We start from the raw sequence: 288358 nt of genomic DNA, 5'->3' as shown, positions 1-288358 counted from the left end.
TATTAATATAATTGTTGAAGGTCTGTGATTAAAAATTTTCTTACATAAGATACATAAAAAATATTTGGCAAAACATTTTTAACTATTCAAAAGTTTGTACTATATAGCTAATAGCTATATTATGTTAAATTAAATGATAGAAAAATATTTATATTTTATTTAACCTCATTGATTGTTGAAAAAACCTTAGCCCATGTAAAAAAAATATTTGCCCCACTCTGCCCTTCTTGGAAAAAAATTCTAGTGCCGCGCTTGACATTGACTAGACTCAAACTACGTGATTTCATATATGATATATTCAATAATAATTTACCATTATCTAGTTTATATTATATCGATTGTAAAAACTAAAATGTCAACAACACAATCGCCTATTCACCGCAGCCATTCCGTTTCAAAACCCACAGACCTGTATACTATTATATTGTACTAACTACTAGTGTAATACTATAATAGTTGTACATACATAGAGATAAAGTGTTTGTGCACCACTCCGATGATCGTCATCGCGACGGGCATCGAACATTCGCGAACTTTGACCCTGTTTCTCTTACCACCCTCATCGAGCGTCATGAGCCGCGATCGGCGTGCCGGAAACGTTACGTCGACCAGTTTTCTCCGTAGTCTTTGTAGTTCGCGTATGCACCTCGGTGCTTCGTCCGCCTAAAAGCATCGCGTCCGCGCCACCAACCTAGTGCCTACGTTGTCCGGACCCGTTATCCGACGACATTTTTTCTGTACGCCGTTTGTCGTTTTGTTGTGTCTCTTGCCATCGCCGTTCGAGCGTGTCGTCACCCCCCCCCCCCCGGGTACTTTACAGCCTTCTGCTTGTTATTATGTCAAGTGCTTCTTCATTTGACCGCCAACCCGCCGAAATCCATGATCGTGCGTTTTTTTGTGCTCATTTGGTCCTAAAAAAATAAATAAATAATTAAATAAATTATTTTGTCATAGTTCTACCCGTGACCCGTCATCCACCGGTGCTCTGAGTGTGCAACGTGTTGACTCAGCGATTGCAAGGAGTGCCCATGGAAGCTGGGTCTTGTGAGCCGTTGTGGTTTCAGTCTGGTTGGAAGTAGTGACAAGGCGTCATCGTCAGCGGTTGTCGTATCACCACCGAGGACTCAGATAAGATTATTAATTATTAATTATTATATAAGATTTGTTCGGTGGAGTACGATTGCGCGCGTTTTACCTTTTTAGGTATATGATTGCGCGCAGTGCCAGAATAACAAAGAACATGATTTTAACTATTAATGGCGTACGATTGCGCGTGAAATTATCTTCATAGTTCATTTTACTTTAATATATCATATATTATAATTTATAATACATATATTTTTGTATATCATTAATTATTCCGTGTGTATTACCAAAAAAAAAAAATCGACAATCCGATAAGAAATAAACGAAATAATTAGTAGGTACTTCGGTTAATGTCGGTATTTCAGCGTATTTCCAATGACGTCAGAGAGGCACCGTTTAACGTCGCCTCTGAATTTGTACTTGTGTACAAAAATTTTAAATTACACACAACGCGTATGTACTTGATCTTTTAATAATAAATAAAAAGTATAATGATATAAATATAAAAAAAAATACCTTTAGAAAAAAAACTTGCCTAAAAAGCTAACAATATTAATAATATTATACATTTCGATAAGAAAATAACAATGTAAATGATTGAAACAAAAAATTATGTTCAGAAAAAACTTGCTTTTTTGAGCAAATTTTGAGGTGTAAATGAAAAAAAAATTGTTCAGAAAAAATGATCGTTTTATGCACTAAAAAAAAAAAACAGTGATAAAAATGGGGAAAAAAGTACATTGGCAGTAGTATAATAAATTTTGATAAATGAAATAGTGAAAAATTAAAGGCCAGTACTGGTTTGTGCAAAAATATCAAAAAGACAACTTGTTTGGGCACAAAACTGCCACTCATTTGGGAACAGTTGAGCCGTACCCATACACACTATCATTACATGGTTTTTTACGGTTTACCGGTTTTCGTCCATCGTTTAGTGCTTTCTTATTTGGGACGGAGTATACACATACTACGTTCTACGCACCTAAACTAACCTTGCGTATTAAAAATTATAGGATTCCCGTACCTGATATACGTCCACATATATTTGGTTAGGTATGTTTGCATACATAAAATATTTTATTGTTTTTTTTATATTAACACCTTTTTAATAAATTGTATTTACACAGCAGCATATAGATTTTTCGTTCTATGTGGCTAACAAAAAATTCGTTGAACACTTACATCCCATCGCCTGAACATTGGGCATCTTAATTCCTCCATATTTCTAATACACTGTCTGCATAAAAATGCGTGCCTGCACGGTGAAACTATAAATAGTTCATCATATAAAAGAGTGTATACGTCTTCTAAACACATCATGCATTTTATTGTACCTTATTCTGTTCTCCCACCGGTGGCGGCGGCTACTAGATAATATAGTTTAAAATTTAAACCATATACCTATATTTAGTAGGTAAGAGTGTACAGTCGTTACCAGCTGATAAATAGAGACAAAGAAAAACCAGGGGTTTTCCATACTTGAATATTATTACCAAAAATATATCAACAATAGTCGTAAGACATTTTAAAACTGATTTAACTTAATTAATTTAAAATCAAATATTCTGATAATATTCTTTTATTTTTGCGTTTTAACAATAATTAACATTGTAAATATTATTTTATTAATAATTATAAAATAAAAATACTATCTTTAAGTAAGGGAAAAAAATGTTATTTTTTTACCATTGACTTCGGTTCGAGCTCAGTTTCTACACGATCTTTAAACTGTGTAAAATCGCATACACAATCTTTAAACTGTGTAAAATCGCATACACAATCTTTAAACTGTGTAAAATCGCATACACAATCTTTAAACTGTGTAAAATCGCATACACAATCTTTAAACTGTGTAAAATCGCATACACGATCTTTAAACTGTGTAAAATCGCATACACGATCTTTAAACTGTGTAAAATCTCATACACGATCTTATGAGGCAGGATAACAGCTTTTCGACCAGCCATATTTATTTAATAATCAATAAATATAAATTCTACTAAAACATAGTAAAAACTAAATAACCAAAATCACAATGAAGAATTGGAATAATAAATAAAATTAAAACGTATATATGAGCGAAGACATTTCGAGCCTACAGAATCGGCGACGACCGGATGACCGCGACCGGGATGGTTGGCCGTTGGCTGCGGTTCGCCTCGCGACAAAAAAGAGAGTCGAACAAAATATGTTATTAATAAATCTATTTAAAGATATGCTATAATATAACGGCATCACGCATGAGAATTGGGTGCTTGTTTAACTATATGTTATATATGCAACATCTCTTGATAAAGATTTTTTTATAAAATGAGCAGTTAAAAATCGAAGAATAAATAATTAAAATTATCTAATAATATTTCAATTGATTTTTCTTAGTAAACTTTCTGCTCATATTTTGTATGATCATGATTGTATTACATATGATTATATTGACGGGAAATTGAAGTTTGGATCCTAATTTGAATTTTAATATATGTATCTTATATTTAATAATAATGATACAAATCAACGATCTAACCTCTTGCAATACGCAATCGTAAATATTTTAATGATTTTATAAGCCGTTAATTTGTAACAATTGATTAATATATTCGAAAATACGAAAAAACAATAATTTTTTTATGTTTAAACGATTTTCAATTTATTGATCTTTTAATTATATTAGAGATATATAAATACATGAATAAAAAAAAAAATTCCTAAAGGCTAACAATGTAATAGATTTTGATAAGAAAAAACGGTGTAAATGATTGAAGCAACAAATTATGTTCAGAAAAAAACTTGCCGTAAGAGCTAACAACATGGTAAATGTTGAGGTGTAAATGAATAAAAAAAAATGTTGTTCAGAAAAAATACTTGCCTTATGGGTAAATACCATTGTACAATTTTACTAAAAAAAAGTGTATATGATTGAAAAATAAATATTATTTTAAAAATAAAGTACTCGCTTTATGGGCTAATAAGAGTAAATGTATGAATAAAAAAATTAGGAAAGTATAATTTGAACAATAAATATGAAGAATGAAAACAAAATAAAACAATGATCAAAGGGAAAAAAAAAGTACTACGTATCACTACATTTTCGTTCACCTGCAATTTCAATATTGTGCTGTTAGTTTCATTAATATTAGAGTGAATCCACATAATATAAAACTTTTAGAGTAGAGCATAGATAATATTCTTACTTGAAAGTTTAATAATAGGACAATTCACTCTAATACAAGAACTATCAGCGCACTATTAAAATCGGTGGAAGAATAATATTGCCTATGGCATACGTGCGCAAGACGGAGACAACACACATGGTCACAACGTTGTACTATTATTATTATTATTATTGCATATTATGTGATTTGAGCATTATTATATTATTATTAGCTGTCGCGTGTTATATACAATATATTATAATACTGATTACCCGCTAGGTGTGGCATCTTCTCAACACCTCAGGCGTACAACAGCGACAAAACAGATTAGACTACGCGCAGCAGTACAGCATGCGCTTCATAATTTTTTTGTTCTTATTGTACCACGACGATTTTTGTTTACCGTTTACGACGAGTATTCGTTGCAGGTATCGGTGCGCGTGTTTGCTCCGGCGGACCAGCAAAATCGCCACGCGCTCCTCCGTCATGGATTTCCGGCTGTTCCGACTCCGTTGATGGTAGAACAATAATATAATTGGGATGTCCAAGGGTTCTGCTCATGGATTCTGTTTCCACGAACGAAATGTTCGGCATTGGGACGGTTAATCTGTGCTGGCATAGTGGCATTTCGTTATGTCCAAATCCGAGAGCAGGTCAGGTGTTGTTGAAATGTTGGGCATAGTCTAATATTTTATTAGCTTCGTGGTTTTGATGCGTTGTTGTAATATCAAACACGATTAATAACAATAGACTATATAACGACGCAAAAATAGACGCTATAAGCCTATAACCGTAAGTGTATTGCTCAGTACAGTTCTGAATTGCTAATGAAATTAAAATGAATTAATCTTTATATTATATAATATACATGCAATAAATACTATAGCTAATCATTTCCTTGACGATAGCAATTTTATTATTTAATCAATTATATTTAATTATTGTAATTCATAGACCATAGTACAATTAACAAATAATTAAAATTAAATTATCAAAATAAACAGCAATTTCTTTATTATTATTATGTTTTTTGATATTATATTTATAATTGTATTAATTAAATAATTAAAACGCAATGTTTTTTATAGACAATAGATTTAGAGCGTACGCACGATACAGAAGAAGTATTAGAAGCCACTACTGCTGCGTGCTCGCAGCATAATATTATTCCCGAAAATAAAATACAACAGAGATTCGAGAAATTAATAAAGAACACGCAAACATTTTTGGATATTGAAAGTGACACCGATAAAGCAAGTCTATGCATAAAATGTAATTTAAATTATTGACTATCATATATTTTTTATTATTTGTATTATAATTTATATATAGGTATATTAAAGTTTTGAATCTACCAATACTGAACTCGAACATCCTACTCTTAAACGACGCAACATTGCAGCTCAAAATAAAATGTTAAGCGGACGACAACCAGAAACAAAGGGATACTCCCTCCTTTAAAAGTTGGCTACAATGTGGTGGTGTCAATCTCGTCGGTGGATCGAGGGCGATGAGATGCAGCCAACCCTCTTGTAGTTATCATAGAAGAAAAAGATGGCAAATTTCGTATCGGGGCTAAAAAAGAGATTTTAAGCACTGGTTGGAGCGGAACAATTTGGCAGCTAAAAAGTACCTACTGTTCTCTGACAACTGCAGTTCAACAAAATGAATATTCTTTATGGGAATTTGTTATATTGGGGTCAGACGGATCAGTTGGGACCGGACAAGGCTATCGACGTAATACTTGTCGTATACGAATTGCATATCTAGAAAGTGCAATGTAAAAAAAATTATATGATGTGTAAATTCAGAATGCCACCCAAGCCATATTTGTTAAAATATTTAAATATAATACAATTTTTTTTTTTTTTTACTTTACACATTAAAATATATTTATATTATTTTATTATATTTCCGGTGTTTAACACATTTATTTAAATTAAATTATGTTTATAATTTTTTTAAGAAGAGTCTTGCCTTTTTGTTATTATTTTCTATACATATAATATTTATTACTAGCTGATCCGGCAAACGTTGTTGTACCATATAAATTATTTCTAGGGAATTTATAGTGTAGAAAAAAATAAGTAACTTATTGTGTGTAAGAATGTGGTAAATGAGTGAAAGAGGCTCTTGTATTTCACATGCTTCTGGATCTACTTGTATACGGCTCAAATTAGCCCCTTTGCGTTTTGTTGATATTAAAATATGTGCAAAACACACATAAAGAGGACTTATTGAATTACTATAGTGATAATGTATTTAATCTTTGATTGTATTCACATACATATATATATATACATTTAAATATTAGACTGTTTTACGAGAGCAAAAAATTTTATTTTTATAAATATATTGTTAGAGATGTGAAAAAAAAATCTGTGGAAAATAGATCTCTTATAAGTGAAAACAAAAAAAACATTTGTCGTAAAACGTAACATTTAATGCCATAGACGCGCGTCTATTTCAACGTGGAGACTTGAACACAAACAATAACGAATAGTCGACTGAAGTTAAATAAAGGAAAAAACTAAAAAAACTCGTAAATGTAAAAATAAACGGGAAAAACTACTCGGTGGCGGCACTTCGTCATCACTCGTCACCGATCGTTTGCACCACGTCAAATACGACTGTAGATGGAATTATTGTCGTGCATGCATACACGATAACAGATCTGACAATAATAACAATATTATTTAATTTTAATGAAAGTCGATAATTCTAACAAAAATAAATAAATATCATGAACCCGTACCGCGCTTATTGAGTATACCACTGCCGCGTACCTCAACTGATAACACTTAAGAGGCCATAACTCCGGAACCACTTATCGCACAGCATATAAACTTAAATAGTAGCCAATTCTCAGACCTACTGACTATGCATATAAAATTTTATACAAATCGGTCAAACCGTTTCGGAGGAGTATGGTAACTAACATTGTGACACTAGAATTTTATATATAACATTACAATTTGATTTTATTATATTTCCAGCGTTTTATACATTTATTTAAACTAAATTATGTTTTATAATTTTTTAAGTAGAGTCATGCCGATTTCACGCAATCGGCAGTATTATGCACTTTGAGTTGCCGATTACGTGAATCCAACGTTACTGATTTCATAAATTCGGCGTAACAAATACATATAATATAATAGTAAATATAGGTAACAATAACAACCAACAAAATATAGTTAAACTATATAATATATACACAATGGAACATTTTAAATGCCAAAATCATGATAATAATAATATTATTAGGCAGGTGTACCTACTAAAAGTTTATTGCTTAACTGTATTATATCATGGTCATTATAATGCATGAAAATATGGAATATATAGTTTATTTTGTCATGCTCATATACCTACCTAATACATATATACGATATTACGGTACCATAACACGTGTGATTTATTATTATTTGTTTTGTATTAATACGTCATATCTACGTTATTCAACTTGCCATTTTATTTGTTAAATTTGATGAAGTCCGTAACTGTTGAGTATTGTTTGCAAGACCTTCTTGGTTGTAATTATTTAATGGTGTATTATTATTATTATTGTTTCGCTGCATCATAATTAATATTGTTGAAAACAGAAAATTGAGAAGATGATGATTTCAATTTCAACTGTAGTTGTACAACTCTTGTCCAAGAAACCAAGACACAATTTATTCCAATCATATAATATTTTAAAATTCACATAGTAGTTAATTTTTAACTACTCAAGGTAGTTAATAGTTATTACTATAATTCCAGAACTATATATGTATATTAATGTATATTATTTAAGATAATATATTTTATATATTATTTTACGTACCTCAATTTCTTTGATTTTTATCAAAGAAACCTATGCTATGTGCTTTAGAAACGTTAATAATACGACTAAAATAAAACTTCGCAGAGAAGTATTATTTTAAAGTTTCATAGAAATCTTATGGCAACTTCTCTCATTGAGAAATGCTGTGATATTATATTAAAATTATTATTGTATTTCTCATAATAGACGACCATGCCATGATTGACACGACTACGGCGGTAAGTACTCGGTGAGTCCGTGGTGAGCCGGTCAGGATAAAAGAACTACACAAATTTCACTATTTGTATGCGATATATTTTTATTGATGATAAACAACGGTGCACATTAGCTAGTTGTCAAATGTCACTATGTCAGGTGTTCACGACATAAAATAGAATACACAATTATGCTTTAGTTTTCTACGGGGTCTTACGATTAGGAGACGTTGTCGCCGTTATCGGTAAGACGGTTCACGTGAGAGAGCGAGACGACCGGCAGCCGGTACTCGTTTGGGCTGACTTGTCTTCCCGTCCCACCATGTGCCTTTGCGGCGTAGGGAGAGAGTCGACGATGTCGTGTCGTCGTTGCCCGTGGTAGCGGTTGGTAAGGCACAACGGTACTTTGTACCGGCGACCGTTGCGTACCGTATCACTATTTTATACCATTGATTTTAGAATATATTCTAAATTATACTGAGAAATTGATAATGTAACCAAAATGAAACTTTGTAGAGAAAAGCTTGCTGTGATTCTTTTTGCACAGTGGAGGATTTGTGACAAGGTAGTATACTAATATGTACTGAAAACAAAATAATTGGAAAATACGATTGACTAAATGAGTACTAGGCGTTACTACCTAGTAATAATATTATACAAGAACATAAGGTACTTCATACCTTCATTTACTAAAAAACTACTTTTCTACTTTTTGAAATTGAACTCTTAACTCCTTCAAAATTAAATTTTTAATGTTAACAATTTTAAGATTTTAATAATGCATTCAAGTCGTTTTCAAGTAAATTTCATTACTAATTCAAATAAGTTTTCACAAAGCATACATAAGTTAGTTAATATGCAATTTTCGATTTATCAATAATGATACTTTCAACTAAAAATTAAAATAATTAATATTGGCGTAGTGCGAATTGACATTTTCGAGCACTTGCGAGTGCATTCCACTATTTTCTTTTTATACATGTCTAATAATCACTTATTAGTTATATTTTTATAAAGCACATATTTACACAACCCACACGAACGTTCATAAATAATTTTCTATATTGAACTCCTTTTATTGATCACCGTTGAATATCCATAATAGTTTTCTATCTACAAAAGTAATAAAGATACATAATGCTAAAGCGCTAGAAGTTTCATATATGCCATCAATATTTGAATAAAATATATCTCACATATGTCAATTGTATGAGTGTAGAATCCTAGTCATCGGATAAAACCTTTGATAACTTAAAAGTATATTATTTGAATTCTTCACAAACTTATCAAGTTTATTTGTATTTTTAATTGAATATTACAAGATTAGATTTTAGAATCTAGAATTTTAAGAATTCTAAAATATTATCAATATTGAAGTGAAAAAATCCGTTACCATTTAAAATTTGTGAAAAATTCAAATATATTTTTAAAAATTGTACTGGATAATTAGGTTAGTTCATACAATTGGCACTAGAGTTATACTTCAACAAAAAAATTAAAAATTAAAAAATATTTAAATAATGTGCTATAGACATTTTGTACGATAACCTACAATAGTTCTTTCACAATCATATTAATTATATAGTTATTAGGCATATATATATACGACCCGCACACACGCATAAGAAATTACTTATACTTATTTTCTTATCGATTTTATATGCAAATGAAAGATAACATATAACTAATATAATATATAACTATGAATAAAATAAAATAGGAAAATTAATTTAAATATTGAGAACATTTTTTTATAAAATGTCAAAAAAAAAATTGAAGAAAAGTCATGACATATAGATTAGTATTTTATATTATTATAATTTTAACTGCCTAGAAAATAAATTAATATAAGAAAATTAAGTAAGAATTAGCAAAACTAGATACTTTAATATTAGTTGAATATACTAAAGGTATAATAATTAAAATAAATAATGAATATTACAAAATTAAATATTACATTTTAAAACTAAAAATGAAATTTTAATCAAAACATTCAAATGTTATAATTTTAAACTTATAATTATACATGTTTCGATTATTCTAAAATCCATTTACGTGTACTATGAATTTTAAGTTATAACTATGAGTATGATTTAAGTTTTTGCTACAATTATTTTAATTATTTAAGTTGTTTAAATGTTATATATTTAAAAAATACTTTTGTGAGTAAATTAATGTATTCTTCTGATCTTAGTTGTATTCAGACATTATTTCTGCAATAAAAAACATAATATTTAATTAATCATACAGTTATTAGTGTTTGAATTGGCAGTACGATAATAATCATTTTTTCATTTTGTAATGTTAATTTTTTTGGCCGTAGTTTATACATAGACTTTTAGAAAAAGTGTAATTTTGGTCGCAGTTAACCACCATCTCCCATTGCGTGTACGTGCCGTAGCGACTTTTGTCCCATGGGCCCAAGTCCGCCATCGACGACAATACCTGTCGGTGCGACCGATGATGCACGCATCGCCCTTTCTGTCATCGCTATAGTATATACGGCCATACCTACTCATCCTGTTCATAGAATACCGTCCGATTAATTGCGATACCACCGATACCTACCTTTTTTCAATCGCTTTTCTCCTAATCTACCCCCCGTACAACAGCATGGAGGACTAGACTGAATTTGTCGTTATGTCGGCGAGCGACATTAGGGAGACGCTCTATGTTTTGGTAACGTACTTTAATCATATACATATTATGTTATTCAATCATCGTGGCCGGTATTCTTTTATGTTTTTTATTTTCATATTATGAATATTATCATTATTGTCGTTATTTTTATGACGATGCTGACTAGTGACTATCAAGAAAAATTATAAAATATAAATGTTTATAGTATATGTTTAGGAATAAGACGCCAACGCGCGATGTGGTAAAAATAATATTTTATCTAAAAAGACCATGTATAACCTATGATGGTTAGAATGTTATATTACGGGTTATGCGTAGCACAACAATAACTAAAGATACTTAGATATATGTAAGTATACCTCACTTACACAACACAATATCCGTGCCTAGAAATCTGCCGTTTTCGTCACCGTCGTAAATTTCATCGTCGTCACTTGGAAAGTAGATAAGTTGTTCCTCTGCTGCTTCTTCCCTACATATGCCTGGACCTCTTCAATCTCGTATACCTCGTATAGGGTAAAGATATCGACTATATTGTCCAAGATCATCGAATGAAACGGTATCATTTTGCATTTGCACTTTTGTCTGCTGAGTACTTGAAAACTTGAATGGCGCGTTGTGTGCCAGTTTGACTGACATGCGGCATTCGCCGGTGCCCGAGGATTCCAATTGTACATATTGTAGGTATTCAAACTGTGCGTCCCCGCTCCCAGGGGCGTCGCGGGATTTGTCAAAGGGAGCCATAGCCATATCAACCGATAGTGGTGGCTGTTGTGTTGACAATTTTTGTCGCATCCGTTTTTGCCGCTCTGAGAATGTGAACAACCAGTGACGGTTTTCAAAACTTAGGTTCCTATTTACGTAAAATATTTTTAAAAATAATACCTATAAAAATTAGATGTTTAGACATTTTAATGAAAAATAGATGAAATTTACTATAGAGATTTTATAAATATTTATATTTCCATAAATTATTCGTAAACACAAATAATATGCAGAGAAAATAAATGGGTCAATTCTAAAAAAATAATCTCTTTAATTACTTAATAGTAGTTATAAAGTATCAAGATAAAATATTATCGAAACTATATCAAAATGCGGAGAAGGATTAAATAAATAATATCTTAACCTTAACCTAACCAAATTACCATATAAAGTAGTAAATGTGTTTTAGCCGTATACCACTTGATAATAACTTGTTTATTTTTATTATTCAAAAATTATTAATATAAATTTATATCAATGACATGATATGTTTATTTTATTATTTATAATTCAATAGAAAAAATCATTAATAAATTGTAAATATATTTTTCACAGTTTCTATAAGAAAATCGTAATAGATCTACTATACTGCTTCAAATGAGGAAATCAAATTATTGATAATGGGAAAATATATGATAGGTGCTAAAGACAAAATAGAATAACAAGCTGGAAAAACTATTAATTCTTAAATATCTACTAGGTTTTTTTTAAATATATATTCCTAATGATAAGAAAATTAATACTATATACCTATATGATATATGAAGTAGTTTTTATATGTTATATATTGTATTTATCTATTATATATTGATGTAGAAGATAAGTTATTTTATATGTATGATATGCTAATCCAAAAGCAAGTTTGATTTGCATTTTTTAATTTTTATTTTTTAGATCATATTTTATATACAATGCAGTTTAAAACTATAGATTTAGACTACTGAAATAGATATTAGAAAATTAATTCTAATGTACCTAGTTTTTATACATATTATATGATATGTTTATTTTTTAAATGTGTACTAAGTTATTTTATATACATATGTATTATGTATGCTTATCCATAAACAAATTTGAATTGTATTTGTATTTGATTTTTTTTTTATGAATTTATTAAAATTAAATTGATTATGAAGTTAGTGTATTATATTTTATACTTAGAATATACATATTTTAAAATTAGTTTTGGTATAAAATTTTAAATTAATAATGTAATATATATATATATATATATATATATATATACATTATCATAGTTTAGGATGAACTTCTTGTCTAATTAGTAAAAAGTATATTATACGTATAATATCATAAATGATTCCATACAAGTTAAAATACTAAAAAAGCATTGATTAATTCCTTTAGTAATACATAAAATGAATTTATGAATCTGTGAAAGATTATTAAATTAGAAATTAACTTAATGGAAACAGATATTTATAATATATCTGGTTGATATACGAGTGTATATATTATATATATTATATAATTACATATTAAATGTTTCAGTAAAAAAGTAAAAAATATATTTTTTTATTTAATTATTTTCAAATAAAATTGAAGATATCCATATTGATAATATAATTTCAACACACCTTCAAACATGTCATAAGGGTTATATGAAACACTTGAATAACTCCGACTCAAAAGCGTTGTCAGTGACGACAGATGGCTAGGTGGTTGTGAATACTGAATGGCCAATAAAATAGTAAAATGAATAGCTATAGTATATAACTGTATATTATAAGAATAATGTATAGATATAATAACTTAAGCTATAAATACAAACAATCACCGCAGCGTCGTCGTCGCTAACGTTTATTTCCTGGGAAAAATAACTATAACTTTGCTAAAAATAAACGAAAATTAAATCTGAATGTTTAAAAGAAGACATTTCACTGAATAACCACGTATAAAAATAGAAGAATTGCGCTGATAACCGAGTAAATTATAAGACCATAAAGATACCTATAAAAATTGTCGACTACCCGTCGGCCATGGAACTCAACTTGTTTTGAACATGTAGCTCACGAACTCGAGCTCGTATTATAATTCAAAAATATTGTCTTATCAAACAATATATAAATCGCATAATCTATTATTCTGATGTCTGATGATTAATCTTACCTGTGCAGTGCCATATCGGGCCGCGTAAGGTTTATGAATTTGTACAATGCAACTAAACAAATAAAATCATTGATGATTGACAATATACTAAATAATATTAAATTCTATTTTTAACATAACTGAATTCTAAATGTATATAATTTTATTTTTGACCTATACCTTTATACCTTTTGTGTATATACATATTACTTCGTAAATTTGCAAAATAAATTATAAAATATAAAACATTAGAATTTAGTGTATATATTATTGAATAAGAAATTGTTACATTAAGAAGGTATGAAGTGTTAAATATTCAGCTATTGTAGATATTTGGATTTTTATTAATGGTAAAAAAATTCAGATACCTTTAATTATTGGTAAATATAATATTTGAAAATTGTATTATTTTTATTTAGTGTATGTACATAAAAGAAACACAAGCATTATATTCTTAAACTTTTTCATCTGATTATACTTATAATTACAATAACGTTTTCCGCTCAATAGTAAAAATCAATCTAGTCTGATCTATAATCTACCACAATCAAAAAGGTAACCTTTTGGTTTTTTGACCTCAACTAGTATGTCATTTAAATGATGACCGTAACTAGTAAACGCCTTCGTGTTGAACTTGTGAACTTTAAAATGTACCTATATGTAATAACATAGAATCTTGATACCTAACATGATATAAAAGCAAATTTTTAAGATACTATTCCTACATAAGATTTTTTAACTATTTAAATCCAAATAATTTTCAATGGTGTTTAGTAATTTTATAAGATGTATGTGTATGCATTATGCCTACTCGTTAAATCAATTTATTTTACTATACATAAAAGTTGGGCAAAATATTATCAAAATAATTATTCGAATAATTTTAAAATATGATTATTCGAATAAAAATGTACTTAAATAATTTTAAAATATGATTATTCGAATAAAAATGTACTTAAATAATTTTAAAACATAATACTTATATAAAATACAAATATATTGTACGATAATTTATATTTATTTTTATACTATACTATAAGAAGTCATTATTTTATTAGAAACTACTCATTATTTCAAAAAGTATTGATGTTTTTGAAAATATATTTTTACAGGGTTTCTAGTTGTTAACCGTTCCAGGGCCTAAAATTAGGGTATATTGCTACTGCACACCTAATCCCACACACCAAAATATTTTAAAATAATAAACATATAGATCTAGTGCACAATGCACATGCCACATATAACTTCGTTGCATAATTATTTTTTATATTTATTAATAATAAGTTAATAAATACAATCCAAGACAATTTTCTATAAAATCCATTAATGCCTATATGACTAAAAATTTTAAAATTAAAAACAAAATAGCTTGAGTTGATATACTTATTCTAATGTACTAAAAGGTCACTTCCTAATGTTTAATGTTTATCAGTAGGACTGTCAGCCCGACTGTGAATTTAATATACTAATAAAGATAAACCTTAAATAATGCGTTTAAAATGTTAAAAAAATTTAATATAAAATGTACTTAAAATGGTTTTTAATTTTTATATTTATATTGATATTAGTATATTATTAAACGCATAAAAATGTATTTATTTAATAAAATTTGAATAATTTGAATTTTGATTTTGAAATTTATTGATTCTTTAATAATGCTATTTGTCAGAAACATTTTTTTTAATTTTTCAAAAGGTTTTTAAAGATGTTAATTAATAGAATTTAATTAAAAATACCAAAAAATGAATATAAAAAGGAAAATATGACCTAAAAAGACAAAAAAATGGCAATTAAAAACTTAAAAAATGCAAAATAAATGTTTGATAGGTAAATGGATTTGTTGTTACATAATTCAAATTATATACTTACAAAGCTACGTTTTACAATTACAAAAAAAAAACACTCCTACAAATTCACAACCTTATTTATTAGCTTTTCGGTATTGGCAGTCTTAATCATTTTTATATACCTATATCATGAACATTATTCTCTAATGTTCATGACCTATATCTATATCGCAGATTATATTCATATGTCATATTACCTTTAATAATATAGTTAGCATTGTGACTGCGAGTTATACAACAGTTCTGCTAACGTAGATTGGTACCACAACATCCCAACGTCATGCGGTAAAATGTCGTTATCGGCAGACGGTGTTAACGTAGAAGCCAAGTAGAACAAACGCTAAGTAGAAAAAAAATTTGAGTTTCCATTGCGGTGGGGCTGTGTAAATGGACCTATTTTAAATGAATACATGAAATTTAGTAATTTTCAATAATCAATATTGAATATTAATCAAATACAAATTTATAAAAGCCAAAAAACCTACTACACACTTTTAAATTTGCTACTGCACATTCAATATTAGCTACTGCACATAATATGTGCTACTGCAAACAATTTTAAGCCCTGAATCGTTCCAATTACACATATCTAAAGCAGAATTTTATATTATTATTTTTATTATTTTTTTTTTCATTAAATAAGTAAAATCCATAACATCAATGGCCATTGGGCAAACAGTATCCTATTTTTAACTTTGTTACTTTAACATATAACAATATTTAATAATAATCATGCAAATGGTAATTATTTTTAACATCGATTAAAAAAATGCAACTCTAGGCGCGAGACAGTTATGTACAATTGATATGTCAGAGATATCATCTAAACACCAAATCAGAAAACCAAAAATAGTTTTTATCCTTACGCTAAATGTTAGCGTTGTTAGCATTATAGTTAAAGGCAACCAAACTTAACACGGGTTCATTTTGTACGGCCGAAAAACGTTTACGTTTGGGCGAATCGACCCATTTGACCCAAAATATGGTCTGTTTGGGTGAATAAATAAATACCGTTTAGGCGAAGGTTTATTCAACTAAAAATACCGTTTGGGTATATATAATACTTTATAATAATACTTTATTATTCTTATAATATACACTCAACAATTAATTAAACAAAATCATACAAAATATAAATAATAAATAAAAAAAATCCTATTTAAAAAAATATATTGGTATAGATATATTAATAATATTATTACATAGGTAAGTAGATAGTAATCTACAGTCAAAAAGTTAAAAATAAAATTACAAATAATATAATTAGTAAATTTTCAAGTAATCTATTGGCTTTGTACAAAAATGCTCATAATATACATTCAACAATTAATAATTTAAATTTTTGATAATAGTGATTAATAATGATTAGCAATAATGTCATCCGTATCTGTCACCAGGTTTTTACCTCGCACATAGGTAAAAATAATTTCACTCGCCCAAACGGACTATTATTTTGTGTACGGGTGACGAAGTGCACGGACACAGCTAGTATATATAATAAATTGCCGCAGTTTGTATAATGTGTCTTATCGGTTTTGTCGAAAAATGTAGTTTTAATAATGTTAATTTTTTTTGTCACAGTTTACCATCTCCTATGCGTGTACGTACCGTAGCGACTTTTTTCCTGTGGGCCCAAGTCCACCGATTGACGACAATACCTGTCGGTGTGACTGATGATGCACGCATGCCCTCTCTTTTATCTCTGTATATACGGCCATACCTACTTATCCCGTTCATAGAACACCGGCCGATTAATTACGATACCTTTTTTCAATCGCTTTTCTCCTAACCCACTTCCCATACAATAGCATGGAGGACTACACTGAATTTGTCATTATGCCCATGGGATACATAATTCGCCTCACTAAAAACATACAACCAAAACCGCCACTGCGCTTGTGTAGGTCGCACATAAAATGTGTACCTATCAAGCCAGGTAAACGCGTTAGTTTGTACACAAAATGAATATTAATTAATACAGTTAATAACAATGGTTCCTTAAGTAGTATTGCAAAATAAAATTTACGTTTACATTAAATAAGCTACAGTTTAATGCATTTTTCAAATATCACATATTATGTTTTTTTTTTTTTAATACATTTTATATTATCTGTATAGGAACCAAACTACATTACAACAATATAATATCTTTGTGTATTATATGCATTATTATACTGTAGACGTGTAGTTTTCCTGGAATACAAGTACAATAACAAGAAACCTATTTATTATTAGAGTTCTTCAAACTGTCAATCTATATCTGTAATCCGTAACCCCGACACATAGCTGTAGTACGCCTATCCCCCTCACCAACAAAATAATGCATAAAAAAAACTTAGTTTTATGTCACTGCTGGAGACTGACCCTAGGATAAATGATCGTCGCAAATTTGTATACGAACCACATTATCTGCACGCCAGAAAGCAAATGAAAAGGAAATGTTTTTGGTAAGTACCCACGACCTACCACATACAGACATTTTGATTGTGTTTGAGAATAAAACGAAATTACGACACGTATTATATGGGTAAGTATACCCGATTTGACCTTTTTCTATACACAATACACGTACATAGATGATAAAGGATACTGGTCAAAATTAATATAGAAGATTGTACATCTACCCATATTCGTTATTTTCAAAGGTATAAAAACTCTGGCCACCCCCTTGTGTGCGTATATCACAGTAATACATGTACTTGTGTTGATCAGAGCCGCCATAAGCCGTTAAATTCATGGGAAACATTTTCAAAGAAATATATAAGAATAGTCGTCGTAAATGTTTTTGCTTTTCACAGTTACAATGGCATTATATACTACGAAAAACATAATAAATGATGTTCTCGCCGTTTTCGATCATAATACTGACGGTTTGAGTGTATCAGAAAAGCAAACAAATACAAATAAAGAAAAAAGGATAAAACGTATATTTGACCGAGTATAATGCATATTCTATATACATATCATATTATTCATTTAGGGTCTTAATCCGGAAAAAAGCCAGGAGGTGTTGGTTACATTGTAGATTTGTGGACTGTAATATATGGGATATTATTCTTTGTACTAGAATTAAACAAAATATATAAATTGTACACTTCCTACTCCCAAGATTCAAAATAAATTATTAAATAAAATATCCAAAACGACTATAAGATACTCTGTATGGACACAAATTATTATTAAATCCCATCAAAGTAAAACCAAAAAACGACTAATATACAAAATACAACAACAATTACCTATTGCGACAAAAAATTGATTTTTTTTTTTAAATGTTTATTTAATGATTCAAATGAATTAATAAACATATTTAACAAGAACTCAGTACAATAATATGTACATTAATGTTATATTAAAGTTATGGCAATCGTCATACAATATATTATAAACATCATAAGATTTTAACATATTATTTTATTTTTTTTAATTTTCAGTGAAATTATATATAGTTGTTACATTTTTTATAGTTAATACAACGTTAGGTAAACAATATAGCGAAAATCTGAAAATGAAAATGTTAAACATGATATTTAGAATAAAATAATAGTTGAGTGACAATATTATCAAAGAGGTATAGTTTATGATCGGCAATCCTAATATTATTTTATGTACCTTCACAGCATTACCATGTATACGAAAATACAAATACTAAATAGTACATAACAAATTTAAAATATCTAGTAGTTACACAATTACCTAATAATTAATATTATATGCACAATTTATATTAATTTTATTATATTATTAATATATATTCAATTTTTTAATTTGTCTATTTTTAATATTTAATTATATGCGTATTGTATTTTATACCAAGGACGTCTTTTATGAAGAGATGATAACCATATACATATAGGTATTAGGTATAGGACGTATAAGTTATATTACAGAATACTAGTTTTTTAAAATTGTTCTTAATTTATTCTTGAATTCGCATTCATACTACTTGGGGAATGTATCATCATCGTACGTTAAAAATGGACTTGAATGTACTGATGATAATAACGGATTTATGTCAAGTCAGTGTAATGGTAGTTGAATGAAATTGATAGATAATTAAGAGTACTGTAACATTAAATTAGTGTCATGAATCACTGACCATTAGATTTAGAAAATTATACTTATATACCATTATTATATAATGTATGGTTCATTTAACCTCATATTTTAAATACACTGTAATTACATGGTTTTATATGATAATTTTGAGGCGTATTAGAAAATCTTATCTTAACTGCTTACAAAACACTGAATTCTCAAGTTATTCTCCTACCATAATATATATACAACTGACTCCATATTTTTAGATGGCAGTACAAGAGATCACTTTGGGCATGCTGAGTCATGAAGTCGCATTCATACTACTTGGGGAAAGTATCGACATCATACGTTGAAAAGGAACACGAAGATACTGATAATAACATGGGATTTTTACAATGTATGTGTAATGGTTATTAAATGTAATTGATAGTAAATTATATAATGGAAACAATTGAAATTTGTTAAAAATCTAATAAAAAGATTGGTAAACACCTTAAACTTGTAATATTCATTCTTAATACTTGCCTTGGCTATAAAAATAATTTTATTTTTCAATGTTTACATGACAATTTTGACGAAAGTTACAACTTCATATTTTTAACTGCCTAAAAAACACTAAAATCTTGAGTAAGTGTAATGATACCTTGACCATTAGATTATGAAAAAGAATCTGGTTTACATTATTATTATTTATCTTATATTCGAATTAACCAGATACTAGTGAAACTTTATAAACACTACAAACCATGAATTTATTAGATCATTTTGACGAAATCCACAAATTCATATGTTATTCTTATTGAAAATCATCAATTTTTAATTATTGTAAAAGTGCATTCTTTAGTTGCAGTTATTTTACATTCAAATTCAACAAAACATTCTGGTTGTTTTGTACTATCTTTTATGGCTTATCATAATCATTTTTTCTTATCATCTGTTATGTATTATGTTTATATTTCATATCTTTGTGCTATCGTACATTCGAATTTGTATTTAAGTTTCAACTGTAAATTGTTTTGAAATATTTTTTAATAAGAATGAAGTTTGTCTATAAATTTTTGTTTGATAGTTTCCGTTTCTGAATTATTCAGTGTTTTCCATGTATTAGTCGTCATATACTGATTTTCGTTCTCCTTATGATGTGTAGTAGTGACATTTTATCCTCCAACCATTATGCATGTTTAACCGACTATAATTTTTTAAGATGGCACTTTAGCTGATCACTCAACGAATGCTGAGTCATGAATTCTCATTTATACTACATGGGAAAAGTATCAACTTGGTACGTTGAAAATGGACTTGAATGTACTGACGATAATAACGAACTTATGCCAAGTAAGTGAAATGATTATTCAATGATATTGATAGATAATTAAGAGTACTGTAACATTAAGTTAGTGTCATGAATCACTGACCATTAGATTTAGAAAAATATACTAATTTACTGTTGTTATGATTTGTATGTTTCATTTAACCTCATATTTTAAATACACTGTAATTACATGGTCTTATATGATAATTTTGAGGCGTATTAGAAAATCTTATCTTAACTGCTTACAAAACACTGAATTCTCAAGTTATTCTCCAACCATAATCTATATCTAACTGACTTTAATATTTTTAGATGGCAGTACAGGAGATCACTTTGGGCATGCTGAGTCATGAAGTCGCATTCATACTACTTGGGGAAAGTATCGACATCATACGTTGAAAAGGAACACGAAGATACTGATAATAACATTGGATTTTTACAATGTATGTGTAATGGTTATTAAATGTAATTGATAGTAAATTTATAGTAGTGAAACAATTGAAATTTGTTAAAAGTCTGAATAAAAGATTGGTTAACACCTTTAGCTTGTAATTTTCATTTTTTGAATTGTCCATAGGTATAAAAATCTTTTTATCTTTTCCACGTTTATATGATAATTTTCTCGGAATTTACAAATTAATTTTTTTAGATACTTATAAAAACACTTAAATATTAAGTCTATGTCAATAAACCTAGAACACTATGAATTCAATTTACCATTATTTAATATTATATATTTTATTTGACCTGATACTTCATAATCACTACACACTAGGCGTCGTGCAGTTAATAGTTAATTGACCCTAGCCCGCATATTAGACAAAAATATAAGTTTTGAAGAGCTATTACTTGTTGTTTATGCTATTTTTATTACTATTACTTATTATTTGTGTTTGGACGTAATTAACTATCAATTATTGTTAATATAATTAAACAACACAATAACTTTTAATTATGAACAGTGCCATAATAATTTATTCAGGATTTAAAAATATTAATAATGGCGTATTTTCGGAAAACGTCAAATTTAAAGGGAAGGAAATTGTTTGAAAGTAATCAAGTTTTCAATGTTAAAGAAATAGGTTCAGAAAACATTTGTTGAATTAGTTGTAATGTCATAAGACAAACATCTGTTTAACTAGGACCATAACTAATAAAATTAGAAGTAAGTTAACTATTAATACTTGTAAATAGGGCTGAAGACTTGTAGTATACTTAAAAACCTCAAAACACATAATAATTTATTTAAAAAAAAAAACAAAAAATATGCACTTAAAATGTTATGATAAAATATTCTGTACATGTTTTGAACTTATATAATATTATATTTTAAAACCTTATACTTATAATACGTAAATGCTACTAATATATCTAATATATACTAATACTATGCTACGAATTGGCCGATGGCCGTGTCTCTGAATCATGTTCATATTATTATTTACGTGAAACGAAATAAAATAAAATTATGCATTTACGCTACCCGCGACCGACCATGTATTACCCGATTACCATATTAACTTATCAGCTGCAATTGTGAGTAAAAACTTTTTTTTTAGTCTCAAAAACACAGCTGATTGGCTGCTTTTAGAGCAAGAAACCATGTATAAAAGTTAAAGAGGAGTTAAATCTGTTAACGTATAGGACTAGATTTTTGATATTTTAATTTATTATACAAATTATTTCCAAGTGAAAAAAGTGAAGAAAAAAACCCAAAACGATTTTATGGACTTTGAAAATTAAATATCGAAAGTCGAGTGCTGTAAATTATGTATAAAACATCAATAACAACCTCTTCAAGAGCTTTAAATATATTTATCTATATAATATATATTATTTATTGTGCTAAAAATATATAAATTTATAAAAATTAAAACTTATCTCATTAAATAATTAGTGTACAACTATACAAATTAGTAACAAATAAAATTAAATTTATAAAGGTGATTAATTTCAATATAATTATACATTTGATTATTTGAATAATGTTATTATTAATATGTATATGTTATAAAATAAGATATAATTATACAATAATATATAAGTGAAGAAAAATGTAAGCTAAACAAAATAAATACATACTAATTATTGACTTTCGAAAAAATAATATAAATGTTGTGAATGTTATATTTGACAATTATAAAATATATAATATAAAATAATAATACATAATTTAAAAAAATATATAAATACATACTAAGAACCAAAATAACCTTTAGTAAATTTAATTTTTAGAATTTGTAGGATTTTAATTTAAATTAATGTTTTCTGTAGCTTATACATAATCATACGTTTTATTTACAGTAAGTGAATTTAATAACATATCTTTTTGGTCGAATTACCCTAATTATTTATTTATTTTATTGAACGTTACTTTATTAAATTTATATTTTTTATTTCATCGAAGTAAATAGGTTTGGGATAGAGCTGATTTGAAAAGTTGAAAACATTACAGTATGAATCATTCTTAAGAGATGTCTACTGGAACTGAGAAATATGTCTGATTTAATATTTGTTCAGGTTTTAATCTAACTTTCGAGGTGTAAGCAATACACCCAGACCTAAAGTATAACTTTTAATTTTAATTTTTCGCGTGAAAGACTATTTATTACAGTAATTGTAGTGGGTTTTTCACATACAAAAATCGTGGGGTTCGTGTCACAATTATGTATAATTTCATTATACTTCGACTATTGTATCCTGACGCGCGAGGTTTTGTACACGAAGTAAATAAATAGTTGAAACAAATATGGTAAACTACGAATTAGCCGAAAGAAACAATAACTTGTTAGAAGTGGAATTTCTAGAAGGAGACGGTCGATCGGATTGGGGGTTTTATGCATCAGGCGCCAACATACATTAGACACCGTTGGTCCGCCGGATTTATCAAATGGTTTTTACAGATATTTTGACGTACGTATACGACGATCAGCAGTCCCTTTACAATTATTATCACTGTCAATTCAACTACGACCATCACCACCACCATCGTTTCTACTACCACTATTCCTACATCGTCAATCCAACTACAACAAAACCATGATGGATATGTTGCAGACAAAGACATTTAGAACGAAATGAACCACCACAATCTTCACTGCCTGTTCATCACCACCACTTCATTCAAATGAATTCTTTACTAGAGAAAAGTACCGCCACTGATCGCCGTTATCATACCAATAAACTACAGACCGCTCGGAGTTCCACCGGATTATAACCATGCCTTTTGGCTTAGAACTCACCATTCGGCATTATACAATATATTAAGCAGACTAAGCGTCTATTCAAGGCGCAAAAACGGATGCGACTAAAATTATCAAGACAAAAGCTGCCACGATCTGTTTTTTAAATCTTCGTAGCCGAAAGCCGAACCAAAACCCATCGTATTCAAGCAATGACTGTTATAATTATAATATATATAATTATCATACGTACAATTGAAAACGTCGGCCAACGGAAAATTTTAGATGTGACTAAAAATAGCATACGAAGCACCATTTAAGAAAAAGTCCTGATTACAGATGATGAAAAGTGGATGGTAAAACGATGCCGATTCATTTGGAGATTATGGATAATAGCATTGTCCTATACCAGAGGGAAGAGATCCAGACATTTGTAGATATAGGAACTAGTTATATACTTTTCATGCGGTGATGATTATAACGATTAAGATAAACTCTATGTTTTAAAATTAAGACTAAATATTGAAACGAACTATTAATACTTTTAACATTCATTATTAATTACTTGAGGCCTTTAAAATTTATATCTGCTATTTAAAAATGTGAAATAGAAAAAGTTTTGCGATTTGTAAATAATTGACAAGAATACAAAATAAAAATAGTTTAGGCGCATCATAGTATATTTAGTCTTCTTCTGATACATGTTTGATTCTATCAATTGGTAGAGAGCATACCGTTTTGATGTAAATATGCGAATTTCCTCATCGTTCTATTCAAACATTGTATCTGCAAAATAAAACATAATATTAAATTAATCATACAGTTATTACTGTTTGAATTGTCAGTCGAATAACATTCATTTTTTCATTCTATATTTTTGTAAGTTTATAGTATACAAATAAATTATCGAAGATGTATGGAAAATAGGAGTGTGTGGTAAGACAAATAATTGTAGCTTGTGGATGTGTACCAGTCTCGTGCAGGTCCAGAGATTACGTGTGACAATATTTAATCATTAGATAATAACTATTATTTTTACCATATAAAAAAATGTTTATAACTTGAAATTTAATTTCATATTTCTTTTAATACCACAAAACAGAATAAAAAGATTCATAATATGAATTGGTATTTTGCTATAAGTAGAAAAGTTAAAGAGGAAATTTAAATTAGATTTTCATATCATAAATATAATATAGTTTTATAATATATAATATTTAATACATAAATATTTTTTATCGATTTAAATAAAAAAAAAAAATGGGGAGGTGGGTATCGCTCTGCTCTATAGTAGTGATGGAGAGTAGGTCACTGGTCTCTACAATGGATGTGATAAATTTGAATGCAATGACAGGTATCATTGTGTACGAAAAACGATTTTGAACGGAGTTGATTTGTCAGTCAATGATAACTAGTAAGATATATTGTATTATTACCTTTATTTAAATTTTAATACATCATTACTTTACAGGATTTCGAAAAAATTTTCATTTCATACGCTCATAACATTTTTTCTATGTTGACAATGGAATTTTTTTTTTACAGTTACTTGAAGGAAGGAAAACTTATGGATAATGTTGTATTGGGTTTTTTAACCTTAGGTATAAATCACAACAATTTTATGAATTTTCAACTTTAAAATTCCTTGCAAATTTACGCAATTTTGATATATTTCGTAAACATTTGAACACTTTAAATGCCTATAAACAAAAATTGTGACTAACCATTTTTGATTTTTTTTTTTTTTTTTACTGCAATAAGTAAAACTTATAATAAACCTTGTATTACATTTTAAACATTTTTTGGATAGCCAAATTTTTTTTATCGGCATTTCGAGAAAAAAACTTAGAAAAGTAGAAAATTTCAATTGTCTATAAGTAGCTTGAAAAAGGTCAAAATATTTTGAAAATTTAATCGTAAATAGATAACGCTAATATAAATATTTGTTGAAAATTTCAAATGTTTACAATGGTTAGTTTATAAGTTACGGCAAAATCAAAAAATAGATTTTGTCAAAAAGTGGTTAAGTGTAAAAATTCCTGTTTTTCCATTAATTTTTCAGGGTTTTTCCCGACGCTTTTGAAAACTACTGTACATTTTTTACTTTTGACCCCCCAAAGTACCAACAAGATGAATTTTTCTTTTCAAAGAGGGGCTGAAGTCAAAAGTCGAAGCATTATTACTACTCCAAAACGTGATGACAGACACAAAAAAAAAAAACAAACATATTTGTAAAATCAATACATGCATCACTCCGTTAAGAATCTAAAATTAAACCATGTGTATGGAAAATTAAAAATAATAACAAATGGCGAAGAATTCAAGTCTATTGTAGTTTATATTCCAATTCCAATTACAAAAAGTCAACAGATAAATAATTTTCGATTCTTTTGAAAAATAGTTTTATTCAAATTGAATAAATATTATATAATATATAAAATATATTGATGTAGTGTGTATAATGAATATTATCGGTTTTGTCGCAGATTCTATACTGTTAATTATTTTTTTGCCGCAGTTTACCTAAAATTTTATCTAAAAATATCATGTGTAAGTGTAACCTATGTTATATTACAGGTCATGCGTAGCACAACAACAACTAAGGATACTTAGATATATGTAGGAACCTCACTTACACAACACATTTCCGTGGTTGAAAGTTGTCGTTATCTTCATCGTAATTATATTCACCACGTGAAAAGTAGATAACTAGTTCCTATATCTACAAATATCTGGATCTCTCCCACCCGGTTTAGGACAATGGTGTTGTCCATGATCTCCAAATAAATCGGCATCGTTTTGCTATCCCGTTTTCATCGTCTGTATTCAGGAATTGTTCTTAAATGGTGCGTCGTATGCTATTTTTAGTCACATGTAGAATTTTCTGTTGCCGGCGTTTCCAATTGTACGTATGATAATTATATATACTATAATTATAACAGTCATTGCTTGAATACGATGGGTTTTGGCACGGCTTTCGGCTACGAAGATTTAAAAAACAGATCGTGGCAGCTTTTGTCTTGATAATTTTAGTCGCACCCGTTTTTGCGCCTTGATAGACGCTTAGAATGCATGGTATTGGTGACTGTGGTGGTATTAACTGGCTGGTGATGATGATTGTGGTGGTTCATTTCATTCTTAATGACTTTATCAGCGACATAGCCGTCATGGTCTTCGTTGTAGTTGGTAGTAAAATGATGGCAGTGATGATGGTCGTAGTTGGATTGAGAGTGATGATAATCGTAGAGGGACTACCGATCGTCGTATACATACGTCAAAATATCTGCAAAAACCATTGTGGTCGTTCCGTTGGACCAGCGATATCTGTATGTTGGCGCCTGGTGCATAAGACCCCCTGTCCGATCGACCATCTCCTTCTAGAAACTCCACATGTAACAAGTTGTTGTTTCTTGCGGCTAATTCGTTGTTTACCATATTGTTTCAACTATTTATCTACTTTGTGTACCAAACTTCGAGTGTCTGAATACAATCGGAGGAGTCGAGACTGTTGGCAATTCCAATACACTGGACTCGAACGAACCTGAGAATAACACAAACAGGTTAAATCAGCGTTAAAATAATATAAGCTTATAAAAATGTCGTATAAAAAAAAAATGTATTTCAATTGTTAGACATGGGAAGACACTAAAGCTTCAACTAAAAGAAAAGCTGCTGAAATGTCAGTATTTTGGCGTAGGGGAATTGGTGGAGGACCACCCACATCATTTGTTTTTAATGGTGTTGAAGAAAACGCACACAAATTAATTAAGCCCGTTTCACTATCAGGTCATACATTATCAGCTGAATCCATTGCGAAATTTTCAATTGAACCTGGTACATAGTAGTACTCAGCTGCATAACTAGTGGTATTAGATACTTTTAGATAATTTAGAGACTTATGAAAATGTAGATGATTTACTAAATAAAACTCTATAGTCTTAATCTTTTTCCTTTCTGTTTTTACCAACTGAAACTCCCGTATAATCCTACCAATAATAGTAAAATTAAAAATTTACATGATGTATAATACTAATACCTACCAATTTTAAAAATATAATAAAAATCCAATTTTTTCCTTTACAATGTTTCCTAAACCTAATCCAACAATCAATTCCAAAATTTATGGTCAACAATCTTGTAAGTATTATAAACTATATAATTTTTCCTGAAAGTACTTATGTGTTTGTACAATTTTTTTTTTCAATTGTTAAGTATCATTGGTATAATATAATACTAGACAATTTTGTGAAATGTCAGTTAGTTAAGTAATTAGTATATTTAAATTATTTTTAATTCCTTAAGCAATTGTTCGAAAAAAACTTAACTGTAATACCAATAAAAGTACATTATATGCAGCTCGATTGGATGAAGGTAATTTAATTGGTGACAGATTGGCAGACTTGGTATAATGTAAATTGTTGGCAAAACAAAAATATTGGGACCAAAAACTAACTCTTTTAGCTGAACAAAATACTTCTTTGAAATCTTTTAGAGATTGCCCTCTTGCTAACCACAATAATGAAGAGTAATAATAATTTCATATTTATTTATTTCCCATTCATATACCAATACTAATTTTTACTAAATTGAATTATTTAATTACTCTTTTTCTTATACTATAACTTGGTTTAATGTTGTTTTTATACCTACACATTTTTTAAGTTTTATTTTATATCATTCTTATTTTTTATTTTTATTAAATCTTTTTCGTTCCTATTATAAGTATAGACATCAAATTGTTTTTATATTTAAAATTTGATTCTTCCTTTAAAATAATAATTCCTACTTATTCCTTAATATAAATATTTATTGTTTATGACTAACTTATTAATAATATTAAATTATAAATAATAAAATAAATATATATTATTAATTAATAGTTATTTATTATTAACTAACGATTATTTAATTTTAATTAATGTTGAAAATGTTGTACAACACTTGCTCTTACTCTTCTTTTGTTGTTTAAATCGTTATTTACATTGATCACGTTCTTGGGCATTCCATTGCCATTTCCATGTATGCTAAAATCTATTTTAACCCCATAATTATTAATTTCAGGGTCAGGATCATATTCATTATATGTTATGCACATATTATGCAGTACCATACATGCATTTATTATTGCTGTAGCTTTTTCAGGTGCACAATAGAATACTCTATGTTTCAATAAGCTCTTTAAATTAAATTATATATACAGATAAAGTATGATATAATTATATATGCGGGCATATAAAACAAATTATTATTTAAATACCTACATCTCATCTTTAATAATCCATTACAACTCTCTATTAAACTCCTATCCCGCATTTGTTTGGAATTATATAGTTCTTCTTCATTTACCGGATTTTGGAATGGTATTAATAGCCATGTTCTAAGGCCATACCCTGAATCACCTTTATATAATGTTATATACCATCCTTCATTTAAATCCAATACAATTTTCTTTTTTTATGTATATATATTTTTTATAAAGTAATAAAAAATAAATATCTCAAAATGTAAATTATACAATATTAATTATATTTTAAAATTAACTAATATCCAGAAGATAGAAACATTGACTGTATCTGCTTAATTCTTAAGCTATAGGTAGTATATTGCAATTGTTTCAAATGTGACTATCGTGTGTACTGTGTACTACCAGGATACAGTGTATTCACACTTAATATTTCTGGCATCAAAAATCTGTTTTTGATTAGCAATCATATTATAGTTCGATCACAATATTTATCTAAATTTTAAAATACAATATACCCCAGGGAAAGTTTACAGGCCAACGTCATATGGAAGTACAGTAGAAACCCGTTGTTATGACCTTAGATTGCAAGTCCCGGAAAAACTCCTATATTGTATGTACTGATTTGTATCGATTATAATGACGTCTGTATAGTGACTATACGGATGTTATGACGGTTATTTTTGATTTTATCGGAAAAAGGTTTTATCTATAATGACTTTATTAGTTTTATCAAAGGTCTTATAACAACCGATGAAGCTAATTTCATCGGTTTTTTGTAAATTTATCGTCAGTGTTCCGATATTTGTGTACTTGATCGTAATCGTCGTGCAATAAACTGTAAATTGTGTTTGAGTGTTCAATCTTTAAAAAATAAGTAAACAAAAGCCATTAACAATTGAAGAAAAAGCAAATGTAATTTTTTGTTTAAAAAAGGGTGAAAAAAATTTCGACGTAGCTAATGATTTAGGTGTAGGTCACTCAACAATTTCTAACATATGGAAGGCTCGAGACAAAATAGAACAAATGTTTCAAAACAAAAAATTATCAGTTAAAAACTTTGAAATTGTACGCAAATGGATTTAGATACGGTTTTACTACGATGGTTTAAAAATCAAAGAAATTTACGCATTCCAATAGATGGACCAATTCTTTAACAGAAAGCCAATGAATTAGCTGAAGGCCTTGGTAAGCATAATTTTAATTCTTCCACTGGTTAGATTCAAAGATTTAGATCAAAACATAATATTCTGTTTTCTACAATAAGTGAAGAATCCAATTCAGTCAACACTAATATAACACAAAATTGGCTTGAAAAAGTATGGCCAAAAATATGGGAAGGATACACCAATGTTCAAATTTATAATGCAGATGAGACTGGGCTTTTTTCAAAATTCTTCCAAACAGAACATTTAAATTTAAAAGAGAAAGATGTTCAGGTGGTAAAATATCTAAATAACGTCTCACCATCTTAGTTACAGCAAGTATAAGTAGAAAAAATTGAAACTGATTGTAATTGGAAAATCCCGTATTCCACGGTATTTAAAAAATATCAAAAATATTGACTGTCTACCAGCAACATATGAATCAAACTCCAAAGCTTGGATGACTGGAGAATTAAAGTCTAAAATTTAATATAAAACGAGAAATTCTAATTCAATGCATATTGCATAAACAATATCTAAAATAGAACCCAAAAAGTCTTAATCAACATATTATTATTTAAAATTAAAACTTACTGTTCGAACTATTTTCAGTGATCATAACACGTCCCACTTGTTCCAGTGTAGACAAACATTTTGATATGGTGATGATTAGATGTATAATATTGATTTTCACATTTGTTTCTGATTTTTTTGCGATCACAGATTTATACATACGTTTCATGTTTATGAATTAATTGTACACATTCACGATAAATAAATAAATAATTAAATAGACAACAGTACAAAATCAAAAATATTTAGATACCGCGTAATTATTGGCGATTACGTGTTTTGAGCAACGAGGAAACCGTCAACGGACGGCGAGAGTAGTCAGCCTTACCTACAGACGGTTACCTCATTGCTCATAAAGCGAAATCGCCAAAGTTAGGAATAACTTAATAGTTTGTTATGACTTCAACAATGATCGAAAACACGCGTTTACAAGTCCGACACTGACTATGATCATAGAACAAAGATTAAGAAAAATTAAAAACTATGTAAATATGATCATGATGACTTCAGTGATAGCTTCTCTCGTTATAGTGCCATGTCATTCTGAAAATGCCAAGCGTCATCTTGAAAGTGCCATGTCTTCGTGACGTGGAACATTTGTATGGTATCTATCACAAACTAAGATAGTAACCATGGTTAGTGGTAACAATCGAATATCGGTGCAACTGCAATTGTCAGAAAAATGTGAAGACCTTACCGTATGTCAGAAAGTCCATAATAACATCGATAATTACTTGAATAACAATAACAATACAAAATAGCAAGAACTGCTTTTTCACAATAGCTGTTGTGAATAAATGTAAATGTAATAAATGTAAATAAAAACCATTTAATCATGACTAATATCACTAATATTTATGTGGAAAAAATATAATTTTTATATAAGGATTTATTTGTCTGACAGTTGGCAATACCTTCTTGCTTTCGGAGTCTTATCAAGTTTCTCTCTTATCATTTTTCGGATCATTGCCTCCCCCACAAGACAAACAATAAAAGTTAATCATAGTTTTATTGGCCGAACTAGCCCAAGGTCTATAAAGAATCGTTATAGATCTTGGAATTAGCCAGGGTAAAATCAGTTAATAAGGGTAATCTGAGTTTAATAAAAGCATAGACTATATAGTATAGTATAAGGTCTATGAATCGGACACGGAACAACTGGCACCAAGACCACAGAATAACTATTACACGTTCATTGCATAAAACTTGCGATTCTTATTACAAGATACTTGAAAACATTTTACAGTTGAAACTTAAATGCAAATACCAATGTAAAACTGAAAAACATATGAAATATAAATATATAACAGATGATAATAAATAATAATTTGATAAGTGATAAAAGATAATAAATATCTACTAGAATGCTTTGTTGGATTTGATTGTAAAATAAGTGTAAATTAAGAATACACTTGTGCAATAACTTAAAATTGCTGTTTTAATATAGTATACACTAATATAATATACACTAAAACTAGACAATTTAACTACAATACTTTGGGTTATGGTTTAATTAAAACTTAATAATGAAATAAACCTAGTAAAAATAAAAAAACATTTTTATAGCAAAGGCAAAATTAAAGAATGAAAATTACAAGCTAAAAGTGTTTACTAATATTTTATTCAGATTATTAACAAACCTTTTTGTTAAACTACTATTAATTTACTATCAATTACATTCAATAACCATTACGTGTATATTGCATAAAACAATTATTATTATCGGTATCATCTAGTCCATTTTCAATGTAGAACGTTGATACTTTTCCAAATGGTTGAATTGTGAATTAATGTCTCAGCATTCCTCGAGTGATCTGCTGTAGTGCAATCTGAAAAAATTGAGGCAGTTAAATATGTATAATGATTGAAATATAAAATGTCACTACTACACATCATAAGGAGAACGAACTTCTATATATGGCAATTAGTACGTGGACAACACTGAACAATTCAGAAATGGAAATAATTAAACAAAAACTAACATACAAACTTCATTCTTATTACAAACTACTTGAAAACAATTTAAATACAAATAGGTACGAATAAAAAACTGCAAAACGATATAAAATAGATTTTTGTGTAACACAGATGTAAAAAAAAACAGTATTTATACAAATTTTTAAACCTAACACAAAACAGTTTTACCTACATATTAGTCACTAAAAATTATAAAAGTAATAAATACAATTGAAAAAAAAAATAAGAATTTGTGGAACACCACTGATATAAACTATTATGGTTTAGTGTTAAACTGTGTCATTATTAATATTTTAATTATATTTAAATTTAAACTATTTATTGTAAATTTATATTTTTAACATAAAATTCTGTATATTTTACATTGAATATTTAATTTTACTAATCAATAATTTAGTTATTTAATATTTGTTGTATTAAACATAAATCTCATTTAATTATATTTAATACAATTATTAGATAAAAAATAAACTTATTATAACCTTATACAAAGGTACAACTTAACTCAATTTAAATTTATAGTATTTTTATGTACAACAATTTTTTTCCAACAATCTTAAACATATTTAATGTTACATTCCTTGCAATCATAATTAATTTCAAAAATTATCAAATCATTATTCATATTTCATCCATCTGAAACTGGTAATGACGAAATATATGTAAGAACTGTTAACATAATTGAGTAGTTCATATTATACATTGATATCCTAGTTTATCTGGAACTTGGAAACCCTTTTGTGCTGGCTATAAGAAACAAAAAATTACATTTTATTGTTATTTTTGTAAACATATATTTTTTAATGTAACACTGTTTGTCACTATTTCAAATTAAGTGTTATTTATTTATTATGATAACTCCTGGGAGGGTGAACAGTTGTTAACTAATATAGTAGTCAACATATTTGAATAATTATGTTGTGTAATGTATTATGTACCAAGTTGATGTAATTTTTGATCCATAGACATTACTGTCATTTGGATGAAACTTTGAGATATGATTTTAAATAAATGCATGTTATAATAAGCTATTAAATGCTTATTAAAATAAAACGGGTGACAGGTTCAAGATATTAGCCTTAAAATAATAATATCAATTCGAGTTCAGATATATAATTTGGGGGTAATTTGTTAACAAAGATTTTAGCCACAAAAAATTATGTATGATGTACTTAGAGTAACAGTTGATAGTATTGTATTAAATTTACAATAATGTGTTTTTAATTTATTGTGTTTAATTTTTTTGTCATCACAGTTTGGTGCAGTAAACTTGCTTTACAACTTTTCTACTTCGGCATTGTTTCTATTATTAAAGAGAATCTAATTGGTAATTTGGTATGTCAAAATTAAACAATTCCCAGAACTTTTCAAAAGCATCAAGAAAAATAAACCTATTACTTAAAATTGCTGCTTTTCAGTAAAGTATGACAATACTATTGTTCAAATATAATTCTGATTTGAACATTATAATATCAAATTATAATTGAATAAAACTACCATAAAACATCTATTGAAACGAGATGATTTAAAAAACATTTCTTTGGTTTATGGTTACATTGAACACTGATAATGAAATAGACATAGTTAAAATAAAAAAATGTTTATAGCTAAGGCCAATTTTAAGAATGAAAATTACAAGATAAAAGTTTTAACTAATCTTTTATTTAAATTTTTAAGACGAATTTTTGTTTTAATCTGTTTTCCGGGAAAACCGTGAGAGATAGGACGAAAGTCGTAAGACATAAAATTAATCCCTGTACCTAGATACGTTATGTGTTTTCCTTTGATTCTCAAAAAATGATATTTAGGATTTTTAAATCGTCGTTTCTATATTAAGAAAACGTAAAATTTGAAATAACGAGCTTTTGGTGAGATTAAAAACTGATTCTGGTGTAAAATTAATTGTAGAATATTTAATCGATGTGATACATTTTCGTTAGACCAACAGGTGACCTATGAAAACGCGAATGAAAATTGAAAATTTCGAGGTTTTTCAAGCTTTTAGGAAGAAAATTGTGTGATATAAAATTGATTCCCGTAACTAGTTAGGTACATAAATTGTTTGTATTTTATTTTAGGTTATTAGGAATTTTTATATCGTCGTACTTAGGTCAAATGATTTTGAAAACTCAAAATTTGAAATAACGAGTTTTTGGAAAAATGAAAAACTGACTCTGGTGTAGAATTACTTGTAGAACATTTTAACCTGTGATAAATTGGGTGGGACTGAGGGGGGCTTAGTCCCTACATTTTTTAAAGTTTTCCAAGAATTTTAAGGTTATTTATTAGAGAAAATTATAAAATGTAAAACTTAATTCCTAATCTCGATATCCGATATTTATATGAGTTAACTACAATTTTACGCATGTAGTCCAACAGTGGATAAACAACTTTCAAATAAAAACAAACAAACACTTTACAACGACAATCAATACTTTATAAGAACATACAAAAAAAGGCCGACGGTCTGGCCTCAGGACAACATTAACGAGACCACTGTCCATAATCCCACACCATCAGACATCTCCCGGAGGTGGGGATGGCACCGCTATAATAATGTATATATAAAGATAACATAATGATAATACAAAAATATTAATTATGTAAGTATAGGAATATTTTTTTTTAACGTGTGTTATGCTTCATGTATGCATTTTGTGTTGTAAATATTTTGTTATAAAATTAAAATGATTGAGCGATACGTTATAATATTTTATAACGACAAGTTATCTTTCTAGAAGATTGGTCGTTTCACGAGCTTTAATTCCGTACTTCACTTTTATGTGTTTCCATAAACATTCAATGGTCTATGTTAGAGCACCTATACGTGAATCTATAAAGTTTTTACTATGATTAACTGTTTGGTGAAGAAAACCATGAGCTTTGAGAGTACTGTAAGCTCGCCATTCATCTGTATAAATTGTTGTTTCAGGTTCTATTTCTTGGATAATTATAGGAAGCAATGTTTCACGGTCTCTTTTATCAACTACAAAAAAAATGACGCTCTAAAATATTATCTTGACGCAAGCAGCACATACCAAACACCCAAGGTCCTTGAACACGATTTCCGTAGTTTCTATTTTGGTTTTCAATGTTTTGATTTTTATCATTAGAATCGTTTTCAAAGCAAGAACTTGAATCAGGATTTTCATTATCATTAGGTCTATGATCACCAAGCCGTAATCTGCCTCTATTGTACTTCCGTTTTACTTCCAATTTAATATAATTGATGATATTATTACATTAAGAATAATATAAAATTTATATAAGTATAAGATTTTAAAAATAGCCTTTCGAAATTTCACCAACAAAAAAGTAAAAAATGTTAAGTTATTTTGTTTTATTATACTAAGGGCCGGTTGCACAAAACTATATGTTGGTTTAATAAATAGATATTGGTCCAATAAATTGAGTTATTAAATCAATAAAAATTAAAATACATTGCACAAAGCCATAATACATTATTGAATCAATAAGTTGTCGACTGTTAGTCACTATTGATTCATTGATTTATAGGCCCGATTTTGGTCCAATAAGTTTTATCGGATCAATAAAATAAAATTAATGAAAGTTTATCAATCATAATGAGATATTTGTTTTTTATTATTTTTGAATAAAATGTCAATTTGCATATAATTTTATATTATTCACAAATATAAAAATATAATATTTATTCATCGATAAAATATATAAAACTTATGGAGCTAATTAATTGTAATAAATATTAAATACTTGGAATACTTTAGTTAATCATAAATTAATAAATTTTGTGTTTATAATAATCTTATAGTTCTAATTTATTAATTTCTAATTTTTAAAAGAAATTACAGTTCTTCTTCATTTTGAGTCAACTATATTTAATTGTTACAGTTTTTTTATTTTTTTTATAAGCTTACAAAAATGTATGTCATGTGTTATAATCTGGAACTATAGTTGTAATATTGTACTTTTATGATAATCACAGAAATAATTGAATGTTTACATGCGCAGTAGTGCCAAACCTAATTTAAGAGGTGACTACCCACTAGCATTGGTAATTTTTAAGTATAAAAAATTGTAGAATTTTATAATTAAGATAAGAAGGAGCGGTAAACATAATATTAATGTTCATTTTCTACACCCAAAAACAATTAGTTCAGCACCACTGTTTACATGTATGTATTACTGAATTTACTTTTTAATAATGGCGTTTATTTTCTGAAAAATTAGCGTTATTATTTAACTTTTTGGATGTAGATTAATGAAATAGTATTAAGATTAAAAAAATTTTAAGATATTGAAAAACACTGATAAAGTTGTTTCAGTGATTAATAATGAAAAAAATCATCATCATGTTTGACACATAGTGAGAATCAATAAATCAATCATGTAAAAAATAAAATTGAAAATTTATATATTATAAACAAATTTTACATTCAATTTTTTTTTGGTTTTTGTTCAAGCCATGTATTGATTTGTTTTACTCTTGTTGCCCACCAATCACTTTGTTCTTTACATATTTCATTATAATTTTCCACACTAATAAAACAGAAAAAATACATATAGATAATTAAATTAGGATTATAGAAGAAAACAGTAGTTATTAGTTATTAATAATTAAAATTACAACGTTTAGTAGACTGTTGAGAACTAAATACAATTCATACATTAAATACATTCTTATAACAATATCTTCTAATGAGTAAAATAAACATACTTTTTATTACAAAAAAAAAAAAATATTGATGATTAACAATATTTATGCCGTTATGACTTTTAACGTAACAGATTATTTAAATTAAAAATTATCTCAAAATTGAGACTTGTCAAAATTATACATATATTATTCTAATATAAATTTATTGGACATACGTTTCTAAAAATCCATCATTGTCGGTAACAAGTAATTTCCATGTTTTGTTTTCATCCAGTACTGCAACAGAGGTTAAAGCATCTTTAACTTCTTCTGGTGGTGCATTAAACATTTTCCCTATATTTTTACGATTGACAATCTGGTTAGAATCCAATAAGTGAATCTTAAAAAGCAATGAATAAATAAATTAATACAATTTACCAATAATTTATATAAAATATTAATGTATTAAGGGTATTCACGGCAGACCAATAAACCAATAAACAGTTTTGTAGGTAATTGCAGCAAGGATAAATTAATAATTTAAAAAAAATATACTTTAGACTACAGTATTTAGAAAATGTTAACAGGTTTTATTTTTCATATAGCATCATAACTATTATCGCGTGTGATTAGTGAGCAGACTGCACTAATAAAAGAGTCGTAATATAATGATAATCAAATGTGAAATATGATCGATTGAATGATAAGAGTGAATGTCAGTATTCATAACATTATGAAATTAAATTAAAATAAATTGAATAGTATATTATTTGTAACTTATGTAATTAACTATAAGATATCTTACAAATTTATAGTAAAAGTAACTTACTTTTGTTCATAAAATGGCAAAACTGTTTATCTTATCATGTTTTATAAAATTTATGAAAACATAACATTCAATAGAAAATAACTGTTTTTAAAATGAAATTTATTTTTTAATGATTTTTCAATGAATTAAAATAAGTATAATATATAAAAATCATTTGTACATGCATTATGCATGTATAATGCAAATATATACAAATTTAAGTTCTACAGATAGTTGAATTACCACTGCTATTCATTAATTATAATATTTAGTTCAATTTTTGCATATTAAAAATAATACATATGAACCACTAGAAATTAAATATAAACTGATGAATATAATATTAATATAATATCTCACCATATAATCTCTTAAAAGACACATAATTTCATTACTCAAGCCAAAATGAGAAGATATAGTATTATCTGGATATAAGTGTTCACTCTTAATGGTCCAATTACCACGAACTAAAACTGCAAGTTCTTTTAAATGAGTCAAAATTATTGTAACACTTTCATCAGTTGGCATATTGCATTTATGTAGTAGATCCATCAACATTTTTGTAGATATCATTTTTGCTAAAAATATTATAAACTTCAGTTTCAATGATACATATTAGCATATTTTATATTTTATAAGAATCAGTTCTTATTCAAATATATTGAAGTTAAATTTGCTTAATTGTATAGATTATTTTCAAAATTTAAAAAAATCAAAAATAACCTGGACAAAATAAGGTATTTATATTACATTTTTAACAAGAACCAATTATATTTGAATTTAATTTATGAGTTATCACACAGATGTTGCATTATTCTAGATTGTTAATGAATAACTATAATACACTTAGTTTTAATATTATGATTAACCTTATTAAGTTTATAATAAATAAGTAATTAGTTACATTTGATGGATTTTAGAATAAAAAAAATACAAGATGAACCAGATGCTTGCACTTAGGGTTTCCATATTTTGTAATTAATTCATTACTAAGTAAATATTTTTCTACATTACATTTGATTTAACTTTATCAAACACACATTTCTTATTGTAATGATTTTTTTTTTTTTAACGGTGTTAGATTAATTTTGTTGTAAAAATATTTTATATAAAGTTAGTGTTCAGTGCATGAGTTGGATACCATTTTACAGTAAGATAAGTTAAAAAAGAGCATCTGATTAATAATATAATATTATTTTCTCTAAGTCTTTAATAGCTATCACAAAATTAACAAATAATTCATAGAAATATAAGACTGGGACTGTTCCGGTCAGATCAGGGCGTCTGGCAACCCAATACTCTGTCCAGTAAAAAAAATATGCTGATTATGCGCATCTCTATCTCCACGCAACAACCTACTACCAAATCCAGTTATACCAAGTAAATACAATACAATATAAACATGGAATGACAAATAATTATACCATATTTTAAAAATAACAATATTAAAACTTTTAATATAATTGTTAAAAACAGTAAAATTTAAAAAACAAAAAAAATTACCATTTAATAAAAATATTTTTATTTGTTTTTTGAGAGAATATGATTTTATTTCACTGCGAGATAATTGACGTGCTCTAATTGCAGTAATATTTTCATCATTTACTTCTTTAACAATTTTGGTTATTGATATACCTGGATCTTTTTCATCAATTATATTTGAATGTGGCAACAAAAACTTATCTAATTCCCCCTGAAAAAATAACAATAATAAAAATAAGTGAAATTTAGATACACTAGTAATTAAATACTACCAATTATAGACCATTTACACAAATTCTTCAAAAAAATATTACACAGTTTTCGCAACTACTATTTATTGAATCCATAAATTTAAAATACTATAATTTTCTTTTTCTATGCCAAAAGAACTACCAATTCAAATAGATTATTATAATTTTCATAATAGTAAACATTAGCAACTCAACAATAACCATCAATACTACAAACATATTTTACTAATACAGTGAAACTTCTGTTTAACAAAATATTTTCGAGAATCACAATTGAATTAGAACCAAATTTATGCAATTCAATTTAACGCATTTTCCTATAGTAAGAATTTTGTTGTTGTCTATTGAGACTTCTCAACATTCTCAATTAGATAGTTGCAACTACCACTTAAAAAATAATTTTAAAATATTGATAAACCTAATATATATAATTATTAATGGTATCATAATATAAAAAAAGTCAATTCTTTTTGTTATTACCCTGGAGAAGTAATGTCCATTTGGAATAAAGCTTAAATCAATCCAAGGTTCCATTGCTCTTTGTTTGACCATCTCTTGCATTTTTTTCTTTTCACTTTTTTTACCTGGCCTATCTTTAAATTTTGCCATTATCTGTTCACTTTCTTCTTCTTCTTCTTCAGACTCTAAAACAATAATACATTTTAATACAAATGAATAATATTATAGATTAAGATTTATGCTGTTATTTTACCATTTTGGTTTAAGGAAGACTTTTTATTATCATCTTTTAGGTCGATCTTATCAATATGAGACAATTTAGGAAGCATGTTCAATGTTTTCTTCAATGGACATAAATGAATACTCTTACCAGATGTATACATTATCATATCAGTTGTATTTGATGATGTATTGTGGGATTCAAAACTTAAGTGGTCAACCATACCGCTATATTAATAATACACTTACTGTTTTTATTTTGGTTTGAAAATGCTTTTCAGAATAAGAACAGATCAAATGGTGATGGATGAAAACACGTCATGGTTTGCGCATCTATCTTTTCTAAGGCTATTCCCAATACATCAGCCCAACATGTCAATTCTTACTCATCATGACTAGGGCTGGGATTTATACACAATAAAAAAACCAAAAATATGTACATATATATGTAGTCAAAATGGCCAAAATATGTAGTATAAAATAAAAAATATGTAGTAAGAAAAATTTAAAATTATGTTAACATGTAAAATTAAAATGAAATTCAAAATATTTTTTGAATAATACACAATTGTTTTTAATTTCTTATCAATTTAATTTAAAAATATAAAACATAAAGATATTTTCACAACCACGCGAACGCTAGTACTGAAACTGTTGAAAATTTGTGAATATATTTTGTCTAATAATTGTTGAATATAAAGTATAATCTAAGATCATTAATGTATAGTTATTGAACAAAAACAAATAAGATAAACTATAATCAAATTATTAATATTTAACTAATATTTTCATATACTCATTTCCCATATGCATTATACACTTACAAATTTTAAGAGAACTCGGAGTATTAATATTGAAGTATAAATGTATAAAAAGCAGACATTTTACAAAAAATGTTAAAATATGTATTTATGACGTAATATATAAAAACATGTAAAATAAAATATGTTTCATTTTATTGCAAATCACGTGAAATTAATTTATCATGTTTTAGTAAAAATATGTATTTACATACGAATCCCAGCCCTAATCATGACAATCACCTGCCGTAACTGTATATATGACTATACACAGTATCAAAATCGGTGTTGACGCACAATTGAAAACAATCATTACTGAATCAGCTGGCAGAGAATCAGGTGTTCAGTTTCCGATGCGTAAACCAGTCTGTTCTTATTCTGAATAAAATTTAGAATTAAAATAATATATTAGGTGAAAAAAGTACATTGAATGTATAATATGTAAATTATTTACTAATTGTTTTTAATTTAATTTAAAATTTCAAAATAAATCTATATTTGTCTAAATAAACATTTAAGTGTTTTTAACCAGGGGTCTCCAACCCTTTTTACAGGGAGCCAAATCTGAATACACTTTGGCATTGCGAGTTAAATATTTTATAAATTCATTAATAAGAAATTAATAAATTAAAAACATTAAAAACTATTACATTATTTTTAAAACATTAATTAGTTTGTTGGTTTGTAAGCCTTTGTAGGTCACAAGTTGAAGACTCCCTACATTAAACAATTATGTATAAACCTGGGATAGTTGCTTTTATCTTTGGACATTTTATCCATTTCAGCAGCCAACTCTTGCCCATGACCTTTATCATAATTTTTATCAGTGTCAAGTGCATAAGATATCTCTAATTCTTCACATTCAGATTTGTATTTACACTATAAAAAGAAAACACATAAATAAATACAGAACATATTCATAAATATTTTAGTTTTTTAATTCCCTGCCACCATGCTGAATAAAATGTATAACCTCGCTACTTTCATGTCCAAAAAATTTGATTCTTTAAACTTTTTTTAAGAATTATAGATTTCTATTAGATAAAATTATAAAATGTTTACTACTCAATTATTAACAATTTCAGATTTCAAAAGTAGATTAATCATCCTTAGGCTAAGAAGGATTATAAGTGAAATGTCTGGTCACACTAAGAACAAGAAACCTTCTATTAACTTACATAATAAAAAACTCCAAATTTGTTATTAAAATTTCACTATTTATTGGTATCTTACATCTATTTAAGACTAAATACACATTGAATTATGTTTTATCATGATAGTATAATACAATAGTAGAATCTTTTTCACTATCTGCCAATTATTTTTATTGTGTCAATTTTTCCTAGATTTAGTATGTAAGTGATCCTGCCAAGTCTTCGTTTCTAAAGGTGCTGATAAAAAAAATTGGTTTTTACCTTTTTATCTACAAGCTACCCCAGGAGGTTAAGCATAAGAAATTGAAATATATAATTGAATTTAACTGTCCAAGTGACTAGCAATAATAGTGAAATAAAAGTGATTGGAGGCAGATAATGAGATAACATAAAAGATGATCGTTTATGTAGTGTCAAGCACACACATATTTTATAAATGTTATTTTAAAATATTGTTAAAAATTAATTTAAATGAATAATTCACTACAGTTATTTGATACTAGCATTTAATTTGAATAAATCAAATTTGTGAGTGGTTATCAAGAGATCACCATTAAAGAATAATTAGAAAAAGTGTCTTATACTTTTATGATAATTTTTATGAATTATTAACTCTGCTACAATTAATTAGGTATACATAATATATTATTATTATTTACTTTTATTTAAAAGTTTAGTTTTAATATGAAAAAAAACCTGAAGATAGCAAATGGTCAAGTGACGTTAATAAACAAACACTGATATTAATGGACATACCTGAGTAACAGTCGACGACAGTAAATGATCGTTTTTGGACAATCTCGTAGGATAGTGTAACAACAATAATTTCATTGCATCATTGCTCAAAAAGACAGGTATCTGAATACAATTTTGAAATTCTATTAATTATCATACCATATATTTTAGTAATGTTAACTTTGATTACACTTACTTCTTCAACTATTTCATCTTCCTCCATTTCAGTATTCACCGCAATCGAAGAACAAGACTGCACTAAAAGTTGAAAACACAATAAAAATGATAAAATAACTAAATTAAATAAATTAAAAATCGTTAAATACACTCGATAGTCAAATATTAACAGTCGGCAGTCGCTGTTAAATTAAATTCTTAATCACTCTTAAATGAACGAACGGTTTTTATCACGATTTATGATACTATCATAAATCGTGGTTTTTATCAATATACCACGGGAGAGAAATAATATTATCTATGTTCGACTTCAATGAACATTATCACTGGCCGCTAAATTGAATTTATTTTAAATTTGTATATTATTTAATGTAGACATATTAGTTAATAATACCATATTATACTAATACTATAATATGATATTATTAACTAAGATTTACGTTTCAATGTTTCATACATATGTACACGCGTCTAATTAAAGTATACAAAATATATTATTCAAACGAACCAGGTTATTAAATTAATAAATAAGCAACTTTATTTTTTACATTATACTCATGTCCACAAAACCATAGATCAGTAATCTTAACTAATCTATATATGACTTGAAAAATATATACGATTACGTTATTACGGTATTCAAAATATAGTGCTGTTCTGCTATCGTAATATCATGAAATCCAAAATAAATTTCTGTCAAACCTATACATAGTAATATATACTTGCCAATATGTATTACCTATACAATTAGTTTTCGTGTACTTAACCCACGATATAGAGAATCATATCTTCTATACATCGTGACCTAATCTAAGACATATATGTAAATACTAATCCGACTAATGTAACTTAACTAATTTTAAATTTATGAGCTTTAACTATTTACTCGACAGTTCCACAGTACAAACTACGAATATATTTGATTCGTAGTCTTAGTAAAAATATTTATTTACACGACTTAAAAGAATGATTATAAGACTTAATGGTAAAAACTTTATCAATGTTCGTACCTATGTAGGTTTTTACGAAAATTAATTTTTTTTTTATCGAATTTTGCATATATAAAATACTGCAGTTTAAAGATTCTCATATAACTCATCGTCGATTATTAAAATTAGAATCATCGTTAAAAAGTCTATGTATGAACATTGATAAAGTTTTGACCGCTAAGTTTCATAACAGCTAACAAGTCGATTCACTCTAAATTCTTATGTTAAAGATAACAAAACTTATACGCCGAACTGCTGAGCGTAGATTTGCTATGCACTTGTATGATGGAGAGAACAAACCATGTGTAGCGTCCTCTTAACACTAATATGTTATTATTGTATGGAATATATAGTATACACTGTATACGTATATACCATGTAGGTACCTACCTATGTAAAAAAACGCATTACATAGTTTTGTTTAGGTATCAATTCACAATAATTCTATCATAATATGAATATTATTTATATCTGTGATATAGTTGAGCCTTAAGCGTTAGATATTTATTATTTTTGTAATACACACATTTGAACAAATTTTATTTTAATAAATGTGTTGATAAGGACACATACATATTTGTAGGTAGTAAAAAATTAATTTTTATTATACGTTAAAATTAAAATAAGCATGAAGATTGAAGATTAATTTTTGTGAGAGTGGTTCCTATTTAGTTGTAATGTTTTATAATATTAAATAAAATCATTGGTTATACTTTATACCTATTATTTATTTTCATTATTGTAATTTTTACTCACAGACGATATAAAATAATCCTTTATATTTTTATGCAGCGTCTGATTAACCAAAAATAAAAATTAGTATTTTGATTATTATTTATTACACTTATCAAACTCAATGTTTTAATTCAAATTTGATTTCAGTTTTAAGGCAAAGTAATCAGGTGATTGAAGTGGCAAATTTATCGCACTTAAAAATAAAATATATTTATATTATATTAGAGACGGTGGCAAATGTCCTACTTGTAGGCGGCAAATAGCTTAATCCGCCACTAGAGCTCAGGTCTCAAGTGAGATGACCCACTCTATAACCTATCCTTATTAAAAAGAAATTGGTTTTAACTAAATAAAAATAATAGTTAGAAAATGCTTATTTAAAAAAAAAATTATTACACATAGTTTAAATCAGAAATGTAAAAATATAACAAACTATTCAAGAATTTGAATAAAAAAATCAAAAAAAAAATCATAAACTTTACATGTTTTTTTATAAACAATAAAATTGGTACTCAATTGTTTGTTAATGGTCTTATTGGTCTTACAATATAAGTTTTTTATAAGTCCAAATAATTAGTGTTGATCATATCTTTTCGTAATTTACTTAAATCATTTAAGAGTGTTCTTAATTTTAATTCATCTTGATTTTGTTCTTCTAATTGGTTAGTCACTATGTTTTGAATACTAAAAAAACATTAAATAAAAACAAAATAATATATTATTTTTATATTTATATGAAAACTAAAATAAAATATAAATTATAATTTAAAAAATATAGGTTTTTAATTTAGAAAATATCAAAATTTTACTTTCTTTTGAATTTATAAAATATTATAATATAATAATAATAAATAATAATAATATATAATATAATATAATATTATATTATTATAATATTATATTATTATAATATTATATTATTATAATATTATATTATTATAATATTATATTATTATAATTTTTACTTTTGTTTATTGTTAAAAAAATTTCTATTGATTTTAGATTCATGAAATTTGGTGTACAATTCGTTAAGTTTTCTAATAGATACTATCCACCGCTCTTTGAAGAACATACAAGACTTATTGGCTTCTTCAATTTTACACTCTAAATTAGACTAAACAAAGTATTTATTTAATATTTATACTCTTATAACATTTCTAATAAAAATAAAAATTTGAATTACTTACAATTTTTTTCTCTAATTCTTTTACTTGTAAACCACAATTGGTATTGATATCATATTTTAGTACTTCATTCTCTTGTCTTAATAAAATATTAAGTTTTTCTGATCCGTGCAATTGAGTTTCCAATTCAAAAATGTTGTTATTCATTTCTTTAATTGTTTGAGCATTAGAAGACTGCATATTTTGCACTAAATCAATGTATTTATTGTCCATTCTATCTCTTTGACAAGTTAACTATAAGACCTCAATATATTTAATTTCAATAGGGAAACAATTGATAAAAAATACAAAATATATTATCATACTTCAAGTTCTTTGGCTGTAACTATAGCATCTCTTTCTTTTAACATATCAGACATTTTGTCCAAATCTTTGGCTAATTCTTTACATTTAGACATAGTACAGGTTAGTTTTTCTTCAGTGTGTTTTCTATCATCTGACCATTTATCATTTAAATCTTTCAACAATTGTTCTTCTTTCGTTTTCATCTGTATAAGCAAAATTAAATAAATTTTAATATAAATTAATCAACAGTGTCAATGAAATAATAACTTTTTCATTAAATAATATCATTTGTTTGTCTTTCCAATTTTCTAATTCTTCAATTAATTTTTGTTGAACATCAAAAGTGAATACATGTCTAATGCAAAATATAATTGATGTTCAATTAATAATCTTATACGATTTATATAATATTATTCAATTAACATAAAATCTTTATAATTTTAACTCACTGAAGTTTATTATTTTCTGGTAAACATTCTATTTGTCCTAACATATTATTTTTGTCAGATTTTGGTAAAACTATTTCAATATTTTCTTCAATATCTTTATTTTCCTCTACTAAAAATAAAAATACTTTAAGACATGATAATATTTATCATATCAATACTGAATAAAAATCTTTAATAAAATTTTTTTAATTGTAATATTATTCTATGACTATTAAATTACAATAATCCTCGACTAATATGTATATTGTATGAAAATAAATAGATAATTTAATCAATAGTTTACTTTTTTTCAAATCATTCTGATTCTTTGATTTAGAATTTTGAATTTTTTCTGGTGATTTTTTTGTAGCTTTATCATTGAAATCTTCAATTCGCAATGATAAATTAAGTTCATAACTACCAGTTTTTGATCCTATTAGTTTATATGGTTTGATTTCTATCTTAAATTTTGAAATTTGAAATTAAATTTAAAACCACGTGTTGGTGTTTAAAAAATAATAAATTATTAAATAACATACTATGTTTATGTATGAAAATCTTAAATAGGTAAGTATTACTTACACGGTCATTGGATGTTGGATTAATAGTTTGTGCCCCTTTCACTTTTAATAAAAGATAACCAAGCTTTTCATTTGGACTAGTTTTGTTTATTGGAACATGGAAGCACTCAACTCTTATAGATGTATTAGACATTTTTGATCTCAAATAAAATAAAATAATTTACGATATTAACCATTAGTAATATAAAAACAAATAACATTTTTGTTTTTACTTTTTTAGTCTAGCATTATCCATGTACCATATAATGTCTGAGGTAATTTTCAATTCATTTTGGTGTACTGGAATTTTAGGTGTAACAATTTTTTGATTCACAAATTTTGCATGTATTTCAATAGATCCTCTGATCAAACCAAACCCATAAGCTAAAAAGTAAAATTGTATACATATTTTTTGTATAAAATAGTGAATATAGTATAAATAAATATATATATAATATGTATATACATATATATTTTAGTTTATTGACTATACATTTTCAGTATTTATACTAAGTTATTAAAAAACTTTTATTCAAAATTATATAGTATCTATTTTTTTTAGATATTTTTTCCCTAAATGATTAAATTATTATATTAAAATATATTTTTTGACTTAAAAAATTTACTTTTTTAAATTTAAATGTCAATGAATATATAATAATCACAGAGTCCTAATAAATTAAATATTTTTATTTATTATTTATTAATCAACAGTGATATAATAATATATTCTTAGATGAGACAATATATAATTAGTTTTATAGTTATGTCATATTACAATATTATTTTTAAAAATCCTTAGAAAATGTACATTATCATATTTTAGAGTTAGAAGTTTCCATAGCAACAAAATCATAAAAACTTCTTACTTGCAAATTCTTAGCTTTATTTTTTTGATTACTTTTATAAATAATTTGATGAATTTAATGATTTCTCTAATTTTTATATATTTTATTTATAGTAATAATAAATAAACTCAAGAAACAATAATACATGTACAATTAAGTTTGCTATACTTTGCTATATGATTTATAATTTAATGTTTTAACCTGAGAATATTTGTAAAATAATCCTTTTATCCATGCCACTTAATTCTTGAAGTTGATTAGCCATATTAAATTTCTGTTGTTTCAGGATGTTATTGTTAGGTAATTGTTATAAACCTATAGTTATTTAAAATTTATTGTATTATATACTTATTTATAGCATTTTCTGGTAACTAAATATTGTCAATACCACACAGTACAATAAATAAATGATTTTGTGTCACTAAGAAATACTTGTTTATTGTTTATAGTCTATCAAAATATATATATTTGTTTAAAATTGTAAGCATTCAACTTGGAACAAACAATATATCATATTATTATACTAGCCACTAAATTAAATTTTAATCTAATATTATTTGAATTCATAATTTACAAAGGTATCGGTATGGATTAACTTATCTAACTAATTTATTCATTAACCAATAACCCTCTTGTAAAAATACATAAAAATGATTAATGCTTCTTTTTATTTTTCTGTCTATCAGAAGTATTTTATAAGTCATAATCCTTTTCACTTTTTTGTTGCCACTAATAACGTAGATATAGGTAATATACTGAGTAATAGAAATAGTAGTAATAGTAGCCTTACTCGTAAAATTAGAACTAAGGCTGATATGATTCTATGATTAAACATTTGTATATTTTTATTGGACCAAAATATTGTTGGATCAGCTGACAACTACAAACATGAATATCTAAACAAATCCAAATACAACATTTTGCAAAAAATTTTTATTTATTCACATATTTTCTAAATTTTTGTTGTTTAGAGCCAAAAATAACACTATAACTAACAATTGTTAAAATATATTACTAAATTATAAAATTTATTTATAGTTAGGTTTGACTGTGTGGCCTGAAAAATATTGTCCACTGAACTAAATACAGTAAACTAATACTGTATTATTGAATTCAGTGACATTGTCATTTAATAATTTATATTATTTTATAATTTTCTGTTAAAATTTTGTACCTATTAGATATATAATAAAATAATATTTTAATTTATCGGTTAAAGAAATAAAAATAAAAATTATAGTTTTTTTGACATATTATATTATATGAGTTGTATTTATAAAAAAAAAAAAAACAATATAAAGGCATATTTTTGCGCATATATCAGTTATTAAGCGTTAAGACGTAAAGTGGATGTATATTTGGGTATTTATTGGTTTTTACTTTTTAGTGCGTTTACTTACAGACCCCACCAATAGCATACCAAACTTCACATTCAGTAGTAAAAAATAATGTCCCATGTTTTTTACATATTTTAATGTACTTATACTAGTTATACTATTATATAGTAATATCAGTGGCGGATCCAGAGGGGGGCGATTGGGGCGATCGCCCCCCCGTTCTCTCAAAAAAAATAGTCCTTGATTTTAGTTTTTGACGTAATTATACTTCAAGGGTAACAAAATTATAGTGATATATTTATTTATTACTATTATCTACTATAAAAAATATTTTTTTTTGTTCTGTACGAGACTGTGGAAAGTAACATATGTATGTACCTAAATAAATACTTTATCAAAATTAATGTGTGCCCTTTAAAAATCGCCCCCCCCTGTTATCTTGGTCTGAATTCGCCCCTTAGTAGTATGTACAAATTTTTATGGAAATCGTGAACAAGTAACAACTCATGATTCACGATATTATGTGGCGCAATCAAAGAATAGATTAATTTTAAATTTTAATCTATTTTGTGGTTCAATCTTCAATTATCATGAAATAGATTCTTTAATATCATTATGGATGAGTATTGAGTATAAATTTATAATTATCATTTTTCTGCTTCAGGGTCGTTGAATCGCAAAAACGTGTTTGAAATATATTTTTCTTATCAATTATCACTACACACACGCACACACACACACACACACACACACACACACACACACACACACACACACAGACATACACACACACGCCCATACACTTACATACACATGTATGATATCACTTATTTACAATTTACACTACAAAAGTTCTCGCTATATTTTCTTATATTTTTACGCATCTACCTTTAATAATTATTACGTAATACGTATTTACGTAAATGCAAAGGTTTTGTTGACCCGCGACTGTATTGTCGAACAATAGTACCTATCACGCGTTTTCGCATAGATTGTTTGAGTTATTCGTTTCTGTTAATTGTTTGCCATTTAATTTAAATAATTTACGTATCAGCAACACGAAAACATTAATAATTATTTTCGGCGACGCGAATACAACGGATTAATTTCGGTCTCATCACCAGTATCTACCCAAGTACAACCAATCATCCAATTTAAAGTAGCACATTAGTACCTATTACAAAACTATCATGCAAAACGTTATTAATAGTGTGAAGGGCACAGCGTTGGGTTTCGCTGGATTTTTGACTCCAGTTTTAAAGGTATGCATTATTTTTTCGCGTAAGTTGTGACATACTTTAAAAAAAAAAACACTTTTAATCAAACTATATTTTGCCTTCAAACTTCAAATTTTGTGCTCACATTTTTCGTAGTAAATGATTAACTTTATTAGAAACTATATTAAGTATTTATTGATTGCACTCTGGCTGGGTGTTACTGTGAAATTAATAATAGTATCAATATTGATTACGCATTATGCCAATGATTGCAGTTGGATATATTATTTATATTATAAATGGATCTGTGTATTTAATAGGAATCAAAATTTAAAGAAACTGGTGTAGTGACACCAAATGAGTTTGTTATTGCTGGTGATCACTTGGTTCATACATGTCCAACATGGGAATGGGCTTGTGGTGATGAGTGCAAGACTAAATCCTATTTACCAAAAAATAAACAATACTTAATTACAAGAAATGTTCCATGTCTACGCCGATGTAAACAAGTAAATAATTAAATTCTATATAAATGAAACATATGATAATATATTATTTACATTTAGCATTTTATTATTATATTGTTATTTTTTTTTTGTATTAGACAGAGAACTGTGAAGTTCAAGAGAATATTGTGGAATCCGAAGAAGGAAATGAAGGATGGGTTGAGACACATCATTTTGATCCTGCACTCTCACCTTTGAGTGAAAAAGTATCTGAGATATCATTAGAAGTATGTAAGACTAATTCTTTATTAAAATTAGATGGTCACTTAGAAATAATTTTAAAAACACATAATTGTGATGAATGTTTTTACTTGTAACTACCAACAATAGCAATGTTGGTCACAAGGACTGTTATATTAGTAAAATTCTTTTTCTTAAATTATTTTCATATTATAACTGAGTCTTTGTAATAATTTGTGAATATTTACAACACAAATATATGTTATATTGTAGACAATTTACTGTGAGGATTTTAGATGACTCAATAAGTTCTATAGATCAGTGAGTCTGTCACTAGTGTAAATTTTAATGTATATATATACAAATGTATATTCAGTACTATCTCGACTACCCAAATATTTCCAAGACTACCCCATATAGAAATCTATTTATAAATGTATATTTCCGCGTTGTAATCTGTATCACCGTAATGTACAATTTAATTTTGTTTTCGATATAAAATTTACTATATTCATACATAATTGAATTAGTTTGGTGACAAAACCTTGTAAATGATTCACCATTTAATCGAATTTTAATGGATCTTAAGACCTGCTTTCCTCCTCAAAAAAATTATTAACTAAATATTTTATACTATTATAAATTGTATATTTTATTAACTTTGTTAAGTTGAGTTGAATAAAAAAATACGTTTTTTCTATACAAAATTTTAGATGATATAGAAATGTTTATTTGATTACATTTTATCGTGTTTTAGAATAGATTTAATTTTGGAATTATTACTGTCATTAACTAAATTTTAATTAAACGTCAATAATATAATACGAATATATACTTTTTTATTATTACATAGTTGTGCACCCAATGTAGTCGAGATAACGCTGAAGTAGGATTATATTCTTTTTCAACTTTTTCATTTACAAACAATATAAACTTATCTTTATTTTCAGACATTTTTAAAGCCTTATAAAAACTTCAAAAATATAGTAATATTAGTAGAACAAATTATATTTAACCAGTGCATCATTTATTACATAAATAACTGTTATCAGTTGAGATTTAGTTTCAGATTAACTAAAATATAATTTTTTAGTTATTTTTAACTTAATTTTTCTTTTTTTACAAAAAATATAATTTTATTAGCAATTTAAATTCAATTTTTTTGTTTTGTAATTACTATACTTACAAAATTCAAAATATTTTATTTATTATAAATGATTAAAAACAAATATTTTTAGATGTAAATTTCCAAGTATTGTAAACCATTATTTATTATTATTTTGATACTATACAACATCAACTTGTTCTTAAAATATTTGTGATAATTTCTAAAGTATGCCACTCATATTGTTTTAAGAAAATGATTTTTAAAAGTATTTTGTGTAAGTCTAAAAGAATTTATTATTAAATTTTAAAGGTAATTTTGTGAAATTAAAAATATCAATAATACAAATTTTAAAAGATAAGATGAAGTATTTCTATCCTGGTATTAAGAAATCATGTCAACTTTTAATATTATAATACATAATTATAAAACATTATAATCATTCAAATTAGTGAATATATTATTTTAACAAAATATAAAAGTAATACTAAAATTATAAAATAATTATCACAGAAATGTCTATTTGGTAAAAATATTGTGCTTTTAAAACAGAAATAATATAAAATAAACAATTCAACATTAAATCTTGTTATCACAAAATTAATTTGTCTTGAGTTATATTTTAAATAAAATCTAAAATTTTGTTTTATTATCTATTATTAATTTATTAACCAATTTAAGATAACAATAACAATTAATAATATGTTTAGTTAAAAGAACAAGAAAATTAAGTTTTAAAATTATATATTTTGTTTTAATGATATATTTTTAGAAAATCTTCACAAAATATTTTATTGGTATACAAAAAAACTGAAATACATTCAAATTGATTTTTAGACTAATTAAGCTATACCTAGTTTTAAGTAAAATACTTATAATTATAACAAAATTGATATAAGATTAATGCCAACAGACATGTACATTTTAATAAACATAGAATTTAAGTCACTATCTAACTTTTTAGCAATACATATAAATATTAAAACAATTTATCGGACTATTCATAAATATTTATTATTTCATATTTATCACAAAAAATTACTTATACTCAGTTTAGCGAGTTCTTTCACTTATTCTGCGCTTCCCTATGCGGTAGCTTGCTATCTAGACTGGTTCTACTATGACAAAGTAATGTAAAGAAGACCCAATTTATATTGGCCTACGTCATGTTCTGTTACTAGCCAAAGTATATCTTCTGTACACTAAGTTTTTGTTAGAAAATTAAAAGTTACAATTTACTTTAATACTAACTGGTAAAAAAGATAATATAAAAAATAAATTTTACATATGCCTTACCTATAATAACAAATAAATAACAGAAAAAACATATGGATATCAAATTATTTTCAATCTGTATTTAGACAAATCTATGTTCACCCTTAAACATGTGTCTCTATAATTTTTTTAATGAGTGATTTTACTCAATGACACTCAAAAACAAAATTAAATAAAATTATTTTGCATTAACGCGTTTTATCATTATTGCAAATATTTTTATAATTAACATCATATACTAAGTTTTTTATTTTAGTTGCAATTGTAATTATATCTATCCAATTATCTGAGTATTTTATATTACCCATAAAATAACAATTTTTTCGAATAATAAGTCCATTAGAAATGTATTAAACAATTAAAATTGTTAACTATTTAATCCTTTGAAAGCAGGTTTCTGTATATATATTCATACTATTTGTCTGTTAATTTATTAATAGTTTTATAACATTAGTAACAAAATGATCCCCTGCTTCAAATTAGTTAACCATATTGAGTTAATATAATTATCATATAATACTAAATATAATGTTCTAATAACTTACATACTTACCACTAGTATAATTTATAAAAATTATAGCTCAAAATATAAAAGCAAAATACAAAACTATTCACTTGCAAATTCTATCTAAAATTCTTGTCTTAAGTTAATTAATGAATACCTGAAATAATAATGACAATAGACATTTTATATCAGTGCATGTGAGTTATTATTATCACAAAAAAGTATTTTCAAAATTATCTTTTATAATTATATAATAGTTCATAGATATGGTTTAATTAAATGTCTACTTAAATATAAGATGTAAACATTTCTATTTTATCAAATAAATGTTCTACATCATAATTTTGATATTTAAATGTTTGTAGAGAAACCTGAACAGTTTAAATGTAACATGTCTTAACAAGGATAATCATGTTTTAAATAATACAATCAATGAGAACCCAATTGTAAGAAATATTAAAGTAGATAATCAAAATTATTGTGCGGTTGATGATGACGATGATGAGGAAGAAGATGATGCTGTTGATATGGATGCATTTGTTGAAAGCGGTTTGCTTGAAGACGATGATTCGGTTAGTTTATTTTATATATAAATGAAAATAATTAATAGTAATTTATAATAATTGAATATAAGTTTTATTGAAATATTTATAAAATAAAACTTATAGCAAATATTTGCAGATTAGAATAAAAATATATACCTACTTAGAATGATAATTGATAATAGATATACCGGTTGGTTCTTTTATCTAAGAACACTAATTATTTTAAAAACTATTTAATGCTTTTAAAAATATATAAGTTTTTCCTAATTATAGATTTTTAGGTTATTATACAACAAGGTTTTTTAAAAAATTTGATATTCTTCCAATTTTTTTATGATAACAACATCCTTATTCCAAAACAGAATATATTTTGTATTGCTTAGATATACAACAATTGAATTTTGACCTGGTATTTTATTAGCTATAAGTATTTTAAGAATAATTTTAAAATGTTCTAAATTTAAATCTAAACTTTGAATACTTTAACTTGAGTTTAACTTATTAACTAGGCTGTTTAAACTTAAATTTTTATGTATCAAAGTACATAAAATAATATTCTGCTTTGAAATAAAGAATTAAAAATATATATCATTATAAAGTGACAACCTAATAGAATAAAAATGATAAAAAATGGTAAAATTTTTACCAAATTAATTTTATAAAAAGTTATTTTTCACAATTTAAAATCTTAAGTTTAAAATATTTACAAAAATGTTAAATCTATACTATTAAATAAAGAGAAGTAGTTTTTTTGACGTTGTGAAGGGTAATTTCTAGATCTACTAGACCGATTTTGAAAATTTTTTTACCAATAGAAAGCCACATTCTTTGTGAGTATCGTGGACATAAATTTAGTCCAATAAAGTTAATTGTTAATTACAAAATTAATTAAAAAAAAAAAAAATATGCAGCTATTGGATAGGGTCGACTGGAATTTTTAAACTAATAAATATTTAATAGTACATTCTAAATAATAATCCTGCTGCTGTCTAACATATTTCACTTCCCTTGCATCTTGCGACTGTTAAACACATATTTATTTAAATACAATTTTAAAACAGTTTGATCGACATGAGCTTCACACATTAATTACGCATCTAATGTACAAGCAAAGCTGTGATGAAACAGCTAGTAATTTATAAAATAATTAGTATGTTCCATCAAATTGTATCAATAAATTATAATTGTATTATTTTTTAAACTATAGATAATAAAATAATTAGGTTAATTGAAATATTTATATTAATTATTATTTGCTAATAAATTTAAATAAATAATTAAAAATATTTCTTGAGTAGAAAATGATTTTTAATATTCTGGGATTTATTTTTTTAATTAAACTAAGAGTTATAATTAAATTAGCAAATTATAGCATGTAGTTATTTCTTTGTTTTTTTTTTATTTTAGTACATACAAAACTATTACACAATTTAAAAATATATATATAAGGTTAAACTTTTTATTGTTTTATTTTTTAAGGTAACTATTTATCCAGAACATACAAAAGAAAAAAAGTTATCTAGCTCTTCTGTTGATGATATATTAAAAACCCGTACATATGACTTACATATTACTTATGACAAATTCTACCAAACACCAAGGCTATGGCTTTATGGTTATAATGAAGTAAGTATTTTAATTGTTATTATATTATTTTTGAAACAAAACGTTGAGCAGTTTTCAACTTTAAATTCTTTTAATTTAGTTCATCAAATATCTGTATCTTTCTGAAATAATTTCTAAAAATAAACTCAACCTAATTATATTTAGCTCATTCACATTTTTGATGACACAGTCATTCTAGTTATTTTTATAAATTTTATATTATAAGGTTCATATTATAATTAAAAAAAATGTCAGTTCCATTACAATTTTATCTTATATATTAGTAATATTGTCTCAATTTTTAGTAATTGGTTAGTACATTGTTGTGATTACACTAACAATTTCTGTGTACATTATTGAACATTTGAACATTCAATATCAAATTATAAAGCTTTTTTATTCTTCTTATGAAATGAAAAAAATTATTATTTATGAATCCTAGAATCAAAAACCATTAAATGTTGAAGAAATGTATGAAGATGTGAGTCAAGATTATGCAAAGAAAACTGTCACTATGGAATCACACCCACATGTTCCAGGTCCTTCTATGGCTTCAATACATCCTTGCAAGTAAGAACATTTTTAATAAAGTCGAGTTTACAGCTACATTATCCAGTGGCACCAAAGTTTTTTAGATATGGTTGAGCAATTTCAAATCTTTGCGGCCTCAATGCCCATTGGCATACAGGGGGAGGAGTATAATATACATTTACTCGTAATAAAATTATGATGTTAATATATTATGGCCTACCGGCTACATTTTTCAAAAAAAGTCGGGCCCGACCTCAACATGGACTTCAGCGCTACTGATGTTTTCTGTTGTAAATTGTATCTTTTATTATATTGTGATTGCCAGTTTTAATCATAATATCATTTATTAACTATGATCAGGGACGGCCTGGGAGATAAATTCAGGCCAGGAAAATTTATTACCCAGGTCACATATCAATGTTTACCTGATAGGCGTTACTTTAGTGGTGGGGGATAGGGGATAGTTAAGCTTATGTTCTACCCTCTCCCCACCAACGTCCAACACTACCCAATTTATTTTATAATTATTTATTTATCTAATTATTATTATATGAAAGAGAATATAAAAAAAAATGGAAATTCAATTAGTATCAATATTCTAGTGAGACTGTTCATCTCAATTCAATTTGGAACCTGAAAGCCTAGTTACATCTATCTCTATGACTATGTATTCTCTTTAAACAATTGAACAAAAAGTTCAATTAGCCACTATATGCTTGAATTTTTTATTATAAATTATATTTTATAAACGCTAATAAACAAACTAAAAAAAATATACATTAAATTAAGCTTTTATAATTAATTTTATATTTTAAATTTAAATAATAAGTTATAACATTTTAAAGACATGTTGAAAGAAGAAAGAAACTACTTTTTTTATGACAATGAATCAATTATTTGATTATTATCAATATTTATCAACATTTATTTTTCAACTAACGTCAACATAAACGCTTCAGCATTTTCATTGCAAAGTTTACTTCTTAACCTTTTTTTGATATATACTTTAATGTAAAAAATGATGGTTTGAAGACAACTTGGGTAACAGGAAGACACAATAAATACTTATAAGCAACTGTTAATACTTGATAAGCGTTACTGTATAAATTGTATTTTATCAATAATTTGTAACAACACAGTGTACAGTTTCTACAACTATTACACATAACTTGACTTATTTTCTCAGTCAACTTCCAAATCATCCTCATCATTATATCAATCTCCCAATTCATTATTTCATACTCATCTGCAAACTACATTTTTAAAAATGCCCAGTTATTTGAAAAACGTATTAATTCTCGGACGACACTACACTATAATAATAATGCTTTTATGCATCCCAAAATACCCATATTAAATGAGCAATTCTAATTATTATCTATTAGTAATAGGTAGCTTAAATCTATCACTAATAACTTATTATATTATAATTTACTTCACGGGCTATGGGTGTTCGAATTGGGATTTTTATACTGTAGTATAGTAGTTTATAAATATTAATAATTTATTTTTTTAATATAAAGAAATTAAAAACTACCTAATTATTCAAAAAAATAATGTGATATAGCCTTCAGGCTAATGATAAATCCCAATAAATTGGTCCATTAGAATCCTCTCGATATCCCGGTGAGCAAGGCCGTCATTGACCATGATTTACCATGTATTAACAGAGTTTGGTTGAGCTAAAATCTTGAACACTACAATGTAGCTATTAAATTAAAATTTATTTATAATCAATAATTATGTATAAATATTTAAATCAATTCTTGAAATGTTTTTTATTATATTAATTAATGTGAAGAATGATTATTAGGTATTGAACAGGACTTTTTATTTCAATGTCTTCTATAAATAACTTTGATGAATATAGTTAATATTATAAACAAAATTAAACTTAAAAACTTCCAATATAAATTATTTAATTTGCAATAATTAAGATATTATTTTGCTTTTATTTATTTGTTTATTAAACAATTTTTTGTAATAATCATTTATGAGCAATAATTATAATTTCACATTTATCAAAAATATTCTTGTTAATGATTATTGAAAATTGGCATTATAAAAATCAGAACATACCAATATTTATAGGAACTTAAATAAAAATCACATATCTCTCTGTTCAGAATTTAAAAATAAATTATCTTATAAACAATTTGTTGGTATTTTCCTTTTTATATAATAATTTTATTGATAATATTTTTATTTAAAAAGACTACCTTGTCCAAAAATTTTCTAATGGAGAATTACATACCACAATCTGGAATAACTTAAAAAATAAATGAAAAATAAATTTAAATGGTCATGTTTATGTTTATACATAAATGTATATTTTAAGTACTAATTTATACATTACCTACCTCTAATATACCAACATTTTATGTATCATAACATAAAATAAATAAAACCTTTATTATATTCTCAAATTTTAAAACAGTTTTATTTTTAATTTTATTTGTTTGTTGTATGATTTAATTCATCTAAATGTATCAATGAAATAAAATTAATGCCAAATTAAAAAAAAATTAAAAATTTTAATCTGTCTATTGACATGGCAGACTTGCAACACCGACTAAGATATATAAACCTATCTATAATATATATAAATATATCTTAGTCCGTGACTTACACACAATATTTATTATACATTTTATTATTATTGTTGATAGTAAAATTATTTGATAAGACTTAATAATAAAAAACCTTTATTTTTGAAGTGAAACTTTTTTACAGAGGATACAAAAAAAAAGACGACGGTTGGGCACCACGGTCAGTCGTCACAGACCACCCCTTTTGCATATAATAAATAAATAAATAAATAAAATATATAATTAAAAAAATTAAAAAGAAATACAGTTCTATTGAAAGTAAAATTGTAAAGTGTGTTTTATTTTATTCCAATACACGCTTTATATCAGTTGCATGACTGAATGAAGTTTCATTTCATCCGTGTGTACTTGTTACACTCATATTTATTATATTCATGTTAGGTATTAATGTTATTATAATATTATATGAATCACTATTAATAATTAGATAAAATATAATGATAGATACCAATAAAAAAAAAAAATAATGTTCATAAAATGATGAAAAAAAGATACTCTTATCTGACATTGACATAATATATTGTTCCACTTCCAATAGTATAGTATAATACAGTGAAACTTATATTTATAGAACCTCTTGTTATTGGGCATTTTTAAATTTCATTGAATAAAATATATATGTAGAATGATACCATTTCTAACTCTTCAAGTAGATACATTTTAATTTTCCTGTGCCTAGGACCTATTAAAATTGGATTTCATGAATAAATAATAATATTAATTAGAAAATTATTATTTTTACTGATATTACTTCTTTAAATTTAGGTAATTGACATACTGTGCTATTGAACCAGAATTCACTAAACACCCACTATTCCCTTTAATCTGTAGACATATCAATGTTTAAAATAACAGTTAATATTATAATAAATATATCATTTAAATATTATTACTATATTTTTAATTAATATAAAGTTGTTTGGTATCTAATTAATTGTTTTAAATATTTACAGGCATGCAGACATTATGAAAAAGTTAATTCAAATGGTGACCGATGGTGGAAAAGACTTAGGAGTACATATGTACTTAATTATATTTTTGAAATTTGTTCAATCAGTTATACCAACTATAGATTATGATTACACTCAAAATATTAATTTATAGTAAGAATTAAGTTGTTCTATGAAATATGAGAGTATAATTTATACTGAATCAAAATTAATTTAAAAAAAATAATTAATTGATAATTGATTCAATTAAAATCTACTGTTTATGTGGTCAACTAATCAATATACTAAATTGTATTAACAATCATTATTTTAGTTACTCTAATGTATGTAAACTACAATTGAAAGTATAAATCAATAATTTTAACAAAAGAACTTATTTTGTTTGTATTGTTTTTATATTCAATGGTTAACATTTTTTACAATTGTACTTATTTTACTTATACCTAAAAGATTAAAATATTATTCGTACATATTTTTTATAATGATTATAAATGGGTTTTATAACTCTATAAAAATGATTTATTGTGACATAATATGTGTTTTCAATTTTTACAGTCTACTAGTAATTAAAAAATACAAATTATTTAGAATATTTCTTTAAGATTCTTGTTGATTTTTTTTTTTGAAAGTTTTCGTTGTTGAAATATATGCCATTTGTTTATAGTTTTATTATTATTCTATTATTGCTTATAAAATATAACAACAAATATTTTATTTATATCAATTTCATCTTCAAGTCAGTGCTAGTCTAACTAAGGATGCTAACAAATAATTGCCATACTGCATAACGCACGGTTGAAGAACTCATGGACTAATCTTTATTAGAGGTCTACAAAAATATTTTAAGCATAGTATGCATTTTTAAATTCTTATCATGAATGCCATTAATTAACAAAATATTATGTCTTATAAATCATTTGTATAATAATATTAGCTATTGTTCTGTTTTTGTATAAAATATCAAATTTTACCCTTTTGTACATTTCAATGTGTATAAGCAAGTATTTTAAAATGGATATTCTTGAGAAAGGGCTAATCAGGGCTTTATTATAATATATTAATTACAAAAATATATTGTAACTCATGATTTATGTTTGATTTAAATATTTAAAACAAAATATCAATGTTTAAATTTATGTTGATTAATGTTTAATTAAAAATAATTAAAAATATTTACTCATACACATTTGATGATTATCTTAATCTTATTATGCTCATGTAGGGTTTATCACTCATTGCTCTTCCACATAGACCTATCTTTAAAGGTAAAATTAAAATTATAAAAAAAAAATACTATCAAGTAACAAGTTCTAGTATATAGCAAGACATACTCGTTTTTTTTAATGGGCAAAGCTTGGTAATATAATTTTTATAAACTAAGGATATTTTTTATTTATTTGATATTTTACTTAAACCTTGAGAACATTTTTGAATAGATATATTTTATAAAAGTCGAGTGTCTATCACTTAAATCTATTTTTTTTAACTAGCATTTAATAGGTATTTAAGGGTTATAACGCTCAAGTATTTTAACAAATATAATGTGTTTCGCTTCTTTCAAATTTTCAATCAACGCATCAATCGTTACATAAATTAAAAATATTCTGAGTGCTGAGATGTTAAATGTTTACACATTGTCTTGCCCAACACTGTCTACAGTCCATAGGTGCAATTTCAATAAAAAAACTGAGGGTGCTTAATCTCTTCATTTTCTGGGCGTTGAATAGTTACTGATTGTAATAGTATAAAAAAATATTTTATGGTACTACTTTTAAAATTGGGAGTAACCCCTAAGCGCCCCCCTATTTGCGCCTATGGACTACACATAAGTTTTTTTAAAGTATTTCTATAATACTCAGATATTGGTTGTTTAATTACTGACTACTGTCAAAGTGCTATTAATTATTGTAGTAATATTATAAATATTATTCGTACATATTTTTTATAATGATTATAAATGGGTTTTATAACTCTATAAAAATGATTTATTGTGACATAATATGTGTTTTCAATTTTTACAGTCTACTAGTAATTAAAAAATACAAATTATTTAGAATATTTCTTTAAGATTCTTGTTGATTTTTTTTTTTGAAAGTTTTCGTTGTTGAAATATATGCCATTTGTTTATAGTTTTATTATTATTTTATTATTGCTTATAAAATATAACAACAAATATTTTATTTATATCAATTTCATCTTCAAGTCAGTGCTAGTCTAACTAAGGATGCTAACAAATAATTGCCATACTGCATAACGCACGGTTGAAGAACTCATGAACTAATCTTTATTAGAGGTCTACAAAAATATTTTAAGCATAGTATGCATTTTTAAATTCTTATCATGAATGCCATTAATTAACAAAATATTATGTCTTATAAATCATTTGTATAATAATATTAGCTATTGTTCTGTTTTTGTATATAGGCGCCCCCCTATTTGCGCCTATGGACTACACATAAGTTTTTTTAAAGTATTTCTATAATACTCAGATATTGGTTGTTTAATTACTGACTACTGTCAAAGTGCTATTAATTATTGTAGTAATATTATAAATATTAGTATATAGTGCATGTAAATACCTATATAGAATTAAGTAATTAATTATAAATGATAATACAAATTAATATTGTACATAGGTAAATATTTGTATCGTATCCTAGTGGATTCTATAAAAAAATAGTCACATAGGCCGCCAGGCCAGTTATTGTAATTTGTAAACGGTGCATGGTGATGTAAAAATATAAATATTATAGTTATTGGGTATGAGTTTATGACATATTTTGTTGGTTAACTATTTGAATTGAACATAATATGGTTCGATTCCCCTTGAGTAACAGGATTGAGTTTAGAGTTTATAAATGGATAAATTCTAATATATCATTAAAAAGGCCTGGATTAAAATTCTCATAATACCATACAATATATTCTAAAAAAAAGTCAAAAATGACATTAAAAATGCCATATAATTTTTTATTTATACGATTTAGTTATTTATAAATAATGTATAATTATTAATTTATTAAAAAAAAAACTGAAATTTAAAAAATTGACTGATGTGATGATATAGTGGTTTTCCATTGATATTAATACATTATGTTTTTCTTTTGAAATATGTAAGTTGCTGAATGGAAATTTTTTTTTAGCAGCGACTAATATTACAAATTTTACTGAGTTAAATGGTCCTATCGGTTGTTTAATGTTTTTTCAGACTTTGTTTACATAGTCACATAAAGTAGATCATTTCATTTTGAGCATTATTTAACACTATTTAAATTAGGAACATACAAAATACGACCGCGATGTAAGATGTAATACGAACTGACTAATTATTTGTTATTTGTCCAAGTACGGATGATGCTCCACAGTCAATAATAAAGATAAAATAAAAATTGAATTGAAACGAATCAAATGATTGACAATGTGTATGGAAAACCCCAATCAACCTATAAAACGAAAACAACTTAAGTATCAATAAAACAGTTTTTGAATAGGCTAAACTTGTATAGTATAAAAATAAAAATAAGCATTAAAAACAACAAAATAACCCAATAATACTAAAAAATGGAAAATAAAAGTTTCAGCATTGGAACTTCCGTTACATGAAACAAATTATACGTAGTATGTACTTGGAAAGCATTGTCTAAGATCAAACAAAGAAAGATGCACTAGATAGCCGCGGAAGTATATTAAATAGTAATACAATTATTGTATATGAGCATCGTACGTGTTGATTATTACCGACGTCGTCGAACGACAGGGGCACAGTGCACTTGACACTTATCTTGTTTACAATTTCACACTCTAATACTCTACGGAGTTTAGGCACAGCACGGCACCACCACTCGAAAGTTGAAAAGTTGAAACCCGAGTGAGATTAGTGAGAGTCACGATAACGAACAACTCACAGATATATTATGTAAATAATATAATAATAATAATAATAATAATATTTATTTATTCGTCTACGGCCACAGACATGTTTTAGATGTCTATGTCTACGGCAAAGGGATTGATAAGAGGAACTTGTGACCAAGGTGCTCGTGGCTTTTAAGCACAGATAATAAAAGATACTATTATCTGTAGACTTACGCAACGTACATAATAATAATAATCTATTCTATGGCACCACCACGTCCGTTGATAACAGCACACGATAAGAAATATCGTGTGAAATAAACACGGCGATTACCGTATTGTCAGCGTCCAGAGTTCGTGCCGTCCGCACCTACATAAAATTGTTGTAATAGAATCGTTAAATACAACCGCAGATCGACGGATTTTTCAACATCGGTGAGTAAATTGTTTAGTATACCGTAAATCGTACGCGATCGATCACTCCGTTCGTGTCTTGCGCTATGTCTGTCACTTCGATACGTACACTAAAATTGTACAATACCGTCGCTCTGCCACATAGTCACCACGCCGATGTGTGACTCGAGACGATCACTACCACACGGTTTTAGATTACACCCGACGTCAAATTTGTGGGCCGAATCGACGAGTATTTGTTTGGCGTACACACAGTCGCGGTTTTGTATGGGCTTGATAATACTTCTATTGTTTCCAGCAAAACCTGTCAGACGGTACCAGTATATGCACCTGGCAGCTGATAATGCTCATTGTTTGTGTATCATTGCTTTTGTACAGACTACTTGCTCATATTTTAAAACGACATTCAATAATAAAATAGCGTATTGGAAAATGTTTAATTCATACATATAATTTATATTTAAGCAAACTATTCGTCAGACGTATTGGCAATCAATTTCTAGATGTATTTTTGCATTACGATTTTATGAATTTCACTACATATTTAATTCAATTACAGGAACTTTATAAAAAGTTGTAATTTAATCAGTGTAAATGCTGTAGTATATGTTTGGTAAACGGAACTTATCAATTAGGTTTAAAATATTATAACTATATCATAGAAATTATCTATTATTTTTTTATCTCACTCAAGGTAAAATTTAATTTCTATATCCAATAAATATTTATTAGAGTATATTATAGCTAAAGACTTCAATTATATAGCTAACCTAAATGTCATGAGTTTGGTTATGTATGATATTGATATTTGACTAGGAAATAATGTATAATAGAAGTTGACCCATTATTTCTAATGGACATGATTTTCAGGCAGTAGTAAATTTGACAAAATGTCCTATATAATGGCTATAAATTCAGTACTAAAATAACATCTATAATCATCAGTTTGTACCTAAAATATTTATACAATAAATTATTATTTTTTAAATTGATATAATAGTTATAGGTAGTAGAGTAAAATTGGTTTTATAGTAAACAATTAGAACATAATTGAAAGTTCCTTAGAAAAATGTCTATACATTAACAATATTGTCTATTTATTTTATTGACTAGGCTTTTAGATTGTTAATGTAAATTAGATCATTTTCAAGAATATATATTTATAAATTTACTTAAAATTATTATGTCTACATAAATCATAAACAGTGGTGTGCTTAGATTTTTTCCACCTATTTAGGCAATTTCCGATTAGCCACATTCCTCCCTTTCCCTATCCTTACCAAAATTATTTATAAAACATATTTGAGTTTTGTTATATAATTTGTTATTTTATCTTTTATTTAAAAAAGATAAATTATTAATGAAACTAATTTGTGTTGTTTTATTATATCCATACTGGTCCGTGTAGCTGTTCTATTTTGAGTGAGTGGATGTGATAATTTAATTTGTAATTCTAAATTGTATATATATTATAATATATAATTTGTATAAAAAAAATTAATCTATTTATAAAATAAGTTAAATTTGATTTAATCAAATGAAAAATACTTTTTGTAATTTTGTAAAAAAAAAATTAAATCATTTGCTATCCCCAAATATTGCTGTTTTAGGCACAGGACTATAGGACCTATGCTCAAGTACATTTCTAATCATAGCGTGGATATCACATTAAAAAAATATTTGTTATTTTGGAAGATCTATCCACTTAAATATTAATAATAAATATTTTACTTTAAAATAAAATATTATAATCTGTACAAATATTTAAAAAAAATTATTATATTATTTAACTTTGTCACTTTAGTAACAGATAAATTATTTTTTTTTCTTATGTGTAATGCATATTGATGAAATAAGTTAAAATACAAATACAATTTAAATTATTTATGATAATAAAAATAATTTATGTTTTTAACTGTTGTTTTATTTAGTCAATCAGATGTTTTAAAATATTTCAAAAATATGACAGAAGATCAATAACATATAGAGTATAGATAACAAATTGTATTTAAATCTTGATAAGTGATGCCATACACTTAAAGTATAACTTGTTTGTTGTTAGTTAAAAAAAAAAGCCTAATTTTATTATAAAAACCAGTATCTATAATTCATAATATTTTTACTGTAAGAGTTTAGTTGATTAATTTGTTGTATGTAAATATTTAACTAGAATTCATTATTAATAAATGTGAAATGTATATCTCATTTTATCTTTATTGATAACAAATAATTATAATTAACATATTACATTCTAGTTTTACATTTTTAATTTTAAGAATTTGATTAAATTAAAAATATGCCCTAAATAACACTTTTTCAGAGTATCATGAGACTATAATATGTAACTTGCATTTCTACAATTCACATAATAATTTGAATTCAAAAACATATACATAGATTCATTAAATTTTACCCTAAAATATTACTTCTTATTGTTTATTTCATGTTTCTAACAATATATTGATAATTCTTTAAATTTTAATTAATCTATTTGTTTAGTTAATTAATAATGTAAATACCTAAGCATATTTATACAGAATATTATATTATATATTATATTTTTTCAATCTATGAAAGTGATATTTTTGTTATCCAGTTTTGTTTTTTATTAGATAAATTATAATTAAAATTTTTTTTTCTTAACTTGTATTCGAAAAAAAATATAATATTTATATCTCCCTCAAATTGTCTACCTATTATTAAACTAATTTGTGTATACAATCTACTATCTGTTAATATGGCTTTACTTAGCACTGTTTATTTTAAAATTTAAAAAAAATTGATTTTTTTTGTTTCAGCAGTCATTTCATAATTGTTAAAAAATGTCGACTAATGATGCAAAAAAGAAGAAGAAGCCAGTTGCCCCCGTCAAAGATAAGAAAGGGCCTGGTAAAAAAGCTATTGCAGCTTTAAAAGAAGTATTGCAACAACAAAAAGAAGAAGAGGAGAAACTTCGCAGGGAAGAAGAAGAAGAAGAAAAGCGTTTAGAAGAACTTGAGAGGCAAAAAGAAGAAAAAATAAAATTAGAACAAGAAAAGAAAGAAAAGAAAAAACAAAAGGAAAAGGAAAAAAAGGAAAGACTAAAAGCCGAAGGGAAATTTTTAACTCCTAAGCAAAAAGCTGATAGAGCTCGTGCACAATTACTTTTAGAAACTTATAAAGCACAAAGAGAAGCATTGCAAACTCAGTCAACTGTAGACAAAGTAGATGAAAATGATGATTCTGACAAATCAGATGATGAAGCTATTCACAATTCTGATGACAATAAAAATGATGAGGCTGTTAAAGTTCAAACTCAAAATGGAGATACGTCAAAGGAAGAAGAAGAATCAGATCTACGAGCTGCTGTTGTATGTGTTTTGGGTCATGTAGATACTGGGAAAACTAAAATATTAGATAAGCTTCGTAGAACTAATGTACAAGATGGTGAAGCTGGAGGTATTACCCAACAAATAGGAGCTACAAATGTTCCACTTCATGCTATAAAAGAACAAACTAAAGTTGTAAATGGTTATGCAACTAAAAAATTCTTAGTTCCGGGACTATTAATTATTGACACACCCGGTCATGAGTCTTTTAGCAATCTCCGTAATAGAGGATCATCATTATGTGATATAGCTATTTTAGTAGTTGACATTATGCATGGTTTAGAACCACAAACTATAGAATCCATAAATATACTGAAAACTAAGAAAACTCCTTTCATTGTCGCTTTAAATAAAATTGATCGATTGTATGATTGGCAAACTAATCCACGTAAAGATGTAAGAGATATTTTGACCTCTCAGCATTCTAATACACAAAATGAATTTAAAACAAGATCCCAAAACGTTATATTACAATTTGCCGAACAAGGTTTAAATGCTGCTTTATTCTATGAAAATCCTGATCCAAAATCATATGTATCTTTGGTACCTACATCAGCTATTACTGGTGAGGGAATGGGAAATTTATTAGATCTTATTGTTGAAAATTGTCAAACACATTTATATAAAAGACTTGTTTTCAATACTGAGCTGCAGGCCACTGTATTGGAAGTGAAAGCTATAACTGGTTTAGGAACTACTATTGATACTATTTTAGTAAATGGTTACCTCAGAGAAGGAGATACAATTGTCGTAGCAGGTACTGATGGGCCTGTTGTCACTCAAATAAGATCACTACTTATGCCTCAACCATTGAAAGAACTTAGAGTGAAAAATGCTTATATTGAGTATAAAGAAATCAAAGCAGCTCAAGGTGTTAAAATTGCTGCTAAAGATTTAGAAAAAGCTATTGCAGGATTAAACATTTATGTAGCTAACAAAGCTGAAGAAATTGAACGACTTAAAGAAGTAGTAGCAAAAGAATTAAAGTCTGCTTTAAGTACTATTAAATTACAAGATAGAGGTGTTTATGTACAAGCTTCAACGTTAGGTTCATTAGAAGCTTTATTGGATTTCTTAAGATCCAGTAAAATACCATATAGCAACATACGAATTGGTCCCGTTGTTAAAAAAGATGTTATGAAAGCATCAATAATGTTGGAACATTCTCCTTTATATGCTACTATATTAGCTTTTGATGTTAAAGTTGAAAGAGATGCACAAGAATTAGCTGATACATTAAATGTTAAAATATTTCAAGCTGATATTATATACCATTTATTTGATAAGTTTACTGCTTATCAAGACGATCTTAAGAGGAAAAACCGAGATCAGTTTAAGTCTATTGCAGTATTTCCTTGTAAACTTAAAGTCCTACCACAGTTTGTGTTTAATTCAAGAGATCCAATTGTTATGGGAGTAATGGTAGAATCTGGAATTGTAAAAGAAGGTACACCTATATGTGTTCCTAGTAAAGAATTTGTAGATTTGGGTATTGTGACCAGCATAGAAAACAACCACAAAGCTGTTGAAACTGCTAGAAAAGGACAAGAAATTTGTATAAAAATTGAGCCAATACCAGGTGATGCACCAAAAATGTTTGGGAGGCATTTTGATGAAAAGGATTTGTTGGTGAGCAAAATATCCAGACAGTCGATTGACGCATGCAAAGATCATTTTAGAGATGATTTATTGAAGACTGACTGGCAATTGATGGTTGAGCTCAAGAAATTATTTGAAATTTTATGATAAAAACTTTTATAGCTAATATACTTTTTTTTTTCTATGAAATAAAACAAATTAATTATTATTCCAAATTGGAAATATTTTTTTAATAATAATTCTATGATTAAATTGATTAAAACCTATTAAAACAAATAATGAATTTTGTATTACAATAGGTATTGAAGTAAAACAATTAGATATGAACAGATAATTAAAAATTCTAAAAGGTTAATAAATACTTTCTTAAAGTAAAAGAAATTATCCATAATGTATAGCAATTAAATCTTCACTAAATTGGTAAAAGCATATTATTTAAACATTTATAGCAAAGATTTACAACTTATAAAAAAAAGAACATAAATATAAAAATATTAGTTGTATTCTACACCAATTGTTGAATAAGCTGTTTGATTGTTACATTTAACAGCCTATATTATTTAAATATTTTTTTACATTATGAAAATGTAATTATTACAGTTCCGTGTCAAATTTTCTACAAAATATTATTTAGGGAATAATACAAAACTTAAAATAATAAAGTTTACCATAATTTATTTATTTAAAAACAAGAATAATAAGTATTTTGAGAATAAAAATGTATTTTTTATTACAATATAACTTAAATGATTTGTCGGCTAGTAAAAATGTATTTACAGAACAAAACAAAATAATATTTTAGGATTATAAATATTTGTTTTAACTGTATTTGGAACTTGGAAGTAAAATAATAGTTTTGGTAAAAAGTAAATTATTTAAAAATATTTAGAAATAGGTAGGTCAGAAGTCAGATACACAAATTACAAGGGCAAAAGAAGTAAGTGTTAGAGATCAAATTACCTATCATAGTATAATAATATATTATGTTCATTGCTCATTTGCTCATAAGTATTTTAAATCTATACATATTTAAAACTGGTAATCTTAAATACATATAAATTCAATACACTATAAGTATAAAGATCTTTATTAAAGAATTCAGCTGAGAATAATAAGATATAAAATAATAGAATATTAAAAACTTAAAGGTATCTAGTAAACAGTTAAATCACTGTCTTTATTTTAAATATAGGACAAAACACATAACACAATCAAGTTTAGAAAGTATGACCTTAAAAAAATGCCTCAGGAATCAGCTCAACTACATAAATCTGCCCTAAATAAAACAACTATCAAATAAATTATTTATCCATCTTATTATTACAAAATTTAATTTCATGATTATTGAACTTAAACTCTAAAAATGTTATTAAACATTTTTACAAATTCTTATTGCAACTTAAAAGCTTTAATACTCTTGTCTTACCTAGACTCATTACTAATAGATAATAACTAAAATGCATTAAAAGAATTAAGTAATTATAAAATAGGTATTCTTTATTATTATTATATACATAATGTATAACATATAAATACTTATATACTAATATTATAAAATTGTAGATTGAAATGTCCAATGTTTGAAACATACTAATCTTAGGAGTCTATTTCAATGAAAGTTTTATCAATAGATTCCTTATTTTCTCAAAACTGAGGGTGTTTAAATTTTATTTCAAGGTTAGCAAAACATAACTCACATGTGAATGAACAAATTTAAAAAATTCAAATTCCTGTGTTTATTCTTTAATTTTTTTTAAAACTAAACAATTTAGAAGGAGATGAAATCTATGCAAATTTCTAGGCCCACCTATATAGTTACCCATTTGGACATGTTTATAATAATAATAACAATAGTATTATAATGAATATATATTAATTTGATTTAAAAATTTTCAAGAAATAAGATATTTACAATCATTTTTTTCCATTTAAAACTAATAAATTGTATTAGTATAATTTATAATTTTAAAAAGTTATCAAAAAATATTAAATATACCAACGAGTTGTTTTAAAAGACAATTGAAAAATTAATATACAGTATAAAAGATAGGGAGGTAGGTAGTTCGTGAAATATATTACCATCAATTATTTAGAATAACAGAATAGGTATAACTGAAACAATAGTGTAAGTAATTGACCTGATCTGAAGCAATACAATTTATTCATAATAAAATAAACTGATAGTTTACAATTTACAGTACCTATTTCTAGCTTTTCTTAGTTTTCTTTAATTCAATTAAGCACTGTAATATATATAAATTAATAAATTATTAAAATTACAATTTTATTCTATAAAACCAAATCAAGTAAAAGAGTAATAATTGTAATTGTAATAGAAAAATTAGATAATGGTCAATATAAAATACAAAATATTAAGTACTTATAACTTTATAAGTAACAAAAATTACGACTTCCGGAATTCCGGATTCAAAATCATTCATCGATATTTAGTATCATCAATTTGTTATCACATGTTAGTATTTGATAATACTATTTTGATAGCAGTTCTGAACTTACCAAACAATTGTTATTATGATTGATATTACTGTCGAGTATAGCAAATACTACCCGGCAACTAGTTACTTTTTTATTTATTCTGGCCAGGTTAGGTCATTCACCAGTTATTCAATATTAATTAATTAATAATTACATAAATAGATATTAAGTTATTAGTTATAGGCAAATAATCAATAATGACTGATCAGTACTTGACAGCACTAATTATTTCTACTATTAAATTGTATAAGCTTCCTAGCTAGTTGTTGTTAGATCCTTGAAAACTATCCAGTTAGAATAATGTGAATTTTTGATCTCAAATCATTTGGAATTCTGTGTAATTAATATATATTTTTACACTTCAATACCTAAGGAAAAGTCATCCCAGAAAGTGCACAATGATAAAATATTTTAGTCTCATTACACTTAAGAAAGTTACACTATATTTATTGTGCATCATTGGTTTAGTATTTTTTTGTGAATATGGCATCTTTTACGTGGTTTTATCACAAGTAAGAATTTAAACTTGTACGATGTACATACATACAATGTATACTTTAAAGTTTTAACCAATACTAATGATAATAGAATTTTTTAAATGATTATTACATGATTTCTAGTGCAATTGGCCTTCTGATAGTAACATGACATCAGAGCAACCTGTTAAAGTAATGTTTTTAGCTGACACTCATTTACTTGGTACGAGGAAAGGACATTGGCTTGATAAGATGATACGGTAAATTAAACAATACATACAAATATTTCTGAAAATTAATAAAATTTGACATCTTTCATTTATTGATTATTAATATTTTAAATAATCAAAGGTTGGGATCATTTTGTTAAAAAAAAAAACTACTTTTAGTTATCTAGTTAATCTTACAACTAACTTAAATTACTTTGCTAAAAATAATTAAGACATTTTATATTCGTTAATCATGTTTTATATATGATTTTAAATAAAAGTTAATAAATATTCCTTGATTTCATAATTTAGTTGACACTAACATGTAATATTGACTTGACTACTGTAGCTAGTGTGTAATAAAAAATAACAAGATACATTTTTCACAATATTATGTAAAAAAAAAAATTATTTAGTTTCTTATAAACTTTTTATTTATACTAAGTTAATATTTTTCTCCATATTATTTTTAATCTTTTAGAATTGAATATAATTTTTAATAATAATTTTCTTTGAACTTATTTTTATCAAAATTAACTTAATTTACACAAATTATTTTTTGTAAAACATTCCACACTTTTTAAAATATGTAATTTAAATTTCATATTAAATAATTACAAAAGTTAATATACAGAGTGTAACAGGACTATTTAACAAATATAGTAAAATTTGTAATGGATGTTTGTCAAATAGTCTTGTTACACCTTATATATAATAAAATAATATTTTAATTAATTATTTCAGGTAATATTTATATTAAATTAATTTGTCTATTAAGTAACATACTTCTTTAGAAGTTTTTTTATAAATAGGCTAGAGGGATTTATATAATAAAAACACAAATTTCTTATAGTTAATATATATGCAATCTTAACATCATCTAAGTAAGAAAATGATGTATTTTTAAAACTATTTTAGAGAATGGGAAATGGGATGTGCTTTTCAAACTGCTATCAAATTACATAAACCAGAACTTATTTTTATTTTAGGTAAATCAATTTGTTGATTAAAATTTTTATTTATTTGTCTTTTTTGTATAGAACCAAAGAATAAATGTATATTTATTTTTGTAGGTGATTTATTTGATGAAGGATTATGGAGTAGTGAAAGAGATTTCAACTCATATGTAGAAACATTTAAATATTTGTTTTCAGTACCATCAGCTATACAATTATATACTATTGTTGGTAATCATGATATTGGTTTCCACTATAGGTATAAATAATCCATATTTTTCTTATTTATACTTTATTAAAATAATTAACTTGATTTTTTTATATAGCATAACACCACATCTTGAAAGAAGGTTTAATAAAGTGTTTAATACTAGTTCAGTAGAATTGATCAGTAGACGTAATGTTCATTTTGTATCAATAAATAGTATGGCTATGGAAATGGATGGATGTTTTTTATGTCATGCTGCTAAATTAAAACTAAATATCATCTCCAGTAAGTTTAAATATATTATTAGATTTTTTCATAACTTATTGACTAAATATGCATAAATTCTGACTATTTTAGAGCGATTGAAATGTAGCCAAAATGAAAATAAATGTTCAAAAACAATGATGCTAGATGGAAATTATAGTAAACCAATACTATTACAAGTAATTTGTACTTAAAATTTTGTAATTTTTTGTTTTTATTTGTGTAAAACAACCAATATTGTATTGGCAGTTGTTTAACGTTTTTAATAAGATTTCATTTATAATTATTTTTTAAGTTATTGCTCTTTAACAATTTATTTTATAGGTATATAATAAATTAATTTTAAAAGTAATTGTCTGCATTTTATCACATTCAGTATAACCAATCTTTAATCATATATCTTATATTATCTTTAGTCAAGTTTAAAATATAGATTATATGTTTACATAATGAATAAAGATTTTTTTTTAATTTGATTGTTTATAAAATATAAATTGTAATGTATTCATGAATGTTTAACGCTATACTAATGGTTGATGTATAGCAACAAAAGAAAAACTATAGTGATACTTTGTATTATATTTTATTAATATGAATTTATATATATATATATTTTGTATATTTTAATTAAATCATATCTTTATGTTTTAAATTTCAGCATTTTCCTCTGTATAGAAAAAATGATATGGCGTGCAATGAACCGGATTCAGCCTCATTAAAAGAAAAAGAAAAACTTTTTCGCGAGGGCTGGGATTGTTTACGCAAAGATGCAACAGAAAAGGTACTGATTAAATCTAACCTAATTTATGATCTAAAGATAAGAAATTAAAATTGTTTTTTCTGTTTCCCATCAATAAATAACATGTTGACAAGAGTATAATTTTAGTTTTTGTATAAGAACTTGATATACATTTTAAAATTTAATAACTAAATAGTTATCAATATTATAGATTTTTTATTTAATTTAAATAACTATATTTGAATGTTATATTTTAAATATTTTAGGAAGAAACATTTAATTTACAATAGCCCCTAAAATGTTATATCAAAATATATTATTATAATAAATATTTTGTAGAATGCAGTGGCACAAATAATTCAAAAAAACCCATGTATTCATCCTATTTTTATTTGTATAAAACAAGTCTTGCTGCGGAGCTAACATTTCTACTCATAAAACAATTATTTAGAAATATATTTTAAATTAAATATTTTAGAATGATTTTTACTGTCTTGTTGCAGATCAGAAAATTACTTAAGTCTACAAAAATGTATTTATTTTAGTTTATGTATAAGCCTCTATTTAACACCAATAAATACACACAACTTCTTAGAGCAGTGATTTTCAACCTTTTTATACTCACGACACATTTCTTATAATCATACATTTTGATGGAACACTAAAGTAATTAAGTACTGGGAAATTTCTATTTTTAACACTTAATATTATTATACATGTGACCACGGTCATGACTCTTGGCACACCACCAACTAGTTCGCACATAAGTGTGCCGCAGAACACCGGTTGAGAAACACTACCTTAGAGAGTAGTCGCAGTTACAGTACTTGGTAATCTACCTAAGATCCACTGGTTGAATAATATTTATGGTTGACTATTTGATTATTTAATTCATCAATTAATATACTAGTTATATTAGGACACTTACAAAAATATTGTGTTAATATCCAAGATCCTACAACACATACTGTGATTTCGGTTTTACAAGAAACTTAAGGCCAATATATAACTATAATAGATTCCATCAAAAGTAATTTTGTTGTGTAATTTGGTATTATTTATAAAAAAATAAAATTGAATTATATTTTATATTAAAATTATTTAATTAGTTATTGAAAGTGGTACAGCCTCGACTAGTTTTTGGCGGACATACTCACCACGGTTGCCATATCCAACATGCAAATGAAGTTCACGAATACAGTATATCTTCATTTAACTGGAGAAATAAATATAATCCTAGTTATATGCTTGTAAGTATAATGAGAGTTATAATAAAATATGTGTAGTGAAATTAACTATATTATCTTTTATTTTATGATACAGTTTACTAATAAATAACATAAGCTATTTTTTTTTCAGGCATTATTCTCTATGAATAATTATTCCATTGAAACATGTCATATGCCTCAAGAACATACAATTGTATTTATTTACTTCACATCAATTATGATTTTTTTATATTTTAAGGTATTAAAATTCAAACAAACTTCTTTAATCAACAATAATCACCATCTATTTCATCGTAAAAAAACAAATGATTAGTATACCATAATTTATTTTTTAAGCTAGACAATGTTTTGTTCATAAAGTGGTTTTTCAGCAATTAACCGGCCAAAACCTAACCTAGAAAGATCTATTGAATTATATCCACTTTCGGTAATCATTTCCATTATAGCTCGGCCAACAGCTGGTGCTTGTTGTATACCTTATATTAATAAATATGAATTAATTAAATTGTATGAACTACATTAAAATGTTTCTTTTACTCACCATGTCCACTAAAACCAGTAGCAAAAAATAAGTTGAAATAGCTTGGATGAGCTCCTATAACACCATTTTGATCGTACCAATTATAATCATAATATCCAGCCCAGCTACTTTTAACCTGTGAAATAATTTAAAATATTAAAAATAAACATAAATTGTAACAGCATATCCAATTTTTAAATTTAAATTCATTCAATGAATTTATTCCATGATAATACAAATTGTACTATTAACATACATACCTAAATAAACTTAGTAAAAGTATATATTGTATTTTATTTAGTATAAAATAATATTGGATATGTATAAATACACTACATTAAAATATAATACTTTATGTTTAATGTTAAATAGTCTTACTTAAATTAGTTTTACATGTTACTGAACAACTAAGAATTAAAAATAATTTATTTTGATTAGTGTAAATTATATATTATTTAATTTAGAAGCCATCCATTTTGGATAAATTAAAAAATTAAACTTAAATTCTTACTTATATTGATGTATTAGATGTGCAATAATCCTGCAACTTAAACTCTAATTTAGTTGGGATTACATCTATTAAATAAATATTTTATTTTATACTTGACCAACTATTTTTTTACAATATTTATACATGATGTTGAAACAATTTTTTTTAAATAATTATATACTAGTATTTAAATAGTATTTATCATTTAATACTCAGTATTAAACTATAATAATTAAGATTACGTTATTGTTATTCATATTGATTATATAATTCATATGTTTTTGTCATTGTTTAAACAATATTTTGGATCATGTGATATTTTAAAGTGCCACTACTATAATCTATTATATATATATATTAATAAAATAATTTATAATAAAAGAAACATATGTAATATACATCATTGATTCTAAAATTGGGAGCTGTGCCCATATAACTGGTAGGCCGTGAAATATATAATATATACCTAACCTATCCTGGTAAGCCATAAAATAATTAATAATTTTGATTAAGGAGGCCTTGACAGTTTCACATTAAATTTAGGGGACCCCGTGACAAAAAAGTTTGAGAAGCACTGATATACATAATAAAAATTATTAGAAGTCGTAAATCTGTTCGATAATTTAACATAATGATGTTGTTTATATATCAACATTAAAATTAAATAAATATGTCATCAAGAAAATGTGTTACTATACTTTACTAAATCTGCACATCCCCATACGACATCCTACCATAGTATCCTACCATTAATAAGGAAATGTATTTAATTGACATCTTTATTATTTTGTATTTATTAAATGAAAAACAACAAAATTTGTTAATTTATTATTTAATAATTGTGTATTGTTATAATAACGTTTTTTTAAATTTCATACATATATTTTGATGATGTGTCCTTAAATTGGTAGTAAATTTAATAACGTTTTAATATTTTGAAAATGCATGAAAATGTTTAATATATACAGCCAAAAAACAAAAATATAAGTTCCTTGTTGTCAAACAAAAACTTATATTGTAAATAAGAAAATGGTGATAAGAGTTTAAGAATTTAAGCCAAGTTCATAACTATACTATCTATTGACTCAATTTTGTGTAATATGCTATTTATTATATTCTTTTTTTAAATTGTATTCATGATTATTAATCTCTAAATATAATATACTGAGAAAATTCCAGGTTTGGGCTAAGCTCAACTTTTGGACATGATATAGCTATAAAATTGACTTTAGGGTAAAAATGTCAATACAATCTTACAATAATGACATATAAAATGTAACTGAACAAATTACGTAATTTATAAATATCTGTTAAATGTTTAGTTGAGTATTTAGTTATTATAGTAATATAGTTGATAATTAAGTATTTCATGAAATATCACCACACTCAATACTATAGGCCTAATATGTATATATTTTAATGTATTATTTTAACAAACATATAATACTAACAAAAACTACCATAAATCAATTTAAAATTTAGATAGAACATCCTTGCCATAATATATATTTTAAGACCATACTACATATATAAAGTTAGCTATACAATTAGTAAGGAATATCAATGTATTAAGCTTTATGCGTCAAAGAAAATATATAGATTTCATATCTGGTTTGAAATTAAAATACATCTTGTTAATACAAAATAGCAGAAAATGTAAATATGTTTGTCTTAATGCAAAAATTATTACAGTGTCTTTTATTTTATTATTTAAAATTATTAACTAATAACTGAATATATTTTAATGATTGTTATCCTTTTAAAAAATTAAGCTTTTTATTTATTTTATAATTAACTAAAACAAAATATTTAAAGTATTACTTTTGCTTCTTCAAATGCAGGTACTCGGTGTGCAAGTGCTTCCCAGATCTGCTTTTCAAAAAAATCATGATCGACATCTAAATTGACGGTTTCAGGTTCTTCGGTATCGCATGGAGATTTACCACATATATAATGGTTGTCAAAGCTGTCAGGCCTACAAATCAAAAGTTTAACAAAATTGCTTTTTATTTTATACATTAAAAACAAATTAATAAACAGACCACACATTAAATTATTTAGTTCATAATTTAACTTATCTTTAATGTAAATACCAAGAAAGGATTTTAAACTTTTTTATTTTAAAGCTTATTATTGTTAATATAAATAAATAAAAACAATTGAGTCTAATATTATAAAATATTAACAAGTTAACTGCCCTTGCATTTTTCAGAATACTTCATTTATTGCAATGTGAGTTAATTTTAATACTCAATTAATTGGGTCAACTACCCTCTAGTTAAAACAATGAGTTTAATCATAAAAACTTTGGGTTTTATCTAAATGAAAATAGATTTTAATGCTTATCATATGATGTTTAAAATATTCTGATTCAATTTAGCTTAAAATAGATAGGATTTTAGGTGAGAGTTAAATTAGATACTCATAGCCAATAAATGCATTTTCACAATATTACCTACCTACATTCACAATACACACAAAATACTCAAATATTCAATTTTTATATTTTTTAGTGATGTGTATAAATAAGGTTAAACACAACTCTCACAAAATAAAATAATAAAAATATGTTAGTCAAATAGAATGCTCATAGCCCATAACAACAACCACAGTGTGTATTTCATTTAACTCTCAAAGCCAATATAGACAGTTTTTAAATGTTTTATAAAATTAAATTGCAAGGAAAGATAAATAGACACTCGAGGCTGTCAACTTGTTAATCTCAAATAGAATATATTTTTTCAATTGATTTGTCTCTTGAAAAATAATATTCTATATTTCTTTCATATCTCCAAATATTTTTCTATAACCGAATAACTTTTGAGTAATGTATTTTATAATAATATAATGTCCTAAGATATCACAAAATATTTAAATATTTTAAATTCGGTACCTAAAATAAACTCCAGATGGATCAATTACCATTGGCGACATTGAAGGACCCTTAGGCGCATGATAATAATACACAAAACGTTTGCTGTAAAATAATTTATAAATAATTTACCATTTTATAATCGATATAAATAATTACTTAATAGTTAATATTTTTATTTAATTACCGAGGTTCAACAGGCAAGGGTGTTGATAAAAATCCTTTTCCATTCCCAACTTTAGCCATTCGAGCAATATTTCCTGATTCAGCACCAGCTGCTACTATACATATACCAAATACTAACTGTTGTGTTTTACCATCTTTTAATTTTACCTAAAAAAGTTCAAAATCATAGCTTAATTTATCTTTTAAATTATATTTAATATACAATATGTGTAAAACATCAATAATTAAATGTAACTAAAAATGTAATATTTTTACATACTTTTACACTATTAATCCCTTCGTATTCCTTATCAGGATCTTCTTCCACCACTATGCTTGTATCTATTTTAAAACCAAAATCTTCTACTTCACCTTCGACATAATATGTTCCTAGTGATTTAGCTTTATTTCTTAATGCATTTAATAAGGACCAAGGATCAAACCTAAACAAAATTTAGTAAAAACAAAAAACTAGCTAATGAGCTCAACGACTTACCATCCTGAGTTTAAAGTTCCAAGACTTCCTAATTCAATATCATCTACATTTAACCATGGAAATTTAGTTTTTAACATATCTTTTGATAAAAGCTCAACATTAGCTTTTAATTCCCTAAAATGTATCATTAAGTAATTAAAAATAACTATTTCTATAAATTGAAAAGATCATACTTTTGTAATTCATGATTTTTTAACATGGTATTCACACCATTTTTTGTAGCCAAAAATAAATAACCAGATGGATTGAAATTTATTTCTGGAGGTTCCTGGTCTGGTATGGTCAAATAATCTTTGATATCTCGAAGAAATTCAGCACTGAATTGGGATAATTCGATGTTTTCTTTAAGTGAAAACTGTTGACGAATCCCTCCACAAGATAGTACTGTAGATGCTTTGGCATACTAGAATATTAAAATAAATATTATTAATTATCTAGGTAATTTAATTAACTCTTAACATTCAAAATATTTAAAAAAACATTCAAATGTATAGTATAAATTTATCTAGAGTTCTTCATTGTTAGTGATAGATCATAATGTTGATGTTATGTTATTATGCTCAAACTATTAGTTTGTTCTATTTTTACAAAACTATATGTAATAAGTGTTTTGTTTAAACCAACATTACTTAATATACATGAATATATGATATGTTGTTTAATATATTAATACTGTAACCAAATACATTATACAATTTTTTAATGATATAAAAAACTAGAATTGCTATTACAGATATGATATATGAAATTAGTGCTCTATCTGTGATGACACTTTGGTCATCTTATTATAAGATTTTATACTTGAATTACATAATTACACATGTATGAAATATTATAAAATAAAATATATAAATCGTATAACCAAAATTCAGGTATCATAACATAAAATATTATCTCAGAATTTAAAATAATTAGCAAAGTAATATAAATTGTGTGGTAAACACTTACACTTCACATTAATATACTTATGTATTTTAGTACTTAGAACTTGCAATAAATTATTTTTAATTCCAAAACTACCAAATTATATGTTATGAGTAATATACTAAATAAAGAAAAAAAATGTTAGGTATACTAAACATTTCTTAATTTTGAATTTGAAAATTTATAAAAATTAATAATATTATTCCATGTATATAACTAATTTAGATATAAAAAAAAAATGAGTGAATGGTAAATTGAAAGATATAAATAACAAAAACATTACTTTATTCAACTGCAATAAATTTAATTATTTTAGCTTTTAATATAACTCATTAATCGATAGAAACTTAATCATCTTAATATCAAAATAATTAATACTGTTACCATGTATGTAAAAAATATTTAATTAGCTATAATACCTCTTGAGTAGATAAAATTGATTTGTTTACCGATAAATCTTTTTCAACAACAGCAATTGTTATTCCATCTCTGCATTTATTTTGGAGCCAATAAGCAATGGATGAACCAATTACGCCTCCACCAACAATTAAAATGTCAACAGTTTTTGGGAATATTTTATTATCTTCATACTGTTGAAATGGGTCATTAGCTTTTTTCCACAATTCATTTATGTCCCTTTTGAAGAACCTCTTACACCTTTCCAATGGATTCTCATTAATAGCATCTGGGTCATAATGATTATCTGGTTGTTTAGTGGGAGAATCATTTTTGTGTCTGACATAAAGGCAAGACTTTAAATTTTTTCGAACAATAAGACTGACATTACGTGTATACATATTTGAAGGTACTGATTAATGCGCAACTAAAATGAGTATAACTGCGTATTCAATTTATGTGGTTCATCGCATTTGCTTATCTACAAAAAAATAAACTAAAACAGTAATACTAATCGCTGTTATTGAAATACTACTAGAAAAATTTAATTAGCACTTTAAATACAAATGTAGTGTAAATTTTATTTTGTTGTTGATAAGATTAATGAAAACGTATTTTATTGGGATGAGTAAAAAACAAATTATACAACGATAATATATTTTGATAATTAATTAGTGTAATTAATATCAACGATAATGTTTAAAAATTAAAACATTTATATTAAATAAACTTAATGTATTAACAGTTAACACTATTAAAATTGCACATCCTCTATTTGCCGGTAAGCTAATCTGTTTAGTTTCACTGTTATCATTTTACGTACTAATGGAAATTAACTATCAAGGACGTCCGTCTATAGGTACATAATGTCCAAACGACTGTCGACCATACACGAAATCCATTACTCAATCACGCACTGAGAACAGTGAGAATGGCAAGATATAAAAAAAAAAAAGCTATATACCTATCAAAAGGTGAAAGGTTGAAAATGTATTAACTATTAAGTATGTATTGTATTATATTATTATAATATACAAAAGAAATTAAACAATCTGCGTATAAATACTTGTTACATATGTTGCATTAAGTTGTAAGGTACAAGTAATAAAGTATTACCTAAATAGAAATAATGTACCTATAAAAGAATTACATGGTACCTAAATTAAAAATTAAAAAAAAATACAATTATACAATATTTATGTATTATAGATCTACATTGATATATTTTTTCTTATATAACACTTTTTGTAACAGAATAAATCCTATTATCTTCAACTTTCATCTTCAACACAAAAGAAATTTCTAATAGAAAATTGGATTTTGGATCTATAGTATTATAGAGTATAGACTAGTACTATATATTTTAGAGGGTCAAAAGTAGAAATTTCTCAATACTTTTTTCAATAATCTAGAAATACAAGTCAGGATCATTTATGCTAAAGCAATCGAATCCTCTCGGTTTTTTGTTGTATCTCAAAAACGAATAACTACATTAAACGTTTACGTAGGTATTACAATTTTCACTAAATATTTGAACTATAGCATTTTTCAGATATGATATAATCTGTTTACATTTTGAAATTATTTTTTTTTTTTATTTGTCCTGCATATTATTAGGATATAATTATCAGTTATTTAAATAAGCTTGAAAACTGAGTATTAGCAGCTGATCGTTTCTGCAGTAGGTACCTACTACCTAGTGCAGTTTTCTCAAAATCGTTTTTCATCGTATAAATATAAAGATTTACCATCGAATTTAAATTTTACACATATATTATTATGAAATTTTAATACTTTTTAATAACTCCTAAATTAATTAATATGTGTTTTTCCGATGGTACTGTAATAGTGGGTTATTTTGTGGCTGAGCAGAAGTAAGCCCCAAACTCTCCACCAAAGTTATATTTGAATCTTTCAATGAAAGGTGTATCAGGTGTTAAGCTTATAAGTGATAAGAATAAATGTTATTTATAAAATTATGAATGGTAACAAATTATGGAAAATAAGCATAAGGAGGGATAATTGTGGACATTTTCTTAAAGAATGATACACATTATACATAATATGGAAAATTCATATTCCATATAAATATGATCACGTATTCACAAAATTATGATGCAAAAACTTTTTAATATTTATATCGTTCAAATAAATAATATTTTGGAAGAATACCTGATTCGATATTAGAGAAATTTTAAAACCGATATAATGGCTTGTCTGAAAGTTTTGTAAAATTTGATGTAACCGAACATTCCATTCATGAAATTACATTATTTTGAATAACAATGAAATTGATAATAATATAATATACTGTAAAAATAATAAATTTTATTTATTATACAGGTAGTTTTAGTTAAAATAATACTGATATTGTTAAAGAATAAATAAATTATTAATATTATGGAAGAAGTTGTAACTTGTAAATAGTGTTAAAACTTTGAAAAAGACCTAAAAATCAGAACCATTAAGTTGTATAAATAGTACCTATACATAGCTATTTAGACATTTGGTATTCTTCATAATACATTTTAGATTTTCAAACATAATTTAGAATACCTTGTAGACAATAGTCTCCATACATATTATATTTTAGTACTATAGTTAAATAAATAAATAATTTTATAATGGTTCTGTTTAAATTAAATTCATAATGACCAACAATAAAAATATGAAAGTATCAACATTTAATATAGATTAATACTAACCCAAGTTAAAAATAAATATCAAAATATAAAGGTTACTAAATTCTTTTTAAATTCTGTATAGAATCATAGTTTGTGTTGTATTAAAATACATTTAGAAAACAAGAATTTAGCACACTCGCAGAGTATAATTTTCAAACTTATTCAATTAAACAACTTTTAATAGTTAAAAAGTAAATTAATTAATATAAATATATTAGGAACATTATTATTAATGAACTCTAGGTAACAAAAATTTTATGGTTATAAGTTATAAGGTTAAGAGTATATGCAGTATATAATATACCTAATTATAATTTATAAGTAATAAGCTTACTTTGGTAAATTATCATCATCATATGGGTTAAATTTTAAAATTGTTTTTTTTAACCAATGTAATGTAGTTGTACGCTTTTATTTTAAGTTATAGAAATGAACTCAAGTAAACAATAATATTAAAAGTACAAAATACATGAGTAGATATATTGCAAATCATAAACATTGATATTTAATAAAGAATACATATATATATATATATTTACGGTGACATAAAAATTAATCCAACATCAATTTTTCAGTAGAGGCGACAGCTTGGTCAATAGGTGTCTGGACAACACTTATGCCCTTTGTAGTTATCAATGGCTTTGATTTCTCATACGGTGGTGCTATCGGCCCTTGTACAGGATTCCTCTGTGTGTACTGCAAGCCATCAATTTCTAAAGGATAGGTCTTGTCAGCGTCAAAGCCGCTTAAACTACCACAGGCCACAAACGGTGTGATGACTGGATGCACGTCCATCTCGTCCCAGGGCCGTGAGTCGTTGGTCATCAGCGGGTTAGCCATGGTGGGCGTGTAGTTGTCGGGCAGCCGGAAGTTTCGGCACACAACAAACGACTCGATGCTAGAATTGCGCGAGCTACACGGCTTGGCGACGACCACGTCGCCAAAGAATATTTCGAGCTGGGCAATGAGCAGCGAAGAGTCCTTGCCGCGGAATATCTTCCCAATGAACGTGCCGCCCGGCTTGAGCAGGTAAGTGGTGATGTTCATGGCGGCCAACAGCAGTTGCGCTTGCACATACTCGTCCAGGTCGTGGAGTCCGGTGACGTCCGGCGCGCCGTCGAAGACGACCAGGTCCACCAGCTGGCCGCCGTCGAACTGGGCAAGTATTTCTTTGGCGGTGCTCTCCTTGGTGATGTCGCCCTTCAACTGCACGACGCCGGGCAGCGGGGCCATCGACTGCAGGTCGACCGCGACGATCTTCACGTCATCGTTACCGCCGCGGCCTGAGTACAACGCTTTGCTCAGCACCTGGCTCCAGCTCCCCGGGGCCGCACACAGATCCACCACTCGGCTGACGCCGTCTAGTACGTTGAACTGCCCATCGATCTGGATCAGCTTGAACGCACTCCGGGCCCGCCAGCCCTGTTCCTTGGCTAGCCGGTAGTATATGTCACGCTTGTCTTTAGACGACTTGCCCATTTCACCTGGGGCTGGTGGGCGACGTATACGTCCAAAATCAAAAGCCCGAGACAGGGTCGACGGGTGGTGCTTATGGCTTAATGTTAAAAATTTTAAATATTTACTTATAAACAGTAAATACAATGATAATAACATGATCCGGTAGCCCAAGCGTGACAATAATAATGATAACATAGATAACGAAATCAAAATCTGTGGGATTTTATCTATCTCGAGATTTCAATGTGTACAATCACAGAACAATTTAGCTCATTGACATAATATAATTTATAACAATGTAATATAAATATATATATTATAATATTATGTCATTGATTTAGCTCCCCACAATCCATGCTTTTTATCGACGAATCCTATAGAAGGGACCCCTGGGAGTATTTTTAGTTCCTAAGAAGGGAGTCGAAAAATCGATACTCTTACCGAGAAATTATTAGTTTATATTTCTTAATCATTTCGAAGTTAGGTTATTAAAAATTATATCTTGGTCATTTTCAGTGATTTGCGATCACGATGTATAGAATATCTGATCTATCATCTCTACACGGCTGTAGATCTATCGAAAGCCGTGTTTCTCTACATCGTGTGTGTGTGTGTGTGTGATGATGCCAGGATAACAATTGATAAGAGGTTTGTTGATAATTAATATTGCGTTGGTGATACGAGTGTTGTGTTTTTCTAATTTTTATGAATTTTTATTGTAATGTTTGCGGTGTAAAATGTAAAAATCTAGGAATATTTATTTGTCATTTCATCATTGGGTAAGTAATCATCATAAACCATTTCCTTTTGTAAATATCACAAAAAATGTCGATGTTCAAGTCTATTAGAGTAATTTGAAGATACTGTACTTACCAATAAATTGTACATGTTTTTTTTTGTTTTTATGTTACGTTTTAGTGCCCATCGCTACCAAATTCCTGATTGTAAACAGCTGCGATTCAGAGTCTACTCTCAGTGATAAATGTTCAAACAAGGGCAACCACTATCAGTGCAATATATGCCAAAAAAAGTTCTCATTCAACTCATATCTGTGAATGGATTCAAAAGGGAACAAGATTTAACTATGTATGTAAATACTTTTTGTTCAAGCATATTTAACTACAGTAAAATTTTTGATCAGCCCACCCATTTCAGCACTTAGACAACTAAAATAAATATTATTCATTTACATATTATTGTTATTAGTATTTTTACTATTATTTATTTTTTTTACACTTACTCATCATTGATCTCATTATTTGTAACTACTAACTAACAGGGATGGTAGTCACTAGTCAGGAGCGTATGTAATCTAATGGTGCATTATACATTTATACAGATTTATTCAATGCTGTTGTGCAAAGTTTTAAGAATTTAAAATTTAAAATTTTTTAAACATTTAATAATTTAACCAGGATACAACATGTTTTATCAAAATCTTACTATTTTCAGAATCATTGAGGCTTATTTCACAATTGGTGGAAGTGGCAGCATAAACTTAGGTAATAATTAGAAATAATCACTATATATATATTTTTTTTTTATCAATGTTCTGGGGCTTTATTAAACAATGTTATATATTTTTTATTCTAGATATGATGAAATGATGATTTGAAATAAAGGATTCCAACTACAATCAGCAAAGACAACATAAATATTATTTATTTACATTTTTATTAATTGTATAAATATTAGGCGTCTTACATATTGTTTTTCTTTAGAAATTAATACTGTTACAATTTTTTCTAAAATAAAAAAATAATTTTACTATTAACATTTTATTGAATAAAACTTAAATTAATTTTTTAATTCATTTATTTTTATTTTCACTAAATACAAGTGCTCCAAAAAATGTTTGGTTGTACTTATTAATTTATTTTTGTATAAAAGGTTAACTCAATGGGCCCACTATCTATCGTCCAGATTTAAATTTTTGAAGTATTCTAAAATTTCTTTGTTTATACTCATGATTATTATTTTGAAATGCACACATATATATAATTACTGTTTATTATATATATCTGTGGTAAAATGTACAATTGGAATATTGAGTTTTCAAGAATCACAATTTTATAAATTATATACGATCGCTTACAATCATAATATTGTGTTTTAATATAACAATATAATATATTACATTTTTCTTATATTGTAATAACAATTATGCCTAGCTGTGTTGTTTGTGGCAGATCCAGAAATGAGAGGAGTAAATCATATGGAATAATATTTCACATGTTCGTGTACTTATTATATAATCATTCTGAATTTCATATTAAAATATAAGAAATGCTACAGTTCTATTAAACTAAAGAATGCTAAAGAATGTGAAATATATGATAGACGACAGTGTATTAAAGTTATTATTGAGTTTAATTGGTTCTAAGCACTTTATGATATATGTTTTCAAAAGTATGTATATTATGACATGCATTTAAGATAAAATTTGCACGTGAGTAATTTAGTAAAGCTTCTGTATTTTGAATTTAAATTTTTATAAATTCAAGTCATTTGAACCATTTATTGTATTATAATATATTTACAGTGTGATCACAATTTAAGGTATCATTAAATATCTTAGCTGGATGACCTTGTATTGAAGTAAATATTTTTGAGGGTCTATCATAATTTATAAAAATTACTCGTAGGAAGTTAAAATTTATAAATATATTATATTATAATGAATTTTACAATGATATTGTATGTAAGTCTGGATGAATATCTTGAATATGTGATAATTTTTGTTGAGTTGACTGCTATAATACGATTACAATTTTAACTATGTTTATAGTGAAATTTTATGTTCCATTCGATTTACTAACGATCAAGATAATTATGAAATTGAATATTGAACCAAGCTATAAATGCCAACTTACGAGTAGAATCTCCTGCACATAAATGTTAAACAAAATCAATTTTATATAGGTTCATTTTGTGTTTAGAAATTTTTAATAATTATCATATAAAACTACAATTACAATATTATTAAATTATTATTTGTAAACAGATAAGGTAAATCAAATATTTATTTGGCACTTATTTTATTATTTCCAGTGTTTAAAAGTGACAATTTTGTTTAACAAGAATTATGCATTAACTCAATTGTTAACTTCTCTAACTTGTTCAGTTTTGTAAATAGAAAAAAAATTTTATACAAAAAAAGTTTAATAAAAAATAACCTATCCGAATATGTAGAAAAAAATAAAGTTTCCTTTAAAAAATGCAAGTTGTATTAGTATTACGCATGCACACATAAAGTGTTAAAAATTTAAAAATCATAATTAAATTGTATTTAAGTACCCCTTAGGCCCTCCAAAATATTCACTTCAATTAAAGGACATCCTGCTGAAATATTTAGTGGTTCCTTAAATCGTGAACACACTGTATAATAAATAGATCCAACAATTATATGCCCAAAAAATCTATAAAATATGTATGCAGTTATGCCATAATAATAAAAATTACTAAAATATGCTCTAAAAAGTGTTAGAAGTTTTTACTTTAGGCATTTTAAAATTATTTAACGATTTAATAATGCACCGACTGACGAGTACAATAGGTACAATAAAATATAATATTACATATTTATGTGATATTGTTATGCAATACTAATTGGACATTTCCAGTTATCGATTAAGATTAGTTATATTTCCTATTTTTATTAATAAGTTCAATTATCCATAATAACTTATGAGTGAAATAAATAATTAGTGATTCTTGATTTGTTGTCTTAAAAATCATAAATATACAAAATAAAATTTTAGATACAGCATTGTTAGGTTATGAAACAAATTTTGGTATAAACTAGCTGTTTTTTTGACCAATCAATAAAAATATACAAATGCATACAAATGGCCTTAATAATAAAATAGTAATATATATTATATTAAATTAATATGGTTTACTGTTTTGCTGCTAGTGCTCTGAAACCTTTATTAATTTAATAAAGACAAATATTGTTTCACATACCAGTGTATCTATTCAGAAAAATTGCAATTTTATGATTAATAAACTAACAAAAGCTTTAGGATAATTAAAAAAATATAAATATAACAGTAACTAAAAGAAAAACTTAGTGTATGATGTTAAAATAATTTATTCATGATTAATTTTATGATTTAATAATTGAAATTTAATGAATTGATATAATTAAAATATTATATATTAAAATCATAATATTAATACATTATAACATATAGTACAATATATTTAGTACTATAATATTGTTTGAATAATATTAATTTATAAGGATAAAAGCCAGTTTCTATGAAATTAATTTGTTCCAAGTAACACATTGTAATTAGTAATAATTATTAACCTATACAGTTAATTCACGTTTAAAAGCGACTGGCGGCCGTCTTCTGTGCATGGGCGTGTCAACAAAAACTAGTCGCCGCCTGGGTCGCTTCTAAACGTGAATTGACTAAAATAAGTTAAAAATAGAGTTACTATAAACTTAATTTGATTTACTTAATCACTGAATCCTCAGATTATTTCTTATTTCAGTTATAAATCACCACTAGATGAATTATATAATAACATTATTACAAGTTAATTTCAATTAATTGTATTGGACTTAATTTGAACATGTTGAACAATTTATAGCATCAGTAATGTAATAACTTTGGTCCAGTTTAAAATCACAATTTATTTGAATTAGTTGTTCAAATGTTTCCAAAATACGTGAGTACTAAAATTTAGTATATTGTACTTGTCAAATCTCTACTCTGCTAATATAATTTTTAATATTTCTAATTTTGTTACTAATATTGCTATCAATTTTAAAACTATTGATACTTTTATCTCTCTCTAAAAAACACAAACAAATAATATTATCGTAGTAATTTTGTGTTAAGTATACATAGACTTCTATAGAAGTAAGTGCAAGTGCATTATAAAATTAATAATTGATTAATATTGATAAGTTATAATGATAAAAGTCAGCTGACCATAGTCTAATAGTAGATATATTTTTGTTTTATTTTTACAGTAGAGTAGAGTCTTAAGTTTATGATACCTTATACAATATTTCTAATTATTAAGTGTAAGAATGTAATTATATGTGTATCTATTAAATGTAGTTTTTATTTAAAAAATAAGCGTTTTAATTTTTAAAATGAATCTAAATATTATCATAATTTATTATTGATATAAAAAATGAATTATACTTAGTAAATTAAATTATGATGAAATAATCAGTTAATTAAAATTGCAGTCTTTCTTACAATTATTATTGAAGTATTACAATTTTAGTAATCTATTAAATATAATAAAGTTTATCATGTTTAATACAATTAACTTAATTGTTAATTATTTTATTGACAGTTCCAACATTCCAGATTGCCAGTAACATACATATTTACCTGCAAATATAATTTTTCAATTTCAAGTAAATTTATTTCTATAGCGTTTTAAAAATTAAAAATAAGAGTTAGAATATAAAATAGTTAAAAAAATATAATTAATTACTTTGTAATTTTAACATATTTTTTTTACCTTACATCTAAATATATATATATTTAACATTATGAAAAGATTTATGAAATCACTAGAAAAATTCTATTGAAAAAATATAAATTTAATTAATTAATATGTATATATATTTATTATCCATGCACAATATGGGTATTATTATTAGTACTGTAAACATATAAAAAGTTGAAAATTATTATTCTTACTGAAATAATTAAAAATTGTTGGATTTTTCAATCCATTGATTTTTGTACCAATTGCCCATTATTAAGTATAACTTTTGACTATTATAGTTGTACAAGATGAATGTTCAAAGCATCATAGGTTTACACTGTGATTAATGCTCTTATCATTCTAAAAGTTATAGTACAAAAAATGTAAATATTGATTAAATTATATATTGTTAAAATAAGTAACTTACCCATATAAATAGTAAAAAAATGAAAACAAATAAAATGTCAATTTTATCCAACCTTCACGTTGATATTTATTTAATTTATCAGCATTCATAATACTCGTCGGATCATAGAGGCCAAAACCAGACATAGCGGGCCTATTTCGATATCTGAAATAATATAATAGAATGTTTATAAATATATAAATACTAAAATGTATGCACTCTTACTTTGAAATATGATAAGCCATTAATGGAACATTTATAGCAATGGATAACCACTGGCCTCCAAACAAAAATAACAAATTGGAGAAGAAATGTAAAATATACTCTGGAATCACTAACTGAAATATAAATAACATCATTTTTATTCATCACTTTTATCATTTTTAATTCATTACATTTATTGATACAATTTTATTAATAATACTATACATAAATAGTTATTATAATAAAGATAGTGTTCTTTATTTGAATTTTTATGACATTTTAATTTTAAGTGTGTTATAAGTACCAATGTAAAATATTAATATTGAACAATTAAAATATTGAAAAATCCAACAATAGAATACAGATAATTTAACCTTTAAATTTGATAATAGGCAAATTCACTAAAATATTTAAACTAAACATACAAAATTGGAACTGCTGGATATAAGTTTTAGTATGTTATGTGATAGTAATACAGATACAACACAAGTGAATACAACATTAACTTATTCAAATATTTTAGTTTTAGAATAGGTTCTAAAATATTTTAATTAACATATTTGGTACAACGTTTATTTGATTGTGCAAACAGTTTAAACACATATAAATTAAAAATTAAAAAACGTATGTATAGGTATCATAGTTGTGGTAAATTTATTTAATTTTCAAGTTATAAATTATAATAGGTACTTAATAGCAGACAATATCAACATAATTCCTATTATAAACTTTTTCATATTTAATATTTATACATACTGGATTTAAGCTGTTACATTGATCAATAGGATTCTTGCTGTCATTTTTCAGTTCATCAAACGCAATAACCTATGGCAAAAAAAAAATTATAAAGTTTTTAGAGAATAACAGCAGCAAAAAAATAAAGTAATAATAATAATAAATCAATTTAAATACCTAGTTGCAATAATTAATTTGATACATACTACATTTGATATAATAATATAAAAAAGTAAGTTACTTAATACAATTTTAAAAATAGATTCACATATGCATCTACGTGTCAATACACCTATTATTAATCTAGTTAGTAAATATATATTATAACACAATCATAAGTTATTAAGATACATTTAGAAAAAATGTAATATTATAAACATGAATTATATTGTAGATATTTAAATTGTTTAATTTTTTTTTTGAGAAATCATCGATTTCATCAATATTAAGATTAAGATAATCACAGTAGTGTATTAAATGGGGTATTTTGAGGGTACGAAACTTTTTTTAAGCCTTATCCTATTAGTTTTTGTCTTAATTGTAGGTATTTCTTACTTATTATATAAGTAATAATAATTATTCATTATTGTATATACTACTAAAAACATAATAACATCTTGAATATTAAATTTTAATTGCATCTTAAATATTAATCAATAATTACCTAGTATTATCTATCTTAAGTAGTTAAGTTATATAGTTTACACAATATTTTAACAAGTATATGTATGTAATTTATAAAAGTTAGATTATTAAACATAATAATTGTATATTTAGATATATAAAAATGCAATAAAATACATTATAAAAATATGTATCTGTATGTGGTGACACCCTTCTCCCTCTTAAAAAAAACTCTGGATGTACCACTGTTCATTAAGATAATTTAAAATCATGTAGTGATCTTCATAATTAAAATACTTAATATAAACATTATGCACTAGTTTTGTATCAATATTTTTTTTTGCCACATAGTTAATCTTATCATAAATATAATATGTGTACTTATGTGTATTTTATTATAATATAATTGTATAGGTACTAGATACTAGCGTATATAAAATTACGAGCAATAAATTAATCATTAAAAATTCAGCTTGAAACAATTGATTTGATAACCACTAAATAAAATAAAAAAATATAAGGATTGATTTGATGCATGGACAAAATAGGCATAATTTAAGGTTTGAACAAGGCATGATAAAAGCTTAACTGAAGTGCTTCACATGCATTAAAAGTATTTTACTATATCATTTAAAATTTTGAGAATTTGATATTTGGTGAAATAATATCATACTCATATTTTATAAAAGGTCGACTAGGTCAGTGTTTTCCAACTTCTTTTACTCGTGGAACCTTTGCAGGAGCTTGAATGTTTTGTGGAGCCCCTATAAAATTTTTGGAGCTTTTCTATGATCAAATCATAATTTAAATTAAAAATATTATTAATTAATATATATTTTCCCAAATTTCTCACTGGACCCTTAGGTTGCACGGAACACTAGTTGTGAAACACTGGACTAGGTCATCTATTCATTTTTTCAGTTTATGTCACACAACTAAGTGCTTAGCTCAGTGTTTTTTAACCTGTAATTGGTGAAACTCCAGGGTTTCATGAAGATCACTTAAGGGTTTATTGCCATATATTTGTGTACACTTCTTTTTTAAAGATAATTTTCATACGGGTTCCACATACAAAAAATATTATTGTTTGGTATTCCGTGATATCAAAAGGTTAAGAAACACTGGTCTATATTATAAGTGTGATCAATTAATACCTACTTGATTAGTCAGATAATACACGTATAATAGTTGTTTTAAAATAAATTAATTTCTGAGCTCCGGAGATTATACGAGTGATTAGAGTAAATACTAACGCTAAATTACAATAAATTAGATAAATATCATAAGAAATGTATAGTATCTTGACCAAAACTATATTGGTACTCAATGTACACCTAGGTAATTTTCAACCAGTGCTTATCTAAAAGCGTTGTTCGTAATGACCAATGTTCAATTAAATAATTATCATCAACCGAATGAGTAGCTGGTGTGACAGTAGTCAAAAGCTTGGTCATAGGTACTCACATGAAACACCGAGAAGAATAACAGAAAAGCGTCAGATATCATGGCCACGATGTAGGTGCACGCTGGGAAGTTAAAAGACATGGTTTCTCGGCAGACGTTCTTCTTGTGCTACGTGTGCGACTCTTGTAAACGTCTGCAAGTTCGTAAAGTAGGCGAGAGCTGGATAGTAGGAACAACTGGATGTCTAGTAATTGAAATACTAGAATAAGCGTGAGGTCGGCTGAAGCAAAGAAATAGATCAACTAAACAAACTACGAGCGTTGAAGGTTTTACAGCTAAACCACCGGTAGAATGATTCGTTAACAATTGAGTCTTTTGATTTATGTATATTATGATTAATAACAACGAGACACACCGTTGGTGAAATCGATTGCATTTGGATATATATAGTGATAAACTGATAACTGATAATGATAATAAGTTATATAATATTATTGTGATATACTGCCGTATTTTGATATTCGTCATTCGGATTTTTCTGTCTAGCATTGGATACTGTCACATCAAATTTTATTATTACCTAATTAATAATTAGTAATAAATAATAATCATATATAGTCACTTCTACGTAGACATCATTGACCTATTTAACTTTTTATAGGTTTATGGTTTCTAAACTACTTATAGAAAGTCCGTAGTCCTAGGATATGGTAAGACGACTTCCTCTGCTAGTCGAGAACCACGATATCACGATATTCCCATAACTAAAACAAGTAAATTTTTAAACCATGCATATTAATATATTATTACTTCTATCTATGAACTTGGTCCGTGGTCAGTTCCACCAATACCTAGAAAATCTGAAAATGGCTCGACGCTCGAGTACTATGATGATATACTATCATGTATTATAAACATAAATATGTATATGGTGTGTAAACACTATTTACTAAATGGATCATCTGCTAAAAATATTTACTGTGGATAAAAATAGATTTTTATTATCCATATATTACATTATGAATAATTAATACCTATATTATTCTTGTTCTAAGGCATCAAAATATAGCATAAAGGTACTTAAGACACTATTTACAAATACATACCTTCTTATTAGACTTGGATCATGTGTAGGTGGTTAAATTAAAGTAATTTTAATAGCTATTAGCTAAACCCCAATTAAGCTTATTAAAAGCAGTTATTTATTAAATTATTATTATCATTATTTATTTTATCAAAGAACCTATACATTTTCTGAAAAAAATTTTTATTTAAATATTTTTTTATTTTATCCAATAGGTAAATATAACACACCAGTATGGTTTACTTGCTACCTAAGCTATATCACTGCAAAGTTAATAATATATATTATGTCATCATGGCTTGTTTTTAATAAAATATTAAAATGTATCTGTTTAGTTATAGTAGTTATACTACTAGTAGTGGTCTACTACTGATAATTAGTTGAATAGGTTTTTAAAAATATGTTTATCTAATTATAAATTATTACTGATATTAGAACTAGAAAAATATTGTTTAAACAATTTCATAATAATATTTTATTATTGACATAAATTTATAATATTATTTAGATAAACTTTAAAAGTGTTGTTATTGGTACTACAGTGATTACCAAATACAACAATGAAACATAGGTACAGGATTGATGATATGATGAAAATTCTGATCCTTATTCTGAATTAAAAAAAAAAAGATGGAACAAAAATGACTTACATACAATATTAAAAAGAAGTACTTATCTCAAATGAGTAATATTCAATATTTTAGTCTAATTATTAATATGTTAATAACTGTATTAGAAATTTAGAAATGGAACATGGCAATTTGTGGTGGCAGGCAACCTATGTTGATTTCCAAAAATCAGAAATCAATATGTAGGTTTGGAGTTGAAGATACATTGGTTTATCTAGTTCCAGAATTATGCATATTGACTGGTATAACGATGTGATGAGGTAGTTTAATTAAAAATGTTTTTAATTATGTGCACTGTGTTAACTATCTTGCTTTTAATGATAGAAACAATTTCACGCTTATGAAAAATATGTCCATACATACTCGTGTGAATCCCAAAGAATGCATGGACAAATTGACAAATTTTGCAAATCATCTTCTTTCTGCACCTGACGTAAATGTTTTTATTTAATTAAAATGCTTGTAAATAATTAAATTATATTATTATTATTTTTTAGTTTGTTAATGAATTAAAAAGATTGAATCTTACATTAAGTAACAAGTTAGTTGAACTTAAGGATATAACGGTGGTATAGAAGCTGATTGGACAAAGCACTTACACTCATTACCTATGTTAATTTCTGCTACTGTAAAACATAGGGTTATTGTAACTCTTAAGGATTATTGTACTGAAGTTTATATTTTTGCTAAAAATCTTGCAAAGGCAGGATAAAGGATGTCATATGTATAACTTAGGCCAGATATGTAAATATTCGTTATACCATATATTTTTTGATAGTTTATTAGTATAAATTTTAAATGTCCTATGGCTGATGGAAAATCAAGTACATTTTTGAGCGAACTAGAAAGAGTAATTAATAAATTGAATCCATCATTGATTTTATTTGTTATTCCATCGGCATATAGATTTTTATAGTATGATTAAACGAAAATTATGATTAGATAGAGCTGGTATAATTCTAATTTATTAATTATTATTAATTTTATTAGATAATTTATTTAAACATTGTATTTCAGTACCCTCACAAGTAGTACTATTGAAAAATGTGCAAAAAAACAATTTGTCAATTTGCACAAAAATTGCCATTCAAATAAATTGTAAGCTTGGAGGTGCTCCTTGGCTAGTTACCATTCCAAAAAAGTAAATGTTTAAATATATTTTGTATACATATTAATTGAATAATTTAACCTACTGTTATGTAGGGTATGATGATTTTTGGTTTTGATGTGTGTCATGACAGTCGACGGAAAAATATATCATTTGGAGCTTTAGTATCTACTATGAATGATTCTCATACAAGTTATTTCAGTTGTATGGAACCTCATGAAAGTGGAGAGGAACTATCTGTTCATTTTGCTACTGGCATAAGTAGTAAGTAATTGTGAATTTTTCAAGTGAAGATTTTTTTAATTTAACTCTTATAATATTCTGGAAAATATCAGCTCAAGTTAATTTATTAACAATGTAAAAAGTAAAAACACTAAATTTTATTTTATTTCTAGTTGATTTTTATTAAATATCTGGTATAATTCTTACTACTACTTCATGTGTGAACTTATTTCTAACCCTGGCAGTATAGGAAGAATCTATCTGCCAATCAACTTCTCATTAAGAGCATAAGATGAGTTATGAATATTTCCGATCAGTCTTCTATTTAAAAATAATTGAAATTAATTTAATAATCAGAAAATTATAATTATTTTGCATCACAATACACATTATTTTAGTTCCCATGTAACATTGTTGCCTTTTTATTATAGTTTTATAAATTTAGAAAAACAATGTAATAATTGTACATATTATATACATTTTTTATTTTATTTTAGAGACATTGTCCAAGTACCGGAATAAAAATTTAGTTGGTAGTAGTTGGATAGCTTTTGGTCCTAGTGGATGTTTCTACAAATAACATAATATTAAATAACTAAAATATTTTAAAAAAGAAAATTTAACTTCTACCAGTAAATCCTATTAAACAACCTTAAAGGAAATAAGATGGCTGACACATTAAACTTAATAATTACTCATTCCTACACTACAAAACTTTAATAATATATAAATATCATCTCTATCATTACTCTTTAAAGTTTGCAAAAGCATTCTGTCTTGTCAAGGATGTTATTAAGAAAAAACTAGTTCTTTGATAACAATTTAATAGACTACATCTTTTCATCAACATTTTGAATTGTTTGAATAATTAGATAAATAATTTTCAACATTTTTTCAAATATTACTTATTATTGTGTGTGTAAAAGATAGGAAACCCTGTTTATTAAAAAACATTTTGTGTTAATTAGCATTTACAAGGAGTTTAATTCATACAACTTATATAAATTCCAAATACACAGATTTCTGGTACCATCATTTTTATACTCCAATAAAAATTATTATACACAGAATTTTGTATCAAGGGCTCTGTAGAATCTATTTAAAAAAAAAAAAATTAATATTTTTTTATACTATTTGGTATTATTTAAACGGTTGAATACGTATTATGATTATTGTCATTGTGTAACAAATCCATCAGTACATAGTCATGATCATGACTAATAATACCTAGACTATCATTTTATATATTAGTAATTTTCAGTCTATACATCTAAATATTTATGTTAATTTAATAATTAATTACATATTTTATAATAGTAAAATCTATTGAAGTTTTCAAGGGGCCTTGGCCCCTAGTGGATATTGGGTGGATGAGTGGGTAGGTATATAGCCTATAGTTATAGGTAGGTACCAAGGTAAAGTATAGGCGTAAAATAAATTAAATACCACCCTTGGCATTTAAATTTAAGAGTTAATATTAATGTTAGGTGGGTAGATTGGTTGGTGTTCTTCTGCATTTGGCCCCTGGTCAAAAAGTAGTTCACTACGTCACTGATCTATTGTATACACTTACCATGCTCTTGATTGGTAAAATCATAGGTATGGTCATGATTTGCAATATCGGTATAAATATAGTTTAGCGCGCATGCAGTTTTCTAATTTTTTTTTTACCTCATTGATGAGGTTTTTTACTCTGAGAACGATGGTAGGTAAAATCAGAATTGAGCGGTTAAATTTAGTTTTTGAGTTATAACACTTATATTGTAAATATGTTAAATAAATCAATAGCCAATAGGGCACTGCTATCAGTACAACAGTACATTATCGTACAATATTGATATTTATTGATTATTCTTTTTTTTTTTTAATTTTAAAATATTATATTCCGTGTATAATAGGTAAATAAAGCGATTTATCTAATAAATAACCCCATAAGAGATTTTGTAAGATTTTCAATGATAATAATTGTATAATATTCAAAACTAAAATGTATATTCAATAAATAAATAAATAAATATTCTAATAAGTGTAATATTTTAATTTTTAAGTGAATTATGAGCATTTTCAAATATTTAGTATTTTTGATACTCACCTAAAAATTAAAATATCGTAAAAAACCAACGAGAAAACACAGATTATGTTCTTACCTAAAAGTTTGATAATAGGTCAATTTACTCTAATATTTTATAAAGCCTGTTAAAAAAGATCAATATTATAATAATATTTACCGTTATTTGTTGGTACATCAATTTTTAATAATAATCCAATGTCAAAAATCTAAATGTCAATGTAATATGCAGAATATATGCAAAGATTCACTCAAAGGATGCTGAGACATGAATTGGCATTCATTTTCTGTTGAAACTACCAACATCATACGTTGAAATGAACTAGAAGTTACTGATAAAGATAATGGTTTTATGCAATGTACGTGTAATGGTTATTGAATGTAATTGATAGTAAACTAATAGTGTTTTAACAAAAGATTTGTTAATCATCTGAATAAAATAATAGCAAACACTTTTAGCTTGTGACATTCATTCTTAAAATCGGCCTTAGCTAAAAAAATCTTTTAATTTTACTACGTCTATTCCATTATTATTGTTCTACGAAACCATAAAGCAATGTAATGTTATTTAAATCATATCGTTTCAATAGATGTTTTATGGTATTTTTATTCAATTGTAATTCGATATTATCATGTTCAAATCAGAATTATATTTAAAGAATAGTAACATCATACTCTACTGAAATGCAGCAATTTCAAGTTTTTGTACAGGTGTACTCCTTAGTAACAATTATTTGATATTTTCAAATTCTACAAAACATTTTGGTAGATATTTATTATCTTTTATGGCTTATCATAGTTATAGTTTCTTATCATCTGTTATATGTTTATATATCATATCTTTTTGCACTAGAACATTCATAATTGTTTTTAAGATTCAACTGTAAACTGCTTTCAAATATTTTGGAATAAGAATGAAGATTGTCTGTTAGTTTTTATTTGGTGTTTCCAATTTGGATTTATTCAGTGTTGTCCACGTATAAGTCGTATTATAAATGTTTTGGTTCTGTTAATGGTGTGTAGTAGTGACATTTTATCATGCAACCATTACACATATTTAACTGACTTATTTTTTTTAGATGGCAGTACAGGAGATAACTCGGATGATTCCGAGACATCAATTGGTATTCATACTACTGTTGAAAGTATCGACCTCGTACTTCGGAAATCAACTTGAAGATACTAAAAATAATAACGGATCGTAAGTGTAATGTGTACAGAATGTAATTGAAAGTAAATTAATAGTAGTGTAACCAAAAGTTAATGCCTAAAACCAAGAACAGTAGATCATGAAAGTGATTCTAATTCTCCATTATTAATTTTCCATATGAATCATTTTAAGTTGATGTATTAAATGCACTATAAAACAAGGTATTATATGAGAAATTTTACTAAAACAACAAATTCGTTTATTTTTCGTACTCAAAAGTAGCAATTTCATTTATTGTACAAATATATTCTTTATTTACATTTATTTTACATTAAAATTTAACAAAACACACTGTTAGATTTGTACTGTCTTTTAATGCTAATCATTATTATTATAATTCTCCAACCATCATACATATTCAATTTAACTGACTGATTTTTTATGGCCGGCAGTAGTCCAGATCACTCAAAGGATGCTGAGACATGAATTGGCATTCATTTTTCTGTTGAAACTACCAACATCATACGTTGAAAATGAACTAGAAGTTACTGATAAAGATAATGGTTTTATGCAATGTACGTGTAATGGTTATTGAATGTAATTGATAGTAAACTAATAGTGTTTTAACAAAAAGATTTGTTAATCATCTGAATAAAATAATAGCAAACACTTTTAGCTTGTGACATTCATTCTTAAAATCGGCCTTAGCTAAAAAAATCTTTTTAATTTTACTACGTCTATTCCATTATTATTGTTCTACGAAACCATAAAGCAATGTAATGTTATTTAAATCATATCGTTTCAATAGATGTTTTATGGTATTTTTATTCAATTGTAATTCGATATTATCATGTTCAAATCAGAATTATATTTAAAGAATAGTAACATCATACTCTACTGAAATGCAGCAATTTCAAGTTTTTGTACAGGTGTACTCCTTAGTAACAATTATTTGATATTTTCAAATTCTACAAAACATTTTGGTAGATATTTATTATCTTTTATGGCTTATCATAGTTATAGTTTCTTATCATCTGTTATATGTTTATATATCATATCTTTTTGCACTAGAACATTCATAATTGTTTTTAAGATTCAACTGTAAACTGCTTTCAAATATTTTGGAATAAGAATGAAGATTGTCTGTTAGTTTTATTTGGTGTTTCCAATTTGGATTTATTCAGTGTTGTCCACGTATAAGTCGTATTATAAATGTTTTGGTTCTGTTAATGGTGTGTAGTAGTGACATTTTATCATGCAACCATTACACATATTTAACTGACTTATTTTTTTTAGATGGCAGTACAGGAGATAACTCGGATGATTCCGAGACATCAATTGGTATTCATACTACTGTTGAAAGTATCGACCTCGTACTTCGGAAATCAACTTGAAGATACTAAAAATAATAACGGATCGTAAGTGTAATGTGTACAGAATGTAATTGAAAGTAAATTAATAGTAGTGTAACCAAAAGTTAATGCCTAAAAACCAAGAACAGTAGATCATGAAAGTGATTCTAATTCTCCATTATTATTTTCCATATGAATCATTTTACTTGATATTTTAAATGCACTATATGCTATATTGAAACAGCAATTTTAAGTTATTGCACAAGTGTTTTCTTTATTTACACTTATTTTACATTCAAATCAAATAAAGCATTCTAGTAGATATTTATTATCTTTTATCACTTATCAAATTATTATTTATTATTATCTGTTATATATTTATATTTCATGTTTTTCAGTTTTACATTGGTATTTGCATTTATGTTTCAACTCTAAAATGTTTTCAAGTATCTTGTAATAAGAATCGCAAGTTTTATGCAATGAACGTGTAATAGTTATTCTGTGGTCTTGGTGCCAGTTGTTCCGTGTCCGATTCATAGACCTTATACTATACTATATAGTCTATGCTTTTATTAAACTCAGATTACCCTTATTAACTGATTTTACCCGGGCTAATTCCAAGATCTATAACGATTCTTTACAGACCTTGTGCTAGGTCGGCCGATTAAACTGTGATTAACTTTTATTGTTTGTCTTGGGGGGGGGGGGCAATGGTCTGAAAAATGATAAGAGAGAGAAACTTGATAAGACTCCGAAAGCAAGAAGGTATTGCCAACTGTCAGACAAATAAATCCTTATATAAAATTATATTTTTTCCACATTAATATTAGTGATATTAGTCATGATTAAATGGTTTTTATTTACATTTATTCACAACAGCTATTGTGAAAAAGCTGTTCTTGCTATTTTGTATTGTTATTTTAATTCGAGTAATTATCGATGTTATTATGGACATTCTGACATACGGTAAAGTCTTCACATTTTTCTGACAATTGCAGTTGTCCCGATATTCGAATGTTACCACTAACCATGGTTATTATCTTAGTTTGTGATAGATACCATTAAAATGTTCCACGTCACGATGATATGGCACTTTCATGATGAGGCTTGGAATTTTAAGGTTGACATGGCACTATAACGAGAGAAGCTATTAAGTTATTCCTAACTATGGCGATTTCGCGTTATGAGCAATGAGGTAACCGTCTGTAGGTAAGGCTGACTACTCTCGCCGTCCGTTGACGGTTTCCTCGTTGCTCAAAACACGAAATCGCCAATAGTTACGCGGTATCTAAATATTTTTGATTTTGTACTGTTGTCTATTTAATTATTTATTTATTTATCGTGAATGTGTACAATTAATTCATAAACATGAAACGTATGTATAAATCTGTGATCGCAAAAAAAACAGAAACAAATGTGAAAATCAATATTATACATCTAATCATCACCATATCAAAATGTTTGTCTACACTGGAACAAGTGGGACGTGTTATGATCACTGAAAATAGTTCGAACAGTAAGTTTCAATTATAAATAATAATATGTTGATTAAGACTTTTTGGGTTCTATTTTAGATATTGTTTATGCAATATGCGTTGAATTAGAATTTCTCGTTTTATATTAAATTTTAGACTATAATTCTCCAGTCATCCAAGCTTTGGAGTTTGATTCATATGTTGCTGGTAGACAGTCGATATTTTTGATATTTTTGAAATACCATGGAATACGGGATTTTCCAATTACAATCAGTTTCATTTTTTTTCTACTTATACTTGCTGTAACTAAGATGGTGAGACGTTATTTAGATATTTTACCACCTGAACATCTTTCTCTTTTAAATTTAAATGTTCTGTTTGGAAGAATTTTGAAAAAAAGCCCAGTCTCAGCTGCATTATAAATTTGAACATTGGTGTATCCTTCCCATACTTTTGGCCATACTTTTTCAAGCCAATTTTGTGTTATATTAGGGTTGACCGAATTGGATTCTTCACTTATTGTAGAAAACAGAATATTATGTTTTGATCTAAATCTTTGAATCTAACCAGTGGAAGAATTAAAATTATGCTTACCAAGGCCTTCAGCTAATTCATTGGCTTTCTGTTAAAGAATTGGTCCATCTATTGGAATGCGTAAATTTCTTTGATTTTTAAACCATCGTAGTAAAACCGTATCTAAATCCATTTGCGTACAATTTCAAAGTTTTTTAACTGATAATTTTTCGTTTTGAAACATTTGTTCTATTTTGTCTCGAGCCTTCCATATGTTAGAAATTGTTGAGTGACCTACACCTAATTCATTAGCTACGTCGAAATTTTTTTCACCCTTTTTTAAACAAAAAATTACATTTGCTTTTTCTTCAATTGTAAATGGCTTTTGTTTACTTATTTTTCAAAGATTGAACACTCAAACACAATTTACAGTTTATTGCACGACGATTACGATCAAGTACACAAATATCGGAACACTGACGATAAATTTACAAAAAACCGATGAAATTAGCTTCATCGGTTGTTATAAGACCTTTGATAAAACTAATAAAGTCATTATAGATAAAACCTTTTTCCGATAAAATCAAAAATAACCGTCATAACATCCGTATAGTCACTATACAGACGTCATTATAATCGATACAAATTAGTACATACAATATAGGAGTTTTTCCGGGACTTGCAATCTAAGGTCATAACAACGGGTTTCTACTGTACTTCCATATGACGTTGGCCAGTAAACTTTCCCTGGGGTATATTGTATTTTAAAATTTAGATAAATATTGTGATCCAACTATAATATGATTGCTAATCAAAAACAGATTTTTGATGCCACAAATATTAAGTGTGAATACACTGTATCCTGGTAGTACACAGTACACACGATAGTCACATTTGAAACAATTGCAATATACTACCTATAGTTTAAGAATTAAGCAGATACAGTCAATGTTTCTATCTTCTGGATATTAGTTAATTTTAAAATATAATTAATATTGTATAATTTACATTTTGAGATATTTATTTTTTATTACTTTATAAAAAATATATATACATAAAAAAAGAAAATTGTATTGGATTTAAATGAAGGATGGTATATAACATTATATAAAGGTGATTCAGGGTATGGCCTTAGAACATGGCTATTAATACCATTCCAAAATCCGGTAAATGAAGAAGAAGAACTATATAATTCCAAACAAATGCGGGATAGGAGTTTAATAGAAAGTTGTAATGGATTATTAAAGATGAGATTTAAGTATGCCCAAGAACGTGATCAATGTAAATATCGATTTAAACAACAGAAGAAGAGTAAGAGCAAGTGTTGTACAACATTTTCAACATTAACTAAAATTAAATAATCGTTAGTTAATAATAAATAACTATTAATTAATAATATATATTTATTTTATTATTTATAATTTAATATTATTAATAAGTTAGTCATAAACAATAAATATTTATATAAAGGAATAAGTAGGAATTATTATTTTAAAGGAAGAATCAAATTTTAAGTATAAAAACAATTTGATGTCTATACTTATAATAGGAACGAAAAAGATTTAATAAAAATAAAAAATAAGAATGATATAAAATAAAAGTTAAAAAATGTGTAGGTATAAAAACAACATTAAACCAAGTTATAGTATAGGAAAAAGAGTAAAGTTTAAAAACAATGATGAATTACAGGAACTTCATTACCATTATGTTAGAAGAAAGAATCAATTAAAAGATTAATTCAATTTAGTAAAAATTAGTATTGGTATATGAATTGGAAATAAATAAATATGAAATTATTATTACTCTTCATTATTGTGGTTAGCAAGAGGGCAATCTGTAAAAGATTTCAAAGAAGTATTTTGTTCAGCTAAAAGAGTTAGTTTTTGGTCCCAATATTTTTGTTTTGCCAACAATTTACATTATACCAAGTCTGCCAATCTGTCACCAATTAAATTACCTTCATCCAATCGAGCTGCATATAATGTACGTTTATTGGTATTACAGTTAAGTTTTTTTCGAACAATTGCTTAAGGAATTAAAAATAATTTAAATATACTAATTACTTAACTAACTGACATTTCACAAAATTGTCTAGTATTATATTATACCAATGATACTTAACAATTGAAAAAAAAATTGTACAAACACATAAGTACTTTCAGGAAAAATTATATAGTTTATAATACTTACAAGATTGTTGACCATAAATTTTGGAATTGATTGTTGGATTAGGTTTAGGAAACATTGTAAAGGAAAAAATTGGATTTTTATTATATTTTTAAAATTGGTAGGTATTAGTATTATACATCATGTAAATTTTTAATTTTACTATTATTGGTAGTATTATACGGGAGTTTCAGTTGGTAAAAACAGGAAGGAAAAAGATTAAGACTCGACAGAGTTTTATTTAGTAAATCATCTACATTTTCATAAGTCTCTAAATTATCTAAAAGTATCTAATACCACTAGTTATGCAGCTGAGTACTACTATGTACCAGGTTCAATTGAAAATTTCGCAATGGATTCAGCTGATAATGTATGACCTGATATTGAAACGGGCTTAATTAATTTGTGTGCGTTTTCTTCAACACCATTAAAAACAAATGATGTGGGTGGTCCTCCACCAATTCCCCTACGCGAAAATACTGACATTTCAGCAGCTTTGCTTTTAGTTGAAGCTTTAGTGTCTTCCCATGTCTAGCAATTGAAATACATTTTTTTTTATACGACATTTTTATAAGCTTATATTATTTTAACGCTGATTTAACCTGTTTGTGTTATTTTCAGGTTCGTTCGAGTCCAGTGTATTGGGATTGCCAACAGTCTCGACTCCTCCGATTGTATCCAGACACTCGAAGTTTGGTACACAAAGTAGATAAATAGTTGAAACAATATGGTAAACAACGAATTAGCCGCAAGAAACAACAACTTGCTACAAGTGGAGTTTCTAGAAGGAGATGGTCGATCGGACAGGGGGTCTTATGCACCAGGCGCCAACGTACAGATATCGCTGGTCCAACGGATCGACCACAATGGTTTTTGCAGATACTTTGACGTACGTATACGACGATCGGTAGTCCCTCTACGATTATCATCACTCTCAATCCAACTACGACCATCATCACTGCCATCATTTTACTATCAACTACAACGAAGGCCATGACGGCTATGTCGCTGATAAAGTCATTAAGAACGAAATGAACCACCACAATCATCATCACCAGCCAGTTAATACCACCACAGTCACCAATACCAAACATTCTGAGCGTCTATCAAGGCGCAAAAACGGGTGCGACTAAAATTATCAAGACAAAAGCTGCCACGATCTGTTTATTAAATCTTCGTAGCCGAGAGTCGTATCGGAACCCATCGTATTCAAGCAATGACTATTATAATTATAAGATATATAATTATCATACGTACAATTGGAAACGCCGGCAACAGAAGATTCTACATGTGACTAAAAATAGCATACGACGCACCATTTAAGAACAATTCCTGAATACAGACGATGAAAACGGGATAGCAAAACGATGCCGATTTATTTGGAGATCATGGACAACACCATTGTCCTAAACCGGGTGGAAGAGATCCAGATATTTGTAGATATAGGAACTAGTTATCTACTTTTCACGTGGTGAATATAATTACGATGAAGATAACGACAACTTTCAACCACGGAAATATGTTGTGTAAGTGAGGTTCCTACATATATCTAAGTATCCTTAGTTGTTGTTGTGCTACGCATGACCTGTAATATAACATAGGTTACACTTACACATGATATTTTTAGATAAAATTTTAGGTAAACTGCGGCAAAAAAATAATTAACAGTATAGAATCTGCGACAAAACCGATAATATTCATTATACACACTACATCAATATATTTTATATATTATATAATATTTATTCAATTTGAATAAAACTATTTTTCAAAAGAATCGAAAATTATTTATCTGTTGACTTTTTGTAATTGGAATTGGAATATAAACTACAATAGACTTGAATTCTTCGCCATTTGTTATTATTTTTAATTTTCCATACACATGGTTTAATTTTAGATTCTGAACGGAGTGATGCATGTATTGATTTTACAAATATGTTTGTTTTTTTTTTTTGTGTCTGTCATCACGTTTTGGAGTAGTAATAATGCTTCGACTTTTGACTTCAGCCCCTCTTTGAAAAGAAAAATTCATCTTGTTGGTACTTTGGGGGGTCAAAAGTAAAAAATGTACAGTAGTTTTCAAAAGCGTCGGGAAAAACCCTGAAAAATTAATGGAAAAACAGGAATTTTTACACTTAACCACTTTTTGACAAAATCTATTTTTTGATTTTGCCGTAACTTATAAACTAACCATTGTAAACATTTGAAATTTTCAACAAATATTTATATTAGCGTTATCTATTTACGATTAAATTTTCAAAATATTTTGACCTTTTTCAAGCTACTTATAGACAATTGAAATTTTCTACTTTTCTAAGTTTTTTTCTCGAAATGCCGATAAAAAAAATTTGGCTATCCAAAAAATGTTTAAAATGTAATTCAAGGTTTATTATAAGTTTTACTTATCGCAGTAAAAAAAAAAAAAAAAATCAAAAATGGTTAGTCACAATTTTTGTTTATAGGCATTTAAAGTGTTCAAATGTTTACGAAATATATCAAAATTGCGTAAATTTGCAAGGAATTTTAAAGTTGAAAATTCATAAAATTGTTGTGATTTATACCTAAGGTTAAAAAACCCAATACAACATTATCCATAAGTTTTCCTTCCTTCAAGTAACTGTAAAAAAAAAAATTCCATTGTCAACATAGAAAAAATGTTATGAGCGTATGAAATGAAAATTTTTTCGAAATCATGTAAAGTAATGATGTATTAAAATTTAAATAAAGGTAATAATACAATATATCTTACTAGTTATCATTGACTGACAAATCAACTCCGTTCAAAATCGTTTTTCGTACACAATGATACCTGTCATTGCATTCAAATTTAACACATCCATTGTAGAGACCAGTGACCTACTCTCCATCACTACTATAGAGCAGAGCGATACCCACTTGCCCATTTTTTTTTTTTTATTTAAAACGATAAAAAATATTTATGTATTAAATATTATAAATTATAAAACTATATTATATTTATGATATGAAAATCTAATTTAAATTTCCTCTTTAACTTTTCTACTTATAGCAAAATACCAATTCATATTATGAATCTTTTTATTCTGTTTTGTGGTATTAAAAGAAATATGAAATTAAATTTCAAGTTATAAACATTTTTTTATATGGTAAAAATAATAGTTATTATCTAATGATTAAATATTGTCACACGTAATCTCTGGACCTGCACGAGACTGGTACACATCCACAAGCTACAATTATTTGTCTTACCACACACTCCTATTTTCCATACATCTTCGATAATTTATTTGTATACTATAAACTTACAAAAATATAGAATGAAAAAATGAATGTTATTCGACTGACAATTCAAACAGTAATAACTGTATGATTAATTTAATATTATGTTTTATTTTGCAGATACAATGTTTGAATAGAACGATGAGGAAATTCGCATATTTACATCAAAACGGTATGCTCTCTACCAATTGATAGAATCAAACATGTATCAGAAGAAGACTAAATATATTATGATGCGCCTAAACTATTTTTATTTTGTATTCTTGTCAATTATTTACAAATCGCAAAACTTTTTCTATTTCACATTTTTAAATAGCAGATATAAATTTTAAAGGCCTCAAGTAATTAATAATGAATGTTAAAAGTATTAATAGTTCGTTTCAATATTTAGTCTTAATTTTAAAACATAGAGTTTATCTTAATCGTTATAATCATCACCGCATGAAAAGTATATAACTAGTTCCTATATCTACAAATGTCTGGATCTCTTCCCTCTGGTATAGGACAATGCTATTATCCATAATCTCCAAATGAATCGGCATCGTTTTACCATCCACTTTTCATCATCTGTAATCAGGACTTTTTCTTAAATGGTGCTTCGTATGCTATTTTTAGTCACATCTAGAATTTTCCGTTGGCCGACGTTTTCAATTGTACGTATGATAATTATATATACTATAATTATAACAGTCATTGCTTGAATACGACGGGTTCCGGTACGGCTCTCGGCTACGAAGATTTAAAAAACAGATCGTGGCAGCTTTTGTCTTGATAATTTTAGTCGCATCCGTTTTTGCGCCTTGAATAGACGCTTAGTCTGCTTAATATATCGTATAATGCCGAATGATGAGTTCTAAGCCAAAAGGTGTGGTTATAATCCGGTGGAACTCCGAGCGGTGTGTAGTTTATTGGTATGATAACGGCGATCAGTGGCGGTACTTTTCTCTAGTAAAGAATTCATTTGGTTGATGTTATAGATTAGGTGGGTGGTAGTGGTATTGGTGTCTGTGGTGGTGATGAATAGGCAGTGAAGATGATTGTGGTGGTTCATTTCGTTCTTAATGTCTTTGTCTGTATCATATCCATCATGGTTTTGTTGTAGTTGGATTGACGATGTAGGAATAGTGGTAGTAGAAACGATGGTGGTGGTGATGGTCGTAGTTGAATTGACAGTGATAATAATTGTAAAGGGACTGCTGATCGTCGTATACGTACGTCAAAATATCTGTAAAAACCATTTGATAAATCCGGCGGACCAACGGTGTCTGATGTATGTTGGCGCCTGATGCATAAAACCCCCAATCCGATCGACCGTCTCCTTCTAGAAATTCCACTTCTAACAAGTTATTGTTTCTTTCGGCTAATTCGTAGTTTACCATATTTGTTTCAACTATTTATTTACTTCGTGTACAAAACCTCGCGCGTCAGGATACAATAGTCGAAGTATAATGAAATTATACATAATTGTGACACGAACCCCACGTTTTTTGTATGTGAAAAACCCACTACAATTACTGTAATAAATAGTCTTTCACGCGAAAAATTAAAAGTTCTGGAAAGTTATACTTTAAGTCTGGGTGTATTGCTTACACCTCGAAAGTTATACTAAAACCTGAACAAATATTAAATCAGACATATTTCTCATTTCCAGTAGACATCTCTTATGAATGATTCATACTGTAATGTTTTCAACTTTTCAAATCAGCTCTATCTCAAACCTATTTACTTCGATGAAATAAAAAATATAAATTTAATAAAGTAACGTTCAATAAAGTAAATAAATAATTAGGGTAATTCGACCAACAAGATATGTTATTAAACTCACTTACTGTAGATAAAACGTATGATTATATATAAGCTACAGAAAACATTAATTTAAATTAAAATCCTACAAATTCTAAAAATTAAATTTACTAAAGGTTCTTTTGGTTCTTAGTATGTATTTATATATTTTTTTAAATTATGTATTATTATTTTATATTATATATTTTATAATTGTCAAATATAACATTCACAACATTTATATTAATTTTTCGAAAGTCAATAATTAGTATGTATTTATTTTGTTTAGCTTACATTTTTCTTCACTTATATATTATTGTATAATTATATCTTATTTTATAACATATACATATTAATAATAACATTATTCAAATAATCGAATGTATAATTATATTGAAATTAATCACCTTTATAAATTTAATTTTATTTGTATAGTTGTACACTAATTATTTAATGAGATAATTGTTAATTTTTATATTTTTAGCACAATAAATAATATATATTATATAGATAAATATGTTTAAAGCTCTTGAAGAGGTTGTTATTGATGTTTTATATATAATTTACAGGACTCGATTTTCGATATTTAATTTTCAAAGTCCATAAAATCAATATTATTTACAAATCAATAATTTGTATAATAAATTAAAATATCAAAAATCTAGTCCTATACGTAAAAAGATTTAACTTCTCTTTAACTATTATACGTGGTTTTATGTTCTAAAACCAGCCAATCAGCTGTGTTACCTAACATGATTCAGAGACACGGCCATCGGCCAATTCGTAGCATAGTATTAGTATATATTAGATATATTAGTAGCATTTACGTATTATAAGTATGAGGTTTTAAAATATAATATTATATAAGTTCAAAACACGAACAGAATATTTTATCATAACATTTTAAGTGCATATTTTTTGTTTTTTTTTTTTAAATAAATTATTATGTGTTTTGAGGTTTTTAAGTATACTACAAGTCTTCAGCCCTATTTACAAGTATTAATAGTTAACTTACTTCTAATTTTATTAGTTATGGTCCTAGTTAAACAGATGTTTGTCTTATGACATTACAACTAATTCAACAAATGTTTTCTGAACCTATTTCTTTAACATTGAAAACTTGATTACTTTCAAACAATTTCCTTCCCTTTAAATTTGACGTTTTCCGAAAATACGCCATTATTAATATTTTTAAATCCTGAATAAATTATTATGGCACTGTTCATATTTAAAAGTTATTGTGTTGTTTAATTATATTAAAAATAATTGATAGTTAATTACGTTCAAACACAAATAATAAGCAATAGCAATAAAAATAGCATAAACAACAAGTAATAGCTCTTCAAAACTTATATTATATTATGCTTACCCTGTAACACATAAATAATACATAATTATATTGTTTAATGATATTACTTTTTGACTTTTGACTTACTAGTTACTATGTGTCTAGGTCAGTGTTGTCCACAAACAAGTTGTCATATGAAGAATTTCGTTATTATTATGATGTGTAGTAGAGTGACATTTTATCATCCAACCTTTACACATATTTAACTGACTTATTTTTTTTAGATGGCAGTACAGGAGATGATTTACATGAAAGTGATTCTAATTCTCCATTATGAGTTTCCATATGAATCATTTAAGTTGATGTATTAAATGCACTATAAAACAAGGTATTATATGAGAAATTTTACTAAAACAACAAATTCGTTTATTTTTCGTACTCAAAAGTAGCAATTTTCATTTATTGTACAAATATATTCTTTATTTACATTTATTTTACATTAAAATTTAACAAAACACACTGTTAGATTTGTACTGTCTTTTAATGCTAATCATTATTATTATAATTTCTCCAACCATCATACATATTCAATTTAACTGACTGATTTTTTATGGCCGGCAGTAGTCCAGATCACTCAAAGGATGCTGAGACATGAATTGGCATTCATTATTCTGTTGAAACTACCAACATCATACGTTGAAAATGAACTAGAAGTTACTGATAAAGATAATGGTTTTATGCAATGTACGTGTAATGGTTATTGAATGTAATTGATAGTAAACTAATAGTGTTTTAACAAAAAGATTTGTTAATCATCTGAATAAAATAATAGCAAACACTTTTAGCTTGTGACATTCATTCTTAAAATCGGCCTTAGCTAAAAAAATCTTTTTAATTTTACTACGTCTATTCCATTATTATTGTTCTACGAAACCATAAAGCAATGTAATGTTATTTAAATCATATCGTTTCAATAGATGTTTTATGGTATTTTTATTCAATTGTAATTCGATATTATCATGTTCAAATCAGAATTATATTTAAAGAATAGTAACATCATACTCTACTGAAATGCAGCAATTTCAAGTTTTTGTACAGGTGTACTCCTTAGTAACAATTATTTGATATTTTCAAATTCTACAAAACATTTTGGTAGATATTTATTATCTTTTATGGCTTATCATAGTTATAGTTTCTTATCATCTGTTATATGTTTATATATCATATCTTTTTGCACTAGAACATTCATAATTGTTTTTAAGATTCAACTGTAAACTGCTTTCAAATATTTTGGAATAAGAATGAAGATTGTCTGTTAGTTTTTATTTGGTGTTTCCAATTTGGATTTATTCAGTGTTGTCCACGTATAAGTCGTATTATAAATGTTTTGGTTCTGTTAATGGTGTGTAGTAGTGACATTTTATCATGCAACCATTACACATATTTAACTGACTTATTTTTTTTAGATGGCAGTACAGGAGATAACTCGGATGATTCCGAGACATCAATTGGTATTCATACTACTGTTGAAAGTATCGACCTCGTACTTCGGAAATCAACTTGAAGATACTAAAAATAATAACGGATCGTAAGTGTAATGTGTACAGAATGTAATTGAAAGTAAATTAATAGTAGTGTAACCAAAAGTTAATGCCTAAAAACCAAGAACAGTAGATCATGAAAGTGATTCTAATTCTCCATTATTAATTTTCATATGAATCATTTAAGTTGATGTATTAAATGCACTATAAAACAAGGTATTATATGAGAAATTTTACTAAAACAACAAATTCGTTTATTTTTCGTACTCAAAAGTAGCAATTTTCATTTATTGTACAAATATATTCTTTATTTACATTTATTTTACATTAAAATTTAACAAAACACACTGTTAGATTTGTACTGTCTTTTAATGCTAATCATTATTATTATAATCTCCAACCATCATACATATTCAATTTAACTGACTGATTTTTTATGGCCGGCAGTAGTCCAGATCACTCAAAGGATGCTGAGACATGAATTGGCATTCATTTTTCTGTTGAAACTACCAACATCATACGTTGAAAATGAACTAGAAGTTACTGATAAAGATAATGGTTTTATGCAATGTACGTGTAATGGTTATTGAATGTAATTGATAGTAAACTAATAGTGTTTTAACAAAAAGATTTGTTAATCATCTGAATAAAATAATAGCAAACACTTTTAGCTTGTGACATTCATTCTTAAAATCGGCCTTAGCTAAAAAAATCTTTTTAATTTTACTACGTCTATTCCATTATTATTGTTCTACGAAACCATAAAGCAATGTAATGTTATTTAAATCATATCGTTTCAATAGATGTTTTATGGTATTTTTATTCAATTGTAATTCGATATTATCATGTTCAAATCAGAATTATATTTAAAGAATAGTAACATCATACTCTACTGAAATGCAGCAATTTCAAGTTTTTGTACAGGTGTACTCCTTAGTAACAATTATTTGATATTTTCAAATTCTACAAAACATTTTGGTAGATATTTATTATCTTTTATGGCTTATCATAGTTATAGTTTCTTATCATCTGTTATATGTTTATATATCATATCTTTTTGCACTAGAACATTCATAATTGTTTTTAAGATTCAACTGTAAACTGCTTTCAAATATTTTGGAATAAGAATGAAGATTGTCTGTTAGTTTTTATTTGGTGTTTCCAATTTGGATTTATTCAGTGTTGTCCACGTATAAGTCGTATTATAAATGTTTTGGTTCTGTTAATGGTGTGTAGTAGTGACATTTTATCATGCAACCATTACACATATTTAACTGACTTATTTTTTTTAGATGGCAGTACAGGAGATAACTCGGATGATTCCGAGACATCAATTGGTATTCATACTACTGTTGAAAGTATCGACCTCGTACTTCGGAAATCAACTTGAAGATACTAAAAATAATAACGGATCGTAAGTGTAATGTGTACAGAATGTAATTGAAAGTAAATTAATAGTAGTGTAACCAAAAGTTAATGCCTAAAAACCAAGAACAGTAGATCATGAAAGTGATTCTAATTCTCCATTATTATTTTCCATATGAATCATTTTACTTGATATTTTAAATGCACTATATGCTATATTGAAACAGCAATTTTAAGTTATTGCACAAGTGTTTTCTTTATTTACACTTATTTTACATTCAAATCAAATAAAGCATTCTAGTAGATATTTATTATCTTTTATCACTTATCAAATTATTATTTATTATTATCTGTTATATATTTATATTTCATGTTTTTCAGTTTTACATTGGTATTTGCATTTATGTTTCAACTCTAAAATGTTTTCAAGTATCTTGTAATAAGAATCGCAAGTTTTATGCAATGAACGTGTAATAGTTATTCTGTGGTCTTGGTGCCAGTTGTTCCGTGTCCGATTCATAGACCTTATACTATACTATATAGTCTATGCTTTTATTAAACTCAGATTACCCTTATTAACTGATTTTACCCGGGCTAATTCCAAGATCTATAACGATTCTTTACAGACCTTGTGCTAGGTCGGCCGATTAAACTGTGATTAACTTTTATTGTTTGTCTTGGGGGGGGGGGGCAATGGTCTGAAAAATGATAAGAGAGAGAAACTTGATAAGACTCCGAAAGCAAGAAGGTATTGCCAACTGTCAGACAAATAAATCCTTATATAAAATTATATTTTTTCCACATTAATATTAGTGATATTAGTCATGATTAAATGGTTTTTATTTACATTTATTCACAACAGCTATTGTGAAAAAGCTGTTCTTGCTATTTTGTATTGTTATTTTAATTCGAGTAATTATCGATGTTATTATGGACATTCTGACATACGGTAAAGTCTTCACATTTTTCTGACAATTGCAGTTGTCCCGATATTCGAATGTTACCACTAACCATGGTTATTATCTTAGTTTGTGATAGATACCATTAAAATGTTCCACGTCACGATGATATGGCACTTTCATGATGAGGCTTGGAATTTTAAGGTTGACATGGCACTATAACGAGAGAAGCTATTAAGTTATTCCTAACTTTGGCGATTTCGCGTTAAGAGCAATGAGGTAACCGTCTGTAGGTAAGGCTGACTACTCTCGCCGTCCGTTGACGGTTTCCTCGTTGCTCAAAACACGAAATCGCCAATAGTTACGCGGTATCTAAATATTTTTGATTTTGTACTGTTGTCTATTTAATTATTTATTTATTTATCGTGAATGTGTACAATTAATTCATAAACATGAAACGTATGTAGAAATCTGTGATCGCAAAAAAAGCAGAAACAAATGTGAAAATCAATATTATACATCTAATCATCACCATATCACAATGTTTGTCTACACTGGAACAAGTGGGACGTGTTATGATCACTGAAAATAGTTCGAACAGTAAGTTTCAATTATAAATAATAATATGTTGATTAAGACTTTTTGGGTTCTATTTTAGATATTGTTTATGCAATATGCGTTGAATTAGAATTTCTCGTTTTATATTAAATTTTAGACTATAATTCTCCAGTCATCCAAGCTTTGGAGTTTGATTCATATGTTGCTGGTAGACAGTCGATATTTTTGATATTTTTGAAATACCATGGAGTACGGGATTTTGCAATTACAATCAGTTTCATTTTTTTTCTACTTATAATTGCTGTAACTAAGACGGTGAGACGTTATTTAGATATTTTACCACCTGAACATCTTTCTCTTTTAAATTTAAATGTTCTGTTTGGAAGAATTTTGAAAAAAAGCCCAGTCTCAGCTGCATTATAAATTTGAACATTGGTGTATCCTTCCCATACTTTTGGCCATACTTTTTCAAGCCAATTTTGTGTTATATTAGGGTTGACCGAATTGGATTCTTCACTTATTGTAGAAAACAGAATATTATGTTTTGATCTAAATCTTTGAATCTAACCAGTGGAAGAATTAAAATTATGCTTACCAAGGCCTTCAGCTAATTCATTGGCTTTCTGTTAAAGAATTGGTCCATCTATTGGAATGCGTAAATTTCTTTGATTTTTAAACCATCGTAGTAAAACCGTATCTAAATCCATTTGCGTACAATTTCAAAGTTTTTTAACTGATAATTTTTCGTTTTGAAACATTTGTTCTATTTTGTCTCGAGCCTTCCATATGTTAGAAATTGTTGAGTGACCTACACCTAATTCATTAGCTACGTCGAAATTTTTTTCACCCTTTTTTAAACAAAAAATTACATTTGCTTTTTCTTCAATTGTAAATGGCTTTTGTTTACTTATTTTTCAAAGATTGAACACTCAAACACAATTTACAGTTTATTGCACGACGATTACGATCAAGTACACAAATATCGGAACACTGACGATAAATTTACAAAAAACCGATGAAATTAGCTTCATCGGTTGTTATAAGACCTTTGATAAAACTAATAAAGTCATTATAGATAAAACCTTTTTCCGATAAAATCAAAAATAACCGTCATAACATCCGTATAGTCACTATACAGACGTCATTATAATCGATACAAATTAGTACATACAATATAGGAGTTTTTCCGGGACTTGCAATCTAAGGTCATAACAACGGGTTTCTACTGTACTTCCATATGACGTTGGCCAGTAAACTTTCCCTGGGGTATATTGTATTTTAAAATTTAGATAAATATTGTGATCCAACTATAATATGATTGCTAATCAAAAACAGATTTTTGATGCCACAAATATTAAGTGTGAATACACTGTATCCTGGTAGTACACAGTACACACGATAGTCACATTTGAAACAATTGCAATATACTACCTATAGTTTAAGAATTAAGCAGATACAGTCAATGTTTCTATCTTCTGGATATTAGTTAATTTTAAAATATAATTAATATTGTATAATTTACATTTTGAGATATTTATTTTTTATTACTTTATAAAAAATATATATACATAAAAAAAGAAAATTGTATTGGATTTAAATGAAGGATGGTATATAACATTATATAAAGGTGATTCAGGGTATGGCCTTAGAACATGGCTATTAATACCATTCCAAAATCCGGTAAATGAAGAAGAAGAACTATATAATTCCAAACAAATGCGGGATAGGAGTTTAATAGAAAGTTGTAATGGATTATTAAAGATGAGATTTAAGTATGCCCAAGAACGTGATCAATGTAAATATCGATTTAAACAACAGAAGAAGAGTAAGAGCAAGTGTTGTACAACATTTTCAACATTAACTAAAATTAAATAATCGTTAGTTAATAATAAATAACTATTAATTAATAATATATATTTATTTTATTATTTATAATTTAATATTATTAATAAGTTAGTCATAAACAATAAATATTTATATAAAGGAATAAGTAGGAATTATTATTTTAAAGGAAGAATCAAATTTTAAGTATAAAAACAATTTGATGTCTATACTTATAATAGGAACGAAAAAGATTTAATAAAAATAAAAAATAAGAATGATATAAAATAAAAGTTAAAAAATGTGTAGGTATAAAAACAACATTAAACCAAGTTATAGTATAGGAAAAAGAGTAAAGTTTAAAAACAATGATGAATTACAGGAACTTCATTACCATTATGTTAGAAGAAAGAATCAATTAAAAGATTAATTCAATTTAGTAAAAATTAGTATTGGTATATGAATTGGAAATAAATAAATATGAAATTATTATTACTCTTCATTATTGTGGTTAGCAAGAGGGCAATCTGTAAAAGATTTCAAAGAAGTATTTTGTTCAGCTAAAAGAGTTAGTTTTTGGTCCCAATATTTTTGTTTTGCCAACAATTTACATTATACCAAGTCTGCCAATCTGTCACCAATTAAATTACCTTCATCCAATCGAGCTGCATATAATGTACGTTTATTGGTATTACAGTTAAGTTTTTTTCGAACAATTGCTTAAGGAATTAAAAATAATTTAAATATACTAATTACTTAACTAACTGACATTTCACAAAATTGTCTAGTATTATATTATACCAATGATACTTAACAATTGAAAAAAAAAATTGTACAAACACATAAGTACTTTCAGGAAAAATTATATAGTTTATAATACTTACAAGATTGTTGACCATAAATTTTGGAATTGATTGTTGGATTAGGTTTAGGAAACATTGTAAAGGAAAAAATTGGATTTTTATTATATTTTTAAAATTGGTAGGTATTAGTATTATACATCATGTAAATTTTTAATTTTACTATTATTGGTAGTATTATACGGGAGTTTCAGTTGGTAAAAACAGGAAGGAAAAAGATTAAGACTCGACAGAGTTTTATTTAGTAAATCATCTACATTTTCATAAGTCTCTAAATTATCTAAAAGTATCTAATACCACTAGTTATGCAGCTGAGTACTACTATGTACCAGGTTCAATTGAAAATTTCGCAATGGATTCAGCTGATAATGTATGACCTGATATTGAAACGGGCTTAATTAATTTGTGTGCGTTTTCTTCAACACCATTAAAAACAAATGATGTGGGTGGTCCTCCACCAATTCCCCTACGCGAAAATACTGACATTTCAGCAGCTTTGCTTTTAGTTGAAGCTTTAGTGTCTTCCCATGTCTAGCAATTGAAATACATTTTTTTTTATACGACATTTTTATAAGCTTATATTATTTTAACGCTGATTTAACCTGTTTGTGTTATTTTCAGGTTCGTTCGAGTCCAGTGTATTGGGATTGCCAACAGTCTCGACTCCTCCGATTGTATCCAGACACTCGAAGTTTGGTACACAAAGTAGATAAATAGTTGAAACAATATGGTAAACAACGAATTAGCCGCAAGAAACAACAACTTGCTACAAGTGGAGTTTCTAGAAGGAGATGGTCGATCGGACAGGGGGTCTTATGCACCAGGCGCCAACGTACAGATATCGCTGGTCCAACGGATCGACCACAATGGTTTTTGCAGATACTTTGACGTACGTATACGACGATCGGTAGTCCCTCTACGATTATCATCACTCTCAATCCAACTACGACCATCATCACTGCCATCATTTTACTATCAACTACAACGAAGGCCATGACGGCTATGTCGCTGATAAAGTCATTAAGAACGAAATGAACCACCACAATCATCATCACCAGCCAGTTAATACCACCACAGTCACCAATACCAAACATTCTGAGCGTCTATCAAGGCGCAAAAACGGGTGCGACTAAAATTATCAAGACAAAAGCTGCCACGATCTGTTTATTAAATCTTCGTAGCCGAGAGTCGTATCGGAACCCATCGTATTCAAGCAATGACTATTATAATTATAAGATATATAATTATCATACGTACAATTGGAAACGCCGGCAACAGAAGATTCTACATGTGACTAAAAATAGCATACGACGCACCATTTAAGAACAATTCCTGAATACAGACGATGAAAACGGGATAGCAAAACGATGCCGATTTATTTGGAGATCATGGACAACACCATTGTCCTAAACCGGGTGGAAGAGATCCAGATATTTGTAGATATAGGAACTAGTTATCTACTTTTCACGTGGTGAATATAATTACGATGAAGATAACGACAACTTTCAACCACGGAAATATGTTGTGTAAGTGAGGTTCCTACATATATCTAAGTATCCTTAGTTGTTGTTGTGCTACGCATGACCTGTAATATAACATAGGTTACACTTACACATGATATTTTTAGATAAAATTTTAGGTAAACTGCGGCAAAAAAATAATTAACAGTATAGAATCTGCGACAAAACCGATAATATTCATTATACACACTACATCAATATATTTTATATATTATATAATATTTATTCAATTTGAATAAAACTATTTTTCAAAAGAATCGAAAATTATTTATCTGTTGACTTTTTGTAATTGGAATTGGAATATAAACTACAATAGACTTGAATTCTTCGCCATTTGTTATTATTTTTAATTTTCCATACACATGGTTTAATTTTAGATTCTGAACGGAGTGATGCATGTATTGATTTTACAAATATGTTTGTTTTTTTTTTTTGTGTCTGTCATCACGTTTTGGAGTAGTAATAATGCTTCGACTTTTGACTTCAGCCCCTCTTTGAAAAGAAAAATTCATCTTGTTGGTACTTTGGGGGGTCAAAAGTAAAAAATGTACAGTAGTTTTCAAAAGCGTCGGGAAAAACCCTGAAAAATTAATGGAAAAACAGGAATTTTTACACTTAACCACTTTTTGACAAAATCTATTTTTTGATTTTGCCGTAACTTATAAACTAACCATTGTAAACATTTGAAATTTTCAACAAATATTTATATTAGCGTTATCTATTTACGATTAAATTTTCAAAATATTTTGACCTTTTTCAAGCTACTTATAGACAATTGAAATTTTCTACTTTTCTAAGTTTTTTTCTCGAAATGCCGATAAAAAAAATTTGGCTATCCAAAAAATGTTTAAAATGTAATTCAAGGTTTATTATAAGTTTTACTTATCGCAGTAAAAAAAAAAAAAAAAAATCAAAAATGGTTAGTCACAATTTTTGTTTATAGGCATTTAAAGTGTTCAAATGTTTACGAAATATATCAAAATTGCGTAAATTTGCAAGGAATTTTAAAGTTGAAAATTCATAAAATTGTTGTGATTTATACCTAAGGTTAAAAAACCCAATACAACATTATCCATAAGTTTTCCTTCCTTCAAGTAACTGTAAAAAAAAAAATTCCATTGTCAACATAGAAAAAATGTTATGAGCGTATGAAATGAAAATTTTTTCGAAATCATGTAAAGTAATGATGTATTAAAATTTAAATAAAGGTAATAATACAATATATCTTACTAGTTATCATTGACTGACAAATCAACTCCGTTCAAAATCGTTTTTCGTACACAATGATACCTGTCATTGCATTCAAATTTAACACATCCATTGTAGAGACCAGTGACCTACTCTCCATCACTACTATAGAGCAGAGCGATACCCACTTGCCCATTTTTTTTTTTTATTTAAAACGATAAAAAATATTTATGTATTAAATATTATAAATTATAAAACTATATTATATTTATGATATGAAAATCTAATTTAAATTTCCTCTTTAACTTTTCTACTTATAGCAAAATACCAATTCATATTATGAATCTTTTTATTCTGTTTTGTGGTATTAAAAGAAATATGAAATTAAATTTCAAGTTATAAACATTTTTTTATATGGTAAAAATAATAGTTATTATCTAATGATTAAATATTGTCACACGTAATCTCTGGACCTGCACGAGACTGGTACACATCCACAAGCTACAATTATTTGTCTTACCACACACTCCTATTTTCCATACATCTTCGATAATTTATTTGTATACTATAAACTTACAAAAATATAGAATGAAAAAATGAATGTTATTCGACTGACAATTCAAACAGTAATAACTGTATGATTAATTTAATATTATGTTTTATTTTGCAGATACAATGTTTGAATAGAACGATGAGGAAATTCGCATATTTACATCAAAACGGTATGCTCTCTACCAATTGATAGAATCAAACATGTATCAGAAGAAGACTAAATATATTATGATGCGCCTAAACTATTTTTATTTTGTATTCTTGTCAATTATTTACAAATCGCAAAACTTTTTCTATTTCACATTTTTAAATAGCAGATATAAATTTTAAAGGCCTCAAGTAATTAATAATGAATGTTAAAAGTATTAATAGTTCGTTTCAATATTTAGTCTTAATTTTAAAACATAGAGTTTATCTTAATCGTTATAATCATCACCGCATGAAAAGTATATAACTAGTTCCTATATCTACAAATGTCTGGATCTCTTCCCTCTGGTATAGGACAATGCTATTATCCATAATCTCCAAATGAATCGGCATCGTTTTACCATCCACTTTTCATCATCTGTAATCAGGACTTTTTCTTAAATGGTGCTTCGTATGCTATTTTTAGTCACATCTAGAATTTTCCGTTGGCCGACGTTTTCAATTGTACGTATGATAATTATATATACTATAATTATAACAGTCATTGCTTGAATACGACGGGTTCCGGTACGGCTCTCGGCTACGAAGATTTAAAAAACAGATCGTGGCAGCTTTTGTCTTGATAATTTTAGTCGCATCCGTTTTTGCGCCTTGAATAGACGCTTAGTCTGCTTAATATATCGTATAATGCCGAATGATGAGTTCTAAGCCAAAAGGTGTGGTTATAATCCGGTGGAACTCCGAGCGGTGTGTAGTTTATTGGTATGATAACGGCGATCAGTGGCGGTACTTTTCTCTAGTAAAGAATTCATTTGGTTGATGTTATAGATTAGGTGGGTGGTAGTGGTATTGGTGTCTGTGGTGGTGATGAATAGGCAGTGAAGATGATTGTGGTGGTTCATTTCGTTCTTAATGTCTTTGTCTGTATCATATCCATCATGGTTTTGTTGTAGTTGGATTGACGATGTAGGAATAGTGGTAGTAGAAACGATGGTGGTGGTGATGGTCGTAGTTGAATTGACAGTGATAATAATTGTAAAGGGACTGCTGATCGTCGTATACGTACGTCAAAATATCTGTAAAAACCATTTGATAAATCCGGCGGACCAACGGTGTCTGATGTATGTTGGCGCCTGATGCATAAAACCCCCAATCCGATCGACCGTCTCCTTCTAGAAATTCCACTTCTAACAAGTTATTGTTTCTTTCGGCTAATTCGTAGTTTACCATATTTGTTTCAACTATTTATTTACTTCGTGTACAAAACCTCGCGCGTCAGGATACAATAGTCGAAGTATAATGAAATTATACATAATTGTGACACGAACCCCACGTTTTTTGTATGTGAAAAACCCACTACAATTACTGTAATAAATAGTCTTTCACGCGAAAAATTAAAAGTTCTGGAAAGTTATACTTTAAGTCTGGGTGTATTGCTTACACCTCGAAAGTTATACTAAAACCTGAACAAATATTAAATCAGACATATTTCTCATTTCCAGTAGACATCTCTTATGAATGATTCATACTGTAATGTTTTCAACTTTTCAAATCAGCTCTATCTCAAACCTATTTACTTCGATGAAATAAAAAATATAAATTTAATAAAGTAACGTTCAATAAAGTAAATAAATAATTAGGGTAATTCGACCAACAAGATATGTTATTAAACTCACTTACTGTAGATAAAACGTATGATTATATATAAGCTACAGAAAACATTAATTTAAATTAAAATCCTACAAATTCTAAAAATTAAATTTACTAAAGGTTCTTTTGGTTCTTAGTATGTATTTATATATTTTTTTAAATTATGTATTATTATTTTATATTATATATTTTATAATTGTCAAATATAACATTCACAACATTTATATTAATTTTTCGAAAGTCAATAATTAGTATGTATTTATTTTGTTTAGCTTACATTTTTCTTCACTTATATATTATTGTATAATTATATCTTATTTTATAACATATACATATTAATAATAACATTATTCAAATAATCGAATGTATAATTATATTGAAATTAATCACCTTTATAAATTTAATTTTATTTGTATAGTTGTACACTAATTATTTAATGAGATAATTGTTAATTTTTATATTTTTAGCACAATAAATAATATATATTATATAGATAAATATGTTTAAAGCTCTTGAAGAGGTTGTTATTGATGTTTTATATATAATTTACAGGACTCGATTTTCGATATTTAATTTTCAAAGTCCATAAAATCAATATTATTTACAAATCAATAATTTGTATAATAAATTAAAATATCAAAAATCTAGTCCTATACGTAAAAAGATTTAACTTCTCTTTAACTATTATACGTGGTTTTATGTTCTAAAACCAGCCAATCAGCTGTGTTACCTAACATGATTCAGAGACACGGCCATCGGCCAATTCGTAGCATAGTATTAGTATATATTAGATATATTAGTAGCATTTACGTATTATAAGTATAAGGTTTTAAAATATAATATTATATAAGTTCAAAACACGAACAGAATATTTTATCATAACATTTTAAGTGCATATTTTTTGTTTTTTTTTTTTAAATAAATTATTATGTGTTTTGAGGTTTTTAAGTATACTACAAGTCTTCAGCCCTATTTACAAGTATTAATAGTTAACTTACTTCTAATTTTATTAGTTATGGTCCTAGTTAAACAGATGTTTGTCTTATGACATTACAACTAATTCAACAAATGTTTTCTGAACCTATTTCTTTAACATTGAAAACTTGATTACTTTCAAACAATTTCCTTCCCTTTAAATTTGACGTTTTCCGAAAATACGCCATTATTAATATTTTTAAATCCTGAATAAATTATTATGGCACTGTTCATATTTAAAAGTTATTGTGTTGTTTAATTATATTAAAAATAATTGATAGTTAATTACGTTCAAACACAAATAATAAGCAATAGCAATAAAAATAGCATAAACAACAAGTAATAGCTCTTCAAAACTTATATTATATTATGCTTACCCTGTAACACATAAATAATACATAATTATATTGTTTAATGATATTACTTTTTGACTTTTGACTTACTAGTTACTATGTGTCTAGGTCAGTGTTGTCCACAAACAAGTTGTCATATGAAGAATTTCGTTATTATTATGATGTGTAGTAGAGTGACATTTTATCATCCAACCTTTACACATATTTAACTGACTTATTTTTTTTAGATGGCAGTACAGGAGATGATTTACATGAAAGTGATTCTAATTCTCCATTATGAGTTTCCATATGAATCATTTAAGTTGATGTATTAAATGCACTATAAAACAAGGTATTATATGAGAAATTTTACTAAAACAACAAATTCGTTTATTTTTCGTACTCAAAAGTAGCAATTTTCATTTATTGTACAAATATATTCTTTATTTACATTTATTTTACATTAAAATTTAACAAAACACACTGTTAGATTTGTACTGTCTTTTAATGCTAATCATTATTATTATAATTTCTCCAACCATCATACATATTCAATTTAACTGACTGATTTTTTATGGCCGGCAGTAGTCCAGATCACTCAAAGGATGCTGAGACATGAATTGGCATTCATTATTCTGTTGAAACTACCAACATCATACGTTGAAAATGAACTAGAAGTTACTGATAAAGATAATGGTTTTATGCAATGTACGTGTAATGGTTATTGAATGTAATTGATAGTAAACTAATAGTGTTTTAACAAAAAGATTTGTTAATCATCTGAATAAAATAATAGCAAACACTTTTAGCTTGTGACATTCATTCTTAAAATCGGCCTTAGCTAAAAAAATCTTTTTAATTTTACTACGTCTATTCCATTATTATTGTTCTACGAAACCATAAAGCAATGTAATGTTATTTAAATCATATCGTTTCAATAGATGTTTTATGGTATTTTTATTCAATTGTAATTCGATATTATCATGTTCAAATCAGAATTATATTTAAAGAATAGTAACATCATACTCTACTGAAATGCAGCAATTTCAAGTTTTTGTACAGGTGTACTCCTTAGTAACAATTATTTGATATTTTCAAATTCTACAAAACATTTTGGTAGATATTTATTATCTTTTATGGCTTATCATAGTTATAGTTTCTTATCATCTGTTATATGTTTATATATCATATCTTTTTGCACTAGAACATTCATAATTGTTTTTAAGATTCAACTGTAAACTGCTTTCAAATATTTTGGAATAAGAATGAAGATTGTCTGTTAGTTTTTATTTGGTGTTTCCAATTTGGATTTATTCAGTGTTGTCCACGTATAAGTCGTATTATAAATGTTTTGGTTCTGTTAATGGTGTGTAGTAGTGACATTTTATCATGCAACCATTACACATATTTAACTGACTTATTTTTTTTAGATGGCAGTACAGGAGATAACTCGGATGATTCCGAGACATCAATTGGTATTCATACTACTGTTGAAAGTATCGACCTCGTACTTCGGAAATCAACTTGAAGATACTAAAAATAATAACGGATCGTAAATGTAATGTGTATAGAATGTAATTGAAAGTAAATTAATAGTAGTATAACAAAAAGTTAATGCCTAAAAACCAAGAACAGTAGATCATGAAAGTGATTCTAATTCTCCATTATTAATTTTCATATGAATCATTTAAGTTGATGTATTAAATGCACTATAAAACAAGGTATTATATGAGAAATTTTACTAAAACAACAAATTCGTTTATTTTTCGTACTCAAAAGTAGCAATTTTCATTTATTGTACAAATATATTCTTTATTTACATTTATTTTACATTAAAATTTAACAAAACACACTGTTAGATTTGTACTGTCTTTTAATGCTAATCATTATTATTATAATTTCTCCAACCATCATACATATTCAATTTAACTGACTGATTTTTTATGGCCGGCAGTAGTCCAGATCACTCAAAGGATGCTGAGACATGAATTGGCATTCATTTTTCTGTTGAAACTACCAACATCATACGTTGAAAATGAACTAGAAGTTACTGATAAAGATAATGGTTTTATGCAATGTACGTGTAATGGTTATTGAATGTAATTGATAGTAAACTAATAGTGTTTTAACAAAAAGATTTGTTAATCATCTGAATAAAATAATAGCAAACACTTTTAGCTTGTGACATTCATTCTTAAAATCGGCCTTAGCTAAAAAAATCTTTTTAATTTTACTACGTCTATTCCATTATTATTGTTCTACGAAACCATAAAGCAATGTAATGTTATTTAAATCATATCGTTTCAATAGATGTTTTATGGTATTTTTATTCAATTGTAATTCGATATTATCATGTTCAAATCAGAATTATATTTAAAGAATAGTAACATCATACTCTACTGAAATGCAGCAATTTCAAGTTTTTGTACAGGTGTACTCCTTAGTAACAATTATTTGATATTTTCAAATTCTACAAAACATTTTGGTAGATATTTATTATCTTTTATGGCTTATCATAGTTATAGTTTCTTATCATCTGTTATATGTTTATATATCATATCTTTTTGCACTAGAACATTCATAATTGTTTTTAAGATTCAACTGTAAACTGCTTTCAAATATTTTGGAATAAGAATGAAGATTGTCTGTTAGTTTTTATTTGGTGTTTCCAATTTGGATTTATTCAGTGTTGTCCACGTATAAGTCGTATTATAAATGTTTTGGTTCTGTTAATGGTGTGTAGTAGTGACATTTTATCATGCAACCATTACACATATTTAACTGACTTATTTTTTTTAGATGGCAGTACAGGAGATAACTCGGATGATTCCGAGACATCAATTGGTATTCATACTACTGTTGAAAGTATCGACCTCGTACTTCGGAAATCAACTTGAAGATACTAAAAATAATAACGGATCGTAAGTGTAATGTGTACAGAATGTAATTGAAAGTAAATTAATAGTAGTGTAACCAAAAGTTAATGCCTAAAAACCAAGAACAGTAGATCATGAAAGTGATTCTAATTCTCCATTATTATTTTCCATATGAATCATTTTACTTGATATTTTAAATGCACTATATGCTATATTGAAACAGCAATTTTAAGTTATTGCACAAGTGTTTTCTTTATTTACACTTATTTTACATTCAAATCAAATAAAGCATTCTAGTAGATATTTATTATCTTTTATCACTTATCAAATTATTATTTATTATTATCTGTTATATATTTATATTTCATGTTTTTCAGTTTTACATTGGTATTTGCATTTATGTTTCAACTCTAAAATGTTTTCAAGTATCTTGTAATAAGAATCGCAAGTTTTATGCAATGAACGTGTAATAGTTATTCTGTGGTCTTGGTGCCAGTTGTTCCGTGTCCGATTCATAGACCTTATACTATACTATATAGTCTATGCTTTTATTAAACTCAGATTACCCTTATTAACTGATTTTACCCGGGCTAATTCCAAGATCTATAACGATTCTTTACAGACCTTGTGCTAGGTCGGCCGATTAAACTGTGATTAACTTTTATTGTTTGTCTTGGGGGGGGGGGCAATGGTCTGAAAAATGATAAGAGAGAGAAACTTGATAAGACTCCGAAAGCAAGAAGGTATTGCCAACTGTCAGACAAATAAATCCTTATATAAAATTATATTTTTTCCACATTAATATTAGTGATATTAGTCATGATTAAATGGTTTTTATTTACATTTATTCACAACAGCTATTGTGAAAAAGCTGTTCTTGCTATTTTGTATTGTTATTTTAATTCGAGTAATTATCGATGTTATTATGGACATTCTGACATACGGTAAAGTCTTCACATTTTTCTGACAATTGCAGTTGTCCCGATATTCGAATGTTACCACTAACCATGGTTATTATCTTAGTTTGTGATAGATACCATTAAAATGTTCCACGTCACGATGATATGGCACTTTCATGATGAGGCTTGGAATTTTAAGGTTGACATGGCACTATAACGAGAGAAGCTATTAAGTTATTCCTAACTTTGGCGATTTCGCGTTAAGAGCAATGAGGTAACCGTCTGTAGGTAAGGCTGACTACTCTCGCCGTCCGTTGACGGTTTCCTCGTTGCTCAAAACACGAAATCGCCAATAGTTACGCGGTATCTAAATATTTTTGATTTTGTACTGTTGTCTATTTAATTATTTATTTATTTATCGTGAATGTGTACAATTAATTCATAAACATGAAACGTATGTAGAAATCTGTGATCGCAAAAAAAGCAGAAACAAATGTGAAAATCAATATTATACATCTAATCATCACCATATCACAATGTTTGTCTACACTGGAACAAGTGGGACGTGTTATGATCACTGAAAATAGTTCGAACAGTAAGTTTCAATTATAAATAATAATATGTTGATTAAGACTTTTTGGGTTCTATTTTAGATATTGTTTATGCAATATGCGTTGAATTAGAATTTCTCGTTTTATATTAAATTTTAGACTATAATTCTCCAGTCATCCAAGCTTTGGAGTTTGATTCATATGTTGCTGGTAGACAGTCGATATTTTTGATATTTTTGAAATACCATGGAGTACGGGATTTTGCAATTACAATCAGTTTCATTTTTTTTCTACTTATAATTGCTGTAACTAAGACGGTGAGACGTTATTTAGATATTTTACCACCTGAACATCTTTCTCTTTTAAATTTAAATGTTCTGTTTGGAAGAATTTTGAAAAAAAGCCCAGTCTCAGCTGCATTATAAATTTGAACATTGGTGTATCCTTCCCATACTTTTGGCCATACTTTTTCAAGCCAATTTTGTGTTATATTAGGGTTGACCGAATTGGATTCTTCACTTATTGTAGAAAACAGAATATTATGTTTTGATCTAAATCTTTGAATCTAACCAGTGGAAGAATTAAAATTATGCTTACCAAGGCCTTCAGCTAATTCATTGGCTTTCTGTTAAAGAATTGGTCCATCTATTGGAATGCGTAAATTTCTTTGATTTTTAAACCATCGTAGTAAAACCGTATCTAAATCCATTTGCGTACAATTTCAAAGTTTTTTAACTGATAATTTTTCGTTTTGAAACATTTGTTCTATTTTGTCTCGAGCCTTCCATATGTTAGAAATTGTTGAGTGACCTACACCTAATTCATTAGCTACGTCGAAATTTTTTTCACCCTTTTTTAAACAAAAAATTACATTTGCTTTTTCTTCAATTGTAAATGGCTTTTGTTTACTTATTTTTCAAAGATTGAACACTCAAACACAATTTACAGTTTATTGCACGACGATTACGATCAAGTACACAAATATCGGAACACTGACGATAAATTTACAAAAAACCGATGAAATTAGCTTCATCGGTTGTTATAAGACCTTTGATAAAACTAATAAAGTCATTATAGATAAAACCTTTTTCCGATAAAATCAAAAATAACCGTCATAACATCCGTATAGTCACTATACAGACGTCATTATAATCGATACAAATTAGTACATACAATATAGGAGTTTTTCCGGGACTTGCAATCTAAGGTCATAACAACGGGTTTCTACTGTACTTCCATATGACGTTGGCCAGTAAACTTTCCCTGGGGTATATTGTATTTTAAAATTTAGATAAATATTGTGATCCAACTATAATATGATTGCTAATCAAAAACAGATTTTTGATGCCACAAATATTAAGTGTGAATACACTGTATCCTGGTAGTACACAGTACACACGATAGTCACATTTGAAACAATTGCAATATACTACCTATAGTTTAAGAATTAAGCAGATACAGTCAATGTTTCTATCTTCTGGATATTAGTTAATTTTAAAATATAATTAATATTGTATAATTTACATTTTGAGATATTTATTTTTTATTACTTTATAAAAAATATATATACATAAAAAAAGAAAATTGTATTGGATTTAAATGAAGGATGGTATATAACATTATATAAAGGTGATTCAGGGTATGGCCTTAGAACATGGCTATTAATACCATTCCAAAATCCGGTAAATGAAGAAGAAGAACTATATAATTCCAAACAAATGCGGGATAGGAGTTTAATAGAAAGTTGTAATGGATTATTAAAGATGAGATTTAAGTATGCCCAAGAACGTGATCAATGTAAATATCGATTTAAACAACAGAAGAAGAGTAAGAGCAAGTGTTGTACAACATTTTCAACATTAACTAAAATTAAATAATCGTTAGTTAATAATAAATAACTATTAATTAATAATATATATTTATTTTATTATTTATAATTTAATATTATTAATAAGTTAGTCATAAACAATAAATATTTATATAAAGGAATAAGTAGGAATTATTATTTTAAAGGAAGAATCAAATTTTAAGTATAAAAACAATTTGATGTCTATACTTATAATAGGAACGAAAAAGATTTAATAAAAATAAAAAATAAGAATGATATAAAATAAAAGTTAAAAAATGTGTAGGTATAAAAACAACATTAAACCAAGTTATAGTATAGGAAAAAGAGTAAAGTTTAAAAACAATGATGAATTACAGGAACTTCATTACCATTATGTTAGAAGAAAGAATCAATTAAAAGATTAATTCAATTTAGTAAAAATTAGTATTGGTATATGAATTGGAAATAAATAAATATGAAATTATTATTACTCTTCATTATTGTGGTTAGCAAGAGGGCAATCTGTAAAAGATTTCAAAGAAGTATTTTGTTCAGCTAAAAGAGTTAGTTTTTGGTCCCAATATTTTTGTTTTGCCAACAATTTACATTATACCAAGTCTGCCAATCTGTCACCAATTAAATTACCTTCATCCAATCGAGCTGCATATAATGTACGTTTATTGGTATTACAGTTAAGTTTTTTCGAACAATTGCTTAAGGAATTAAAAATAATTTAAATATACTAATTACTTAACTAACTGACATTTCACAAAATTGTCTAGTATTATATTATACCAATGATACTTAACAATTGAAAAAAAAAATTGTACAAACACATAAGTACTTTCAGGAAAAATTATATAGTTTATAATACTTACAAGATTGTTGACCATAAATTTTGGAATTGATTGTTGGATTAGGTTTAGGAAACATTGTAAAGGAAAAAATTGGATTTTTATTATATTTTTAAAATTGGTAGGTATTAGTATTATACATCATGTAAATTTTTAATTTTACTATTATTGGTAGTATTATACGGGAGTTTCAGTTGGTAAAAACAGGAAGGAAAAAGATTAAGACTCGACAGAGTTTTATTTAGTAAATCATCTACATTTTCATAAGTCTCTAAATTATCTAAAAGTATCTAATACCACTAGTTATGCAGCTGAGTACTACTATGTACCAGGTTCAATTGAAAATTTCGCAATGGATTCAGCTGATAATGTATGACCTGATATTGAAACGGGCTTAATTAATTTGTGTGCGTTTTCTTCAACACCATTAAAAACAAATGATGTGGGTGGTCCTCCACCAATTCCCCTACGCGAAAATACTGACATTTCAGCAGCTTTGCTTTTAGTTGAAGCTTAGTGTCTTCCCATGTCTAGCAATTGAAATACATTTTTTTTTATACGACATTTTTATAAGCTTATATTATTTTAACGCTGATTTAACCTGTTTGTGTTATTTCAGGTTCGTTCGAGTCCAGTGTATTGGGATTGCCAACAGTCTCGACTCCTCCGATTGTATCCAGACACTCGAAGTTTGGTACACAAAGTAGATAAATAGTTGAAACAATATGGTAAACAACGAATTAGCCGCAAGAAACAACAACTTGCTACAAGTGGAGTTTCTAGAAGGAGATGGTCGATCGGACAGGGGGTCTTATGCACCAGGCGCCAACGTACAGATATCGCTGGTCCAACGGATCGACCACAATGGTTTTTGCAGATACTTTGACGTACGTATACGACGATCGGTAGTCCCTCTACGATTATCATCACTCTCAATCCAACTACGACCATCATCACTGCCATCATTTTACTATCAACTACAACGAAGGCCATGACGGCTATGTCGCTGATAAAGTCATTAAGAACGAAATGAACCACCACAATCATTATCACCAGCCAGTTAATACCACCACAGTCACCAATACCAAACATTCTGAGCGTCTATCAAGGCGCAAAAAACGGGTGCGACTAAAATTATCAAGACAAAAGCTGCCACGATCTGTTTATTAAATCTTCGTAGCCGAGAGTCGTATCGGAACCCATCGTATTCAAGCAATGACTATTATAATTATAAGATATATAATTATCATACGTACAATTGGAACGCCGGCAACAGAAGATTCTACATGTGACTAAAAATAGCATACGACGCACCATTTAAGAACAATTCCTGAATACAGACGATTGAAAACGGGATAGCAAAACGATGCCGATTTATTTGGAGATCATGGACAAACACCATTGTCCTAAACCGGGTGGAAGAGATCCAGATATTTGTAGATATAGGAACTAGTTATCTACTTTTCACGTGGTGAATATAATTACGATGAAGATAACGACAACTTTCAACCACGGAAATATGTTGTGTAAGTGAGGTTCCTACATATATCTAAGTATCCTTAGTTGTTGTTGTGCTACGCATGACCTGTAATATAACATAGGTTACACTTACACATGATATTTTTAGATAAAATATTAAGTGTTCAGACATTCAAAAGAGGTTAAAAATTGGCCTATATTATACATAAAATGTTGTATACATTATTATTTATCTTATTCTAAAATATTATTACTTTTTTGAGATGTCGGTTATGGTTACCTAGCGTAAAAATATAAATTGCATTTAAGTAAACAGTGGTCTGTAAAGAAATTTAATATTGTATTATTGAATTAACCAATAGTGTTATACAGTTTATTACTACATATTATTATCATAATTTATTGTCTATCATAAAGTACTGTTTAGACCACAATTAAAGATAATACTGTTTTTAATATTGGTTTAGACTTATACTAGATATTAATAATATAAAATATTATATTCATCAATAGAGATTGACTACCTGTTTTACATAATTAAACATATTATACATCATTTGTATGAAGGTATATCAATTATATTAATAGTTTAATATAATGAATTGGCATTCATTTTTCTGTTGAAACTACCAACATCATACGTTGAAAATGAACTAGAAGATACTGATAAAGATAATGGTTTTATGCAATGTACGTGTAATGGTTATTGAATGTAATTGATAGTAAACTAATAGTGTTTTAACAAAAAGATTTGTTAATCATCTGAATAAAATAATAGCAAACACTTTTAGCTTGTGATATTCATTCTTAAAATCGGCCTTAGGTAAAAAAATCTTTTTAATTTTACTACGTCTATTCCATTATTATTGTTCTACGTAACCATAAAGCAATGTAATGTTATTTAAATCATATCGTTTCAATAGATGTTTTATGGTATTTTTATTCAATTGTAATTTGATATTATCATGTTCAAATCAGAATTATATTTGAAGCACAGTGCACACTAATATTTAAGTATCCAAACAGTAATATACCTCATAAATACATTAGGTTTATAATTATATTACCTATGTTATTTAGGTGATTCTTTTATCAAATAATGACCTAGTATAAACAGATAAATAAACATTATTTTTATTTTTTAATGTTTATAGTTATACATAATATATTATTTCATACTAATACTATTTTTCTCTTATTAGTGGATTACTTTTCCAATATTTCTGATGAAGTAATTTTATTAACATCATCTTTTTCAATATTTAATATTACTAAATCTGTAAAATGCTGTTGCTCCATACTTGCCCTTAGCCAGTTTTTATGGCAACGCATTGATGAAAAACTTCTCTCAAATGAAGCAGAACTCACCGGAATTGTAAGAGCCAATCTTAAATTAAAATTAAATATTATATTATTATAATAAATTACATATAAAAACCACTTGCATTTAACACACTTTATAATGATTTATGAAGTATTGACTGTTTTCATAGTCCATTTCCATAAAACAATCAATTAAACTGGTCATTTTATGACTTTCTACGGAAAAATTACTGCCGAGTGCTGACTGAAAAATTTATTATATAATCTATGACTGCAACGATATAATTGTCGATATTACATACCTAATATTTTAATATTACCATATTATATACTTTTAATCATCATAAACAATTAATTGTGTTTCCTTTAAAAACGCCAAATAAAAAAATCTTACGTAAAACAAAAAAAACTTTTTTATATGATTTTTCCATTTTTGGTATTTTTGATCTGGGGGTGCTGAAGCACCCCCAAGCACCCCCCTAATTGTGCCTATGAGTATCACAACAGAAACAACAAAAAAATACAAATTAAATTAATAAATTATGCAAAGATTATGATAATAGTATATTGAAGCCTTTTTAACTACCATCTCTTATGGAATAAGATATCGATGACATATTTTTTTTATTATTATTATTTTTACTTTATTTGATTGAACACATTTTTTAAAACTTATAACCTATTCTGACTTTTTTCAATGTTATACAATAGTTTTAAATTGTTTTGATTTGTTTCTGTATTTTTAAATTAAAACGTATGTTTAATGATATATAACAAAATATAGCGAAATATGAAAATTTTGGTTTTTTTTCCGTCTTCCATTCTTATTTTATGTATTGTTTGATTCCAAATGTGTTGATACTGTTGAAGAAATTTGATTTTCTATTGCGTTATTTATTTATTTTTGTAGTGTTTTGTTTGAATGAACGTACAATTTGTTTTATCTTAATTTGTTACCTCAGCGGTATTCAAAGTTAAAAAGAAAATAATACAATATAAAAATCAATCATAAATTGTAATTTAATTATATCTAATTTGTAATACATTTGATTTTCTTAATAAAAAATAAATATCTCATTAATAAGTTATAGTATTAGTGAGTAATGACATATTGGTAGGTGCGTCCTATATTGCACTTTAAAGTTTAGACAAGCGGAATAGTAGACAAACATTTTTCGGGGTAACTCTGTACCACTCCACTCTGTTTGTCTAAACTTTAAATACGTATAATTCGTAAACTACTCACCCTATGTATCAAAATACTCAGAAATTTATTCGGCTTTGGAATATGAAATTAAAACTCTATGTTGTCATTCAAAAGTAAAAAACTTAAAAAAATATAAAGATAAAAATATTTAAAAATATTATTTTTTAATAAAACCGTAGTATTTTTAACAACTTGAAACTATGTAAGAAAATGTTTTCAAAAACATTAACACTTTTTGAAATAATGAGTGTTTTATGATAAAAGAATCACACTGTATACGCATAACTTGATAAAAAATTGAACTATCGTAAAAAACTAACATACAAACACAGATAATTTTTTTACCATCACATTTCATAATAAATCGATTCACTCTATATTTTAATCTGACAGAGCTAAACGTGATCTGCTGAGCTTAAATTTACTATGTTACGTAGGTACTTGTAAGACAGACAATACATGCGGGTGTGACGCCCTCTTAAAAGAAAACTCAATTAATTTTATATTTAACTTTATGCAAAGTATTATTTTATATTTTAACTTTTATTTAACTATATTTAACTTGGTACAATGTAGGTAGAGTGAGATCAATTGTATTTATTTTGGCCTTTGGTCTATTTTGCCACCTATGTATATGTATGACATATTAAGTTACTAAGTAATAATATGTAACTTAATTATATTATAGTACTATAGTAAATAAAAAATATAAGAATATAAAAACATAAATAATTGTTCCAAAACAGGTATTTTAGTTATTATCATAAAAAAATAGATCTATTTTGTCATGGTTACTATTGCATTATCCTAGAGTGCAGTGAAGTGAGCATAAGAAATTTTATACAGTGAATACCGAGGTACCTACTTACAAAGTGAAACAAAATCTGAACGAACAGAAAATGGTGAAAAGTTCCACACAAATACAATCATAATTAACTCAATAAGTCAAACGATAATCTGAAGCTGTGTATGCGTCAATATTGTTATATATTTATTACAAGCGTATCCACGAATTAAGATGTAGGTACACGAGTAGATTGCACGAACAAATATAATGACAGTTAAAATTTAAAGTAGTAAGTAGGTCACTATAATTATTATATATCCTACACAGTACGCAGTTACACGTATCTAATGTATGTTGTATGTAGATGTGTAAATGTGGTAGAGTATCACCATAGACCTTATAGGTCGACGAGTAACACGCAAGGACCAATTATTATTTTTATCTATTCCGCGTAGACATAAAAATAATAACAATTATTATTTCATTTAATTATGTGTGCCTTGGACTGAGATGGATATTTTATTTTACATTCCGTTTTGTATGCGTAGACCGATAAACCTTTATATATAAATATAAAACTTTAGTATTGTAATAGTATGACTATGAATTATGATTGACGATTGTGTTGTACGGATTGTGTAACAGTGTTCTGCCGTTCTGGTTTAATGTCAATAATTGTCAAACTGTTTAGTTAGGTGATGTCATAGAATACAAAAAAATACACACACACACACACACACACACACACACACACACACACACACACACACACACACACACACACATGTATATATATATATACAATCGTATAGGTTTATGGGCCTAACTCCTTATTAAACGGTTGCACGGACATATGTACTATAGCTTGTTCTGTGATACTAGTATAGTATCTATATCCGTGAACGGTAGACAAAATATGCATAGTATGAACATTTCTCCATGACTATTTTACGTACTACTAAAATGTACGATCGCTGCACGATAACTGATAAGGTTAATCGACACTCGCACGGTCTATAGACACGGTTCTAGCATTGTACGTTTGACAACTCCGCCAGTCTAACCCTATTATTTCTATGATCTAGAATTTTAGAGTTCTAAACTCCACGGTGATTTCGACGTCGCTATTTGACGAAAAGTTCAAAATGAGTAATTCAAAATGTCCGCGAGCGTGGAGTGACATGGAAATGGTTGAAACCATCTCTCTTTCGTCTTTGAATATAAATCCTCGGTAAATAGTGTCCATAAATAAGCTTTTAACAAAAACATTCTTAGCTCTGTCGCATTACTAACCTAGTTATAAAGTTATTATTATTCTAAGTAATATGCTTTAAGCCTGTCAAATGTGGTTTAAAGATTTGGATATCGATGTAAATGTGTCAAAATATATTCACTCTCAGATAAAGCCATTGTCTTGCTATCGCGCCGAGTACGTCGATTTTCTATTGCACGAAATGTCTGTTACCCGGGTATAACATGTAAGCTATAGATTAACCCACATCAATGCTAAATGTTTCGTTTTCAATCACTACACTTAAAAGAAAGTCGGCGCACTGTTTTGTCTCTCCGACCAGCCTGACATGTGCACGACATAGTAAATGTATGTTCAGCACAATCAAAGTTCTGTTGTCAGCGTTAGTATTAGAGTGAAATTATTTCTAACAACATTTTTAGTTTTACGGTATATCAATTTTTATGCGAGTTATGAGCATGTAAAATGATAAAATTTTAAAATGCTCATATCATGTTTTAAAATTGAAATATTGTAAAAATAAAATGTAACAAATGTTGAAATGTAGAACAATACTACATGGATAATGTTTTTCGTTTAAAGTTGTAAAATAGACTAGTTTATTCTAATACTAAATTAAAAACACAGTTTAGTTTTCCTAAACAACTATTTACCATGTTGAGCACGGATCAAAGAAAGATAACAAATAGTGCTCTGATATCCTCTTGACTATTATAAATTCTTCTTATATTCACACATACTAATCTTAAAAACAAAACTCTTTTATATTAGTTTCTTTTCAAGCATCCTATGCAATCGAGTATGGAATCTAACTTTGGGTCTAATCAAATCTTCTAACAGTAATAAAATCTCAATGACTTCATAAAATTATTAAAGCACAATTTTACGTCTTAAATTACACTCTTTACAAAAACCTATTTTATTGGTCTAAACAATGGTTTTTAACTTTAACTTTTTTGTTTCCTACAAAATGTCCATACCAATCCATGACCAATGTGATATATGCATTTGACTCATGATACACAAGTGTTTAATTCAAGGACAAACTTACTCTTAGTGCTTCTTTTACAGATTGAAGTCTTTCTTTTTTTTTTACATTCCATTGTTGTAATTGCTGAAAATCCTTATCTGCACAGATACAATTGTGGAGAATTGTGATTGAATTGTTATTGCTTTTATAGATATTTCACGAAATTCTGCTTGAGCGTGTATCGCGGTATACTTCAAGGGAGCATATGGAATATCAGTTGAAAATCACTGGTCTAAAATATAGTTAAAACTCTACAATTATCCACTCTAACCTTCATAACCATCACCACCTTCAAACCTCTGACCTATTTTTATTATCTTAAGTAATCTAGTATCTAGCAAGTTAACTTAAATATAAATGATGCACATAAATCTCATCAATCAGAACCACTTCTGACCATTTACTATTGCTTTTGCCATTTGTAAAAATTAAATTTCAGATTGTAAAATGTCTTAATAATTAGGGTTTGGATATGAAGACAAAAGCCTTTTCTTTAATAATTAATATAGAAAAATAATTTTTTATAAAAATGTGTTTCATTTAATACTAAGATGATAGATTTATTTATTTTTAATCTTTATTATTTAAATGCCTTTTATGAATTTTATTTTCAATTGATTTGATAGTTTTATACATCACATACGTATGCCCTAGAAATTTGGATCTATATCTGTATAGATTATTTATATAATGTAAATAGTAATAAAATTACACAAATATTTGACATAACGATGCCTATATTTGTGTTGTGGCCAAAAAATGTAGAATTAGACAATATTTTACTTTTAATATCTGATGCAACGACTCCTTATATATGAAGAAAGCAGGTCTTTTAATTCAACCTTTTTACCCGTATATTATTCATTTAACTTGTTTAACCTAACCGTCAACGTTTTACTGAAGATAGTTTATCCAAGTACATGTTAGCAAAATTTTTATTTTAATACAAACTAGTTAAATAAATCAACTGAAATCTATTTAATTTATTGTAATTGATTTTTAAATAAATTAAACGCTTTTTTTAAATTAATTATATTCCCTTCAAATCCAAACCGTAATTTTAATAATAAGAATAAAAGTTTCATATTTAAGTTAGTATAGTTTAGTATTTTAACTATAAAGTTTTTTTTTTAAAAGAAATGTGTTAGTTACTACTGATAGGTAACTTATTATTTTTCACATTATTAATTTTATTTTGTTATAGTGTTAATAATCCTGAACAAGTCAATCAAATAGAAAATAATAATGAGGTTTATCTACCACCTGAGTTGATGGAAAAAATTGTATGCCATTTTGATGGCAAGACTTTGCTCAAATACAAACAATTATCAAAGACATGTAATGATATTGCTAATAATGCACTTCGTTATAATAAGATATGGAGAAAAATTTGCTTGGAAGAATTACCAAAGAAATATTTAATTGATTTAATAACTAAAGAGGTTCCCACATATATTCCACTTGACTCGATACCAGAAGTTCATTATGAAAGGGTTTATAAAAATTGGCTTGAATGGCAAAATCCTATTTTTAAAATATCCAAAATAGGACAACACCATTTCTTGGGTCTTGATGGAGTAGTCAAAATTATTTGTCACAAACTTGATGTCATGGTTATATTTTCAAATTTTATGTATTTATTTTCACTTACAAAAAATCAGAAGACAGGAAGCTATGTTCTTCGAAATAGTAATTCAGAAATTTGCAAACATAACGCCATAGTAGTGTTAAATCCCAGACCTCAAACAAATCAAGAAACTGGAGAAGATAATTTTTACATAAATTGCCGCCTAAAACATGCAAATTTGTGCCCGTTACATAACACAGTAAACCTAGTACATGATGGGAATAGAAGAGAACATTACACTGGAAAACTTGTTGATGTAGATATGAATGCTTATACTAATGTATGCTGTTGGATTCGAGAAACTTGGTACGAATGGCATTCCCATGGTGAACCAAAAAATACTATCAATGGCCATTTATGCCCACATTTAAGTTATCTTTTATATGCTTCAGTGATTCATGGGCTGATAATTAGTCGTAATCGGACTAATAGCATTTTAATTCATGGCATTTTTAAGGATTCATGTATAATGGTTGATTCGTGGTTGAATACTAAATATTCTGGAGCTACTTCAGCATACATGCATACAAACATTTTATTTATTGGAACTCTGAATGGTTACTTATTAGCATACCGTATGCACAGCATGGATGATTTGATTAAACTTAAAGATACAAATATGCTGTTAGAAATAAAAATGGATATTGGCCAAATAATAATGTTAGACATCATGGATTTTGAAGATGTTAAAGCTATCATAGTTGCATCAACCTCAAGTGTTCTTTGGCTTAAAATTAATTAGAGTAGATTTGTTCTTAATTATATTTAGAGACTGTGAGTTTATTACAAAGAGAAATTAAGACTTTAATTCTACTCTTAAAATCAAAATTATTCAGATTTATAATAACAATTTTATTTTTGTTTTATTATTATTTTATTATCGATCACAAATAATTAAAATAAATTAAAAACATTAATTTATACATTATATTTTATATACAAAATGATTCTTAATTTTTAAATATTTAGTTTATTTCTCTACAAATATTTTTATATAGAAATACTTTTAACTATAAATAAAGTAAAAACTAATGATTCAATTTCATTTAAATTAAGTTTCTTCTTGGTTGGAAATTAACTAAGATATAAATATTTAAGATATGTAAAAGAAGTTATTGTATTTTTTATTGGGATAGTTTTTTGGGTTCTATTTAATATCTTGTAAGTTTTTTTTTAATATTTGTAATTATTTTAAACCATAATACAATTTGATTTATTATACTAAAACAACATTTACAATTGTATTTTGTTCTAGGTATAAAAATATATTAATTAATAATTATGGTATATATATTTATATTCATACATTTTCATAAAAATATACAAGCAAAAGCAATAATATTTCTAAATTTAAATATCTCAAAAGTTTCATGTCTTATAAACTAATTAACTTGAACATTAGGTATTTTTCAATTGAAAACATTTTAAATTATTGACTTAGATGATTATATAAGTTAACACAAAGCAAAAAAAGAAAAATTAAGTTTATTAATGAATTAGGTATTAAAATAATAATATAAAAATAGTAATTTTAGTTAAAAAATTATAAAAAACAAATTTCATAATATTTAAAACTATTCTACAGGGTGATTCTTTTATCATATAACAGTCATAATTTCAAAAAGTATTCATGTTTTTGAAAAAAAAATTTTTACATAGTCTCAAGTTGTTAAAAAAAACAATGTTTTTATTAAAAAATTATATTTTTTTAAGCTTTTACTTTTTTGAATGACAACATATTTTAATTTAATATTCCAAAGCAGAATAATTTTCTGAGTATTTTGATAATAAAAATTGAATTTAGACGAGTAGTTTATAAGTTGTACGTATTTAAAGTTTAGATAAGTGAAGTACCACTCCACCCTACGCATTTAAACTTTAAATACTTATAACTCATAAACTACTCGCCTAAATTCAATTTTTATTATCAAATTACTCAGAAAATTATTCTGCTTTGGAATATTAAATTAAAACTATGTTGTCATTCAAAAAAGTAAAAACTTAAAAAAATATTTAAAAATATAATTTTTTAATAAAAAAGTTTTTTTTTTTTAACAACTTGAGACTATGAATAAAATAATGTTTTAAAAACATGAATACTCATTGAAATAATGAGTGTTTTATGATAAAAGAATCATCATGTATATAAAATCTGTAAAATATGGGACTTGGTTAGTATCAGTTGGTTAAATCAAATAAAATAAATATCAACTATTAATATTATTTTTATTATAATTCAACATTTTATAAAAATTATTTTAAATTATTTAGTATGTAAATAATTTTAATAAAACCATGTGTTTCAACTAAACACAGTTTAAGAGATTCTAAAGGTTCAACAAAATTTGAGTTATACATAAATAATCAATTTGAGAACTTTCATTTGAAAGAACACAAATTAATTTTGATTAAAGTTCAAGTTAGACAATATATTAGTTAATCCTGCAATAAAATTAAATATTAAAAAAAAATGTCTTGCATCGCGTTAAAAATATATAAAAGTTATAAATCAACTTTAATTTTAATTTAACTATATTACTTAATTATTATTATTGCTTGAAACAAACTAAATATTCATTGATAGGTTTACAAATTAAACTAAATAAATAAGAGAAAACATTATAAAAATATTATATTATATATTCAAAAAAATTATTTGATTAAAAGAAAAAGCAATAAGAATAAAAAATAAATGTAAACATTATATTTTTGATTTTTATCAGTGCACTAAAACAAACAACTTAATAAAATTTAACAAAAATTATTAAGGAAATCTATCATATTAAAATTCAGTCTTCTATCAGTGTGAAGTTTTGTCTTCCACAGTAGCAGCAAGCAAATTGCTATCTGAAATGTATTAAAAATTATTAATATCAAAATAAATCAATATATTTTAGTCACAAATAAATGAATGTGATTAAATATGTTAATATTGTTCTAATACATATTTTGAATTGAAGTACCTGCATACAACTTACACAAGAAGATATTCAACATGGCAATTTAACTTAAAAATATTACAATAATAAATTAAGTTTAATAATTAATTTTTATTTATATCAGTACAATTAAACAATAAAAAAACCTTTGACAAGACTGCAAAATATTAAACAGTATTAATATTATAATATGTTAGGATTTGTGAAAAGGTTGTACTAATCTCAGGATCAAAGTAATTGCCATCACAATTATGAATTCATTAAATTAAATTTTAACTTTTTTTCAGTATTATTAGAAAAATCGAAAAAAATTTCAATTTTTTATGTATTCATAAATATTGATCATTAATTAATAATTTATTAAATATTTAAATTTATTAAAAGGTTGTACTGATTTAATTTTCAAAGCGATTCCTTTAACAATTACCTATGAATAAGTTAATTTTAATATTGGTTTTTATTGTTTATCAGTACAATAAAACAACCAAAGAACTTAATTAAAAATATCAATATTAACATAAATTACCATGGAAATTTTTTATATTAAACTGCAGTCTTCTATCAGTGTTAAGTTTCATCTTCCACAGTAGCAGCGAGCAATATGCCATCTGAAATTGATTAAAAATTATTAATTTAAAAATAAATTAATATATTATATTCTAGTTGCAAATAAATGAATATAATTAGATATGTAAATATTCTATGTTCTTGTACATGTTTTGACTTGAAGTACCTGTAAACAACTTACACAAGAAGATATTTAACTCATACATTGTTTACATTTCTTTTAATTTAAGTTAAAATATCTAATAGATAATCTATTATCAAATTTTAAAAGGTCGTACTGATCTTATGTTCAAAGTAATAGTCATAACATTAATGAATTAATCAAGTTGAATATTTTATTTTTACTTTTAATCAGAAAAATTTAATTTTATAATATGTAAAGAATTGTGAAAAGGTTGTACAAATCTCAGGATCAAAATAATTACCATCACAATTCTATGAATTCATTAAATTGAATTTTATATTTTAACTTTTATTCAGTATTATTAAAATATCAAAACATTTTTCATTTTTCATTTTTATTGTATGTTCATCTCAAGTGAAAATATTTATCATTATATATATGTAGTGAACTAACCATTGAGTAGTGAAATAGTAGTTGTGGTGAAATAAAATAAAAATAATGAAAAGTGTATTTTATTATTGAAAAAATGTCAGTGTTTTTTAATTGTAATTATTCTTTATTTTACTACCAAGTCTAAATGACAAAATCCTGACATAGACTAGTGTAAAGGTGCTCGTATTAATTCTGGTAAGTCATGTCTGTCAGTGTCCTATACAGGGCTACCTTATATTACAGTAGGCTTTTCCTATTCATTTTGCTCAACAATATACGTCACTATGTTTTCACGTTATTACGCATTTTAGGATTCAGAAGTATATGTGATGATAGTACATTTATACCTCACTATGGCGTTCGGACGACACTACTACATAAAAGCTTGTCAACCACCATTTATTGTCATTGATTATAGGGCTACAATACATTGTGGTTATGACATTATCATACGCAGGTGATGTTGGTTCATTTGCCACTTCATGTCATTTATGACACATACCATTGTTATTCTTGTTCATTAAGTTTAGGCTTAACTTAGTTATGAACCATTTTCATTTTCTGAAGCTGCCTTACATCCGCACAGGATAATTATGAATAAATTAATTTTAATATTGATACATACTGATAATCTGATATTGCTCTTGGCAATTTGACTCATACACATTTAAATAAACTATTAACATGAATTTATTATTTTAGGAAATACAAAATATTAATGATTGCTTTGAAAATATATATACATAATATCATAGATTAGATAAAAAAAAAAAGTAGGATGCATTGTATTTCTATTAATTTCGGTTAAAATATATAATGGATAATCTATTATTAAATGTTAAAAATACATACTGTATAGTACATACATACTATTATAGTCAGTATATAGGATATTAAATATCAAAATTTGTTAAAAGGTGATACTGATTTCATTTTAATAATGAATAATTTAACGATTATGATTAAATTAATTTTTATATTGATTTATACTGATTATTGGTACAATAAGACAATCGAAGTACTACATTAAAAATATTAACATTAGCTTCATTTTTCATTTACCATAAAAATGTATCTCATTTAAATTTAATCTAAACTAATCAGTGTTCAGTATTGTCTTCCATAGTTGCAGCAATCAATTTGCAATCTAAAATTTATTTAAAATTATTAATATAAAAATAAATCAATCTATTCTAGTTAAAAATAAATAAATATGATTAAATATGTCAATTTTTTTATTTATGTGAAGAATAAAAGTTCCTGTATGCAATGTAAAAACCTCTTGGCAATTTAACTCGTACATATTTATATTAACATGAATTTATTATTTTAGGAAACATAAAATTGATAACTTTGAAAAAAAATATATTATACTATATCAGATAAGATAAAAAAAGAAAAATTAGGATGCTTAATAATTTAATTAAGTTTAATATAAATTTATAATTGTTGAAGTATGATTAAACAATAAAAATGTTTCAGAATAATTACCAATTTAAATAGTATATTAAGTGAAGATTTGCTAAAGCTAATACTGATTTAAATAATAAATATTTGTTATGAAAATTATGAATTCATTAAATTATGGTTTTAATTTTTAAATATAACATTCTATTAGTATTGTTAAAAAAAAAACCATTATTATCGATTACATATTCATTTCAAGTGAAAATAATTATCAGTATACCTATAGGATATAAAATATTAAAATTTGTAAAAAAGTCGTACTGAATTAATTTTAAAAATGAAAATTTATCATATTTAAATTTAGTCTTCTATGTGTTCAGTTTTGTCTTGCATAGTTAAACCGATCAATTTGCAATCTAAAATTTATTTAAAATTATTAATTTAAAAATAAATCAATTTATCATAGTCAGAAATAAATATTTACTTATATATATACTAGTATACTTAATATATACTTTGAACATATTTGGCGAACATTTCGACCTACGGTCATTAGTTTTTGAGTTACACCAAAAAACTAAATCGATTTTGTCGAAATCAAAAACTGAATTTTGTAAAAATGTTTATTTTTCCTAATTTTTGTTTGTTTTATTTTAAAAAAAAAAATACTATAGTAATAATTAATTTTGAGATATTCTATATCTACTCTATACTCTTCTAGGCATATTATATTTTATATAACTACTCTCAAAGTCTCAAAATTTAAAATCAAAGCATTAGTTACTAGGTACTAATCGTGTAGAACATAGTTAGGTAAAAACATAAAAAAACACCAATATAAAACCAAAACAAAATTGTTTTCTACAACATTATAGGTAATTGGAAAAATGGCGTCTACACAACAAAAACAGTGCAACACTGTATAGAAGACGTGCACCTACCCCGCCTAGCCTAAGATACTCACATAGGCACAAATAATTTACATCAAGTTATATCGATTGATAAATATATTTAAATTTTTAAAGTGATATATTAATTGGTATTTTTTGTCGAGTGGAATATAGTTATAATTTAATAATTACAAATGGCATTATATCGTATCGAAACGTCGAAATATTTTTATTGTTTACTTTTGATTATTACGCGGGTCACGGTACGTGCCGTATTGCCCGTATTGTGTTTGTGTGTTAGTGTGTATATTGTACGACGTACGTTTGGAGGTTTGATGAGCGGTGGGAGGGGCCTATGAACCTTATCCAAAATCGCGTGATCGTACCTCCACCACTACTAACCATAGTTCAGTCGTTCAAGTCGTGTCGTATGGTCTTTGGTCATTGGTCGTCCCGCGTCCGTCTAAGCGTTCCACGTGTGATAACGCCCGGTATTTGCGAATAATATTGCGATACCTCCCCGTGCCTTGTTCCGTTGCTTTTTTGTTTTATAGTAGTTACAGCAGTATTACTCGAGTTTATCTTCTACAGCCAACGATTGATCATATAATTATTGAAAATTAACTATCAATCGAATCATTTGCACGGAACACACCACTTGCTCGACCGCCGATTGTTTTGTTTATCGTTTGGTCGGCCGGTTTTGTGCGACTCCGTCGTTTTCGTTTTCGGTCCGAATTACACATGTACAACGAACGCGGTGGAATGGCTCCCGTAGACGTGACGCTCAGCGAGAAGCACTCTGACCGTTTTCAGCTGATCAATTATTCAAAACTCGAGTCCGCAATACCGGTATACAAATATAAATGTCTGCGCACTGGCATTACCGTCGTTTTCGGTGACATAGAGGGACCGCTGGTCCAAGGATATTTCACTCTGGGTAACGTATTAGTTGTTTTCTTTCTTTCTCTGTTTACTAACGTTGTAAATGCCAATGATTGTATTGCGGATTGTATGTACGGCCTATCTGTTCGAACCTGCAACGCCTATGCAATTGTAGCGAGCAAGATTGTCGTTATTTGATTTTCTATTGTGTTCACTCTTCATTGACAATCGTAACGTTTTTAATCTTTGACTGTTCTACAATGGCAGTAAGAAATTGACGTAAATAATTATAAATAATTTTTATAATAACCAAAATCCAGATTAAGCTTTTAGTGTCAGTCACACTGATTGTCGTTAAGAGTAGTAGTGTTATTCTTTTATTAGCATATTCTCAAATGGGTGACTTAATAATTTAAATAAATCAATATCTTACTCAATCTTACATTAACACATAACAATTGAGTCATAAAAATTTTAAATGAAAAATCTCTTCGATTTCTTATGGTACAAAATTTTTTGGTCAACAGTGGTTGTGAAAGATTGTTTTGTATGAAGAGTTTAGTTATCTCTTTTAGATGTAAATAACTGGATTTGTGACTAGTGGCGGATCTAAGATTTTTTTTTCGGAGGGGAGGGCAACATTTTTCATATTTTATTCATATCATATAATTTTGTAAACATAATATTTAGGATTTCATTTTAGGCCTTACATGGTCCCCCCCTTAAATCTGCCACTATTAGTATCTGTTATTTTTATTCGTAACTATTTATAAATGTAAAACGTTAATAAAAGTCATAATATTATGTTAAATATACATAGTATTATCTACTTACCTACAATTTAATTATTTCTATTATTTTTGATAAACTTTTAACTAATACGTAGATAAAATTTCTTTATTTTTAGTTAATAATTTTTTTGAGTTATTTATTATTAAATTAGATTTTATTTAAGCATATTAATTAAAAAACAACATTATTTTTTAAATATTTATTTTATAGCTACTGAAGCTCATGATGGTGATGGCATTCCACATACACTAGAACATTTAATATTTTTAGGTTCTGAAGATTATCCTTTTAAAGGAGTTCTTGATTTACTGGCTAATCGTTGCCTTGCATCTGGTACAAATGCTTGGACTGGTAAAAAAAATTATTATATTTTTTCTCTTATATGGTAATAGACTATTATCAATTGTTATTATTTTACTACAATTTTTTTAGATGTTGATCATACTTGCTATACTATTAGTACAGCTGGTAGTGAAGGTTTTCTATCACTTCTTCCAGTCTATCTTGACCATATATTATACCCTACAATCAAAGTATGTATTTTTTTAAATTATTTTTATAATATAAGATATTAATTTAATTCATTATTTAGGAATGCGGTTTTGTTACTGAAGTCCACCATATAACTTATGAAGCAGAGGATGCTGGTGTTGTGTACTGTGAAATGCAAGGCAGGGAAAATACTGGAGAAAGTATTGTATCAAGAAATATGTTGGAAAATCTGTACCCGGGTAATTGTGGTTATAAATCTGAAACTGGAGGTATAATGAAAAACCTTAGGGAATCTACTACTAATAATAAGGTAATTATTGTATTGAAAGGATATATTTGCTTATTTATTCTTGTGTAGTAACTACTATAATAGTGTTTTATTTTTATAATATATTAGTTTTTAAATAAAAATGTTTTAGTTATTTAATAATACATTTTCCTTATCTATTATAGATTCGTAAATATCATCATGCGTTTTATCGTCCTGAAAACTTATTACTTCTTATTAGTGGAAAGATAGATCATTCTTCTGTTTTTGATGTTTTAGAGCCATTCATTCAAAAGATTTTATCAAAGGTAATATATTGTTACTCATATTTTTTATTTTAATGATATTTACTAAACTATTTTTACTATGAATATGTATGTATTTTTTTTATAAAATGTATTAATATTGCAGGGTAATCGAGGAGATTATGTCAGGCCTTGGCAAAATCCGGTAGATCCATTAACTATATCTTCAAATAATGCTGTGCTTTTTCCTTCTGATGAAGAAACCAATGGCATAATAAGTGTTGGCTTTAGAGGCCCAAATTGTTTAAAAGAGTAAATAAATAGTTCATTTACTTAATAATATTTGAAAAATATTATGTGAACTAAAGTAATTCTTTTTTTTTTTTAGTTATATTGCATGCCAATTATTATTGAAATACTTGACGGATACTCCAATAAGTCCTTTACCTAAAGAAATGGTTGAAATTGAAGATCCTTTCTGTACTGATGTAAGAAATATTAACATTTAATATAGGATATTATGAAATGTTTTGTTCAAAACTTTATTATCTTTAAAACTAATATTGTTTGTGTATGATCTTTAAATATGAGATTATCACTGAATCAAAAAGAAAATTTTATTTATTATACTAAAACTATCTTGATAAATTATTTAATTTGAATGTTTTAATAAAATGTAACTTAGTATTTGATTTGTATGTTATCATAAGAAAAAATAATAATTATAAGAATAATATACTAATCACATTTAATATGACTTAATATAAATATATTACAGTACTATACATTATTATATCTACTAATTAAGTATTTATTTATTTTTTGAATTATTTAATTATAAATTCTATGATTTTTCTACTATCTACTCTATTAAATATATCTCAGTGCTAAAATTAATATGTTTGATAAAATATTCATAATATTTTACATTTATTTGTTTTAATATTATATACATATTTTCACAGGTGTCTTTTGATATGACTTCTCACAATGAACCTTCTATAACCATTAATTTTGAAAATGTTCCTATTGAAAAAATGGAAGCTGAAATAATACCTTCAAAATTGGATGAAGTATTGTATAAACTTTTGATCGATGATAGTTATCTTGACTTAACAAGGTTAAGAACATTTATTAAGAGAAATCAACTACATATATTGAGCTATTTAGATAATTACCCACATGAAAAATTATCTTCAATAATTATAGAAGATTTTTTGTATGGAAAAACTTCTGCTGATGTGAGTAATATTATTTGTATTTAATGTAAATTATCAAGAAACTTGACATAAATACACTATCATATTAATGAATGTTTCTAACAATTTCAGCTGGAACAGAAATTAAATAAAATGAGCTTATTAAAACAACTGGACAATGAAGAGATAATGTTTTGGAAAGGAATATTGGAAAAGTATTTTATTAATGGTAATAGAGTAATTGTAAGAGGAATACCGTCTATAAAAAAGCAAGAGGAGCTTGCTAATGAAGAAAAAGAAAGAGTACAGGAGCGACAAAAAACATTAGGAGAAGAGGGTTTGAAAAAAAAGGCAGTTGAATTATTAAATGCCAAAGTTGAATGTGAGGTAAGAATTGTAAAATATTTAGCAGATTTGAATATTTATTTTGATTGTTTAAACATTTTTAATAAATACTTGTTTCAGACAAAACCACCCAAAGATCTTTTAACATCACTAAAAATTCCTAATATTGAATGCATACAGTTCTATTCATTTAATACCTTCTCAACAAATTCTATAAATCAACATGATTCATTTAAAATAACTAATGCACCTATATACATGGAAGTAGATAATATTAAAAGTAACTTTGTCTATGTAAGTATATTTTTAGTAAAGCTTTAAATAAAACAATGCATTAAATTTATGACTATTTGTTGTTTTTCAGATGTACACTTTTATTAATACTAAAGATTTACCCATGAACCTACGAATGTATTTACCAATTATGGTTGATTTGTTAATGAAAAGTACAGTCATTTGCGATGGTATTAAAATTCATCATACCGATATTATTGCTGAATTAGAAAAAGATATTATGTGTTGGAACTCTGAAATAGGGACGTCATCATCATCTCACTTTTTATGTGGAACTTTTTCTTCTGTTATTTCATTATTCTTTCAAGTAATATTAAATTTGTTTCACATAAGAAAATATAAAATAGAATCATGATTTAATATTGTGTTATTTTTATCCAATTTTATAATTATTATTATTTACAATTACTTTTTTAGTTAGAACCAGAGAAATATGATAAAGGCATCAAGTGGCTGCATAACTTTTTATTCAATACAGAAATAACAAAAGAAAAATTTTCAATTAATTTAACAAAAATAATTAATGAAGTTTCAAGTTATCGAAGAGATGGTAATCATATGTTAAGAGATATATTACGTAATGTAATCTACAATAATAGTAAGTTTATGCTTATAATTTATATTTTGTTTTCTATTAACCAATAGAAGCACTTTATGGTACAGATTTTTTAAAACAATTTTCGTCTTTTTTGTATAGATAGCAACCACTATGCGTGCAGTACATTGAGACAGCATAAATTCTTGTCAAATTTACAAAACAAAATAGAATCTGATGAAGGGTGGTCATCTGTTACTGATGATTTGAATAATATAAAAATGATTTTAGCCAATCCGGATAGTATAAAAATGCATTTATCTGCTGATTTAGATAAATTGTGTGAAATTAAACCGGATGCATCTGCACTATTAGAAAAACTGCTTCCACCAAATGTTAAAAATTCAGCAAAATCGTGAGTAATTAAATTAATAAACATTACTATGTATTTTAATTAAAATGGTATTTACATATATTACAGATTTGAAACTGTTTTTGACTATGAATATATTTTGCCCAATAATCAATGTACTATACGAGCTTGTGCTGTTGGTATGGGTGCTATTGAGTCGAGTTATTTCATACAAGTAGTAGATTGTATCAACGATTTTAATCATCCCGATATGCCAGCTTTATTAGTATTTTTGCAATATTTTACACAATTAGAAGTATGTTTTGTATCATATCTTTAAAATTTAAAATTTAAATATTTCTTTCTAATAACTTTTATTTCATAATTTTTTATTTTTTTTTTATTTTAAGGGGCCAATGTGGAAAAATATCCGTGGACTTGGTCATGCATATTCATACAGCATTACTCCAAGACCCAATGAAGGATTACTGTTGCTACATTTCTATCGTTCAGTCAACGTACCTGCCGCATATAAAGAAACTAAAAATATAATGGTATGTTTAATCGAAAATTTTTTGAAAAATTTAAATTAGAATCTATGTACACATATAATATATATCCTTACATTAATACTTTAAAATGTTAAAAAAAATACCTAAACAAAATATAATTTATGGCAAAAAAATTATTGATGTATTTACATTGTTATTATTGAAGTTAGAGTTAATGTATTAATTAAATAAGTAATTTTTTTTCTATTCTAGGAGTCTCATTTAATCAATGGCGCAGTTTGGGACATGACACTATTTGAATCGGCAAAATGTTCTATTATCTTTGAAATTGCAGAAAGAGAAAAGTCAATAGGCGACTTAATTACACAATCTGTATTGTTTCATTTTAGAAATTTGTCTCCTAATTATAATCGGTAAATAATATAATTACATTTTTTTGTTCGATTATTTTTATTTATAATGTTTACAAATATTTAGAAATCTTATTAAGAGAATATCGGAAGTAACACTTGAGGATCTCCCACTAATTGGGAATAAGTATGTGATGCCATTATTTAATCCAACATGTACAAGAACAGCAATGGTCTGCCCGCCATCTAAATTAGATGATGTTGCTAGTGAATTCAAAAAGTAAGTTTAATTGCATTCTCAAACAACCTTTTTGTACATTTAATAATGTTTAAATTATATCTACTATTGAAATTAACCATTTATTAATACATTTTTTTTATAATTGTTTCATAAAAATATTAACAAATTTTATTATAATGGTTAAATTGCTTGGTTGTTAATTGTGTTAGTGATGATAAAAATTAAGTGCATTCATTTTTCATCTATTTAAGAATGTAATTTTATTTTTATTACATTCAAGTATGAACAATTTTAATATATTTAATGATTTTCAATTAAATGATTTTTTTATTCTATTACTATTATATCTTAATTCTATTTATGGGTAAAAGTTACTATTTTTTTTATGTTGTGACCAATTATAATTTCTATTCAAACCTATGAAAAGAAACAGTGTTTCTATTTTTATTTTTTACTAATGAGCTATGTAGCATAAACCAGTACAATTAAATAAATAATTTTTTTTTTATTTTTTTTTCAGAATGGATATTGACATGACCATTTACAAATCATTGGAAGACAGTATTCTCAATGATGCTGCTTAAATATTTAAATAATTTTTTTTTATTAATTTTATTTCTTTCAATTTTATATTATATTTTCAGTATAACCGTTATATTTTTAACCGACTTATAAGCTATCATTGTTGTATTTACACCACCGTATTTTTATAAGTTTATATTATATTATAACCCTTCAATTATTTGCATGTTAATTAAATTCAATATCATACTATCAAAGAATGATGTTATTATTTAATTTGAATTTACAATGCCATATTAATTTAATGCTACTTATTTTTAAAAAATTTCAAATAGTATGTATAATAATTAATTAATTAGTCATTACATAACAACAGTAACAATTTTAAAATCAGTAACAGTTATTTAAGTTTCTTAAAACTTCAATTAAAGTTTATACTATAAATTAATAAAACTATTATAGAAAAAATAATTAATTTGTATAACTATTAAAAACATAAAAAAAAATTGTGCATCAAAATATCAAAATAATTATAAATCAATCAAAATATCAGGAATAAAAAGCTAAAATATATTAAACACTATAAAATTAAAGTATACAAATGGATAAACTTTTACCTTTTAATAAGTTATAACCTACAGTGTTTCAATTAGCACTGCACCCCTCCCCCCCTTCAAAAAAAGGCTCTATTATTTTATTTAGAAACCCCTTTTCAGACAATGAAATTTAGATTTTAAACCAATATTAATAAATATATAATAAAATGTATTGCAATTTACAGCACATAATGAAAATTGAAATATTTTAATACCTTAATTTACGCCCAACATCCAATAATAAGTTATTGTAGTATTGATTATATTTATGAAAAAATATTTTATACAATCATTTATAACTATCAATTTTTTCTTCTTGTTATCTCATTTTTGAATTATTAGTTTCTATTTTGTGTTAATTATTAATTTTCAACTCCATGTTATTATCAATGAGGTTATCTGATAAACAATAGAGAAAAATAATTAAGGCTTATTTCTCACAATACTCATCTAAGTGGTGCACAAAACAGAAAATCCAAAAATATTTGACTTGCCAAATATAATGAATTAGTGGTTTATTGGATAAATTTTGTACATTAATTGCAAAAACTACACATGTCAAAACAAGTAATAGAAATTAAAAATATTTTATGTTTTAACATATATGTCAAGATAACCAATATTAAATTCATATTTTTAAACTACATTGTTATTGTACCTACTATTAAATTAGATATATCTAATATAACTACTGCCTAAATATTGAAATAAACATATCTATTATAGTAATTATCTGATTACATATTTAGGCAATATTCTATATACATGTACTTTGCACTGTTATTTTAACATACATGCTTATTTTAAAGATAAATTAATTTTTATACTATAAATTATGCACAATATTATTACTAGTTTTGCCGTTCAAGATAACTGACTGCTTATGGTTAGAACAAATCAATTCAAATAGTTTTTCACAAACCAACAGATTATAATAATTACTAAGTAATACTATTTACTATTATAGTTTTCTATACTTTTTATTCATTAATGTGATTTGTCTTAGTGAGTATAAACTGTAGAAACCAATAATAACTAATGACTTAAAATGTAAATTAATTAAATAACTGTAGTATTTAGTCATATAGACAAAATTATTGTTAATAGTTAACTAATTTTTATTATTTTAATTCAATTTTCAAAATAGGCGTAAAAGCCTTGAAAATAACTTAATTAAAACATATTTTTACTATAATGAACCATAACATATAACTTTTATAAGTACCTACTTAAAATTATTTTTGTGGCATTAACGGACTAGATAAAGAAGAAATACAAAATTATTTATTAAATATAATAAATATAATATAATTAAATATTTTTTTTACACAAAGTACAATGTTGCTATTTGACATAAATTTAAATATAATAGGACTCTTATTGTAATTAGGTACAAGTTAAAAAATATATACCTATAACATTCAATATAACATAAATCTAGTATTAAAATGTAGGTATAATATTATATTATGACATATAACATTTTTCTAACCTATTTAAATTTTAAAAATAGTTAATGATTTTTTTAATTTAGAAAATATTTTGAGAAATAAAATTGATTCAATTCCATCTACTTTTAAAACTGTTAGTATTAATTAAAATTGGCCAATTTACAGCTAACTTAAAATTTAATCATTTAGATACTACAATAATAATTTTATATGTAAAAGTATTTGTAAAGTGGTGTATGAAAACATTTTTTTTTTACTGTAGGATTGTAGAAATCGATCATCGGTATTTTTCCCAAACACCTTTTACCCGAATCGATATTAAAAACGATAAATTATTATGGAAATAATAAAAATTAGTTAATAAAATTAATAACATAATAAATATTGTATAGTGATATCCAGCGGTGGATTGACTAAAATAGCCGGCTCGAGACAGGCCCACCAATTACCAAGTACATCGGCATGAATTATAATACCACTATCGGCCCACCGAAAACTTTCCGGTATCCGCCGCTGGACTGTTATCATTAAATGTTTTAAAATCAATAAATTATAATGCGTATCTAGCCACTATAGTTCCTAAATATCACATCATTTTTTTTTTCATGATACATATTATACAATCTATACTAGTTAGCTTAATAAGTATATGTGAACAGAGAAGAAAAAAACATGGTATGCGTGATTAAGAAGTCACCCACTAGTGACTCTTTACTTGAGGGATGATTATGGATGTAGAAATAGATGTAATTAAATATTAGGAGAGAGAAGAAGACGAGTTTGAGTGAGTTTAATGCAAATGATCTCTTTTCAGTCGACGACGAGGATTATTAAGAAGTGTTAAGGTATTTGAGTTACTGATTAATGGGTTATTATGGTTTGCCAAGTGAGAGCATACCTAGCTAGGATATAACTCGTTTGTGCACAATTTGCGAACAATAACCACCAACCCCCCTATATACGCCACTGGAACAACTTGAAGTATTATAAATAATAATCAATAGTACTTATTTGAAATACCTAAGCTATATGCACTTACTAACATAGGTAATGGATTTATTTTTAGTAATAAACAGTTAATTTCTACTTTGTAATCTAATGTTTTACTTATTACTATCTTATGTAAATTTTGGATAACAAAATCAACCTCTATATAAATTAAATTCAAAAACTAGTACTTTTCATCAATTATATACACCGGTACTAGAAACAAATTTTTCCGTTTGTAAAAAATGAAATTAAAAAGCAACAACTTACTGCCTCCAAAACTAAAGCATTTTTGTGATTTTCAAAATAGTGTGTTCCATCAAAATTTGAACAACAAAAAAGGGTTTACCATTCACCAGTTAATGTTTAAAATATTAAAAAATAAGAAATATTTCATACATTAAATATATAATAGGTACATTAACTAAGCTTAGTGAATATAAAAATTCACTTGTGATTGTCAGCATTTCGACAATGCACTATATCCTTGGACTTTTACAATAGAACATAGGTAGTAATAAACTACTTAAATCGTAAGACTTTTATAACTGCTAAGACTCTGTTAATTTCGATATTTCGTTTTGATAACGGATAAATGTAGCGATTTCTGATATCTTTTGACGATTTCTTTGGATTTCTTCGCTGCAAAATTATTTTAAATTTTAACTAGAAATTATTATGTTTAATATATACGATAAATAATTCAACTACAGGCATTTGAATTATATGTGCATATTCATAGTTAACTTGGCTAAAACAAATCCTAGTTTTTTTTTAATAAGAGTCTTATAGGAGCTCGTTTAGTGTATATATTTTATGATTTATAACTATATTTAATAAACGGATTAAAAGCATAATTATTTAATGAATTTAACTATTCAAATAATACCAGTATATAAGCTTGTAGTTTGATGAATATAGGCACTTGTTTTTATTGAAATATAATATATAGGTATTAGGTAATTGTTATTAATAAACCAATCATCGAATAAAATGCAATACAATTATGTTGGACCGCCATAGCCATATTTTCATTATTCATGAATTAGACTTTAGCAGAATAACTTAAATTTTATTAATTCTGTCATATGATATTTTTTAGTTTTAACATTTTTACCTGTTCAATTTGTCAAATATGTCGTCTAACCATCTGGAAGCACTTTCTGTTATGTATAGTTCAGCGCGTTCTACCTGTGAAGCTTGCGATTCCATACATTGAGAAACATCGTTTGTGAACTGTGACACTTTACTAATTCTATTGTTTACCTGAAATAGTAAAAAAAAAAAAATGAAGACCAGCAATTCCTGGCAAAGTGCCATTTAAGTATGCATTCGAATAATAGTATTACGAGTAGGTATAGTTATCAAAAATTTGTATATTATTCATATCATATATAATATATATACACATACCTATATAATATTATTTTCGTAAATATTAATTACGAATTTATAAAATTTGATCATAATGACATAATAAATAAGCATAAATACCTATCTACGTAATAAAATAGTATTGTTTATTTGTTTATGTTCTTATTGTTATTGATTAAGTATTATTATTATTATGTAATGTATAATATATACCTATCTTGATATTATATTAGTATACATCAAATATAATGTTTAAATCTCATCGAAATTTATAACATTTTCCATTTAATTTGTTATGACTTCAGATTTATTTATATAATATATATATTGTATATATAGGGTGATTATTTTATCGAACACATTCATTTTTCAACATCTAAAAGTTTTTGAAAATTTAGATATTATAAATTTCTAATACTTGAAATTGTCATCAAATGTTTATATTAGCGTTATTTATTTACGATTAAATTTTCAAAATATTTTGACTTTTTTTTAGCTATTTATAGACAATAATTGAAATATTCGACTTTTTCTAAGTTTTTTTTTTAAAATGTCTATAAAAAAAAATTGGCATTTCAAAAAATCTTTAATATTTAATAGAAGGTTTATTATAAGTTGTACTTATTGTAGTGTAAAGAAAAAAATCATAAATCATTAGTTACAATTTTAGTTTATAAGCATTTAAAGTTCAAATGTTAACAAAATCACGAAAATTTGTAAGGAATTTTGAAGTAGAAAATTTATAAAATTTTTGTGATTTACACCTAAGGTTTAAAAGCCTAAAACAAAGTTCTCCGTAACTTTTACTTCAAAAAAAAATTCTAGCGTCAATACAGAAAAATTTTTAAGAGCGTATGAAATTAATTTTTTGACAAAATTGCGTAAAATAATGATTTATTACAATTTAAATATAGCTAATAAGTAATAATATAATATATCCAATTATCCTAGACTGACAAATCATCTCCGTTCAGAATCGTTTTTCGTATACAGCAATGATACCTGCTGCAGTCATTGCAATATTCGCTATATATAGTATAATAGTATGCACCAGGCACCGGTAACCCGCGGCCCTCCAAATATATTTCATGGTGTTTAAAATTTCAATTTTATCAATTTAATCATGACTATTATATAATAATGTGCTCATCTCATGAAAACTAGAACGTAATCTAATCGCATATGATGTATATATATATAATAAATTATAATTTTTAATATTTTAATTTTGTATGCGGCCTTCAATGAAAAACTGAAAAAAATTATGGCCTGTGTAGATAAAAAGGTTACCGATCCCTGCCCCCTGCTTACACTATTCCATCGGTTCTCAAACTGTGGTATGCGTACCACTAGTGGTACGCGAAACACTACATGTTGTTACGCGGAAGGCCGTTTTTGGATAATAAACCCATTCAATTATTTAATTCATATCTTATTTTAAAAAACTAATAAATAAAAAAAATAATTATACTGTAGTTGTAGTATTTTACTGCTTTATTATTTAAAATAAATTTATTTAGCAATACAATTTGGAATTTGGATCGTTCTATTTTTAATCATTAGTGGTACGCGACTGATTGATAATATATTTAAGTGGTACGTAAATAAAAAGTTAATCAAGAAGATAAGGCTATTTCATACACCTAACATATTTTCCATTAATTGCTTAATGCCCAGGATGTCCCCTGCTAGATCCGTCATTGCTATCAAACCTATCTATTTCGTATACCTACGTACGTTCATACGTGTTGTATATATGCTCTACTATGTTTTATTTAAAAAAAATTTACTTCACAAAAGTTCCCATATATTTTGTACAGTGCAAAAATATTTTGGTAAAAATGCGCTAAACATGCACAATAAAATAGAAAATTGCATAAATATTCCAAACAGTCAAAAAATCTTTAAATATATAAAAAATATGTAAATTAAAACTTCACATACCACGGTACTTTGAAATGAATTTCTATGTCACCTAGCATTTAATACGATTTAGCAAGATTGATATGAAAATGGTATGAACTCACGAGCCCTACCGCCATGGTGATTACTAATATTAAAATACTTAATTTTACTTACATTATCAAATAACTCTATTGAAATTATATTATTTATAAACAGCTTAATATGATGTCTAGACTTTGGGGAGGGGGGGCATGGCCGCATGGGCCTCTATTCCCCAATAAATGCCGCGCCTATTTAAGACACCTGCTAATGTCTAATTATAACTGGTGGAAATAGTAAATATAGGTACCTAAATTAATTTTAGTTTATTATTTACTGCTATAAAATTATGCATAAAATGATTATTTAATCATGTATATTATTTAATAGGTAAAAGAATTGTATTATGTATCATTTTTTATTAGATACAGTTTTTTAATGTAATATTATACTACACATTTTATTTTATATTGTTCTGAAAATGGATTTCTATTTTTTTCGCCAATAAAGAAATAATAACTATACGTACGTCATCGCTTTGTACTGAAGACACCGCATACTCTAAAATAAACTGTAAAAATATATTTTGTTGTCTTTGCAGCATACAAAATCGATTGTTGACCAGCTGTTTGAATTCGATAATCTGTTTTTCGAGTACGTCCCGCAATTGACCAATCATTTTCTAAATAAATCAAAATAAATAATTAGAAACAGGCTGATACCACTTTTTACTGATACTCCGTTAATAATCTATAATCATGTTAATTTTAAATAATTGTCAATTTATAAATACTAAGCAATAATAGTATATGAAACATTCATAAGAACTCAAAATAAATCTTTGAAATCAATAAAATTTAAATTTTAAAAATGCTTATAATAAACGTGTATTTTGTATAGTATTGAGCTGATAGTTTTGGCTTTTTTACGGTATCAATTCAAATATCCGTTATTCAGTAATAAAAAAAACCAATAGGTTATAGTTTAATCGATACCTATAAATACCTCCAATATAGGTTTCAGCATCGACACATTGACCATTAATAATATTAATACATATACGAAGTACTTATAAGTACTTCTTGTAAGTTGACTCTGTTGACATAAATAGTTATATACAGAATAAAAAATACTATATATTTTATGGTAAGAAGAAAGGCATTAGGCATTATATAGTTATATATTATACTAATTAAATAATAAAAATACTGAACTAAAATATTCGTACTACACCAGAAACTTCGTTTACGGACTTTTGATTAATAGATTTTAACATTATCAGGTTTACCTATATAAGCAGAACAAGTGATTGAAGTGCAATTTTAGGAGTGAAAAATGTATAGCTCAAAAGTGTTAAATCCTAAAAAAAGTGCCTTAGGTAATGCTTAACTACATTACATTATTGTTACAAATTTACAATATTATATTATATTGTCAAATATATTTTATTGATATCCAATGAATATCATACAATTTATGTATATAATATTACATGTACGAACATAGACAAATTAATATTTTTGTAAGAAATCATACATTTTAAAACTTTTCTACAAAATAAAATTGGAAGAAATATCAATCTAATTAAAAATTGTTTATATTTTTTTGAAACCAAAATGTAAAAGAACTATTTCCGAGTATGAATAACATTGCTTTAAGAATATGTACCTACCTATATAATATACTTGTATGGCGGTTAGTAACTACTGACTATTCAATGAAAAGATCGTTTTAGTGTATCAAATGAATCAAATCGTATTTGAGAATTTAAGATCTACTAATAGTGAGAATTGTTTAAATTTTCTTGTCTTGCTGTGCGTTTAACAATAAATTTTTAAGACATATAGTTGTCAAATTTACGACTATTAAAAATTGAAACAAACTTTTCAATAATTTAAACTTGTTTTATTCATATTTTGGTTTACATACCTAGCTACGTTTTTATATTTTAAATAATAAATAATTATATGTATTAATAATACATTTAGTTGTGAATTTTTTTGTTTAAAAAAAAGTAAAAAGTAAAGGGTGGCAAATTTCCTTCTGGCCGTATGCTGAAAATTGCTTAACCCATCATTGCTTTTTTATTGTCTAATACTCATTACTCTATAGCACTATTTATTATTATTAATTATCATTTACCGTTATTTTCCTAGACAATTTGTCTTCGTGTCTCATCAGCGTAAGCCACGTCGCACGCGTCCTCTCTTCGAACCGTCCGCACGCGATATTATCGTTCGTTACTGGATTTCCACCGTCGTCGCTGCCTACCGGAAAATCGCATCTCACGCGTTTCTTATACTCCGCTAACTCCGAAACACATCTGCAAAACGAGATTATGACGTGTAGCCCAATGACCGTTAGTACGCTTGTACGATTGCCAATGTAATGGCCAAAGATTGTCATTTGTCACACGCAATGGCATTTGTTTTCAGAGACTTCGTACACAAGAATTATTAAAGCGTGACAAGTGACGTAACGCATGCAATTCGTTAGGAATTAACCCAGCTTTGAATTAAAAGATTTTTTCAAATTAATGTTTTTATCAAGATATTTTGAATCACATACCAATTTTTATTTATTTTCTCCTAGTATACTTACTATTACCTCACTGGGTCTGCCTTTAGTGATGGGAGAGGGGCGTTCATGAGTGTAAGAGTGTAAATGTACTGAGGAGAGGGGTTAACGGAACAAGATGAATGATTGTAAAGTTAGAATATTTAAATATTATAGATGATTAAATGATAGATTGAAGTTCATTCACTAAAGAAATTAAACAATTTGAATATGTGATAATGATTACAAATAATTAATTTTGTGTTGTTAAGATTTAAGTTGATATTAGAGTAAATTTATTTATTATGAAACTTCAAGTTAAGAATATTATCCGTATTACTCGTATTTAGTACGTTGAATTATTCACAATAGGTATCTATTTTCATTTTTCTACGATATAGAGTAGCTATATTTAAATCATAATACGTGTATTGTATAGATTTGCATACGACTTTAAATAATGTAAAAAAGTCAAAATAAAAATACTAGCTATAAACAACTATTATTAACATTAAATTTGATAATAATTAAAAAATTTGCATATATTTACAAAACAATTTAATTTTAATATTCATAAATTAGATTCCACCTGTCATATTATATGTATATTATACACTTTGAATATATTTCATTGAAAATTGTTATGACATGAACAGTTTGTAATTTAAAAAAAAATTATTTTTCAGGATGAACTGTGATCAATATTGTTTTCACATCGATATCGAAAATTTTTAATTAAATTATATAAATAGTTATAACACAAGTTCACGACATACCGTCAATCATTATGACGTGTCGACACTTCACTAGTACTAGTATATGATAAAATTACGATCACCAACTTTGTGTAGTGTGTAATACACAAATTTATTTCAGCTTTAAAATGCATAGTTTCAATTTTTTTTTTTATATCGCATTGTGGCTTGTATTTATATCACTTATCTACAAATTTACTAACTTTCTGCTTTCGTCCACGCCATTGTCGATCAATTGCCGCAGCTCCCCTTGAAATTTATTAACCATTTGAGAACGGATCCCACGACAAGTTTCCGCAGCTTCCGTTATTTCGGTTATCAATCTCCTGAAGTCGTCTGCGTACCTACACGGTAGATGAACGGAAAAAGAGCAAAAAAACGAAAACAAATAAATAAAAAACCGTTAAATCATCTTTCGCCAACAAAAAATAATATATTAGGTTTGTTAGTTAGGTTGGGACATTGGGTACTTGGGTTAGATTATTAAGAAAACGTTACACTTATGCATGTGTTGTCTCCGTCTTGCAAAAGATAACAAAACTGTTTTACGCAGGATAGAACAATCCAGGTTCTAGTAATAGTTAAGATTCCAAATTAATATTTTACGACTTAGTATTATTTTTATACTGTTGTAATTTCGCAGTTATTGACAGTCGTTCTTATCGATTCGACTGATCATATCCAGCGTCTGATTATTATATTAGCTCCATAAAGTTAGCAGCACAACTATGGCAGACACCTATGAAATACATTCAACAAACTTGTTGGACATTGTTGGATTACTTCCAGACTTCTTGGACTTTCATTTTAACGTTAGAGCTATAAATTCTTTTGTGCTGCCAACTATACTCCAACAGCACGACTTTATGTATAACAAATCAAGCTTGACATTTTTTATAGGGGTAAATTTTGGCTGACATAAAGTCATGCTGTTGGCAGCAAAACTTTGTAAAAGCTCTACCGGCGATAATAATGTCCAACAAACTTTCGAAGTGGTCTAACAAATCAACCTCGACTTTTTTATTTGGGTGAAATTTAGTTGATATTAAGTCGTGCTGTTGGAGTATAGTTGGCAGCAGAAAAGTTTCTAAAGCTCTAACGTTAAAATGAAAGTCCAACTAAGTCTGGGAGTAATCCAACAATGTCCAACAAGTTCGTCGGATGTGTTTCATAGGTGTCTGCCATAGTTGTGCTGTTAACTTTATGAAGGTTATAATATAATAAACCTTCATAAAGTATACGATATAATTAATTAAGTTATAGTTTACGTCCGTTGGCTAATCGAACAATTCGAACAGAATGATATTTTGTAGTGTTGTATAAGATATGAGAATAAAAGTTAGTCAACTTTGTTTCCGGATGTCGTAGCGTAAATTTCATTCTTTTTTTAAAATTTTAAGCCATTCTTGTAGAATTCGCTTACAGGCAAGCCCGAGTTAAGGGGAGGGCCAAGGAAGGCACGGTTCCGGGACCCATTAATTTTGAAGGCCCAACTTTATCTCCAGAATATATATATTTTTTTTAATGTGTTTAAAATAGTTAAAAAAAAAAATTATTTTAGTGGGTATAGTAGGTAATTAATAATTATAAAATAAAAATGTTTTTAATTTTATACCACGAAAAATTAGTGATAATAAATATTAAATTGATATTCTAATAGTTATATAGCGTAATTAATAATTGATATTAGGTATTCTTGATCTATTCACACGAGGTACCCATTTATAATAATATAAAATGATTTTACAAAAAATCATTACAGGAATTATTCCCAAATATTTTAATTGTTCTTTAATTTATTAATTATATTTAACTATCCCAGTAATGGTCAATTGTTCAGCCGAAAGAGAATTTTCCAAGTTAACAAAAATAAAAAACAAACCAGATTCGAGAAAATTTAACATCATTAATAGTTTACCATAAAAAAAAAAAGCAAAGAAAAGAAATTTAAGTTATAATTCTTTAGTAACAAATACAACGTTTATATATAATATGTGTATAATAAATTATTTTCTACATAATTATTAATTTATATAGCCTTTAGCCTTGTATGTATATTTTTTGTATTGTAAAAAATTATACAATAATATACAGTCGTTAAAATGTAGTGATACAATTTTTTTGAAGTTAAAGTTTTAAGGAGGCCCACTAAGTTTATGGTATCCTGTAAAAAATAACAAATTCTCTTAATTATATGGTGAAAATATTTTAGTTTTTTATTTATGACAGTAGCTTTTTTAGTTCTTTCCCCCGCAAAACAGTTTAAGCAGTTTTTGCTATATTTTACATTTGTATGACGGAAACAACAGATGCAGCGCAACTGTAGCGTCTTCTTAAGCTAAATACTTCATCAGTACTTATAGTAGTTTTCATGACGTTGTCTATGGTCTATGGCAAAATAAAATGCAGAAACTTTGTTTTCGTTCTTTTTCCGAGGACCAGGAGTATTTACGTTTAATGCTTATTATATTTTAAAATGTCTATTAGTTATACTTAGGTACCTAACTATTTTTTGATAATTACTATAAATTATTATTTTTTAATATTTACATAGTAAAAGGAATAGACTAAGTATCAAATAAATAAGCTATCACCAATTACACTATCAAAACCACTACTGACGTCTAATCTACCTAAATACAGATACAATAATACAGTCTTACGTTCTGTACACGTTATGGATCCCGTAACGACCGTTTTCCATCAGAACATGTTCTACAGTCGTGTTTCGAAATACGCTTACGTTGAAATCGACGTCTTCGTCTTCCGGGATTCCATCTAAAAACGCGTCCTTTCTGTCCGCCATCCGTTCCAGTCGCAATTGTTTGTCCACAGACATTCGTTTCCATTTCCTGTCGTTTTTGTCGAGCATAGTAATCAGTTGACTGAAAATAAAAACTATAGGTACAGTATTTTTTTGTACATAAAATTCATACTTTCGTTCCAGTTTTTGAAGTTTATCTGTTCACATGTTATTTATTATATGAACCAGTAATATACAGTAAATACGAGTATACACATTATAGGTGGATGTTTGGTAGAATTTTTTAGAGGTGGCTAGTACTTTTCAAAGTAAAGTGTCCCATGCCTTGATAAATTATAATAATTTACATTATGTTCATAGACCAATTCTAATTGAGAAAGCGGGGCTAACCGTCCCATCATGTGCACCTATTGTTTACAGTATTTACAATATTTACATCATTGCGGTAAATCCTTAAATAAGTTAAAAACCTGTGGATGTCGAGAGCTTCTTTTCTTTCTTCAACTGTAATAGTTTTATTATTGTACACCAGTAACGTTTGTACAATTGACAGTATGAATGTCCGTTCCGAGTCCATCGGTTCTGTTTGGCACGGATTACCTTCTACTACAAGCGATATGAGGTTTGTAAATCTTTTTAAATATAAAGTCTAAAAATTAATTTTAAAAAAAAAAACAAAATTTATTTATTATTAGTGCGTACTTATAGTCTAACGTAAATAAAAAAAGCTTAACCTAGTGTATTACGAACTTACAAATTTATAATCGTCTATTTGGCAAAACCCTATGTCTAGCATTTCTAAACAATCGCGTTGTCTATCCAAATTTTGTATTTTCGTCAATGGATTGTGGTTTAAAATCAAACGCCGCAATTTAATTAATCCCTTCGAAATAATAGATAATCAATGTTGTTAATTTATCAACAAAATTTGAGACTGAAATCTATTATAATACCACAGGGTTGTTGGGATAAATGATTAGATACTTATTTGATTTTTTTTAATTTATATTTTATGTTTTTATGCATTATTTAAAATTGTAATTTATGTTAGTATAGTGTAAATATTTTGTATTTTTCATATTAAATACGTCTTTATTTTTTTTTTAATGAAATATAAAATGTTTATTAATTATAGTAATATTATTATATTAATACTACTAATACCAGGTATAACTATTGTTATAGTTATTAGATGGTAGGTTTGTAACTATATTATATTTTACTTATTTTAGTCAGTAGATTATATTCATATATCTATATCATATAATAGTATTTTATACTAGCTCCTTATACATATAACCCTATCACATCATGATGTGTACCTAATACGGATCAGTATAAATTATAATTTATCATAATAATTAATTAATTAATAATTTATAGTGAGGATAGTATAAATATAGACAGTATAGTACACTTTTGTACTTTATTTACACGCAAATTTATATTTTTACTTTATATTTATTATATTCAATTTTATTATATACATTATACGCAGCTAATGTTTAGGTACCTAAAATAGTTAATTAGTTAAATACTAGTAGGTTTATGAGAAAATATATTCGTTACAATCTATGTATTGATAAAAGTCGAATTACCTGTAAATTTTCAATTTGCTTTATATTATTATGAGAAAGGTCCAACTCGACAAGGTTAGTAAAGGAATCGAGATTGCAAATTTTTTCAATACGGTTGACGGGTAATTTTAATGACGTAAGATTGGATGACGATATCAAACACAAATTGGCTATATGCAGTATATCTGTACACAATAAATGATTACATCAGACATTTCAAACATATTTTACTAAAATTACAAACATTAGTATTAAAATATTATATAATAAATTATATTGTATCTTATATGTGCCATGTAGTTGAATTATTTATATAATATTATATTATACCAGGGGCGCACCCAGGATATTTTTTTTTTTTTTTAGGGGGGGGGCTAAATTCAAATCATTTTTAAATATTAATAGTATTTATAATAATATAAACAGAGGTCTCTCCGGGGGCCCGGAATGACAGGTATAAATATATAATAATATTATGTTATATCTATAGGTTATGTTTCAATTTCGTTAATTGATAATTTTTTTATATAATAATTTAAAGTCAATATACCTAATAAAATTATCAAAATGTTTGGGGCTAGCCATTTTGGGGGGAGGGGGGCTAAAGCCCGTTAGCCACCCTCTTGGGTGCGCCCTTGTATTATACCCATATTATGTCAATATATGACCATATTCATAAATTGGTATAAAGAATCTATAATAACTTAAGTACGTATCTTGTAGGAATTTCATTTGTTTTCTAATTGGTCGTCCAATACGAACGTCACCTATGGTAACTACCTATTTACAATTCATGTATAGAATTAGTACACATTCACTCAGAGAAAAATTTTATTTAATTAATGAAGCTAACACCTATTGTCCTATCGACTACAGTTTGAATTGATATTTGATGCCAAATCTTGAACATTTAAGCTGTAATTTCTGAGCTGCATTTTTTATTTTACGTTAAACATTGTTTAGCTATGCGATTAGTATATTTCATGTGTAATTAAACTTGGATATTCTTATTAATTGTCTTTTTAATTTATTTACTATTCATCAACAATATCTGTTTATATTTTCGTGTTTTTTATGTATTATATATTACCCTTAGCATAAAAAAATACAGAATATATAATATATAATATTTTAATTTACCGAATTTATTTAAAGAATTAAATATTAATGCTTATACTTGTTTTATATAATTTCAATAAATACATTATAGCACCGTATAAACACTATAGTTTGATAAATAAAAAATGGAGGGGGAATTATAGAGTACTATAATAATTGAGTCTAGGTACTCTTTTTAAAAATAGAACATAAGATTTAAATAACTGCTTTCCATTTGTTTTAGTCCTAAAAGAATATAGAATAAATAAATTTACTAAACAGATTTTGTTTAAAATGTTTTAATGTTAGACACTTCTTATTATACAAATAAAAGCTTTAATAATTTGCGCAGTAGTAATGTATGCGTTTGCTGCAATTTTACATAATATACCTATGCCATAAAGCGACGCCAAAACTTTTCTACTAATTGCCTGATATTATTTTATCTTAAACTATAAAAATATATTTTTGTCAATATAACGAAAAATGTTTTAAATTCAATACCATTTTACAGTTGTTAAATTGTGAAAAAACGAAATATTGATAATATTAATAAGATGTTTTCCTTAAAACTAATACTATTTTAGAAAACTTAAATTATGATATCCGATAATATTGATTATAGGAAAAGTAACATTAATGTAAAGATTGATTGAAATGTGTTTAATGTAATAAACTATTGATTTTAAACCATTTTGTTAACAAATTAAGTACTATTTTTCATTAATTCAACATCATAATTATGCGTAAAAATGAAGATATCTTTCATTGTTTCTAAGTCAGTTGAACATAAAATAAAATATTTTTTTTCTTTAATTTAAAGAAAACTAAATAATATAATCAATAGATTTTCTAAAATTTAATTGTATATTTTTATTTTTAAATTAAAAAAAATATCTTTGAATTGATTATGTTATCTTTGAAATTATGGAATTTGTCATACATTTTAAGAAAACAATAAAATAGTAAATCAATATATGGAATATATATCTTTTATATCTTTTATTTGTTTTTTATTTTTAAATCGCTTTTTTGGAGTTTTATTAATATTTTGTCTTATTAAAGATTTGAATGATTAATACTCATTTTTTTATTAATATTCAACGAAAATTAATCGGTTTTGATCAGTTTTTTTTTACAGTAAAACGTAATATTCTCAAAGGCAAAATCATTATACGACTTACTAGTTGTATTTAGTCGTTATGTGACAATCTTTCCCTCTCATAATGATTTGCTTGTAAGAAAAGTACCAAGTCTAATGAATATATTCTGTAGGTTTGCGTAATTTAGTTAAAGACTTGGAAAAGATATTTTTACTTCCGATTTTTTAATATTTGATAACATTTATAATAAAACCTGGTTATTACAGTCATTATCTGCTAAAATTTATATTAAATTAAACGATTAAAACAAAATTAGTAATTAAATTATGACTTATGAGTTTTAAAAATAATAATTAGCGCTTCTTTTTTAAAAATTGTATAGTTTTTTTTCTTAATTTTAAGTGTTTTTTAAATATTTTATCATGCGTTTTATATACGTAACAACATCTGAACTGTAGTAATAACTAATAACTAGGGCTGTGAATTTAATGTACTAAAAACCTTAAAAAATGCATTTAAAATGTCAAAAAAATACAATATGCACTTAATGCAAAAAATTATAATATAAGATGCACATAAAATGATTTTTAATTTAATTTTTATATTTATATTGTAAATAGTAATAGTTTATTAGTATATTATATTATACAAAAGATGTATTTATTTAATAAAAAAAATATTTATAAAAAGTTGGTTTAATTTAAATTTTGATTTTGAAGTTGAATATTTTTTTAATAATATGCTATTCGCCTAAAACATTTTTAAAACAATTTCTTAATATATCTATATTTTGACGGAATATAAATATATAATTAAAAATACCAGAAAAAAAACTAAAAATTAAAAATGTAAAAAAATGTAAAATAAAAGTTTCATAAATGGATTTATTGCTACATAATTTAAATTATGTACTTACAAAACTCAAAACTACGTTTCACAATCACCAAAAAAAATGCATTTTTCTACAAATTCACAGCCCAGCTATAAATAAATAATAAGTACCTATAAGGCTATAATAATTTATAATCGTTTAGTTAATCCTTAATCGTTCGTTTTTTTTTCTGTCGAGTATTTCACAAATAATAATAATTTTTTTTTTAAGAATTTTTATTTAATTAAATATATTAATATACTACCTACCTTGTATTCATACATATTTATGAACTATGAAATAAAATAACAAACACTATTTTATAAATGTACTAAAAATGTAAATATGAACATAAGGTTTCGCACGGTGATCACAGGCATATAATTGCAGTGATCCTAAACAATCAATAAAATACGTCAGATAAAAAAAAAATGATCATACAATTTTTTATTTTAGGTGTATACACGATATATTATAATATTATCTCACTTGAACAACTGAGATCCAGACATCCGACGTGTTCGAATGTCCGTGTAGCATCTGAATCATTATGATATCCGTCATCTCGCCCAGACTGTATGACGTCAGCATTGATCACTGTGAATTCCATATCTAACTTAAAAATGTTGAACTTATATCAAAAAAATCTTTAATGCGCGACGGTTATGATAATATACATTTTATTCTTAAAATATGTATTTTGCAGACTTGCAGAGAGTGTTAAGCTATATAATATTGTAATAAACAGCTGACAATATATTATTTTACATCATTATTACCAAATTAATGGTAATAATTCCTTTTATTGCTGCAGTGGCTTTAATAAAAAACCATTGACAATATAAATGTAAAAAACATAAATAATAATATAGTAATAATGATTGTGACTAACTGTTGTGTTGCATAAGTTCGTATCGAGTAACCATGGTGATATCGTAGGAAATGGGTAGGTAGCTTATAGGTAGTTAGTTAGCCGACGAGTGAGCGCGCGTGCGAGAGCGGCTTTATCAATGTCGACGAGTCGTGCAGGTCGTTGTCGCGGTCTGTTCAGCACGTCAAAAATTCGGTCGAGTTACGTCGACCAAGGCGACTAATTAGAAACGAAGTGTTTTCGCGAAAGATTACCCGTCACTTCCGTCGCCCTTTTACAGTGTACCCGAGATTTCCAGTCACCACTGAGGATTATGAACATCTGGCGAAAGCTGACTAGGATGTTGGGTTTTGTTGGGCGAACGCCACGCCGGCGGAAGGCACGAGTGCTATTTGTCGGGCTAAACAACGCCGGCAAGAGCACGCTGCTGAACCGCCTGAAACCGGATCGCGAACAACTGTCCAGGAAACTGATCGCGCCTACCGTCGGCTTCACCACTGATATGTTCGTATGTGAGTGTTCCTATGAACATTATATTTGTGTATATACCTATATACAGTAAGTAATGGATGAAATGCTTCGAGGTGACCTGTAGCAACCTGGAATGTTAAACTCTGGAATTTAATACCTGGACTGTAAAAATCTAGACTGGACAAAACTGGACTGTAAAAATTTGGACCACACACACACACACATATATATTAATGTATCAGTTTTAAGGGGGCATGAATAGGCCATAAATATTAATCATTAATGTTTTTCGGTATACATTCAAAAAGGCTGTAGCCTATTAGCGAAAAATATAACCCAAACAAAATCAAAAAGCGCAAAATCAATACCTTTTTAACAAACCATAAGCGCAAATAAATCTTACAAAAATAAAGTGTATTTTATGAAAATCATATAGTTGTTAATCAAGCTTTTACAATAGTAATATTAAAATGAGTTAAAAACAATTTTAAATTAAAATTACATATTAGTAGTTATTACTTATTAGTATAAATGTATAATTATAATGAGTACATCTATCTAATTACGACATGTTCAAATTAGATAGCTGTGAGTTGACAATTTAAAACAAAAATTTTCATAAGCAGTTAATATTTTAACAATAAAATCTAATCAATACATTAACATTGTATGGTTTAATAGACATTTTAATTATAAATTTTGACGAAATTAGATATGGAAACAAAGAATAATAACGATGATATAGTTAATTGACAATTGAAAAAGATCTAAAGAATTATAAAATTTAAAATAAATTTAGGTCATCTAAAATAGATAGGTATTTAAAAAATATATAAAAATTAATATTATAAAATAATATTAAACATTCTATAAATTTAAAACACCTACAATCTTACCTTATAATATTTACTTTTTTAATATTTTTATTTTGTTGTATAACTGTTGTTTCTATAAGTAGTATCATACTATTGATTTTAATTTTTTAATCTATAATTTTAACCACAATCGTAGGTATTTTTCAAAATAAACGGAAAACACAAAAAATAACGTATTGAAAAACGTAAATCCAATTTTCATTGAAATCAATTATCTTTTTTTTTGTGTAACTCAAATGTATTTACTTAAAACTTTCACTAAATGTTTAAACAACAATTTTATAAATATTATAATAAAATTTTCAAAATATTTTGACTGAGTTATTTATTGACTAAAATTATTCATTTTTTTAGTTTTGTTTCTATGAAATAATGTTGATACAATTTTTTCAATGGTTAAAAAAGCTTAAAAAAATTATAAAAAATTCATATAAGTTGTTTTTTATACATATGTAAAAATATTTTAAATACATATTATGCACAGTTCATTTTTATAAGTTCAAATTGACAAAATTCATCAAAATCACGAAAATTACAAATACTTTTGTAGTTGGAAATTTATGAAATGTTAAATTTTTATAGCTAACTAGTTAAGGCTAGAAAATGTAATGTAAAGTTTCTCATAAATAACTCATGCTGAAACCAAAAAATCTAAAAAATACATAAGTATAATTTTTTTATATAAACATTTTAAGTTAAAATTTGGATGAAATTGTATATTTAAACTATATTTATAATGATAATCATAATTTTTTTATAATTCAAAAACATTATTAGTGAGAACAATAAACTTTAACGTATATAATTATATTTTATGCACATAATGATATTTTAAAATTTTATGTCTTCGACAAATATTAATTCTACCTTCTGTATTATGAATAGTAAAATAAACTATATTAAATATACGTCAATGTACCAAAATATATCATGAAGTATACATAAATCTGAATCGTTTTTCGTATACCATGATATATCATTGAATATTTAATGCACTTGTCACAGTTGATACACATGATACTTATTGGCTACTGTTTACAACAATCAAGCGGTACCCATATTGGCACAACTAGGTCGAAAATACTAGGGGGGCACAAAAAATACCTAATTTAATTTATTTACTTTCATGCTTTCTAAAACACTAGGATGATCGTCTAGATTATTTTCATATCAATAGAGTAACAACTGTATAAATACAATAGTCAATAATAATAATAATAATTAAAATAATAATTTTTTTGGTATATTAAAAATACTAAATAAGTTTTTTATCCATTTTTAATCACCAAAATAAAACTAAAATATTGGACGATGACCGCCATAATGACGCTAGTTGATATACCCACATAATATTTATTAGATAAAAATATTTTTATTAAATTATAATATGTACGAGTATATTGCAAAAGAAACTTTAATATATTTCATACAATTTACTTTTGAATAATTCTCTACGTTATATTGCATAAGATGTATCTCACATTCTCACTATTTTATGCTTAAATTATTATTCAATCTTAAATAATCAAAAATATTTGGAAGGCTAAAATATATTTTAAGCGAGCTAAGCCCCCTAAATCTCCTCTAGTTGCACCAATGGGTATACATTTGTCCACCTTTTATTTTGTTTATCAAGTATATTTATTATAGTTAATTGTTTATGGACTTATGGTACTAATAGATCGGATTGTATCAGTATCTAGCTATAAAATTATCGTATGTAGTTATATTGTCATTTTAATGAAATTGTTCACACCAGTCACCACTCACCAATAAACTTATTACATAGGTACATATAACGTATTTAATTTTTATTGTTTTACTCTAATTTGTAAATTGTTTTACTAATTTAACCTAGATTTTGTATATTCATTGAAAAAAAATGTGAATTTTTTTACAGTAAACTTATAAACAAAAAAAAAAATAAACAAACACAAAAGGCTATATATACAGAGTGATTATTTTATCATGAACCACTCATTATTTCAAAAAGTATTCTTGTTTTTGAAAACATTTTTTGCATAGTTTCAAGTTGTTAAAAAAACAACGTTTTTATTAAAAATTATATTTTTAAGTATTTAAAGTTTTGGTGCACGGATTGGAGTAGTACGGAGTAACCCCGCAAAATCCACTACTCCGCTTGTCTAATTTTTAAATACGTTTAACTTGTAAATTATTCGCTATAAATTCGATTTTTATGTATAAAAATATTCTGCTTTGGAATATAAAATTTAAACTCGTGGTATCATTCAAAAAAGTAAAAACTTAAAAAAATATAATTTTTTAATAGAAACGTTGTATTTTTAACAACTTGAAACTATGTAAAAATTTTTTTTCAAAAACATGAATACTTTTATAAAAAAAATCACCCTGTTTAGTAAAATAAGGGCATCAAATTTGCAAAGGTGGGAATTAACTAGTTAAAAAGTATATATATTTTTTTAACTTTTTAACTTAACTAGTTAGTTTATTTTTTAATCAAATTATGAACTTCACTAGTTTAATTAAAGTTGAAATAACTTAGCTTTTCTCAGTTGATTTAAAAAAAATCCATCAAGTTAAAAGCATTTTGAAATTTTTTGTTTATACGTAAATATTACTATATTTAAATAACAAAATAACAATAAATGTTTTTATATAATATAATTTAAACACACAATGATAATTTATTGTCATAGTTATAATCTTACCTGTATTTAATTCAAACACGTTTATTTTTGAATTTTGTTCTTGGAGGCACAAACAATTGAGAATCCTGCTTAAAAATTATAAATAAACAATTAATTGTACTTTTCTATAAAAATAAATACAAGATAAATAAATATTTAGGTATATTAGCCCGTAGCCGCATATTTAATTATATTTTTCAAACTGTTAAAATACTTTAAATTTGATATATATTAAGTAGTATATGTTTTAATTAAATACAATAAAAAAATACCTAGTTTGCATTTATAAGATAAATGAATTAATATTAATTATATTTTTAATAGACAATATATAATATTATATCTAATTTTGTCTATGTTAAAGATAGATACCTAAATATATATGTAAATTAGGACATAACTTTTGTTGTAGTGTACGCAGAACTGGTTAAACAATTAATATTTTAGGATTTTCTAAAAAAAAATATGTATTTTTTAACATTTTTAAGCCTTGATTAGGTTAAAGTAAAAAAATTAGTTTAAAAATGTAAGAAACTAAGAAAGTCGTTTTCAAGTAAATTTCATGACGAATACAAATATGATTTTAGATATGTATATAAATAGGTAAATTGATACAACTGGAAAAATATTAATACTTTTAATAAAAAAAAAAACAAAATAATTAATAGTTGTATTCCAGTGGTCGGCATTTCGGCAATCTTTCTGGAATCTCGGGCCAGACTAAAATAAAAAATTTTAAAATCTTAAATTATTTACTATGAAAAAAATATACGTCTGACACTTTAAAATAATGAAATGTATAAAATACAATTCTAAAATTTAAATCAGGCTGTATACAATAATTGAATAATATACTATATAATAGTGGCGCGGACCACCGATTGCTGACCACTAGTATAGTCTATTATTAGCATGCGCTTGCACGTTCGGGAGCGCTCTACTGCATAGTGCATAATAAATAATAATTTTTACTATTTAGCATATTCATAGGTATATTTACATTTACACCACCTGCGAGTAGATTTTAGAAAATTTCCTATACTGGACTTCTTAAAGGCGGCTGGGCTGGTTGGAGCCTTTCAAATTCTAGAATTTTAAAATTCTACTTTTATTGTTATGAAGTGTTTTCTGTCAAAAAGAAAACAAAGCTTATCGCTTCGTTTAAAATATAAAAGTACCTAAATAACATATTTTAGGGTGTCGTTTATAACCGGACACTTTCAAAACAAGGTCCTCGTTCAAAACCGCGCACTTATATACCTTAATCGGCTTATAATTCCGCATATTTTCCCTAAATCAAACCGTTCAATACTGTACACGTTGAAATATATTATTATATTAATAACGTATAAAATAACATTAGGCATATTGTTTAGTATCGCACACCAGTTAATCATAATCAAGCATTTAAGCAAGATCACAAAATTATAAAAATTAAACTTTCGAGATATTATACAAAAAAGTCAGTTCTATTCCAATACAATAATACAAATTCACAATGTGGATTATGGTTAAAACTTTTTTTTGGTTTGCCACATTTGATTCCTAAGGCGTTTGTTGAAATTATGGGCTATGGCTACATGTCCAGATGAAAAACAATTTTATAATTTTGCTGTTTAATCTTTAACTGTGAATCAAACGTGTGCGGTTTTGAACTATCGACTTTTCAAAATTCCATTTTAAACAATAGTATAAATGTGTGCGGTATTGAACGGTGCAAAATGTGCGGTTATGACGAGACGACCGCCGATATATTTTTTCGTTGTCATCTCCAGGCATACTTGTAAAGTTGTTAAGTATTAGTGTATCTTTTTTGTATTTCGAATAGATTTGAAAAACTTTGAGAAATAAATACTCGAAATACTATTTAAATACTTTTTCCTTACTAAAAAATTATAACAATGTATATAAATAAAAATTAAAACTTGTAGTTTTGAATTTCAACAATAGGTATACCTATAACCTGTTATACTTACAATTTACTTATATTATAAATGTATGTACTCGTTTTAAGTAATGTTGGTATTTTTTTTTATTTATTTTTATTAAATAATTCCGTACCGGCCCTCCAACGGCTCCAACATATTTTATATTTCCCTATAGTTTTAACTTTTATTTATTTCTCTGTAGTTTTTTGTCCAACTTACAGTAAATCATAATTTTGAACATGACTGGTATACTCGTATTTAAATAGTTCACCTGGTTCATCCGTTGTTTGTTTTGTGTGTACTGTTGCAGTCAACAACGTCAAATTCACCGCCAGTGACATGTCCGGCCGTGACGGGTACCGGAGCATGTGGGAGTCGATGTACGCGCAATGCGACGCCATCGTGTTCGTGGTGGACAGCACGGACCAGATGCGCTTTGCCGTGGTCAAGGATGAGCTGGACATGATGCTTCGCCACCCGGACGTGGCCGGCCGGCCGGACCTGCCCATATTGTTCGTGGCCAACAAAACGGCCGCGCCGGACGCGTGCGGTGCGTCTGCCTTGGCCGGCGCTCTCAGGCTGCACGAGCACATGGAACAGGACCGTCCGTGGCGGCTGGCCAGCACGGACGTGGTGGCCGCGCCCGGCCAACCCGCCGATGATGGGCTAAGCGACGCCATGGAATGGCTGGCGGAATTGGTCAAGCTCAATCGACGGCAATAACGCGTCCTGTTCGCCGCCAAATTTGTTTGTTATTTTCACAACAACCGAAAAAAATTATATGGTCAATTTTTTTTGCCGTTATTATTCTTCGTGATATGTTTATTTTACTGTTGTTGTTGTTATTATTATTATTAATAATTTATTAACATCCGCCGTACACGGATTCGATGATGTTCGTCCGATTTTCACTAAAATGCATTAGTTATTACATCACACACAAAACACGTGAAGGCTTTGCTCTTTTTATTTAAATAAAAGTGCTAATACAGTTTATAACCCGAGTCCTGAATTTTTAACTTGAACCAATGCGATTAAATAGCCCTGTATTAATTTTAAATAATAAACTACGGAATAAAAAAAATAGATTATTAGTTATCGCGTAAAACACTCATTATGTCAGATTATTGTTCTATTAACGTTGTAGAAAATATATTTTTCATATCAAATTAATTCGTTAAAAAGCAACATTTTTGGAAAATAGTTAAAAAAAATATGTTTAAAAAAAAAAAACAATTTGTTAATTACAGTTATAACTATTATAGCAGTTGTAGCATAGGTTTAATATACAATAGTAGATTAATATAATATTTAATCTATGTCAAAAGTTATCCCAGTCGGAAATTTATGACTTATGCCCAGGGCCGGATCTAGAGGAGTGGAGGCCTCGGGGCATCAATCGAGCGAGGGCCCCTTGGCCCCAAATTATTTCCCAAATAAAATGAACAATTTTTTTTCAAAGTAGATTCTTTTTCTTTTATTAATATTTAACAAACATGTATATAATTATAATCGGAAACAAGAAATTAAATTTAAGTGTTAACAAACGGAACCTACCGAGCTTTTTTCGGCGAAAAACCGTTGGTAAGTTTATCGGCTATCAGTGTTAAATTTGTTAAATTTTATCCTATTGGCCACTTTTGATGGTACGGCAGGATGATGACAGTGCATTTGTAATTTGAAATATTTTTTTCTGAAGTCACTGTTGTGGTGGCTCCGGGGTTGTCGCCCCGATTGCCCTCCCCTAAATCCGGTCCGGCTTACGCCGACACCCATGCTAGTACTTGATATACCGTCATATACCTATTGTTATTCAGTATACTATACACTAGTGCTAGAAAACTATTACTGGCATCCGGTGTTGATTCAATACTGACTTACCACGGATAATACCAATTTAATTTCGAACATGGGTTAACCAGCGTCTCTCGAACTTGTGCCAAGTGGTATAATGGCAAATTACGGACCTCTTATAAAATAATATAGCCGAGTTACCTGTCGTTGTCGGGTTTAACTGTTTAAGTATAAAAATGTATGCAATCCAGCAAAATTAAATATTGTTTATTCTATTTAAATAAAATTTAATTGAAATTGTTGAAATAATATTTTATGCATATTAATTAGTTATTAACACAAATTTATTATTATCATAACCTATTCTATTAGTTATAGCTTTTGGCCGTAACTTCGTTTGCCATAAGTTTTAGCAATGAAAGTTTAAAATAAATGTTTTACTAATAGTTATTCAAAATATTCTTCTTTGCAAATAATATTATTCGCTGATCTAATAGTAGGAGCCAAAATCACCAAGCTACTGGGTGAGCTTACGTGTGAGAAAAAGCTACGTTGAGCTGCCCATGTAAAAAACAGTTTTCTAGAGTATGTATAATGTATATACTTAATTTAAAAAAAAATCAGAACAAAATAAACGTTTTCAATTTTTATAACCTTTTTTCTTTTTTAACCCCTTACGGGTAAATGTTCAATAATCCTTTCTACGCGGATGCTTACGACATAATAACTATCTGTATGACAAGTTTCAGCTCGATCCGTCCAATGGTTTGAGCTGTACGTTGATGGATCAGTCAGTCAGATTACTTTTTTATATATACAGAAGATAGTAAATGATAACCAGTGCCTTTTGGTTTTTGTAGTTGTGCCAAACATTGGCGGTAAAATGGCTCCTATACAGAACCAAACTTACGTAAAAATCGTACAGTGAGCTTTTATTGTTATCGAATTATTGACATGTGCATGCGCGTATGAGAGTGGCATATTCTGTCGGCGTCTCCAGTCGGTACCCGCATTGCATTTCACTCTCACTAATTATAATTTACAACTAACACATAGATCCCGGGCGGCTAAGACAAGGTTATGTTGTCTCTTAATTTTTAAGATAAAGTTGTTCAAAAGCATTTTATCATTTGTTAAGAAACGATATCACAGAAAAACAAATTATGTACATACTTATCACACTACCTATTATGTTCACACGCAACAATGTCATTAAAGGATGTTGTTTTAAAACAACGACCTGTTTACGTAGTCGATGAACTAAGTGTCGATTGCTTTATACTTATCGGATCGGTAAAAATATAACAAATAATAAAAATAGAAGTATAATGCGACAAGGCAAAATAAATAATAATTAATATATTTTAATTTTTATAATATTTTATTCATTCTTATATAAAAATGACTTAAAAACATAAAAAGTGGATACCGTTCTCCTGTGCTTTAGGTGTCGAGTAGGTCACTGTTATGGATGTGTTAAATTTGAATGCAATGACAGGTATCATTGTCATAGGTGCAACTAGGGAAAAATGTATGGGAGTGTTAAAACCTATAGTACAACATAAGAGCCCCCCATTATTTTTGATAAGTAAAATTATTATACAGAAAAAAAATAGTAATATAGTATATAATATCATAATACTCATTATATTGTTATAATAAATTCATTTTTCTGCTATTAATTAATGTAAAATTGTTTAAAATGTTTTCAGTATTTATGTTATTGGTAATTTCTCTTTCAATATAATATATTGAAGCTAGATTTTTAAAACGATTTTGTTGTATGCTTGTTCGAAACCAATGCTTCACTCTTCGCAATTACAGAAAAAGATCTTTTACAAGTAATCGTTATCTGCAAGGATCTAACAGTTATGAGTTTATGATAATTTTAAAATGTACAGTTTCAAAAAGATCATCTTACTTAAAAATAATAATAACATTAAAAAGCTACGTGGGGGGCCCTGGATAATAATCTTACCTTTAAATTTTATAATAGGTCAATTCACTTTAATATCAAAACTAACAATACAATACTGAAACTGGTGAACGAAAATTTGCCATGTCGTACGTGTATAAGACGGAGACAACACAGGATTTAGGACGGTTGCATATTTCCATACTGTAAAGTTAGAAAAATCGAATATTTAACGCCTATAATCTATATTTAACATAAAAATTAGTGAAATATTTTGAAAAGAAAATTATATAAAGAAAATGCCAATCTCAACTACTGGTGAAAGTTTCAAGTTTCTACAACTTAAACTTTTTGAATAATAACAAATATCTTAAATCGTTTTAAGATAATAATGATAATGTATCGTTATTTTATGCGATTTCGTAAAAATTTAAATTTTATATGCTTATAAAATGTTTTCTATATTAACACTGAAGTTTTATTTTAGTTATTTGAAGGAAAACTTATGCAGAACCTTGTATTGGGTTTTTTAACCATAGGTATAAATAAATCACAAACATTTTATGAATTTTCAACTTAAAAATTATGTCACGAGCCTATTATCTCAGTGAATTATTTTAGTGCATACTTATATATTATTTAATATTTTAATATATAATTTTATAAATAATATAAGCATAATATTGTAAAAAGAATAAACAAATATAAATTATATTACTATATTTTATATTATATTATAATAACTAACTAAATAAATACAATACCAATATAGTACCTATATGTAGAAATTACAAATAAATAATGTTAAATTTAAAATAATATTGGAATTAGTGCAACTGTACAAGCCAATATTATACTCTAGCTAACAAGTTTTATTTTACTTATTTCTATATTTTTGATGTATGTATTTATAGTTTGTTATTTAATAATATAATATGTATATATTTGTGCTTTTTATTAAATACCTATTTATATTGTACATGTATAGTTTAAATAAAATAAAATACATGCATAATATTTTAATCTGCCAAAAATTGATTATGAACTAAGTTCAGTTACACGATGGTATCTAAATATTTCCAATTTTAAAAGTAATAGCAAATAAATTGATGAGTAAAAAGGCAACTAGTATGGCTTTGGAGAGGGTATCTATTTAGTTAGTCAAAGAACATGCTTAGTGATTATTGGGCATCATTTACTGAAGACCGTTGTTCTCAATTTATTTATTTATTTATTAACGACCAAAAAATGTATTATAAATCCTTTGTTTCTTAATAAATAACACAAGCTTTATTTATTATATACAAATTATTTTCATTATTTTATTTAATATTTACCATTTATATTTAAATAAAAAAAATCACAGCCAGGATGACTGGAAAAAAATGTTTCACTTATTACAATTAACTATTCCTATAAAAATTACCTATGTATAACCATAATTGCATAATTTATGAACTTATTAAGCCCTAGATAAATTATTTTCATATTTTGAACGTAACAAAGAAGTTCTTGTAATGAATTGTGAATAAAATTGTTTGTATTATTATTATTCAGTGGTATAAATGATCACAAACAATAAACTATTAAGTGCTTCTCACTTAAAATAGTATAAGAATAATCTTAGATTGCCATTAAAATATGTCATGTTCTCAATTCATTAATATGTTGGAGTTCAATGGTATGGAATATCCTAAGGATAATAGAAAAGGATAATTGGACTCTTAAAACTTTTGTTTAAAAAAAATTGATTGAAAATATAAATTTATAAGTAATCAATAAAATATTCAAGTAAAAAATAAAGTGAATAACAGTTATGAAAAATAAAAAAAATGAACAGTCCTAATTGTAATATTATTTCAAACAATTCAACATAAATAACTATTTATACTATAACTTTTTAATAATTTAATTTTTATATTAGAATAAAAATGATTATCAAATGTTAACTGATCAGATTAAAAACAACCACATTTGTCATATATTAGAGGTATTTGATACACACTAAAATCTACATCTGTAAAGGATTTATTTTAATATTGAAGGAGCGAACAGATACTTGTAATTTTAAACAAATAAGTAGTAATATATTACTTATCTTCTCAGCAGCATAAAATTAATATTAAAAACAATAAATTATAAACCAATACATATATTTATTATAAATGTATATTATTATTTTAATTTTACATGTATATTAAAACATATAACTACAGTGGGCTAAATCAATAAATAATGTACTAAGTATATAATGCAAATAAAATGTATAAGTATTACACAAAATACTAAATACTAATACAATATTACAATATGACTACCAGTAAAAAATTTATTTTAAACTCTTGGTAGAAATTAACTTAAATTTTTTTTAAAAAAATATGTTATTACAAAATAAAATAATTAGTTATAATAAATGGATAGGATTACTTATTATATTTATTATGTTAGAAATGTTGATAATTTTAGTTGTATAACTTTAGTTATTTAACTACAGAATTTTAAACCTACAAAATATTACATAATATATAAATATAGAAAAAAATGTTTGAAATTATTGAATTGTATTAACTATACTCTTCAAATTGTTAACTATTTGATTCCCACACAAACATGTTTAGTGGAACCCATTATCTTCTTTCAAAATAATATGATATAAAATTATAAATATTATATTGAGGTCTTAAATCTAAGAAAAAAAAGATTTTCATAAAAATTAACAAATTAAAAATAATATTTTTGATAATGGCACAATTTTTTTGATGGTACAATGTTTAATATTATTTTTAATTTAAGTTTTCCTTGTATGTTATTCTAGAAGGTTTTTTCTTTTTATTAAAACAATAATTGGTTTCACTTTTTCTATATGCCAACTCATTTATTACTATTTAAGTGTTTTTAATAAATATAAATATAGCTATGTCTGTTTATTAAAATATAAAAGATAAGAAATTGAATGAGGAATATCTAACTTAAGATTTAATACATAAATATATTTGGGAGTTTATTATGGACATTTTTCTTCTGGCATACTGAGCTCCATTTCAATTTCTCCCAACGACATCTGTAGATTATTGCTTAAATTACCAACACTATTTTCACGAGGCAGTCGTTTACCAAAATGTCTTTCAATCCATTTCAACATAGTTAACACAGAATCTGTGCTTGGCAAACGACGTTCAGCTGAAGTCTTAACTATTTGAGACTGGGCTACTCTGAAAGTTGCTGCCATACCTTTTAATGCCTTTTAAATAATATTTAAATACAATTAGGTAAATGTATTTTTTATTTTAAGATAAATAGAAACCACCTGCATTGCATCTTCATCAGTTACATCATCTCCTGCATAAATAATGCGTGTCCGTTCACCCCAATCTAAACCAAAGGCTGAACGTAATATATACAAAGATGCGCGTCCTTTATTCCATTGTACTGGAGGTTTGGCTTCAATGGCACAATGAGCCTGACCTGCCTTGAATCCAGCTTCTTCAATGAGATGTTGTGCTGTAGATATAAGTTCAGGTCGAATATCAACAGGCACTTCACGATAATGGAATGTCAATAAAGTACCTTTATTTTCTACCCAAGCACCGTCTTTGCAAACCTTAAAATCAAATTAAATAAGTATGTAACTTAATGATAATTACTCTATATTTACTTTTTCTTGAAGCACTTTTAATAGATCACCAACTTTCTCTACATATTCTATAGGCATTGGATGCATAAACCTACTCCCATCTGGATGAAGAATTTCCAGTCCATGATTACCAGCATAAGTCAAACCCTCAATACCAACCTAATGTTTTTGTAAATAAAAATAATTTAATTTATTTTGTTGTATATATTAGGCAATTTAATATTTAATAACAAACCATATCTTTAACATTGTGAACATTTCTGCCAGAAATAATAGCTATGTAAACATCAGACATATTAGCTAATCTTTCTAGAACACCTTTAGTTTCTAAAGGTAATATAGCTAGGTCTGGGTGAGGAGCTAATGGAGCTAGTGTACCATCATAATCCAATAATAATGTAAGTTTGTTTGTGTTACCAATATATCTATAATACAAATAATAAAATAAAATATATTATACACAATATAATATAATTATAAAACTAATATTTACTTAGACAAATAATCATCAAAGTCTTGTAAAGTGACTGGTTGCATAGTAGTTGGCAAAACATCATCTCCGTCTTCAAATATTAGAGTTCCCATTGCTTTAAGAAATGATCGCATCCAAAAATCAACATTATGCACTTTTTCTCTACGTCTCAAACACCGCATTCTTAACACTCTTTCATCTTCAGGCATAGTCAATGCTCTGTGCAATGTATCAGCTGCCTCAACTAATTCATATGGATTACAAATTAAAGCTTCATTCATCATTTCACCGGCTCCAGCAAATGGTGATACAATAAGAACACCAGGAGGTTCTTTAATTTGACAAGCAACAAACTCTTTGGCTACTAAATTCATGCCATCTCGAAGTGGTGTAACCATAGCTACAGCCGAGTCACGATAGAAAGCTGCCAAATCATTTTGATTGACACACCCATAAATATATCTAATTGGTGACCAATTAGGAGTTGAAAATCTTCCATTTATTCGACCAACAAGCTGGTCCATTTCCTCTTTAAGATCCTGATATTCCTTAACATCAGTGCGTGATGGAACAGCAATTTGCATAAGTGCTACTTTACCCTTATGCTGTGGATATCGTTCCAATAATAATTCAAAAGCCTTAAGTCTGTGTACTAATCCTTTAGTATAATCCAATCTATCAACACCAAGCACCAATTGTAATGATGTACTTATAACTGTGGGTGCTTGCTTGGCCATTTCTACAAATCGATCAAATGGTATACCAATTGGCAATGGACGAATACGTACCGTGCGACCACCATGTTCAACTAGTAAATTTTTACGATCTACTCGACAACCTAATCTCCGCTGACAGCAATCCACAAAATTTAAACAATAGTCTTCAATATGAAAACCAATCATATCACAACCTTTAAATTAAAAACAAATATAAGTTTTTAATATAATTATAATTAGATAAGTACATTGTCCATACCCAACATTCCTTGAAGAATTTCATCAGCCCATGGAAACAACCTAAAAATATCCCATGGAGGAAATGGTATATGAAGGAAAAATCCTAATTTAAATCTCAAATTTTTTTCATCTGCCACCTAAAATAATTTATAACATTTTATTTCTTGTTTTATTTAAATTGCTTGAATGTTTAAAAGTATTTTTATATTAACTGCATTTTCAAAAGAATTATGCGACTATTTTTCATAATATCAATATACCTAATATTTTTTTATAATAAGTTTTTTAAAATTTTTGTTTAAAAATAAGATTTTATATTTTAACATAATTTCCAATATTTACCTGATAAAATCTGCTGTACATTTATATAAAAATTTAATTCTAAATCTAAACTCTTATATTAGGTAAATTGTTTGAACTTCAGAAATAGTATAAATTAATTTGGTTGTACTGTGATATTAAAAAAAAATGTCACATCCTTTTTACTAAATGATATTTATGTACTTATATATACAATATTTAATTTTACATTTCTTATGCTATTGGCAGCCAACATAAGATGATAATCATGTAACCAAACAAGAGGTGTTCCAGAATCTGTATCGACTCTTGATAAATTTTCCAAGGCACCTACTGTTTTTGATGCAAATTCTTTATTGACCACACAATATGACTTTAAACACAAGCACAAAACAATTTAGATTAGTTTGATTACAATATTTTTAATTTCTGTTTGTATCTATTATTACTTTCCAAGAATCAGCAGAAAATTGTGCTCTATCAGGCATTGAATGAAATAGTGGCCAAAATGTTCCATTACAGCAACCGTTATAATAACTATCAAATATTTGAGGATCAAAATCAACCGGTATAACCTTAAAAGTAACATTATAAGTTGTTTAAATTAATTTATTAATTAAACTCTATGAAATTAAATAACCAACTCTATCAGAAAGTAATCCTGCAGTAGGTGTTTTATCATTAGGATCTGATTCTGGTATCTTTTCACCTTCCTCTAAATGAACACCAGCCCATCCAATCCATATTCCATTTCCTTGAATCACAACAGGTGCTACAGCAGTGACTAACCCGCCAGCACTAAAATTAAAATATTTAAATGTTAAACAATAATTCATAACATTATGTTCTCAATGTTTTGAAATTGACAATCTTTAATAAGTACAAAATAAAAATTATAGCATACATCAATACAATAAAATCCTTATATTTATGGTTTTAAATGATAACAATCAAAAAATATAGTTTCAAACTATTAGTTTGTAATTTAAATTAATATTATCTAGAATATACTACTTATCTATAAAGAATTATTTTAATTTTACACTTTTAAAAAGAAAGAATTTTTTTTTAATAAAAGACATTATATTTGTGTAAATATTGGAATTATGAAAAATTAAGGCCGAGCTTCACCTTATCCAAATAAATTAATCAAACTCTGACTATGTTCAAGGATCTCTTATTTTTTTTTATTAAATACTATTTACATAAATGGTTTATTTAATTTTGATATAATGATATTGATAGTATGGCTATTTAGATAAAATATTTCAAGATAAAATAATTGATTCACTATTAAATTCAAATATTATAATAAATAAAATTAATTTCTGGTTTGAAAAAATGTACTAAAATTAAACCTAAATAAATCAAAATAAATTTATTTCAACATAACTTTGATTCAATTTATAAATTACTCATTGGCTTATAAAACAGTAATAAATTATTTCAAGATAATATCTTATATATATATAATATATTATATTATTATTAATAATATATCTTAAAAAGATGTTATTATTCTAGAGCAGCGGTTCCCAAATTTTTACGACTACGACACCCTTAAGAAATAGTTTGTTTCGAGGAAGCCCCCTTTTTTAAATAATAAGTTTTAATAATATAAATAATTCAAATATAATATAAAATAATTTTTTCAATAATCACATACATCTGGCGGAACCCTTGAGATTGATCCACCGAACCCTAAGGTTGTGCGGAACATACTTTGGGTACAGTTGCCAACCTTTTTAGCTAGCAGTGCCCTTATTAGATATATAAAGTGTAATTAGTAATTTTGTATATAAAAATCAACAATACAAACTCTGATTTTATGTGGGCGTTGAACTTTATCTTTAAGTTCACATTGAAATTACAAAGTTGAGACTACTCTTATTTGATGTACTTTTTTACTGAATTTTAGATGCACTCCGATCTCTCTCCTAAAGAAGTGAGCCTTAGCAATATATCTTATTAGTTTTATACCTTATAAAAAATATGCAATTGCAAAGTTACAAATCCTACTAATAACGATTAACTGTAAAGTAATTAAAACATATTTTAATGTGATTTAAGTATACAAATTTAGTTAAAATAAACATATTACATATTCATCTCTTTTCTAATTGCATATGCTCCATAGCAATTAAGATAGATGACTAATAAATTAGTAATTTATGTTATATCATTAATATCATCGGACAACAGATAATTTATTAAAACAATGTTATGAGTGTGATTACAATTACGATGGCAAATAAACTGGATCTAAAATCGTGTTTACGATAAGGAACTGTAAGTTTAAAAAAATTACAACATCATTTCTAGAGTATATAATGTGTTTTGCCAATATCGATCATTTCGAGCATCGTAAATTAATTTGGAATAAAAAAAAAGTAAAAAGTCAAGTAATTTAGCCAATGCAGGCGATGCGTGATCTTAAAAATAGTTATAATTTATAACTTATAAACAACGTGTGGTGTACAAACGACGCTGAACAAATGTTGTAAACACACGCCCACACACACACACACAAAGTACTTATCATGTTTGTTGTCGGTTTTTTGCTCAACAAGTGTCAACTAGAAGTAACAACAAACGAGATAAAACACGCGGTACTATTATTATCCGTACATAATTTATTTTATTATACATAAATTACTAAAACCTATTCTCATTCATACCTGGCTTTTCTTTCCCATTTTAGCGTTAGCTCATTTTTTTTGAGAACGAACGGAAGCCTGTTAGACACTATGATGAGTTTCCCAGACGCATGTGTCGACATGATGGTGACGCGTTGGCCGTAGAAACAAAATAATAATACTGGATAATTTTAAAACAACAATACTCAAAGACACTTGATGGCTGCCTGTGTTGTCTGTCGTCCGTTTCCGTTGTCGTTACTAGTTGCTATCGTTGTTTGTAGTTTGGGCATCGACTGTTGGTTGTTGGATGATCTGAAGAACGCCGTTAATCGTTATTACCACTACTCCCTCATACTACTTGTACAAACCGGCACTCGTCGTCGCCGTTCGGTCGTCGCCGGAGGAGCGGTGGCGTCACAAATAACGACCCGATGTCGTTTTTTTCATGATAAAGTAAAGAAATACAACAACAAACAATATTGCCAATATTGGGTAGTGCATATTATTATTGGTCATATTGATTTTTCTAACGAACTAAGGTCTCTGACACAATTGATTGGTATGATATAGGTTAAGTTAGCGGCAAGAATGTACTCGAATATATATTATTTGTGTTTGATAAATCGATATTATATTTTATTACTATTTGACTATTAAAAAATAAATTTAAAAGAATATTAGATTATTTTAAGACGATATTTTGACTAACTCTAAACACCTTAACCTCTAAATGTCGATTGAGATTTAGGATTGCAGATGTATAATCGGTCCATTTAACGAGTTAATGAATTTTAATTAGGTAGTAGGTAGTATCAGTGACGGCTATCCTTAAAAATATAGGTATAGCGAAACATAAGAAGTAATCACCCACCCTCAATAAATGGTAAAAATATTTACCATTATACTATTAAAATATTACAAATTTCCAAAGTATTATCGTATTATTGGCTTACAAAAAATTACATACACAACCCACCCCATCCACCTCTATTATAGGATAGCCACGACTGTGTAATATGAATTGTAAATATCATTTACAAAAATCCAAAATTATGAAAAGTAAAAAATAATCTCTAGCGTAGGTATAAATTGGTGTTCTAGCGAAGAGTCATAAAATGCTGAATCATCTAAAATACATTTCTTTTAATTAAAATGTGCTTATAAAATAGAGGTTGTAACTGAAATCGTAATATTTAACAAAAATCTAAATTCTGTTGAATAGAGACCAATTTAACAACGACAAATGCAGTTTAGTTCCCACACGATTTTTCGATTTTTTTCTTCCCATTTTTCCAAAATGTATGTTTTAAAGCACTGAATACAAAGTCTAATTCAAAAATTCTTGCAAATCATTATTTTGGAAGTTATATCTTTCCAAAGTTTATGATTTTATGCATTTACGTATGCATGCGCGAAACGCTGTATAGGTACCTACTTAGCTTTCCTACGTTTTCGTATTGGATTGTCGACTTTTGGCTCTTATTAATTATTTTTATTTCTTGTTATAATATTATTATGTAAAGTAATTTTAATGAAAAATTTAGATACTTTCAAAAGGCAATAAAATTGATAAATAATAATGTTTTATTTTCGCGAATAAATTCTTCATAATAGTAAAAAAAATTAATACAATATCACAATATCCCAGTGACGTAGCCTTGGAAGGGCTGAGGAGGCTGCAGCCCCCCCCCCCCCCCGAAATATCAAGAAAATTTAAAAATTATTTTAATTTTTAATGAAAATAATTGCTACAAAAATCTTAAATTGTACTTTACAAAAATTGATCAGCCCTCCTCGAAAAAAAGTCTTGGCTACGCCACTGCAATATCCCTTGGCAGTGACTACGAGTGTATCGGCACTCGTCGCTACGTTTCTCGGCACTGCAAATCGAAAATATCCCTCGAATTGTTATGCAAAACTACTTTATGTAGGTAACAATTTAAATATTTCATAAGTTTGAATGATAAGTATTGCAATAGAAACTTACTTCTAAATGCTTGAATAAATTTGAATATTATATCCTCGTGTCTGCTCTTAATAATTGAGAAGAGACACAAAGCTTATAATGTTAGATGTAACAATAATGAAAGATATACAGTAAAAAAACTTTAAGTTAACAACTAAAACTGATCTAATAGCTAGTAGGCTTCAATTCATAATTTGTATAATATTAATAGATATTATTAATTCCAAATGTCCACCATAATAATATAATTTCCAATTTAATTTTAAGGATAGCAATATACTTTTATAAGTATTCTGAATACAGTAATAAATACTATTGAGTAATATATACTAGACTAATTTTTATATAATTTTAATATTGAAATTGTAGTTTATGTAAGCCTTATTAATTGAGTTAATTCTTGTTGTTTAATATAATGTCTTAATAATTTATATAAAATAAAAAGTAATACATTTTTTACTAAATAATAATAAATGTTTTGTAACACATAATATATAAAATGTAAATTAAAGTTCTGCCTAATATATACTAAATAATATATAATATGTTTAAAATGTTTGATAAAAGTATATATACATAAATTATTCTTTAATATCTAATTTAAAGGAGAAAAGACATTCTAATATTTATATAAGGTATTTAATAATTATAATCAATAATTTTTATATTTTCATTAATGAAATAAACCATCATACATTAATATTTTATTATCATATGGGTCTCAACCTTTTAATGCTCATGGCACATTATAACCATATATTTTGATGGAACGCTAGTAATTAAGTAATAAGAATTTTAATAGAAATTTCTATTTTTAACACCTAATAATACTATATGTATGTACCACGGTCGCAACTCGCGGCACACCTACAGCTAGTTTGCAGCATATTTGTGTGCGTGGAACATCGGTTCAGGAATACTGCTATAAGGTATGAACACAGTTATATACATGACAACTGCAATAACATATATTTTTAAGTAAGTTTTAAAATTTAATGAAATATACAACATTTTAAGATACAACACATTTATAGTTTTATGATTTGATTGAATTTACATTACTTTGCTATCGCTACACTTAATTTATGAAATAGTTATCTAATGTTAATGAAACGGCAAAATTACAAATCTCAATTAGTTTTTATGAAAATTAGATTTTGGTACCAAAAGTTTTAAAAAGTCTTTATGGTCATTTTATGTAATAATTAGTAACTGAACTAATAGAATCCAGTAACTCATAATTCAAAATAATAATTATCACAATTATCTTATTTTTTATTTATTATAATCTTAACTCTACAATTAATACTAGCTGAAATACTCTTTGCTACCGGGTTATAGTAGAAAAAAATTATATATAAATAGAAAGTAAAAAACAATTTCAGATTTTAATAAATTTTCAAAATAAAAAAAGGTTAGCAAATGGTTACTCTGCTATACATTAGGTGTTTAGTATTATGGATATGTTAAATTTAAATTCAATGATATATTATAAATGTATACAAAAAATGATTCTGAGTATTGTATTTTACTTTTAGTATTACGATTGGTTCATTTATTTTTTTCTAAAAATATTGCATTTTTTATATAATAATTTATAATTTTTAATATTATCATTATAAACATTTAGTTAATAACACCTTACTGTAAATACCATAATACAGTACAAAAGGATCATAGTACAAATACATAAGATATTAGAATTTTTATTCTCTATTTTTAAAATTTTATTGCATATATAAAAATTCATAATATACAATACAAAATTTTTATGTTTCCACAAACAATGTTTTTAAATTGTAACAAAGTACCAACCATTGTACGTTATTTATCATTAAAATGTGTAATTTCATACAAATTTGAACTAAAAATGCCAAAAAAAATTGTGAATATATATTTTATAATTTTTATACATATATTAACTTATATAAAATTTTCAAGTTTTGACCCGGAAATAATTTTTTTATTGTCATTTATAGAATAAAAACTAAAAAAAAAATTTTGAATAGCTATAAATAATTCAAAACAACTATAATATTTTAAAAATTCTTTCATTTATAGAAAATAATGAGATAAGTAGTTGCTAAAAATTTCAAGTTTTTAAAGTTATATTTTTTTAAATTAAAATGAAATAAAAAAAAATTCAATTTTGTAAAAACTGGAGTAAAGTGATGTATGTATTATAGAAAAAAAAAATTAATACATTTTTAAATATATCACTTTCTGCAATCGGTTGACTTAATTAAATTATTTAATTATAAATAGTTGAGATTTGGCCAAACAACATATTATTACAAATGCATTGTATTGTAATATTAAATAATATAATATTAACAAAGAAGTTTATATCTTGTTGTTTTATGCTTAAACCATTTAAAAAATTAATAAAAATAACTATAAATAATAAACAGTCTTTAACTTAATATCACAGATATATAAAAATAAATGAAGTACATAAGTCACTAATTATATAGATGAATATAAATAAAATAAATACACACACAAACCTATATAATTGTTTTTCCTAGCTATAAAATCATTCATCATCATCAATAATAATAACTCCTCCATCTTTAGGATCATCCTCCCTTAAAAACAATAAATATCAATTAGGTATGTAATTTTGGTTTTATATCAAGTAAACAATTGATACAATTATACATACATAAATTCCTCCTTAAGTTTTTCAAATTCTTTTGTCATAACGTTCCTTAAATATGGTTCTAAACATAGTAATGATGCCTTATAAATTTCTTTCACTAATTTATGGGAACCATACATATATTCAAAACGAATGCAGTCAGACCATACTTCTATATAATCAATTTTAAATTAGCTTCAATAATATTGTAGAAACAATTAATACTCACTAATGTCTGTTTGGCCAAAAGTATTGCATACATCATTATACAATTTTCTGATAGTTCTCAATTTGGTAATTCCTGAATTCTGAGTGTGTTCAAATGAAATCATGGTTGTATACAACTGTTTACATTCTGGTTTTATATCTCTAAGTTCAATGAACAATTCACGAGTTGAAAGTATTCCATTGTGAACTACGCTCCATTCCAAATATTCAGGTCTGATTATAAAATTAATTTCAGGGAATGGAAAATGTGAGCCTTCGTGATATAATTGTTGGAGCTAAATAAAAATAAATATTGATAAAAATAAAACCACAAAATATTTATTAGTAGAAAATAATATTTATAATATAATCTCTATATAATTATCAAAAACTCATAGGCAAGAATACACTGTGAGTATTGGAGATATTACTATTGATATCTGCTATACTTAAAGTGCAAAAGGTAAAAAATATATTAGAAAAAAAAACCTGAAATTAACAAAAATATTGAATTAATTACTACTGAAATATGTTAAGTAGTTAAGATTTCATTGTATAACATTTAAATATTTAACTTTAGATCAAATATATCAAAATAAAATACCATAGATTATTATGAAATATAAAAATTAATTGACATTTAAGTTATTTAAAGAAAAATTGTTAATAGTATATTAAGTGAATAAAATATTGAGAAAAGATTAAAATCAAAATGCATATCATACATGATATCAATATAGTTAGAATAAAATAAAATATAATAGCCAATAGAAATTAATAAATAAATCACAGAAAATTTATGATATGCATACTCTGTTTAGTTAAAGTTAATTAACTTGTTTGACAAAAACTGATCAAAGCCACATATTCTTGTCAATAATTTTTAGCGACTAGGAGCTAGTGTGAAACTTTGCATCTGTATGAATATTAGTTGCTCTTCTGACTACAAAGACAATGATTATTGATGTATATCGGTGACCAATCACAGAGCACCCGTTATTGACAAGGATTGGACATCTGTTTCAGCAGCTTAATATGCATGTGCAAATGTGGATCAATTTAAACTAAACAGAGTATAAAATATGGCTAACATGTAATATACATATTTTATTTCAAGATCACATTTGTCATAAAAACCTACAAGCATTAAATGCATAAAGTATCAAGGGAGAACTTTTACCTCTATAGTCAAAATTAATTATTTTTGTAAAAGTTTATTTAAGAAATTATTAAAATATTAATACTTATTTTACCAATTTTGGATGAGTGTTTCCCAAGTATAAAATTAGAATTTCCCATAAAGGCATCGATTTGTTTGTTAAAGCTCGAACACCAGCTTGAAAAGCTTCAATGCCCATTTCAAGACTGTCATAGCTCAAATAATATGATATTAAATGAATCCAGAGCTCTACACTATCTTCTAACACTTCAACTGCTTTTCTCAGAATTCTATGACCGTCTTTATTTGTGTTTTTAGCCTAAATAAAAATAAATAAACAAATTTTTATTTATATATAATACTTATACAGTAATACTATATAAAAATTTACCCAATAAATATAATGTTCAGCTTTGCGTAATGCCTTGTTATTGTGAGCTTCTTGAAAGGTTCGCTCCATTGTTTCATTCATAAAATTTCTTATTGTTTCTTTTTTCATGCGATAGGATTTTCTAATTTCTATAACATGATCAATATAAAAGTTCCATAATTTATGTTTATTTTTTAATGGTAAATTTTCTTTTAATCCATCTTCATAAGTTTTAATGCAGTTTCTATACAACAAACATGTCAGTATTAGAAAAAAAAATGTTTTCAAATGTTTATATACTAACCTAATACCACTAATATAATTTTTATCATAGTGTAATTGCTCAGTTTCTTGATGATAGATAAACCCATCAAAGTGAATTTTAGCTAATTTTTGCCACATTAGTTCACTATGCCTATACTTTCTAACCATATCTCTATAATAAAAAAAAAAAAAAAATACATTTATAAAGATGTTCAAAAATTGTTCTGAAAAATAAATTTATACCTGACAATATTGCATTGTAGTTCTCTAACTGCACTTAATTTTATTGCTTTGTCCAATAATATAAAATGAAATTTGATATCACCTTCAAAATGTTTTATGAGGTTTCTATATTTTTCCATGGCAATCGAAAGTGAGGCACCTGCAGTCTTTTCTAAATGTTGTACTTCTACCCAGAACTCTTCTACATATAAACGTTTACAATTTTTATGATATTTTAACCCTTCTGAAAAATATTGTCTAGCTGTATCAACATCATTTCGGTCATCAAACTCATATGTTGCTGCAGTTATATACACTTCAGGATCACTATGGTATCTCAACATGAGCGTATTCAACATATTGCTACATTTAGTAATAAATAATGTCTGAAAGTAAGAATTTATAATGATTAAATACATATTTAATAATCAATAATCAAATTAATTTAAATTTGGTAATGAAAATGAAATAAATTAAAATATATTTCAAAATATCAGTGTTGGGTGGTAATATAGCAAAAATATTGTGTTACATAAACTATATAAAACTATGTAAATATTTTGTTACATAGTTTTGTTAGTTCTTTTCATGTAACAAAAATATAATGGAAATTTCTTTTGATAAATAATTCCTATAATATAACACATTACCATTTTAATTTGTTTGAGTATTGTGAATTGAAAAAATTAATAAGAATACTATAGTACTATAAATACTAAAATACTAAATAGGATATAAATAAATAAATAAATATATATATATATATATTTATTTATGTAGTTTTTTATTTTTAATTTTTTATAGTTTAGTTTTTAAAAGTTTGAACCATATAAATTACAAGTTAGTTAAATAAATTAAATTTTTAATTAACTTTTCTCAAATACATAGTAAGTTTCCCATAAATAGGTTGGGTAGACTGATATCATTATGTTTTTAATTGTATTAATACATACACATTTCTTAGTTAAAATTTATGGCATTAATATTATAATGAAGTATCTTTTATTTTAATGACTATCGTTTAATGTATAATTGTCTAAGCAGAAATAAATAAGATTTCAAAGCTATTGAAAATATAAATATAATCTTGCATTGTGTTTCTGTAAGACAACAATCAAATAAAAAAAAATCTTATTTATTCAGTTGATGGTTGTTATACCTATGTTTATGGGTTGACCAACTAGTTACTAGTAGTATAAAAATATAATATGTTTTTGATAGTAGCAAAAGTTAATATGCAACTAATATAATTATAACAATATATTTATTTACATATAATTTTGATGCTGTCCAAATATAACATAACTTACTATGTATAAATAAAATCTATAGCATTAACAATTTTTCCATAATTTAAAATTGATTGAATGAGAGATACATATAAATATACATGCCATTGTATTTGAATGTTAGATATATTTTCAACATCATTAAAGATAAAAAAGAATTTGTTTATAGTATCTGTTAATGTATAAATAATATTATCATATTATGATGATCCCATTTAAATGTATTATTTAACATTATATCAAAGTATTTAAGTTTATTTTCACATTCTAGAGTACTACAAATTTTACAGGAAATAATATTACTGTTTGTTAAATGAATGAGTATTTAATACATAGAATCTTTTTTTAGATGTTTACATTAAAATAAATGTTTTTTGATTTATCTAGGTTTAACTAGTAAATTATTATCAAACAAAGACATGATTTATAATTATAGTAGAATTTTAAAAAAGTGAATCAATTGAATAAAAAATAAAAATAGCCATATCATTAGCATAGCAAATAGTGTTTGCATTTATGTATAAATTCAACAAACTAATAATGTATTTAATAAAAATAATAGGTCCTAGTACCGTATATTGTGACATACTGGAATGTATTAATTTATAATTAAGGGACTATTAATCTTAACTATTTGTTATATATATATATTTATTGATTATGTCTAGGTTTGCATAAATACATTTATTGAATAAAAACAATATGCAGTTGGTAGATATTATATATAATAATTAGTAGGGAACGGATTTAAATGCTCTAAAAAAACAAGAAAAATGCCTTAAAAAAATGATTTATTGCACTCAAAACAGACATTTTTTTAAAAAATGCTTTAAAAAAATGTTCTTAAAATTATTTTTAGCATTGAATAAATTTGTTTAATTATATAAATTTTTGCTTTTAGGTATTAATTATTCGTATCATTTTCATAATCTTCTAATTCTCCTATCTCCTTTCTACTCTGAAAGTTATTTTCAAAAAATGAATTTTCCAAAAAATGAATATACAACTTACATTTGTTATACTTTAATCTTGTGTTTCATAATAGCACTGTTTAATCAGGTGTTGCTATATATAAATCCATTCAATTTTTATTAGTCATAATCACTTATCATAAACATACAATTTTATACACTAAAATTTAAAAACATTAAAGTTGTAAATTATTTACTTACATTATTTGAGCAGAATTCAATATATTCTGTTAATGAAGTTTTTTCAACAGGAAATAGTAGAAACATATTGTTGTACATATCATTGATACGATTTGATAAAATGGTAAGTATTTCTGTGTTAATATACACTGTGTTATTTTCTTTCATTTCTTGCTATGAAAGAAAAATAATAATAATAATAGAATTGAAAATATACATGTATTTAAAAATATTATGTGCCATGATCTTACATCAATTTTAAGTTGACATGTATCTAACATATTTAATTCAACTTTTATTTGTTTCAACAATTCCTCTTTGGTAGCTAATCCAAGCGTAATCTTTTGGTTAAGTGATTTACGGTCATCGTTTAGCTTTCTTAAGTGTAAAACAAAGTAAAACAAATTAAATATTGTAAATAATAAAAAACAATGGCTTAATGCTTACATTAGTTCGTCCCATTTCAATATACTGTAAGTTTTCATGAAATGGATTTCAGATTCTACTTCGTCTGCTGACATGACGAGAAATGATTGATTTATCAACTGATTAATGCAAAATCCTATAAGGATGAAATGTGTAACAACATTTAACAAATGAATAAGTCCAAATAATCGTAGTAGTAAAAAGATACTACAATTTCAGTAAGAGATCAGTAATGACTTTATTAGATGTCAAGCATTACCATATTAAGTGTCAGGCTTTGTAATAACAGATAGAAAATACCGTAAAGGTATTTGAATTAAATCAAATGTTTTCAAAATTGAAATCATGGAAAATCATCAAAATAAAAATTAACAAATATTTAAGTTATTGCAGAGCCAGTATTAGACACCTATAATTTTTCTTTGAGCAATGCGGAAAAATCATTTAAATAGCCTTGCACGGTTGAAAAAAATGTTCAATTTATAAACGAAGTACTTACCTTACTACTATGCAGATAATTGCCAGGCGTTGTCGGTTTGTTCAAAATGCATCAACACTAACAAAGAAGGACGTGTGTGGTCAAAAGAGTTTAAATATTTTGTCTTACAACGGTCACACGCCGATTTTAGAGCTGTATATTTTCGAATTCGATATTATATTAATAAGTTAATTCGTTGTCGATGAGAGCAGACGGTGACTCATAGGCACCTACGAAAAAACATAGGTATACATCGATACGCGATCGACGAGAAGACACAACTATTATTATTCAAATTTGTGTGTTGGATTCTGGTTTGTCAGAATACTGTTAAAAGTTTACATATTTTTGAATTTTGATCTTCTACAATAATAATTAAGTTAAGTGTAGATAAACATTGATTAAATCACGATGTAGATAAGATTTAACATTTTGGCGATACGACGTGTTATCACCGCTCAGTGCTCACTGTACACGAACAACTCGTTATCAGCGTGGATTACGCACGCCATGTTTTATGTGAGCAGCATTTATTTTTTTTGTTTTCTGTCGTACGTCTTACTCGTCTTAGCCGATCATGTTTTCCTCCGCTTCAGGTGGAAATATGGTATAACAGCAACTGCTTATTCCCCATGACTACCGTGTCATCCGGTCTCGGTAGAAACACATACACGTGTACTCGAAAACGGTGTAAAGATAGTCGCAATATATTAAAATTTCATTATTATACACAGTTATTGCAATAGTACATAACTTGTTAAACTTATAATTCGTTGTATGAATTAATTTAGTTTTTATATTTAGAAAAATAATAAATGATGGAACAATTTATATGTTACACATGTACTGAACACAATTAATTCATGATATACATTTTCAAATTTTAGCCTTATTTCCAACTGCTGGAGCATTATCAGCAATATTTTTATGAAGAGGACATCGTATCCGCATGTGTTGTTTCTGTCTTACACACGTATGACATAGACAAAACACATTTACGCAGTCTGAGTAGAACACGCTCAATTTTGGTTCTAGAGTAATTATACCTACTATAAAATTAAACGTTGACAATATTTTAGAGGATACGAGTATGAGTTTTTTTAAAAAATTAAAATTTTGAAGTTAAAGGTCAATTAAAAATTTTCGAAACTTGCTATTTCTAAACAATATACGGAACGTTATATTGGGAATAATGGAACAAACTCAGCATCTTGCCCTCAAACATATTTATAAGAATCATATTTTTGTGTATTACAAGACAATACTACGATAATACACACATTCTATTAACCACCAAGATAAATTGAACAAAAGAGTAAAACAATCTGTACATAAAAGTTTTTATTTCATATTAAATTTGTAAATTGTATATTATGTGGAACTTATAATCAAGATCATAGCAGATCTGGCTACTGAAAAACACTTCAACATATACAAAACTTAAATAACAACATTAACAATCAACATATCCAAATTCACTTTCAAATTGTCTGCTGCAGTATCTCAAATATATCAATTTGACTGCAAATCAGAAACGATTGTTTGCAGGGATTGGATCTTATTTTGTAAATGATGATTTTTTGTAATCAAATTTTTTGTTTTATACTGGTTTTGTTTTGATTGATTGAACAACGGGAAATTTGCAACACACTTCAGACTGCTAAAATCATTAATGCTAAGGTCCCCAAAATGTATAGAATAACTAGATTTTGAATGTTTTTTTTCCAAGAGGTAAAATAGAATTAAATAATTTTCTGAAAACAGTTAAAATTGTTATATTTTGGTTATTCATAGTAAGTAATAATTATAAATATACATTGACCTCTTAGTATTCATTGGTGAATCAGAATCTTCCATAAATGTATCATTATGTTCTAATTTCTAGGACAATGGTGAATTTAAACTAGATATAGCAGTAGCAATGAAATTAAATATTAAAAAAAGAAAAATATTAAATACATTAAAAAAAAAAGAAAGCTTACTTTTTAATAGGAGCAAGAGAAATAGCATCTCTTAATAAAATCATCCGGCTTCCACTATTACTAAAATGTTCAGTATAAAAATGCATAGAACAAACATGATGCCAATTACTGTTGGTGAAACATATATTGTTTGTGTTCGGCTTATAAATTTTTTTTAGTGAAAATTACATCGATTATTGAAATTTATAAAATGTTTGAACGTAAACCGAATGGCCTTCTGTTCATACCAATTATCTCAATTTTACAGTCCTGGGGCCTTATTGCAAAAAATAATGTAATAAAGACCACTTCTTAGTATTGCGTCTGAGTACAGCATATTGTGACGGTTATGTTTGGCGTTAACAGTCGTATATTAAAAAATACGACAACGACACGCATAACCATTAAATACTGCCCAAGCAAAATAATTTTTGAGAAAATTAAAAGTGCATTATTTTAAAAATACTTCGTATGTAGGTGGTGAAGGGACTATTGTTTAAATAGATAAATCAAAATTTAAAATTGAAAAGTAAGTTCATGTTTTAATTTATTGATTTAGTTCAGTAATTTAAATTACTTAATTCATTTTAGAGTTATGATTGTTTAAAAGATGAAGCCTATGAAGGTATACTCATTTGCTGGTAAATCACTCGATTGAATTTAAAAATCCGGAAACTGACGCATACACGAATAATATTGAAGGAATGTGGTGTTATGTCAAAGCTTCCAAAGTTCCATGGACCGAGGAAGATGAGTTATTTTAATTAACACTATACTTTCCAGCAGTGGCGTAGACATGATTTCTAAAAGAGGGGATCGAAAAAAAAAGCTAAATGGGAAGGGACAATTGAAAAATCCTCCGCGTTCCCAAAACTTTTTACTTTGGTAGTAAAATATAAGAACAAATTATGAACAATGAAATTTGAATGAATATAATTTGAATTGATTCAAAATTCACATTAAGAACAATATGGTAGATTATTCACTCCAATACTCCATAAAGTCAACATTTCTGTATTATACAATTCTACATCATTAAATGTATAAATAAAATAAATAATAATTAAATTAACAAATCTAGTTTTCTATTTTTTTTTTTTGCTAGTCAGTCTAAAACGTCTGCTGTAATTAAATATTTCTATAAACTGACGTAAGTGTTAGGTCATTTAGCCGTTCCTGTAACAAATAAAAGTTCACACATTTTCAACAATCCCGTGAGTGTCTTTTTTTAGATTTCAGATAAATAAATGGTAGGTACGTATTATGTACTAGTGTACTACGTATACGCGGTGAACTAAACCCATAGCGATAATGATCTTATTAGTTATTTCTCATAATGTAATAACAACAATAATATCTGATAACATTTTAAACACAGACTCACAGTGGAAGCATAGCCCTTTTAGTCAAGCATACATACATATTAATATGTATAAAGTATTGTCTTTATAAATAATAAGATATGCTATAATAAAGTATAAACATAGTCGTTATTAAATATTTCGACTAAATAAACATTACTTTGCTACAAATAAAATAAAATAAAATTATAATGGTATTTAGTATTGAGAAAATTTTCATAATTCAATAGTTCGATAGATCATAATATCACAAAATATTGCATTTTAGTGCATACTGCATAATGTAAGCAAAAACAAAAAAATAATAAAAATCCAATGGGGTATCTGACCCCCACGTCCCCCCTTGTATACGCCCCTGCTTACCAGTTATTTACTTGTATTATTTATTTTTTGCGGCACGTCATACATTAGTAAACTTTTAAAATCTGTAACTCTGCAACTAAGTCAGATGGACTAATGCTGACTTCACTGAACACTTTTAATTTTGATATTCATAGAAAGAGCCACAGCTGAAGCATTGAAAGATTGTACAGTTAAATTACTTGAAACTTTAAAAATGCAACCAAAGAATATTATTGGTGTAGGTGCAGAATTACTATTTGCTAGCGCTATCTACGCGCAAGCAATTGATGTGGCCAAAATAATTCATTGTTTACTCAGCGTCGAGTAATTTGGCCAAAATTGCAGCTAATTAAATGTGTATCATTCATTGAACACTTGTTCTTCCAAAGCTTCAGATAAATTACCAGACCATAATGAATACTGACTGCGTGAAACTGTATTCTGGTTTTCTCAGTCCTCTAAGACAAATGGAATACAGCAGCACAGCAGTCTGTAAACGTAATAAATGGTGATGGTAGTAAACAGACTAAACTTGTAAAACTATGTGCTACAAGGTGGTAGTTTTAGATCAATGGTTAGAACTAAAAAATTGTTTCAATATAGCAACGCTAAAAGACAAAATGCCATAGTGCCAAAATATTATTAAATATGTTTAATGATGACTCTAATTTATTATATTTAACATTTTTGAAACCTGTATTAAGAGAAAATTATGATGTAAATTTGAAATTCCAATCTGAGAATACTGCTTTAAATAAAGTTTATAGAGAAATTAAATTTCTTATGATGCAAAACGTTTAATTAAGTCCTATTTCTTACGTGATGATGAATATGCAAATGCTTTATGCTTAGAAGATATCGATAAAGTTTCTGACACTTTAAAAAATTCACTGACTCTTTTTCCAATAGATGATGCAGTAGATTTTAGATATGCTTTTTCAATACTCGCAGACAAAAAAACAAAAGGTCCAAAATTGCTTGATATGGTTAAAAGTAACTGTGAAAATTTTTTGTTCTTCCTTTGCCAAGAACTTGTCTAGCGATTATCACAGAATGTAAAATATCTACAAAAATTTATATTTTTTTAGTGGATAATGCTGATGTTGAAGCTATGAAAACACACTAGCGTAGATTGACACATTTTAAATATATTTATATAATAGAACAACGTACTATTCTGATCGAGGATATTGAACAGCTACATTTTGGGTTAACGTTATTTTTAAAGACAGTTGTGAAAAATATGAATTCAAAGAATTAGCTGAATTTGTCTTAAGATGCCTTTCATTGCCTTCAGAAAATGCGACGATAGAAAGAGTTTTTAGTATTGTGGATACTGCAAAAATAAAGTTTAGAAACTAAATGCAAATGTTTACATTGGATACTATATTAAGAATTCGACTTTATTTAAATATGAGTAATACTGAGTATTTTATATTCCTATATCATAGTATATTTTCTGTAAACTAATAAATCATATAAATATGCTTTTATTTATTTTAGTTACGGTAAATGTGTTGTACAGTTTTTGAACCATCCGATTTGATGTTACAAAAATGTAGTTCCAAGTGTTTGATAAACCAACTACTTTGAGCTGAGCCCAACCTACAGACAGTACAGACACAGAAACCGTTGTATAGAAGAAGTTATTTCGTTTAATGCTGATGAATGCAGATAAAATTTCAGTCTCAAAATGTTTCTTGTTATTTATTTGTATACCTTCCTTATTTTTTATGTGTTACAATTTAGGCGCTTTGACGTTAAATCGTGGTAAACCATTCAGAGAGGAAACTGCCCATCCATAGTACACCAGCGCTCCTTATGTTAATTTGTTTTCCCAATAGTACCCATATTATTTTAGTTATGTATAGGTGAATGTATTGTAATTTGACACTACCGTTACCACGAATATTATTATTTGCCGTCGGAGTAGAAGTACCATCTTACTGTATCGACATCAGCCAACATTTTGTTAGCAGGCTCTGGAGGAGATAAGGGAATTCACTCAGCAATTGAACAATAACTCAAAGAAAGGTCTTTTCATATCTACTGAAAAGTCAATAAGATGTCCGTGCTGTTCTGGTGAGCATAAATTGTATGCATGCAATAAATTTAAGGAATTACAGATAGGAGATCGTGTTACATTTGTAAGAGACTCAAGGTCTTGCTTTAACTGCTTATCCCCAAATCACATGGCAAACGTTTGTTGGTCTGCGTTCGTTTGTCGACTATGTAAACGCAAACATAACACATTATTGCACTTCGAAAGGTCAATGGACTCGACAGAAAAGGTTGAAGGTCAATCTACACAATCAACCTAGCTTATCAAATGATTCAAATATTGCAGATGCTGCTTTAATAGGAGCTGGATCGGAATAAGGATACGTATTTTTGTCAACTGCGATTATCCTAGCCGGAGACAGATTTGGGAATTAGAAAAGGTGCAGAGCAGTTCTGGACAGTGGATTACAAGTGAATTTTATTTCTGGAAACTTAGCAAACAAATTACAACTCCAATCTAAAAGATCGTCGTTACCAGTGAGTGGGATCGGAGAAAGTAGCGTTCAAGCATTGGCGTACGTAGAAGTTGCAATTCAATCAAGATTAAGAAATTATAGAGTAAAGCTCGTGTGCTATGTTTTACCAACGGTTGTTACCAGCATGTCCAACTCCCTCACAAGTTTGGAAAATTTCGGAAGAATTGATACCTGAGTTAGCAGACCTTTCTTTTAATAATCCTGGAACTGTAGATCTGTTGATTGGCGGAGGAGTCTTTTTCGACGTAACTTCAACTACTACAGTCCGAAGACCACTAAACGTCAAAAATATATTTTTGAACGACAGTTATTTTGGATGGTTAGTTACTGGTGAGCTAGGAACGGTATGCTTAACAGAAATTCGGACAGTAGGTGAAACGCTAGAAGAGAATTGGAGAACGATAACTGACAGTGAGAAGTCATGTTTTGGACGCTTATCCAAGGCAAATAAACGCTCCCAAGAAGAAGAAGAAACAATTCAACATTTTCGGAGTACATTTCGGCGTGACCAGGAAGGACGATTTGTCTTACGGTTACCAATCAAGAAAGAATACAAATACTTGGAAAGAAGTCTAGAAATGGCAACCTCAAAATTCATCAACATCGAAAGAAGACTGCAGTGTGATGAGCATTTGCGAAAGGAGTATACCAAATTCATGACTGAGTATATAGACATGGACCATATTCACGAAATAATCCCAAAAGATGAAAGTCAGAACATGCTTGTTATTTGCCACATCACCCAGTTATAAAATCTTCAAGTCTAACCACTAAAACCAAAGTTGTCTTTGATGCTTTCGCTAGAACATCGACTGGCACCTCACTCAACGACGTGCTGAAGCGTGGTCCAACAGTACAAGAAGACATTTTTTCCATTCTCTCAAGATTTCGGAAACATCAATATATATAAACAGTCGACATTGAAAAGATGTTCCGACAGATAATGGTCGCAGAAGAAGATCGTCATTGGCAGCAAATACTTTAGCGTGCTCAACCTCAAGAAGCATTTTTAACATACGCTTTGGCTACTGTAACATATGGTACGACACCTGCATCTTTCATGGCAACGCAATGTCTTGTAATACTCGCTGAGGAAGCAAGAAAGAGTAGGACTAAGATTTCTGAAATTATCTCCCGTGACTTTTACATGACAATCTGATGACCGGTTGTGAAACTGAGGAGGAATTCATACAATTGCATGAAAGCATAGCCAGAATTTTGAACTCAGCGAAATTTCCACTACGGAAATGGTGCTCCAACTCGCCTTCAATCATAGCAAGAATAGGGAAAAAACAAGATGATGCTCTTTTTACAATAGACCTTGGAAATGGAGAGATCATAAAATCGTTAGGGCTGTGCTGGGAGCCATTCGCTGATCAATTCAGATTCAACATCACGGTCCCAACAGTCAGATCTAATCTTACCAAAAGAGAACTGTTATCAGACCTTAACAAGGTATTCGATCCATTAGGATTCCTAGGACCTGTGCTCATTATAGGAAAGATCTTTCTCCAACAGTTATGGCAATTAAAAATAAATTGGGATGAAAAACTAGGAGCAGAGATTCAAGAAAAAATTACTACTCCGGACTGGAATTATTAAAAAAACTTACTATTCCCCGCAAATGTAAGCCTCAGTAGTAACACAATCGAAGTGCACGGTTTTTGTGACGCATCAATGGAAGCATATGGAGCATGCATGTATATACGGAGCCGAGATCAAGCAAAAAAATGGAATACACGTCCTTTGTGCTCAAAATCAAGGGTAGCTTCGTTGAAAGGAACAACTATCCCATGACTTAAGTTAAGTGGAGCTCTCCTTTTAACACAACTAGCAGAATCATGGGATATAAGTTGTGGAACTATTTACTTGTGGACTGATTCTACAATAGTTCAAGGATGGTTCAATAGCCACTCCTCAAGATTAAAAATATTTGTAGCGAATCGAGTGAATCGAATATTGGATTTAACAGAAGTTCAACAATGGCGGCATGTACGTACTTATGAGAATCCTGTCGATATCATATCTCGAGGTATAAATGCAGCAGAGTTGATTGGAGCAAACACTTCCTGGTTAGAGAAAGACAAGTCAAGTTGGCAGCCGCAACCTACGTTGAATGTAGAATTAGAAGAACTGCCTGAAATTCGAGAGATAAAACTAGCGTTAATCGTAACTAACCCAGTGGTTCATATGATCAAGCAATACTCGGAATGGAATTGCATGCTCCGAGGAATCTGCTGGTTAAGAAGGTATACAAGGTACGTCAAAGGAGACAAAGGCTCTAGAAACCCTCGAAAACTCCAGATAGCAGAGCTGAGAGAGGCAAGGACAACAGTATTAAAAATAGTTCAACAAGAATGCTTTCGCAAGGAGTTCATAGCACTGGAAAAGGGACAGGAAGTGCCAAAAAACAGCAAGTTGAGGTGTCTAAATCCATTCATACAAAATGGATAGATACTTGTTGGCGGAAGATTGGAAAATTCAAACATAAATGAAAACCGCAAGCATCCCATCGTTTTAACTTCATGGCACAAGATTACTATTATGATTTTTGAAACCGATTATCGCGAGCTTCTTCATCATCAGGACCTCAATCATTGCTATCAGAAGTAAGACGGCAATATTGGCCATTATTGGGTAGAGCAAATGCACGAGCGTAAGAGCTTCGCCGCGATTCGATCAACCACAAATGGCAGATCTTCCTAAGGATCGTGTTCAGTGTGCGAGGCCGTTCTCAGTAACAGGTATTGATTTTGCTGGACCTATTTACGTACTAAGTGGTTTAAGACGAGTTCCGGCAAAAAAGGCGTGGATTACGATATTTGTTTGTTTTTCTACAAGAGCTATGCATTTAGAGCCTGCTGAAGATCTCTTCAGTCCTTCGTTTTTAGCTGTACTAAGGTGTTTCATGGCCAGACGAGGCAAGTGCGCCAAGATCTATAGTGACAATGGCACAAATTTTGTAGGAACTCGGAAAGAACTGGCATCAATGATGAAAAAGACCAATAACTAGCTTATAAAAGAAGGAACCGAATGGCACTTCAACCTTCCGTCAGCGCCTCATTTTAGTGGACTCTGGGAGAGTAAAGTCAAGAGCACTAAATATCATTTAAAAAGAGTAATGGGTGAACATAAACTCACCAGCTCAGAACTACGGATGCTCCTTTGTCAAATAGCAGCCTGTTTAAACTCCAGACCGATCACTCCACTTAGCAGTGATCCATCCGATATTGAAGCCTTAACGCCAGCTCATTTTTTAATTGGAGTACCAATGATGGTTCCAAATGAACCTGACATCTCTGGGGAACCGATAAGCAGCCTCAAGCGTTGAAAATTAGTTCAGCATCTAAATTTGGAATCGGTGGTCAAAAGAGTATCTCCCGCAGGTACAAGCTCGTGGAAAGTGGACAAGTAAGGGAACACAGTTAGAGAAGGGAGATGTAGTGATCATCAAGGATGACTGCCTTTCACCAACCAGATGGAAGTTAGACTTAGTAACAGAAATACACCATGGTATCGACGGTGTAACGCGAGTAGTGACGCTAAAGATAGCAACTGGAGCTATGATGCGTCGACCGACTGTTAAATTGTGCCGCTTGCCAGCACATGAAGAGCATAGTGCAGTTGAAAAATAATTTTCAACATTAAGTAAGGAACAAAATAGTATAACAAGTTATTTACCAAAACTCAAAGGATCATTCCGGTGTACACTGCTTGATCAACAGCTTCTGAGAATGAATATTAAGGAAGCTTTGTAGAACCCTGGGTATGATTTGCACTCCAGAAAAAACATTGTCAACTTCTTTTCTTTCTTTTTATTATAATGAGAATTACGATAAGGTGGAATCTGATATATTGGTCAATATAAATTTTGTAAATGTTACAACTGATAGTTAGATATCTCTACATAACGAAAGTTATATAACCATTTAAATCAGTGGCGTGGCGTGGGTTGTGAGTGAGTGTAAACAGTGGTACATATTTATTACCCTCCCCTCTCACACACACACACACACACAAACACTAATACATACAAATTACAAGTTAATTTAGTTATATGTTTTACAATTTTATTTAAAAGAAAAATATATCATAAATAATAAAAACATTTTATTTATATATCAAATCGATTCTTCTTGTTTTTTAGTTAAATCATCAATCACATTATCATAAAATGAATTTTGGTTTTGAATTGTGGTCAACAATCGCTTCTCAATTGTCAAAAGAGATAGATCTGAAAGTCTATTTTGGGACTGGAAGTTTCTGAGATGTGTTTTTATTCTTATTAAACAGGAAAATGAGCGTTCAGCTCCTGCACTTGTTGCTGGATTGGTTACCATCAATGATGCTAATTTTGTAACCTGTGGTAGGCTATTTGATAAGCCAGTAGATTTGAGATATATCCAAAGTTTATGAATGTTTACTTTATGAAATTCAGTTGATGAGTACCTATCTATCTATCTCTTTCTACTATAATAGAAAGTTCACTTCGCAGAATTGCAAAATCAAAATAATCGCCATATTTATCTTTCAACGAGTCCATTGCATTTGTAGGAAATTTGTAGATATATTGTTCAAATTTTGAAAAATCTAATAAAGAAAAAAAAGTCAGTTGAGTTATCTCTGTAAATCTTTCATTAGTTTTTAAAATGAATACGTCGATGATTTCAAAATAGAGCCTTTGATAATTTGTTTTTCTATCTACAGATACTTCAGCCACTCTTTGCCTTTTCGATCTTAACGGTAAATCTGTATGATACTCATTATGTTTGCCATCCAGAAAAACTAAAAGTACTTCAAAAAAATCATCCACGAATTTAAAACGACATATGAAGGTATATATTAATTATATTATATAATTAATATTTAATAGGTGTATATTTTACTTATTATAATTATCTGTACAATTGACTGATTTACTTCAAGTTTTAATAATATTTTTAATTTCCATTTACTGTCGCAATACGGTGTTATTCAAAGTTAACGTGGGATGTGGGTGTATAAGTATATTAATTGTACCTATGTAATGTGCTTATCACTTATGTCAATTAATATTATATAATATAATATATTATTATATTTATGTATAAATATTAAAATATGTAACATATTTTTCCTTTTTTTCTGATAAAATTAGCAGGAAGTGTTATAAAAAAAAAGTTGAATATTCAGTTAATTTATTTTTTAGTTTTGCCATATTTAAATTTCTAATTTTTGAGGTAGTTTTAGTTTCTATACTAATTTCTAAAACTGTATGGTAAGTTATCTACCTAATTTATTTATGTAAGTAATTTAATTATTTACTCTTTGGTAGGTAAACAATAAATATTCTAAGTACCTAAAATCTAAATACAAATTACCTACTATTTTCTTTTCTTTTTTTTCAGAAAGTTCATGTATATAAGTATGCCGAGTTTTTAGCTGACACAGATGTAGAAAGAAAAACAAATTGCTTACAAATCTTCAAAATGATAAAGATATAGTAACAACAAATCTAATGACGGATGCTAAATCGAGCATTCTCATACAATCCACATTACACAGAATTGGTAAGGGAAATTAAATAATAACGCAAAAGTAACTGGACTCGGCAATTATTAATTATTCCTATAAAGTACATACTCGATATTAAAACATTTTACATACGAAAAACGATTCTGAGCGAATATAGCATCAGTTTATATTATACCATTGATTAAATATATTGTCTATTTAACCAATGCTTATACTAAGTATATTTTCTGATATTGCTATTAAAGTAATTTATTTTGCTACTAGTTTTAGTATAGTAGTATTGCCATTGATTATATGTATAATAATAAATATAAATAAATAAAAATATAAAATATATATAATTAATGAGATTACGATAGGTCGATTTAATTTTCGAAGAAAACATTATTAGGTACATTTATATAATTTATTATTGTTGTTAACTTTTGATTCAATATTTCTCTACCACTGTAGAGCGGCATGTATAAGTTTGTCATCGTGTACCGTGTACCTCTAGGTATAACAAATAATAATTAATGTAAAACTATTGGAATATATATCATTACATTATAATAATATTAGTATAATAGTTTAAAAACATTTTTCGTGGAAACCTAAAACTTTTACGTATATTATATATCATTATGAATTTTACAATATGCTATTTATATTATGAACCTATTCTTACTGTTTTACGGTATTTACAGAGAGATGTTATTGCATTTTGAGTTATACAAGTTGATATAATATGGTATAAATATATATTATTATAATAATTAAATATTAATAAATATAATATTTTCGGAAACAATTATACCAATCTACTATAATACTAAAAGTATCAAAAAAACATATCATGAAATATAAGTAATTATAGTGGTGTAGACTGACGATCGTCTCCGCTAAGAATTGTTTTCCATATATTATGATATAACATCATTGAATGCAAATTTTACACACCCATAATAGTGAGTATTAGTGACCCAATCGCCTACTTGTTTTTAACTTAAAATTGTTTATTACTATTATTTATACCTACTATTTATTATATATTAATATATTTTTATTTTATTTTATCTCATTATGATTACCAGGGCTCGGGACTTTTAGCACTTAAAATCATTAAAATAAGCACTCAAAAATCGATTAAAAACATCATAAGCATTCAAATGATAAGCATTAAAAAAAACTTTCTTTTTACATGATGAAGTAGGTAATGTGTAACTGCTAAAAATAATGTATTACAGATTACAAAAAGTATTGAAACAAAATGATTAGGAAAAGTTACTAAAAAATAAATAAATTTTATATTATGAAAAATCAAACTTCATTTTTGAGACATTTTGCTTTATTGTTAATAGATTTTCCAAGGGATTTTTTGAAAGAACCATAGAAAGTAGAAAAATTGGTAAAAAAAGCAAAAGTAATCAGAAATATTGGAAATAATCATCTTTTTAAAAAATCGACGAAAAAAGCAAAAAAAAAGCACTTTTAAATTTCATAATAATTGAACGTGTTGTAACATGACGTCATGACATACACTTCCATAGCACTCTGCTACATTAGTTAATCCATAAAAATAAGTAAATGCTTATTTAAGTCTCGAGTCTTGATGATTACCACACGTTTATGTTGTACATAATTACAAACCACACGTTAAATAGCTAAATAAAAAAATATAGTTTAGTAAAATATCAAATTTTGTAAGAGCTAAGGGGCATTGTTACAAAAACCATATAAATAGAATTTACATAATATCATAATAAAATATATTTACGTAATTTACGATGGTAATAATAATAAGTAAATAACGGAAAACGGGATTATTTTTTGCAAGTTTTTGACAAGATCGATTTTAATATTTTTTTTTTTTTTGTTATAATTTAAAAATGATGAACCAAAAAATTTTTGAAATTGTCTTTGTTTCTAGTATATTATACATTTTTTGAACGATTTATATAAATGTTGTAATTGATTATCATTTTTGATGAGTGATGATCACATTTAAATACTAATAAATATATTAAAGGGGTTTTATTTATAATTTGTATTTATTGTTAAACAGAATTTGACTTTAATCTATAGTTTTTATAATAAATAGGTAAGTACTATAATATTTAATTTCAAACAGTCGTGAAAAGTAAATTATAATATATAAAAATTAAAATATACATGATACAATAAAACCGATAATATAGCTACTTAATACTTATTGTCACAAAAAAATAACAATAAAGAATGATTATAATAAAAAAAACAATACCTGAACATAATGTATCAATTTTCCTAAATAGTATCAAACAACAATAACAACAATAGTAAAAGTAAAATGAGAAAAATAATTTTCGTAATCGGTGGTCTTTTCTCATCCTACCAACCTCTAATCTCTAAACCTAAAACACAATAATATTATCTCAAATAATACGAGTATGTTATCAATATCACTATAGGAATGTTTTCTTTTACAAAGTACACCAAACCTATTCATGATTTGGTTTTCATTTAAATAATTTTGGGTGTTGTAAACTTTCATCCACACCCCCTTCTTCGGTTGTTCAATCTTCTGATACAATAAACTGGTGAAAGTTAGAGTTATGTGATGGAGTGCTTAGAATAATTTTTTTTTGACAGCAGGTATTTTTAAATCTGAATGAAGTGTATCATTAGAAATCAATGAAGAATTGAATTTTTGAGGCGATTAGATGGGCTTTGGATTGTAATCCCTGGACACATTTGGTATTGGAAACATTTGTATAGTAATAATAATATTATTTCATTACAAAAATAAAATTGTACTTGTTGGTTCTAGTAATTTTTTTTTGATTTGATAGAGATACAGAGGATTAAGGTTACATTTAACTCTGGTTTTTTAATGAACTTTAAATAATGCCGGTAAAATATGTTTAAAATCGGAGTGCAATTCTTACTGCAGTCATCATCTTTCAAAAACGATAAAAATGATTATTATTGAATCCTTAATATTTTTAAAAAATGTGAATTTTGAGTAGTTTTAAAAATTTTCATTAAATATATTATACATAGCAAAAATTAAATGAAATTCAAAAAGTCAAAAATAAGCAACTTGAAATTTACTTCATTACAATATAAGAATATTAGAATCACAAGAAACCAATTTATATATAAGAATAACCTCTTCACCACTTGTCATTCAAACTAACTTTTAGATTCACAGTAGTAAATAATTATATGTATTAAAAACTCGATTTTATCGATACGATGTTTTCGAATTCGAATATCATTAACTGTCAATAAGTATACATTATAAATCGTAATTTATAGACAGATATTTAATAAATATCGTTATATTATGTATATAGTTTAGTGTAAATTAAATTTAAGTAAAATAAGTAAATATATAGTAATACATTTTGAAGAAAATTTTCCAAAACCACAAAAAAATTTAAATAGCTATAATATTTGATATCATTGCGATGAGGAGACTGATTGAGGGCGTGGGAAAAATTGGAGAGGGTCCAGGCGTTTCAAACGGGAATGTGTCGATTATAATGTTTTTGAGGAAATCGCCTTTTCAGAAATATAATAATGTAAAAATAATAACTAACCACATGCTAAACATGACGGGCGCGTAGGGACTATATATTATTTTGCATATCAGTTATAATTTAATATTAATTGCACGACGCAAAGTAACTAAAATGAACGTTACGCCGACGCTGACAATATTCAACAACAACAACAACAATAATAATAATAATAAAAATATGTATAATATTATGTTTTGGATAGGTGTAATATTATTGTTTTCTCATTGGTTGTCGTCAAATCGACGAACAGGCGTGAGATCGGTGTGGTCCGCAGTGGTAGATGTGTTATGCTCGTTCAATGTGGACCAAGCGCAATGGATTTGAAAATGCAGTCTCGTCTCCAGCGAATAACCGGAGTAATTTTTTCTGCAAAAAAAAAAATGAAAACGCCAATAAGACAGATAATCATACGAGTATAAGAATGCTAAGGTGTAGAGGCAAATGACTTTTTAAAAAGTTCAAAAAAGTGAACTTTTCAAGTATAGACAATAGATCTCCTTAAATAAATAAAATGAAAAATATTTTTTTTTAAGAAAGGGAGAAATTTTATATATCACAACTTAGTTTGATCGACTTAAAAATATTACCGAATAATTAAAAATTGATTTTTAGCAATTTTAAATCCATTTTTTTTTAGTTTTTATGTTTTTTAGCAAACTTTGTCTGATTAATTTGTATATTTTAAAAAAATATTATGAACTATATTATAGTGAAACAAATGGTTGATTAATTCATGATGAAATTATTGAAACTACATCGGGAAAATTCAGAAAGTATTTTACCACGCCTGTCGACTATATAACGGAAGGAGTCGAGGTCGCTTGTTGGTTCACACTGGACGAGTCTAAGTTAGTTGTTTTTTTTACGTCACTCGGATTCTCTGAATAAAAAGTAACATGTGAATTATTATTTTGAACACGAGTATATTACACACGCTTTGTGCTTTATAAAAATGTAATTGATTTTTTTCATTCATGTTTAATGTATTAGTATGCTCATGTTTAACCCGTTTTACAATAAATGCCTATTATTGCTAACTATTAAACAACAAGGGTTGTAGGGCTGCATAGAAAAAAAGAAAATATATTAATTTAATGGTTTACTAAATTTTAATGGACCAATCATTTGCCACTATAATATATCATGTTTAAGGGACCACTAGCTCACTATGGTTCATTAAATGTTTAGTGACCGTTTGTGCAACACCGAATTATAGTACCTATTTCATTTATTTAATCATTAATATTGTGTCACTTTTATCCATCCACTACCGATATCACATCTGTACAAATTTATAATTTCTTACTGCAATGCTTACGGTAAATAAAACAGTTTATATTAATTATATTGTGTACATTTTTTTCACTTCATTTATTTATATCAAAATATTTTTTTCTATTAAAAAAATAATTGGCTGGGTGTAATAAAATCCTGAATTAAGTTTTCCATTAAACGATTTGCAACAACTTGTATAGTTCGTTCTAAAGCCGATAAACATTCTGTCCACAACGATTTTTGCAGAAATTCATATTAATCAATTAATCATATAAAATCTCAATACGGTTATATCGAATTGTACGTATGCGAATCGATTCGAAAAATGTATAATTCATCATTATCAGAAATAATAGAAACCAATACGTACACTTATTATTATTTTTTATACTCATATTTTCCATGCACATTACTACTATGTTATTATAAGAATTACAAATTCGAATTCTGAATTTATATTTATTTTTCTTGTCATAATTTAGACTTACCTACAATCAATTTAAGAAGAGGATAATTTTAGATAACCGATCTGCTGTACAGTAGGCGTCGAGTATATTATATGGGAATTGCCCATTTGAGAAAAAATAAAAAAGTGTTTTTTACAGTACCTCATTTGTTCCAAATGTATACCTATTTAAACATTTTATAATAACGACTCGGTGTAATTCATATTTAAACACATGACATATACGTTATAATAAACATACAATTATTTTTATAAATGTATAGATTTTAAAGTTTTGTATATTATTCCGTAGACACATTGAAAACAAGTTTTATATAAGTTTTTATTATGTCGTACGATGTAGGTACTCCGAAATCGGTATTAGTCAAATCATCTCATAAGAACGATCGCAGTGTGATGTCATTTAAATATCTGTTACTTTAAATATTAAACACAAGTTATACAATATTTTTGTCAGCAATTTGTTTTTTTTTTTTTAATTTTTAAGATCATAAATTATAAAAATAAAGTTAATAATGAGCATAAGCGAGAAAAAATACGTATACAAAATGGCTACATGTTATTGTACTGGCGATGGCGATATTTATTCTAAGAATGTTGAACGATGAAGTTGCTCTAAAAAAATATATGCCAAATGCCTATCAAATCTATTTATTCAATAAAGAAACACTATTGAAAGGCAGGTAGGTTGCAGTCTATATGTTGCAAACATTTATTTTTAAATTTTATTTTGATGAAATATGTAAATATAAAATTATATATAAATAGTAATATACCTCTACCTAACATACAAAACAAATTAACTGTTTTCGTAATATTCAATTTTAATTTTATATTTTATTTTCGTATTACTCTGATAATAATAACATTCACTCAAATTATATGTGATTGAATCATTTAAAAATAATATAATGCAAAATATGACTACTGTTTGTTTATTTTTGATTTTTTAAATTCAAATGTTAACGTATATCGTGTCTTTAAATATGAATTATACTTATACTATTATTCTTGATATTAATATTATTATTTTTTATATATTTTATTTAAAATATTTGTGGAATTACGTTTAACTTGTTTTTTTTTAATTTCAGTCTTAGCAATTTAAGGAATCTTGTATAAAATTTTCAAGCTTTTGCAGTTTTTAACCCCCTAAAGAACCAACTAGGTCAATTTTCTACTAGAAACTTTCGTCGATGTTTGACGATAAGAAAATAATTTTTTTGCTAGAAAAAGTGTCTTCAGACCCAAAAAATAAAAATAAAAACGAATTTAAAATCAATAGATTCAGAATCTAAAATATGAAATTAAAATCGCTAAATTTACCTATAATAAACACGAAATCAAACATGGCAAAATTAGGTAGGTAGGTAATATAATATTATACTAATAAACAAATATAAGTACTTATATTATACATCTATTAAATAAAGAAAACTCATTTAGGTTTTTTTTTTTTTTGTTATCGTGAAGTATTTTATCGAAAAAATGGATTCGTTATTTTATTTTTCGCGATATGATTTTCCGATAATACGAAGTTGGAACGACGTTATCCACTACCGTATTGTACCGAATTACCGTTTCAAACGATTTCTACTGCGATAAATAATCATTTTAACGATTACGAATTACGAATTGCGATAAATATTAATAATGATCACGTAGAGACAAGTTTAGACACCGTACTTTGCCATTTCGAGGTAATACGCCGCCTTTTCCAGGTTGCCTTTAGCTTTGTACAAAAACGCTAACTCCACGTGCGCGTATGGCACCAGAAAACGGTCCTCTTTAATTTTCTTCTCCATCGACACGACAGACTTGAAACACTCTTCAGCGTGCAAAGGGCTGTTCATGATGCGCAGGCACACGCCTTTCAGTAGACACCCGAGTGCCTTGTTATCGTACTCGAATTCGCTGCCATATTGACCTGTCCAGATAAAAAACAAAAATCAGTATTACAATGGTAGTGCTGGGCTTTTTTCTAATAGGAGATATTTTTTTCTGTGTTTATTAGGTGAGGGGGACACAATATTTCATTATAATCGTTATTCTTTCCATTAATTAAATATATTTTTTCATATAAAAAAATATAAAGAACCGGGCAAGTCACTCTGCAGTTTACCTTTATAATAGTAATTGAAAATTCTACCTAAGATTGAGTAATTTTCTACAATGAATGTGTTAAATTTGTATTCAATTTTAAATGATTGGACATGAAAAACAATTCTGAGTGAAGATAGTTTGACAGCCTATATTTTTAAGGATATTATGTATATAATATATTTAAATTGCTATAAGCAATTTATTTTTCTAATAGTAGCATGGTACCTTGGTTTAATAAATTGTGGTAAAAAACAAATCGTGTTTAATACATACCTGCTAGTAATTATCTACAATGTAACTTTCCTTATGTAAATTTTTGTGATATTTAAATACGCATACAACAACAATAATGTGGTCTATGTATTTTTAGATTCTGTTAAAGTACAAAGTTTCAAGTTTTTACAGTTAATATATTTCCAATTATAAAAAAACGATATTTTCAAAAATAGTTTTAATTAAAAGTTATCGTATTCTTTGATATACCTATATGAAGTATCATAATAAACAAAACGAGTATATGATAGTGTTAAATCGTAGTTATTAGGTTTTTTTTAAATACATAGTCAAATTATATTATTAAAACAACACATTTTTGTATATCATTGCAAATTCTGTTTTTTTTTTAATTTTTGTAATTGCAGCTTATAATTTTTCCGATTATTTTGAAAAGTACTTTTTTGCTTAAACCACCAAGTATCAAATATAGATGATTCGCTACCAGAAACCACTCTTTGCAAAGTTCAAGATAAAAGCATTTGCGATTACCTAAGTTTCTGCAAAATAAAAAAAACACATATCGTATAAAATCAATTGCTCCCCGCTTAGGATCTAATAATATATAAATTATAATTAATTATTAAAAAATACTTTAATTATATACTACGATTTAAGATATTAAGAAAAATAATGTCTTATATCGTGTCCTATATATATAAGTATACGTTATATTATAATATATACAAATGAAAATATTAAGTAAAAACATAAAAATGTATTCATTTGTCAAATTATAGGTAGATTATACGTGGGGAAAATTTATTAGGGAATTTCCTAGTATTTTACTTGACCGCAGCAGGCGCGTAGCTAGGAATTCCAAAGGGAGAGTGTTATTCAAAATTAATTAACAAAATTATACACATCAAATTAATAACTTTACGTATACCTATTTTAAACAAACGCATAACAAGTGAATAAATAATGGCTTATGGGAAAAAGTTTAAATATTATTATTATTAATAAAAAAAAATGTAAATCTATGAGTACACCACGACTGAGGGGGGTGTTACTACACTTGTAATACCCTCGGCTACGCGCCTGGACCACAGTGTATAGTACCGCTGATAAATTCATTAATAATAAGAACGCGTCAGCCAACAGTACCTAACGATTTTCAAACAGTTCCGACCGCGTCGTTTATCAGTTTAATTAGAATTTGCAAATTCATTAGTTATTACCCGTTTCGAAATAAAAGCTTTATAGACTACGGCCCACAAAATTTCCGAAAAATTTGTCCGAAAATGTTTTATTTAGTCCATAATTTACATCGGCGTCTTTGTCTGTTCATCAGATGTTTTTGTTATTATTCCACAATCAGTGACTCAGTGATTGTTTTTTTATTTATAATTTTTATGTCCACTGCATAATTTGTGCTCAAAAGAAAATTTAGCTTACAACGCTTAAATGTTAAGAAGCCCATCACAATACACTATACGCAAATAAAAAAAAAAAATCCTCAGAAAAATTGTTTATAAAATTCATCTAATTTTTACCATTTTGTTGTAAACATGCGATAATTTTTACGATTTTACTATCACTACTATGAAATCATACGGTCATTAACATGTTTTTGCTGTACGATTTAACTGAACAACCTGTATAATTATTTTACGAAATGAAATATTCATATTACTGATTAAGTGTATGGGCATATATATCCTATGTACCAGTATTGTACTTTAACTCCGAACAAATTATTTGACGTGAATACATCAAAATAATGTAATATGGAAATAAGAGAAACTTCGATCGAACTTGTTAACCATGTTTTAAATGGTAAGTTCAGCAAAGAACTTTGCAGCTTTAAACTTTAAAGTGCAAATTACTTTTCACAAAATAAATATGAAATTGGATACAATGAAAATGTTTTTTGAACTGTTCATTTTATACAATTTTAGAGCAGTAAAAATATTAAGCATAAAGTATAATTGCATAAAGTTTGAGATGTTCCTTTCATAGATTAAACGGCTCAGATAGATAGTACCTGTCTAATACTTTAGATGAATAATTTTTGCAAACTACCAGTAGCGCCAGGATAATTAATGAATCAATAAACAACAAATTAATAACACTTAGAATTATTATAATATTATTGAATATAAGATGAAATTTGTTAATTAATTTTAATTAATAGTGACATCTAAGTGATTTTAAAGAGAGACGCAATAAGTAAAGACATGTTGATTGCGCTTTTTCATTTTTTTGAAATAAATAAGGCCTTGGCTTATTATAACTATATTGATTTCTTGACATCTTGTTATTACCTATATTTTACATATTTTTAATTATAGTATTTAAATGTCTATACATCCTCCGAATCTCCGAGACGCACATTTTATCAATCTAATAGAATAATAATTTGTTTTATGTGTCATCTTGACTGGTATAAATAATACAATCATCTGTGTATAATAATTATTGTATTGTTTATTATGTCGATAAAAAAAATAAATAAACCCAGAGCCACTATGACAAAGGACAACGGGATGAAATAAATTTATTATATAACAATCTTGTTTTATTTTGTAATTCATATGATGGTTTTTTTTACTTCTAAAAATATTGTTATTGCATGGCGATAACCAAACACTAGTACAGCCAAAAACTGGTATAAAACCTCTATCTATCGACCACCAGTCGATTTAGCTCAGCCTTGTAGCACAATGCCACAATTGATATTATAAATTTCGTTTATCATAAATCGGAATAGTTGCAATAACAAGAATAAACTTACTGTTAACCTGATATAAAAACAAATTGTTACATATTATTATTGTTTATATAATCACTAGTTATTATGTTACTTTACACAGTTATAATATAGTAATACTTCATAATAAAAAACGATGTATTATATTTTTGGTTTAATTTAAGATTTTAAGTAATCAACCTAAGATACCTAAATTACAAAATAACGGCGAAAACCCAATAACATATATATGATTTATAAATTTTCCTTGAAGTGATATTTTTTTTTATTTTCTAATATTACGAGACAGTGATCTGAGGTAGACATTGTAAACAAGTAGACAGAAATAAATGAACTGCGTAATCTATATACACGGAAATGTGAAGTTATATTATTTGAGGCTTAAAATGGCACAAAGACCAAGAGAACTAAAGTGATCTTTATTAGTCTATTCTCCATAAGTATCTACTATTTTAAGCGCCATTCCACGAGTGTAAACTTAAAAAACTCGTTAATTACTTAGAAATTGTAATTTTATCACGTTTAACCGACGGTGTTCATTAGTACTTTTTACCTCTAAATCATCACCCCCCATAATACTATTAATTAATTTTATGTGTAAATTTCTCATTTTTGCCATTACCTAATTTTCTAAACTAATTAAAAAAATATATTATTGTTATCATTATATAATAAAATATTTAATCTTAAATAAAAAAAAAATATGTCTTTGAAATAAAATAATAAAAATTTAAAGAAACATTGATTATACGTAGGTATATTGTTTAGGATAATAGGATGTACATTACACGGGTCATATTAGTTTACTCAACTCCTATATAAAAAATAACAAAGTAAAATATAATATAAAATATCTTAACTGAAGAAATTATTTTGATTCAACTAAAAGGCTTAGAGGTGCTAGCATACGTTAGATAACAAAATGTAAAGAGGACGTGGTTTAAATGCGGTACGTGACTGAGTCTATTTGTGCCCCCCTCTACGTTAACCCCTGGTTATAATAACTACAAATGTTGTCAATGCCAAACTGATTTGCACGTCGACATTTTTGTTCAGTTCAAACTTTAGGATAGTCAATTTAATACAATTATAAAGTTAACCCGAGAGTTTTGAAATGATAACGCTTTGAACTAAGTTTTCACATAATATCTGATGTACAACTATATTATCTATGGGCTGTGATAAAAATAAACTTAATGGAGATATATAATATTAATTATTTTAATTTGAATGTAACTCAAGGTTTCTCATTAGTTTCATTAACTAGAATTTAAAAAAAAAGTTTAACTTAAAGCCATATATTAAATTGTTATAAATGTTTGAATTTATACTGACGACCGTCTCCGGTTAGAATCAGTTTTTCGTTGTATACAATGATTTATCATTGAATTAAAATTTTGCTCATCCATAGCAGTGATCAACTCTATAATGACGAGGTTACGAGGTGTTGTTAATTTGTATCTGTAAATTAAAAAAAGTTTGGTTCTATCCTCAACCTTTTTATTGCACTAGAACGTGTCATGTACGTGCCACTTTAAGTTATGTTTAGCTAGAATTCAGATTTTTATGAAACTGTTTATTGTTTTTTGTATATATATATATTTTTTTGCTTTTATTTTATGGCTGTGTTTGCATATTTTAACAACATTTGACATTTATTGAAGTGGAATTAAATTACACATGTTTTTAAAACTTAATAAAAGTATAAAATAATATTTCTTCATGTAGAAAGTACTAATATTATATTTTTTCGACTGCGAATCTATCATTGTTATTTGTTTTGTAGAAAATACTTAATCAAGTTAATAAATTTATTTTTAATTATTTTTATTTTCAGTTAATTAATAATTATAAGTAATAAATAACTTAATATCTGTAGATTACTGATCAATCAAAAAAATTAATAATTAATTTTACAGGAAGATTGTTATAAAAAAGTTATTATGTTAATATCGCAATCAAAGAAATGTATTGAATTAGTTATTATAATATATCTAATACAAAAACCAAGACAATATACATTTATTCTGCGTTTTTAATTTATTAGTGGAAAATTTTTATTTCAACACGCTTGTTGGAAATGTAATTATTTGCTACTGTGTAAAGTCAGGCATAGGATATCTACCTTGTATAATCAATGATGTTTATCAGAAATATAAAAATATTTGAACTGAATAATTACTGAAGCGTTTATTTCTGCATGTGTTTTTATGTTATAATAACTATAAGAGGAACATTTTATGAATGTACACGGTCTGATGGTCAAAACCAGCCATACTCAGCCTAGTCGACATGTGACCCAACAACTTTTTTTTGTAAACCACAATAACTCAAAATAAAAATCACACTAATAAAAAATTACATTTATTACTATTTTTCATTAATAATAAACCAAAAATCGTTATATTATCGTACATATATTTTTAATTACTTAATCTTTCGTGAATTATCTCCACTTAGGTTCTTTAACGCGATCCGAGTAGTTATAAACATATAATATGGCTGTTCTAAACGAATCGTTGACATTGCGAATCGCTTAAGATGTCACTCTATATAGTCAGAAAAGATTGCTCGCCGGTTCTAGGACACGATATCATACACCCAGCCCTTGTATCGGGATTCAGCCGATGGGATTAATTCCACCGCTAATTGACTTTGGACTTATACAGCGACCGTATTGATTTAGCGTGGAACGTAAATCGGTTATATTATACGCACGCGATGGTTAGAAACTCTAGAAGCTCTCGAAGCTCTAGAAAAAGTAAAAACAAAAACCTATAACGACTATTATTGTGTAGTCCTAACGAAAATTCTTAAGAAATGTCGACGCTCATTGGGTTTAATAATAACTATAATACGTCAATATTAGCATTATAGTAGTAACATTATACAGTTTCGGTAGAATGCAAACATAAGATTATATTATGTAGCGTATTACATACTTCGTACACCCAAAGTCTGTCTCATCGTTATTTTGTTCGCGCGTCAGTCATCTATACCCATTGCAGTGAGTTACAGCAACAATAAGTAATAACAATAACGATGTAATATTGTAATGTATAACTTATAACCGAAAAAAGAGAATAATAATAAATCGGTTAATAACTGTACCAGGATTTTTCTCAAGGTCCTTTGTGTTTTTGTCAATGAGCCTGTACAGATTGTCGCACAATGACTTGCGTTTGCCGAACACGTTGAACAAGTTCCACAAGTACAGCAATTCAATGGCGGGCATGAACAGCCGGTTGTTTTGATTGGTAAACCTTTGAGATCTCTTCACGGCAAATTTTTCCATTGGCAACGATTTCCCAGCAATCCTCTGTTTGTATTTGGGCACGTCACTGCAGTATAATATACATATATATTAAATATGTATAATAAACATTTACGCATAAAAATACACCGTCAAAGGTTTTGATTCGAAACGAAAATATTAAATAAAATTAAAATAGTAGTACCCAAGTACCCAAGTACCCGGGTACTAATTAAGAATAGTAACTATATTACAGAAATAGTATGTTTTGATGTTTAAGGCTACCGGTTTTTTTTTTTTCGTAATATTTTTATATATTGTTTTCGGTTCAAAGCCTCCTTGGCGGCAACGAAAAAAATTAAAAATAAAGAAAAACTTAAGCTCAAATATCATAACGATATTATCATGTCGTGTTAGATGCTCGCTTACGCCATTAACTGGTTGACCGTATTGAGCTCGTCGCGGGACAGACAATTGTATCCTCGCATGAGCATGATACACGCCCGCTGGTAGTTGTATGTAGTGCGTGACCACTTGCTCTGCTCCGCCAATTTGGCCGCGTATATTTCTGCCCGTTTCCAGTTTAAGGCAACGCTAAAATGTATTGCATTATTATACATACCACGATTCGTAAATAAACCGGCACCAGGGTATACCAATAATTATTAATATCTAACGTATGTATAATTAATCACTATAATATGATATACGTTAGATTGTGTCGCAGTATCACAAAGTCAGGTAAATATTTGTCGTTTTTTATCGCCACAACAGGCATGACAGCACATCGAAATTGAGTTTGATTCGCTGTTCTTTCGTTTCAAAACTGTTTAATAATGTTAAAGAATCAATACAGGTTGTGAGTTGTGACTCTTTTACCAGTAAACGTGTAATCATCTCGAAATGTAAAAACATTTTTAAAAATGTGGTAAGGTAGGTACTAAGGTATATTTTTTTTTACATAATTTGACGCGGTTATAAAATAAAATTGTTGAAAAAAAAGGCGATCTTAGTTGTTGCTATTATTATTTTCTACCTAAGCAATAGTTATAGTTTCATGTTTCTAATCTATCATATACTATTATGCTTACAACCAATCTATTATAAATTATAATACTATTATACGAACCAATTAGCCCAGCACAATTCCCAGTAGCATATGTGATGGAATTGAGGCCACGAATCTTGGGACTCCACCGAAGCTGTGTACCACTTGATCGCGTCGTCTACGTCACCGCGCATAAACTCCAGGCGTCCTTTAAAGTACAAGAACCATGCACCGTTGGGATACAGCTGCGCACACCATCATGTAAATGTACAAAATTACAGTATACAATGTTGGTTAATTATTGATAGATAATATTTCATATAGTTATGTGATAGGTGTTTAGGTACCATAAATAAATCCCAAAAGCTATAGTTTGTAGGATTTTTTTCAAATTAATAAACAATAAAAATAATTATTATTATTATAAAAACAATTGACTCTTAACAAAATATGAAAAATGCGGGATAAAGATTTGAAAGAATTTTTTTTATGGAATCTAGTCTTGATATTTCCATTTATTGAAATTTGTTAGTTTGATCTTACGTACACGTGTATCATTGTATCAATCTAAGCTCCTTCTAGAAAACGGTATCGTACTCCACGCTGTTTTTGAATAAGAAAACACCAGGTTATTGTTACAATCATTTTATAAAACAATGATTTAGAATATAAATTACCATGTAAGTATTATATAATACTTCTTAAATAAATATAAATGCATGTATAATGATTATCATACTTGTACTTTGAATACATAAATATTATAGTGATTAAAAATGTTTTTATGAAGGAAATGCAATCCTTTTTCAATATATTGTAATACCTACACGATAATAGTTAATTTATGTTTTAACGTAATTCATTTTTAAATCATTGTTTTATAAAACAAAGAAGATATAATATTTAGCATCAGATAATTAAATAATTTAAAAGCGCTGTGAAGTACGAAATCAAAAATTATACCAAGAAAATATGGAAGTGCGGGAGTGAACATAATTGGTAAATAATCCTGTATAATATATGTGTAAAATATAAACACGTGCTATACGGTTAATGCTTTTTGTATCTAAAGCTCGCTCCATTTACCAAATTATTTTATTTTGCTTGAAGTAAGGTGGCCAGATATAAAATACGGGACAAAGATAAGAATTTTTTTATTATGAATAAACATCTATTTTTGATGAAATGCTTAAATATTTAAAGTCTTAAATCTTAATAATAATTGATAACTAACAAATGTAACTTACTAAAATAATATGTTTTAGATATTTAATCACAAATATTTTTTTTGTACTTATAACTTTATAAGTATAAACTATTACTAATTGTTTATCATAATAATTTAGCAAAAACATCATTATTCTACAAATGCATAATTATATACGACATACATTTACTCCGTAGACCGTAATTGATATTTAGTACAAATAGATGAAGATTATATTTTTCATTTTATTTATATATTTTCTATTGTATGAAAATAGTCATATTTTTAAAAAACAGGACAATATAGCGTCCCTGAAGCATATGCCGGGGGGACAACGGGACAGATTTTTGAAATACGGTACATTCCCGTATAATACGGAACGTCTGGCCACCCTACTTGAAGAGCCGTCCCATATATATAATTTTCTTACCAAAAATATATAAGTATACACTATACATGTATCATTTCGGTATATTATACTATTATACTATAATAAATAAGTCATAAGACAAAAAATTTAGCAATGAAACCTTACCGTTAGCTGTTGACGCAGTGCCGCGTCGCAAAACTCCAAGTCACCCTCCTCCTGACTGAAAACATACACTACGACCAGATGGTAGGTAAGCATGGTTAGAACACATAAGACGTGCCGCAGTCCATGTGGTACTTGGTAACACAATTCAAGTTCACCGAGGCCTTGTTCCTGCAGTTAGATTTTATTTTTAATATTTGCATCCAGAAAAACAACACGCAGCCTTCACAGCAGCATTATTAATTGATAATTTAGGAAAGTATAGAACGTCTGCAACTACATTTTTCTGATTGATTCAAAGCGAATATAGTAAGTTAAAATCCCTATTTTTCAGGAAACACAAACATCGTCTAATTTCTGTATTGAATATAATTGTGTTTTTTAAATAATATTTATATAAAAAAAAAAATGATCAAATTGATTTATTCCATTTACACGCTGTCCAATAAAGGCACACAAAATAAAAAGTGAGTTACCACTACGGCATGATAGTATATAGTAACCATATAGTTGTTAGATTGATCATTTGCATCTTTTGACTCCCGTTCCAATTACAGGGAATTTAACTTGTATTTAGTATGCACTATGCAGCATGCATGACATGTCCTATTCATTCCTTAATTATCTATAGTTATAAGTTTATAACTAATATAACTTATAATCATACGTTACGTGAGCGTCCAACCAAAAGGCACCACCTATACAAAGGGAAAAGTGATATTTTCGTGGTAAATTTTAGTTTTTCCTCGTTTATATAATATGTCATCAAAACCTATTATGTGTAAAATGCTCAATTTTTGACCGTAAAGATGAGAATCGAAAAAAATAGAGTAAATCGATGGTGCCTTTCAACTGTAGAACTCTTAGGTTCCCACGAATTACATTATAAGATATATTATGTATAATATAAATATTATATTCATATTATTCATCATATATATATTGTAAGCAATGATTCTTAGAAAACGATTACTTTGCTTCCGGAAAATCCGATGAATTCTAGTAGTTTGATGATTTTTGATGGCAGTAACGAGATCATCTGTACACACGGAGAAAAATAAAAATATACAATATAAATTGAAATCCGTGTACATCAACGCCATATTATATTATAAACTATATAGGTTATGTTTAAACACTTTAAACATATAAAAATAAGTTATAGGTAATACACAACGATCGAAATTATCACGGTGATCATTGAAGACATACATATACACCAAAATTCTATAGTCACTCATGCTTTTTATAAATAATGAATCTATTTCAATTCAGATATTTTGGAATTTTTATGTGATTTTGTGGACCATATTTTCCATTTTTTAGATTTTTAAATTATTTTTAGAAGTGTTCACTGTCCACACAATAGTTGATAATTATATTTTAAAGATAATAGCCCATAAAAAGATTTTACAAAAATATAAAATGGTTTTAATGTATTTAGTATTTATTTTAGTTTTTACTAATTATAAAATGTTGATAGATTGGTTATTAAGTGGACGCCATACCCACATTTGTCTCTGTCTTACTAACGTACATCATAAAAAAATTTCATTCAGCAGAATACATTTTGTGATGTTAGCTTTAATATTAGACTAAATTTACCTATTATCAAATTTAACGGTAAGAATATTATCTAGACTGACATATGCCTTTAATGATATTATTATTTTAAAACGAGTTACAGCTATGTAAAATATTGTAACTATAAAATGTTCATAACTCACTTTAAAATAATAATACCAATAAAAGAATATGTCATTGTCTAGAGTGTCTATATATAGACAATATTCTTACCTTTAAATTTGATAATAGGTAAATTTACTCCAATATCAAAGCTAACATCACAAAATGTATTCTGCGGAACAAAAATTTGTTATGATGTACGTTAGTAAGACAGAGACAACACATGCGGGTAATTTTTAAATAACCGTAACACCTATATTTTTAAATCTCCTTATTATGAACTTATTATCAATAGTATACAGTTAGATTACTATATTAGTTCAAATTTATATTTGGATACTTTAACATTTTCAAAAGTAATCCGATTAACCATTTACAGGGAAAAAAAGCGATTTCAAATTGAAAAAAAAAGTTGAGGCTCTAGGATACTCCTTAAATTATTTAAAAATCTAAAGTATTTGAAAATATGGCTGTTAAGTTTATTTAAGAGTTTTACAAATTGAAATTTGAATACATTTATTATTAAAAGAAAGTGGGAGTGGGTTACCTATATTTGAGTTATCTATATTTTTTTATATATTTATGCTTATTTATGTATATTTATTATTTTATATAATACTTGCCAGATTAAAAGCCCCGATACCCAGGCGCACTCCGCTCTCGAAATGCTCTTTATAAGACTTTTCATTTTCGGACCACGAGCGCGAGCTCAGTATGACGTTACATTCTCTAAAAAAAAACACCATCACACTAACATTATATACACGCGTGACGTGTGCTAAATATTTATTAATTTAAAACAAACACACGCTACGATCATCATTCTCGGCTTAAATGTGTGACTACTAATTTATTAGTCTTATAAGACAGAGACTATAATCAGACCGTAAATATAACAAGTTTTGTATAAAACACGGAATCTTGTGTAAATCACTAAACCAGAACCTTTGTTTTAAATTATTGTTATAACTAATAACAGACCAAATCAGAAATCTTATTATTATAGCACTATAGAGGGTTTACCAAACATTAAACATTTTAATTACATTGATTCCATAAGTTAGTATTTGGTTCTTAATGTTCTTATACTGTTTTTTCTTCAAATATTGTACGTACTACTGAGGTATTTAAATGTAGAAATAGATCAGACAATTTCATATTGGTTTATTATTTTTATTTATTTTTTTTTTAACCGATTAAAAGCCATAGATTTCATGATTACAAATAGAACTTTATAACCGGAACGATGAAAGTATGCGAAAGTAAATATAATTATTATTAATCGGTAATATTTGTAATGTCATATTGTCTAAACAAGATCTAATAATATATGTTCAATATGACATTACTAAACCGGTAGTCACATTGGTATAATATTATAATTATTATAATTGTTTTGTAACTATAGGTAAAAGTAACTATATTATAATATATAGTTAACTGATTAAACTTAACGATAGAATTAAACGTCTTGGTTAACGATCGTATGGTCGTATGATACATATTAAGAGATAAACACATACTTGTACGAATTGTAGCAAGATCGTATTTTGATGCCTGCCCGGATGAAACTGACTAACGTCTCATCTTCAATGAATGTCAACAGTGCTTTAAGTAACAGCGCTTCGGCGAAACACAGTTCGGCATGCAACTCGTCTGTACAGGTAATACAAATAATATTAATAAACAGGTATTATAGTTGGACCAATATTATACAACGTTCATACAAAAATTGAGATGGATATTAGATATAATATAATTTTATTTTTGTTTTGAAGGCAAGATAAAAAAGTTGAAATAATTGGAATTATAAGAAATGTTAATGAAAAACAATTGAAAAAATAACATCAATTATTGAATACCAAAATACTGTACCTAATTCAATATCAGCGATAATAAAATAAATGTACATTATTGGAACATAATAATTGGTTTAATGCAGGTAGGCATGACGATAATTAAGATGCCAATAAATGCAATGAATATATCGCAACAATAAATGGAATTTTATCGCGCATAATGTATTACATTATACTATTATTAGTCTATAATAGTAATATTACGGTATATGTTTTGTTCGAATATTACATATTATATTGTGTTAGATATGTGTACACACCTATCTAAGTACCAAAGTGTCCAATGGCTAACGACTAACAGTATTGTATGAATATAATTAGCCGGATTCAGCCGATTCACAAATAAGACGGTTAGTAAACGGGTCATCCCGCATAAGCGAAAAATATGACTCAAAAGCAACCAAAAGTGTAAAATGTAGTAAATATATTAGTAATTTATCGACAATATTTTTACACAAGTAATAACAGTGTATAGCTAGATAACGCCACATAGTGTTAATTTATTTTATAAAGTCATTAAGACATATTATATTTAATATTTTAATGAACCTATAAAATAATAGGTAGTTAAAAATAAAATGTTGCTTATTTGAAAACGTATTACCTATATATAAAACAGAATAATTAATATTAATATTAAAATTAGTTTATGTTTATTTTATTATACGTATTGTATTGTCATTAAATACATTTTAGTTTATAATATTTTAAAAATCAATGTTGTAATTAATTGAGTAGGTACTTATCTTAAAATCAACTTTGAAAATATAGAGGTGTAAGTTAGTTATCAATTAGGTAGAGTATAATGGGTTTTAACTTTTAATTAGACCCAATAATAAAATTGAATTTTTGCTGTTTTTCTATTGTTAAGTTACAAAAGAGGATATCAGTTTTACGTTTTTTGAGTTGTCTAATAAATAATGTAATTTACGCTTTTGGACACCACTGGGTAGACCTTTTTTTTTTTTAATAAAACCATTATTATCAGAGTCTATTCTCATCAATCGTGTTTCCTTTGGTGTATTGGTAATATATATAAAATTTATCGTAGAGATGTAGTTACGTGGTGAAACTAAGTGGGGTATATTTTCAATTTGGTCACCAGAAAATATATTGTTCAATAAAAACATAAAAAAAAAAAAAATTAGTAAGAAAAAGTTTATTATGAATGATAAACTAAATACAAATGTTCAAATGGATCATGAAAATTATACTATTTTTTAATACGTTTTAAAAATACTCATATCGTTGCATTTAAAAGAACATACTATTACCTATAGTAGCAAATTATTATAGTAATATATTAAACTTGATTTTGAGGATTTTTCAATACAAATAAATTTGTTTAAAATCACGTTCAATAACTTAATCACTAATGGTTATTGCAAATAATTACCATATTGTACGTAATAATCGATATGTTCTATTACATTCGAACGTTTTTATTTTATTAATGAAACGTGTAAATATATAGGTAAATAGGAACACTTATATAAAAACATAGGCACGCGTCTAGATCGTTTCTTCGATTTCAAAATAATATTTTTAACAATAACAAAGATATTAATAAATCGGTTTTAAATAAATAATACGTAAATATTAATTATTAAATTTATTTTAAAATAGATGTTAAGAAATGTAATGTTTCAGTGTTTGTGATTTGGAAATGTATACCTACCATATTTTACAGGGTATGATTTATATAATGTAAAATGTAAGTTTGATTGTATTTAAATGTAAAATTATCAGCTACATCCTGTAAATAAAACTCTTGTTACACTATAATTTTACATTTATACCCAAGTACATATGCATAATGGAAAACCGCTAACCGTGATTTTTTTAAGATTATTCATGTATAAGTTATACATATTAAAGCATAATATTTATGTAAAATTATTACCAATAAAAAATAAAAATACAATTTTAATAATGACTAGATACTAACATAAACTGTTGATTTTATACATCCAAATTGAAATTGTTAATAAATTTAATAATAAATTGACAACAGTGACCGTATAAGAAATTTTCAGGATCAAGATCGTGATCTTGAAACACTCTAATCATCTTGGAGTCAAGTTCGGATTAAATCATTGTGATATCCGTGGACCAAATTTTTAAGCTAGATCCTCTTAAAAAAGTGATAAAAATTTTGTATTTTAGTTAATGTATGAATACAATTTTATTACCAATAATATATATAAAAAACATTTAGTTTTTATGGGTACACATCTTTAATTATTTTTTCAATAATTTCATTGTGTATCAAAAAAATATAATTTTCATTATATTTATATTGGAATATCAATATCAATGCACGAAAAATGAACAGTAACTAGTCGATATAACCAATGACATAAGAAAAACCAGTTTCCTTAAGAAATATATATTTAGATAGTTGCTAATTTAATGTATCATCTCCTCTAAATCTAGGCTAATCTATAATAAAATATTAACGATAACTTCTACTAGTTTTAAATTAATATTTAAACTTATTGGAAACAATAATTATACAAATATCATACTGTGACGAATGTTATATTATAATTTATTGTTTAATATTGTACCCGGTGTATATGAGTCGTAGTTAGGTTTTTTCATTATGTTCCCGATGGACTGCGTCAGAGTCGTTTTTCTGCGATACGAATTGCATAGACGGATACTGGATTTCAGTGACGCGGACGCTTTTTGAATGCTCGTCTGCGTGCATTTTATAAATTCATAAAAAAAAAAAAACACAAACACGATGTTGTTATTATTTTAGGTAATACACTAATGAATAATATATATAACCTGTGTTGTTATACAGAGAAATAAGTAATTTACCAAGCATGCTTATTTCTATTATTTTTTTTTTTCATAAATAGATAAAGAATTTATTTAAATTCCGATTTTGGGAATTTTTAAGTAAGGGACCTAACTAAAACAATATTTTCAAGTCCTTAAATTTTTCTATCATTTAAAGAGTGCTTTGTGGCAATACAAATGTTCACAAATCAACGGGTTAAGAGGATTTACATTTTCGTATTTCGCAAGTAATATTCAAAGCTACTCTTTCAAATTTTGATTTAAAAGCATAGGCATATTCAAAAAAATTATCTGCCTAACAATTTTCAGTGAAAAAGATTAGTTCTCGTTAGGAAAAAATAAGTATGCTATCGCCACAAGACACTTTTTAAACGGTGTAAAAATCTAGATATTTCAAAATATGGTTTTTAAGTTATTCCAAGAATTAGAATTTGATTGAATTCGCTATAAAAAGAAAAAATGAAGATGCTTTGTGAATCACTTTATATACATTGAGCTATTCTGTTCAATGCCAAATTATGCGATATTAAGACTAACGTCATCAATCTATTTTATGTCTATACCTATATGTTTTTACCAGTCTCAAATTCTCAACGTGCATTGTGTTTGGTATATATAATTACAAGTATACTATGAGAAAAAAAATATTAAAATAAAGATTGCACAAGTAGCTTAATAGTACAAATATTAATAAATACAACTAAATTATGATTGCATGGGACGAGACCTTGACATAAACTGGTCAAATCGCGGATTTAATTTTTTTTTTTGCATACAAAAGTCCTTGACAAATAAACAGCACATTAAAAAAAATTTCAATTAAAAGACAAATTAATAAAATATATGTTTAATATAATGTGATTTGCATGATATAAAAATTAAAATAACATTAACCTGTTCGAATGTGAGTAAAGCTTCTAGAAACAGAAAAATTGATCTCCCAATGGTGTGATACATGCTCGTTCCAACCCTATAAAATCGTAATTATAATTGTTGATTAAACGATTGACAAACATAATCATTTTTAAGTACATAACAATATAATAAGTAATAAAAATAATAATATTAAAAAGAATAATTTTCATCTGATGTACATGTATATTACGCATACCTAATGATGTAATATGTATAGTATACATAATAAAAAATCGACATTGATTGCGTTATGTGATTTAACCATGTATGTCTAACATATCCGGTAAGGATGTATAGCAGTGTTATTTTTAATTTTTAAATAGAACAACATTGAACCGATATGTATGTATATTATGTATGAACATTGAACAACGTTCATACATAATAATATTGATACCATTGACAGTTATTGCAAAAACAAAAAAGTGAACCAGAATATATTTTTCAAATAATTATTCAAATCTTCTTGTTTATGCTGCACAATAATATATATATATATATAGTATGCATATTTTAAATATGCACTAATCAACAGTTTTCATTCTGTGGACGAACCCTGCAGGCTACATTTATATCATATTTATAAGGAACATTTAATTTTTAAGATACAAATATACAATGTAATATTATTACACGCGTAATAACGTATAACTTCAGTGTTCTAAGTAGATTATTACTATATTTGTTTTGTCTGTTTGCATAGTTGATTTATTCAAAAATTCTACAAATATTATGGTAAACATTATAATGTCAACGCTGTAACAGTACAGCGCGCGCATACAAATTAAGTATTAAAATGGACTTTATATGGAAATTAGTAAAAACCCATTAAACTACTATTTGCCAAATAGAGTCACATTAAGGGACAAACTCAGATGAGAGGAGTATAACAAAATATCTTGCTTTTTCATTCTGGAACTAAAGTATTGCAATAAAATTACAAAAAAACTAGAGTAAGTATTAGTGACTTGCATATCTAGCGTCCTATAGGTACTCTAAATTGAACGAGTTAAAAACGTTAATGCAATCATAACCAGACGATAAATGTCTATAATATTTTCGTTTAAAAAGTTATTAAATACATAAATGTACGAGTATATTTAATATTTTATTTTGTAGATTCAAATACGTCATATATATATATATATTATACTTTTTACAAAAGTATTTAAATACAAATTGTGTAGATTTAACAAATATTCATATTGAAACGATATATAACGTGTAAGATGATATATCAGTCGCGGAGTGTTAAAAAATTAATTATATATATTTAAAATATATCTATTCAATTTTTCTAATATAATTTATAAACATAAACTGATTCAATTTTTAGCTATGTTAACTTTAAGTAAATATATATGTATCTTAGTTGTAAATAAAATATTATTTATTTTTTAATACTCGTACATGTAAAAGCCAAAAGGGTAATATAATGAGTGGCTTCATACGTTTTTTCGACTGCTCGACAGATTTGTTAAAACCACACTACATAACATGTAATTTATTCAACAGCTATTTATAGCAACGTTAAATATGATAATTATTTAGTGTAATATAATAATTAGTCATAACTATATAGGTAGTAAGTATACCCTTTACTGTAATGACGATCGAAATGAAAATCTGATTCCTCAATTGAATGAAATTTACGACAATAACTATATAAACTTCATTTATGTATGCAAACGATTAAAAAAGGTTCTCTCTAACACTTTTTTATAATTGATACTTTTAAAACTATTAACTCACCATAAAATGCTATAATTGTATACATATATTTTGGAGGAAAAAATTAAATTTTAGTTTTTGTGTCAGCTACACATGAATTTGAGATACATGTCAAGGCAATTTACGTATAGAGTTAATTTTTTTTATTTAAATATTTAAAAATCAAACTGTAAATTTACATAAAATATTGAAATAATATAGCAGTTGTACCTATAGATATAAATAAAATATATTGGCAGAAGATGGTTATTAGCATAGTCGATAGGAGACAGAAGCATATACACTATGTAAACAGAGTGCATACAAGGTGTTACAGAGTTACCAAGTATATGCTCGCCCATTATTATTTTTTTCAATTATACTGTTATTCGAAATCTGATTTTTAGAATTTTTAAACATACAGAACATTTTTTCAAATTGTTGAGATTTTTATACTATATCTAAGGAATATTTTTTGGTGATACAAACTTCTGTTATTCAAATGATTATTAATTCCCCTCTTCAGTTTTAAATTATTTAGCAGATAATTTCTGAAAATGTTGACATATTAGAGTTAAATTCGAACGAGTAGTTTTGAGTTATTTAACTTGGTGAACTAGGAATGTTAATAGATTTACGATTATGAGTTTGGAAAAACTGGAGGCATAGTGATGGATATGGTATTTGCAAATTTTAATTATTAATATTTAATCAATCAACATGGTTTAAATAAAATAAATCTAAACCCAATAATATTAATACATCTTTTTTATACTTTTTTAAAACCATTTTTAAGAATACTATTATCCATAGTATATTCTAATAAATAAGAAACTACTAATTACAATTTTTAATTAAGTACCAAAATCAAAATGTTCAAAAAAATTATCCAGTAATATGAGTAATAAAATAAGGTATACATTTGAAAAACAATATATTGTATTGTCACAAATTAGTAGAATAAAAAAAATTAAAAATAATTTGAAAATATGATCTTTCAGTAAAAGTCCCAAAAATCAAAATTTGAATAAATTCATTATCAAAGAAAAAATTGAATGCGAGCATACTTGGGTGCATCATCTTTATTACTATTATCATTATTGCGCGGAATGGATGCAACACTATATCTATGAAAACTGGAAACTATTCGGTGATATAGGCGCCAACACATGGGTATTTAAGTGAACAAAGAGGGTGAATAATATCTATTTTTCCGCCAAACAAGGTCTACGAGATCTAAGAGTAGAATACAGTTTAATACGATTCCTAGTATAGAATTAGCTATGAAATGATCCACAAGGTAATTTGACAAGTCTATTATAGGGCAATTAAAAAAAAGTACATATTATTATAATATAAATAATAAATTTACCTAGACACTGTGTCGTTTAGGTATACTCATTTGCAATGAGTTGTATGTTGTATGTAAACGATAATATTTATTGTAATGACTGTATATTACATCGTTTACATCATACAAGGTGATCCAATATTTATGTGTCTAACTACACTCATTACTTGAAAAACATTTTTTTACGACTGTCGTTAAATATTTTACTTTTTTAAACAAAAATATACCTTTATTTTTAATTTCATATTCTTATACAGAATATTTTTTGGAGTATTTGTGTAAAACTACACAAAAATCGGATTTCGAATAAGTAATTAAGTGATAGTGAATTAGTTATAAGCTTATGACTTAAAAGTCAACGGGTATTAAAAGTTTAACAGAGCGGAGTAGAGTGGCAGGTAGAGGGGGTACCGATGAAAAAGTACAAAATATTAGTCCATTATTCCATTATAATCATTACTAAAAATTAAAAATGTATGTATGTTGTAATCCAAAAAAGGAAAAACATTATAAACAGTATAAGTTGTTTTTATCAGTTGTATAAAATAATTGTTTTAAAATACTTGAAACTTCTAAATAATTATGAATCTAGACACTTAAATGGATCGCTGTGTTTACAAATTAGACCATTGGGGTTTTATTTTATAAATCGTATACGACGTGAAAAAGCGGGTAATCACATGCGGTTCATACCTATCTATGCAGTGTGCGTTGATGTCAGCGTGTAGTTCAGATTTTTTGAACTATTAAAATTTTAATTGAAAAACGTGCCTAATTATTTAAATAGAGTAGGTAATTGTGTTATAAGTTAAACACTAATCTACATTATTTACTGCAAGTGCGCGTAGGTATCAGTTTAAAATAAATATAAATATGTGTAATAATGTAATAAAGCTAGTGATTGGGTAATAATATTTGTATATAAATCAGCTTAAATATAATATACACTTATTATAGTTATTACGTACCAATACCTAAAATATAAATAAAAAAAGTTCGATGTAAAATTATTCATGAATCGAAACATTTTAACACGTCGATTGCACAATGCCAAGGTCAACATTATATAATATGTGCTACAATACAAATAATCATTTTTGTACAAAATAGAAAAAACTGCAATTTTGTATAAATACATTTCTTACACATAGGTACTTATGATCCCATTGTTTATAAATACAATATAACGTTATTATATTTTACCGAGTACATTACACCGTTGAATATTACATTTTTCGTGCAACACGGAGTATACATTTATAATATAAATTATTGTTGTACGTTTTATCTAAAATTAATCATACATAATATTTTAAGAAACAAATTTTACGTTTCCAAGGTACTTATAAACAATGTTTTTCTCATTTTAATATCAAGAACGATGTAGCACAAAATCCATTATATTATATTATATTATATTAAATTTATTTGCTAATATTACAAACAATTAAAGCTAAAAAAACAAATTTCTTTCGAAATTTAAAAAAAAAAATGTTTATACGGTGTAGATAAGTACATTATACAGTTGCAAGTAATACGTATCTTGTAAAAATTATGATAGTTAAGAGTAAAAATGGAATAGATCCATAACAGAAATGCGATTCACCCTATTGCCCAAATAAAAGTAAATACCTACTAAAATAAACACTCGAGATATTAAAAAAAAATAATCTCAAAATTGATTAATCCCTCACCCCTGATAAAATTTAAAAAAATAGTGAAAGAAATAGACAGACACAAATTTCTATAGTGCTCTGCTAATTTTTTTTCCAAGCCAAAAAAAAATAAACAAATACTAAGATCTAAACCCTGAATTTACAATATCTACAGTGCAATACACACGTGATATGATTTGAACATTTCTCAAACAGAGATAACGTGAGACGTGACTGTGTCAAGACAAGTGAACCTGCATTATTAGGCGTCGCGGATTTTGAAGATTTAAAAACATATACATATAGTTGTATTAGTTACATGTATTCACTAAATACTAAATGTCAACAACCAATTTTCTAGAATATGTAAACTAATAAAACGGCCAAGAATCCAAGATAAATATTGCAATTCATATATTGTTGATGTTCTTGATTTAATTAACGATTAACACAATAATGATTTTAATTTTTCTTTATATAATAAACATTCACATGTATTTAGTATTATACAGTCCTATAAAGTACTCGAGTAACTGCAATTTTTACTCTACTACCTTGTTTTACTGTAGAATATTCAATTACGTATTTTTAATACTTTCCAAAGTAAGTATCGGTATCTGTACTATAGGCTGAACATGAATACTTTACAACAACTAACAGGATGCAACGATGTAATCGTAATCTATAGTGTTTTTAATATAAAATCACCCCAAAAAAAGAAAAATATTTTCAACTGATGGAATTCAAAAAATCTTAGTATTAAGTCTAGTACGAGATCCGGCTTTGATGGTATACTTATAATATGTGCACAGCCGTCTTAAAAAATGTATATAGCTGATCTCTATTCGTATATATAAACGAAATAGTATTTTTCTTTTCCAAATGCAATTAACTATATTATTATGATTCAATTTTAATTTAATTGACGTTGAAAACCCATATTATAGTATTATTAATATTATGTACATGAATTCATTACATAGTATTAAAATTACATACCATGGTTCCAATATATGCTGAGCTTCGTCGAATTTGTTGTTGAAAAATAAATGTATAGCAATTTTCGAATCCGATAAAGCAGTGTTCAAATCCATTTTACAGTGCCTGAAAATAATAAGACTATTTTTAAAAAAATTTCATAAAAAATTCAAAAACATTATTGAGTAAAATTATCTAAACACAATTTAAATTTATTTTAACGTTATAGCTATAATGCACTCGAGTATCTAATAACATAAATAGTCCATAAAAATTAATGAAACTTGTATATGCAATATTTTAAAGCAGAGCTTGCGCTAAAGAAATATTAGAGGTGCACAGTGCACACCATGTTTGTTTTACGGAAGTAAAAAAAATGAAAGAATAAATAACACATTCTATCAGAAATATTATATATATATGTATATATATTATATATCACAATGTATAAATATTGGCGGTTTAAATAACAAAAATCCTGAAATTATCACTATTTTCCATTTGGTTTTGGTTAATTTGAGTACAAAAGCTCAATTACAATATTTGACGGTATAACACAATGGTGATGAGTTAGGGCTCGAAAATTGATGACCTTAAAATCGTTAAATAATGACCTAAAAAAAATATGCAAATATGACAAAAAATGTCCTTAAAAATAAAGAAATTACAAATATTTGTTTTAAATTAATAAAAATATATATTTTTTTTAAATTATACTCTATTTTAGTATAAAATTCTATATGAATTTATCAAAGCTTACAAAGTTACTCAAAATATGACATAAAAATGACAAAAAAGTCCTTAAAAATTAAATAAAAAATTACAATTATAGTAGATGTAGACGAGCACTAACCGACGTGTTAATTTTCAGCATTTTGAAAATATTACGAAAAAATAATAAAATTTAGGTACAATAATATTCAGTACAACACAACAACGAGGACTGTGATCGGTGAGATAAAATCGGATAGGTACTGATCTTAATCTTTAGTTCGTTGTAATTTTAAAGTTTTATTAGGTTATTGACATAATGGTTGACTAGAAACATTAAGAAGTGAATTAATGTGAAATCAGTAAAAATGACTAAAAATATGGGAAAATGACTTAAAAAGTAATAAACACCAACAAATGCAAAATAAAAATTAGTTGTTCAGATTCACATGCTAATTAAACACATTCGTGGCCAGGAGAGCATCGTCAAAAAAATTCAAAAAAAAAAAAAAAAAAAATGCAAAATGCATCAACTTCCGAGCCCTATCTATGAGCTTATAACATAGGTATCATTTGACATTATTTTGTTTACTGAATTTATCTATTAGGAATTATGATTGAAACATTGATCATTAATCTATGAATATCAAGAGATTAAATCCACGGGATAAACCATGGTTATCACTACAATTAAAAATTCAAAACATATTATTTTTCATGAACTGCACAACATTTAAATAAGAACTGCACATTTTTTGCACAACTGCAGATTAGCGCAAGCTCTGTCTTAAAGTTACATTTTTATTTGTTTAATTTTAAACAAAAGAAACTTTAAATTTAGTCTTGATCACAATTTTTTTGATAAATATATAATAACTAATAAGTAATAATATTTATTTATAAATACAATTGTAATTATGGACATAGACATACAATGTTGTATGTTAATGTATAAATTACATTAACAATATCAAGTATAAAAAAAATGTTGAACCGCAGATTATCAAAAAAATGTAACCAATTCTTCATACTTAAATTATCTCTATAATAATACAATAATTATAAATAACAATTATTAATTAACTTATATAATTAGGCATACATATTATAATCCATAAACTATAAAATAATAAATAAATTATAAGTTTATTGGTGATTTAAAATCAAAACTTTTCAGTAAAAATGGTCAACAACTGCTTCGTTAATATTAGCGAAATTTGTTTCATAGTAATAATTTCTTTAATTTAGATTTAAAATCAAACCTAAATATGCAAGAGCCGAAATTTATCAATTTTCCATTTTCCATCTTTTCTATTATTTATTTATTTATATACCCAAATTGTATTTCATTAAAATTGAATGATTAAATTCAAATTTAATTTAATTAATTATTGTTTTTAAAATTTAAAATTTAATTATACTAGCTTCCCTTTTGAATGTAAAAAGGATATATTTAACACGAAGTAATTATATGGATTATTCGAATCAAAGGTAGGTAAACCTAATGGCCTAAAAACTGTTATATGTTTATCTGGTTTATCAACATAGTACATAATTATAAAAAGGAAATTTATTATATTTAATTTTTTTTTAATTTTGATTACTTATGAAATATTTTTTTTATTATTAGTTTTTAGACATTTTTAAACAAATATATAAATATTGTTGACACGTCAAAATATTTGTATAAATGAAGAAATATTACAAAACCAAAGCATTTCTGGAAAAAATTCCTCACGCGTAAATTAATTCAAAGCATTAACCTTTAACATAAAAGTATAATAATCACTCTTTATATAAAGTTATTATGTGTTATTATTCGTTATTTTTATAATGGTATCATACTATTATATGTCGTAACTCGTAGCTAACCACTTTAATATTTTTTGAATTAAAATTATTATTTTTTTATACATTTTATTATTATTGTTATAATTATTAATTATAATAGATACATGGGCCAGTATGTAATCGGCATGATTTTTTATCTGCAAAATTGCAATTTTCATCAACTTTATTATGATAATAATAATATAATTTTTTTATACATATTATCACTTATTTTTTTGTTTATTTTAATACATACATTTCAAAAAAATTAAAAAATGTTAGCTAATTGTAATTGAGATATACGTACTTAAAATATGTAAAAATCAGAGATATTATAATTCATTGTTCAATTATTCATTTTATTTATTCACGTTTTATGTGCCATAATAATTGATGCACGATCGTAAATTTATCAGACAAATTCCAACAAGTAAAATTAAAGCTGTGGTGCTGATTTGCAATTTCTTTTTTTGTCGTTACTTAAATTATATGTAATGCAATTTACATGGGTGTTTTTTTTATATTTTGGCGTATTTAATTATAAATGTGCAAATCTATTTGTGGTGCAAATTTAAAAGTAAATTAAGTAACTAAAAATAATAAAAAAAATACCATCTATTTTCCCCTTGTTTCAACAACGCATAAACAAATGCAAAACAAAATTTTCCAACAAATTGTAATCATGTTCTTAACTTTAAATTTCATAATAGGTCATTTCACTCTAATTTGAGAAATTAATATGGTTTTTGGTAGTCATTTTTGTGAACGTAATATTTGCTATGTTGCGCATGGGTTAGAGAGAGATAACAAATACTACGCTGGCATCCTCTTAAGTGGTTTATAATATTAAATTTGAAAAATCGTAATTTAAAATAATGTGAAACCACTATATGTCTATATAGAAGTAATATGACGAAGCAATAATGCACAACTATTTGAAAGTTGACATTTCTTCAAAATTGGACTCCAGTCTTTCGTAAAAAATGTGTTTGGCTCTAAGCTTAACTTTTTTCTTCAATTTTTTTAGAACAAAGATAAGAGAATCTTTTTAGTAAATTCCTAAGGTATAAATATTAAAAAATTTATGATAAAATAATTTTTTTAATTTCAGTAATAACAACTTACAAGGAACTTATTGTATTACATAAAAAAAAAACGCCATCATTGTAAAATCAATACATTCATCATTCCATACATAATTTTAAATTAAAAGAAAGCCGACTATCATTTGAAAAACATGATAATATATATTTTTTTAAACGTTTTAAATTACACATACGGTGCAAAAAAGTACACACGTGAGTACATATTTGATTACAGAAAAATAATTAAAAAGTAAAGAAGTACAAAAACTCATCAGACAAGCATCTAATATCGAATATATCCAATTTGCTTACAGTTTACACAAATTTGAAAATAACAAAACTATACTGATTTTAAATTTAATCTTAAATCCTTCCAAACTAGTTGTTTGTGTACACGTCTGATCATAGGTATTTTTTAATTCGTGTAGAAAAAATGTATAATAGCAACATAACTGTAATTATGGGCTGATTGATTTCGTTTAAAACCGTTTTTCATACACAATGCTTTATTTTAAATTTATTTATTTTACATGCCATTTTTAAATATGAGATAAAACTTTGTTCGAGTTTATTTCATTAATAATATCTACATAACAAAAATAACGATTAATAAATTTATGTTCATGAAGTTTGTAGCAGTATGAGAAATATAAATTTCCGGTACAGCGCTCAATTAGTGCTTTCAGGATATACAACAACAATACTGTTCGAATTGTGGTGGTGTTTTGTTAAACATAAATTTAAGAGTTTTTATAAGTTTATAAAGTATCATTTTATAAAGTACCTATGTTTGAATATTTAACTATAATTGTACAATAAGGATTCCATAAATGTTTCAAATAAACTTGGTATCAATTATTTTTTTTTAAATAAGTAGTTATTACGTAAGAAAGATTTCAACAATGTTTACTATCGCCTAAAAGTATTCCCGAGAAAAAACACTATTTACTTCCCATTCTAAATAAAAACAATTTTAAAACAAACAACTACTATGTAAATTTATAACTGTTGCTATATAAACACAATAAAGTCTAAATACTAAAGACTCACATACACCATTTATTTTTTTTTGTTTTGAATCTTTTTTCCATAGAATGATTATAAATTATAATATCTATTTAGTATTTAGATTAGAACAAAATACACAATTTAAATAAATAGTGTATAACAAATTAGACAATGGATAAGAATCAATATTTATTCGACAAAAGCTAATACTATAATTTGGGACATAAAACATCATAAAAATATATAGATCTGTCAGCAGATTTTTAGAAAACAAAATTGATATCTATAATTTGTAATAATAACAGTAAACAGTTCGTAAAAAAATAATTTAGATACCTATAAAAACAATTGACTAATATTGAGTTATAATTATAAGTAATTTTAATAATGACGAGAATAATATTAAACACGAGTGTTTACGATAACAAGACACTAAATAAGGAAGACTATTTAAATTGAACGTTAAAGGTTGAACATTGGATTTTTATGTAATCCCTGTTGTGTTCCAAGACGTAGACGTATATTTTAATTTTAAATGAGCAACAATACGTATTCATTTGTTAAAGACGCATTAAAAGAAAATATTAGAAGTATAGTGTACAATAGCTATCTGAAAAAATTTATTTTATCAATAATATAACTAAACAATAAATATTAATAATAACTAAACAAGGATGGTGTTTACAATTTATCGCATCAAATATAACAAGTTAAAAGTTATTAAACGGATCATCTACGCAACATATTTTTTGCGAAGTATTTTATTATTAATGATAAATTACTTTAAATGCACGACATGATATAATATGTATACTAACCAGTGACCTTATTGTATATTTTTTGATTTACGAGTTAACCGCAGTGATTATTGCACACTAATTTAATAAATAACATTAATATTATCTTATATTTTGTGGAATTAAAATGGTTTTCTTCGTTTTAAATTTTAAAAGCAACGCGATAAATGCATTGTTTTCACCATAATGTGGTTGGATAGTTCTAATTTAATTTGTTATCTTGTTGATGGTGATCTTGAAGATTCGAGCGGATAAAAGAAAGATGATAAATATCCATCTATAAATCTAAGTAAAAAAATAATTAAATTCGCAGTATTTTTAAAATAATCGAGAAAAACGTATGAAAAATCACGGAAAACAATAATATTTATACAGGCACCAGTTTCTGACAAATTTAATTTTTTTTTCTTAGTAGTAGTTCAAAAACCAGCAAGTTAATAAAGAATAATACTGTGGAAATTAGAAATGTTCACCAAATATTTATATTATTATTTTCTAGACATCTGATAATTTTCAAAATGTTTAAGCTTTTATTTTGCTATTTATAGACAAATTATACATGTTTCAACTTTTTCTTTTACTATTTAAATTTTTACTTCTAGTTTAAAAAACTTGAAAATTTAATATATAAAGTTCACCATATAATAAGATATTCTTACTTAAGTTAAAGTAATTTAATATATTTAGATTTATGATTTTTTATTGACGGAGAAAAAATTATTTTTTTTACTAAACAGTTTGAAAACGTAATACAAGGTTCCTTGTAACTTGTTCTTTAAACAATTTAAAAATATCAAATAATGGACATGTTTTATAATTTAAAATGTTAACAAGATTGGATATTATTCACATATAAAATAACGACTTCCACGCAAAAGTTTTTAGTTGTTTAATGAGGTTATATTTATTCCAACAATAACTACTTACGTTCTTGTCACAGGAGTATATTATTTATGTAAATTAATTTATGAAAATACAAACCGATGTCACATCCGCATAAGTTGTACATTTTACAAGCGTAAGTATAACATACTAAATTTATTTTCAAAAGGACCAATTTTATGTTGAAAAAGTGGACTAGAGAAGTGAAAGAGTCTCAAGCTAGTTAACAAATATGTCACCTGTAGGCGAATTTTAAAATTTCACCCTTTAAGACCCTTCATAAAAAAACACATTATTTTTAACATAATACTATTAAAATTGTTAATATATTTGTAAAAAAAAAAATTTAAGATATTAAATAAATTGTCAAATAATTCTGATCCATCCTTTTTATAAAATAATTAATAAAGAAAAAATGTTTGAAATAAAATCTCAGTTTCCAGTATTAAAAATTAAGTTTTTTACAACTAGTTTTAAAAAGCTTAGTATAAATATAATATGAATCGCGACTTTATATCTAAAAATGCCACCCAGTGCAGCCATCCCTTTTGCTCTCCCCTTAACACGGTTCTGGATACTTACAGAGAGCCGATACATTTTAATCGCTATTTGCGCTTATGTATATTGTATACTATATACAAACCATATTTTAAAAGTTCATGTACCGTTTATACATTATATACTTGGTGTAAATATACTTTTAAATACATAATATCTGAGTAAGCAATATATATATAATATGTAAATTAATAATAACCAATAATATTTTATATTAAAATATTACGATTACTATATATTACTTAGTAGTTAGTACCTAATATAGAATAGAATATAATGTATATAACTCATAGATTTATAGTTTCCAAGTTCTGTGTCATCCTTTCAAAAGTAAGGAGTAATACAATATAATATATCATGATACATATTATAATATTATGTCATATATAAATTTATAGTGAACATTATACATGAAAATATGAAATATTACAAAACAGTTGATGTCATTTATTTTGAGAAATAATTTGAAAATAAGTTTATTCATCAAAATTAAATTATTTAGATGGATTTTTTTCATTTTATTTGTAAGAGCTTCGCAAGTTACAGAATATAGTGGATATAAATAGAGCCGTATGTCCGTATTTAGAATTTTGAAACTCCAGGGCATTTATAAAATGGTACCCCTTCAAGCAATGGAGAAATAGAAAGTCCAGTGTTAATAAAAACAAATTATAAATATGTTTATAATACAATATTATCAAAAAATTAAAATTATAATTTAAGAACCAAAGGTGGACAAGTGGATACTGTTCTACTGTACTATGGAATCGAGTATAGAGGACGCTACACATACATGTGAAGTTTTCGCCTTACAAATGTAAAACATATCAAACAATTTTTTACGTGGTAAAAAATCGAGAAAGTTACAGTCATAACTAAGAAACAACATTTTTACCGCATAACATAGTTGAGAACTTTAGCTGTGAAATATCGTAACAAAAAAAAAATGATTAAAGTTAAAAAATAATGGATTTTGAAACAATAAGAACTTTTTTTCGTACAAACGATATCAAAAAAAAAAAAAACGATATTTCACAGTTAAAGTTCTCAACTATATTGCATATTAATTTGGAGTCTTAACTATCACTACAGCAGCTAGTGATAGTCTGACCTAACCGAGTGGGTTCTATCCCGCGCAAAACAGTTTTTACTATGTTTTCACATTTGTAAACGGAGACAACACATGCGGGATGCAAGTGTATCGTCCTCTTAACTGTATTAAATTTGAATTTAATAATAATATAATGATAGTTATAGTTACTAATTACCAATTACTATAACAGAACAATGGATATTATTGTTCATAATTTAAATATGTAATTTCATACAAATTTAAAATTAAAATATCTATGGAAAAAAATATACTTGTATATTTTTGAGACTTTGGTTTTAGTACGAAATATATACGAGGAACTTCGTATTAATTTAACAAACCTTAGTTAAAACAATTTATACGTTTTATAAATTTTTAGCAACAAAAAGATTTACAAATTTAATTTTTGTGATTTTGTCAAAATTTGAACTTCAAATGCTTATAAAACTAAATTAAGCCTATACAATTTAATTATTTTTACGTATCTGTTAGAACGACTTATATATGGGATCTTGTATTACATTTTCAAGTATTTTTAACAACGAATATTTTTTTATTGACATTTATAAAAAAAAATTTAAAAATACATAACAAATAGAAATAACTCGGAAGTAAAATATTTTTAAAATTTTTTTTTTATTTATAAAGAAGTTGATCATATAAACATTTGATTAAAAATTTCAACTTTCAAGTATCTATTTGGCTATTTATTATTTAATTACAACAAAATATAATAAAGGTGAAATAATTATTTTATACGGATGAATTATGTAATGTCATAAAAATTTGAACTTCTAACGCTTATCAAAAATCAATTTAAATTCCCGGTAGCGTATTAAAAAAATTTTAAAATTAAATAATAATTCGAATGTTATATTTTACAACTATATTTTTCCCAGCTTATATCTTTAAACTTTCAAATCATTTATGATTATTAAGAAGTAAATTTTTTCATGCTTATTTTATGATATAATTTTTAGATGGATTTATTTTTAAATTTTTTGATACGAACATTTAGAATATACCTACACGACAACATAATACTGCATTATTGATTTTTCTTTGAAAAATATTATTGTATTAGTTCCTTTCAATGCTTGTAGCACTTATAAATAATGATGAATGAATGCTATCTAAAATGAATTATAAAAACATAAATGCATTTGGCATTGATGTCATTTTTTGTTGTGTTACATTTATATTATGTTTAGTAAATGGATTCATTTTTTTTTTTTTTTTTTTGTTATAGAAACAAAGTGAATAGTAGGTAACTCTAAACGGTATACCTACGCATAAACGCATTGTATAACATTTTCATTGAAAACAATCTATTGGTATCTAAATGAAAGGTTATTTTTGGGAGAAAATACGTTGCCTTTAAATTAAATTGTAATATATACATTTATTTATTATTATTATTAAACTGATGATATTCTAAAAGGTCACTTATTTGGCACAAAACGAGTGGACTAATTTCATACGAAAATACTAGACGGAATAAACAATACAACAAATGTCACTTGAAAATAAAAATAAAATATGTAAAATAATTATTATAACGATTATATGAGCTTACAGGCTTACACTAATATTATAAATTAAAATTGTTTAGCTTATAACCATAGATAGAGAATTAAAATATATTTATTAGTTGATTACTCCAAACTTGAAAGTATAATATTATATCAACAATTTAATAACTGTAACATATTTTGCATGGTAATACATCAGTAATGGTTAAATACTTAGAAGATACTATGTAGACATGACTACATCATACAAGTACTATTTTTGAAACTGGTGGACTATATATTTATCTTATTTCAATAAAATACTTTAAAATTTAAAGTGCAATTTGAAGTTGATCATTTTATTACAACTTATCATGTCTCAGTAGCTTTAGTTTAATTATTAAATAAAAATGATTGTTTTTCTTTTATTATTTAGCATTATATCATAGGTAAATTTATTGTTTTACATTTAATTAAAAGAAAACAATTAAAACAATTAATTTTAGATTTTGAGTAGTGATGTGTGTATTAAAATTTTACAATGATATGGGATTTTTATTTTTGTGTCGGTTATCATCTTTGAAGGCAGTAAAAATGCTTCGGTATTAATTGGATCTAGTTGGTACTTTTTGTCGAGGGTTAGTGAGAGTATCAAAGTCAATTCTTTTTTCTAATAACCAAACATTTTTTAAAATAGGCGAGATTTTTAGGCATAACCAGTTTTTACCGAAATTTGATTTTTTTGTTGTAGGTAACTCAAAAAAGAATAATTGTTATAGATACTTGAAATTTTCACCAAATGTTTTTATTAGAATGTTTTATAAACAATATAATTTTTAAATTATTTTAACTCTTTTTTTTTTTGCTTTAGATAGATATTTGATAATTTTTCAATAAATATCATTAAAATATTTCTTACCTGGTAAAAATTCTTGAAAATTGAATACAACTATAGATTATGGTTTCTCGTAAGTTGTTTATAAATAAATTAGAAAATATCAAAAATAATTAATCACAACATTTTTTTATAAGCCTAAGGTGTAAATTATTTTATAGTTTTTAATATTCGCACTTAAAATATGAAAATTTAGGGTTCCAGCTTATTCTGAAACTACAAAATATATTAATACGATTTTTTTTATAGACTTGAAATTTAAATAAGAATAAAATTAGATAATTAAACAAAGAATAACGTTTTTAGTTGTTTTGTTCTAATTAAAAAATATTATTCTCGAATATATAATTAAAACTTATATTATTATTTTTTATACATACACTATCACATTGTAATTTCAAATTAAATGTTTTCTGTAAAAATTAATTCTATCCTTATATAGTAATATAGTACTAATTTTAAAATAAATTATTTTAATATAAATATAAATATATCATAAAATATACTAAGTAATTTAGGCTAGCAGTCTTCATTTAGAAATGTTTTTCGTTATCAATGATTTATAATTGAATTAAAATTTAACACACAATGACTATTACCTCTCAATGACGGGTACAGTACATAGTATACTCGACACCTACAACCTGTTGTACAATAAAGTAGCTACCTACTTTCCCTATTTTTAAACTTAAATTTTAGGAAATATATTAAAAATGAAAAATTCAACAAATGTAATGAATTATATCATAATTTTAACCTATAATTACAACAATATGGCCTTTGAATAAAAAGTTTTAAATAAGTGCATTATTGACACATTGTATCAAATTGTGTACCTATTATTTTTCATTACACTTATAGTAGGTATTAGGCACTTTAAACTTTAAACGTTTTTTAGTCACACGCATCAGAAATATTATAAAATATCTAGCCTTATTTTCGTACATTAATTTTAATATTATTATTATTAAATGCATATATGGTATTCTCGATTATCCGCGGTATTGGTGGTAATTACGAATAATCTGTAATAAGATTAATTAAGCCGAAAATGAACACAAAAATGCTTTTAACATGTTTTATTAAAATTAAATTATTATTAAATTTTTTTTTTCATTTTTTGTATACATATTATGTATAGTATTATTATCGTACATATACATCATATATATATATATATATATATATATATACATAATTTGGGTTCATTTCTTATAATAATTTAACTCCAATTTAAAAAAAAACTGTGGATAATGGAGAATTTAGTATAGTATTAATATAGTTAATTAACTAACTAAACAGTTTTGGCAATTGCCACTAAATCATGGCTAATTTATGGAATAATATACGTCAGATAACTAGAGCTATTACTCTGTGGTTTGTCCATCGAATGGTGTTAAATACTTATAATATATTGTTTATATTATACCACTGATTATACGTCATTAGAATATTACTAAATACTTATCATAGTAATATATTATAATCATTGGTATATCTATTAATTCTACTATTATGACTATGTTAAAATCGTGATCATTGATATTGCTTACAAACATTAAATTGTAATTACGTACACATTACGTCATAGTCATAACAGAGCAGTTATTATTAAGGTAATAATTATAGGCATTTTCGGGTGAAATAGATTTTATTTCAATTAAATATACAAACAAATTTAGATTACTATAAGTATTGGGTTATCACACGTGTGAATTAATAAGAATCGACTACGTAATGAATTTTGAAATAATGATGATATTATGAATAATATTAATAATGTTTATAATGTTTATATACATAATTTTAATAGTATATAATACTCAACTAATACCTAAATGTTTTCTTCTATTCCTATATTAGCTTGTATAATTATGTATTGTATAGTATCTATTTACCTGCAGACCTTTTCTTAAGCTTATATGGTTTCTTTATACTCGTCATAAATATTACCAACCGCTATGTAACGCTGTATATACTTCAAACATTAAACTTATATAGGTATGAGTTTATATCATGAGTTTTTATTTTTTAAGTACCTAGCTCGTTACTTGTTGGTCATTATAATCTTTGGCCATTACTCATTATACACATATTTCTAAATAATATTCGCAGATATCACCTTTCTTGTCAGCTGTCACACACACAGATGCAAGTATGTAACGTTATAATCCTGTTTAATAAAACATTCTTAATATAATTATAATGGGAAATAAATCAACAATTTAAATTTTAAACATTAGTTTTCCTACACTTCAAATGAATTATGTGTATACTTTATACCTAACATTACAAGTCATAGTATTAATACTGCCTAAATAATTTTTACTATTTTTATATTTATTCAAATCTGTTAGATAAAAATATACAACTATTATACGTTCAGTAAGTACCAATTTACCTTGTATTAATTAATTTAATTTTTACTGATGAATTACCCGCGTAATTGAATGTTTATTTATTACCTATATAGTTACAATATAAAATTGCTATAATATAATGTTACTCGTCAATTCATTACATTTAAAAGCCTTTTAATCACAAAATTAATTTTTTTTCTATAATCCGACTAATAAGTAAATACAATGTGGGAATCTACTAGATTAAAACATCTACTTAATTGGTTACCTATATAAATTATACATTTACATTTTACATTAATAATTGACAATTTAAACTCCGTTCACTAGAAGTGTTATGGTTCAGTAAGATGTAGCCGTATTGTGATATAGCTGGTATGTATATTGTATACCTACCTACATGTTATAACTTACACTAATAATAAATACATGAAATAACTAGGTCGGAAAGTATAAATATTTTATAAACTTATAATTTATAATAATATCGTGTAAAAAAAATTATCTGTAGTGTCTTATACTCACGCCGGAATCACCTCCAGTGCGTCTTCAAACTGTAATACAATAATAATAACTGATGTTAATAATATTGATCTCAATAAAGTCCATATAATCGTTAATATGTTTATACTGATTTAAATAGACACAATATAAACCTATAGGTCTGTATAGTTTATGTACTATTTATGAATATATTACTAAGCATGGTTTAAATACATGGTATATGCTCTTAATATTATAATATTGACATTTCAACAATTTTTGATCGGATTCGATATTATTTATTGACAAAGGTCGTATATTTTACCTCGTCCTCGGCATCGCCGCAGTCACCCATCTCGACTGACAAAGTGTGTTGGGGGAGAATACTCAGCGCGGGAAGTTTTAGATAATAATATTATTACGTTATCATCCGGTGGAAAAAAGTCGTATGTAATAAAGTGTAATAAAGGCAGGATTAATGATGACGAAATCGCTTAAAATGCGATTACGGATCTCAACTATAAACGATAGAAAATCAGTAAGATATACGATGTATTCAAACAGAAAGCGATTGTTAGACCGGACGACGGAGCGGCGCAGGCGTACGCGTGACCCGGCAAACAGCAACTGACGTCTGACTACCGAGTAGGTACCAACGCGGCTCGGCACGAGCAGCTGCTCCGCTCACTGAATGATACGATGCGCGCCGACGCACTGACGTATAAAAAATCATTATTATTATTACTAATAATAATAACAATATTATGATTATCGCGTCGCACGTTCGCACAAGTGCAACATTAATATTATAAATATTTATAAAAATAGTGTATTGCACAGTCATAAAACTTATTATTTTTTTTAAGCAAAACCCCTCCCCTCCGCAAACACACACGACACGACCAAATCCCGGTCCAATCCGCGTAAAAAAGAACCGCGGCAGCCTTGACCCGATTCATCGGTGTGAAAGCAGTACGACGACAGAAGATGATAAATACTAAATAGTATTATACAATTATATTGTTTTAATATTTGATCGGAAAAAATAATAACGACAGAAGAATTGTGTATCTACTCGATATCAAAATACCGTATCGTGTGCTGAATGGTGGCGCAGGATAACCGTGCCGAACGACGTGTTATCACCGCGACCACGTTAAGCGTGTTCACGAACCTGCTTACCTCCGTGGTGATTATGACAATTTCATATTTCGTCATCGCGTGTAAAAAATGTAAAGTTCCAGTGGCGTATACTTGAGTACGTTACATTTTTTAAGTGTTTGAACAAATTATTCTCAAAAGTTATGATAAACGTATTGTATTTAAATAAATACCTACTTTAAATACAATTACAATGTCAATTAAACATTTTTGAGTACTGACAATACAGTTTAATAAACAATAACGAGTAGAATATGTACCTGTATTATTTACATGAACTAAATAGACTTATTTACTAAACTTGTCAGTCGAATTCATAATAAATTAGGTTATAAAACTTCAAATGCTTTAATTCGGGAACTAGAACGCATTGAAGTTTGAACTTTTTTGATTTGTTGTAGTCAGCATGATTAAGTAACTCTTGTTCCACAAATAATAGTTTTTAAGGGATCAAGTCACGAGTGGATATTGTTTCATACTTTTATGTGCTCCGTATTTAAAGTTTTAAAACGACGTCACTAGCACAACTGATGACTGAAATAGTTATATATTTTATAAGATAATCAATAACCGTAAAAACTACTACATATATTATTTGATCGATTTAACATTAGTAACTGTTCCATCCGATTTTTTCCCTTACTGTAAAGTATCAGGAAGTCCTATTCAAGTATTTTCATTTTAAATAATAGAATCAACTTTAAATTTCTTAAACCATAGATCATGATCCATAATTATCGAATTTGTTGCTTTGGTGTTTATTTTAAATTGTGGTCCATAGTGATATGATGTGGTATATTGCACAATATATTAAAAATATAAAAGCCCATTGGGATTTATAAAAAAATTGATTTTCGAAGGTGCTGCTTACATTAATATAGTCATTATACGTCCCGGTTTGACCAGTACTGTTCCTACTTTATATCTGTATTTTAATTTTGAATATACCTATAGCATCCAGCTGTTTCGATAGTGTTTTTAGACGGCCAATAATCGTTCCGGATTTAAACTTCAATAATTTATGCATAAATGTTATCTTTTATTAAAAACAAACAATATTGTTTTAATATAAATGATAAAATAATGAAGTTAATTATTTTATTGAATAACGAAATCTATTTTATAATTATTTTCCTGACTTGGTGACAACAATCGTTTCATTATTTTCCTGTTTCCCAACGACAATTTTTTTTTTTTTGCATCACTTTAGCCAATTGGCAATTGATAATTTTGTCATCAACTCTCCGATTTGTAACATTAGGTTATAGTTTTTACCTTATAAATGTTGAAATATATGTCGTAGAATGCTGACTATTGTGCGCGGTATTCTACGTAGTTATACGAAATAATAGTGAGTTAACACTAAAAGGTGGTTTTTTATGGTGACTGTGGAGGGAGTGATATAAGATTTTTTTCATAAAAATTATGTAGACAATTTTTGTCCGGGTATAAGTAAAATAAAATATGGCAAACCTAAATATACTATGTAAAATACCCTGCAACAACATCAGTTCAGTATTATAAAAATATTCATCTATAAATATATATTATTTTGGAACACAGAAAAATATTGGAAATAAAACCTAGTTAAGGTAAGTGAACTACTCATACTTAATTTGATAGTAGTAATTCATTGTCGATATTCCAATATTCCAATTATTATTATAACACCTGTTGTTTGCATCCTGTGTTTTATACAATTTAAATGGATTTTTGGACTTGTGTATTTTTACTTGAACGGAGACGATTTCATATCCATACACGTTATAAGTTTAGACTATAGCCACGATATAACAGGCGCCATCTACAGACACTGCCGTATTCACTAACAGTGATGGTAGCTGTTTATGCTTACACATAGATATAATTGTCACATTGTTATTTGTTTGATACTCATTGATTCGAATTCAATTCAGTGAGAGGAGTTGGGTATAGTTGATGGTTTTATGAAAATCGACTAATACCAAGACTATCAAGCCAAATTTATTTATCAAGATCTGTACTTATTTGATATTAGATCCGTCGTTATTATGGCACCGAGCACGGAATTAAAACTTTCGACTTCGGACCCAATATTAAATTTATTCTAATTCTTCAACTGTGCTGGAACAAAGAACTTATTTAGCGTCTTTGATCCAAAATGTAATTTTTTTTATATATATAATAAATGGTATTATCAATTTATAGGTAGAAATTTAAAAATGTTATTATTGCTAGTGTATTATATGGTATTATAAAATCTATTTATGTATGAACGATTCCTCGAAAAACTGATTACGCGCGGCATTACGCAGAACGTAGATCAAAGCTATCGTAATTCAGTAATTATTATAATCATAATTTGGTTACATTACAAATTATAATACAACACCGTAATAATAGTACGTTTAGTGAAATAAAATAATATATTCTGAGCATTTATATTTTATCAGTATTATTGCTAGTAGTGTAAGACCGCAAGACCAATGACATGTGTGTGTGATTGGTATCATTATATTACTATTACAATATTTATATAAAATATAAGTTAGGTATTTATACGTGTATATATTTACACTTTGTATTTGTTTAATATTAGACACGGCTTTTAAGAATGGTACAATTTTATAAATGTTCTGGGACAGCAAAATTCTAAACACATCCATTAAGTGACATAATAATATTAAGCAATAACTACCTAATATAAAAAAGCTGAATTTGATGGTTTAAGATATTTTTCAATATCAGTTGATACAGTGGCGGATTTTCAAAATTTTTCTGAAAGAGGTTCTAAAAAATAATATGTATTTCAAATGTATTATTTTTATTTTTATAAAAACAAATGTAAGTATTATATTATATTGTGTTTATGTATATACTATATTGTATGTGGACCTAAAATTCAAAATTTACAAAATAAAATCTAGTCTTCTTGTATAATTATATATGTATATATCGGTGTCTGCAGGATCCAGACCCCCTGAACCCCTCCCCCAGTAAATCCACCACTGAGTTCATAATCGTAGAGAAAAATAAAACTATAATTTTATATCGAAGTTCAAAGAAATGTAGGTATGGGTATTTAAATATGCTAAATATACTCCTAAATAGCCTAATAGTTTATTTTTTAATGCCAACATGTTTAATAATATTATTCAACAACTTAATTTTTCATATAAATTATTCAAAATATTAAAATAAATTAAAGAACTCACACTAATATGTAGTAAATAGTAATAGGTATATTAAATTCTAGTTCAATTTCTTTAACAATACGGTTAGATTGAACAAATTTTTAGTAAAAATAAATCAGTAAATTACTAATACATTTAAATACCATATAGTACATCGCATATACTATATGTCTATGTATGTATAGTAATTATTGAAATATTAATTTATTTTTTTATAATGTTAATAGCTGTTATTAATTTTTAAGTCAACACCAATGTAGAGGCAAACCGATAGCAGACAGGTGTGAATAGATTCAGATATTTTTCTTTCATATTTTAATTAATTAATAATCATTCTGCAGATAAATTAAATCTACCTATTTATACAAGTACAGTACTAGCAAAATTACCCGGCTTCTTCCGTATGCAGTTTTTACTTTCTTTAAATAAAATTCTCAAATCAACACACATAGTTGTATTTTAAAGAAGAAAAAAAATTATTATCGCAATATTTATAATTAATCTAATGCTAAATAGTAGTAGTAGCTGAATTACAAATACATAATATAAATAATAATAATAATAATAATAATATTTACAAATGATTTTAATGGTTCTATAATTATGATTATGATTTGTATAATTTCATTTTATTTATGATTATTTAAAATGGTTTAAGTCAAAACCTCTTGGTATACCTCATTCAGAGTTTGAAAATCAATTAGACGATAACCCGCACATTTAGTTTCATTATTTTTCGATAGCGCAATTTATATAATTAAAATGGTCGTGATAAAAAGATAAAGTGACCGGTGTTTTCCATACAACTCTAATAATATTAAAACTATTATATTAATTTGTGATTTACAAGTTGGTTCAGTGTTTATTTACGACAGAAAGTGCGTAAACGATTATAATCAAAATAACAAACCCCCCTAAAACAAAAAAAAAAAAAAATGAGATATCGGGCGACCTGGTGAAACTCAGAAGAATATTTGGAACATCTCTATGAACAAATAATAGAAAAAAGTTAAATAGTGGCGTCGCAAAATTGGAACATAAAAAGGCCTGGTCTTCTTTTATATATATATGTATATATATAATAGGATTATAATTTATATATATATAATACGTTACGTTGTATTTTCGGGTAGTCCAAATTTTTGGATTTGAAAATTTGAAATATTATGATTTATATAATGTATATAAGTGTCTCAGAAATATAAGAGGTTATAAAACGTGTACACAAAAACAAACAACACACGTTGTTATAAATCCAATACTTTCATCGCTCCGCTCAAAATCTAAAGTAAGTGTAACCAGCCATATTACAAATGAAAAAAAATAAATTACTACTAATAATTATATAGTCTATATAATATAATACATTAATAGGCTATATTGGCTGACATACTGTCTCCACGCGACGCGCAAAATCGTTTTTCGTAAATAATGGAAATGCCTGCACTATTATTGAATTCAAATTTTACATATTCATTACGTAATCTACTAAATAACGAGGTAGTCAAAATAACTACATAACAAAGCGGCTTATGAGGTTCCCGGGAGTTTTTATTAAGTATAACAACATGCGTTTTCATCAAAAAATGAATTTAATTTGTTTTAATTTAAAATTATATACTCATAGTTAATTTCTTTAGTAATTTCTTCTTTTTGGTATCTAAATTATATATAGGTATATAAATGTATAAGGTCCTAGGCCCTGGCTCTATGACTAATGACTATGCTATATAATATCATTATAGTGCATGACGTAAGTATGTCGTAATCCCTATTTTAACTATTCTCTGTTACGTGTTGTGCAGATAGCAGATAACTAACGGCTAATGGTTAATCGTAATAATTGTATTAAAGTTTTACATAGTATTTTATTTTTTTTTTACACAAGTAATAAATATAAGTCTCACTGCAATTTACTACTCTAGCTACCGATCACTTCTTCAAATACCATTGTTTCGTAATATTATAGTTTTTTAATATGCCTCATTTCAAATTTGAGATAAGCGCACATAATAGAACATAATATAATGCCTATTATATTGTTGTAACTCTCAAAAATATTAGCATACCAGCAGCAGTGTACTTATTATTCAATACAGTAGCAAATGGATCAACCGGCATGAATATCGTTAAATATTTTTTTTTGTGGCTTTATTTTTGAACAGTTGTTGTTTAAAAAAAAACCATTATTATTAGTATAAAATATATCAACAGTTCAATATAATATGTAGGTGTTTACCTATATGTCACCCCTAGGGACTCGGTGGCTATTTCAACAATTCTGCAATCATAATAATTTATATTAAAATGCATATTATACTACAATATTATTAGATTTAACATTTTTTATACTTTGAGATTTTTCGATTTTCCATCGCACAATATCTTATGTGAATCAGTAGAATCAATTGGATTTATCCCCATCATTCTCGTCGTCGGCTCCACCGGTTAATAATTGTTTTGCTCCGCTTACAGTCTCCAGAAATGTATAGTTTTATGGTTACTTGTGATGACAGTCTGTCAGTCGAATGTGCAATGTATCGTGAAATTATTATTCAAAAGTCCGTATCTTTTATATATAGATAGTCAATATTTGTTGTTTGATTAATATGGTAATGTATATTAATAACAATAATAACTGATAATCATTTTAATTTATTGAATACCAGTTTAGTGTTGATATAGAATGAAATATATTTTTCATTCGAATAAGTTTAATAATATTTTAAGGTATTACACGTACAGATTTTTATTGTTATTTTTTTTTTCTTGGAATGGAGAGACAAGTATTTTATTTGATAAAGTTATCCATATTTGTTCTTGTACCCTCAATTATATAATACAACAAATACTAAACATTGAAAAAATAAACATTAATAATAATAAACTAATAGTTTTCCCTTCGCCACATTTGCTGATGATAAAGGAATACTTATGCTTCAACTAATAATTTTGATACCACGTCACATGATTTACAATTATATCAAAATAAAATTGAGTCTTGGGTCCAAAGCTGGAAAATTAAAATTAACGATGAAAAATACGCTAAAATAAACTTCTCCGTAAAGAGAAAAAAATATAAATATAATTATAAATAGCAAATTCCACTTCATCAGTCAACAAAATACACTCTGGATAAAATTTTAACTGGTCAAATCATACTAGACAATAATGAGAATAACTTAGCTCACGTTTCCATACGATCTATAACGAGTCTTTATAATAAACCACTTATGAATAAATCAATCGTTATACCAGTATAGTCTTATGGCATTTAAATCTATAACCCTGATAAACCTATGAATATTTGCCCTATGTCTCTTCGTTCTATTCAAGCCTTCCAGTCAATTATTTTAAGACTTATTATAGGCACTCTGTGGTATATAATATTACATATATATGATTTAATGATTATTATAATTTATAATACGAAAAATATAATTTAATATAATATATATTTATTTAGATAAAAGTATTCTATAATTCTTTAAATATCAATTATAAAATATTTTATTTGCATATAGGTAATATTTATATTTAAGAATTTATACTTCTTTTGTAAGTTTGTAATATAGTTGTACGTAGCCCAATAATGGCAAAAATAAGAAAAATATTTATCAATTAGATAGGTAGCTAAATTCTATTCATATTTTTAGGGATTTCTAGGAGTTTTTTAAAAGCTTCCATAGCCTCCCAATTTATGTCACTGAAATCACCAAGTTTTTAAATGTATTTTATACTGAAAAACTACGTTTATTAGTTTCTGAGGCGCTATCTAATTGACAAAGACATAGTCTACTTTTACAAGTTTAAATAAAGTTAGTAAATTTATTTCTACTTATTGTTTTATTTAAAACATTACAATTTATTTCATTTTTGAAAGTTTCCGATTCTTTAATAATGTATTTAACTTAAGTAGGTCTCCAACTGATGATTGATTTTAGACAGAATATTAATTAAAATAATTGATAAATTGCTTATTCGATAGTATATCAATATTTTAATTCAGTGGTATTATATTATATCAAGATATTGTACCATGCATGAAGATATTAACTTCGTCTCCGTGTTATTATGTTTTAACCTTTATAATTTAAAAATATGTCTATACTATATATGATTATATTCATTAAATTATGATCATATGATTAGTACATTATAATTCAAAACTTAAAAAAAAAAATTCTTTAAAATAATTATCTATCAATAAAGCTTATAATTAAGTTGAAAAAAGTTTTGTTTTGCTTTGAGATTATGGCAATTATTGTAAAATAAGTATTTTTTACTCTAAATAGTGAATGCGCGGTATCCGTTATTTTAAAGTGGGAAGGGGGCTTTGAATATTTTGGGTGAGGTTAAGTCCCCCCTACCACTAAGCATCGATTGATGTACATTTATGATTACACATTTCATCGTTATTTGTTCCATATTTTATCTTATTTTATTATTCTATACATAATTATTCAATCTTATACTGTACATAACTTTGTTTGATACGTGACGTCGTCATCAGAGGTCGCGGTATGAGTTATATTACAATCGAATAAATTGTTTTATCCACGCTAAATAATTCCATTTAATAATAAAATAAATTTTTATTTACACAAATGATTCAACTAATAAAAATCATAACAAAAAATAAATATATTAATTTAGAAGAGTATAAAAAAATCATAAATTTTTCACAATCATTATTGAACATTAAAATTAAATTAATTAAACATGTTTCCTTATAGTTCATTTTTTGTGTTATTTAACAATATTTGCCTAATACAAATCATAATAAATTGTAAAAATTGTATATATGTCTCATTTTATCTAGTTCATAAAATATGTATTTTAAGAAGATGCTAGTACGTTACACTCTTGCATGTGTTGTCTCCGTCTTATGAACATACAATATAGCATTCATTAGTACTGATTGTGTGCCGTTACCTTTTATATTAGAGTTAATTTACCTATTATAAAAGATAATGTGAGAATATTATCTATACTCAACCGTTGGCTTTTTATATTTTAATTTTCAAACTAAATATGAATATAAATAATTATAAAATATAAAATTGATGTCAAATCCTCTAAAAAATTATACTCTATAATTTTTGTAATATCTCGCGGGTGATTGTACTCTAAAATTCTTTAAAAATAACGATTTTACATTAATGTGTTTTATCTATGATGTGCGTGGATCTGAAAGAGTAAACAAAAGCATCCTTTTAATATATTATTATGTATGTAATTATCAATGTTGTATTATTTAATATTTTACGAATCTCAGAAATTCGTTTATCTATACAATATATGTAAATAAATACACGGACCAAGCAACATATTGTTTAAAAAAGCAAGTTTTATTTGAAAAAAGGTAATTAATAAATATTGACGTATTATTAATTTGTACTTACTGGACAGGGGTTAAAGTGGGATGATAAAATAAATTAAACTAAGTATAATTTATATAATAATTTAGGCATTCATCGTATTAAAAAAGTATTTAATAGTTTTTGAAATGCATTCATTGTTTCAAATACTTTCTGTGTAGATATATTAATGTATTATTACATACTTACCTGCATTTAAATACATTTTTAAAAGTATTTTTGAAATATTGCAATTACCTTACCATAATACAATAATTATTATAGGTAATATGATTACTGTTCATTTACTATTATAGTAAATTTTAAATTTTATACAATTATAATTTGTACATTATCACTAAAATATTATTTATTTATACCGCTATTTATTATCATTAGTGTAGTTAATTTGATTTTGAAAATCTTAATTATGTTGATATAAGGTTATAGTTACTAAACTCTGTTTAATTAAATAGTTGAGAATCGATTCAGTTAATTACATCATTCATCGCACATATTATGATATAGGTATGTACAATTAATACCTGTGTAATGTGTATTAGATAAATTAATTTTTTTCATACAGTTTATATATCGATGGTGTTCATTTAATTGGTTCATTTGCTCCATATGGTTCATTATAGAATCAGATACACTAATAGCAGGCATGTAGCCAGACCAAATTTTCAGGTGGGGCAAAGCAAATTTTTTTTTGGGGGGGGCATTATATATAAAAACAATATAAAAAAAATATTTTTAGGTGGGACAGCGACTGGGTTTAGGGGAGCTCTATATACATGATTTAACTGTAGTAAGTTTTAAAAAATTACTTAATTACCGAAAACTATTTTTTTACAAACAATAAGTATGTAATAGGTATATTTTTATTGTATATTATATATATTATACAATTTAATTATCAGCATGTTATATACATATTAGACAATATTCTTTTGACATAATTATTGACTTAAACTATTTAAATTAATAACTGAGCTTAAAATAGAACTATTAAGTTTTAATTTAAAATTTATTCAGAAAAACAAATAACGTTAACATTAGAAATAGATAATAAAATAGTGAAACATCGTTGATTAAAAATATCAAGCATTACACTTCATCACGTGTTTGAGTAATAATATTAACAATATTATGGATGTGTAAACTAATTATTTTCTAATATTCTAATATTTAATTTAAGTAATTCCAATTCATTATTGTTAACTAACTTATTTCTTATAACCCATGATACCACGAAACAAATACTAACTTAAATTAAATGATTTAATAGTGCATTTTTATCATCTTATAGTTTATACTAATTATATAATATACATATATAAATATATATTTATACATAATACTGCATGCACAATTCAAAGTAGTTACCTAAATAATAATGAATAAGGAAAGTTAAAAAGTAAAATAATGAAATTAGTTTTATTAGTAATCTTAAATCTATAATGTGATGACTGACTGATTATAATTATTGTTACATAATATTTCTGATTGTGTTATGATTTCAGATAAGCTGTAACGAGCTTAACACGTTTAATCGGTTTTGTTGTATTATTAGTTTCGATATAGAATATTATTACAGCAATTGTTGAAAATATTTTTTCACGGGGCAAAATAGTAGAGAAGAAGCTAAAATTTTTTATCGAGTTCAATAAAAGCTCCCGGCACTCGTTATAATAAGCCGCTTAACTACACACTAAATAATAATCTACTCGTATAATTGTATATATTATGTATGATATGTTTTTCGTAGGTTTCGTCAAAGTAGTTCAATCATTAAGTTTTTAAGAACAGTAAGCCATATAAAGTCCAAATTTTTAATAGAAATAGAGAAAGGATATCATATTTTTGTATTAAATTCTTCCCGTCTGATAGGTATAGAGTACTAAACAATATCAATATTTCTGTTTTCTATCTATTTTTTGTGACTGTATATCATTCGTTGTTTAAAACTCTTAAAATTGTTTGCTTGAATTATGTATTTAAATTATTGATTTAGCTAAAAATATTTTTTCATTATTTTAATGTAAAATAAGTACATACAGTCAATAATATTAACTGACATAAAATTAGTTTTTAAAATCAGAATTTATCAATAACTAAGTATTTTTAAATGTTAATATGTAAAATTATTCTCAAGTGAAATGTATGATATACCTAGATATTTACATTTTGAATAGTTAGTTAGCGAAAAGAGTTTAGTATTTTAACCGATAGAATTTCAGAACCTTTAGGTTAGAGAACCCCATTTTAATATATAAATATTTTAAATTTGAAACAAAAAATGTTCAGGTATGTTTTAATTTCACGGCTACTGTAAAACGTTAAACGTTGGTCCCTCGGGCTTTCAATAGTTTCTCTCGGTTTCGGACATTTTTGAATTCCAGTAATTCAGCTAAATGTCAGGTAAAATATGCGTACACGGTATTTATAAATATTTTAAACTTTCAAAGTATAAATAATTAATTTTTATAATGCTATTGGAATTTTATTTACAATGACTTAGTGATTATAAAAAATATTTTAATATTTGATTATTTCATATTTGTAAGTATCAGTATCAATTAATATAATAATGCTAAAAACCGGTAAGACTTATTTTGAACCGGGGATATTAGATTATAATATTATACAAACCAATGATTTATACATTTAATATTCTGCTATAAAATATACTAAAAATGTATTTACGAGTGTGTGGGTGGGTGTGTGTGTGTGTATATGATGGCGTCTGTTTTGGAAGGTCTTGATTATTATGAAACAATTATAGATTCAGAACAATAAGTAAAGCGTTGTGCAGGAACCATTCATAGACGGCACTTGGCAATAAACGTAACACAGGGATGTAGACATTTATTACAGTTTATAATCAAAAATATATGGAGAAGAGGAAGCGCTTCGCTCACAAACAGTACTTTGTTAATCATTCTATAATTTCAACATTTTTTTCTTAAGCAATTAGATATTTGTAAAAGTGTAAAATATAATCATTGATTAGCAGTTTAATTATAGAACTACAGTAGTCACCCAAGCACATTTTAAATTAATTAAATCTAAATTGAATTTTAATATAAATATAATTTACATTATATATTTAACAAATTAATTTGGATTTCATAGTTCTAAACCAATATGCAATAATATGAATACAAAATAAGCCAATGTATTGCATCAAAATGGCACATGATTGTAAAATATTTTTTTTTTTACTAATTTACTATTGTTTTAGTTTATAATTAATAATTATTTATTTTGTAAGTTGTAATAAAGTACAAATTCCATTAAATTTAAATCAACAAATCTTTATATGCGTAACTTAAGTGTATAATATTTAACTTGGATCTATAGTTACCTCTACCTATATACCATAATATTACAATTTTGCAATATTACTTTTTACTCGTTCAAGTATTCGAATCTAACTCAGCTGGTGATGACTAACAAATTTTAATATAATACAAACGCCGTCAGTTTGGCCCACTTGACTACAAACGTCAAAAATAAAAATTTTTAAGTATCGCCATAAGATCATTTTTTTTTATGATCGACAAAAGTAGATATACAGAGCACATCCACTTGTGTTATTTCGTATCCTTTATATACAATTGTTCAACATTAGTATGACATTTTAGTTAATACAGTCTAGATTGCATCGCTCTTTCCGTGACGCTAAATTTTATTTTTTATTTTCTGCGTGTTTGTGATTTGATTATACTCTATGATTAAAATTTAAACCATGATAAAAGTTTACGATGGTATAAATAGATAATGATGGATAAACAGTGTTCAACTGATCATTTCATTGAAAAATCTCTAATTTCAGCGAGGAATAGTAAACAGTATGATGAAATGGTTGCTAAATGCCTGCAAAATGTAAGGAATATGATATAGAAATTCCAGAAGGTAGAAATAGAAAAGTATCCACAAAAGTAGACTCTATAAAAAACCAACACATGTTTATATCAAAGTCAGAAAAACTAAAAGTAACAGATTACAAAACCTTAAATGTATTGATAAATGGATTACATTCAAGGTTCACTTATGAGTTAGGAAAGTCTGGTATGATAAGTGCTGTTGCTGTAGGTAAAATGTTAAATTTAGAAATACATCATAGTATCAAATCAATCTCTATAAAGTACTACAAAAGATATTCTTAATCTATCACGAAGGACTTGTTGCTAAAATAAGGATTTTAAAAAAGCATTCCAAATGTTTCAAATGGTTCATAGATAAAAACAGTTTACAATTGGCTAAACTTTTAAAAAGAAAATCAAAGACAAAATGTATTTCAAAATTTTAAAAAGGTTTTATATTATATAATATTAAATTAATCAATTATTAAACATAAAATTGAGAATAGTATCAATATCTGTTCGATGGATTATACTTACAATAGTTACATTTTTAAATAAATTATTATATTAGGTAGATAGGTATGTATAATATTAAAATTTAAAACGATTCACACCTATAATTCTCTTGAAAATATCACGAAAAATTTATGTGCAAACACAGATAATGTTTTTAGTCTACCAATGCGTTTGATAAAGGTCTAAGGAGTAATAGGTCAATACGCTCTAATACTAAAACCAATAACACAAAATTATTACTGCCGATCGAAAATTTGCTATGTTGTACGTTTGTAAGACGGAGATAACACACATGCACATCCTCTTAACATGAATGAATGAATGCTATGTTATATTATGATTATCTTATCGTAGTAATTTAAATGTTTGAACTCATATTTTTCAATATTATATTGTAGCAAAGCCAGAAAAACTATTATATTATATGTTGATACGATGAAAACTACATTATGAATTACTATTACTATTACTATTTATTTATTGTTATTATTAAATTTAATCACGTGTTCGCGTCTTTTCGACACTTTTAAATTACTGTAAGTTTACGGTTTTAATATAACATATTATATTAATTGGTTATTAAATCACGTTTAAGTGAGCATTTTTAAAGTATAGGTACACTGATTTAGACTATATTTATATTTTTGTAAACGTTATTACCTAACCATTATTTTGAGCAAGGAAGTTAAGCAGAAATACGTCCTACATGTTAGCATTTCTCGTGCGGAAGCGGTGGCGTAATTGGGACTTGATCGTCTGTATGTCGTGTTGGTGCTGTGTGGGCGACGGGGTAAGGTTAGTAATGAAATGAATTGTATACCTACTGTGTAGTGTATAATATATTGTGTATATATTACGTAGATACCTTAAAAAATATTTAGCTTCGCTTATATTATATTATAATCTCGTTTCACATCCGAGCTTCCAATAATTATTTTCCTTTCTAGCCCCCGCACCCTGCAAACCACTTTCGTACATACAAAATATCACACATTTATTCTTATATAACATATATAGTTATTAACCGAGCGTCTACGCATGCTCACCCCATTTTTCATTTCAATAATAAATTTAATCAAATTCTGATTTTTGGAATTATTATGTTCAATTAACATCAATATTTTCTGTTATTATTTTACACCATATAGAGTGTCCTGTGGTGATTGAAAATTTTTTTGTTTTCAAATTATAAATTGGAACCAGCTTTACAGTTTACTGTAAATTATTTTTAAGTCATTAAAATGTGTATACTTTAAATAACTATAGTTCTTAAAAACGATTTTATATAACTATAAAATCTACGTAATATTGGACGCAGTATTTATGATACACTCGATCAATATATTATTTATAAATTTTAAAATATTGATAGATTAATATGAATTAATGAATTGCTAAAATTATCAAATAATCATAGTTTCCATATCTTTCAAACCCATCATCATGGACCTGTATTATCGATTATTAGCGATTCCCAACCCATAGGCCACGGGCAGTGTGGAACTGGATCGTGGATCATATTATAATTTTAATATTAGTATATTACTAACGTATATATTCAAAGTGGCGTGGGTAGGAATGTCACTCATTGGTGTCAACCCAGTGAAGTTCACTAAGTTATAAATAATTAAAAAAAAGACTATTCTCCTTCGAATTTTGATTGCGATATATCAACAAATATTTTCAAAAATATAATGAACTGCCAAACAATTTACAGCAAAATAGATTGGTTTTCGTTTCTAAAACAAAGAACTTTGTATCATCACACTAGGTGCACTATTTAAATGCAATAAAAATCAAAAATCTAAATAATTAAAATTATGGTCTTTAAGTATGTTTAAAAATTCCCAAAATCAAAACTTTAATAAATTCAACATCTACATAGATAGTGTTACAAATATTTTACAAATTACGGCAAGCTCTACGCATAGATATATGGTGTGTAATACTGTTCTTGTATAAAACAATATACTTATAGGTATAGTTAATAAATGCGTTACAAGAGTTCCACTTTGCAGTGTACTTTCAGTAGTCAATTGCCGATTGGAATAATTTACATAGTGATAAAATATGGTCGCGAGGGGTTACAACACCTATCGTATTTCCCACAGTATAGTAAATATGTCGTACCCACCTATATGTTTTACAGTTTCGGGCAGATAGCTCTTAAACTTTCAAACGAGGATTTAAGACGACAAATAATTTTTTTTTTTGTTCAAGTATACAGTATGTCTCAAAAGTCCCGTATCACCCTTAATATCTCCATAGAAAATCAATATATTGAAACGCGGTTTTTTTTACAGTACTAAGTATGGAAATTCTGATTGAATGACATAAAATTCAATTTTTATTTTTTAAAAATTCAAAAATTGTCAAGAAATTTTTAAGATAGCCATTTTTGTGAACACATTTTTGAAAACAGTTAAAAAAGAAAATATATGTATTAAAATTCAATAAAAATTGATCAAGTCAGAGCAAGTTAATAATAAGTTTGAATAATTGTAATAAAAAAATCAATTGTTTCACATTTTAATAATAAAATATTTATTTCAACATGACAATACTTTTACATACCTAATTAAAGTTTTGATTTGAATAGAAATAAAAATAGCCGTGTCTTATCGTTTGCTGAACAGCGAAACTGGTTAGGTTTACTCATCTTTAAATACTTATAAACAAAAATTGTGACTAACGCTTTTTGATTATTTTTTACTACGATAAGTACAACTTATAATAAACCTTCTATTAAATTTTAAAGATTCTTTGGAATGCCAAATTTTTTTATTGGCATTTGAAAAAATTGAAAATTTCAATTGTCTATGAATAGCATAAAAAAAGTCAAAATATTTTAATTTAATTGTAAATAAATTGTCGAAAACTGATTATGCGTGAAAATTCCCGTTTTCCCGTTAAATTGTCAGTGTTTTTCGTGACGCTTTTGAAAATTACTGGAAATTTTTAATTTTGATCCGCCCCCAAAGTACTAATTAGATGCATTTTCCTTTTCAAAAAGGGGCTAAAGTAAAAATCAAAGCACTATTACTACTCCAAAACGTTATGACAGACACAAAAAAAAAAAATAAATAAATAAAAACATACATCATTGTAAATCAATACATTCATATTCATCATTCCACTCAGAATCTAATAAAACATTTTTATAATTTTATAATTTAAATAAATAACAAAGACATATCAAATCTGGTTATCAATCATCAGTATTGCATAAAATTATTTGTCAATTTTTTTTTGTTCTTATTTTGTGTATAAATGTAGCCTGCTGAAAAATGCATGTTGTATAGAGTATTTGTTTTCTAGGAATCAATATTCCAAGGGGGGTGCTATAGCACTCCCCTCTGAATTCGCCCCTGTTTTTTATGGCTAAACAATAAGCGAATTGAACATACAATATCACTATAATAGTAATAATATAATATAGATTTTATTATTGACTTATTAACAAGTTAATAAGTCAATGCATTTTATTAGTCTGTATGCAAAATCAGAAAAAAATAAACAAATCATAACAAAATCACAAAAAATAAAACTACAAAGTTAAAACTATAGATATTTGAAATTAGAAAGACGTGGAACTTGGGGGGTGCTTAAAGTAAAGCTGAGGGTGATTCAGCACCTCTAGCATCCCCGTAATTGCGCCACTGCTTGTCTATGACTTTCGTTGTATCGGAAGTAACATTTCACCACGTCGATATACTCGTGTACTGAGAATGTATGAGTCATTTTAAATATTGAACAAAATAAGTAAGAAATAAAAAGTTATAGCTTAAGACACAGTACGTACACCGTACGTATGACACTAATAGCAGTAATAGCTATAAAAAAAGAACACAAAATAATAATTGTAATTATAATTTAAAAAATTACGATATGCGTAGGTATTATTATTATAAATCGCATTAATTATAACTGTAAGATTATGTCCAATTTCGTAACTTTAGGTTCACTTCATGATAATTAAGATACTTAAAATAGGTAACCAGTTTCGCTGTTCAGCAAACGATAAGACACGGCTATTTTAATTTCTATTCAAATCAAAACTTTAATTAGGTATGTAAAAGTATTGTCATGTTGAAATAGATATTTTATTATTAAAATGTGAAACAATTGATTTTTTTTATTACAATTATTCAAAAACATAACTTGTTCTAACTTGGTCAATTTTTATTAAATTTTTTTTTTTTTTTTTTGATATGTTTTATAAAATATGTTCATTAAAATGGCTATCTTAAAAATTTTAAATTCTTAAATACATAAAAAAATTGAATTTTATGCCATTCAATCAGAATTTCCATACTTAGTAATGTAAAAAAACCAGGTTTAAATATATTGATTTTCTATGGAGATATTAAGGGTGATACGGGACTTTTGGGACATACACTGTATACTGTATATTGAACAGACTAACGTGCTGTATTTGTGCTGCTAACATATTTTATTCTGTATTTTTATGTATTCTCTTGTCGAAACTCTACCATAAGGTACACGTGTTATGCTAAACTATTGTATACATTACTGCAAATACGTATTATTTAATATCTGCTGAAAGATAGTCTGTTCAATATCAAAACAATTATTGTATATGTATACCTTATGATTGATTGATTACGGTTGATCGAAAAAAATAACTGTGAGTATAAGGTAAAATTATTAAATTCGATGTCTTAAAAAAAAATGGGAAAGGCAGCCGCTCTGCTATACAAATACAGTAGGCGTCGAATTCACTTCTTTAAACAGTATAAGCCACCGTAATGTTTGTATTAAATTTAATTCAATTTTAAATCATTACACAATATGAAGAACGATTCTATGCGGAGACCTATGTATAGTCGTCCCATAATACTAAGTATATTTTATGAAATAATTATATTGCTGTAAGTTATTTTACTATTACTTATTAGTTACACGGTAGGATGAATTAATTCTTACTAAAAACATTGCATTTATTTTATTTATATTTAATTATTATAATAGCGTAACTTTGTATTATATATTATTATTAATTTTTGAATTAGTACCGCCATGTCGCCATAAAATGGTGTAATAATAGGTGTACATTTGGGAAGGGGTTGAGGAGAGAGGACTTAGAGAGGACTCCTGAAGCCCCCAAATATCTCCTAATTTAATCGCGTAGGTATAATAAATCATAATAATTTACGTTTATTGATATAATATATTTCTATGACATCAGATTTTAAACGTAAGTGATTCGTGGTATAGTACTTAATAGCTAAAAATAATTTAAAATGATTTGAAAATATCACTGTGTATATAAAATAAGAAATAAACGTTATTTTTTATTTATCCAATTATTAAAAAGAAAATTTGGGAATATTTTACTTTTGATCATCCAAAGAAATAACTAGATTCCTTTTCTTATCAGAAAACATATTTAAATTGAAAATATAAGCATTTTTACTGCTGCAGAAGAAATGACAGACACAAAAAAATACACATCGTTTTAAAATCAATATATTCATCGTTCCGCTCAGAATCTTAAATTATATTATCGAATCAAAAAAAATACCATTTACAATATAGTATATTCATGTAATTGTAGGATGGCATTTCAAAACGTATAATATTTCCATTTTACACTTTTTTAGAATTTACAATTTTCTTATCTAAAGTGTAGAAATATTCTTGATTATCAAAAAATTGATGAAAATACTTTGATTTTGTTTATAATGTAATTTATTGGAATTTAAATGTATTACCTTATTATTCATAATTTTAACTCCTGAATTGCATAATAATAATACTCTATTTACAATAAATAGTACATTTTGGTGTAATTAATAGATATGGTAGTAAATTTTGAATTTTATATATATTTTTACTTAAAAAAAATAATTTTAACCTGATAATATATAAATACATATAGATCACGTATAAATAATATTATGTAATACACTCGAATTAAAAATTAAAAATTCCCTATTTAAGCTGTTCATATTTTTTTTAAATATTACCTACATTTAGTAATTAAGTGCTTTAGAATTTCAGCATCTATATTATGTAGTCGATTCCTTAGCGTTAAAAGTCAAATTAAATACTTATTGATTTTACCGTAGTAAGATTTAAACGGGATTAGCCGTTGTGCTATTTATTTTAAAATACAACCTACGAAATTTAGTTATATTTATCATACCCATGCATTTACTTTATCTAATCAAGGGATATTTATATCCATCAAAGTATAAATAATAAATCGTTATTGATTCTATAAAATGTATACTAAAAATAAATAATATTAGAAGTAATAATTACTATCTGATATTTACATTTATTGATATGAAATCATAACTAAAAAGCTTATTGAATTAATTTAAATATACAATTTGAACATATACCTTTAATGAATATGCTATTCTAACAAAATGCGATATATTTTGTGTTTAAGCAATTAACAAAGTAAACACTGTATTCCATGTTTGCTTTGGACTTTTCAAAATAAATGAATTTATAAATTATCTAAATAACAAACAAGAAAAGCGTATAATAATATTAATAATAATAAAATAATAACCTTAGTAGTTCTAAAAAACAACAAAAACAAGTCTGAAAATGTTTGTTCAATACTTACGAGCTCTGTCGATTACTTTGTTTTTAAATTTATAATAATTGTCAATTTTCAACTGAAATGGATGCAGTGAATCGATTGTAGAAACGTATTCAGAATCTTTGCTTTTTGGTGTTAATATTTTTACTGCTCACCTCCAGGGTTAGGTAAATGTGTAAATTTTTTAAATTCAAAAAAAATAATAATAATAATTTCAAGTTACAAAAAAATAGTTTCAGAACACGATCTGTGTTAAATAATAATTATATTAATATTAATAGTTATGATAATTATTATAACCGGACTATATTTTAATACGTGTATATAATTACAACTATATGTGGATATAAAAATATACCACCAGGAACTATCGCCTGCACGACTGCAACATTAGCACCCTTCTAAATATGTCTCTAAATGAGTCCCAATTGAGCTCTAACATCCAAAATCTACACATTTTTACTGAATATTGTAGGTATCTATTATCTACAGGTGTTACAATTTTGGCAAAAATACAATTTATTTTTCCGGAATAATCCGGTTAATTTGTCCGTGTTAAACGTGTATAGGTATATGATGTTTTCTGTTTGAAAATGATTTTACTCGTAATATGCACGTTATCGTAAAAACCAGATTAACATGCTTATCATATGACAAAAACAAACACACCTGTTCAATGATAAGTTATCATACACGGTAGCGATCGAAGTGCTACTACATTTTTACCCCTCCAAAATAAAAATATAATAAAAATGGTTTTCCTAAACAGTATTCATCTCTTTAAAATATTATTGTAATTTCAAATATTATTAAATAATACCATATAATTTATATATAGGTAAAAATATATTATAAAATAATATAACTAAAATACCTATTATCTTTTTTTTTATTTAAATTCTTGTCATTCGTCAAACATTGTTGTACACAGTGGGAAAATCACAATATTTAATCTTTTAATATAGAAAAAAAAAAATAAAAAAATAAAACTATAAAATATACAATATAAATTATATGTTATAAAATCATTTTTTAAAATAATTATTTTATGTCAGTTTAATATAAGTTATCTATCATTTTTTTATTTGTTACACGCTTTTTTTAAATAAATATAATTTCTATTTAGTTGTTTTATTATTACAAAATATGTACAAATCAGTTTATATTTTTAAATTCAATACATCATGTGAAAACATAAATATACCAAGGCGTGTTTTAGTGAATTGTTTAATTAAGTTTTTTTCGTTCTCTAATTACAATTTCGAAATTCAATTTTAGACGACGACACGACGTAGGTAGTATAAAACGAGCACAAAAATCATAATCGTCACTAAATGTCGAGTAAATCTAATATTGAATAATGAACATTATTACATGAGACGTATTAAAAAATTTAAGAATATGATCGATAAGATTTGTACTTTCATTTTTTGTTATTTTATTACCTACCAGTGTATACATCTAATTAGTCTTTTTTACGATAAAACTTATATAATATAGTACATAAAATATAAATACAAACTACGATATAAATCCAACTCATCTCCGCTTGGATAAATATGTGTTGCAATTGGAGCGTTAAATAACGTCATTTTGTTATAAATTTATTACAAATATCAGTTTAATAATGTAATAAAATATGAGCCAGTGGAAATATTTTAAAATTTGGTGGTCAATAATAATTGGCACAGTCAATAGGTAAAGATCATCTCGGCGGAATCGATATACGTCCGGTTTCGATTGCTTCGAGTGTACCTATATATTCTATACATTACTGTGATTTTTTTTATAGAGATTAAAGTTGTAGAGAAATTATTATATTAATATAATAATTATCTTTCCACATATCTTATAGAAAACAAAATTGTCCATGTTTATATCACCTATCAAAAAAAACTATGGATACCATGAAAAACAAAATTAAAATTAAAATAATTTTTAATCAATTTAAAAATTGTAATATGAAATAATATTTGCTTAGTACCTATTTAGTTGAAGAGGGGTTAATTTTAGGGGAGAGTCTTGGCAGAGATTTGGAGGTCCAAGTAATTCAAGCACCTCCCTCTTTATTTGGGTCAATGGTTATTTAGCGATTAAACTCGTATTATAATTAATATTTTAAGAATTGGTAAGTTATAAACTTACTAATTGTTGCCAAAAAATATCGCATATAGCTTAATTATAAGTCGATACTGTAACGTACCATAGAAAAATGTAGATAAGTTTATGGTATATAAATAGCTTAAAACGATTTTAAATATTTAGAAAATTCCATCGTGTATGGGAATTATAATATAAATAATATTGGAATATTTGAAGTTTCTCCGATAAATATTTGTGAACACAGTTCTTAAGACGTAGATATCGCAAATACGGTTTAGTAAACCCTTATATAAAAGTAGAGTATAATATAATAATAATAGGTACACAAAATAAGTCATGTATTAATAAAACATATTTTTTTAAAGTTTTCCTATTGACCCGTCGATAGAAATGAATAGAAACACCATATAAAAAATACAAATTTCCCTTTTTTATACGTACCTATGGTGAATAGGTATATGAACAATAATTATATTTTATTTTTTAGATAACACAATTTCTATGAATAGGAAATTACCTACTTAAAACCGTCAGAATAATCGAATATACAAACATATTTTTGACACCAAAATATATGATGCGAGTTTTATGAAAAACCTCCTCAATCTAATAAATGTTTCGTAGTAAAATATAATGTTTAAACATATTTATCTATAGCGAGAGGAAGGGGTATCCAAACTACTTTTAACTGGCTTTCCGGATGAAGACGAATAATCTAAAAATATTTATTATATCTCAAACCGTTTTCGTATGCACTTCTTAGTTGGTTTAGTATGTACAGGTCGGCGCGTGTGTCGGGGATATAATATTTATCACCTGTATCATTATAACAGGTATTTTAAAATTAAAAATTATTTGTACTTATATAATTTTGGCTCATTAAGAGAGTATAAGAGCTCTTCATTTTTAGATGATTTTGTAATAAAACATATTGAAGACCTCTATTCTAGATTCTTTATTACATAGTACGAAGTTTGTTGACGTCCTTTTTTGAATAATGAGTTGTGAGTAATAAAAAATACGGTATAACGAAATTTATTGTACTCGTTATAATACACTCAAAATTTTACAAAGAATGATATTCCCTTGTGGTCAATTATCATCAAAACAAATCATTAGCACTACAGTCAGGGGCGGAACCTGAGGGGAGGATTCATTTACGAGTGAATGTACGTCACGCAAATATTTATTTTGTACATTTTTAAAATATATTATGTAACTATGTAAGTATCAAATCTATCACTTTAATCATTTAGAGGTGGTGCTATACATATTATAATACGTATATATGAATTAATAAATACAAATATCAAAATAGTTAAACGTTTTCCTTATTTTTGCACATATTATACTTGATTTATCAAAAGTGTGCAAGTAATTTTTTGAATAATAAAAATTAATTACGCAACAACTGTCCCCAATCACATCCACTTTATCAATAAACATGAATATAATATTATACATTTATATATTCCACTATTGTTTAATACTTTTCTTCGTATCGTCGCCATCAAGTACAGAATGCTCTAATGTAGATTTCATTTTATTTTTTAAACTTGTTCGATTGTTTATAATTTAGAAGTTATAATAATTAGGTAGGTAAATTATTAGATTAAATATTTCTTTGAAAAAACGATGACTTGTCTTATGTGTGTATATTATACGCGTGCAGTATGAGTTCTGGAGAGAGCCTAGCCCCTTATTGTCTTCCCCTCCCCTTGGATCCGTCTCTGATTAGAGTATCATATATAAAAAGTAATTCGTGGTTTGTCTCTATTGCATGCGTCTCGATGTTTCCATTCTCCCCAAAACGATGGTAGGCATTATAGTAGGTAGGCACTCGATTTTATTTCACCAGAACGTTCCATCAGTTATATATACGCCCGAAAAAACGTAGATACTATACATAGACACGTAGTTAAATCAATAGACGGCGTATATTTAAGGGTTAGCGAAACAAAATTATACCTATTTTCTACGGATAAATAATTATTATTATCGACGTCGATATAATATTAATATTATAGCGAGCCGTTTTGAAGTGGACTATGTAGGCAATTTTATGTGCCGCGTATAATATATAATATGCTCGTGTGCGTGCGCGAAAAGTAAATAATTATTAGTGCCAGTTGATGCGTTCGGGACAATCGGCCGCGTATATATAGTATCTGCCGACTGTCGGCCGTGTACGCCCATCATGCATAATATTAATATATTTGATTATTACGTCACGTTATATTGTATTTCGAACGAACGAGAACGCTTTGTTTCAAAAACCTAACCGATCGTCATAGTATTATACACTATACCGGTCTAGAATGTCTACGATGATTATTCGTAGTTGTCGTCGGATCTTATTACTCGTACGACACCATTCACTGATAATGTTTTGGTCGTGATAGAAGTTATAGGTTACCTATAAGCTGCTACGACGGTTGATTTCGTTCGACGATTTTTCTCGTTCGATGCGAATTCTATTACGACGCAAATCAACATTGTATTGGTTATAAAATATTATACTTTGTACTCGCGCTATGGAGTGAAATATCAAAATATATATCGTCGTTCATCATTAATTACAGAAATATAAAAATATAATAACCGTCGCCGAATCTAACTTAAAAACGTTATGTCGTTACACAGTATAACTCGTGCTGAAAAATATTCGATGCATTCAAACATTGTTATATGATGTATACTCGTATTATATGTAGAAATGCAAAATTAAAATTTGCGTAATTTGGCTTGTAGGTACCTCATCATATCTATAATACAGTAATTAAAACTAAACTATATACGTCTATACGAGTATTGATCTTAAAAATCGTTGATTAATATTTAAAAACGGTTAGTATCGACCATATTATATGTCGTAGGCATATAGTCAAAAAATTTAATTTTTATGCAATTTCACTATCCGTCTAGACATTTAGTTAAATTCCTGTTTCAAGTCAAGTAAATAATAAAAATGAAACATTTTGTATTATTTTAAAAATGTAACTATATTTTCTTTTAATTATTTATTGCTTTTTTTTGTATACAAAAATTATATTTGTTTTATTGTTATTAATATGTAAAACACTAGGTATATGAAATATGTTTAATTCCGTGTCCATCGGTACTATTGTTTTAAAACTTAAATTATAAATATGTATAAGTAATTACTAATTATAGGTGATAGACGTAAATGATAGTACGAGTATATTATATACCCTATAGTTTATATAGTACGAATACGGAATAGTTAGTACTATATTATATTCTTATTAAATAAAAATAATTAAAGCATTATGAAATCAATCGGTGTTTATATTTAAAAAAAAATGTTAAATGTTCCAGCAAATGCCACTGAATAACAACATATAACAACAAGTAATAACTAAAAATTAACGAAAATGTGTAATTATAATATAACCTTTTTATTCATTTTTTATGTTCGTACTATCACATCTAATTTAGTAATAACTTAAATAAACTAACGATTTAAGTTTTACAACAATTGCACCGATGGACATGAAATTAAACATATTTCATATACATATACCTTCGTGTTTTACATATTAATAAATAATACATAGTTTTTTTTTCTATATAAAATAGCATTAAATAATTAAGTAATAGAAAATATAATTACATTTTTAAAATAATACAAAAATGTTTCATTCCTAAGCAGAGTATTTCTTTTCAAAAATGTCGCTTCTCAATATAATTAAATTAGATATGTAAAAAAAAAAAATATTTCCAAAAAAGTAAAAATTTTGAAATAATAAGTACAGGTACTTAAATGGATTACTTTACAGTATAGATCATGTATAACAAAGGGTCCTTCCAGGTTATATATGTTCGGTATTCACGCTATATGCTATTGGTACTCAGTTTTCATCTTTCATCTCTCGAGTACCTACTTTCATTATTTTAGAGTATTTCGTTGGATGAATGATTTATGTCTTACAAACTGATGGAAATTGTTTGTTTGGAAAAAAACATTTGAAATAATTTGGACACCAGTAAAATAATATTATAATTGCTCAGTTATTTCAATTTGAATCACTGAATAATTAAACGGTCGTAGTTATAGTAAAGTTGGTGTATAAGTGAATTGTTAAGAAAAATTAACAGTACCTGCCAAGTCCAATTTATTATTAATAATTTACAAAAGAAAACCCAATTATTGCTTTTGACATGTAAAAACTGGTCTGCGTAATGAGAATATAAAATTTAAATATAATAAAATCGATATTCAATTATTTTACTCCTCGACAATCAAAAACAACACGCACCTACCTGTAATATACACAAAGTCACAATAATATTTAATATACTCTATAATTGTTTTTCGCATTGACGATACTCGTGGAAAAGTTGTACTGTATACATGTTGATTTACATCAGAATTAAAATTCTTTGTTTGCATAGAATAACACTTGCTGTTGAAAATTTGATATAATAAGTATACTCTCGTTAACCTAGATGAATATTTTTAACTTTAAATTTGGCACAACAGTATGATATTGTATTAATATAAATCATAATCCTTGTAGATATAGGTACAGCACTGTCTCGTGTAATTAGATTTGCAATGCCTTCACTTTTTTATTGTCTGCAGATGACTGTACGACGTGAACTTTTTTTCAAGGAGATTGTACCTATTATTAGCGATTATCATGTTATTATATTATATTGTTTACGAGATGATGAGTTCGACTCGATACGTGCAATTATTATTTGTCCAACGGGTGAATATGCGTCCTACGCGGTGGTAAAACAATAATAATATTATATATTGGTCCTTTTCCAGAGAAATGTTTACCTTTATTCAAATGCGTTATTCTCTAATTAGTTCAAAAACCATATTGTCAACTTATATGAAAGGGTTGCATTTTACCGATCTTCTTCATACTAAGTTTTTACGTTCAAATCGAAATGTGTACATACTGTACGTATAGTAGAAGTTAAAATTAATATTTTTTTTTATATTGCATTCATACCGTGACCTGTGGAGCGCCTTCGTATAGTTTCCAGATTACTGTAAATTCACAGATTATCTGCAATACTATACAATAATAATTATAATATGTAATCGTCAACCAAACATCAGCCAGACTGGTTTCTAGCGGCTGTTTAGAACTTAACCAACAGATTATTAAAATAAATAAATACATTTTTAAAAATTGACATAAGATTATAATACGTATCATCAAAATGAATACATAAAAAATGGTTACCACTATAAATAATCTAAAAAGTTGAAGACTAGACTACTAGAGTATTTTATCGTTCAAAAAGGTGATGAGTCATAATTAATGACAAAATGATAGAAAATGACAAAAAAAAAACAACTACAATTAGAGTAAAATAAATTTATTCAATGTTCCAAGATTCATCGGAATCTTAAAAACAAAAGAGCACATAAATGTATATCTTCAAAAACTATTGATTTTTCAATAATTAAAAAAAACCATTAATATAATATTAAAACATGTATATCCACCTACATTTTTGGAAGTTTCGTGCAACAAGAACACCCTTTTTGTTATTTATTTATTCATATTATGTTAGCATACCGAAATTCAAAATTAGTAGACATAACTACACATAATAATTAATAGTATACGTAATACAACATGCGAAAAAAGCATACAAAATAAAGCGTTGAAAAATGATGACTTTTTTAGAGCTTATTTTAGTATGAAAATGTATACTGCAAATTTGGGGTCAACATTTATACAAAACACATCATGAGGTGCGTTACAGATACAATTGAACTTACAGATACATGTTGAAGGAAATAGCACGGAAAAAAAAATTTTTGATAGTGTTCGTCAAATTATATATTGAGTTTCTAAAGTTCATCTGTGCCAATAACTTTCCACGAGAGTTAATTCTACTTTACTTTACTTTAACGTTTGAGAAGGAAGGAATGAGATGATATTTGCGATTTTTCTCAATCAATATGAAGCTAGACAAATAATATTTAAAATTTGAATAACAGCTAGAGTATAATAGTGAGGGGAGGGTACATTTTTTTCTGTTTAGCCAACCTTAGTTTTACTATAATAAATAATATTAATATATAACATAAAATAAATAATTTTTTTGTATATATTATCGACTTAGAGGTAGAAATTTAAAAATTGTAATAGCCGACGTGTATATATTAATGGATATGCTCTCAAATAAATTTTTATACGAACAATTCCTTGGAAAACTGATTAATGCATTACACAGAATGCAATTCAAATCTGGCGTAATTGTTATAGTTTCAACTTATTACACTTTAAATTATAATAGGTGAAACACCATCATAATATTATGTTTAAATATTTATTGAAATAATATGTATTCTGAACATTTTATTTTTTTTTTTTAACTTTTACGTAACAATATTTGCTATAACATTCCTTAAAATTAAGTAATACTAATATTACAATTATTTAAATCTCAATATGTATTACTTTTATTACAAGAGTTGTAAGATTTAACACGTGTATGAATTGTACCATTGTATAATATTATTATACACAATTTATATAAAATAAAGGTAAATTTGTTATATTTTTATGTATTTATTATTTTTATTTGTTGGAAATTGGGAGTGGTGTCTTAAAAAAGGAGAGGAATTCTATAAGTGCCCCGGGGCTCAAATTCTAAAATCAGCAGTGAGTTACAAGAACAACTTACATTCCTCAAATATAAGTTTGCAGTTTGTTGATATTTATGTTTATATTTACGTGTGTTATCTGTTAATTATTTCTCGTTATATTTGGACAATGGACATGTTATCAAATAACACTGAAATATTACTTTAAGAAAAGAAGCACGGTTGTGTGATGCGTTAGAATGTCAAGGAGACTGTGAATATAAACAAGGTTCCAAATAATAAATCCTTAAAATTCGAAATACAAGAAAGATGTTCTTCAATGATATTTATTGATTTTACAATAAATATCAATGAACCATTTTCTTGCAATTCACTTAATCAAAATAATATTATCCGTGATTTTTAATTTTTACTAAATCGAACAAGAAATATTATTATTTATTATTATAATACTATTTCCCAAATTATTTGTAATAACTTATTATTCACTTAATATTTTACAAAAACACGAAACATAAAATTTTTTTTTAACACTATTGATGATAATATTAACGCATTATAAACGTCGTTGTTGACACTCGACATATAATTATTAAAATTATATTTAAGTTTATAATAAGTAAATAATGTTTGTATTATGCTATTGTAATGTAAGTATTTTTTAATTATGTATAACATATTGTATCATTACATATATTGTATATTAACATTTTCAAATACTTTTAAATAATAATATTAAAGAAAACCATCACTAATGACGGTTACAAAACGTACATAAAAATAAAGCTTTTTTAAAATTCGATGTTTTTCATTTAAAAATCCTTAATTTTGTCAAAATTAATTAAAAATTTTTTGAACAAAAAAATTGTGTCTAGTCAGTTTTAATAACACAATAAATATTTGAGGTGACGAGTGTACTCGTAGTACGTCATTGTAAACAAGTTACTATAATATATGCATTACGTTTTAATTCAATGACAAATTTGATGATTAAATTATATATTGCATATATTTTATTAATTCATATAATGTATTATTAGCTGTTATTAACTACTATAAGCCAATATCGACATACCAATGTACCATAGACCGGTATGAATAAGTTTGTGATACCTATAAATAACTTAAAATTAATCTAAATACTTTGAAAATGGCATTGTATGACGTAAATAATAATATACATGTAGGTAGTGTCAAAAAGTCTCTGCAAATACTATATTTTTAAGCTAATAAATGCAGAAATATTAAAATATATATCTATAAATAGTACAAATAGAACAAAACAATTTTGAAAGTTTTAAAACTATGTCGAGAAAAAGCTAATACAAATATTTGATGAATAATTTAGTCGTCTCTAGAGTTATTGATTTTTGAATTACAACAAATAAACAATTAACAATTTTAATTGTATCGTAAATTTATTTAGTGGAATAGTTTTAGTATTTTATCTTTAATTTATTTTTAATTTTTCTGATAAGAATATAAATTGATATGTTAATAAACCTAAATATTTTTACTGAATTCAATTTGGTTCATTCCAAATAGTCTAATTTTTATCAATCTTTTATACTTTATATTGTATAAAACTACGGCGATTCCAATTCTCTTGATAAGTAATAACCACATAAATATTGCTTATAATTGATATTTAAAAGATTATTTAACTTTAAGTTATGTATTTTTTAGTACTTAAGTATTTTGATAAGCATAAATTCTATATTTTTTTTAACAATAATATGAATTAATATCTGTGAAATATATAAAAATAAAAAACGAATTATTATAATAATTGAAAATACAGAACAGTGCACATTGCACACTCAACATTTCATATTACACAATTAACAATTAGTATACCTATACACATTAATGTTGATATATAGTTTTAGACTCAGTTCCTATTGGCTTAATGAATTTATGTTGTGAATATTTTGCCTTCAAAACATGGCTGTATCCACTATCCGTTGAAATCTAAGCAACTTCATTTTTTGCTGACTGGAGAGCACCAATGAAAGTTTTTTTTCTTGAATACAATGGTATTGATCATCATCACTCATTCACAACCAATAATTTTGGCTATTTTTGCAGTTCATCTACACATTTTATTGATTATACCTGTAGAAATATTATAATAGACAACTGTTATTTTGTTCATTGAGAATATAGGCCGTATTATATAATTTATAATATAATTAAATCAATTATTTAAATCAAAAGGTCGACTGAATATTTAACGTTTATTATTAAAATTAAATGTATATTATTAAGGTATTAGGTAGACTTATATAGACTGTGTCAAGTGACGTTTTAAAATATGATAATGGACACACTGTCAGTAAGGCTGAAGGCACCACTCTGATAACAATAAATTTGTATTTTATCGCCACTATAATATTAAGTATTAAATTTTTTTTTTTTAGTTTCAAACAATATTTTATAATGATTTGAAGGATTGGTTTAATCCATTC

The 288358-nt window shown here is 26.5% G+C and overlaps 17 protein-coding genes, 4 long non-coding RNA genes and 3 pseudogenes across 42 annotated transcripts; 13 read left to right on the top strand and 11 right to left on the bottom strand.

The window, feature by feature from the left end:
- Positions 1 to 4980: 4980 nt before the first annotated feature.
- Positions 4981 to 5905, top strand: LOC113558993. Its single transcript, XR_003405794.1, has 3 exons — positions 4981 to 5027; positions 5324 to 5507; positions 5568 to 5905. It is a non-coding gene; the product is annotated as an uncharacterized LOC113558993 (long non-coding RNA).
- A 14737-nt stretch (positions 5906 to 20642) lies between these two features.
- On the top strand, positions 20643 to 21513 carry LOC113558845. Its single transcript, XR_003405715.1, has 2 exons — positions 20643 to 20992; positions 21282 to 21513. It is a non-coding gene; the product is annotated as an uncharacterized LOC113558845 (long non-coding RNA).
- A 15944-nt stretch (positions 21514 to 37457) lies between these two features.
- LOC113556588 (DNA-directed RNA polymerase III subunit RPC5-like) lies at positions 37458 to 44000 on the bottom strand. Of its 2 annotated transcripts, none has more exons than XM_026961632.2 (9): positions 43808 to 44000; positions 43633 to 43741; positions 42465 to 42601; positions 40957 to 41150; positions 40725 to 40888; positions 40015 to 40204; positions 38872 to 39089; positions 37940 to 38103; positions 37458 to 37606 (listed from the first exon to the last, which is right to left on the bottom strand). In XM_026961632.2, exons 2-9 carry the CDS (start codon positions 43705 to 43707, stop codon positions 37504 to 37506), a joined length of 1245 nt encoding a protein of 414 aa, XP_026817433.1. In that variant the 5' UTR covers positions 43708 to 43741; positions 43808 to 44000; the 3' UTR covers positions 37458 to 37503. The 2 variants fall into 2 exon arrangements, with proteins under 2 accessions (XP_026817433.1, XP_026817432.1); XM_026961631.2 differs by having other exon boundaries at positions 43633 to 43734.
- Positions 44001 to 46069: 2069 nt separating this feature from the next.
- Positions 46070 to 49082, bottom strand: LOC113558902 (putative leucine-rich repeat-containing protein DDB_G0290503). The gene is made up of 10 exons (XM_026964483.1): positions 49019 to 49082; positions 48203 to 48353; positions 47992 to 48130; positions 47714 to 47870; positions 47431 to 47539; positions 47249 to 47336; positions 47002 to 47184; positions 46700 to 46930; positions 46478 to 46626; positions 46070 to 46196 (listed from the first exon to the last, which is right to left on the bottom strand). The coding sequence occupies exons 1-10, from the start codon at positions 49080 to 49082 to the stop codon at positions 46070 to 46072; spliced, it is 1398 nt and encodes a 465-aa protein (XP_026820284.1).
- Positions 49083 to 50965: 1883 nt separating this feature from the next.
- Positions 50966 to 61498, top strand: LOC113556376 (ubiquitin-like-conjugating enzyme ATG3). The gene is made up of 7 exons (XM_026961269.2): positions 50966 to 51416; positions 51692 to 51880; positions 51976 to 52104; positions 55308 to 55514; positions 56967 to 57113; positions 57535 to 57662; positions 61186 to 61498. The coding sequence occupies exons 1-7, from the start codon at positions 51345 to 51347 to the stop codon at positions 61334 to 61336; spliced, it is 1023 nt and encodes a 340-aa protein (XP_026817070.1). The 5' UTR covers positions 50966 to 51344; the 3' UTR covers positions 61337 to 61498.
- A 3817-nt stretch (positions 61499 to 65315) lies between these two features.
- LOC113558759 (eukaryotic translation initiation factor 5B) lies at positions 65316 to 70657 on the top strand. Of its 2 annotated transcripts, none has more exons than XM_026964287.1 (2): positions 65316 to 65472; positions 68253 to 70657. In XM_026964287.1, exon 2 carries the CDS (start codon positions 68274 to 68276, stop codon positions 70563 to 70565), a length of 2292 nt encoding a protein of 763 aa, XP_026820088.1. In that variant the 5' UTR covers positions 65316 to 65472; positions 68253 to 68273; the 3' UTR covers positions 70566 to 70657. The 2 variants fall into 2 exon arrangements, with proteins under 2 accessions (XP_026820088.1, XP_026820087.1); XM_026964286.1 differs by having other exon boundaries at positions 65323 to 65472; positions 68250 to 70657.
- A 2296-nt stretch (positions 70658 to 72953) lies between these two features.
- On the top strand, positions 72954 to 77325 carry LOC113559365 (metallophosphoesterase 1). The gene is made up of 9 exons (XM_026965094.2): positions 72954 to 73426; positions 73535 to 73650; positions 74518 to 74588; positions 74673 to 74814; positions 74882 to 75048; positions 75121 to 75206; positions 75686 to 75808; positions 76876 to 77016; positions 77126 to 77325. Exons 1-9 carry the CDS (start codon positions 73313 to 73315, stop codon positions 77306 to 77308), a joined length of 1143 nt encoding a protein of 380 aa, XP_026820895.1. The 5' UTR covers positions 72954 to 73312; the 3' UTR covers positions 77309 to 77325.
- LOC113559364 (FAD-dependent oxidoreductase domain-containing protein 1-like) lies at positions 77257 to 83474 on the bottom strand. Of its 2 annotated transcripts, none has more exons than XM_026965092.2 (9): positions 82882 to 83474; positions 81712 to 81941; positions 81539 to 81652; positions 81323 to 81485; positions 81065 to 81210; positions 80899 to 80982; positions 79827 to 79980; positions 77537 to 77651; positions 77257 to 77471 (listed from the first exon to the last, which is right to left on the bottom strand). In XM_026965092.2, the coding sequence occupies exons 1-9, from the start codon at positions 83257 to 83259 to the stop codon at positions 77332 to 77334; spliced, it is 1524 nt and encodes a 507-aa protein (XP_026820893.1). In that variant the 5' UTR covers positions 83260 to 83474; the 3' UTR covers positions 77257 to 77331. The 2 variants fall into 2 exon arrangements, with proteins under 2 accessions (XP_026820893.1, XP_026820894.1); XM_026965093.2 differs by having other exon boundaries at positions 82912 to 83472.
- A 2520-nt stretch (positions 83475 to 85994) lies between these two features.
- LOC113559367 (putative tRNA (cytidine(32)/guanosine(34)-2'-O)-methyltransferase) lies at positions 85995 to 87196 on the bottom strand. The gene has a single exon (XM_026965095.1). The coding sequence runs from the start codon at positions 87193 to 87195 to the stop codon at positions 86095 to 86097; it is 1101 nt and encodes a 366-aa protein (XP_026820896.1). The 5' UTR covers position 87196; the 3' UTR covers positions 85995 to 86094.
- A 5013-nt stretch (positions 87197 to 92209) lies between these two features.
- Positions 92210 to 96281, bottom strand: LOC113559250 (protein cornichon-like). 2 transcript variants are annotated; one of them, XR_003405906.2, is made up of 6 exons: positions 95897 to 96281; positions 93830 to 93898; positions 93095 to 93207; positions 92891 to 93034; positions 92676 to 92823; positions 92210 to 92360 (listed from the first exon to the last, which is right to left on the bottom strand). XR_003405906.2 is itself a non-coding variant. In XM_026964907.2 (5 exons), exons 1-5 carry the CDS (start codon positions 95975 to 95977, stop codon positions 92796 to 92798), a joined length of 435 nt encoding a protein of 144 aa, XP_026820708.1. In that variant the 5' UTR covers positions 95978 to 96281; the 3' UTR covers positions 92575 to 92795. The 2 variants fall into 2 exon arrangements, 1 of the variants encoding a protein (XP_026820708.1); XM_026964907.2 differs by lacking the exon at positions 92210 to 92360 and having other exon boundaries at positions 92575 to 92823.
- A 4982-nt stretch (positions 96282 to 101263) lies between these two features.
- LOC113559251 lies at positions 101264 to 135388 on the top strand. 13 transcript variants are annotated; one of them, XR_003405908.1, is made up of 12 exons: positions 101810 to 101962; positions 102027 to 102148; positions 103394 to 103515; positions 115194 to 115333; positions 115398 to 115519; positions 116765 to 116886; positions 128566 to 128705; positions 128770 to 128891; positions 129935 to 130074; positions 130139 to 130260; positions 131577 to 131709; positions 134967 to 135388. It is a non-coding gene; the product is annotated as an uncharacterized LOC113559251 (long non-coding RNA). The 13 variants fall into 13 exon arrangements; XR_003625233.1 differs by lacking the exon at positions 129935 to 130074 and adding an exon at positions 129294 to 129416; XR_003405909.1 differs by lacking the exon at positions 129935 to 130074 and adding an exon at positions 116561 to 116700.
- LOC113559252 lies at positions 104612 to 112762 on the top strand. Its single transcript, XR_003405921.1, has 3 exons — positions 104612 to 104965; positions 108225 to 109129; positions 110982 to 112762. It is a non-coding gene; the product is annotated as an uncharacterized LOC113559252 (long non-coding RNA).
- A 4657-nt stretch (positions 135389 to 140045) lies between the features above and the next one.
- On the top strand, positions 140046 to 143931 carry LOC113556882. Its single transcript, XM_026962094.2, has 2 exons — positions 140046 to 140374; positions 142630 to 143931. The coding sequence occupies exons 1-2, from the start codon at positions 140289 to 140291 to the stop codon at positions 143792 to 143794; spliced, it is 1251 nt and encodes a 416-aa protein (XP_026817895.1). The 5' UTR covers positions 140046 to 140288; the 3' UTR covers positions 143795 to 143931.
- Positions 143932 to 145769: 1838 nt separating this feature from the next.
- On the bottom strand, positions 145770 to 174319 carry LOC113556162 (dynein regulatory complex subunit 3-like). Of its 4 annotated transcripts, none has more exons than XM_026960951.1 (11): positions 174197 to 174319; positions 174009 to 174131; positions 170469 to 170632; positions 169625 to 169753; positions 169341 to 169519; positions 168770 to 168991; positions 166310 to 166450; positions 164938 to 165118; positions 163325 to 163477; positions 160595 to 160743; positions 145770 to 146599 (listed from the first exon to the last, which is right to left on the bottom strand). In XM_026960951.1, exons 2-11 carry the CDS (start codon positions 174127 to 174129, stop codon positions 146566 to 146568), a joined length of 1473 nt encoding a protein of 490 aa, XP_026816752.1. In that variant the 5' UTR covers positions 174130 to 174131; positions 174197 to 174319; the 3' UTR covers positions 145770 to 146565. The 4 variants fall into 4 exon arrangements, with proteins under 4 accessions (XP_026816752.1, XP_026816750.1, XP_026816753.1 ...); XM_026960949.1 differs by lacking the exon at positions 145770 to 146599 and adding an exon at positions 158654 to 160119; XM_026960952.1 differs by lacking the exons at positions 145770 to 146599; positions 169625 to 169753 and adding an exon at positions 158654 to 160119.
- Positions 149333 to 156683, top strand: LOC113556161 (uncharacterized protein C05D11.1-like). The gene is made up of 18 exons (XM_026960948.2): positions 149333 to 150351; positions 151299 to 151439; positions 151521 to 151621; positions 151681 to 151890; positions 152034 to 152156; positions 152260 to 152405; positions 152482 to 152581; positions 153059 to 153334; positions 153425 to 153679; positions 153758 to 153931; positions 154002 to 154238; positions 154349 to 154529; positions 154629 to 154881; positions 154948 to 155134; positions 155229 to 155372; positions 155583 to 155743; positions 155808 to 155960; positions 156442 to 156683. Exons 1-18 carry the CDS (start codon positions 150156 to 150158, stop codon positions 156503 to 156505), a joined length of 3102 nt encoding a protein of 1033 aa, XP_026816749.1. The 5' UTR covers positions 149333 to 150155; the 3' UTR covers positions 156506 to 156683.
- Positions 174320 to 174579: 260 nt separating the features above from the next.
- On the top strand, positions 174580 to 181056 carry LOC113558820 (ADP-ribosylation factor-like protein 6). The gene is made up of 2 exons (XM_026964373.1): positions 174580 to 174902; positions 180644 to 181056. Exons 1-2 carry the CDS (start codon positions 174704 to 174706, stop codon positions 181054 to 181056), a joined length of 612 nt encoding a protein of 203 aa, XP_026820174.1. The 5' UTR covers positions 174580 to 174703.
- Positions 181057 to 186798: 5742 nt separating this feature from the next.
- Positions 186799 to 192423, bottom strand: LOC113555590 (alpha,alpha-trehalose-phosphate synthase [UDP-forming]-like). Of its 2 annotated transcripts, XM_026960036.1 has the most exons (11): positions 192083 to 192423; positions 190049 to 190202; positions 189854 to 189979; positions 189634 to 189777; positions 189124 to 189241; positions 188170 to 189058; positions 187912 to 188101; positions 187698 to 187835; positions 187610 to 187643; positions 187350 to 187543; positions 186799 to 187283 (listed from the first exon to the last, which is right to left on the bottom strand). In XM_026960036.1, the coding sequence occupies exons 1-11, from the start codon at positions 192181 to 192183 to the stop codon at positions 187047 to 187049; spliced, it is 2325 nt and encodes a 774-aa protein (XP_026815837.1). In that variant the 5' UTR covers positions 192184 to 192423; the 3' UTR covers positions 186799 to 187046. The 2 variants fall into 2 exon arrangements, with proteins under 2 accessions (XP_026815837.1, XP_026815836.1); XM_026960035.1 differs by having other exon boundaries at positions 187350 to 187643; positions 192083 to 192183.
- A 2483-nt stretch (positions 192424 to 194906) lies between these two features.
- On the bottom strand, positions 194907 to 202620 carry LOC113555591 (U3 small nucleolar RNA-associated protein 6 homolog). 2 transcript variants are annotated; one of them, XM_026960038.1, is made up of 11 exons: positions 201760 to 201833; positions 201564 to 201690; positions 201334 to 201486; positions 198894 to 199258; positions 198691 to 198822; positions 198408 to 198630; positions 198111 to 198335; positions 196880 to 197153; positions 196675 to 196822; positions 196517 to 196597; positions 194907 to 194965 (listed from the first exon to the last, which is right to left on the bottom strand). In XM_026960038.1, the coding sequence occupies exons 1-10, from the start codon at positions 201831 to 201833 to the stop codon at positions 196546 to 196548; spliced, it is 1773 nt and encodes a 590-aa protein (XP_026815839.1). In that variant the 3' UTR covers positions 194907 to 194965; positions 196517 to 196545. The 2 variants fall into 2 exon arrangements, with proteins under 2 accessions (XP_026815839.1, XP_026815838.1); XM_026960037.2 differs by lacking the exon at positions 194907 to 194965 and adding an exon at positions 202238 to 202620 and having other exon boundaries at positions 201760 to 201874.
- Positions 202621 to 203656: 1036 nt separating this feature from the next.
- Positions 203657 to 204514, bottom strand: LOC113555634 (annotated as a pseudogene).
- Positions 204515 to 206528: 2014 nt separating this feature from the next.
- On the top strand, positions 206529 to 206968 carry LOC113555637 (annotated as a pseudogene).
- A 1547-nt stretch (positions 206969 to 208515) lies between these two features.
- Positions 208516 to 209169, top strand: LOC113555638. Its single transcript, XM_026960102.1, has one exon. The coding sequence runs from the start codon at positions 208516 to 208518 to the stop codon at positions 209167 to 209169; it is 654 nt and encodes a 217-aa protein (XP_026815903.1).
- A 978-nt stretch (positions 209170 to 210147) lies between these two features.
- LOC113555642 lies at positions 210148 to 210871 on the top strand. The gene is made up of 2 exons (XM_026960105.1): positions 210148 to 210181; positions 210252 to 210871. Exons 1-2 carry the CDS (start codon positions 210148 to 210150, stop codon positions 210869 to 210871), a joined length of 654 nt encoding a protein of 217 aa, XP_026815906.1.
- Positions 210872 to 212527: 1656 nt separating this feature from the next.
- LOC113559183 lies at positions 212528 to 213002 on the bottom strand (annotated as a pseudogene).
- A 3012-nt stretch (positions 213003 to 216014) lies between these two features.
- On the bottom strand, positions 216015 to 257174 carry LOC113558783 (tetratricopeptide repeat protein 39B-like). Its single transcript, XM_026964320.2, has 14 exons — positions 256850 to 257174; positions 256567 to 256595; positions 243333 to 243437; positions 237597 to 237672; positions 236462 to 236594; positions 233556 to 233688; positions 232656 to 232761; positions 231320 to 231385; positions 230350 to 230517; positions 228689 to 228852; positions 227989 to 228153; positions 227418 to 227647; positions 220904 to 221144; positions 216015 to 217842 (listed from the first exon to the last, which is right to left on the bottom strand). The coding sequence occupies exons 1-14, from the start codon at positions 256877 to 256879 to the stop codon at positions 217698 to 217700; spliced, it is 1791 nt and encodes a 596-aa protein (XP_026820121.1). The 5' UTR covers positions 256880 to 257174; the 3' UTR covers positions 216015 to 217697.
- Between the last annotated feature and the right edge of the window lie 31184 nt (positions 257175 to 288358).

Source organism: Rhopalosiphum maidis, chromosome 3 (genome assembly GCF_003676215.2).
Source record: "Rhopalosiphum maidis isolate BTI-1 chromosome 3, ASM367621v3, whole genome shotgun sequence".
Taxonomy (NCBI): Eukaryota; Metazoa; Arthropoda; class Insecta; order Hemiptera; family Aphididae; genus Rhopalosiphum; species Rhopalosiphum maidis.
Note: the sequence above shows the minus strand (reverse complement) of the source record. Positions and strands in the feature narration are given on the sequence as shown.

Excerpts from the sequence above, each read along its gene's own strand:
- LOC113559367 (XM_026965095.1), bottom strand. The coding sequence starts at position 87,195 with ATGTTATCATTATTATTGTCACGCTTGGGCTACCGGATCATGTTATTA.
- LOC113558759 (XM_026964287.1), top strand. The coding sequence starts at position 68,274 with ATGTCGACTAATGATGCAAAAAAGAAGAAGAAGCCAGTTGCCCCCGTC.
- LOC113559364 (XM_026965092.2), bottom strand. The coding sequence starts at position 83,259 with ATGTATACACGTAATGTCAGTCTTATTGTTCGAAAAAATTTAAAGTCT. Across the intron at positions 81,942-82,881 it reads CAATTTTATCTACTCAAGAG|TATGCCAAAGCATCTACAGT; the intron begins GTATTATAGCTA and ends TTAATATTCTAG. Across the intron at positions 81,211-81,322 it reads AAGGGATTAATAGTGTAAAA|GTAAAATTAAAAGATGGTAA; the intron begins GTATGTAAAAAT and ends GAACTTTTTTAG.
- LOC113558783 (XM_026964320.2), bottom strand. The coding sequence starts at position 256,879 with ATGGGTGACTGCGGCGATGCCGAGGACGAG. Across the intron at positions 243,438-256,566 it reads GCACTGGAGGTGATTCCGGC|GCACTGTAAAATGGATTTGA; the intron begins GTGAGTATAAGA and ends TATTATTTTCAG. Across the intron at positions 221,145-227,417 it reads GGACCTTGAGAAAAATCCTG|GTCAATATGGCAGCGAATTC; the intron begins GTACAGTTATTA and ends TTATCTGGACAG.
- LOC113556588 (XM_026961631.2), bottom strand. The coding sequence starts at position 43,834 with ATGGAGGAAGATGAAATAGTTGAAGAA. Across the intron at positions 40,205-40,724 it reads ATGGACATTACTTCTCCAGG|GGGGAATTAGATAAGTTTTT; the intron begins GTAATAACAAAA and ends TTATTTTTTCAG. Across the intron at positions 37,607-37,939 it reads AATGATGGATTTTTAGAAAC|TGTGGAAAATTATAATGAAA; the intron begins GTATGTCCAATA and ends CTGTTTTATTAG.
- LOC113559365 (XM_026965094.2), top strand. The coding sequence starts at position 73,313 with ATGATAAAATATTTTAGTCTCATTACACTTAAGAAAGTTACACTATAT. Across the intron at positions 74,589-74,672 it reads AGAACTTATTTTTATTTTAG|GTGATTTATTTGATGAAGGA; the intron begins GTAAATCAATTT and ends TTATTTTTGTAG. Across the intron at positions 75,049-75,120 it reads AAAACTAAATATCATCTCCA|AGCGATTGAAATGTAGCCAA; the intron begins GTAAGTTTAAAT and ends TGACTATTTTAG.
- LOC113555590 (XM_026960035.1), bottom strand. The coding sequence starts at position 192,183 with ATGTCGACACATGCGTCTGGGAAACTCATCATAGTGTCTAACAGGCTT. Across the intron at positions 189,980-190,048 it reads CAGGATTACTTTCTGATAGA|GTTATACCGGTTGATTTTGA; the intron begins GTTGGTTATTTA and ends GTTACTTTTAAG. Across the intron at positions 187,644-187,697 it reads TAAAAGTGCTTCAAGAAAAA|GTTTGCAAAGACGGTGCTTG; the intron begins GTAAATATAGAG and ends TTTGATTTTAAG.
- LOC113558820 (XM_026964373.1), top strand. The coding sequence starts at position 174,704 with ATGAACATCTGGCGAAAGCTGACTAGGATGTTGGGTTTTGTTGGGCGA. Across the intron at positions 174,903-180,643 it reads CACCACTGATATGTTCGTAT|TCAACAACGTCAAATTCACC; the intron begins GTGAGTGTTCCT and ends GTACTGTTGCAG.
- LOC113556162 (XM_026960949.1), bottom strand. The coding sequence starts at position 174,129 with ATGGAATTCACAGTGATCAATGCTGACGTCATACAGTCTGGGCGAGAT. Across the intron at positions 166,451-168,769 it reads ATCCATAACGTGTACAGAAC|GTACGCAGACGACTTCAGGA; the intron begins GTAAGACTGTAT and ends TCTACCGTGTAG. Across the intron at positions 160,744-163,324 it reads CTTCAGTACAAAGCGATGAC|GTAAACAATAGAATTAGTAA; the intron begins GTACGTATAGTT and ends TTACTATTTCAG.
- LOC113558902 (XM_026964483.1), bottom strand. The coding sequence starts at position 49,082 with ATGGCTAATCAACTTCAAGAATTAAGTGGCATGGATAAAAGGATTATT. Across the intron at positions 48,354-49,018 it reads TATTTTACAAATATTCTCAG|CTTATGGGTTTGGTTTGATC; the intron begins GTTAAAACATTA and ends TTTACTTTTTAG. Across the intron at positions 46,931-47,001 it reads TTACAGCCAAAGAACTTGAA|TTAACTTGTCAAAGAGATAG; the intron begins GTATGATAATAT and ends GAGGTCTTATAG.
- LOC113555642 (XM_026960105.1), top strand. The coding sequence starts at position 210,148 with ATGGAATACACGTCCTTTGTGCTCAAAATCAAGG. Across the intron at positions 210,182-210,251 it reads CTTTGTGCTCAAAATCAAGG|CAGAATCATGGGATATAAGT; the intron begins GTAGCTTCGTTG and ends TAACACAACTAG.
- LOC113556161 (XM_026960948.2), top strand. The coding sequence starts at position 150,156 with ATGTACAACGAACGCGGTGGAATGGCTCCCGTAGACGTGACGCTCAGC. Across the intron at positions 155,135-155,228 it reads AATATTTTACACAATTAGAA|GGGCCAATGTGGAAAAATAT; the intron begins GTATGTTTTGTA and ends TTTTATTTTAAG. Across the intron at positions 155,961-156,441 it reads GTTGCTAGTGAATTCAAAAA|AATGGATATTGACATGACCA; the intron begins GTAAGTTTAATT and ends TTTTTTTTTCAG.
- LOC113555638 (XM_026960102.1), top strand. The coding sequence starts at position 208,516 with ATGTTTTACCAACGGTTGTTACCAGCATGTCCAACTCCCTCACAAGTT.
- LOC113556882 (XM_026962094.2), top strand. The coding sequence starts at position 140,289 with ATGAGTAATTCAAAATGTCCGCGAGCGTGGAGTGACATGGAAATGGTT. Across the intron at positions 140,375-142,629 it reads TCTTTGAATATAAATCCTCG|TGTTAATAATCCTGAACAAG; the intron begins GTAAATAGTGTC and ends ATTTTGTTATAG.
- LOC113556376 (XM_026961269.2), top strand. The coding sequence starts at position 51,345 with ATGCAAAACGTTATTAATAGTGTGAAGGGCACAGCGTTGGGTTTCGCT. Across the intron at positions 55,515-56,966 it reads TGCTTGAAGACGATGATTCG|GTAACTATTTATCCAGAACA; the intron begins GTTAGTTTATTT and ends TTATTTTTTAAG. Across the intron at positions 57,663-61,185 it reads GCTTCAATACATCCTTGCAA|GCATGCAGACATTATGAAAA; the intron begins GTAAGAACATTT and ends AAATATTTACAG.
- LOC113555591 (XM_026960037.2), bottom strand. The coding sequence starts at position 201,833 with ATGTCAGCAGACGAAGTAGAATCTGAAATCCATTTCATGAAAACTTAC. Across the intron at positions 196,823-196,879 it reads TTTTGGCCAAACAGACATTA|AAGTATGGTCTGACTGCATT; the intron begins GTGAGTATTAAT and ends TTGATTATATAG. Across the intron at positions 196,598-196,674 it reads AAACTTAAGGAGGAATTTAT|GGAGGATGATCCTAAAGATG; the intron begins GTATGTATAATT and ends ATTGTTTTTAAG.
- LOC113559250 (XM_026964907.2), bottom strand. The coding sequence starts at position 95,977 with ATGTCTTTTAACTTCCCAGCGTGCACCTACATCGTGGCCATGATATCT. Across the intron at positions 93,899-95,896 it reads TATTCTTCTCGGTGTTTCAT|GTTATTGCGTTTGATGAACT; the intron begins GTGAGTACCTAT and ends TTTTTGCCATAG. Across the intron at positions 93,208-93,829 it reads AATGTAACAGCTTAAATCCA|TTAGTGATTCCAGAGTATAT; the intron begins GTATGTATAAAT and ends TTTATATTTCAG.